Raw genomic sequence first — 288358 nt, 5'->3', positions numbered from 1 at the left:
TTTATATTCGATGAAGAGGATATTTCAATCCTCATAAACTTCAAGAAAGAGGTCAATGACAAGGTTATAATAGCCATCCTCAGGTTTGACACAAACTTTTTACTGACTTTATGCTTTTGTATTTCCATTGGATCAAATGAACTAATATTCTTTTCTTTTTATTGCAGTATGGTTTTACAACAGCTTCCGCTATATATACAAAGATGTGCATATATGGTCGATCCTCTTGTTTCTAGTGTACTTAGCAATAAGGAGAAGACCATAGATGACATTTTTAAGTGGTTGCAACCTATTGATTTGACTGCGGCGCGAGTTATCTTTACCGCATATCACGAAGAGTGAGTATCAATCCCTACCTAGCTTATCTCTTACATTGTGGAGGATTATATCAAATAATAATTATTCTTAATTGATAATGCAGCTTGCATTGGAGCTTGGTAATTGTGGACATCTTAGCCAAGCAATGCTTCTTTGTCAATTCAATAGCATCTATCCATGGCAGTGTGTCAGAGTAAGTGTAACCTACTTGTGTCATAATTATGTCAATGAGATGCATCCTATGCAATGCACACATTCATTTATGTTTTCTATTTTGATGTGTAGATCTGCTCGAAAGTTGGTAAGTGCTATAGATGCACTTATGCAAATGGAGGGTGACTTGGAAGATCAAATAGAGTATGTAACATGCCCTGCAGCGAAGCAGAATGATGACCACAGTTGTGGGTGGAGAGTTGGATATAACTGCTTCTTGCTCCTTGCTCAAATTTTTGATTTGAGAGGCGGTGAAACCTCATTGTCCACATATACAGACTTGCATCTGCAGGCATTTATGTCATCTATCATTAAGGCATTTCTTGATAACGTGGTGGAGCATCCAGAGGAAACATTGGTTGCTACGCCCATAAGTTGTCCTGATGTAACCGCTGTATTGGACGAAATGGGGAGCTCTTCTGAGGTTAAGGTCATCATTAGCAAGCAACCTCGTGTTTTGACTTTTGGTAGCGAGGAAGTTACAATCCTCTCCGACCCTTTGAAAGAGGCTAATGACAAAGTCATGATGGCCATCCTCAGGTTTGATATGAACATCTCTTGACTTGATACTTCAATCATTTGATTCAATCTGCTTCTAACATTTGTTTATTTATTGCTGCAGTACGGTTATATCTCATTTTCCTAGATCAGTACAGAATCGCGTCTGTATGCTCGATTCTCTTCTTTCAGCTGTACTTAGTGATACCAAGAAGACAGTAGATGATGTTTGTTCAATTCTACAACCTTTAGACTTGGATGGCATACTACTTGTCTTTATGCCATACTATGAGAAGTAAGTATGGTCTCAATCTTTCTTTTACTCTCTTATTTATAATATTGTGTCAATTAATAATTAATATTGTGATAAATCTTATCGCTCTTTATTGGTGATGTAGTTCACATTGGAGCCTTATAGTATGGGACCTTGATGACAACCATTGTTGGTTTGTCAACTCAATTACAGGCTTTCACGGGGTGTTCAAGTAAGTGTTCTTTTATCATATCATTATGAACATGCATCAAGTTACTATTTACTACACAAATTCACTTTGGCATATGTCATGATGGACAGGTCTGCAAACAAGTTAGTTTCTGCGATTATGAAAATCAGGGAGCATCAAGACCAACCAAATTTCCAGACACGCCTCGCAGTGGACCAAAAGGACATGTTTAGTAGTGGGTGGAGAATTGCGTACAACTTCATGTTGTATCTCAATGAAATTTTTGAACATGTCTCCATAAAAGCATATAACAAGCTCGAGCTACAAGATTTTGTGGCTAAGACTGTTCACTATCTAACTGCTATCATTGGGAAACAACATGATGGACTCAATGAAGAACCACTTGAATTAGAGACTCAATGCATTCTTCCTACACAAGAAGTGGAGACTCAATGTGCATCTACAACATCACATCTTGTAAAGGAGGAAGAGATTAAGTCTATCCCGATTGCACCAGAAGTAGAATCTCAATGTACACCATCCACACAAGTAGAGACTCAATGTACTCTTAGAGAATCACAGCCTCAAGAGAACTCATCCGACTCTATTCAGTTGTAAAACATTTAGAAAGAAACATGAGTCCTTGAAGATTTTTATCTTGTTTGTATCGATTAATGATAGTGTTTTTAAAACTTATGTTAAATGTTGCAATACATTAGGATATTTTATGATATTTTTTCATTACAATACATTAGGTTTTACTTTTTTGAAAGTCTAATTTATTATGTACAATACATTAGGTTTTACATTTTTGAAAGTCTAATTCATTCTTATGTTCCATCACTTTATTTTATAGATTTCAATGTACTCAAAATCTATCATTTATTATGTATAGCAAGTATCTCATGATGAGATTCTATTAATTATATCATTCTTGTGTTCCATCATTTTACTTTATAGATTTCAATGTACTATCACTATCTTATATGTCTCAAATGACTCCCATCTTATATGTCTCAAATGACTCCCATTACGGTCTTGCATCCCATCATTTTATTTTATAATGTCTCGCATTACAATCTTGCATCTAGTCATCTCGCATTACGGTCTTGCATCTGTAGTTCTATAAATTCCCTAGTAGTCGTTCATCTTCTATATCTCACCCGCAGCAGACACTTCTTGCACTTTGCTCTTCATGATGAGATTCTATTAATTATATCATTCCTGTGTTCCATCATATTACTTTATAGATTTTCTATTAATTATATCATTCCTGTGTTCCATCATATTACTTTATAGATTTCAATGTACTATCACTATCTTATATGTCTCAAATGTCTCCCATTACGGTCTTGCATCCCATCATTTTATTTTATAATATCTCGCATTACGATCTTGCATCTAGTCATCTGGCATTACGGTCTTGCATCGCATTACGGTCTTGCATCTGTAGTTCTATAAATTCCCTAGTAGTCGTTCATCTTCTATATCTCACCCGCAGCAGACACTTCTTCCACTTTGCTCTTCTTACCTTACTCCTCTCCTCAAGCTTGCTCCTTCCTCTCCTCAAGCTTGCTCCTTCCATCTTGCCCGCAGCCTTGCCTCCTCTTCTCAAGCATACTCCTTTCATCTTGCCTTATCTCCTCTAGTTACCTTCCTCACTCTCGTTACCTTCCTCACCTCGTTCGTCTTCTATATCTTTCCTCACTCTCTTCCTCACTCTCGTTACCTTCCTCACCTCGTTAGTCTTCTATATCTTTCCTCACTCTCGTTACCTTACTCACCTCGTTCATCTTAGGTAACTCACCTCGTTCATCTTCTATATCTCACCCGCAGCAAAAACTTCTTCCACTTTATGTTCTTACCTTACTCCTCTCCACACTTCTTCCACTTTACTCTTCTTACCTTACTCCTCTCCTCAAGCTTGCTCGCTCCTTCCATCTTACCTCCTCTTCTCAAGCATACTCCTTTCATCTTGCAGCCATTATGGATCTTTTTAAGGTAATCGATTCTGTCGAGCAAGCCATTAGCAGCCTCAAAGAATGGATTGCCGAGAACCAAGGAAAGAGAGAGGAGAGAAAGCAAAATCCAGCTCCATTAACCCAGTACGAGAAGGATGACTTTGCTTGTCAGAAGGGCTTAGAGAAGGAAGAGGAAAGAAAAATAAGTATAGCTACTACTGAAATAGATAAATTGCAGTCATATAGGAGAGAGTTGATAGACTTTCAAAGTGAGATATCTTCGCGTGGTGGCTCGTTATGGAAGATTTTCCCCCGAGGAAGCGCAAGCCATTCGGAATAAACAAAGTGTTATGCAAGAGAAAATTCATCAATCCTTACTTCTCTTCTATAATTTTAACTACATCGATGAGGATGAGATGAGCTCAGCTCTTGAATGGGTTGAATTTAGGCTAAGGACTTGAAAATAGAAAATTCAGGCAATTGAATGGCTGTAGTCTTGAAAATAAATTTGCTATCCAGTGAGAGTCTTATTGTAACTTTTGGTGTAATTTGCCTTCCAATGAGAGTCTTATTGTAACTTTTGGTGTTTTTCAACACCTAAATTATAAATATTGTGAGAGTTTGCTACTTCCACTTGTAACTTTTGAAAGTGTTTCCTAAACACTATTATAAATATAAAGTGAGTTTACAATTAATGGACCACTCTTTTTTGTGTAACTTATCTCAGGCTTAACTTTTGAAGGTGTTTATTAACACCATTAAATATTAAGAGAGTTTACAACAACCTAATCTTATTTTTTCATGTAACTTATCTAGATTGCGTTAAATTTTATAATTTTAGTTTCATGTCCTTAAAAAATATATAAAAAAATGCTTGTTTTTATGTTTTTATATGTGCTTTGAAGATTGGGTTTTTCTTAAATTTTATCTGAAAACTAGTCCAAAAGTATATGTAAAAATGAATTTGTACATTGACAAGTCCAAAATTAATGAAATAAGTGTTATACCCAAACTCATCCTCAAAAAACACAACATAGTGCAGTCTCAATCTCACGACAGTCACTCACATGCAAGGTCATTGCGAGAATGATTGCCCGCACTTCAAGAATTGCAAGGAGATGACCACACACATTTGGCCACTTTCAACTTGAACTCTGGCGAAGATGAGATCCATAATCTTTGACAAATCAAAGATCAACAAAAGAGGGAACCTCGTGAATTTCCCACCATGTCCCACTTTTATGGATAGATAGGTGGTCAAAAAGTCCTCGTCCTTGCAAATTTAGAGACTTCAACATCATCTCCACCAAGGCAGCAAAGCATGCTTGACATCTTCTTTTACCGACAAATACGGTGGTCTTAAATGGAGCATTCACAGGCTAGATTGAAGACAGCAGTATGCAAACCAAAGACACCATCTTGAAGATTCCTGGATGGGCTGGCACTTGGCCACTCAAGATCACACCCACATAAGCAGCGGACATCATCTTGGTAGATCGATGGTGGCAACAGTTCAAGGTGCAACCCAGTTACCAAACGAAGGAATTGGATCTTGCCATGTAAGAAGTTTATTCCTTGGCTTTCCTCGCCATTGATATCAATAATTCAGTTAGCCAAGAAGATAGAGTTGGGGATGTGTCTTTTTGTCTACCTTCCAACCATTGGTAAGAGGTTCATTCCTTGGCTTTCCTCACCATCGAATTCAGTAATTTGGTTAGCCAAAGAGACAGAGTTGGGGAAGTATCTTTTTGTCTACCTTCCAACCATTGGTAAGAAGTTCATTCCTTGGCTTTAAAATGTTTCTCCTCATCCATTGATTTCAGCAATTCAGTTGGCCAAGGAGATGAACAAAGGTGGGGAAGTGTTTTGTGTCTATGTCAGCACTGTTGTAGAACCATCAGCCACCAACCATAGTAGGAGGCCTTATTGCAAGAATACCAGGACATCTTTCTCACATCCAACTTACCTCCATCGCTAGAGGATCACAGGATTGAGCTCATGCCACGAGCCTCACCACCCAACAAGCACCCCTACCAGCTTAGTAAGGCCATGGAGGAGCAATTAGAGGAGTTGCTACAGAATGGTTCCATCAAACTGTGTGATTCTCCATGTGCGATGTTCACTCAGATGATGTTGCAGATCTTCAAGCCTGTTATTGGTAAATCAGTGTTTATTCTTATTTTTTGCAAGGATCCTGCACAACATCCATTGCATGTCCAACATGTCCTACAAGTTCTCAAGGTTATGCTTATATGTTCTTTCCCAGTTTCAGCCTACATTGTTGTTGCATGAAACACTTGATTCAACAGTGGGTGGACACAGAGCTGTACAGAGTACCTTGAGAAGGTCGAAAGAAAATACTTCTAGGCGCATATTCGCAATGATGTACATGACTACATTACCCCAATGAGGTATGCTACAAAGTTAAGGCTCCTAATGGGAAGTTGCCAAGTTTGCTTTAGCCACTTAAGATTCCAGATCAGACATTCAAGCAGATCAGCATTGATTTCATGACAAAACTTCGGCCATCCATTGGTTCCAGGAACACGATGTGTTTGACTATTGTCGATCAGTTCAGTAGGTTTATCATGCTCCTTCCTTGCAAGCAAACCATTGACGCACAAGACAATACCCATCTATTCTTCACATGGTGGAGCTAATATGTGGCATTCCCAAGCTCATTGTTTCAAATAGAGACTCCAAGTTCACCAGTCAGTTTGGAGGACATTTGATACTTTCGGGATGAAACACAATTTTCCTAGCAGTTTCCATCCTCAATCAGATAGCCAGACAAAGATATGGCCTCCGACGTATTGAAGTACTATGTGACCAATTCCCAGTCCAGACAGGAACAATTCCTTCCTTTGGTCCAAGGGATCCTAAATGATACCCACTCGTCAGTGTGGGTAGGACTATGGACACCTTATAAAGTAGCCTTTGGGAGAAAATTCATACTCTTCTTACCAAGACATCCAAGAAGGTGTATGAGATGATCGTATCACAAAGCTCCTATGAGCAAATCATGGAGTCTATCAAGGACACATTGCCAAAACATAGGAGTTGTACCAGTCGCAACCCAACAACCACCGGCAATGTACAAGGAATCGTAGCGCGTATATCTTTGCATCATAAAGAAGCACCTCAAGCACATTGAAAAGCAATGTACATCAAAGCTTGACCCTTTCCAATCCTTCAGATCATGAACATCGTGTCCATGAAGCTCCAACTTCCCAACACATGGACCATGCACCTTGTTTTGATGTGTCGTGGCTCAAACCATATATGGATATGGCATTGATAGTCCATCCCAAAGTGGAGCAGCCAGAGATCATAGAAGAGACCAAGGTCGTGGAACCCAAGTACATCCTTCTCCATCGGTACAGGCAACCGTTAGTGTCTCTCTGCAGTCAATTTCACGCATCGCACTTCAAGCGAAGCCCCATGGGTCAATGAGGATTTCTTCTAGGACTATCCTCACCTCCTTTCAGCTTACAAGGAGGTGATGCATCTCTTCCCTGGTCTCAGCTTCAGCTGAATGGATGCCATGGGCATTTGTAAGCCCATGGCATGACTGCCATGCTGGCAGCAGCCAGTACAGTTGGCTGGGAACAGGAGGGGCCCCAACCTATATAAAGGACCCCCCCCCTGCATTCCAGAACCAGTCAGAGCAGTCTCAGACGTCAGCTCCAGAAGCAGTTCAGCACTACTGGACAGCAGCAAGAGGAGGGGAGGGCATTCCGCCTCATCTCCATTCTCCATCCTCACAGGAAGGGTGACCTTAAAACATTGTTCATTGCCTATGGGCCACAATTGTAATCAGCCTTTTGGCTTAGTAATAGACAGTAGATACTTTTAACAGAGGACGGGCTATTGCAACCCAATCGCACCTCATTCTCACGCTCACAGGAAAGCACACAAGTTCTTGTGTGTCTCTCTCTTTACAATGCATTCACTCCACACAATCGAGAGATAACAGGCTAGAGGGAGAGCAAGGTAGACATCTCACCTATTACAATGCTAGTATGCAATTCCAAAGTTGTGCCCATATTTGGTGGAGAAAGATGAGTAATTTGCCATGTACACTTGGGCTGATATTTTTGTCTCACCTCTTATTTTGGACCAACTTATGGTATGCATCAATGCATAGTACATACAAGATTGGTCCAACTATACAACCAACAGTTTTGGAAGGTCTCACTATTTGTGTAGGAATTGAAAAAGAGACAAGATGACAAAAGCAGATTAGCCTCCATCACCTCATATGTGAGAGCTTGTATGAGCCATAATACAGCAACAAGCATAAAGACCACATTTGCACCACACAATGCATTCAGTAAGCAGCCCAAGTGATTGGTATGGTATAGATCCAAACTCAATTATGTAGTGGAAATTTTATAATGGAGATAGTCAGGGTGAATATAGGTGTGAGAAATAGCACCCTAAGCAACACGATGATAGTGATTTGAGAAAGAATGAAACTCAGCATGAAACTCGAGATGAGGAAAGGGTTCCATAATGAATAGGACAATTCTGACAGAAAAAACAAAAAAAGGCTCCCATTCCATAATGCATAGGACAATCCTCGACTCAAAAGCAAAAAAGGACAATCCTCGACTCAAAAGCAAAAAAGGCTCCCTCATTCCACTCTAACCCTAGCACACTGATGCACGATGCTGCTCAGGCAAACGTAAAGGAGGTTACAGCCAGCCTATTCTTTTGGCAGCAGATAGGCCACGACAAGCTTCTAGAGTCTTATTAAACCTTAAAATGCCTTGTCCTATTCTGGACAGGATGACATTGCCTGTAGCTCTCCATGTCGAAAGCACAAGATCTATTAATAGAGATGAGCTCCATATCCCGGGATGTATTGATGGGTGCAAGAATTGTTTGAATGGAAAAATATATGGCAGGATAACTCACATATTTGCGGACAGCGAGTGCGTAGCTTCATTAATGTGAAGGCCTTAGAAACAATAAGGCTTGCAGCCATTCTGTGCTAGAGCTCAAGCTGTTCAAGAACTACAACATGGGGGGTACAAAGAAAGCCGTAGCACTGGCCTAGTTCATCTCACAACTTGGGGACCCAGGCATCACCTCGATGTTTTATGGTTATTCATGGCTCTATATTACAAAGTCACAAGAACGCTGTGTACCATGACTATCCAAGGAGGTGAGCAACACAATTGTGAGGAAATAAGGTTCCCCTATGCCCTGATAGTTTATGCTAACGACATTGCGTTGATCTCAATGACAACTCAAGGCTTTTAGTGAAAGCCAGGACATGAAGGTCAAATCCAAGGTTATTCTCTTCAACTGAAGCTCAACTTTAGGGAAGACATTCACCCTTGCAGGTGAGCTAGTTGGGATAGTCACCCAAGTTCACCATGAAACCAAATGTAGACATGCTTGACTAGAGGGTATGCATCACTAGCAAGATGGGAGCCATGGTGTTTGACAGCACACTTCCAGCATGTTAATGCGAAGTCCGTCCTTTTTGACTCTCTGTCCAACCAGCAGCCCTATATGTAGAAGTGTTTTGGGTGGTAGATGACTAGGCAAGCTTCGAGAGGTCATGACGCACTCCTAGATGATCTAGAGGAAGAGGTGCATTGCATATGAGATCATATTTACTGATTTTGTACCAAGACCTCTACACATAGATGCCTTGTTTCATGTCCTTACATACCTCAATTGACCTAGACAACATGGCCTAAAGCACAGAGTCAAGCAAAAAGGGATCATTCATAATCTATGCAGCTCATGGCCAAGGGAGATCTGTAGTGATGTTCTATACAAGTTAGAGACTGGTTCCATTCAAATGGCATGTCTATCGACCACCTACCTCCATATCAATACTCTCTAGACACGACCTCCTTGCGTGTAACACAGTAGGAGATTCATCGGGTCAATAGAGATGACCTATGGAAAGTAGACATTCATCAGACAAGGATAAATCAATATGAGTCGGTTTGAACTTTACCTTGACCTGTGCCCTATAGTTCTGCTCCAAGATCATGAGGCTTGAGGCTAGACATGGGCCCTACTAGCAAGAGATCACAGACTTCTTCATACAAGCAGAGTCCATAGTGACTAGGAGATTACCGAGTTGGGGACCCTAAGCCTACCCTCTAGAGTTGTCAAGTCACCAAGTCACCAAGCTCCAATCTAAGCTCACAAGGCTTGAGGTTGGACGTGGATCCAACAACAGGAGATCATAGGCTTCTTCAAAAAAGGAAAGCCCATAGCAGTGAGAGAGTTGTTCAGCTGGAGACCTCGGACCTACCCTCTAGAATTGTCAAGTCAACAAGAGATTGGACACGAGCCTAGTAAGCTCCCACCCTATTGGAGGCAACATCATTGCCGCATCATTGCATCGGTCTACTTCATGATGCCCATAGGTGCGCCTCACAGAGAGTAGGGGGCACCAGCAATAGATCTTGAGCATGCTAGACACCTCTAGCTCCAAAGGTGTTGTTCCACATGATGTAATTGCGGCTAGCCTCATAGCCTATAGGCCTCCTTGGGCTTCCACAGACTTTGATGAACACCTCTCTCTCTCTCTCTCTCTCTCTCTCTCTCTCTCTCATTTGTATATAGTGACCAGCAAACACTTCCCCCCACAAAGCTCTGCACAAGAATCAAAAGTGATGTGGCAGCATGGAGAATGCAGCCAAGCGGATACCCAAAGGCTTAGAACTTGAGCACTTTTACTCAATTCCACCTCTATACAGTCTGCGCATGTTCACATTCGGTCTTTCTTTGAGAAAAGTAAACAGCAAACTGAGCTTAACAATCTCAGCAATATTAAGACAATTGTGAAGTAAGCACAAACGTACACCTTAACAATTAAATGAATACTTTATTCATCATGTGCAATTGAGTTACCTTCCATGGTTGTTTCCAAACTCTTCCTACCGTAATGGTGCCCACTTCTAAGGTGGCTTGCCCTTTAACTTCATCCTCCCAACAAGTTCCGTGCCACTTTTCCGTGTGCCATTGACTGTTCTCTTTCTATATGCTCGCGCATGAGAACCTTGTTCTTTATGACGCATATCTCTGCCTCGGATCAGCTTTAATGGGCTTCTCTTACTATGGACCTGCTGTGCTGAATTACAGCCACACCCCCCCAAGCCTCTCTTAGAGATTGGTGTGCTGCCAGCAACCTGCCTAACGCAAACTTCTAATGATGCATCTCTTTCTCTAGAATCACTTTCTTGTCTTGTCTCTTGCTGCCTTGCTATTCATATAGTAACTATATTTGCCCAAGAGTTCAACAAAACGACTCTTGCAGAGGCAGACAGACAAGTAAGACATAATACCCTTAACCCAATGCGCTTTTCGATTAATCTCTGTTTCTTTACGTATATATATATCTATAAGACTAGAATATATCCAATCGTACAAATTTAAATTTTGGTTGTTCTAAAGTCCAAAATTCTACCCCCCAAAATTTTTTCAAAGAGAAAATAAAAAAGAAAAGAGAAAACGAAAGAGAAGAAAATGAGGTAACAAAAACAATTTTTGAAAAACAAAAGTTAGACATACTTAGAAATCATTTAAGCAAACTGATCTAGGGTTTCATTTTCTTTAATAAATAAAGTGTAAAGCTTCTTGATGATGTGGTATGTTGCAAAATGCAATTCTAATGCTTTGGCTAATCAGTAATCAAAGTAATGGGATGCAGTTGATCATCAATTTAGAAAGAGTAAATACCATGCTCTTAAGCATTGAACTATGTTAGAACAGATTAGTTCGCATCATTGGATCCCTTCATCCACTGGCCTAACATCATGGTGCTCCGACAAAGTAGCTCTACATGGACACTAGCCTTAGCCCTTAGAATATCCCCTTTCTTTTGACATATGTTTGTATCTGATGCCCATAGGGCAAAATCATATAATAAAAAGTACTTTGATTTTCTTCAACATCGTATTGTTGAGTACTTTTTCTATGTTTTCAATGTCGATATGATGCATTTAGATTTTTTTTTTCAATTTTGATATGTTTTGAAAGAGTAAATGATGTAATTCCAAGAGGAGTTTGACCATACCGCAGAAGGCAAAGTTGTACCTGGACATTGCAAGGAACCCAGAAACCCCAAAAGCCTGCCCGATTAGTTGTGAGTTTGGGCATTTGGAGGCTACCCAACTATCAAATCCTGTTCCGTGGTGGATTTTAGAGTGTCTAGGCTCCTTGCCTTTTGTGGCATGGTTAAATTCATCCTGGATTTGACAAAAATGATCATCACAGTGCCCAAAACTGGCAAAGAGCATAATGTTTCCTTTAATGTTACATCCAAATGCTTTAAAATTGTGATGGGAAAAAATATGGCCATTTTCATGAGGATGAAATCGGTACTTGTTTTCTCTTTGTCAATTTTGAGATCATTTTGAATTGCAAAATATAAATTTATGAATAATATATGGTTACATGCCAATTTTCCTAGCATATGCTTGGTTAACTTCAATTCCTTTTATGGTCCATGTGAATAGTCAAGCCATAAGAGAGAAAAAACATATTTATTTTTAGTAGCAATTATTATAGCATAGTTTGCTTAATTGAATTTCTTTTATGGCCCATGTGAAGTTTCAAGGCATAATTGTAAAACAATGCATATAATTTTTAGTAGCGATTACTGTAGCTAAAATAATCGTACATGATTGTAAAGACACCATCTACAGTGAATTCTTCTAAATGCTTCTTATTGTCAATTTTATTTCAAAGAGTTTCTCATACCTTGACATGGAACCATTAGAATATCTAAAGTTAAACCTCATTATCGACTTCAAGGACCATGAGATAAGCATATAAATATTTTAAGTGTACTTGAAAAGATGTTTGCTTATTTATTTTTTTAAAATTTGACAGCTATGCACCAAATGAAACAAGCATTCGTTTTGTATTTTATGTATTCTCTATGCACATATTCTAGTTGGGCCCATTGAATTCTTCTAAATGCTTCTTATTGTCAATTTTATTTCAAAGAGTTTCTCATACCTTGACATGGAACCATTAGAATATCTAAAGTTAAACCTCATTATCGACTTCAAGGACCATGAGATAAGCATATAAATATTTTAAGTGTACTTGAAAAGATGTTTGCTTATTTATTTTTTTAAAATTTGACAGCTATGCACCAAATGAAACAAGCATTCGTTTTATATTTTATGTATTCTCTATGCACATATTCTAGTTGGGCCCATTGAATTCTTCTAAATGCTTCTTATTGTCAATTTTATTTCAAAGAGTTTCTCATACCTTGACATGGAACCATTAGAATATCTAAAGTTAAACCTCATTATCGACTTCAAGGACCATGAGATAAGCATATAAATATTTTAAGTGTACTTGAAAAGATGTTTGCTTATTTATTTTTTTAAAATTTGACAGCTATGCACCAAATGAAACAAGCATTCGTTTTATATTTTATGTATTCTCTATGCACATATTCTAGTTGGGCCCATTGAATTCTTCTAAATTCTTCTTATTGTCAATTTTATTTCAAAGAGTTTCTCATACCTTGACATGGAACCATTAGAATATCTAAAGTTAAACCTCATTATCGACTTCAAGGACCATGAGATAAGCATATAAATATTTTAAGTGTACTTGAAAAGATGTTTGCTTATTTATTTTTTTAAAATTTGACAGTTATGCACCGAATGAAACAAGCATTCGTTTTATATTTTATGTATTCTCTATGCACATATTCTTTTAAAGGATTTAAAAGCTATATATTGTCAAATTTCCAAGTTCTTCCAAAAAATCTGAAACATTCCCATTTGAGCTTGCTTTAATATCATCAACAGGTTCTGAATTATGAATAAAAACATAAAGAATGACTAATGCCATAAATACTCATTGAAAGAATAATCTATAGAGAGATAATGCAATGACAAATGAATGTTGTGGTTGCATTTGGAATGACCAAGTCCACAAGTTTAATTTTGAGAATATCTTCATGCATCACACCATATCTTGGGCTTCCCACATAATTATCCATTTGTTCAAAGAGAGGTCCCAAAACATCAATGTACAAGCATACTAGACGTGCGCAAACAGTGTTGAATAGGTCAATCTAACACTAAGAGATTCCAATCCTTCATGTGGTTAATTAATTACTTAGTTGAATACCACTTTTTAGAGGACAAAGCCACACATGCAAGGAGCTACTAAAATTTTGAGTTGTATTACCTTCTTTCTTTTGGGATATTTTGGGTGGGAATATGGGCCTCATGGGTTTCATGTGTAGTTGGTCAAGTTGACAAACTATACATGTAGTTTTTAATGGGCATTAAACGTTGCCTTTCTTAGTACTATTTCAACTAGGTCCATACGAGTTTTGCCACCTTTTTAAATAGATGTTGGACATACAAGCTCCATACTCGTGCATGGACTAAGTCAGTCGTAGTGCATTATCATAGAGTTCCTGAAAATTGCATTATCATACTCGTTGCAGGAGCAAGTATCATAGAGTTCCTGAAAATTGCGCCGCCGCCGCTGGCCCTGATGATAACACTTCGCCCAGTTCACAATGTTGTGATGGACTGCAAGAGAACTTGGCAGATGGCGCAGATTGCCTCTGCGAGAGTCTCATTGTTCTGGTGAACGAAAACCCTGGCGATACGGATTTCACTAAAGCTCTAACTCTGCCTTCCGAATGTGGTTTAGATCCTTCCCTTCCCCCTGGCTTCACTTGCGATGGTAAGGGAATTCGTTGAGTCCTGCAGCTTAAGTAATGACTCTGCCGTTAAATGTCTCGGAAAATGATCCGTCTATTCTTTGATCAGGTCAGTCCGTGCCATGAGATCAATAGCGGGATGACACCGACGCAGTTCAACTGATACACCAGTAAATGATATAGCCAGAATGGTTTGACCTGTGCTCTGTGTGAATATAGAAATAAAACACCTACTCAGAAATATGGTTTGACGCGTGCTGTGAAGATGTATGTAAACGTATGTGAATAGTGAAATAAAACATGCAGTCTTTTGGAAGCTTCTGAAATTCGCGAAAATGCATTGCTCACCGTCGTGCTCATTGCGAGTATTGTGCTGGACTTGCTTCGGCCGAGTTTTGTTGTCTCAGGGACTATTTGGTTGACTCGTGGCATGGCAACGGGGGTAGAAACTTTGGACGTTTGAGATAATATATACATACAAAATGTAACTGTTAATGCAATGGAAGAGAATATAGATAAATACAAAACTTTTTAAAAGCGACTTAAGACAATATAAGACAACGTACGTGTAGGGAGGAGTTGCAAATCGTAATAGATTTTACATAGGCCATTTTTAAAGAAACCCTTATCCATGATAATAGAAGATAGCGTGAGACTGATAAAAGATTTTCCTTAATTTTTATTATTTAAAAAACCTTAAGAAAACCTCATGTAGGAGATTATAAGCATTAGGATGTAGAGAATATAAGTCTTGAAAGAGTGTTCAAAAGAAATAAGCCATTTTCGCAAATTTTTAACAAGGAAACATAATCTAGTCTATTGGTTTTTCATAATCTAGTACATATTTTTGAAGGATTCACATACTAAAAGTTTATAGGACTCCGGGATTTTCCAAATGAAAACTTGTGCTACATACACATAGTTCTCAGGTAAATGTTAGAACAATGGGATGACATCCACAATGCAATTATGATGCATCACTATTACACACGGGCCCTATTCCAATGCTTAAGCACCAACGTTTAGCATGTGCGAGATGCTAATCATTGGTAACCAAAGCCGGATTCGTTAAGTGTCACTATATAGCGACTTTAGGCAAGTGTCACTATATAGGGACATTTAAAGAGCATTGCTATATAGTGACACTTATTAGACTTGTAAATGGTCGCTATATAGTGACACTAAGACAGTTTCCTATAGCGACGTTTTACAAAGAGTGTTTTTTCCCATACCGACTTTAAAATATAGTTTTTCCCAATGATATTTTTTTTTTCCTTTTCATACATGTTTGATCCTTTGAGAGAATAAAAGTACAAGAGCATGTACATCAAGCCTTTAAAGCTCATATATTCATGTCCAAGTTTGAGATGAAAAAAATCAATGAAATGCATTTACATCAACAGCTTCATCCTAAGCCAAGTCTAACGTGCCAAACAAGTCTATCTCTAACTCTATACCAAGTTGATCTCCTATATCATCATCGTACTCTAGCATTGTACGTTCACTTAAGACTTGATCATCTTCTTCAATAAAGTGTGGTGATTCTTGATGATCGTCATCTTGTTTCTCAATATCGTGATCTCCATCGACTTCCTCCCGTACGATGTCATTATGCGCATCTTTCTCTTGGCTCATATTGTGATCTTCATCTTCTTCGCTAGATCCATCTAGATCAATTGGATTCAGCATTGGTAGTGGCATCTCCATATCCACATCTCTATTTTCAGAAATTTGCCTCGAGGGGGTCACTTGTCACATGTAACCCTATCACGTGAGTTCAACAGATGGGTTTTTATTAATTCAATTACTTACAGATTTATATATACATAAGGAAGTAATTTAATACCCAAAGGTTAATATACAGAAGGGCATTTTATATTAAAAATTATCTAGAAGTTTGCAACATGTGACATGGATATTTGCGTAGAGTGGCTTATGTCATGGGACATTTTGAAATGCTAGTATTGGCATTTTCCTTTTGAAATGAGTAAGCGCTCCTCTTGCATTTTCTTGAATTCTAGAGAATTCTAAAAATCTTTTCTCTCTTTATTGCTCTTTTTTGCCTTTGCATGAAGATGAGATTAGGATACTATGCTTTCTTGAATTCTAGAGAATTCTAAAAACATTTTCTCTCTTTATTGCTCTTTTTGGCCTTTGCATTAGGATGAGATTATGATGCTATAATTTTCTCTCTTTATTGCTCTTTTTTGGCCTTTTCATTAGGATGAGATTAGAATGCTTGAATTTATTTTTTGAAGTTTTTAAATCTTGTCACTCTCTTTTTTTTTCTTTCTATCCACAAAGGGATTGCATTGAATCAATGGTGGAGTAGTATTTTTGAAGTTGATGCCTCTTATAATTGATTTTCTTAAGTTCTACTCAGTCTATTTAGCACTGCCTTTGTAAAGATCCTTCTAGCTCTCAAACAATTGATCTATTATTTAAAAAAGGATAGATAGTGGAGAGCCATTCCTATAATTAAATCCATTGGATAAAACCTGTGAGAGTAAAGAAGTAAGGTATTTGTTTTTAGATAGCTCTATTCAAAAGGATTCTCCCACTTGGGAAAATATAGTATCCATATAGCAACAAGGGATCAAAAGCAAAATGAGAATTTGTCATTGAGTGAGAATCCCATTATGCTTGAGGGTTTTTCATGCACTTGTGCCTAGAGTTGTAGATAAGCAAGTACCATGAGCATCACTACCAGTGACAGTTTGAACTAGAATATGGTAAACATGATGAATTCAAAGTAAATGAAAGAATAAAACTATTTCTAGGTTAGTAGGAGAACACAAGCCCTTGTGTCTACTACATTGAGAGCTAAAGAAGGCTCTTATGTATGGTATCTTCAAATATTAAAGAAGACCCTTTCTAGCTTCTTTATACCATATCTTTTCTCGAGGTATTATATACGCTATACAATGCCTAGAAATGTCATCTTGTTGTTTGCAACATATGCTACACAATGCCTAAAAATGCCTAGAAATGGCATCTTGTTGTTTGCGGCATCTAGTGGTGGATTAGTTATTAGAAGGACAATGCTAAAATCTCCCCAAGTTGTCATGGATGTGGTTGTACATAGCTGTTAGCATGGCATTGGAGCATAGGTCCTAAATGCAGTTATATTATAGTCATACATCCGATTAACACAATGTACACTAATAATGAAACCTAGCATAATTTAACAAGAAGTAGCTAACCTAATGTACACAGGGTTGGGGGGGCACAAGGAAACCCATTGAGCCACCTCCCTTTCACCATAGCTAGGAGTTGATTAATTTTCATTTGCATCTTATGAAATTGGGGCAAGGGGAGAGAGAGAGAGAGAGAGAGAGAGAGAGAGAGAGAGAGAGAGAGAGAGAACACACACACACACAAGCATTGATTGCTTTCAATTATTTCTTGGTTATCTCTATATATGTCTCTCCAAGTTGCAAACACACACACACACACACACACATAGATAGATAGATAGATAGATAGATAGAGAGATAGCGAGAGAGAGAGAGAGAGAGAGAGAGAGAGAGAGAGAGAGAGAGAGAGAGAGAGAGAGAGAGAGAGAGGACACACACACACACACACATAGATAAATAGAGAGAGAGAGAGAGAGAGTATTTTGCAAGTGACTAGCTTGGTGGTTGAGGTAACAATCACCAAGCTTGTTGTGTCTACTACTACTATCTTTTTTCCTCTCATAGCATTATCAGTACTGTATCTCAATGGCCTCTACTGAATAATTGACATAATCTTTATAACTTTCTTCTTCTTGTTTACCTCATGTTCACTGATGCCAAATAAATTTCATTTGGATCTTATGAAATTGAGAGACAGAGAGAGAGAGAGCGAGAAAGTATTCTTTTGCAAGTGGCCAACCCGATGGTTGAAACAACAACGAGCACATTGGTTGCATCCACTATGTCAGTTGTAGTCACTGTGCTGGTTGCAACCACCAAGTTGGTTGCAAACCACCATCAAGCTGGCTTCAAAACACCACCAAGCTAGTTGTAAACTAGCAAACTCATTGCAACCTCCATCAGGCTGGTTTAGTAACCCCCATACCAATATTGCAAAGACTATCTAAGTGTTTTTAATGCATATGCTTTCAATGTACTCTTTATGATGTGTTGCTTGAGAAGACATAGCATAACCTTGAATGCATACGTTTTCATTGTACTCTTTACAATTTGTTGGATGAGCAGATAGAGTTGTACCTAAGGTTTATGGTGGCTGAGAACCTAAACATAAGGATTGGGAAAAAGGGCTTTAAGCATTACAAGCCTTGGTATGTCAAGAGGCTCAAAGATAATAATGTGCTTTTTTCCAAAACACACCTAGATTTTGACTTTTCAAGAGAGAGACACTAGGGGGAGCGGTAGGTTTCTTATAAGGTTTGCGAGCTCCATTCTAGACATGGTTGTGGTCCAATCTCTTATCTCAAAAGATCTCATACTTCTTCTTGTTGACTGCTCATGGAGGACTACCTATAGGCCCTTGGCCACAGCAAATGAGGGTTGATGGACGTTGTCATAGCTACACGGAGGGGTAAGTTGGAGATGATCCTGTACTGTCTCTAGGGCTGCTAGGGTACTAAGAGGATCTAACTAGGCACCTGCGAATTGTGGACCGGATGCAGACTGCTGTCCAGGAGGGCTACTATTTCCACGAGGCAAGGGGAGGCACAAGGTGTTGCTAGGAGGACTAGGAGCTCGGGGGGGTCACTCATCATATGTAACCCTATCACGTGAGTTCAACAGAAGGATATTTTTTATTCCTAAAATTTACAGAAATAAATATACATAAGGGACTATTTAAAATAGTTTTCAAAAAAATTTACAGATTTGTATAGAAAAGGGGTACATTTTATTAATGAAAAAATCTACAGATAAGGGATTTTAAATATAGGCCTTGAACGCACGTGATATAGAGGGTTTATACATAGTGACCCCCCCGAGACTAGGAGAGAGTGGGGCAAAGGAGGCTAAGGGGCATCCACCATGGTTATATGCCTATGAAAGGAAAAAATAATTCTCACAAATATTTAGTGTGCGTGGAAACTATGGATTCCACCCATTACAAGCTATGGATCTTATGGGGTGGAATCTATATTTGCTAAATGCCTACATCTCCATCCTCTTTCCTCTATTGTCTCTACACTAATGACAATGCGACTCTTGTGTTTAGAATCTATTTGGCATCATCGGTCACGAAGTTTCATTTCTTTGGCTAGGCCCTAGCATCCATTGCTCTTCAAGAGACCTTTGTCTCACCCTACCCTACTCCTCCCTTTCCTCCTCTTTTGTAGTGTGCCTCGTCCTCGCTGGCATAGAGCAATGAGAGGAAACTTGATCTGCTCTTGGCTAGAGAGGTAGCCACTGTTGTAAGGCTCATTGTTACCTCAATTGGAGCCTTGGTGCCTCCCTGATGGGCATCACAGCTCTATCTACTAACTCAAATCATTAGTCATGCCTTCTAATATAACACCATTGTAACACATAAAATTAAGCATACTAACCAAAACATCCTAAATGACATGCCAAAATCCTTTATAAAATTCAACCATGAGGCCATCTTGTTTTAGAGCATTCTCACAAGTCCTCTCCCATTCACTATCAACCATAGGGGAAGAATTGTCAAAGATGCAATCGCAAAATCAATCCAACCATGATGTCTAGGTTGTGCAATATTGTGAGAATATTCTTGAAATATGGAATCAAATGATATATGAATAACACAGTTACAAGCTCTCTACAAGCTATGAAGGTGATAGCTCATGCAATCTTATCTAAATCTTGCTAAATCTTGCTGCCAAAATTTAATGGCCCTTTAATGGGCCTCCGCTTTTGAAATCCCCTCCTAATCATCTTCCATCTTCCTCGCCATCTCCTTCTTCCCCATCCTCCATGATCCCCTCTTGCTAATTCAACACTCCTCCCTCTAGAGAGTACGCTTCATCGTCTGGTGTAGGCTTGCTCCTCAAAAAAGCTGTACGCCTCCACCTGCAACTATCTCCATTGCCTCGTTCTCCAAGATTTTGTTCTGCGCCTTAACTTAATGGACGAAAGCTAGGTATTTCCAATACCGAGGTCGCTCAATACCCATCTTGGCTGTTTATTTGAAGTTTGACTGCTCCCCAATCTAATTATCAGCATTGTTTGGCTTCACATTGTTCTCAATCCTCCATTTCAGTAGTTGCAGGCCTACATGTTCATTAACACAGAGACTACTTCGCAGCAACAGGAAGTCAACACGCCCCGTTAGCTACAGCACTTCTCGACCTATGGGTTCTCCAATTGGTTCCAACTGTTAGCCGCAACACTGCTCGGTGAAACTTCTGTCCAAGTTCAAACCTGCAGGTAATATAAATATGAAAGCAGAGTAGAGCAAGGTCCTATGGATTTTCTCATTACCTTCTCTTTGTGGAACTAGTTAATGGTTCTTTTGTTGTGTGATGCATCGGCTGTCATTGCTCTTGTCACCGATCTTGGATCTTTCTGTCATCGATTTTAAGCAGACTCAAGCAATCGAAGCCTGCTTTTCCTCCCATATGTATTCGATTCTCTAAACCAAAGTAAGTTATTTGGCTTGGGTACCTCTCCATTGTCCAAGGAAGAGTAGCAGGAGTTGTGACTTGTAGCCATGCACAACTCAAAGAGAAAAAGGGACGCTGATGTGCCCGAGTGTGGCAAGGCCATTCAAAGGAGGGCGACTCTAGATCCGTCTATTGGCACGCATCAGGTGTTTATCAGTCATCGTGGTCTAGAGATGAAGCGTAAATTTGCTAATCACCTGTACCATTTTCTGGAGTTATTGGGAATCAAAGCATTTTTGGACATGAAGGAGCTCCCGAAAGGAGATGACGTTCGCCCTTATATGCTGGACGCTGCTAGGAGAGCAATCATAGGTGTGCCTATCTTTACTAGAATTTACGCAGAGTCTCGGTGGTGTCTGGATGAGCTTGTGCAAATGATGGAGAGTAACACCACCCAGACGTCTAAGGTGATTCCAGTCTTTTATGACGTGATGCCAGAAGAGCTGAGGAAGAAGGATGGGCCGTTTGCAGAGGCTATCAAAGCCCATTGACAAGAAGGCAAGTATGACGAAGAGATGATCAGATGGTGGGAAAATGCCCTACAGCAGCTTGCAAACCCCGCTGAGATGTTGTTACTGATGCACAGCACGGAGCTCCTCTATTTCTTAAGTATGGACCTGACCTTCTTAAGTATGGGCTTGATCTTCTCATCAAATGTGCTCCCTCTCTGCCTCCTTAATACTCTCTCCCTCTTTGATAGTACTGATCCATCTCTATGATACTCTATCCTGAGAGCTTTTCTTTTTTGAGAAAACTTTTGCGAGAGCCAAACCTTTGAATTAATTAATATCTATTAATGTTTAATGCTTTTACATTTATTAAGGTATCATATTTTAAGGTTGCACAACCTTTATTCAATCTTATGGTGACTATCGTGAGATTGAATCTTATGGATATTCTGATTGTATCCACTGAATCCATCAAGGAAACTATACATTTGATGACCAGCAACTGCATCCAACAATGTGTCCTGAAAAGGCAATGGAAAAGGATCTGTTTGTGTTGCTGCATTCAATTTTCTGTAATCCACACAGATTCTCAACCTGCCATTTTTCTTAGGAACTATGACTATAGGAGATAGCCATGTCACTGCTTCCAAGGGATAAATAAATCCAACTCTGAGCAACTTATCAAGCTCCTCCTTGACCTGTTTTGCATAATTTGGATTCATCCTGTATCTCTAAGATACTACAGGAACTGCATCTTTCTTCAGATTTATTCTATGCATACAGAATTGTGGATCTACCCCCTTCATGTCTGTATACTTCCATGCAAATATATCTTTGAATTCCTTGAGAAGTTCAGTTAGTTGTTCTCTGAACTGACCCTCCACATGGACACTAATTTTGACCATTCTAGGCTCTTCCTCTAAACCCAAGTTCAGATCCTGCAATTCATCTTGTCTGACCCTTGCTAATTTGGACATTTGCTCCTCAAACACTTTCTCTGCTTGTATAATTTGTTGCACATGCATTTTTTGCATCTGTTCTGAACTCAGAGTATCTGTATCTGATTGGTCTACTCCTTCCAAATCTGGTTGTTCCATGCTCTCTGAATGATCCTTTAGTTCAGATTTCTTCTGATCTTTCTCCACTTTGTATTGTTCCACAATTCTTACCACATCTATGTCAAAGACTGGAATAACTGACTCATTGGCCCTGAGGAATGCTTCCTCTTCATCCTCCTCTATTTCATTTGCCATGCTAATTGCCTGAGCATGCAATGCCCTTGCATGAATTGGTAAGATTGTAGTTGGAACCATATTCAGTCTGATTTTCTTTTTGCCTTTTCTGAGTGTAACTCTACTCTTTCCCCAATCCATTTTAAGCTTGGCCTGATTAAACCATGGTCTTCCTAACAGTAAAGGGTATGGACTGTGATTTTCCTCCATCTGAAGCACCACTAAATTCACTAGGTAAGACAAACCTACCACCACTATTTCCTGTCTTCTGAGTATGCCCAATGGCTGTATCCTCCTCTGATCAGCCATCTTTACTTGGAATGGCACCTCCTCCAATCTGGGTAGTTTCAGCTTCCTATACAGGAATTCTGGTAATATGTTCACACCTGAACCTCCATCCAACAGAACTCCCTGAATTGTTTCTTGCTGAATTGCAATTCTATCTTGGGAACTAGATAGTCCACATCTTCTGGTTCTACTTTGACAACATTAACATCATCTGGCTTCCCCTCTGTATTCAGATCTGACCCCAAAAACTTTGTCAGAACATTCTTTCTGAATTCAGGGACCAAACTGAGCAACTGATCTAATGTGACTGTTGTATGCTCCATCATCCAAGAAATATCTTTACTTTGTTGGATTTGATCCTGTACATGTTTGTCAGCCATCTGCTCTTCCATTTTCTTCTGATGTGATTCTTCCTGAAGCTCTAATACTTTGTTCCTCAGCTTGTGAACTTGTTTGAGCACTTTCTTTCGACACTGCTGTTGTGCCTCCCAAACTCTGGGATCCTCTAAAGGTAATTCTGAAACATCTAAATCACTTCTGAACTGCTTTCCAGATCTTGTGATAGCCAAAACTTCAAGTGGATCTTCAGGGACTTCCTCTACTTGAATGCATTTAGAGCAGTCACACTCCACATGCAACACCTTTGAATCAGACTGGTCCACTTTCATCTCCTCCATAATGGTTTTCTGTTCCATTTGATCCACAATGACTACATTAACCTGTGGCATTCTCTTTGACTGAATTGGCTGTTTGCCAGTTGCTTGCCTTTGATTATCATACCTTATAATTGGTATTCCCCTTTCCTCTCTGTGCTTGCACCAAAGTGGGCAATCAGGACCCTGTCTGTGATCTCCTCCACAATAAGTGCAGCTATTCTGTGTTGATGATGATGATGCACAAGCCTGTGGGCCAGGTGGTCCCTAATTCCTTTGCTGGAATCTTTTTGGTGGTCCCCTTGGTCCCCTACTGCTCTCAGCTTGCACAATATTTGCAGAAGTTGGTGGTTGCACTACTTCTGTTTTGTTTTTATATCTGTACCAGCAGGTACTGTCATCATGATTAGTCATGTTACAAGCATTACAATATCTTCTACTTCTTTCTTGGGTTGATGAAATGCCCATGGTTTTTAGGGTATCAGCAATCATCTTGCCCAGATCCTCTGAAGTCTTCTTCTTGGACTTCGTGTGTTTTCTGGACTTTTCCTTGCTTTTTCCCTTACCTTTCTTCTTTCTCTTTTTTCTGTCCTCATCATCAGAATCTGAATCTTCTTCCTCCTCAGAATCTGAATCTGAATTCTCATTGCCTGAGTCAGAGTCTGCATCTGAGTCTGACTCATCATCAGAATCTTCATCTGAATCACTATCAGAATCTGATTTCTTGCTATGCTTCTTGTCCTTCTTACTTTTGTGTTTGCTCTTCTTCTTAGAGGGTGACCCTTTGAATTTCCCCATTCTCTTTTCTGCTCTTCTGGCAGCACCCACCAATGCATTGAATCCTCCTACACCTGCAGGAATATCTTGGCTTGCAACTGATGTCCTGAGAGATTTTCTGAGTCCTTTACAGAACCACTCCCCCAATGTCTCATTGGTGGGCCTCTCATTTGCAGCCAGTCGTCCATTCAGATCTAAAAACTTCTGAGCAAAATCCTCAACAAGCAATTTTTTCTATTTCAATCCTTGCAGCTTGGTTCTGATATCTGTGGGAGTCTTTTCTTTTCTAAATCTCCCTAGAAATGCCTCCTGCAATGCCTGAGTAGTATTGAAGTGAGCAATACCATACTGCCTAAACCAATTCATAGCTTTGGCCTCCAATGTGGCAACAAACTGTTGCATTTTCACATCATCTCCATACACCCCATTAAATCCACTTGCACCCCATTTTGTCTCAAACTGAGCTACATGGGCATCAGGGTCCTCCTTCTTGGATTTTCCCTCAAAATGTGCAAATTTAACTTTGAGGTTTGCTGGATTAGGTGGTTGAGCCATTACTGGATTAATTAGTGGTGGTAAAATTCTCCTTCTAACTTGCCTCTTTGGCACAAGATTAAACTGTTGTCTTCTCACTACCTGTTGTTGGATTCTTGTCCATGCTATTAATCCAAAGAAAGCACAACAAGACAAAGCACCCATAGACGCGCGCACAGACGCGTTTTATGAACTAAACAAAAAACTTACGGGCGCGTCTATTTGCGCGTCAGGAGACCCGCGTCTAATTGCGCGTCTATATAACAGACTTACGCGCGTATAGACGCGCTCAGACACGCGTAAATAGACGCGCCTATAAACGCATTGATAGACGCACGTATAAACGCAATTCGAACAGACAGACGTGCATATAAACGCGTTTTTAAACGCACTGATAGACACGCCTTTAAAAAAAAAAAAAAAAAATTTACAGAATATTGTGTATGTTGTGTATGCTATATAGTTACAAGAGTCCCATATCCACAGCATTTTAATTACAATTCCAAATAAAATATTACAACTCCAAAACGCAATAAAATTGAAAGCTCAAAAAGTGCTTGTATATACATATAGCACGAAGCTAAGCCACGTCATGTGGCTCCAAGTACAAAGAATAAGGAAGCTAAGCCATGTCATGTGGCTTCAAGTACAAAAAATAAGAGGAGTCTATATACAAGAGGCACGAAGCCAAGCCAATGGCTTTAAGTACAAAAAAGAATAGTAGCACTACTTCTACGACTAATCCTCGCTGCCTTCCACGCTCCCTTCTGCGCTCCCTTCTGCGCTCCCTTCTGCGTCTTCCTCGTCGTCTGTGCAGGGGCGCCCTGTAAACAAGGGACAACATATATCAATGTATGAAAAATCAAATCTTTACTTATAATTTTGGCATTATTTAATTACTTTCAAATACCTGGGGGGCCTGTCCAGTAGCTCGGGTATACTGCTCCTCAGTAATCAACCCGTCATCATAGAAGTGCCTCCATGTATCTCCTCTGCGATGGTGGCGGTGGTAGGCTGTCTCCACTGGAGTAGGGTATCTGCCCACGATCTCAAGCTGCATGACCGCGATACACTTTGTGGAGGGCTCGGGGGGGTCACTCATCATATGTAACCCTATCACGTGAGTTCAACAGAAGGATATTTTTTATTCCTAAAATTTACAGAAATAAATATACATAAGGGACTATTTAAAATAGTTTTGGAAAAAATTTACAGATTTGTATAGAAAAGGGGTACATTTTATTAATGAAAAAATTTACAGATAAGGGATTTTAAATATAGGCCTTGAACGCACGTGATATAGAGGGTTTATACATAGTGACCCCCCCGAGGTGGAGGGATTAGTACAAAGAAACAACCAACCTCCTAATAAACTACATAAGCAATATAATTTGAGATCGATACTTACAAATTGGGCCTCCCATGAGTCAACACCCCCTGCTCCAAAATGCGCGCTCCCATACTCCTCCATCTGGATCCTCCGTGCCTCCACGTGCTGTAGACTGGGCTCCTCCCTCGCTGACTTCATTGCCTTCTTCCACTCACGCTTGTGAGCAGTGTGGGCGGGCCCCTTGGAGGTTGACCTTGGCAAGCTCCGCTAGTGCCTGCCTCTTAAAAAGCGTCTAAAAACTCCGTTTAAAACTCCGTTTAAAAAAGCGTCTAACAGTCCGTTCTAGATTCCGTCTATCAGTGCATTACACAGCGCGTCTAAAATTGCGTCTAAACCTTCGTTTAAAACATCGTTTACCAGAGCGTCTATATGGGCGTCTATCCCCGCGTCTGTGATGTTCAGAGCAACTCAGACGCACATATAGACGTGCCCATAGACGCAGGTTTAAACGCGCTCTCAGACGCCTCTATACACGCGTTCCGACAGTCGAGAATACTCAAAAGTGGAAAAGGACATTTCGCCCGACAAAAGAACGTGTTGCTCATACCTAGATGCTGCGTTTCGTGGATGCGAAAAAGTACAAAACTAGAAAAGGCAAGCAAGAACAACTTCAAAAGGACTTACCTGGAAAAGGTACGAAAGGATCTTTCTTTTCCAAGCTTGTTTCTTCTCTTTGTTTGTACTCCTCCTCTTCTTTAGGCTTGGAAGCAAGCTGTGCAGGTACGGCTCTTTTGTCTTGAGTGAAAGCTTGAAACTGTGTATGGGAGCTTTGTGTATGAGAGCTTCGAATCTATAGAAGTGCTAATAAAGAAGAAAGAAAACCGCTCGGGATGTTTAAGTAGTCAAAAGAAAAGCAAAGCGAGCGGCGCGCCGAAAAGCAGGTTTAAAAGTCACGGGTATAGTCGCGTCTATTTGCGCGTCTATAGTGGCGGGTATAGTCGCGTCTATAGGCATGTTAAAATACGCAGAGTAGACGGGCATTTAGACGCGTAATTAGACGCGATGATAGACGCGAAGATAGACGCAACACAGAGTTTTTAAGGATTTGAGGAAGAGCAAATTTGGTGGGTTGTTTGTTTGTAGGATGTCTCCATCTTCAACAAGCAGCTCCAGTGAGGATGAATCCCTCCGTATCCACCATCGCGAAATGTGGTTGGAGCAAAAAATCAAATGTCTGTGTGATCGATGTCGAGGAAACATGTATCGTGCACGCAGGATTATGCTCAATCATATCTCAAAGTATGGAGAATGGAATGTGACCGTAAACAGGGTAAGGATTTGTAAGTTAAGGTTGATTGAGATACCTATGGGTGTTCATATGTTTGAGTTATAATGATCCCATTTTAATTTGATACAGGATGCAGTGCCACACCCGCACATGTTACCCTATGCCCATCGTGAGGAGGCGAAGCGTCGGCGATATGAGGTGGGATCTTCAGGAGGGACCGTTACGGATGCATGGAGTGATGGTGATAGTAGCCCTCCACCATTACCTCATGAAGCCGTGGAGGAGGAGGTGTTTGATGATATGGTGCGGGATTTATATGTCCATCAAGGGAGGGATAATAGCATGGAGCAGGATGATCTTTTTACCGCAGCATCGACTCCACTGTTTGAGGGGTGCACATTCTCTGTTCTACGTGCCTCCCTTGAGTTACTAAACTTGCAAACCATCTATGGATGGAGCAATGCAAGTTTGAATGCATTACTCAAGTAAGCTTTAAAGTCGATTTTGCAAACATGGTGAATTATGCGCGTCTATAGTTACGCGAATGCTTTTCCTCATTTATGGTCTTCACGTGCAGGCTATTGTGTAAAATGCTTCCAAGGGAGAATAAATTACCGACCTCAAGAGATATGGCAAGGCAACATGTGACCTCTCTTGGAGGATTAGATTACAAGCGCATCCATGCATGTGTCAACAATTGCATTTTGTTTCGTGGACTACATAAGGATGCAAGAGAGTGTCCTACTTGTGGAGAGGCAAGATATAGAGCAGATCTCAAAACCTTGGACGTGCCTCGTAAGGTATTGCGACATTTTCCCATAATCCCTCGCATCCAACATATGTTCAAGTGCAAATCTATTGCAGAGCTCATGTCATGGCATTCCTCCCATCGATCAACTGATGGCAAGTGGAGAACTCCCGCGGACTCTCCTGCGTGGAAGCATATTGAAGACACATGGCCAAGCTTCAAGGAAGAACCTAGGAGCTTGAGACTTGGATTGGGTATGGACGGTGTGAACCCATTTGGTCTCAAAAGCACATCTTACAGTGTGTGGCCAGTGGTATTGGTGAATTACAATCTTCCACCCTCTATGGCTATTAAGAAAGGACATGTCATGCTATCCCTTCTAATTCCAAGGAAGCATAAAGTCAAAAACCCTGATGTTTATTTGGAGCCTTTGATTGATGAGCTAGAGATACTTTGGAGAGGTATCGAGGTGCATGATGTGAGCAGGTCTCCCTCGTCACGAGACTTCAACTGCAAAGCAGTCTTGATGTGGACGATGCATGACTTCCCAAGCTATGGCGAGTGTTCAGGTAAGCATTGCATTTTTTAATTATGAATAGGCAAGGACGTGGCATCCTAAACCCACCTTCCACTCTTAATTGCATCTATTGTTTCAGGTCTCACTACATCGGGTTACCATGCATGTCCTGTTTGTGGTCCTTCGCTAGTTGCCTCACGGGCAGACGCATTAAATAAGGTCATCTATGAGAATCACCATCGATTTCTCCCACCTGATCATCCTAGATATGTTGCCCCTTGGAATGAAGTCCTCCCACAATCACTCACCGCGGGAGATTGGATGAGAATTTGGAACGGTTCCACGACTCCTCCACCACTTGGCATGAGCCGGTAAGGATTTGTAACTATTGGCTGGAAGTAAAGATTGGCTATATTGGTTGAAAGTGAGGATTGCACGCTAACACTTTATTTTGTTTAGATACTCCATCTTTTATCGTTTACCATATTGGTCCCACCTCAAGATCAATCACCTGCTCGATCCCATGCATATCTTCAAGAATGTGGCATCTACCATTTGGGAGCATTTGAATGGGACACGAGATTCGGCAGGCATAAGGGAGGATCTACGTACCACAGGAAGGATGCGTGAAGCTTGGCCTCAAGAGAGACCAAATGGACGTGTTTTTTTACCTCGTGCACCGTGGATGTTATCAAAGCTAGAGATGGCGACGGTGAAGCGCGCTATTACTACAATTCGTACTCCCACTGGATGCATGAGGTGTTTGAAGGGAGCCTTTACAAAGAGCAAGAAAAGAGGTGTAGAGCAATTATATGGCTTGAAATCTCATGATTGGCACAAGATGCTCCAAGTAAGTATTTTATGTGCATAATATCTTTTTTCTTTCAAATTTGTGAGTGAATAATTATAAGCAACTAATCAACCACCTCCTTGTGGGTTCAGTTCATACTACCTACTAGCATTTCACATAGTGCATCAAAGGACGTAAAAGATTGTATTTACAAGATGGGCGAGCTTGTGAGGTATGTGAGCTCAAAGGAAATAGATCCCACCACGCTTGAGAATGCTCGAGTTATGTCGGTGGAGGCGGTTTGTTTAGTGGAGGAGACATTTCCACGTTCTATTCTCACAAGCCAACTACATCTCATAGTACATTTGGTGGATGAGATTGCTATATGCGGTACTATACATGCACGATGGTTGTTCTTCCTCGAGCGCTTCATGAAGACCTTGAAGGGCTTCGTGAGACAAAATGCAAGACCCGAAGGTAGCATGGCCGAGGGTTGGTTGGTACAAGAGTCACTTGTATATATTTCTGAGTTTCTTGTTGATGTGGATAGCTCTCTCCCACGACTATGGAGAGATGATGAAGACCTAAGGATGACCTCTATTGTGCCTCAAGGAAAAGGCGCAACAAAGTAATAGACACGGAGTTGCGTAATAGTATCAACCTCTTTTGCGTGCTTAATAGTGATGTGATGAAAAGATGGGTGACAAGATACGAGGATGCAAAGGCAAGAAGACAAGAAGAAAGGGACCTCTTTCGTACACACCACGGATCTCGTGTGCCATACCCTCAGCGTCTAAGAGCACTTCCAAAGGATATTCATGTGGATTGGCTACTTGATGAAATGGAGAAAGCAGAGAAAGACGAGGGGATGCATATCACAATGGAAGAATGGGAGTATGCTAGGGGATGCATGAGCAAGGTCGGTATATAGAATGTTATGCATAAGTTAGGAGCTTTTTATAATTTAGATTGCTTATTTAATTGATTTTTTCTTGGTGTAGTGCACTATGTTCAATGCTATATGGTGTGAGGGCAAGCATTTTCGAACACAACGGATTGATGATAAGAGAAACACACAAGATTGCGGCGTCATTGCTAGCTTTGAGGGAGCCAATGGAGTCATGGATGATTATTGTGGCATAATCCAAGATATCATTATGCTTGACTTTCGACGCTTCTTTGTGTATGTTTTGGATGTAAAGTGGTTTAAGGACGTGGTGGAAAGAGGCCCTAATGCAACAATCAAACGCCATGCAAGTGGCTTTGTAACTATTGACTCCACAAAGTTTTGGCAAAGTAGGAAGGACACAGTAATACTACCGCAACAATGTGAACAGGTACTGTGCACACACATAAAAATACTCGCTTTTAAATATTTGATGCAAGAAAAGTAACATGATTGTATTTGTGTTTGAATTAGGTTGTCTATCAACCAATGGTGGATAATAATAGGTGGTGGCATGTCATACCTATTATGCCACGTTCCAAAGTGATGTATAGTACATTTACTAATATGGAGCATATGGAGGATGATCATGGCCATGGACGTGATGATGACCGTGATACAAGAGAGGAGGATGATCATGAGATAGGAGATATAGATATTGAGGCCGGCATTACTCGTGAGGACGAGCCTACCATTGGAGATCTTGATTTCGATGAGCACATGAGTGGCACAAGTAGTAGTGGGTTGAATGTATTTGTAGATCTAAACACTTGTTTGGATTTTGAAGTAGATAGTTTGGCAAGGGTTGATCTCATTGAGGATGAGATTGAACCGTAGCTCCACAATTGATATTAGCAAAACTATTTTACATATTGTCTCATTCTCCTCATTTCCCTTAATTCTTGTATATGTGGGCTTGCAAAAAATTATGTGCTTTGGTAATCATGGACAATGTTTGGAAAGCAATGATGTACACCAAAATCTCACTTTCTGTATTCTCTGGAGCGCGTCTATTTACGCGTCTAAATGCGCGTCTGATTCTCAGTGTAAACGCGCAAATAAACGCGCAAATACATGCGCAAATAAACGCCCTAATAAACGGGGTGATAGACGGGCCCGTAATTTCTTTGGTCTAACGCGCAAATAAACGCGGGCATTGACGCGAAAAAAGACGAGAATTTAGACGGGCTAATAGACGCGCCCGTAATTTCTCTACTAAAACAACGCCTATAGACGCGCCCGCTATTTTGCGCGTCTACCAAGCGCGTCTATAGTTGCTTTGTGTTGTGAAGTATTTCGGATCCTATCCTGTTCTTCAGGTGATAATGTCTGTTCCACATTGCTGCTGTAGACCTGCGACCTCTGTTTGAGCCTCCTGATCAACTGTGGCTTCCTCAGTCAGATTTCCAATCTGAGTACTTGTATCAACTCTTCTGTGTTGCTGAAGGGTCTTCTCTCTTTGTAAAGGGTCTTCCCCTTTACCTTACATAAGCTCTCTAATAAGTTTGTTCATAAGGCACTGCATCTCGAAAAGGCAGGTTTGGGAACGACTCAACTGGAGTTTATAGCTTGCCTTCTATTGAGAGGATTTCTATTAATTGTCCCTTGGATTTGTGCAGGTCACCAAGGAGACTCTCTGTTCGCTTTGTGCCTGGTTAGCAATCCAAAATCAAAACTATAATTGAAATAAAGGTATGATAGCTTTTCTTTCTCTGCTCAATAACCCATTTGTTGGTAAATTTTTGATAAGTTGATAAGCTTTTTTTTGGGGGGGGGGGTTCTTCTTCACGTATGTTCGATGTAGTGTCATCTTTTCATATAGTATGTCAATGTCATAACTTTTTTATTCTTGATATTACATGACTATTAGATATCGACATAGTGTCGTATTTAGCCTTTCGACATAATACGTCGATCATCAGATTTGTAATGTAATATTTGAGTCAATTACTTGGGCCATGCATTTGCATGGTGCTTATCTTTCCGCATTGGATCGTATTACTCGATTATATGTGCGGTTAAGTAAGTAAGTCTGCATTTCGACATTTGGTTGTAATATTCAACCTTTGATGTCGTTACAAGGACTCCTTCTCATTGTTTTGAAACTAGCTCGACACTTGGTCGTATCATTCGTCTGTATGTGTCATTTCTCAACCGTAGAAGAGTAATAGAATTCAACACTTTGTCATTTATTCGACTTTTGGTGTTGTTCCTTAGATATATAATTTATAAAATAAGTAGGCTTCGACACTAGGTCGTTCATTCGGCTTTCAGTGTTGTCGTAGCTTATTTCATAAAACAAATGTTTAAACTTCGACACATGGTCATTTATTTGGCTTTCAGTGTCGTTGTAGGTTATCAGTGTTGTATGATAGTTTTGGCTTCAACACTTGGTCGTTTATTCGACTTTTGATGTTGTTGTACTTAACATTATTAAATGTAATTGTCCAAGCTTTGACACTTAGTCATTTGATTTGATGTTCGTGTCATTGTAGCTTGCATATGAAATGGTTGTTTGTGTTGTTTAGTTTGAAATACTTGTGATCTAGTATAATTAATAGACTGATGGGAAACCCATGCGTTGTTGCAATTGGTAAAATAATAGCTTAGTTAGACTCCTTCAACTATCACCACCTTGGTTATAAGTAGCATTGAGATTCGGATTTGCATGTTGGTATTCTTCTACCAAGTTTCCATCCTCAATAAAGACTTGACATTGATTGTGAAGGCCCAAATTGTGAGCAAATTGTAAGGATTCTTATCGCTAGCAAGCAATCATAACTCAAAGTTATACAGTTTCTTCCACATGAAATATTTTGTGTAGAATGTAGGGGACTACACTTCCAGTGTAGAATCTAGTGTCTAACACACACTTCTCCACACACTCAAATGGTAGGCCCATGTAAGCATGATGCAAATTTCATAAGAATGGAGTTCGTTGTGTTCTTTATTGTAATTAACTTTGTGTTCATTGATTATTTAAAATATGAATATATTTTAGATTCTCTCTCAATACTTGGTTTTTTCATGCATGTTTTGCCATAAATCCTTTTGTGAAAAGATGCAAGCAGAGCAAAGGAAAAATTGGCTCAAAGTCATTAGGTGGCATCTTTGTATAGGGATAAGTAAGATGAGCAAGGAGCAAATAATAGACATAACTAGCAATGCAATACGGATAGAGTGTTTCTACAATGAAGTCATAGCCAACACAATGGGAGAGACGCTGCCCAAGAGTGAAATGAATGAAGGTGGAGTACGTCACATGATCAATAGCATCATGGGACATATGAAGAAATGTGCAGAAGACTTTCGAGATGACTTGCCTCCTAATATTGACATGGAGAAATTAGGTTTTTGGGATTTGAAGTCGAAAGAGGAGAAGGGTAGAAGCAAGAGGGCAAAAGACATAGATTCACATTTCACTATTTCGAAGAGAGTACGATATGAGTAATTAAAACATTCATGTGATCCATCTTCTGAGGCATGGTTAGCTATTGAGGGTAGTCCTCGGGGGGGTCACTCATCATATGTAACCCTATCACGTGAGTTCAACAGAAGGATATTTTTTATTTCTAAAATTTACAGAAATAAATATACATAAGGGACTATTTAAAATAGTTTTGGGAAAGATTTACAGATTTGTATAGAAAAGGGGTACATTTTATTAATGAAAAATTTACAGTTAAGGGTTTTTAGAAATAGGCCTTGAACGCACGTGGTATAGAGGGTTTATACATAGTGACCCCCCCGAGGGGTAGTCGCGGGGATGCTTCTCACAAAGCACATTCAATTGTGTTAGGTATCCCCCATGAGGCTATAGAGGAGGGTGAGAATCTTGGTGTTGGCTCATTTGGAGTATGCTTTAAAGTCACTTTTAATGGCATCTCTTTCTTTCCTCGAAGTATTACTTATGCAGCGAAGCGCTACAAAGGAAGCATATCTCACACCTTAAAGTCATTTGACAAAGAGTATGGAATGCAAATATTACATCCAAGGATTGTCAGATGCATAGGATTTACTAAAAGCTTACCTTGGATCAACATTTTTCCATACTTCAATGGAGGGAGTATTGGAGACATGATGATGCAGCTACCCTTTGAGAAAGGGACTTTCAGAAAGCAAGTGTTATGCTTGAAAGGAAATGGAGTCACTAGGAGAGAACCACATCCAATACTAAGTGATGTACAACTTACGAGATTAAAGGCATTTGTGGAAGCTACCCCAGACATCATACACGCATTGGTTGATGCATTAGCAGCTATACACCAAGAAGGCATTATACATTGTGATCTACACCCTTTCAATGTCATGCTAGATTTCACCAAGAATCATAGTCCACGGGTTGGCATCATTGATTGGGGATTGCTACTTCAATACAGTGAATCAAGAGAAGCTGTTAATTTTGTGAAGCGTACTTCAGATATGGATGATGTGACTTATAAGATCAAGAAGACTATAGCAATAAGACAAAATTGACTCCGGCCTTGGCAAGCTCCAGAAATAATCGACCCTAAGAACACCAATGCTTACAATAAAGAATCAGATGTGTTTGCCATGGGATACATGATTAAAGAGGTTATTAATTTTTATAAGGAGTGTAAGGAATACTACTTCAAAGAGGATTACACAAAATAGTCAGCATGGAGTGGCAAGTTGCAGCAGATTTATTTCAATGCAACTAACTATATGTTTGTGGAAAAACAAAATAGAATGACATTGGCCGAGATGAATAATCGACTAGCACGATTTAACACTCAACCCCATGCCTGTTTGCGGCCTGCAGTTGAGATGATGCCTCAGTTTTATTAATCCAATTTTATTATAAAGCTACTCTTGGACAATTATGTTTATAAACTATAATGTTACTCTTTCAATGCATTTTGAATACTAGTATATGCATCTATACTATTTGAATTTAATAAAGTATTATAAAATATATTTTTTTAAAATTCTCAAATTTTTATCTTCGTGCTGTAACTTCTTGCATTTTGAATACTAGTATATGTGTTTATAGTATTTGAATTTAATAAAGTGTAAAGGGTCTTAGAATGTATTTTTATTTTATTTCAAAATTTTATATTTGTGTATTAGAATTGTGTATTAATTTGGGAAGAGTTTGTGTTTATTATGGTTAAACTCAAACCCATGAGTCATGCATACAAATTTTTATTATAATGATTAAATTTAAACTCACCAGTCATGCACAAATTGGCAATCTAAATTTTGCAGGTCATGCACACACAGGTGGAGGGGGGGTTATAATTAAGGTTCTCATTTTATTTTGAAGTACATCGGTCTCCTATCATGGCATCTTTTTTCAGGATTCAAGTGATTGACTATGATAATAAGGAGGAATTAGGTGTTGTTAGGGTGACAAGAGACACAGGTCATCCCACATTCTCTCATGTTCGTGAACAAATTGAAGGTGATGAGCTTCTATTGGAACCCTTTGAGTTTGTTGAGGATGAATATACAATAACCAAACAGCAAGAGGAACGATGGACAATCAATGATCAACTCTTAGTGCACATCAAGAGAAGTCTATGCCGCATAGAGGAAACTCCTTATCCATGTAAAAGACATTGCACTCAACTAGCTGATGACATAAATCTTGATGCCCAAGTACACATGTCTTCAAAGCTTTCTAGTAGATTACTAAGCCCAAATATTCTTGAACTTTGGCAACGTGAATGTGATAGAGTTAGATCAAAGCTAAAGGAAATGGTAGTGTCAAGGGATGATAAGTTTGAGTTGCATTCTGAGGACTTCAATGGGGTGCCCCATGTGCGAATTTGGTGTCATGAGTGTAATGAACTTTATGGTAAAGGATTGATAGAAGGCAAGCATGCAGCATACAATTGCTTCTCTAACTTCATGAGATTTCACATATTAGAAAGTAAAAAGCATGAGCTCAAGTATATGGTTGCTTGAGGACTACAAAAAGAAGATATGCCCAAAGTAGTGCATCAACCGACAAAGGATGACAAAAGACAGATAGAAGATGCGATAGAGAAGATGAAATCTTTTTTGTCCACAAATGAAGGTAGTATTTGTTCCTTTATTCCTCAATTAGTATTTGCCATCTTCTTACATTAAGTCTCTTACTCATCTCCTATTGTTTCAATAGGTTGGGATTTTGAGGTTGTTGAAGCTACAATACATGATTTTAAGGACAAAAGCTTGGTGAAGGTGCGATGCAAATATGATGATGCATGGTTGCGTTTATGTCCTCCAAGATCAGATTTGTACACGGTTCTCAATGAACACATAAAGCCAATCTCTCATATCAAGTCGCTCATGAGAAAAGATGAAAATCCAAAGGTAGCACTCATTGGCTTGCGAGGGCGTCCTCGAAAGGATAAGGAGCATGATCCAAAGCAAAGATCTCTTAGCAACTTTTTGGTTTCAACAAAAACTAGAAGCCCAAGTACGAGTGCTTTCTCTGTCGATTCAAGTTTTAATAGAGAAAATGAATCTTCTTTTGTAAATTTTGACTTGCTATGTTGGGGCCTTTGGAGCCATGAGGTCAAAGTAGGTAACAAGTATGTCAAGATAAAGCCTTTCTTAGATGATCAATGTGGCGGGAAGTATTGGTTTATAAAGCGTCATGTTAAGGCGACGTTAAATAATGGATGTACGGATATTCATGTGGATGGATGCTTTCGTCACATAAGTTGCATACGCATTTCACAAGATGGGCAACCATTTAAAGGCTTTACCTGCCACCATTGCAAGGGGATAGTTAAACTTGCTAACTTTAGAATGAGATTGTACAGAAAAGAGAATGTTGAGAACAAGAGAGGAGATAGGAGTACCGGTTGTGCAAGAAGGCTAGATTATCTTACAAAGAGTGAGCTTAGAAATGCAACTCTTTTTGCTAAAAGTCGAGTAAGAGACCTTTCTAAGCAACTATGGTGGACAAAGTCTCAGGTTGCCATTCTTTCAGTAAGAGTCCGCACTTTAAGAGAAGCTAGCATAGAGTCTCTCAATCGAAAGGATGTAAAACGATTTTGCAACAATATAATCAAAGCCCATAGATTGGAAAAGTTTGGTGGTAAAGTTCCCTTATGGGACTTTCTACAAGATGTTGCCACAAACATAATCAAGTCAAGTGTTGGACAAAGATATAGTGAGAACACAAAGGCAATATTTGAGGTTGCAAGGATGTGGGGAGGTCCAAGGTTACATGACTTCTTGAGTTCCAACCTCAATGGGCCTTCTTTATCAATGAGAAAGCGAGGGCAAAGACTTGCTACTCATTTTGTACCTGGTATACATGAATATCTTTTTGATGCAATCACTGAAATTTATGAAAAAGAAAAAGAAAAGCATGGAATCATGTCAAGGATTCCCTTCATCATAGTGGAAGATGAAACTGCAATAAAGAAGCAGATAAGGTAACCTCCTTTTTCTCTAAATTATTTTCATAATCTAAATCTTGTTTTTGAATGCAAGAGGATTGCATATGATCTTACAGACTTGTGCTTATTATTGCTTGTAGGTGGAATCCAAAGGATGACATGCTTGTAGGTTTTGATGGATATAAAGTAGATGATCATGAGTGCATGACCACATGCATGATCAAAGTGGGAGAAGGACAAAAAGGATATGATCAGATTATTGATGCATTTCAAAATTGTGTCATTGGTGGACGTGCAAGAGTTTTTCTTGCCAATCCATTGCATGATGCACTCCCACGCTTGGTTCTTGCACTTCATTGCACTTGCGGCCGATTTGATGCAAGTTTTGTCCGCAAACAATGGGATGCTATTTTAAACTTATGGAATGAGAAGCTAAAGACCACGGTTGGTCCAATTATTGGACATGCATCTGATGGTGATAGTCGGCGAAGAACATTGATGATCTCCGATTATCTAGATAAAAGAGGTAGTAGATTTGGGATAAAATGGTATGGATGGCCTCTCTCAGCAAAAGTTTTAGAAAATCAAGTTTTTGGGCTGCATGATCAAGATTTTGTACATAATGGAGAAAAGTTAGTCAATGTTCTTGACAAGCCTAAGCATCAATTGGCTATTGGCAATGTTTGGATCACCTTAAATCATGTCATTATTGTGTATGATGCTTTTTCTATCGACAAGCATATGCTAAGGGAGGGAGACATTAGGCGAGATGACCACCAAAATTGGGCTGGAGCTCAAAGAATATGCAGTAGACAAGTGCAATGGTGCTTGGGAGAATTGGCAAACAATGGAATTCATAGAAAAGAGAGGAGCATGCTAGGAACACAAGCTTATCTTGAAATTGCTGGAGATTACATCGACATCTTCTTATCTCCACATTTGAATCTTATGGATCGAGTCTGTCTTGCGGGCAAAGTCTCTTTTTTCTTTCAAATTCGGAGGTCTTGGATTGTTCATCATGCCAACTATACGTTGAATAGAAACTTCATAACTAAGGAAGCTTTCTTAGATGTGCAACTCTCATGCCATTTTGTGGTCCTACTGATCAAGTACTTTAGAGAATTTTGTCTAGGCCTAAGGTGTGGGACAAGAATGCGCTTATGACTTGATGGATATGCTACATAGTGCAGGTAGTATGAATAGGCTTGCACACTTTGAATGCAAAGAGGATAGTCCTCTATTTACAAGGGCACATAAGAAGCAAGTACATGTATGGAGAGAATTGAATCTCAAAGAGAACATGCGAGAAGCTAATCTAGGGGACTATGAGTGTGTGTCAACTGATGATAAAATCATCGAAGCATTGAAGAAGGGACTAAAAAGTGCTCAAGAAAGGTGTGAAAGTTTGCATATGAAGCCAAAGGGTGAGAATATAAAGTGGTGGATGGAACCTTGGTCAAATGGATTTGCAGATGCATATTCACAAGAATCTGATTCTGAAGAAGAAGACCAATGTCAAGCAGATCATGTGTCGATGATAATGACAACGATGCCTCCATAAGTGAAATCAGACATGTGGTGGATTCTCTCCTAGATGAACAAGAAGCAGTGAGCCCAGTTGTTACCATTGATGGTAAAACTCTCTTCAAGTCCACATTGGTAAGCCAACTTAATGGAAATCCCACACTCTCTAAAGATAGACTCACAAAGATTCGCTAAGGAGTATACTACTCTAAGGAAGATATACCTCTTGCTACATCAAATGAGAACCTATTTGGAATAGGTTCCGATTGTGCCGTATTCTTTCATGAAGAACACAAAACAAGGAAAAGCAAAAGGAAATGCAATCCAAGATCTTTGCAAAAAAAGAAAACACAAGCTATATGGTACCTTGGACAAGTTCAAAAAATGAGAAGAAAGGTTGTTGGTGGGGGGTATGTGGAATATAAAAGAGGGTTCAACCTTTCAGATAGACCTCTTGGAGTAGAAGTCCAGCTTGGGTGGTATCAAAAGGAAAAAGGTTCAAGATGCTTCACATATGACCTTACATACCTTGACATGATAAATATTGAGAGCGTAATTGCATTGGCAAACCTCACCTATGAGGGTAATAGCAATAAGTATACTTTAGATGAGAATGATTGGAATGTATTCAATGACTTTGTAAAGGGGCATTAAACGCACTTGGTAGGGGCTTCTTTGTAATCTTTCTAATATGATAAAAGCTTTATTACGATTATTACTAGGCGTTGAGTTTAGTTTGATTTGTCTTGATGGATTTTTTAAATTATTTTTTTGCAGGATCTTGAATCACAGAAGTGGATGATTTGCAACCGCCTGGGTACTTTTGTTTATATGAATGCCACTAAGCAAGTTTGAAAATGCTATTTTGGCATCAGGTACAACAAGATGTTGTATGAATGTAGCCTCTATGGTTTGAATACCATGGTTTGATATGACTTAGTAGATGTTTGTATTTGGCAAGAAATAAATATTATATATCGTCATTGAATGCTTTGTAAAATTGGCTAATCTATCATCCCTTCTCCTAGCTGAAACACCCATACATATGGTTTTGTAAAAAATGGAAAGATATAAAGCATTTATAAAAGCTCCCAATCTTTCATGTAGTATTTTTATAAAGGTTGTTTCTTGAGCTCTTTACGTGTTTCAAGTGACTTTGCAAAATTCTTTGCTCTTGGTGTATGGCACACATGATTTGTCTTGTTTGATATTTGTTCCTCTTAATTTTTGGACAATAGTCTTTATTCTTTGTTTCTCTTGCCTTATGGCATCATCAAGACACAAACCCATCTTAAACTTATGCATTGCCCATTATTGCATTCGGTACCTCAATTTTTTGTGTGTAGATTCAAATAATGCAGGTGATGTAGAGATCTTGCATTCTAAATATCTCATCCTACCTAAAGGGACTCCAAAAGTAGTAGTGTATGACTCACATAAGGACTTTTAAAATTCCTCTAGGAAAATAAATATACTTACAGAAGGGGATTTTTAAATTTTCTGAAAATTTACAGAGGGGATACTAGGAAATACTACAAATAGGTTACATAGGGATTTAGAAAAGAACCCTTGAACGCACGTGATATAGACATATTACACTAAGTGATCCCCCCGAGAAATTTGCTTACTTCGTGGTACAACTTGAATCATGTACCACCAACTTGGATCAGAGCACGATCCGGATGAAAAACCACCTATATTAAAGATGGGTGCCAAATTCCATCAATTATATATATGAAATTATGCTTAAGTACATGTATCAATGGATCTTTAAAAACGAAAGGTTCGATTAATAAAATCATGAGTATGCACCTGCTCACAATGCTTGAGTAGAACAAAAGTATCACTTTCATTGGTCCAAAGTTTGGTGGAGACTATTGCAAAGAAACCGCTACTATCTTTTCTCACTGTCGCATGGGGACTGTTGTAAATAGTTCTAAACCATTTTACGTCAAGAGTGAAAATACTAAATCATGTGAAATCAATTTCATAGATTTTGTGTATGGTTCCACAATAATCCAATTGTGAGGAGAGAAGATTGATATCCGAAGCACTTGCTCAGCTATCTTGTGTGAAGTTAGCCATGACTCCACAATCATATGTAACTCTCTTTGAATCGATGCATTCCATGTGAAAATGTCGTCCATATGACCATAATGCATTTACTTTTTGTACTGTAAAAGAGCATCACCAAAACAATGAAGATACATCTATTTTATAGCATATATTGCCACAAATAATTACTTAATTATGTCAAGAGCTGGTAAGAAACTTACATGCATCATACATCCAGATGATAACTCTCGCTCGCGCTTGTTTATTGTCTCTCCATTGCGTTCGGCTTTACATAGAGCCAGTTGTAGCCATCAAGTGACATGTGAGTGGGGAGAAGGGCAAGATCCCGTGGATATGGTTGCGATCGCTTGTACATTACTCTGAATCTCGTGCTTGCATTTATTCTTTGTGCTTTGGCTACTTCATATCTCTCAATCCACTTTTGCATCTCCTTGCTATTGAGGATACAAAACTTATTGAATTTCTTCACTTGCTCTTCGCTCATCTTTGTTAGACATCAATGCTCCACTCTCGTGTAACTACGTGGGAACTAGCTAACTCTACTTGTAAGTCCCCCATATGAGGAGAAGGCATTTGAGTAGCTCGGTTATCCGGTAGGCCCTGGTTTGGACACCAGATGGGGGCCATGTGTGGCCTGATGGCTAGACGGCTCCAAATAGAGTTGGCACACTGCCAATTAGGCTACATGCAAGTGCAGGAAGGCATCCCATGATTGACCGCACTGAGGGTAGACAGAGCATTTCCCGAGGCAGCCCACTCTCCAGTTGCAAGGCCCATTTGGAGCCCCAGATTTTCTCGGATGGCTCTAGGAAGAACGGTGTTCATAGGTCAGTTGCTCTATTATGTGCCACGGTTCTATCGTGTGGTCGGTGGTTTATTTCGGGACTGACCTCTAGCCGGCCGTTTTGGGCAGACTGGGTCGGTCACCTTATTGGGTCTAACCAACTACGACTAGTGGCTATATAAGAGCAAGCCCGTGAAGCCCATTATCATCACTGGCTATAGCAACCCTGATTCCTTAGCAATCCAGCCTCCGTCCTCTACTGTTTCCAGTGCACCATCGAAGCTCCTCTCACAGGAGCGCACGGTTGGGAGGCAGCGCCATCTATTGTATCAGTTTTATAGTAATCAAATTTTTGATTCTCCATACTATCTGCTTTTCTCTCTTGCATACAAGATCTTGTTATCTGTTGAGCATAGACGTTGTATTGTTTTCTTACACCCTAAGTAGAGGAAACTTTAGCTCAGAGTACTCTAGGAATGGTTGCTTAATGGAGGAGAACGGAGCTAAGCAAAATTTGGGGAGAAAGAGGGCAGAAATGAAGAAGAAGATGGAGGGTGGAGAAGAAGATGACGAGGTCGCATATTGAAGATACAATGGGCTAGGGACTTAAGGAGGCTCTAATACTAGATGTTGGAACTTGAGGAGAGAGGAGAGCTTCATCATGGAGGTGAGTGAGAACACATGAGATATAGCAATGGGTGTTCTATTGATTGTGAGAGAGGTGAGCACTCTCTCTTATAGAAATGGGAAAAGAGTGGCCTAGATCATAGGCACCTTCCCTACATCAGTGGAAATCAGCTCCTACATCAATGGGACTGGCCTAAATCAAAGGAACCTCCCATGTGGGGGCCTTTGTGCTTACATCATCACTTAGGTCACACACTAGACACATCATATCATTAGATGTGCCTCTACAACACACACACACATGTGTGACTCCCCTAGATGCACACATGCACCATAGAGCAATCCCTTGACCATAGTTATCCCAATAGCTACCTGGTCCTAGGTGGCAATGCTATGTATGGCAAAAGACTGAGCAATAACAAGTGGTTAGGATAGAGACTACACTGTGTGAAGCAGTGTAGAGATGCACAATGTAGTCAAGCTGCCAGAGACTACCCTGATCAAAGCAGGGCAGAGCTATCGTGTGTCGAGCTTGGTGGTGTTCAGAATAATGGATTGCATCTCATTATTTTTCTAGTGCAACATCATGAACTTTTTAGGATTCAACTACATGTAATCTTTAGCAATACCTTTTTTAATAATAATATATTTTATATTAAGTGTTGTTCATGTATTCTTGGACAGTTAATTACCAAGATGGTGGCATCTGCTTCATGATTACCAGCCATGTTGTAATTAATTGCCATTGCCATCAGTGGCACGGTGGCATCTAGGGTGGCTCCTAAGATTCCACTAGGCTAGCAGTTAATTACCAGCCACAGTGGTGACCTGCAATTCAAATGGATCATGGTTAAGTTTGGATAGCACCCTCGTCATATTTTGATTAATTAAGGCAGTGGTTTAAAATTTCTCATGATTACTTGGATGGCACATAGTGCCTCTAGGTCAAAAGGGTGAAGAAGAAGATGATCCCCTACGGCTCAAACTTTGATTAATATAAGGCCCATGTCATTTGGCATTTGGCTACTTTGCTTAAAAATGGCTCATGATTATTTGGATGGCACACCGGGCTATGAAAAGGGAGAAGAAGAAGATGATCCCTAGTGACTCGAATTTTGTAATATATAAGGTCCGTGGCATTTGGCATTTGGCTACTTTTCTCTCATCTGCCCCTACTTTGCTACTTTGCTTAACCTTTATCCAACTCTCTTTTGCCCTCGTTCTACTTTGCTCGATGCTCTTTCCTCCAATTCTCGTCCACTCATCTACTCCCCTACACATCTGCTCCACTACTCACCCATTTTATTCACTATGCATGTTACTACTATCACCCCTCAATGCAACGTGATCCCAATATTGTCTGCCTTCTTGTATATAAGGTCATTATGTTGCACTCGTTACGACTTGAAATGCTCGCTCTTGTGGAATCTCTTGGTTCCCTTGGTTGATTCCCCCAACATCTGCATGTCTCCACCTTTTGGATGACATGCACAACTTTGACCTCCATATGGTTGTGCTATATGGATTTCCCAGAGATGTTGACAAAGGGATAAGGATTTTCATAGTAGAGTACTCTCGTCTTGTTGGGGAGATTGTAGTCTGAGTCCTACATTTGTGCAGGTCCTCCTCGGCCTCTCCATCATCTCCTCCATAGGCTCCCCAAAAAACTCAAATATAGTAAGCTAGGCTAGCAGCAATACTGAGTTGTACAAATGTCCTCTTGCTATCAACAATCAACAATACTGAGTTGTAGAAATATCCTCTTTCTCAACAAGGCCTCTAAGTCTCTCAACGATCTTTTGGATGACTCGATGTAATCTTTTAGTCTCTAAGGCTCTCAAATATTGCTGAGGTTTTACAAATGTAATCTCTTTTGTTCAATTTGAGGCTTCCAGTATAAGCTGTTGTTAATTTTTATATAAATCACTTAGCAATGGCTAAGTGGTTATACTCGCTAGATGTTATCTTTTGGCCTGTAAGGCTCTTAGCAATTGCTGAGCTTTTATAAATGTAAGATCTTTTGTTCAATTTTTGCTCTCAATATAAGTTGTTGTTAATTTTTATATAACCTGTTATTGGATGTAGATGTAATCTTTTTTTCTCAAATTATTTTTACTCAATTATAGTTGATTATCTGGATGGCACCGCCAGGACTCCAGTCACTGCAGTGGCTCTGAATACTTTTGCCCTCATTTAGGATTTATTGCAACAAGGACTAAAATACTTGTAAAGTAGGACTACATTTTCCTTGGTTTAGGAACCAAAATAGTGCTAAAATAGCTCCAACAACCCACCGCGATGGTTGGATGGAGATACATGTAGAAATATAAATTTCAACTTTTAGAAAATTCAATTAAAGATATGACCCTTGAGGGGTCCCCTTTAGGGGCAAGGTCCATATCGACATGTATTATACAATGTCCAGGATTCCACTAGACAGATATGGCATGTCGATATGGCCCTTTCCCCTAAAGAGGACACCCCTCAAGGGCCATATCAACAATTGCATTTTCCTTGGTTGCATAAGGAAATACATTTTCCTTGGTGCACTAATATATAATTCCAAGAACTAGCGTGATGGTTATCAGAGATCTCCTTCTGTTTGCCAACGTGCCATGTTGTCATAGATCTCTTTCTGTAATAAGTAAAAGTAGATAACCACATAACGCCAAGAACCAACGTGGTGGTTGCTCGAAGCCAGCCTTGAATTTTCTTGATTGGCATGGGCGCGTTGCTGGGTGATAGGTGGCAAAGTTGCTGTGAATGTTGGCCAATGATAGGTGTTCAAGCCGAACATTGCATTATGTGAAGTAGGGTAGAGCTGCCATGTGTTGAGCTTTGCAATGTTTAGAATGATATATTGTGTCTCATTATTACACCAAGAACTAGCACGGTGGTCGCTCCAAGCCAACCTTGAATTTTCATGATCTACGTGGGCGCGCTTCCTGGTCACAAGTGGCAAAGCTATGGCAAAAGGATGTGCAATGACAAGTGGTTAGGCCAAAGATTGCATTGCATGAAGTAGTGTAGAGATGCACGATGTAGTCAGGACAGAGACTACCTTGAGCAAAGCAGGGCAGAGATGCCATGTGTTGAGCTCTGCGATGTTTAGAATAATAGATTGCATCTCATTATTATGCTAATGCGGCATCATGACGTCAAGAAATTTTTTGATGAGTGCAGGTCCGTTGCCTGCAAATTCAAAATATCACCTAGGAGCACATCGCGTCGCGGCCCCAAACTAACCCCAAAAATAGTTCTGTGATTGGCTACACCCAAGCGAACGTTGACCAATGGCATGGAAGAAAATACATGGATCTTCCCTAAACAAGTTGCTTCTAATATTTTGAAGGATTGAATACCTCTTTTATCAAGTCTGACACCATCTCATGATATCTCCCTTTTCTGTGTTCAATTTTTAAGCCACACAAAGGGTCTCATAGATGGGTGACCAATGCTCACAGCTGTATCTATTCTACCCTAGCCAAACTTCTTATGAAAGTTTATACATTCTATTGGAGGTTCTAAGGGAATGGGCCCATAAAAAACCTTAATTGCTAAATCTTTTTTAAAAGTTGATACTTCACTACTATGGATAATCAACTCCATATTTGAGGTATCTCTTAATCTGCAAATTGAAATTAACTCTATCTTTTGTGTGGATATAGCTAAGCGCTATGAGTCCTTACCTCTATATGGAGATGATGGATTGATAACCATACTTGCTAAGGTGGTTACTAGAACCTTCAAGAAAAAAATCTGAGCAACCCTTTATCTTGACCCATTTCAATGAGTCTAAAGGGACATGGGGTATGCCAAAATGGTCTAAATCCATGACAAATACACAATATTTATTTTCCTAGACCAAAATAGATTAATTATAATACAATCATGGCTTATCACTCATTGTTTTATACAATGTGGTGACAGAGTGTGGAAATAAGTTAAAGGAATACCAATGGATTTTTCATGCTCCACATTATGTGGTATGAGTCTTGCTTCATTTTAAGGCTCATGAAACTTGGTAGAGTCAACTTGTTACCACTCTTTAAACACATGTTCAAGTAGTACATTGATGACATTCTATGTATTAACAATAATCTTATAAAAGTTTTTTTTCATCCAAATACTATCAGGGATCAAAATAATCCCTTTTGGATTTATCCTTTAGCTCTCATTGAGATAAAGGAAACCACTCACAAAGAGGTTACAAATCCATTTGGGTTGTGGATAAAGTAATAACACTTTCCACAAATTCGTGAATCTCTCCATTGAGGCCTTAGGGGATCATAGCCTTATAGTGGATAATTTGATAAAACAAGGGTACTTCCTTTTTGTGTATCCAAGTTTATATTTTTTCAATCTAATAGACCTATTGGCCAAGCCTACAAAATGATCCTTTCCCAAATTTTTTCCTATTCCCTACTTATGCAGCAACAATCATGCCAAATCTTTTCTCACTATCTTAGAAATGGTCAATTTTGTGACCAACAATGGTTTCAAAAAATAGAAATTATTACGTCTCATACGACATTTCCTTACATCCTTGGAGTTTCCTTGGACGCTACTAAAAGTACCATAATTGGTGGAACTCCTGAAAGGTATGATTCTAAATAAATGACTTTTTATAGTTATGGAGAATGGTAGGCACTTCCCATGACGTGGTGTCTACCTTCACTCAAGTTATGGTGTATATAGTGACCAACATGGGATAAGGGCAAGTACACACACACACACACACACCTTCCTGACAATTAGGGTCAAGAATGGATGTACTTTATGTCCAATTCTAATGAAATGATTTTTTACAAGGCACTAATGTTTCAAATAGCTCTAGACCTATATTGTAAATTGAGCAAAAATGGGGTAAAAACAAAAAATTAACCCCTTGCTTCTAGAAGGAAAAAAGGACTTTTGCATTATAAATGCTCACGTGGTTTATGGGTAAAAATTAAGCAAATGACCCTTAAATTTATTGGGAATACAATTAGAAAATGTCCCTTCATTTTTGAAAGGGCAATGAAAATACCAAAGGACCCTTCATTTTCCAAAGTGACCCTTCATTTATTGGGGAGACACTTCTATAAATACCATCTTTAGTTCAAGAATGGTCCACCTTAAAGCACTAGCACATGATTGGTTGCAATTAAATTCTTTGGGAGGTGTGATAAGGTACGTGACATAAGCACCTAACTTCTATTCATACAAGTACTCCATAGGCAGGGAATTGCTAGTATGCATTAAATTCAGAGGTCCATTTCAAGCAGCCATAGGTCACAGTATGCCACTTGGAAACTTGCAAATTATGAAGGTGCTTCCAACATTAATGTATTGGCCTTCCATGGTAGCATGGAGCAGTACAATGCTAACACAGACATAGAGAATAATGTGGCCTCATGGCCACGTGGATGACTACACACACAAGCTAAGCCTACATACATAGTCATGCCAATCAATGGCATGACTATAATGGCACATGGCTATGATGGCCGAGGTGATCATCTACACATTTGCGCCTCATCGAAATTCACACTATGAGCGAGTCCTTGGTACTTGGGGCCTTGTGGCATCAAGCCACATGATTGACATTAGATACACCTGGTGGCCTCATGCTATGTATGTAAAATCCTTAAAGGGCATTTGAAAAGAAAACAAAAAATATTTTGTCCTTTTCATTGGGCCTTAGAACCCTATGACCTTACAACCTTTTAATTTTTCCTTTGGACCTTAGGGCATTTTAGATGGACCTTAGGACCTTTGGACAGTTTGGCCCTTTTCAACCCCTTTATGCCTTAAGTACCTTGTGGCCCTTTGGGTTTTCTAAATTCTTTTTTTAATTCATCTTTCACTTTGTTTTAGGCAAACCATGGGCCTTTTTGGAAATTTTTTTTTTTTGAAAACAAAAGTCCCCACCATGGCTGAGTAGAAAATTCAAAAGTATATATTCCTATACTTTTCTACTAGCATTGGCTTGTTCTTTATAAAGCTATTATTCTTTATACATGGATAATTATTATTTTTTGCATGTGTGGTGATATTCTATGTGTGCAAGGATTAATGAATTTTCCAATCCATTTATTTTCTAGGGATTAACCTTTTAATTTACTTTACTTTGGACATTGATAACAAGTCAGTAATGCTATGACACTTGTTTTCCCTTTTGGTTTATGCAATCCTAACTTAAGCTTATTGGATGGTGGCAAGTATCAGCGTTGCTGGTTGAAGTTTTGTGCAAAGGTTCTGTGGGAAATTTTATTTTTTCAATTCCAAAAGATATTTTCATTTTGGGATTCAACTACATCGAATCTTTATCAATACCTATTTTAATAATAATCATTTTATGTTAAGTGTAGTTCATATATTCTTGGACCTTCTTGAGTGTTCGAATCTAATCTTCACACACACACACACACATGTATGCATGCATTTATTTATTCATAAGCTAATACATTATATTTCTAAAACTAGGAGGTTATCTGAAGGGATATGTCAGAATAAGCACTTCCCTATGTTTCAAAGGTCAACCATAAGTGATGGCCTATTTAAAAGGAACGCCATGACTTGCCTTCAATTTCTTGCCTTATGTCCAAAATGATAGCATGGGTTGTCCTATTTCTTGCCTAATGACCAAAAGGGTTTTTGTATTTGAAAGGTGGTGTGGATTACCTATATAAAAGGGCAACCATAGATTGTGCTAATTCTTACCATGTCCAAAAGGGTGGCCATGCACTACCCTATTTCTTGTCTTATGTCCAAAATAGTAGCCAAGGGCTACTGCCTTCTGTCTAGATGGGTGACCATAGACTTCCCTATTTCCTATCCTTGTGTCCAAAATCTTAGATAGATGCCAATCCTATTTCTTGCCTTGCATCTAAAGGGAGAAGCAACCCATTTGGTCCAAAAGGGCTACCTATAGAGAAAACACCCTTTTGCCCTAGCCTTCTAGACCACTATTTTTCTAGCAAGTGGTTCTTGTAGGGTATTTTCACCTTCACGCACACAAGATATTCAAACCCATTTGCAAACTACAAAGTTTACTACAACCTCAATGCCTATACATAACTTATAGGGCATACCATAAAACCAAACACTTTATGTAACACAATTGTGACATGAATGTCACATCAAAAGAGCATCAAAAAATTTCATTTGGACATGCCATACTGTAAAACCAAACACTTCATGCACTACAAGCCATAGGCCCTTTTTTGACAGAAATACTGACCTTTTTTACACTAAAAAATTTTTTTTTGACGAGCACAAAGGTCGGTATTTATGTCGCTATAAGCATCGAAAAAAAAAATTCGCTATATAAGCGTCGCTATATAATGACACTAATAAACATTGCTATATAGTGACACTAGTAAATGTCGCTATATAGCAACATTGGTAAACGTCGCTATATAGCAACGATTAACAAAAGCTTAAAAAAACATTAGTGGGGCTAAACAGGGCCACAGCAAGCCCTGTTTTGCCCCACTAATGTTTTTTATTTAGTAATTACAAAAGAATGTTTTTTGTTACAAAATTTCCCTTGTGGAAAGGGTGATACAAAATCGCTCAAATGAACCGAGCGATAGAAGCATATACATGTCGAAGATATACAACATTGTTTATTACAAAATTACCCTTTCAAAAAGGGTGATACAAAATTGCTCAAACGAGCCGATATACAAAAGCATATACATGGCGAAGTATATGCAAACTACTACTACTAAGTAGTCCATCCGAATCGTTATCCTCGTCCTCGTCTTGCTGGCGTGATCCTTGGCCCTCGTGAGCTGTGCCTGATCCTAGCCCTTGTCAAAGCCATGTAAGTCTAATCCCTCATCATCCCCACTCCCCTCCACTGATGGGACGTTCGAGCTTTGATTCTAAGAGTGAAACCATATTAATTGGAAATTAGATTGGAACTTAAAAAATAAAAAAGTTTAAAAAGTGAGATTACAAGTAGGAGTAGACATATACTGTGCGAGCAGCCACCTCAGCCCAATTGACCGTCGCTCCTAGTGCCTCTTGCTCAATAAACCACAGCTTTGTTCCTACGTGAAACATGAATCTCATCTCAGTGTCTATAGGAAGGTGACCCATCGCAGCTTGCTATGGGCCCAATTTGCGAGAGTTAGATAATGTGCATGCAATATGTAGTAAAACAAATAGAACAATACATTTAATGAGAAGAAGGAGAAGGAGAAGAAGAAGGAGACATATGCTCATGCATAAGCATAAGCATAAGAGAAGAAAAAGCGTATGCATAAGAGAAAAAGAGAGAAAGCATATGTTTGAAAGAGGGGAAAAGAGATTGAAAGAGGGGAAAAAGAGATTGAAAGAGGGGAAAAAGAAGAGGGGAAAAGAAGAGAAGAAAGAGGGAAAAAGAGATTGAAAGAGGGGAAAAAAGAAGAGGGAAAAAGAGCATAGGCATAAGAGAAGGAAGAGGGGAAAAGAGATTGAAAGAGGGGAAAAAGAAGAGGGAAAAAGAAGAGAAGGAAGAGGGGAAAAGAGATCGAAAGAGGGGAAAAAGAAGAGAGGAAAAGAGCATAGGCATAAGAGAAGGAAGAGGGGAAAAGAGATTGAAAAAGGGAAAAACGAGATTGAAAGAGGGGAAAAAAGAAGAGGGGAAAAGAGCATAGGCATAAGAGAAGGAAGAGGGGAAAAGAGATGGAAAGAGGGGAAAATGAAGAGAAGGAAGACGGGAAAAAGAAGAGAGGAAAAGACCATAAGCATAAGAGAAGGAAGAGGGAAAAAGAGCATAAGCATAAGAGAAAAAGACAGAAAGCATATGCTTATGCTTATGCATGAGCATATAAGCATAAGAGAAAAAGAGAGAAAGCATAAGATTGTGCTTATGCATGAGCATATGAGCATATGCTCATGCATAAGCATAAGCATAAGCAAATACATATGCTTATGAAAAGAGAGAAAAAGAGAGGAAAAAAGAGAGTAGAAAATAAGAGAAGGAAGAGGGGAAAAGAGATTGAAAGAAGGAAAAAAGAAGAGGGGAAAATAGCATAAGGCTCATAAGAGAAGGAAAAACATATGCATAAGAGAAAAAGAGAGAGGGAATAAGACAAGAGAGGGAAAGAGAGCATTCCTATAGGCTCATCACTGTAGCTAGCACTTAAGGCATTAGCTGCAGGCCAATGCAAATAACGAAAATAATAAAAGGAAAAAAGAGGAAGCACTTTCTTACCTGGAAAAGTCTCGAACCGTGTTTTGTGGACTGGCCCTACAAAAAAGAGAAAACATACCATTTTTTTATATTTCTTGGGCTACAGTGAAGAGGTGAAGTAACCAGTTACCATCTCTATAACCCTGTTACCAAGAAGGTAATTGTAAGTCACGATGTGGTCTTCTCAGAACATCCGCATCAATTTGAGGAGGATGCTTCCTTCCCAAACAACCAGGACCAAGATATCCATCCAGTACCGCCACTAACAGCAGACCGAACTCCCCCAACGGTGCTTGGGAGGATTCAAGACAAAGAAGATGACGAAGAGCCTCCAGAACCACAATGGCAACGACCATTCCCGAAGTGGGTAAAGCAGCTTTTGGATGGCAGAGAACCTCCAGCCATTGAGGAGGAACCATCCAAACACCGCTGGTCCAAGAGATTAGAGGAGCAAAGAAGGGCGCAGGAACACTTGGTCAACTATGCTTTGATGACAAAAGTGATCCGTGCTTATGAACCCAAGTGTCTTAAAGAGGCACAGGGCGATGATAGGTGGATGGAGGCTATGCAGTCAGAGTATGGCTCCATAATGAACACTTGCGACCTTGTGGATCGACCACAAAAACGCAAGGTAATCGGAACCAAGTGGGTGTACAAGACCAAGTACAAGTCCGACAGCACGTTGGACAAGTACAAGGCTCGGCTCGTGGCAAAAGGATTTGCACAATGTTTTGGCTTTAGCTGCCCAGGGAAGTTGGCCCATGTTTCAGATGGATGTGAAATCCGCCTTTCTAAATGGAGATCTCAAGGAGGAGGTATACGTGGAACAACCACCAGGTTTTGAGATCCTCGGTTCAGAAGGTAAAGTCTACAAACTGAAGAAGGCACTTTACGGGCTAAAACAGGCCCCACGAGCATGGTAATAACGAATCGATTCCTACTTTCTGCAAAACGGGTTCAGGAGGAGCCCATCTGATGCAAATTTGTATATCTTCAGAGAAGGAGGCAGGTGTATGATCGTGGTCCTTTATGTGGACGACCTTGTCATAACAGGGAACCATGAAGAGAAGATCTCACAGACGAAGCATTTGCTAGGAGAATGACAGACCTCGAACTGATGCATTTTTGTTTGGGGATTGAAGTTTGGCAGGAGCCAAAACAGATCTTCATTTCACAGCTGAATTATGCTGGAGAGATACTGAAGGCATTTGGCATGGCTAAGTGCAAGACAGTTGGTACCCCTATGGAGGTTGACGCGTAGCTCTCAAATGAGGATTCATCACCACTGCTGGACGAAGCGAAGTACAGAAGGCTTGTGGGCAGCTTGATCTACCTGTGCAACACACGGCCAGACATTAGCTTTGTGACTGGTGTACTTAGCAGGTTTTCCAATAACCCCTAGGAGAACCATTGGAGGGCAGGGATGCGGGTGCTGAAATACATCAAAGGCACACTTGATTATGGCATCACCTATACCAAGGGCAACATCTTGACTGGATTCTGTGGCTCGAATTGGGCAGGAGACGTGGACAGCAGGAGATCAGTGACAGGGTACTGTTTCTCACTTGGACCTGGAGTTGTGTCATGGGTCAGCAAGAAGCAACCCACAGTTGCTCTTTCTTCTACCGAGGCCGAGTACAAATCTGCATGCTTTGCTTCTTGCAAGGCAGTGTGGTTGAGGAGGATTTTGGGGGACATAGGTGCAGTGCAGAACAAGCCTACGCAGTTATCATGTGACAATCAGAGTTGCATGGTGATTGCAAAGAACCCAGTGTTCCACGCTTGCACAAAACACATTGAGATTCAATATCACTTTTACACGAGCTCATCATGGATGGAGAGGTCAACTTGGTGTACTGTCTGACTACAGAGAATGCTGTGGACATCTTCACAAAGGCTCTTGGAAGAGACTTGCTGGAGAGGCATCTTCATCGACTTGGCATTGGGCCGAAAAGTTAAGTTCACTTGCGGGTGGACATTGAGGGGGGGTGTTAGATATCAATGCTCCACTCTTATGTAACTACACGGGAACCAGCTAACTCTACTTGTAAGCCCCCCATATGAGGAGAAGGCATTTGAGTAGCTCGGTTATTCGGTAGGTCCTGGTTTGGACACCACATGGGGGCCATGTGTGGCCTGATGGCTGGACAGCTTCAGATAGAGTTGGCACACTGCCAACTAGGCTACATGCAAGTGCAGGAAGGCATCCCTTGATTGACCGCACTGAGGGTAGATGGAGCATTTCCCGGGGCAGCCCACTCTCACGTTACAAGGCCCGTTTGGAGCCTCAGATGATCCCAGATGGCTGTGGGCCGAATGGTGACCATAGGTCAGTTGCTCTGTTTTGCACACCGGTTCTATCGTATGGTCGGTGGCCTATTTCGGGACCGACCCCCAGTCGACCGTTTTGGGCGAACTGGGTCAGCCACCCAATTGAGCCTAACCGACTTCAATTGGTGGCTATATAAGAGCAAGCCTGTGAAGCCCATTTCATCACTGGCTACAGCAACCCTGATTCCTTAGCATCCAGCCTCCGTCTTCTACTATTTCCAGCATGCCATCGAAGCTTCTTTCATAGGAGCGCACGGTTGGGAGGCAGCACCATCTATTGTATCAGTTCTACAGTAATCAAATTTTTGATTCTCCATACTATCTTGTTTTCTCTCTTGCATACGAGATCCTGTTATCTGTTAAGCACAGACGTTGTATTATTTTCTTACATATCCATCTTAATGCTTATTTGGCTTACTGCCTAGTTTCACACATGCAAATTAAATGAGGGATTAGAGTGCCCATTTTGACTCCTTGATGGCCATTTGAATCTACAACCTTTGGTTGGGCTCCATTTTGCAATGTGAGTGTGCCCCAATCTTCACACGTGCTTGCCCTAGGGCAAAGCACTTGACCAATGAGCTTCATCATGTGGATGGACCTGCTCTAATAAAATTACATGTTGTGCTTGGCCCATCTACTTCTATCTCCTCCCACCCCGTTCATTGTTCTTGTCAGCCCTCTTTTCCTCACGATCAATGCCACTGATTGCCTGGAAAGTTTAGCCTCGATGGTGGCCAATGCATTTTGCCACCTCGTTCCACCTTTCCCATGGTAGGTGCTGTTATGGATAAATTTGGCCAAAGTAAAAAGGCATAAATATGAGTGTGTGCTTGTATGTGTGGCAATAGTATAATAAAGTATGGAGTGCATAGGGCCCAGGGTTGAGGTGGCAGGGCATGACCATGTGCCACCCTTCCACGTAAGAGGACCCATAAGGTGTGTTGTACATAATCCATGGTAGTAATATTATAAAATGTTAAGGTGGCATGGCTCCTCCATGTGCCACCCCTCCACCTAGGCGGTTTCATGCCTGCATTTAGTGAGATATGGCCCAAAGTCCATGGGAGAAATAATATAAAATAGGTGGAGATGGATATTATGTTGGGTTATTCCCTCCATATAGCATAGGCCCATGTGGGGGAGGTATAGAAGGTCCAAGAGTGCAAGTTAAATGATGGGGAAAGTAGGATGAGGTGGCAAGATTCCTTGTGCCAACCCTCCACTTGTCCTCCTAGATGTTTGAACATATTATAATTAGGAAGAGGCCAAGGGAGTATCATAGACTTAGGATATGGGAGTTGATATATGTGGAAAAATGTGGCAAAGCATTATCGCACACAATTGAGAGTGTGTAACCACCTAGCCCACATGGGAGACTCTTCCACACACAACATGCATGTGGAAGGATGCATTTATTGGGAGACACCCTCTCTCTTGACTATAAAAGGAGGGGGCTATTCCTTGAAGGGACATGCTCATTCTCGTAAAGACACCTAGCTAGTACTTTGATATTTCCCATCATCCTTACTTTCAAATAAAGCATGACCCTCTTCCCTTAATGTCTCCATCTCTACATTCCTCCTCCACCCATGTACATACTCCTCTTTCCCCTCTCCCTCTCCCCTTGTGCCATAGTCTCCCTCTTCTTTCCCTCCCCTCTTAATCCCTTTTCCCCACCCATGTTAATGCTCCTCCCCTCACATTCCCTATTCCTCTATGGCCCTCCAGCGTCGTCATACCTATCCTCTAGCCTCTTGTCTTGATTTCTTTTCTAGCTAATAGAAATGGTGTGGCTGTTGGGATCAAAATCTCCATGAGTGGTGTAAAATATGTTACTCGTACGACTGGGTGCGGCTCTACAACCTCGTCCGTGCACAGTTCTCTACTTTTGCACCTCTAAATTGTGTGCCTTCCCTATCTCTACAGTTGCAAAACCTCTGCTTCTGCGCTTCTAGTCTGCCTGCTTTCTACTCACGGTTCCTACGTGTATTATGGCTGGTGAATCTTCTGCTCGTATCAGTTGCCTCTGTAGAACTCTAACATCCGTGCTCCCTCTGAGTTCCTACATGCGCATTTGCGTGTCTGCTTTGTACACCCACGCACATTGCGGACAGATCGTGACGGTCTTCTGGGCTCCTGCATCTTTTGTTCACGGACAATTTTTTTGGGCTTCTGCAAAACTGTAACAGATCCCGCACCCCCCCTCTCTTCTCTTCTCTTTCTCTTTCTCTTCTTCATCTCCTCTCCTCTCCTCTCTTTTTATTAAAGAGTGGGATTTGAACCCAAGATCACCCCCTTCACAAAAGGGAGACTTATCATTGGGCCAACAGATAAGAAGTGATGAAAATGTACTGATATTACTTATATATTGAAATCCCATGAACTGTAACTCTCTAACTGTGGGGAGTTTTCACATGTTGTAAAAAGGAAAAGTACTTCATTTCATGTGCTCTACTCATATCTCCTACTAGATCACAGATTCTGAACTTTTTCAAGTTCACTTCATGGACACATGCCACACGAGGAGGGTGGATATTTATGTCACTTCTCGACAAGTTTAAGGATTTGGTGCCTAGTCCTCCGCGCCTTACGGCTACCAATGGGTGAGATCTCTTTCTTGATCTTCATGTCAATCTTCAACAACTAATTGTACACTACATTGCTCAAGGAGAGCACAGGTGGGATGATAGACCGTGGATGATCCAAGGTGAAGAACTAGTGATACGCTGGGAGGACTTTGATTTCAATTCTACTCATTGTGCGGTGATCGAGCTACTTGCTGCTTCGGAGGTAATTAAAAGGGTTTCCTTCTTTGAAGGGTGGGATGCTCCCCAAGCTTGGGGGGAGATTTGGCGCATCTGCTTATTAATTCCTGTGGATAAACTCGTCTTGAATGGTTTATTCTCAATCTATGGTTGGTAATGTTTCGACCAAGGAACCCCTTTGTACCTAATCAACCCTTTGTGCCTCATTTTGAGCTTCAAGTTGTAATTCTTTTTGGTCTAAAGATAAACTATCAACAAAGGATTGTAAGTTTATTTGGTGCTGAACGATTGGCTCAAGTATTGAATTCTCCCCACCCTCTCCTTCTACCTACCTTGGACTACTGAGAAACTTGGGATGTCTAGATTTTAGTCTTAGTGTGATGACATCTTGGCTCCTCCGATTTGACGGCGCATGCAAACCTTCGACCAAGGCTGCTGGTGTGGGTGTGAAGCTCACTTCACCAGGGGGTGAGGTGTATTGTTAGAGTAAGTCTGCACCATCAAGCACTTGCAACCAAGCTGAGTACTCAGGACTCATTTTTGGGCTACAAAAGGCGTAAGGACATCACATCAAGCAACTTGAGGTGCAAGGAGATTCTCAACTTGTGTGTGAATAAGTTAGTGGAAGGTGGAAGGTGCGGAGCGAAGGCTTGGTTCCACAACATCAACAAGCATTGGAACTGTGCCAACAATTTGAAGAGGTAAAAATTCAGCATATCCCTCAAGCTCAAAATATAGTTGCTGATTTCTTGGCACATGAAGCTTGTACTTCAATCATGCATGACGCGAGTGGAAGCACCACCTAAACAAAGCTGGAAACCACGAAGGAGGGTGATCATTTGTAAGGAATGCAAAGGTTGTGGTCATCATGAAACTAAGTGTGGGCATACTTGATACGAGTTTACCGACTTCGGAAGATCATTAGAAAGGTCCACAAGGACATTGCTCAAAAGAAGGATGCCGGACCGCACACCCCTTGAAGAAATAGCATGGCGATTACAAGAACTGGAAGAAGCTGAAGGTGATGTGCAAGCTCTCCAACTATTGACATTGGTCATGGCATTCTTGTTTGCCTTGATGAACAACATCATGCAACGCCATGTCTCTAACCCTCGCTTGTAAAGATGGATGAGATATCATGAGGGTTGGTCCTTTTAAGATTGTCTATGAGATATTCTATGCTAAAGATTCTTCCCGTGTAGTATTTCACAATACACCAATCACACCCTACCCTGCCTATGTGTGCTTTGTGGATGTATCTTCACCCGATTTTCAGTTCAAGCTACCTCTTTCTATTGTTTGCCAAAAGATAAGCCTCATTTCGACTCTCTCTTTTCCTTTTTTCAAGCATGGCTGACATTCCCATGTTCTCTGGACAGGTTGAAGAAAATCCAAATGAGTATCTTGTGGCCTTCAAGCGCCGTTGTGATTCAACTTTCTTATTAAAGATAGATGGCTGTTGGTTCTTCCCACATTTCTAGAGGGTTTGGCTCAAGTGTGGTATGAGAAGCAGGCCGACGATGTTCGCCAAAGCTGGCCAAGGTTAACAGCAGCTGCAATGATTGAGTATTTCGGCAAAGAAGAGGAGCCGGAGAATGTGTACCTACAGGTGGCAAACTTGAAGCAGTCAGAAGGTGAGACAATGCATCGATATGTGGATCGAGCGGTCGTGCTCTTGGACTATTTAATTGCCAAGCAGGAGGACGTATGACTTCTTTTCCTGAGGTCAAGGATCTCTACGTCAGAATCCTCAGTTCCTGATTCACTTAGAAGATTCACCCTTAGACTATTGGGACATTTCGTGCAATAATGACCCTTCTGGTGGCACTCGTAGCACACAACATTGGTATGTTCTCTTGGAGGGTGATTGGATTGATTTTTGATTCCCACCATCTCAAGCCAAAGATCATTCAGGGCCTTGGCTAGGTCATTGACTCCGGGTTCCTTAGCAGGAGGGAGTAGGAAGGAGGGGGGCTCGTGGGCGAGGTTGGGGAAATCTTCCAGGTGGAGGTTGAGGATATACTCCTTGTTGAGGGTAAGCATCTAAGGGAGGACCATACATTTGAGGTGGAGGTGGTGGATACATCCCTAATGAGGGGTGGGGGTATGCTCTTGAGTTTAGAGCCCCCAGGTTATTGTTGCAAGAATTGAGGGGGTTGCGGAAGAACAATCATCTTCTTTGAAGCGGGGTCAGACTGAACTTTATCAAACTTTTGAGCAATCTCATGTGCTAGCACCATAGTTTCTGGATTCTCCCATTTAAGCTTGAGGCAGAATTCATCACTTGCTCCTACTACAAGGTAGCCAAGCACATGCCGAGTCATTCCAGCTCAAAATCGACGAGTTCCTAGAAATGTTCAAAGATTTCCCTGACCTCTTAGCAACTAGCTACCGCCACCTTCGCCATGTGACTGCCACAGAGCACAAGATAGAGCTGAAGCCTGATGCGAAGCCCGTGGCTCAAAAGTATCGGAGATTAGGGCCCCTACAGACCAATGCTTTGCAGTTAGAGTTGCAAAAACTTGTAGAAGCTGGGTTTATTCACAATACTGAATGGGTTTCACTAGTGGTAGTCACCCCAAAGAAAAACAACAAGTGGCGGGTCTGCATCGACTATAAGAAACTCAATGCAGCCACCAAGAGGGACCATCATCCTCTTCCCTTTCAAGACCTCATTCTTGAGAAGATAAGTGGTCATGAGATGTATACTTTCTGTGATGGTTACTCCAGGTTTTATCAAATCAAAATTGCTAAGGAGGATGTGCTTAAAACCACATTTGCCACACCTTGCGGGACATTTGCATTCAAAGTAATGCCATTTGGCCTCACCAATGCTCATGCTACCTTTCAAAGATTTATGCAAATGGTGTTTGCTCCTTATTTGGGGGTTTTCTTGGAGGTGTTTTTAGATTATTTCTGTATATTCTCAGCACGTAAGGAGCATGTCATGAAGGTTAGGTTGGCCTTCCAAAGGGTCAATGATGCGAATGGCAACCTCAACCCTAATAAATGCACCATTGGAGCCACTCAAGGGAGGTTACTGGGACATATTGTCTCATCTGAGGGCATCAAGCCTGACCCCGAGAAGATAGAAGCTATCCTCAAGCTCTCCCCACCAACAACCAAACATTAGGTACACTCATTTGTCAATCTAGTAGGATACTATCGTCGCTTCATTGATCAATATGTTTCTTTGACACGACCCATGACTATGCTATTGAAAGATGGGGTTGATTTCTCTTGGAATGAGGATTATGATCATGGGTTTGCACAAATCAAGAATGTTCTAGCTTCAGACCCCATTCTATGCAATCCTGGTTGGTCAAAGACTTTCTATATCCTGGTTGGTGAGCACACTCTGGCAGGTATTCTTCTCAAGCAAAGGGAGGATCGGTTCATGTAGCCTGTTTGATTTGCTTCTCAACAATTGCTTGACACCGAACGATGCTTCTCAGAGGCTGACGAGCATGCCTTGTCTTTGGTATTCTGCATTGAGAAATTTAAGCATTATGTTGCTGCAAAGTCGTTCATTATAATCTGTAGCAATGGTCTTGCAAAGTAGGTTCTTCAATCACCAAATCCCATGGCCGGTTGGCCAAATGGTTGGCAGTTTTACAAAATATGATTTTTCTTTCAAAATTGTAAAAGGGGGTTGTTCCAACTTGAAGAATTCTTTGATTTATTTAGAGGTGTGCCTCTATGTAACCCTTGTAGTAGCCATAGAAGTTGGGGATCCATGGTATGGTGGTATCTACAGGTTTCTGACTGCTTTCTCCTTTCCTCTGAAAAGTACTAGCTATGAGAGAAAGAAGATCCAAAGAGATAGTAGGCGCTACACTCTCTTTGATCGGCCATCAATTGGCCGACCTTGTTCAAGGATGTCATTTTGTATTGCAAAACCGTACAAAGTCATCAAGGAACATAGCAATGGGTCTGTACAAGTTCAAGAGCTGCATGAGCCATATGGCAAGAAGGTGATCAACAAGTGTTATCTCAAGTCCTTCTTTGTGTGTGATGGTCCCAGGCATGGAAATGCTGTGCATTCCTTGCCTGGGGGGGAGAACTGTTATGGATAAATTTGACCAAAGTAAAAAGGCATAAATATGAGTGTGTGCTTGTATATGTGGCAATAGTATAATAAAATATGGTGTGCATAGGGCCCAGGGTTGAGGTGGCAGGGCATGACCATGTGCCACCCTTCCACGTAAGAGGACCCATAAGGTGTGTTGTACATAATCCATGGTAGTAATATTATAAAATGTTAAGGTGGCATGGCTCCTCCATGTGCCACCCCTCCACCTAGGCGGTTCCATGCCTGCATTTAGTGAGATATGGCCCAAAGTCCATGGAAGAAGTAATATAAAATAGGTGGAGACAGATATTATATTGGGTTATTCCCTCCATATAGGATAGACCCATGTGGGGGAGGTATAGAAGGTCCAAGAGTGCAAGTTGAATAATGGGGAAAGTAGGATGAGGTGGCAAGATTCCTTGTGCCAACCCTCCACTTGTCCTCCTAGATGTTTAAACATATTATAAAATTAGGAAGAGACCAAGGGAGTATCATAGACTTGGGATATGGGAGTTGATATATATGGAAAAATGTGGCCAAGCGTTATCGCACACAATTGAGAGTGCGTAACCGCCTAGCCCACATGGGAGACTCTTCCACACACACCATGCATGTGGGAGGATGTATTTATTGGGAGAGACCCTCTCTCTTGGCTATAAAAGGAGGGGGCTATTCCTTGATGGGACACACTGATTCTTGTAAAGCCACCTAGCTAGTACTTTGATATTTCCCCTCAACCTTACTTTCAAATAAAGCATGACCCTCTTTCCTTGATGTCTCCATCTCTACATTCCTCCTCCACCCATGTACATGCTCCTCTTTCCCCTCTCCCTCTCCCCTTGTGCCATGGTCTCCCTCTTCTTTCCCTCCCCTCTTAATCCCTTTTCCGCACCCATGTTAATGCTCCTCCCCTCATGTTCCCTATTCCTCTATGGCCCTGGAGCGTCGCCATACCTATCCTCTACCCTCTTGTCTTGATTTCTTTTTTGACTAATAGTGCCCACACTGCCACCATAAGGCTTGGCATGGAAATTGGCCCTAAGATGGTAAGTCTATGTGAGACCAGCATTCACAAAAAGAATGCTTGTCAAAGTGTTCAGTTATCTAGAGTAGGTGGTATGCACTGAGTAAGGTTATTTGTGAAGAGAAAATTTTATTTGAGCATCAAAATTTTGATGTTGACATGAAGAAAAGAAGTTGGAGCTCTACGTTTATAAAATTATATCTCCAATTTTATGAGCTTGGAGGTTTTTCAATTGTTCAAAAATATATTTTTTACGTGAACATGTGTGAGACGTATTTAATGTAGGATGGATTTATAGTTTATGGATGTACAAAGTCAATTAAGCATGCACACACAAAATGTCAAATATGAGAACAAATTTAATATGTTAAGATGGCTCGCATGCACACACAAACATCAAATATGCGTGTAGCCATGAATGTATTTAAAATCCAGTATTTCAAAGACCTGGGTCCTAGGTTAATGCATGGGTCCCACCATGGCTTCGTAACATGACAACATCCAACTATTAGCCTATGCAATCTCAGAGGGAAGTGTGCATGGCTTAGAGGCTAGTGAGCATGGTACAACAAACTTAGAGGCTCATCTAGCATGGGCTCAGAGGCCCAACATGCACGGATGCAAAAGACTAAGAGCATGGCTCAGAGGCTGGAGAGCATGGCACAATAGGCTCAGAGGCTCTACCAAGCATGGCTCAAACGCTCATAATGGAGAACTCATCAATTGAAGGACTCCTTCGAATACATCCCCCCCATGGCTTCATAACATGAAGTGGTAGGAAGCCACACATAAATAAATAGGAAAACTAATACATCTTTTTTTAGGAGGAGTATCCAAGGCAGAGAACCTTGACTAACTCAACACATATCATTTATTGCATTCAATTTTGGGGGACTACCCAGGGCAAAGTACCCTATGAGTCACATAAGGAATAAAGAAAATATATAAATTTCATTTTATGCATAGCAAGGGTAGAGAACCCATATAAGCCCGAAGTAGTTGCTTGGTCAAGAGTGTGCACATTCCCCCATATTGAAGAAGTGTTAATGAAGCACATGACAGGAATGCCCAAAAGATATGTCGATGTCGACCATGGGAGCAGCTACATGGGGCAATCAGCCCATGACTCTCAAAGTGACAGGCTGAGAGTCACCAAATGTTGGAGAAGAATCTCAAAACCCTTGATAAGATTTGGGAAGGCCACTAAGTGTCGTGGACAGAATCTCTATCTGGCACGACTTCATTAATGTTGGTCAGTTGCTCTTAGATCCTTGACTTTAGTAAAAAAAGGCATCCATGCTATCTCCCTCATTTATTTTCAAGGCATCCAATTGCTTCGCAACCCTTGCTTCATTGCATGTGATGCAAAGATGCTAACTTATCGCAAGCATCCTTTGTAGTCCTGCAACAGTTGATCTGAGTGACTATCATCCTTTTAACTGACTCATATTTTTATTCTCTATGAGATCAAACATGTATGAAAATTTAAAAAAAATTGTCATTGGAAAAAACTAACTTTTAAGGCCTATATGAGTAAAAAACATCTCTGGAAAATGTCGCTATAAAATAGTATCTCAGTGTCGCTATATAGCGAAGTGCCTAATATGATGAGGCACGAGTGGCAAGAGCACCAAGGGATGGCGGACACCCAGACAAGACGATACAGGGCATGGGCATGAGTGGGGTGAGGGGGTATAAAGAAAGAGAGTGTTAGAGAGTGGTGAGGGTTGGAGTTAGAGAATATAGCGACACTTAAAAGTCGCTATATAGCAACCTTTATAATCGTCGCTATATAGCGACGTTTGCTTAACGTCGCTATATAGCGATGCTTTACGGGATGCGTTTTCATACCCACGATTAGCGCCCCGTGCGCGCTAAACGTCGGTACGTAAACGTCGCAATAGGATCCGTGTGTAGTAGTGTTGAAAAAATAAATAAATGTAATGGAGGGCATGAACCAACTAACACCCAGAGATTTTGAACCGAAAGTAAACTCCGTTGATAATTGAATATTTGATCTCATCTTCCGTTGAAGATGAATGTGGCACCATACGGACTAGCTATGGTTGTCACGGTTGGGATGCCAACATTAGGGAGGATGGGGATGACCATGTAGTCTGTGAAGATGAAGTCATCTTGCCAAAAGAATTGGAACTCATTGCTTGCATGGCCATTGTTTGATCATGGTTGAATCAATTGCAATGACCAAGAAATACATCATGTCCATTGCCAACAAACCGAACATGCTCATGCATTGAATGAAAATGAGGGCTCTTTTGGGTGGCAGCACAACAGGCTCAGATAGATTGAGAGAGAGAGACTGAGAGAGAGAGAGAGAGAGCAAATTGACTAAGTGCGTGTGTGCATGTGTGTGTGGGTGTGAAGAGAGAGAGGAGAAAGAGGAGAGGAGAGAGTGACAGACTAAGAGAGAGAGAGAGAGAGAGAGAGAGAGAGAGAGAGAGAGAGAGAACGAAGTGTGTGTGTGTGTGTGTGTGTGTGTGTGAGAGAGAGAGAGAGAGAGAGAGAGAGAGAGAGAGAGAGAAAAGTGAGTGAGTGAGTGTGTGTGTGTGAGAGAGAGAGAGAGAGAGAGAGAGAGAGAGAGAGCATTTTTCAATGCACAATGGAGGGTTGAAGGCAACCACCTCCAACAACACATGCATATGACACAGTCTAACATGTTGGTAATACACACACACACTCTGACACACAGAGGAGTATCTACATTTACATCTATATCTATCTATCTATATATGTTATAAACATATTTATATATTATGCCAATATTTAAAAGTGGAGGCCAACTAAGCAACAATTTATAACTTGAGACCAAAACTAAGCTAGAGGTAAGAGCCAGAGACGAGAGAGAGAGAGAGAGAGAGAGAGAGAGAGAGAGAGAGAGAGAGTATGTTTCCTCTCTTTTGTAGGGCCACAGTCCACCATGAAACACTGAGTGGAGCTTTTCTAGGTAAGAAAATGCTTCCTCGTTTTCCCATTTGTTATTTTCGTTATTTGCATTGCCCTGTAGCTAGCGCCTTATGTGCTAGCTGCAATGATGTGTGTAGGAACCCTCTCTTCCCCTCTCTCCCCTCTCTTCTCTTATTCCCTCTTCTTCCCCTCTTTTTCTCTTTTCCTCTCTCTTTCCCCTCCTCTTTCCCTCACATGCTCATGCATAAGCATAAGCATAATATTTCTCTCTTTTTCCCCTCTTATGCATATGTTTTTCCTTCTCTTATGCTTATGCTCTTTTCCCCTCTTCTTTTTCCCTTCTTTCAATCTCTTTTCCCCTCTCCTTCTCTTATTTTTCACTCTCTTTGGTCCTCTCTTTTTCTCCTCTTTTCATGAGCATATGTATTTGCCTATGCTTATGCTTATGCATCAGCATATGCTCATATGCTCATGCATAAACACAAGCTTATGATTTCTCTCTTTTTCTCTTATGCTCATATGCCCATGTATAAGCATAAGCATATGCTTTCTTTCCTTCAATCTCTTTTCTCCTCTTCCTTCTCTTCTTTTCCCCTCTTCTTTTTCCCCTCTTCCTTCTCTTCTTTTCCCCTCTTCCTTTTACCCTCTTAATTTCAATCTCTTTTTCCCCTTTTTCAATCTCTTGTTCCCTCTTTCAAACATATGCCTTCTCTCTTGTTCTCTTATGCATATGTTTTTTCTTCTCTTATGCTTATGCTTATGCATGAGCATATGTCTCCTTCTCCTTCTCCTTTCCTTCTCTTCTTTTTCCCTCTCTTTTTCTCTTCATTTCATAAGCATATGCCTATGCCTATGCTATGCTTATGCTTATGCATGAGCATATGCTCATATGCTCATGCATAAGCATATGCTTTCTCTCTTTTTCTCTTATGCATATGCTTTCTCTCTTTTTCCTCTTATGCATATTTGGTTCTTTTCCCCTCTTTCAATCTCTTTTCTCCTTTTCTTTCTCTTCTTTTCCCCTCTCCTTCTCTTATGCTTCTCCTTCTATTTTGCTTCTTATGCTTTCCCTCATATGCTTTCTGCTTCTTACCTGCTCTTGTTTTTTGTTTTCGTGTTTGTGTCTACGTTTGTCCAATCCCTCCAAATTAGACATGGGATCACGTCGCACGTTCGACGAGTACAAAAAACCTCCTAGGAGGAGACATCATGATTTCTATTCTCTAGAGGACTTTGATTCCACTCAGGTGACACCTCAGGGGCCTACGCCTACAACTACCCCTGGTCGTAGCACTGTGACTACCCCTCGGGGAACTCCTTTGCTAGCAACCCATGGCTTTGTCGGGAGTATTGACGTGTTTGTCGCACAGATGACCGATGAGGAGGCAACAAGATTCTTCTCTTTGCTATCCCAGAGGACCTCAGCAAATCTCTCTCCTACACCAACGGTTGGACCTACTGTCTAGCCATCCCCTCTAGCCCCTTCGACTGAGGGGTCATCACCTGGTCATGCCCATCGTAAGGGAAGGAAGAGTAGGAGGGGTCGCTTATGTTGTGCTAACTTGGGAGATGTAGACGAGTCAGCACACTCACATCCCTATAGGTCTCCACTTGGTCCGAATCCCAGTACAGGTCCCTTGCCCTCTCCTACTCCCACTGCTACTCCTCGCTCTGGAAGCACTCGCACAAACACCACTCGTGACTCTACCACTACCATGAGTCCTCCTTACCCAGTCGAGGACCTGTCCTATGAAATCACAGCTGGTGGAGAGATAATAGAAGTTAAAAAGGATGCAGCAGTGATGGCCACCATGAGGTGGTTGATGAGCCACCACTTCAGGAGTAACATAGCTACTGACTGGTGGTACCAAGATGCCCGAAAGAAGCAAGTAGTGATTGATGAATTGAAACAAAAATACCCTAACCCCCCAAATTGGGAGTTCAATGAGAATTACATGCAAGAGCGCATGGGTTTGGTCTTGAAGCATCGTAGGTCAACCTTGCGTACTTCCATTGCAAAGGGGAAGGTTAAACCCAACTAGGCAGACAAAGCTAATTGGAAGTTTTTCAAGAAGCAGAATAGGGACCATCCCAAAATGTTCGAGGGTCAGAGGAGGGCTGCAAGGAGATGGTTGGACTACGTAGGTTCTTCACACTTTGGTGCAAGCGGACGGTTGGTGTTCAAGGCAACCATGGTAAGTCTACTTCTTCTCATTTAATGTATTGTTCTATTTGTTTTACTACATATTGCATGCACTTTATCTAACTCTCATAAATTGGGCCCACAACAAGCTGCAATGGGTTGCCTTCCTACAGAGACAGAGACGAGACGTGTGTTTCACATAGGAACAAAGCTGTGGTTTATTGAGCAGGAGGCACTGGGAGTGATGGTCGATTGGGCTAAGGTGGCTGCTCGCACGATATAAGTCTACTACTTATAATCTCACTTTTTAAACTATTTTATTCTTTAAGTTCCAAACTAATTTCCAATTAATATGGTTTCACTCTTAGAATCAAAGCTCAAATGTCCCATCAGTGAAGGTGAGCGGTGATGATGAGGGATTAGGCTTACATGGCTTCAATGAGGGCTAGGGATCTGGCGTAGCTCAGGAGGGCTAGGGATCAGATGTAGCTCATGAGGGCCAAGGATCAGGCCAGTAAGACGAGGATGAGGACAACGATGACGATTCGGATGAGCAGTAGTAGTAGTAGTAGTAGTAGTAGTATTAGTAGTAGTTTGCATATACTTCGCCATATATATGCTTTTGTATATCAGCTCGTTTGAGTGATTTTGTATCACCCTTTTCGAAAGGGTGGGTAAATTTTGTAACAAGTAATAGTGTATATCTCCGACATGTATATGCTTGTGCCACTCGGTTCATTTGAGCGATTTTGTATCACCCTTTCCATAAGGGAAATTTTGTAATTAAAAACATTCTTTTGTAATTACTAAATAAAAAACATTAGTGGGGCAAAAACAAGGCTTGTCGTGGCCCTGTTTAGCCGCACTAATGTTTTTTTTTAGCTTCTGTTAATTGTCACTATATAGCAATGCTTACCAATGTCACTATATAGCGATGTTTACTAGTGTTGCTTTATAGGAATCTTTATTAGTGTCTCTATAGTGATGCTTATATAGCGACCATTCTTTTCCGATGCTTATTGCGACATAAATAACGACCTTTGCGCTCGTCAAAAAAAAACTTTTTAGTGTAAAAAAGGTGGATATTTTCATCGGAAAAGCACCTATGCCTTGTAGTGAGAGAGAGAGAGAGAGAGAGAGAGAGAGAGAGAGAGAGAGAGAGAGACAAGAAGGAGAGAGAGAGAGAGAGAGAGAGAGAGACTAGAGGTAGGGGAGAGAGTGAAAGAGAGGGAAAGAGAGAGAGAGAAAGCTAGAGATAAGAGCTCGATATGAGTGAGAGAGAAAGAGAGAGAGAGGGGGGGGCGAGCGAGGAGCAAGAATGAGATGGGAGGGGGGGGGAGGGAGAGAGAGAGAGAGAGAGAAGAGCGAGCGAGGGAGTCTCGGGGGAAATGTAAGTATACTATGAGAGTTCAAAATGAGGGGTATTTTAATTCTCAAGACTTACATAAATATATTTATAGCAAGGGTAATTTTATACACCATATTTAAGTTAACAGGTAGGGTGTGTTTATTCTCAGATCAAAATTCAAAGTTGTTTTTTAAATATTTTCTCATCGAGGATGGTGTAAGAACTATCACAATTTGTTTAATGTGCTGACTAGCCCTTGCAGTGATGATAAGTAGATATTGGTGTTGGATTCAACCAGTTGTGGTCTCTCAAGGCCTCCTCAAGTTCCAGACACTCCACATATGGTCTTGCCTGGTGATCAAGATCTTCCTGATGCCAACCATAAGAAATTCCTCCTTGACCAAAAATATCAACCAGACCCACTGGAAGATCATCATGAAGTCATCGATAGTATGGAAGGTGGGGCCGTCCATGCCACCCGGCCATCGGCTAAAAACTTCACGAAGAGAATCAAAGAAGCTGCATTGGGTCAAGGATGGAGAAAATATTTAATTTGTTTAGATATGCCTATAAAGTCCCTGCTCACTAATCGGGGTAAAGAGAGGAGCAAGGGTTCAGGTAGGAAAACACAAAGGTGTTATTATTGTAGTGAAGAATCAAAGACCTCAAGCTCTATGGCTTCAAGAATTGAATTGCGGCCTAGATAAGAATTCCTACATGCATCGCAAATAAGCTATTTCTACTCATATCAAAATACTCTTGGATAGATAGCCAATTAGATGTTATTGTTAATATTGTAAGAAAACAATACATTTGTGCTCAATAGATAATAGGATCTCGTATGCAAGAGAGAAAACCAGATAGTATGGAGAATCAAAAATTTGATTACTGTAGAACTGATACAATAGATGGCGCTGCCTCTTGTTGAGATATCGAGCTCCACTCATGATATGACAGGGTGACCGTTGTGCATTTAAGTCACCGACTTGTTAGCTGCAAATGCGGTTGGTACACCGCCCATGAATAATAGCTGGATGACAGCTATCCTTATCTACTCTAGTTCGTGGCTCAATTAGTATGCTACCTTAGTTAGCTGAGTTTGGTTTGAGACCCACATATAGGGTTCTTCTATTTCTTTGTACTTGACTTCTTTTGGCTTTCACAACTAAGAAGAGGAAAACAGTTTTCAGCCTCCACCTTTGTGTGTATTCCCCCATTGTGTATGTGAGAAAGCCGCAAGTGAGCTTCCTTCCCTCTCTCCCACTATCTTCACATGGTATCAGAGCATGGTTCATGGTAAGGAGCTCAAGAAAGTGCTCAAACCAAGTTCACGGTGTCCTGGTAAGAGGACCAGTGTTGCTTTCCTTTTTCGAGTTTGGGAGCAAATCTCTGCAGGTAGCACAGCCAAAAGTGCAAGAGTACACTGTCTCAGATTGAGACACCCTTCGCGGTGTGGCGAGAGGGCAATATATGCTATGGGAGTTCTTCGTAGGCACTCAGAAAAAGGCCCTCTTTTTGCTATGCGACCACTGCTCTCTAGGTCGGTGAAAAGTTGCCGTAGAAATTGCATCGTATGCCTGTGCACAGAGATATTGGGAGTTACAGAGTCATCCTTGTTGCCTATCGATGCAAAATCATCACTACAAAGTGACTGTGTGGTCAAATACCACTTTCGTCAGTTTTGTAGATTTGCCCGTGTGAGGCAGAAGCTGTGTTTTTTGCAGTGTTCTCTAATGGCATCTGATTCTCTCTCACAGATTGTCGTTGAAAAGCTTGACAAGAACAACTTCCAAGCATGGAAGTTTTGAATGATGAATTTCCTTATGGGAAAAGGCTATTGGGAGTTCATTACAGGAAATGAAGAAGAACCAGTTCTTCCTAATGTTCCGAATCAACAGGAAATGTAGGCATTTAAAGGATGGCATGAGAGAGCCAGAAAAGTTATGTATTAGCTGTCTATCAGTATTTCGGATTCTATGATTGTGCATATTCAGGATGCAAGTACGCCAAAGGAGGCATGGGATACTTTGGCAAAAATGTACAGCACAAATACGCAAGCCATGAAAATGCAGCTCAAGCAGGAGTTGTACAATGTGCAGAGAGAAAATATGAGCATCAATGACTACCACATGAAGGTGAATAAAATTGCAGATGCACTTGCTTCCATTGGGTCACCAGTGGAAGATGATAATTTGGTTTCTGTGACCTTGAATGGTCTAGGAAAGGATTATGCACAATTCCAGACATCCATTGCCGTTCGTGAAAAATTTCCTGATTTTGAGGAGTTGTTTGCTCTTCTAATTTCTGAAGAGCAGAGAAATAGTGGTGCATCTACTTTAGGAGGAACTTCAAAAGAAACTGTCGTCTACTCAAATGCTGGAAGAGGTAGAGGTAGAGTTAGAGGAGGCCAATCTGGAGGCCGTGGTAGAAATCAGAATATGCAGCAAACTCAAGAAAACCAGTCCTATGGAGGAGGACGTGGTAACTCTAGAGGCAGGGGGAGCCAAAGAGGCCGTGGTGGATGGCAGAGAGGTCAAAATGCAAACAGCAATGTTGAATGCTACTATTGTGGTAAAATGGGTCATATGGCTAAAGACTGCTACAAAAAGCAGAATGACATTATGAATGGAAAATTGTAGCAAGGCAATTATGCATCTTTTAGTAGACAGGGTGATGACAGAAATGAGCATCTATTTATGGTGTAGCACATGACCAATTCTGTGACAAGTGCAAAAGAACGAAATGATGTGTGGTATGTTGACTCAGGTGCATCAAACCACATGACAGGTCATGCAGAATGGATGCAGGATGCAAGGAAAATGGAAAAACCAGGACTTGTGGAGACTAGTGATGATACTGCACATCCGATTGTGCAGATTGGTAAAATTCTTCTGTCTATGCAGGATGGGAAAAAGAAATACCTGTCTAATGTATTTCATGTCCCGAATATCACCAAGAACCTGGTTTCTGTTGGTCAAATGGTTGAGCAGGGCTTGCAAGTCAGATTTAATCCTCATGGATGCTTTGTTGAGGATATGAAAAATAATCATTGCTTGATAGCAAAAGGAAAGAAGAAGGGCAAGATGTTTACGTTGGATGCGGACATGCCTAAATTGAGTGCAGCAATGTTTGCACATGGAACCGGTGTAGTTGCAGATATTGATATCGGCATAAACACATTGGTCATGTTAATGTACAGCAACTTAAATCAATGCAGGCCCAAAATATTGTTGCAGGATTGCCTAAATTCAAGGTTGCATAAATGCATAAGGTATGTGAAGCCTGTCAATTTGGAAAACAGGCAAGAAAACCATTTCCTAGGCATGTTCAAGAGAGTAAGAAGCCATTGGAATTAATCCACTCTAATGTGTGGACTACTAAAGCTACATCTATTGGAGGCTATCATTATTTTGTCACTTTTATTGTTGACTACAGTAGAAAAGTTTGGGTGTATTTTATGAAAAAGAAAAGTGAAGTGTTTGGGCACTTCAAAGCTTTTAAAGCTATGGCTGAAAAAGATACACGCCTACAAATAAAATGCCTAAGGTCAGATGGAGGGGGAGAGTACCTCTCAAATGAGTTTGCAAGGTCCCTGCAGGAGCATGGCATAAAGCAGCAATATTCATGCAGTCATACCCCACAACAAAATGGACTTGCAAAAAGGAAAAACAGGCATATTGGAGAGGTATCTCGGGCCATGCTAAATGAAAAAGATCTACCAGATTATTATTGGGCTGAAGCAGTTGCTACACTAGTTTACATAATGAACAGGACTCCCACTGCAGCAATACATGGCATGACACCAGAGGAGATGTATACTGGTACGAAACCAGATATTTCTCATTTGAAAATTTTTGGTTGCATTGCCTATGTCCATGTGCCAGATGAGTTGAGGTCCAAGTTGGATCCAAAAGCTGAGGAGTGCATCTTTATTGGTTATTCTCTGCAGCAAAAAGGGTATAGATGCTATAACCCTTCTACTCGTAAGTTTACAGTGAGCAGAGATGTTGTTTTTTATGAGATGAGGAGCTGGTATAAACTAGTAAATGTGATGATTGATGTAGATGCACAAAATGGTAATGCTGCACAGAATTCACAGCAGCAATCACAAAATATTAGTGGACCTACAGTGTCCTCTAGCAGTGGTTCACATACTTTGCCATGGACAAGTAGATTGAGATCAGGAGAATCTCCTCAAAGCAATGCAGATAGTGGCATGCAAGTATCATGAAAAGGAAAAGAGAAGGTAGATCAGCCCATGTTTGATGTGAATACAGGTCACTCTTATGTGGATGGTGAATCCAGTGGCTCTGAACAGAGCATTGATAATGAGTTGGGTATTCCTTTTGTTGTTACACCTGGAGTAAGGAAGACCAGGGATGTTTTGAGAGCACCTAGAAGTGAGCCTATTTCGCGAAGGTCTACCAGAGCTAGGTATCCTGTGGATAGGCTGACATAAGATGGATTTATAGCCATTCACTATGCCTACATGGTCAAAGTGATACAGGAACCAGAACCCACTTCTTTTGAGCAAGCCATGGGAAAAGAAAAATGGGAGAAAGCCATGGATGAAGAAATGGATGCCTTGGAAGCGAATGCTACATGGGAATTGGTGCCTTTGCCTAAAGACAAGAATGCAATTGGCTGTAAGTGGGTTTATAAGGTGAAGCACAATGCAGATGGTTCTGTGAATAGATACAAGGCAAGATTAGTTGTGAAGGGGTATGCACAAACATATGGGATTGACTATGAAGAAACATTCAGTCCGGTTGCAAGGATGGCAACTGTAAGAGTAGTCATTGCTATGGCTACATCAAAGGAATGGTCTTTACATCAGATGGATGTAAAGAATGCCTTCTTGCATGGTGATCTACAAGAAGAGGTCTTTATGGAGCAGCCACCAGGTTATGTTCATGCTGCCATCCTGAGTTTGTTTGCATGTTGAAGAAACCTTGTATGGCTTGAAGCAAGCACCTAGGGCATGGTCTAACAAGATAGGACAATATCTTGTCACTATTGGCTTTCAGATTTCCAAGGTAGATTTCTCACTTTATGTGAGAAAAACATAGAAAGGTATTATGCTGCTTGTCATCTATGTTGATGATTTGATCATCACAGGTGATAGTGATGAGGATATCCTTCATGTGAAAATGCTATTGAAGCAGAAGTTTGAGATGAAGGATTTGGGAGAGCTGCGTTATTTCTTGGGCATTGAGGTGATTAGATCACCAAGTGGGATACAGCTCTTGCAGAGGCAGTATGGATTGGACATGCTGTCCAAATATTGGATGACAGGCTGTAAGCCTATTTCAGTTCCTTTGGAGCAGAATGTGAAGCTGAGTGCAGATGCAGGTGAGCTTCTGGAAGACCCTACTATGTACAGATGCATAGTAGGAAGTTTGATATATATATCTATTACCAGGCCAGATTTGAGCTATGCTGTTGGATTGGTAAGTCAGTTTACGCAGGCTCCAAGGAAACTGCATTTGGATGCGGCTAGATGCATACTCAGGTATGTGAAGTCCACATTGCAATATGAACTATTTTATAAGGTTGGGGTTCAGATACAGTTGCATGGATACATTGATGCTGATTGGGCTGGTAGTATTTCTGATAGATGATCTACCAATGGATCTGTGTTCTCTTTTGGGAGTGCTGGAGTCACTTGGAGCAGCAAGAAACAGCCTACAGTTGCCTTGTCGAGCACAGAGGCTGAGCACAGGGGTGCAGCAATGGTTGCATGTGAGGCTGGCTAATAGCTATCCTTATCTACTCTAGTTCATGGCTCAATTAGTATGCCACCTTAGTTAACTGAGTTTGGTTTGAGACCCACATATAGGGTTCTTCTATTTCTTTGTACTTGAGTTCTTTTGGCTTTCACAACTAAGAAGAGGAAAACAGTTTTCAGCCTCCACCTTTGTGTGTGTTCCCCCATTGTGTATGTGAGAAAGCCACAAGTGAGCTTCCTTCCCTCTCTCCCACTATCTTCACACCTCCCAGCCGTGCGCTCCTATGAAAGAAGCTTCGATGGCGAGCAGGAAACGACCGGTAGAAGACGGAGGTTGGATGCTAAGGAATCAGGGTTGCTATAGCCAGTGATAAAATGGGCTTCACGGGCTTGCTCTTATATAGCCACCAGTCGTAGTTGATTAGAGCCAATTGGGTGACCGAGTCCGCCCAAAATGGTCGATTGGGGGTCGGTCCCAAAATAGGCCACCGACCACACGATAGAACCGATGCACAAAATAGAGCAACTAAACTATGGTTTTTTGTTCAGCCCAGAGCCATTTGAGATCATTTGAGTCATGGGATGCTATCTCGCAGTTGCATGTAGCCTAGTTGGTGGTGTGCCAACTCTATCTGAAGCCGTCCAGCCATCAGGCCATACATGGCCCCCATCTGGTGTCAAACCAGGACCTACCGGATAACCGAGCTACTCAAATGCCTTCTCCCCATATGGAGGGCTTACAAGTAGAGTTAGCTGGTTCTCGCGTAGTTACACGAGAGTGGAGCATTGATATCTAACACCCCCCCCTCAATGTCCACCCGTAAGTGAACTTACTTTTTCGGTCCAATGCCAAGTCGATGAAGATGCCTCTCCAGCAAGTCTCTTCCAAAAGCCTTCGTGAAGATGTCCATAGCATTCTCTATAGTCGGACAGTACACCAAGTCGACCTCTCCATCCATGATGAGCTCGCGTACAAAGTGATATTGAATCTCAATATGTTTTGTGCGAGCATGGAACATAGGGTTCTTTGCAATCGCCATGCAACTCTGATTGTCACATGATAACTGCGTAGGCTTGTTGATCTGCATTGCACCCATGTCCCCTAAAATCCTCCTCAACCACACTGCCGCGCAAGAAGCAAAGCATGTTGATTTCTTGGGGGGGTCACTCATCATATGTAACCCTATCACATGAGTTCAACAAAAGGTTATTTTTAATTACAAAATTTTACAAAAATTAATCTACATAAGGGAATTTTAAAAGTAATTTTGGAAAAAAATTACAGATTTGTATAGAAAAAGGGTACTTTTTATTAATAAATTTTTTACAGATAAGGGATTTTACAACTAGACCTTGAACCACGTGATATAGAGGATTTATACATAGTGACTCCCCTGAGGCTGATTTGTACTCGGCCTCGGTAGAAGAGAGAGCAACTATGGGTTGCTTCTTACTGACCCATGACACAACTCCAGATCCAAGTGAGAAACAATAACCTGTCACTGATCTCCTGCTGTCCACGTGTCCTGCCCAATCCAAGTCACAGAATCCAGTCAAGATGTTGCCCTTGGTATAGGTGATGCCATAATCAAGTGTGCCTTTGATGTATTTCGGCACTCGCATACCTGCCCTCCAATGGTTCTCCCGAGGCTTATTGGAAAACCTGCTTAGTACACCAGTCGCAAAACTGATGTCCGACTGCGTGTTGCACAAGTAAATCAAGCTGCCCACAAGTCTTTTGTGCTTCGCTTCGTCCACCAGTGGTGATGAATCCTTGTTTAAGAGCTTCACGTCAACCTCCATAGGGGTAACGACTGTCTTGCATTCAACCATGCCAAATGCCTTCAGTATCTCTCCAGCATACTTCAGCTGTGAAATTAAGATCTGTTTCGGCTCTTGCCAAACTTCAATCCCCAAACAGAAATGCATCAGTCCGAGGTCTGTCATTTCAAACTCTCTTCCTAGCAAATGCTTTGTCTGCGAGATTTTCTCTTCATGGTTCCCTGTTATGACAAGGTCATCCACATAAAGGACCAGTATCATACACTTGCCTCCTTCTCTGAAGATACACAAATTTGCATCAGATGGACTCCTCCTGAACTCGTTTTGCAGAAAGTAGGCATCAATTCACTGGTACCACGCTCGTGGGGCCTGTTTCAACCCGTAAAGTGCCTTCTTCAGTTTACAGACTTTACCTTCTGAACCGGGGATCTCAAAACTTGGTGGTTGTTCCACGTATACCTCCTCCTTGAGATCTCCATTCAGAAAGGTGGATTTTACATCCATCTGAAACACGGGCCAACTTCCCTGAGCAGCTAAGGCCAAAACACTACGAATTGTGGTTAGTCAAGCTGTGGGAGAAAAAGTATCCTGATAATCAAAACCATGTACCTGTGCAAATCCTTTTGCCATGAGCTGAGCCTTATACTTATCCAACACGCCGTCGGACTTATACTTGGTCTTGTACACCCACTTGGTGCCGATTACCTTGCGTTTTGGTGGTCGATCCACAAGGTCCCAAGTGTTGTTCTTCATTATGGAGCCATACTCTGACTGCATAGCCTCCATCCACCTATCATCACCCTGTGCCTCTTCAAGACACTTGGGTTCTTTAGCACGGATCACCTTTGTCATCAACGCGTAGTTGACCAAGTGTTCCTGCGGCCTTCTTTGCTCTAATCTCTTGGATCGGCAGTGTTCGGATGGTTCCTCCTCAATGGCTGGAGGTTCTCTGCCATCCAAAAGTTGCTTTACCCACTTCGGGAATGGCCATTGCTGTTGGGTTCGGCAAGCTCTTCTTCATCTTCTTTATCTTGAATCCTCCCAAGCACCGTTGGGAGAGTTGGTGGTGGTACTAGATGTATATCTTGGTCCTGGTTGTCTAGGAAGGAAGCATCCTCCTCCAATTGATGCGGCCGTTCTGAGAAGACCACATCGCGACATATAATTACCTTCTTGGTAACAGGGTTGTAGAGATGGTAACCCTTCGCCTCTTCACTGTAGCCCAAGAAAATACATTTTTGGCTCTTCAGTTCCCATTTGGTCCTGTTAGCATTAGGGACATGCACAAAACAGTCACATCCAAAAACTCTAAAATGTGCAGTTGAAGGTTTCTTACCAGAAAAGGCCTGTAGTGGTGTCATCCCATTCACAGCCTTCGTGTAGCTATGATTCAGAATGTAAACTGCAGTGTTACATGCTTCAGCCCAGAAAGTCTTTGGCAAATCTTTCCCTTTCATCATACTCTCGCCCATTTCGCAGATGACGTGCATCTTGCGCTCTGCTACTCCTTTTTGCTGTGATGTATGTGGCGGGGGTTTCTGCCTCTTGATTCCATGACTTTTGCAATAACTTTTGAATTCAGTTGATGTGAACTCTCCACCTCTATCTGATCTCAATTTCTTCACCTTCCTCCCTGATTCTTCCTCAACCATGACATGCCATTCCTTGAACCTACTAAAAGCCTCGTCTTTAGTCTTCAGGAAGTATATCCATATCCTTCTACTGTAGTCATCGATCAGTGTCATGATGTAATAGGAACCACCCAAGCTTCTGTCTCCATCTTTCCGCAGAGGTCCGTGTGAATGACAAGCTCTAGAGGAGCCTTTGCCCTGGTGGCCTCTTTAGGAAAGGGATGCTGATGCTGCTTGCCCATCATGCAAGCTTCACATACATCGGGCAGATCTACAATTTCTGGTAGGTCTGCAATCATTCTACTTTTATGAATCTCCTTTAAAGAACTAAGGTTTAGATGACCAAACCTCTCATGCCACAGCTTAGTGTTCTTCACATCGGCTCGAGCACTGAAAGCTGAGAGTTCGTAGATGTTGTTGCACCATGTACCTTTACCAATGACCTTCCCTTGAAGATCCAAAATCTGTGCACCATTCTTATCAAAGTGAACTTTGAGGTCCCGATCCATCATCGCATAAACAAACAACAAGTTCCTCTTGATATCTGGCACGTAAAGAACATCAAACAACTGTTTTACAACTCCATCTGACTTGAGAGCAATCGTATCTTTTCCTTTTGCTGGACATTTTGCATCATTGCCGACTGCTACTAGGATGTCATTCCCTACCAATTGTAGAGAGGTATACCAATCCTTCCGACTCGTTATGTGGCGCAATGCACCACTGTCAATGATCCAAGGTTCATCTGCAAGTACATGAACTGCCTCCGTGCAAATCTCCTCAACTGCTACAAATAGCTCTACTGGTACTACCTGCGCACTGTTGCTAGACTCTTTCTTTATTCCGTTCTTCTCATTTGCAATCTTCTTTCAGCACTCATTCTGCTTGTGCCCTGCCTTGTTGCAATAGAAGCACTTGATCTTCTTCTTTCTCTTTTTATCATCAGAAGAATATGGGTTACCAGAGTCCTTACCCTTACCTTTCTTTGATCCAGCGTAGAAAGCCAAATGTTCTCTAGTCGTCTTTTGATGCATCTCCTCCTCCAGAAGCATTGCACTGAAATCCTCAAAGTTGAGGGGTAGATTTTTGTTTTGCGTATTCAGTGCCATAACAAGACCGTCGTACTTTGGTGGGAGAATCCGTATGCACCTTCGTGCTAGATTCTCACTGGTGATGGTGATGCCAATGGTAGTTATCTGATCGCGCAGATTCTTCACCCTGGTGATGAACTTCTCTGCCGCTTCAGACTCAGACAATTTTTTGTTCGCAAGTTGAGTCTCCAGATTTTGAATTTGCGTCTAATTCGTGGTCTCATACTGATTTTTCAAGACCCCATCCATGCCTCCTCCCTTGTGGTGACATGTTGAATTAATGCCATGACGGAATCACTTACACTGCAGACAATAGAACACACTGCATTTGCATTTCTTCTTGTCCACGTGAGAATCTCATCCGTAGTTGGTACTATCTGTTGTCTTGCATTGGCTAGATCCAGTCTCACAACCGGCCACCCTAGTAGCAGTATCCCAAAGCTCATATGCGCTTAGGATGGTCTTCATCTTGAACTTCTAGAGTGGATAGTTAGAGCCGTCCAACTTTTCGCTTTCGCCAAACGATGGGAATCGCAGTCTTGCGGGCTAGGCCATCTCTCATAATTTGCTCACAAATAGAAACACACTACCAAATCTTCTTGCTAGAGTCTAGGCTCTGATACCATGTAAGAAAAGAATACAACGTCTATGCTCAACAGATAACAGGATCTCGTATGCAAGAGAGAAAACCAGATAGTATGGAGAATTAAACAAGCCACCGACCACAAGATAGAACTGGTGCGCAAAATAGAGCAACTAACCTATGGTTTCCATTCGGCCCAGAGCCATCCGAGATCCATCGGAGGCTCCAAACAGGCCCCGCAACTCAAGAGTGGGCTGCCCTGAGAAATGCTCTATCTACCCTCAATGCGGTCAGTCATGGGATGCCTTCCCACACTTGCATGTAGCCTAGTTGGCAGTGTGCCAACTCTATCTTCCAGCAGTGTTCACAAATGCCTCAAAGCAATCCTTTGTTTTCTACTGCATTTTGGAATCTGCAATATCATAAGGTCCAACATTTGTCATCTCACTACATCTTGCTCTGATTCATGCTTGAGACTAGTTGTTTCAATACCATCTCCTATTCCTACACCACCTTTATATCTGTCTCGTCCCCTCCCCCTTTGAATTCTGGACCCAAGAGAAATGTTGCAGCCTTGACTGTGGAATAAGACTTCGTGCGCCATCCCAAGCACATTGGCTGGTTGCAAGTGCTCTAAGCTTCTCCTAGATCCAAGGATATAAAGCCTTCACAATGAATTTGCAGTCCATTCATCTATAAACCTTGCAAGTGCAAGGTTCTGCCCATCTATAAGTTTTGACATATACACAATGGGTTGCATCTTGGCATATACTTACAAAAAGAATAATGCAAAGCAAGTAGTTTGAGTATTTCTCAAAATTCTTGAAGGGGTCTTTTTCAGAATAATTTATTACAACATAGAGCTTTTGTAAGGGGGGAAGTGAGGAATAACCTAAGGTTGAGACTGAAGATAGCATGGATGAGCTTTAGATTGTATGGACTAGGTTAATTACAGAAAAGCGAGGCTACAGCAGGGGTATTTAAGGCATAACTCAGAGAATACTAGTTGGGTATTCTAAGGATATGAGAGCTAGGTTATAAATTCCAAGGGTTCAGTCCATGGATATCTTGCAAGGTGGAGTCTTAGGGCCTATTGTATGAGGCATGACTTGACCTTGAGTTATATAGTAGTCTAGACCTCAAGCTTGGGGGTGGCTCAAGGAGCTAAACCTATCTTTGGGAGGTGAGCACGCTAGCTCAACCCTAAGGGATCTTGATACCTAATGACTCCTGCTCATCTGTTTTGCTAAATTATTGGACACATACTAAAGGTTAGTAACCAAAGGCGGGGCCTTTACACAAATGGGATTCAAGAAGCTTCCTTGCTGCCACATTGGAGTCCTCAACATTGGAAGTAATTTAATTAACAATTTAGTCCCATCCCCACATATAAAATGGCCTCCTCATGATAGCCAACCGCTTGGTAACCATTCCTCCTAATATTTTATGCACAAGCTTTTCTCTCTAGAGCATGTAATGATTCCTAGTTCCTAGTGACACTCAATCCTCCTCCATCATTGGGACAATACACATTGACCTTTATGTCCCTAATCAAACTCACAGCTTGCTCTATGGAAGCTTTGTTTCGATTTTGATATATGTGAAGGTCTTAGGAGTATATGTGGAGAGTTCTCATTACAAACTCTGTTAGGATGACGTGTGGCATACATTGCTTGAAGCCCCTCGAATCCAATCTACTCATCCCCTTTGACATCTACTGCCCAAAAAGCAATCGTATATAAAGCTTGGGTGTGTGTGTGTGTGTGTGTTACCTATTATTTCAATGAATCTAAATCTCCACTAATCCTTGCCTTAGTTAATGCTTTGAAAGGCCCCTGGCAGCCATTGTTTTATGAAGACTATGCCCACATTTATGTTAGTGCTATAGGGTGTAGTAGAGTCTAGAGATAATCCACAAGAAAAGAGAAATCTATTTTATTTACTCTAGCTGCATTTCAAATCATGAATCCAAGAGAATAACATTTTGTCAATTATTCCAATGGTGAAAGTAATAAGTTAATTTCTAAATTAAGCAAGTTGCAAGGTAATTCATTTCCATGTTCTTAAATTGCAAACATATATAATTATGTAAGCTTGTAAAGCAGGGTCGAGAGAACTATATCCCTCTCTCAAGTGCATTCTTCAAGGTTGTCAATGTCTTCATCCGCAATATCATGCCGAAGACTCTACTTGCCAATCCAAGTGAGAGGTGTGCCAACTCACCTGGCATGACAACAAAAATGAAAGTTAGGACAATACATTTTTTATGTGAAAGACGAGCTTCAATGCCAGCACACAGTTGTTATCCCTGTCACTCAATCAAGATTAGCATTGATAAAATCTTGGCATTCTTAAAGCAGTTGGCATGTATGAAATTAGTGGAGTGCATATAAAATGGTAGAAGAATCCCAATGGGCTGAATGAAATTCCATATGCCCATGATAAGACCCATGTAACATAAAAGAAATTCTATAGAGATCAGTTATAGCATGAATTTCAAGAGCAGTGTCACTAAATCCAATCATATTAGAGCCATAAATCCTCTAATGTCACCGTATAGAAATATCATCATATAGAAAGGGTCGTAAATCCTCTAATGTTGCAAAAAATCAAGAAATGCAAGTGTCACCCAAGCTCTAGATTAGAGTTAAAAACACAATTAAGCAATGTCCAATCCATAGAAAGACATAACATCAACCCTTGTGAGGTTTCATCCAATTACATAGCTCAAGATGGCACACTTAGGAGTCCCCTCAATATATCAAGGACTAATTTACTCTAGTGGTCCTAGAATATACCCATAAGATTTCCTCATTGAATCAAAAATGCACTTGGTAATATAATCCAAAAGTAGTAAGGAGGGTCAGGCAAAAATGCTTTAGGTGCCTTACATATGGAACACATATGCCTTCCATATCTTTCATCATGAGGGCCTTGTAAAAAAGCATTCCCTATCAGATAAATCCTATGTCATAAGGGCTCTTATTCTTCCAATCTAATGATTCTTGGTTATTCCATAAGAAAGCTTGAAAGTACTAGAAATAACTGTCAAATTCCCAAGGAAATCCCCAATTAAATCCTTTCATTTCTTATGACATATAAAATGTCAAAGTGCATGCAATATAGTAAAAGGATGTACTGGGCAATCCTCCATGTAGAATAACATTAAGTGTCAATAACATTAAGTTATGACAATGTGTATCGGCAAAGTTGAGATCCTAGGCTTGGAAATAGAAATCTAACTTTTTTTGTGTGTAGCTTTGTGAGGCTATAGGTGTAAGTCACTTGACAACATAGAGAAGAATCCGTGACAGTAGAAGCCACCGTTGGAGTAAGTTTGAGGCTTCACAATTAACCCACCCAACAGATAGCTATTAGAAGGGTGTGAAACTACGTACAGTCTGAGAAGCCACACAGGGGGTTGAGGAAGGCGTGGGCATCTATCTTGTGCATAATATATGCACACAATGAAAATTCCGTTAGTTACTGAGGGCCATTATGTAAGTCACCCTGCCTTCTAGCTCGTCGTTCATACTCCATGCACGTATCAGCTTCATGTGTTCAACATTCAGAGAAAGCATGGAGGGGGGCAGGGGAACATACCAGTGGAGCATCTGTGGATTGTTTGCTCGAAAGGTTCCTAGACTTACTTTTGAAACCATAAAAAATGGATAACATAGATGGCATACTACTCCTCCTCACCATTGCTTAACAATATTTGGCTTTTCAGTCGTGTATGGCATTGGAGCTTATTTTTGCTGCCTGGAGTCCACCTACGTCCCTTGAAAAGCCAAGAGAAGTGTTCATGCTAGAGCTTCTTGATTCATGTAGGCTTTTAACAATCCTCCATTGCGGAGAGGCGGGAAGGGGGGAAGGAGAGGAGAGAGGGGGGAAGAGGAAGATGTACCTCAGGCTACAACGCTGCCCTCAATTTCCCTCAAGATACTTACGTATCCCCGCTTAAATGCTCCATCACAAAAGATGGCTCTCCACTGACCTATAGCAGTAATGTAGTGGGACAAGCCATGATCCATGCTTGAGGTATATTAGTAGATCAATATCCTTTTTGTGTATTAGATTGTGCCATACCAAGCTTGTTACTGCACTAAAGACTTCTAGTGGCCATGACATTCCCTCTCTATAGTATGTGAACATCTCTTTTAATAAAAAATATACCAATTCCGATGAAGAGAGGTCCATGGCCTCATGTTCCACTCCATATCTTCATATATCTATGGTGGTCCAATATCCATATGCATCCTTTTGCATAACATCCCCCCAACAACATTATGTGAACCTATTGGTCCATGTATAGTCCCTTGATTCCTGGTCGCGCCCACTAGGCAAACCTGGTGGTCCTTGCATGCCCTAGGATCACAAGGGTCCCCAAGGGGAGGAGTGTGTGTGTGTGTGTGTGTGTGTGTGTGCGTGCATGTGTGTGTGTGTGTGTGTGTGTGTGCGTGCGTGCGTGTGTGTGTGTGTGTGTGTGTGCGTGCCTGCGTGTGTGTGTGTGTGTTTCCCACCGATCACATTCTAGCAAGTCTAACACACAATCTAAGTAAGGGCAGCAGTCCGCCCATCACAATGTTGGGTTGGACTACTACGCTAGATACGATCATATCATTTGTAAGCAATAAACATTGATATTGCATTCTAATGGAACCCACAATCCTTTACCATTGTTGTGGTTATGAACAGGTCCTCAGAGTACCGTTAAAGTAAAAGGAAGTTTGAGATCTCTTCAACCAATTGGAGGAAGATACAAAATTTCCAGCCATGGGCCAACAAGGCTCCAATAGTAAGGGTATAAGAGTATTAAGGGTCAGGGACATCCATAACAAACCACATGAAGGTCCCTCGGCCGGTTGGTCGAGGCCATTAGTAGGGATGACTTCGGATGTGGTCCCTTTGAATATCATTTGTTTCGATTCAACATTGTCTTGATACTCTGATGTGCTAGTGAAAGGGGGTGGAAGTGGATCCTTGTAGCCAAGTTTGGCGATGTCCTCAGACCAGGAAGGGACCTACAAGAGATGATGCAAATACACCAAGTTAGGATCTTTGAAATCCAAGCGAGTGTATTACCTATTATTTCAACGAATCTAAACCTCCACTAATCCATGCTCTTAGTCAACACTTTGAAAGGCCCCTGACAGCCATTGTTTTATCAAGACTATGTCCACGTTATTGCCTCCATTATTTCTTGGGTGAGCTTATTGTATATGTTGCAAGGCAAGATTCCTGTTTCCAAGCTCTCAGTAAGCGTAGCCCGCAAGCCCTCTCAATGATTGTAGTCAGTAGGCCTTCTCTGAAAAAATCTATAAGAGTATCGGTTCAGGAAGTAACACACCTGTGGGAGCCCCAGAGATCTTCTAGCTATGATAAGATCCATACCAAGATTATGAGCCTGGAACAAAATGGAAACAAAACTCCAATCCTCTATTCGATGACAATCTGTGTCGGCAAAGTTGAGATCCCAGGCTTGGAAACAAAAGTCTAACTTTTTTTGGTTGTAACTTTGTGAGCCTAAAGGTGTAAGTCACTTGACAATGTAGATAAGAATATGTGATAGTAGAAGCCACGGTTGGAGTATGTTTGAGGCTTCACAATTCACCCACCCAACAGATAGCTATTAGAAGGGCATGAAACTACGTACAGCCTCAAAAGCCGCACAGGGGGTTGAGGAAGGCGTGGACATCTATCTTGTGCATAATATATGCATACAATGAGAATTCCGCTAGTTACTAAGGGCCATTATGTAAGTCACGCTACCTTCTAGCTCAACGTTCATACTCCATGCACGTATCAGCTTCATGTGTTCAGCATTGAGAGAAAGCATGGAGGGGGGGGGAACATACCAATGGAGCATCTGTGGATTGTCTTCTCAAAAGGGTCCTAGACTCACTTTTAGAACCATAAAAAATAGATAACATAGATGGTGGACTACTCCCCCTCGCCATTGCTTAACAGTATTTGGATTTTCAGTCGTGTATGGCATTGGAGCTTGTTTTTCTTGCTTGGAGTCCACCTACATCCCTTGCAAAACCAAGAGAAGTGTTCACGCTGGAGCTTCTCAATTCATGCAGGCTTTTAACAGTACTCCATTGCGGAGAGGGGGGAAAGGGGGGGGAAGGAGAGGAGAGAGGGGGGAAGGGGAAGATGTACCTCAGGTTACCACGCTGCCCTTCATTTCCCTCAAGATATTTATGTATCCCCACTTAAATGCTCCATCACAAAAGATGGCTCTCCACTAACCTATAGTAGTAATGTAGTGCGGCCACACTTGAGGTATATTGGTAGATCAATATCCTTTTTGTATATCAGATTGTGCCATACCAAGCATGTTAGTTCACTAAAGCCTTCTAGTGGCCATTGCATTCCCTCTCTATAGTATGTGGACATATCTTTTAATAATAAATAAATAAATAATATACCAATTCCAATGAAGAGAGGTCCATGGCCTCATATTCCACTCCATATCTCCATATATCTATGGTGGTCCAATATCCATATGCATCCTCTTGCATAACATCCCCCCAACAACATTATGTGAACCTATTGGTCCATGTATAGTCCCTTAATTCGTGGTCGCCCACTACGTGAACCTGGTGGTCCTTGCATGCCCTAGGATCACAAGGGTCCCCAAGGGGAGGAGTGTGTGTGTGTGTGTGTGTGTGTGTGTGTGAGAGAGAGAGAGAGAGAGAGAGGGAGATGTGGTAGTTGAATGAGAGTCCTCTAAGGTAGGATTCACATACTTGTCTCTTCTCTAGAGGCATTTTCCCAGTGCTTTTGCTTTTTTAAAATAGTCTTTTCTTGAGACTATTCTCATTTTAAAGACTTTTTTCTAATATAAATATTGTGGTTTCAATAAAAAAAAGTGTGTGTGATTGTACAACACACATACATACACCAGCCACATATAATATTTTTATTGTTTAAGAGGATTTGACCTTTCTATTGAAAATGATATAGCCTTATAGATCAAAATTTAAGAGTTGGTGTAAGTCCTTGAAGGTCTTTCTAATCAAATATTTATTGGTCTTTAATTGGAAAGTCATTATTTAAATGAGAAGGTCTAAGTTTATATTTACTATATGATTATGTATATTTCTTACATTTGAATAACTATTTAAACATTGTAAGAAATTGTATTTGAATTTTACTCTTTTGTTGTCTTAGCAAGGTGCAAAACAGGACTCCACCTTCTTCATCTATCTAGTAATCTAGATTTTTTGTTGTCGATCAATCGCCTCGGCCCTCTAGTCACCTAGTGGTTAATGTGTGGTGTATAATATATTGATCCTGCTTTCTTTTCTTTGTCTACATCTACGATCAGAGTCTGTCTATGCTGCTAGAGGACGTTCAATGACTAATATTTTCCATACTTATGTTTAGTGTAATGACTAATATTTTCCATACTAATCAAGGAGATGCCTTTGAATACAAAGTATCGTACCATTAGTTGACAACCTATAGTTCATGTTGAAGTAAAGCGACAAAGTGTTGCCTAGAAGACTTCATAGAAAGTGCCTATGTGCCTTAATCTATCGCTCTTTTGAAAATCATATATTGTTCCCTTTAGTAAGTGTGTCTAGGCATTATCACTTGTTCTACATTTATTTCTCATGATGAAAAAAAAACTATAAATAAGGATTAGATCTCAAGACTCACACACACTAGCCCCCCAATTAAAAGTTCAAAATGTTCTTGAGTTTTGCTTGTCTATCAATTTAGTTCGCATTTGAATCTATATTACTTCGACTGAAATGAGCACCAAATGCCACACTCAAGTGTGACCTTATTTCTTGAATATGATTTTCAGTTTGAAAGAAAGAAATATATGCCTATGCTTCTTTAGTCTATGCTTTTATGTTTCTATATGATGCTTCTTTAGTCTATGCTTCTATGCTTCTATGTTTCTATATATTTATGCTTCTATGCTATTTATGCTTTATGCTTTTATATTTCTATAGTCTTATTATGTATTAAGCAATCAAGTTGTGCAATGTATAGTATTAAGCAATCTAGCCTCGGGAGCACTCCGGTCTCTTGACACGGTCTGCAATTCCCTTCGCAAAATGCTTACTCAATCAAGTCGTCCAATGTATGGTATGTAAGCAATCTAGCCTCGGTAGCACTCTGGTCTCTTGACACAATTTGCAATTCCCCTTACAGAATCAAGTCATGCAATGTATAGTATGTAACCAATCTAGCCTGGGGAGTACTCCGGTCTCTTGAACGGCGGTCTATGATTCCCCTGGCAGAAAGCTTATAGAATCAAGTCATGCAATGTATAGTATGTAAGCAATCTAGCCTCGCACCCACTTTGCTGGTAGATTAGCATAGCATAGGCAGTCATATACATCATTGTCTGAACACCCATGATGTGTGATTAGATGGCTGTTATGGGAGAATTTCTTAGTCACATCAAAGCCAAGATCATAATAATTCAATGGCAAGAAAGGCACCATTTTGAATGGCATTATAACTAGAAATTCTAAAATTCTAACAGTAAGAAAGGCACCATTTTGAATGGCATTATAACTAGAAATTCTAAAATTCTAACAGTCTGATTTCCTACTATTCTTATAGTTTAATTTTGGCTCAATTGTAATCCGAGGCTGCGGTTCACACATTGTTATATTGCAAGCTTATGTGACGCAAAGAATTTAGATGGTCATGATCACTCTCATGCAAGTCTAGTGTTTACCCGTTGGTTGTAATTGTCCAAATGACTTTAATCAACCACAATCTTATTGCTATCCAAGAATAGACATCAGTCCATTTCAAGGACATTTCAAGCTGCAATGTGGATCTTGAAAATTTGAGCTTGCAAATTAGATGATCCTAAGTCTGCAATGTAAATCTTCAAAATCTGAGCCTATGAATTAGAAGGTCTCTTAGAGCTACCCACTTGGAATAGACGTGGGTCCACTTGAAGGACAATACTACAATGTGGGTCTTTTGAATAAGATAGTCATGAGTCTGCTCACCCAGCATGTGCAAGCAACTATACTGAACTACCTTTTTGTACTTCTAAGAGGAAAGAAAAATAAAACACATTACATGCACAAATCCATCGAAACAAAACAATTTCAACCACCGATGGGCTAGTTTAGGATAGTCACATATAATCAAGCTAATAGTTAAACTAATCAAGCTACTGGTAAAACAAAACAATCTCAGTTTAGGATAGTCACACATAATCAAGCTAATAATTAAACTAATCAAGGTAATAATTAACATAATCAAGCTACTAGTATATAAAAACAACCAGGCTAGTTTAGGAGAGTCACAATTTCAACCCCTGGGCTGGTGTCTGAACTAAACCAGCTCAGTAATATATTGATGTACATGTAAAAATCATAGTCTAATTAAACTAATCAAGCTAGTAATTAAGCTAATCAAAGTTACTAGAAAACAAAATCATTTCTACCACCAAGCTAGTTTAGGACAGTCACATAACTGGTGTCTAACTGGTGTCTGACCTAAGGAGGTCTTAGTATGATATATAAGAATTAGACAATAACAATATATCGATGTTCACTTCTGCAATTCTATCCAACCACAATTTCAATTACGTATCTATTGTTTGGCTTGAATCAGCTCAGTGATGTTGCAACCATGAAGCTAGTTTATGACAATGAGGTTTAGAATTTAACTGGTATATGACCCAAACCATCATAAAATTAAATCTAAATAATTTAAATATAGGAGACACAACAATTTCAATTACCAAGCTGGTCATCGATTAGACAATAAAAATATATTTTTGCTGTGTTGTGAAATATATTACTATTAATTTCAGTTCAGCCATAATGGTTTAGGACAATCACATAGCTAGTGTTGGACATGAACTAGCCACCACGGTTGCTTGATGTTCCAACCACCGAGATGGTTTAGTCCACAATTACAATAAGTCCAAGTAGCCCGATGTAGAAAATAAGCATTCCGAAATGCAATCACAGACAACCATCAAGCTCGTTTAGGACAATCACTTGACTGGTGCGAAATATGTTGATGTTAATGTTTTTCAACCACGTTGGTTTAGAACAATCACATAACTGATGTTTGTAGCCATGGTTGCTTGATATTCCAATCATCTAGATGGTTTACCACAATTACATTAAGTCCAAGCCACAACCTGATGTAGAAATTAAACATTCCCAAACTCAATTACAAACATACCATCGTGCTGGGTTTAGGACCCCATCACATGATGTTCCAACCACCGAGCTAGTTTAATCACATTAAGTCCAAGACAGTCCGATTTTAAAATTAAACAATTAAACTATTATAAAACTCAATAATAGACAACCATTGGGCTAGTTTAGGCACTTACCTACATTGTATCTAGCATGTGTATGATGTACTCATCCAACTTCTTGCATCCCGTCCACTTTCTACGTATGTCCTTATTTCAGATCAGGATGATTGTGCATTGCTTTTACTCTACATGCAATAGCTTGAGCCACGTTGGTCCTTTTGATTGATAGCATCTTCGACATTGTGCGCCCAAGCCATTTCTCCTATGTTTCAGAGGACACCAACATAGATAATGTTACTCTCTTTGTAGCTAGTTGAGTTAAGCTCATGTTCTTTAGTTCGATGGCATGTAGTTGTAATCGCTTCATGTTATTGTTCTGTAAGAATACTTCTTTCTTCTCATTGTTTCTCCCTTTCTAAATGTTGCAAAAGTGTCTTCCGTTGCCATTTTGAAACCCTGCCATTGCTTTCCTTGACCTGCATTAATCTATTCCTTGTGCCTTGACCAAGCTTTTCAACTTCCTTATCTTGTAGCCTTTGTCTTCTTGTCTTGGAAGCCATGACGAGCTACATCTTGCTATTGACACCATGGCAATAATCAATGAACTGCAAAAATAGAACCTCTAGAATAGACACCACCTAGATCGTGAGGCAAGAAAATAATATAAGACGATTTACTTGAGTCGTACAACGGAGTAAGTATCTTGCCTATTATATATACATGTGCCTAAATTTCCTTCCATTGAGAACACATGCAATAAAGGCATGTGAACATTGCATTTGACTCTATATCACAATCATGCAAGCACCTAATGGTTTTCAAATCACTAGCAAGATGCTATTGAACTCAAAATACCCCATGGCCATGCACTGTCGATATTTTCCCTTCCTCTTTTCTTTGGATAACTGATGGCCGGATCCTGTTCTCTCTCGAACCCACTTCAATGTCTTATGGATCTGTTTTAGAGTCTTAACAATGTTGCAAGCCACTATATGTCTTTCTCATATTGAACTCAAAAATCTTGCTCAAATTCCTCATCCCCTTGAACAAAGGCTCAAGCTTTGCCACATAATGCATATGCTATCTTGTGTTCTTTGACCAATTGAGCTTCATCCACTTTGATAAAAATTATGATCTCTCTTTACAACAAAAGAGAAAAACAATTAGGACATAAACGATATAGAAAATGAAACTAGGTGCAATGTTGTGATCGATTTTCTCTTACCATTTTCTGTCATGGCATAGAATTTGACCATTGCTTGTTGCAGTTTCTCAACATCCTAGTAAACATTGTTCAAATAATTGGTCTCAAATGATCAAATGCTGTGATCGATTTTCTCTTACCATTTTCTGTCAAGGCATAGAATTTGACCATTGCTTATTGTAGTTTCTCAACATCCCAGTAAACATTGTTCAAATAATTGATCTCAAATGATTGCAAACCATATGTCTTTTGACTCTTCCAAGTTAGATGCCCATTATGCAATGGTACCCTCTAAGAATTTCTCTTACATGTTGGTTTGTTTCTTGCCATGCATGCCTCACATACCAAGGTGTGGGTAGTAGCACTGTAGACTTCTTATACTTTTTAAGAAGGGTAGACTTGAAAATTATAAAAAATAGATGTGTAATCTTCATGACTTACACTAGCAACATCACAAGCTCCAAGCATCTACAATGTCCTTGAAGTCCTTTGCATCCACAATGACTTACACTAGCAACATCACAAGCTCCTTTGCATCTACACTATCCTTGAAGTCCAAGTCATCACCTCCTCAACAACTTGCACGTGCAGGTGTTTATGCCTTGGGTCCTTTAGTATCCCGATGACATTTCTTGAGGTCAATAAAGTGGCTAGAGCATATGAACAGTCAACATCATCCCTGTCCATTCTTCCCATCGTATATCTTCCATGAAGTTCCTAAAGAACACACAAGTAAAACATAGCACAAATAACAATAGCACCTAAGAGTGAAAATTCATTGGAACATTAGAGAACCAACCTCATTTGAGGCATTGGCTATTGGTATCATTTAGGCTATTGTATTGTCCTTAATTTGATACCTCATTTGAGGGCACATTAATTTGAGAAGACATGATTAAGCAACGTGGTATTGCCTAATCTTGCTTTAGGAGGCTTAAGTTGGGATTAATGGCATTATTAAGAAATACCTCATTCTAGGTATGGCTTAATAATGCCAAGCCCCCATTAAAGTGGTTATAATGGTATTATTAAGAAATATTAAGCTAATTTAGGCATGGGCTAATGCATAGTGTGTTGTCTATGCATACATGTGTGATGCACGTGGCATGCATGCATGCATGATCATATATCATGATTAATGTGATCATAATAATATTATGATTGACCATATTAATCATTATTGATCGTCTTAATCATGTATTAATATTTTGATTAATCATATTAATCAGAAATGATTAATATGATTATAATCATATCATATTGTATAGTTGTGCATATAGATTAAAATTCTATTGATCCATGCCCCTTCACATATCAAACTAGGTGCACATGGTGAAAATGGACCAATATCAATCCCTCACACAATTTGGGATTCTAGAATCCAAGTTCACATCATTATTTTTTAGCGACAATTGTTGTTGTCTAGTTTATTCTTTATAAACTAGAAGTTATATTATTTTGATGGCTTAGATAGAATAAAGTAAACTCAAAACTTACTACCATCTAAATATTGACCAATAGGTCAAAATTGCACCCATTTGGTCCAAATGACAATAGACTGTATTACTTTCTTCTCTAAACTTTAACCATTTAGATAGTTTAGTTACTATCTAATTCTAAAGACATTTTAAGTTTTAATAAACCTCTTCTATGAGCATGGACTCCATATACTTATTTATCGTAACATCAAAATATGCTCTAATTCAAATATTGGAATGAATTATAATCATTGAGATGAAATTTTTTAATTTATTGTACAAATTAAAGCATATTTTGGTAATTATAAGTAGAGGATGTATTATACATTTTATAGTCATGCATGAACTACTAGTAGCTCTTTAAATATTGTATCTTGTCATTGACTTGATTTTAATTTTTTTTTTGTTTGACATGAAAAGCGAAAAAAATCGCACCTTTAAACTCGGGGGGGTCACTATGTATAAACCCTCTATACCACGTGCGTTCAAGGCCTATTTCTAAAATCCCTTATCTGTAAATTTTTCATTAATAAAATGTACCCCTTTTCTATACAAATCTGTAAATTTTTCCCAAAACAATTTTAAATAGTCCCTTATGTATATTTATTTCTGTAAATTTTAAAAATAAAAAATATCCTTCTGTTGAACTCACGTGATAGGGTTACATATGATGAGTGACCCCCCCGAGCCTTTAAACCAACAATATGTACATTTTTTTTTAAAATTCAAAAGTATAAACACACTATTCAAAATTTTTGGACTTGTGTAAAGTCCAATTTGAGAAATGGACTAAAAAACAGTCCAAAAATTTTGAATATACTAGTAATGTTGTTTTTTGAACTAGATTTGCCAACTCAAAACAAAAGATTTAATGATTTTGAACTAGATTTGCCAACTCAAAACAAAAGATTTAATGATTAAGTACTAAGAACATCAATGCATAACCAAATCTCTTACAAAGGTGGTCTACATAAACATCTTCATAACTTCACAAAAATCTCTTACAAAGTGGTCTACATAAACATCTTCATAACTTCTTGTGAATTGAGCAACTATCACCTAAGAACATCAATACATGACCAATAATAGATGACCAATTCTCTTACAAAGTGGTTTACATAAACATCTTCATAATCACCTAAGAACATCAATAGATGACCAATAATAGATGACCAATTCTCTTAGAAAGGTGGTGTAAATAAACACCTTTATGTATAAGTGGTGTGCACACACCTTTATGACCATTTCTTTTAGAAAGGTGGTGTACATAAAGCCCTTAGAAAGGTAGTGTAGATAAATCCTTTTATGTGTAAGTAGTGTACATATACACCACACTTGGTATTAAAAAACACCGTTAAGTATAAAATGGCCCTCATAAACAATCTTTATACACAATAATGAGAGCAAAGAAATCAAACATGACCAATAATAGATGACCAATTCTCTTACAAAGTGGTTTACATAAACATCTTCATAATCACCTAAGAACATCAATAGATGACCAATAATAGATGACCAATTCTCTTAGAAAGGTGGTGTAAATAAACACCTTTATGTATAAGTGGTGTGCACACACCTTTATGACCATTTCTTTTAGAAAGGTGGTGTACATAAAGCCCTTAGAAAGGTAGTGTAGATAAATCCTTTTATGTGTAAGTAGTGTACATATACACCACACTTGGTATTAAAAAACACCGTTAAGTATAAAATGGCCCTCATAAACAATCTTTATACACAATAATGAGAGCAAAGAAATCAAAAAAGTAGTAAACTTTTTATTAGATATTAGCTTTACATAGAAGTTCAAAACTTGTGATTACAAAGCCGTTAGCCATCATGTTACTCAGTACCAATGTCCTCAATGCCAGGCCCTTGACTACCAGGGTCTTGACTAATAGGCTGCTCTAAGACTGGAGTCTCAGTAGCAAGGTCCTTAGTAGTTTGCTCTTCAGTTCCAAGCACCTGACTAGTAGGCTGCTCTAGAGTCTCATGACCAAGTTCTTGGTAAGTAGGGACCTGGCTACTAGGTTCCTGACTAGTAGGCTGCTCTGGAGTCTGTAAGGTCATGGTTGAAGAACCATCTATGCCTCCTGGTAACTCCTCCTGGTCATGCTTTGCCTCGTCCATACTTTCTTTGAGTAAGGCTTCCTTGCTTGATCCACTTGCCTGTCCTTCACCCAAGATCGATCCACTTGCCTGTCCTTCATCCAAGATCAAGGGTGCCTTCCTCACTTTTAATTTTAAGGGAAGTGCTTCCACCTCTTTAGCCTTACCTTTACCTGTGACGTGCTATACTACTGTAACTTCTTGCTGCCGCGAACCTTCCCGTATGATGAGTGGAACCTCCTTGACTCTAGTTGACAATTGATCACCCTTATTCTTTGTGCGGATTTCTTCTTGCCGTAAGTCATCGGATGCAGAGCTTTCATCCACATCATCACCTGAGCTAGAATCATCACCCTTAGACTCACTACCCTCTTCTTTGACATTTTCCTCCTCAAAGAAAGTAGTGCAATTGTAATATGTGTCAAAGAACTCAACTTGATGGGGGGTATCAATGACATTTACATTTCTACCTTGGCGTAGCAATTTCTCAACAGCAAAACCCATTCGATACAATGCTACTTCCCACCCATCATTCAATAAATTCTTTGTCATCTCTAGTATCACATCAGGATCCATCGGCTTTCTGTAATCCACCATTGCTACATCAAGCTTAACCTTATTGTCCTCAAAGTAATGAAGCTCGAGAGTCCTTAAAGGAGTTTGGATTAGATTACCACCACCCCTCGATAAGAAGCACATCAAGAAAGGCTGCAAGACTTGAATGGCAGTGCCTTCCAAGACAAGTCATATGATTACGCAGGACTATACCATGGTATACTTTTGAAAGTAAATACCCAAATGAAGATGTCAAACTTGCATATAGGGCATCCCTTTGTGATTCTGTCACGAACAGGACCAACGTTGATCTTTTCTTATCTGCCATAGGACCTTCAACAATAAACCGCACAAATTCAACTATCCGTGACACTGCAAGGTTTTGCAATTCATCTATGAAAAATACGCATGGCTTCTCCCAAGCATGACCGCTCATTGTTATGAAATTCTCTGTATCAATGCCATTGATGTGTGCAAATTTTGTATCATTCTCTGATAGCAGGATATCATAAGAGAAGCTGAATGGAGAACCATCATCTAAACCACCAATTGCTCTACCTTGGGTACTGGACTGCAAGGCCTTTTTCTTGATGTCCATATATTCTGTCTCAACAACCTTTGGCATTTTAGCTCTTAGATCCTTTGTTGGTGTGGCATCTGCATCCATTGAAGCCAACCACTTTCTAGCCCATGTCTTATCAAGGAGTTGACCTAGGCTAAGTGCTTTCTTCTTATCCACATCAATTGACTTGCCAGCTAACTCATCATCCAGATTTCAATAAAAATAATAGTGCCGAGAGAGCAGCCTCACTTTGAATCATTCGGGTGACCACTTCATCTAAGTTGCTATGCTTGCTCTTCTTTCCAAAGAAGCAGTCACCACTTAGGATCTTCTTGCATACTTCTTCTGTTGTTGCATCTGGAACAAACCTTAAAGCTCTCCACCAAACAATAGACATCGGTTTCTTTATTTCTTTCCTCTGAGTTGCAATGTGCTCTAGTGCCTCAAAGGATATCTTTCCTGTTTCATATGCTTGGCAAACATCCACGATGCTCTGAAACACTGAGTCCTTGCGGAAGACAATGCAGGTAACATCCCTGTATCTTGCAACGGCGGTGTTCAAATCCTTTGCCTCAACCTTATTACCTGGTATGCCTTGCATATTGCTTACAACACCTTTCAAGCATCTATAGAACCGAGTCCTCTTTGCCATGTACTCCGATGTAGGTCTCCTGCCCTTCACTGTTTGTGGCTTTCCATAGCCCATCCATAACTCCCTTGCCTTTATCAAGATCTCAGAAAGAGAAGAGCTTTTTTTCAACCTAAATGGAGCAGAATTCAGCCTCTCTGATTCTAGAATGTACTTCGAGTCATCGTTAAATATGCATATATGACAAATGACCCGTTGAAACTTTTCCATCCACTCAATCTGTGGCAAGTTTCCTTTCCTTCCCTCATCAAGGGCGATACTGCAAGCTTCACAAAAGTGTTGTCCATCAATGGGCTCAAACCTGCATCTTTCCAAGAATCTATTCTTTGCCAGCATGTATCTCTTCTCGATGTCACTCCCATATCGGCTTTGGTACAAAGCCTCTCCACGAACAAAGTCACTCCTTCTAAAGTTCTCAAAAGCATCAAGAAAGTCCACGCGCTTTTGAAATGTGACATCAGGCAATGTAGGATCATCTTCTTGAAGTCTCTTAAACGCCATAGGACGAAGAGTGATATTAGTGGCAACGGGAGTTCTTGTTTTCCTTGTATCTTCATACAATTTGGGTGCAAATATCTTATCGAGATTTCTTTGATTTGTGAACAATGAAGCTCAATCAATAAGCATTGTGGCCACGCTGAAAATCCCCAAATGTATCCCTCATCCTCTGGAGGATGTAAGTCTGCCACACTTATAGAAAAGTCTTCGAGACTTGTATCTTCTTCTTGCTGATCTTCCTCTTCATCGCTATCCAATTTTTCGCCTGGTTTTAAATAGCCTGCACTCGAGCGATCTGCATGTGGAGTAGGAGTTATTTTTGCTCTCTTTCTGGGAATAGCTATAGCACTTGAGTCTGCTCCACAATCACTCCTTCTTGTTCCTGTAGTTGCAGCAGTCGATGGCATAGGTACAGTTGGAGATACTGTAGTTACACTTGCTGGAGTTACCGGAGTTACCGCCACAGATATTGATGGTACTTGAGGGTTATATGTTATAGATGGCATACTTAGTGCTGCTGAAGGTTCAACACCACCACTTGGAAATGCATCCCACATTTTCTTCAATGCTTCTAAGGAATTAAGTAATTCTTGGGATCCCTCAATTGAATCTGGTAACGGCTTCAAGAAGTGCTTTGGAGTAACTCGTAACTTGTAAACCACCTCGTCATTCTTTCCTTGGCACACAATTTCTATCAAATTGTTTTCTTTAATATTGATGTTTGATACCATGCCACCATTTCTTACTGCCTCTGCAGAATATTTCGGGCTTGATATGTTCTCTGAAGTGATCACCAAAAAATACTTTGATTTGCGCTCCATAAAATACCAAGCATGTTCAAGGTATTTGAAAGACACCTTGGAACCAAAACTGGAAGCCATGGAAGCCATAGTTTTCTGAAAAACAATCAAAAATAAAAAATGAGAAATACAATGATTTTCAAACTCAAAATATTAAATAAATTTTTAATTAAATATTCTTTTAAGTTTTATTTATTTTTAATTTTTAAAATAAAATATTTTTTTTTCTTTTTTAATTATTATATTTTAATTAATTAGTTTATTTTTATATTTAAAATTTAATTTAATTTTTTGTTTTTTTTTAAGTTTTATTTATTTTAACTTTTTTAATTTTGACGGCGGGACAGGGCGCAGGGAAAGCGCGGGGAAGGGGGAGTGGGAGGGGACGGGGCGGGAGGGGGCGGGGCGAGGGCACGGGCGGGGACGGGGAGGGGGCATGGGGCAAGGGGGAGGCAGAGGGGGCTCGGGCGGGGAGGGGGAGGCAACACGTGAGCCCCTCCCCCTCCCCGCCCGCGCCCCCTCCCCCTTGCCCCACACCCCACGCCCCCTCCCCCTTCCCCTCCCCGCGCCCGCCCCTCCCCTTGCTCGCCCCCTTCCCTCCCCACGCCCCCTCCCCCTTGCCCTTCCCGCGCCCGCCCCCTTCCCTTCCCCCTTGCCCCCCGCGCTTGCCCCACCCCGCCTCCCCCCTTGCCTGCACCGCACCGCCCAACCTCTCCATTTGCTCTGGGGGGCGATGCCCCCCTCCCCGCCCGCGCCCCCTCCCCCTTGCCCGCACCCCCGTTCTCTTGCCCCCCCGCACCTATTGTGTACGCAACAGGTGAGGGGGGCGATGCCCCCCTCCCCGCCCCTTGCCTGCCGCCTTGCCCTCCCCACGCCCCCTTTCCTAACCCTCGCCCGCCCCCTTACCCTCCCCGCCCCGCACCCGCCCCGTTGCCCTCCCCACGCCCCCCCCTTCCCTCCGCCCACCCCCTTGCCCTCCCCACGCCCCCCCCTTCCCTCCGCCCACCCCCTTGCCCTCCCCACGCCCCCCCCTTCCCTTCCCCCTTGCCCCTCCCCTTGCCCCCGCCCCGCACCTGTTGCATGCGCAACAGGTGGGGGCGCACGCAACAGGTGAGGGGGGCGATGTCCCCCTCCCCGCCCCTCGCCCGCCCCCTTGCCCTCCCCACGCCCCCTCCTTCCCTCCGTCCATGCCCTTGCCCTCCCCACGCCCCCCCTTCCCTTCCCCCTTGCCCCTCCCCTTGCCCCCACCCCGCACCTGTTGCGTGTGCAATAGGTGGGGGGATCCCCCCACCTATTGCGCATGCAACAGGTGAGGGGGGCGATGCCCCCCTCCCCGCCCCTCGCCCGCCCCCTTGCCCTCCCCGCCCCTCACCCGCCCCTCACCCTCCCCACGCCCCCCCCACCTGTTGCACATGCAACAGGTGAGGGGGGCAATGCCCCCCTCCCCGCCCCTCGCCCGCCCCCTTGCCCTCCCCGACCCTCACCCGCCCCTCACCCTCCCCATGCCCCCCCTTCCATCCGCCTGCCCCCTTGCTCTCCCCACGCCCCCCCTTCCCTTCCCCTTGCCCCTCCCCTTGCCCCTTGTTGCGTGCGCAACAGGTGGGGGATCCCCCCTCCCTGCCCCTCGCCTGCCCCCGTTGCCCTCCCCGCCCCCCTCACCCGCCCCTCACCCGCCCCACGCCTCCCCTTCCCTCCGCCCACCCCCTTGCCCTCCCCACGCCCCCCCTTCCCTTCCCCCTTGCCCCTCCCCTTGCCCCTTGTGCCCACGCCCCCCCCTTCCCTCCGACCACCCCCTTGCCCCTCCCCTTGTCCCCCCCTTCCCTTGCCTGCGCACAGGGGGCAAGGGGAGGGGCAAGGGAAGGGGGGGGCGAGGGGAGGGGCAAGGGGGCGGGCGGAGGGAAGGGGGGGCGTGGGGAGGGCAAGGGGGCGGGCGAGGGGAGGGCGAGGGGGGGGCGAGGGGGGCGAGCGAGGGCAAGGGGGCGAGCGAGGGGCGGGGAGGGGGGTGATCCCCCCTCGCCCGCCCCCCTCGCCCTCCCCTCGCCCGCCCCCTTCCCTCCGCCCGCCCCCTTGCCCTCCCCACGCCCCCCCCTTCCCTTCTCCTTGCCCCCCCCACACCCGCCCCCTGCCCTTGCGCCCGCCCACTGCCCCTGGGCAGGCGCAGGGGCGGGCGCGGGGGGGGGGCAAGGGGAAGGGAAGGGGGGGGCGGAGGGAAGGGGGAGCGACGACAGGGAGGGGGCAAGGGGCAGCGGCAGGGGGCGGGCGCGGGGGGCAAGGGGGAAAGGGAAGGGGGCGGGAGGAGGGAAGGCGGCGGGGGCGGGGGCGGGCAAGGGGGAGGGGAAGGCAGCGCGGGGCGGGGGACAAGGGGAGGGGAAGGGGAACGGGGCGGGATGGGCAGAGGGAAGGGAGCGGGGCAAGGGGGAGGGGAAGGCAGCAGGACGGGGAGGGAAAGGAGAGGAGGGGAAGGGGCCTTGGGGAGGGAGGAGAGGGGAAGGGGGAAGGGAAGGGAAGGGAGGGGAGAAGCGGGAGGAGAGGGGAAGGGAGGGGAAGGGGAGGGGAGAGAGGAAGTTGGAGAAGAGGGAGGGAGGGAGTACCTGAGTGGAGAGGTGGTGGAGCTCCAGGAAAGTTGTGAGAGAGAATAAGAGAGTTGTGAGACAGAATGAGGAGAAGTAGAGTTTTATAGGAAATGGATAGCTTTTAGGTCAAGTAAGCTTTTTTTAGTTTTTAAGGTTTTTTTAGTTCTTTTAGGTTCACTATAAGTAGAACATTCTTCATTCTCTCTTTCATTCAAAGATCATTCGTTTATACTCCACGCTTCTCTCCTCTCATCAACCTGCTGCAGGATTCGCAAAAATTTTCAAAATGTTGCAAGAGGTGAGTTCATTTCTAACCTATTGCGTACGCAAGAACTTCTAAGAATCAAGTTTTTATAAATTTGAATTTTTTTTAAATCCGATCTTTTTCTCAAAAACTTGTGTGTACGCAATAACTTAAAAAACCATTTTAGCATTAAATCTTTTTTTCCACAAATTTTCCTCTTTAACTCAAACTCTCACAACCCCTCCCTACCTATTGCGTATGCAACAACTTCAAAACGAGATTTAATCATAAATCTCTCAAAAAAACTCATCAACAAAAAAAAACAATCTATTACAAATTTCTCTCTCAACCTCAAAGCCACTCAAACCTGCCTACCTATTGCATACGCAACAACTTCAAAACAAAATTTAATCATAAATCTCTCCAAAAAACTCCTTTAAAAAAAAAAACAATCTATTATACATTTCTCTCTCAACCTCAAAACCACTCAAACCTCCCTACCTATTGCGTACACAACAACTTCAAAACAAAATTTTATCATAAATCTCTCAAAAAAACTCCTTTAAAAAAAAAAACAATCTATTACACATTTCTCTCTCAACCTCAAAACCACTCAAACCTCCCTACCTATTGCGTACGCAACAACTTCAAAACAAAATTTTATCACAAATCCTCCAAAAGACTCTTCTCACGACACTTTATTACAAATATCTCTATCAACCTCAAAACCACTCAAATGTCCCTACCTATTGCATACGCAACAACTTCAAATCAAAATTTAATCATAAATCTTTTCAAAAAACTCTTCTCACTACCCTTTATTAATATAAGAAATCCATTTATAATATTTTTACTCCATAATATAATAAATTTTTATTAACTAATGTTAAAATATAATTTTGCTAAAAATATATATTATTAATCTATAAATTAATATAAATATTATATAATTATTATATAAATAAATATATAAATACATTAATTTTAAAAAAAAGTTGAAAGGGAGGTCTTCTAGCATATGTGCTTTATATAATACTTACTCTTAAAACAATGAAGAATTAGTGAATATATTGCTCTTCTATACATTATTAACTTAAAAACTAATATAAATATACATTAATTATTAAATAAATTTAAATAAATATATAAATAATTAATATTATACATTAATAACATTTAAAATTATGTAGATTATATACTAATAATCTTTCAATTTTAAAAAGTAGTCAATAAAAGAATTAAATTAATTTTAAAAATAAGAAAATATTAAAATTTACACACTTACTTTTAGCATGTATGCTTTTATTCCATGTGTATAATACTTGTTAGTTAGTCAAAAAATGAAAAATTAGATAATGTATTTGTAAGGTAGGTATTTAAAACCATAGAATCTAGAAGACTACAGAATCATTGCATCCATATCATTTTTTTACTTTAGTAACCATCAGATATCCATGATTCCATGTGTATAATACTTGTTAGTTAGTCGAAGAATGCAAAATTAGATAATGTATTTGTAAGGTAGGTATTTAAAACCATAGAATCTAGAAGACTACAGTATCATTGCATCCATATCATTTTTTTACTTTAGCAACCACCAGATATCCATGGTATCCATGATATGGAATACATATTTCTTAGAATGTCCATGATATGGAATACATATTTCTTCGAATATTTCTTATCACATACTTTTTCATTTCTTCTCATACACCATGCAGCATGAATGTAAGAAAATATGAATCGGTGTGCTTTTAGCCTATGTACTTGTTCCTAATCAGTAGGATACTTTGACTAGGTAGGCTTGTAACTACTTAAAGTAAAGCCTTTGCAAAGGATCGTACCTTCTGATACACCATGCAGCATGAATGTAAAAAAATATGAATCGGTGTGCTTTTAGCCTATGTGCTTGTCCCTAATCAGTAGGATACTTTGACTAGGTAGACTTATACTTACTTAAAGTAAAGCCTTTGCAATGTATCGTACCTATAAACAAAACACTTTGGAAAGCATATAACATATAGTCTATATATATCTAAACTAAATACTTTAGAATGCATATTTTATATAGTCTATATATCTTAAATCTTACACCCTAAATCTTAAATCCTAAAGTTCCCTAAATCTTAGGTTATATACTCTAAGCTCTTAAACTTATATAATAGTTATAATCCCTAAACCTTAAACCCTAATCCCTATAACTTAAATTCTAAAACCTAATTTTCAATTCTAAACCCTAGATTCTACACTCTAAGCTCATGATCTTATATACTAAACCTTAAAACCTAAATCCTAAACCCTAAAACAATAATCATAAACCCTAAAAGCTAAACCCTATATTTTTAACCCTAAACCCTAAACCCTAAATCCTAAACCCTAAACCCTAAAAATATAATCATAAACACTAAACCCTAAACACTAAATCTTAAATCCTAAGCCCTAAATCCTTAACCCTAAACCCTAACCCTAAAATACAATCAAAATTTTATGATTTTTCTCAATTTGTGCAACATGTTAGATATACCCCCAACCTGTTGCTCAAGCAATAGGTTGGGGGGTATATCCAACATGTTGCACAAATCAAGAAAATTCTCGATTTGTGCAACATGTTGGATATACTCCTCAACCTGTTGCTTGAGCAACAGGTTGGGGGATATACCCCCAAGTATATCCAACATGTTGCACAAATCAAGAATTTTCTTGATTTGTGCAATCAAGAACAGGTTGGGGGTATATCCAATCTGTTGCACAAATCAAGAAAATTCTCGATTTGTGCAACATGTTGGATATACCCCCAAGGTTGGGGGTATATCCAACATGTTGCACAAATCGAGAATTTTCTTGATTTGTGCAACCAAGCAATAGGTTGGGGGTATATCCAATCTGTTGCACAAATCAAGAAAATTCTCGAATTGTGCAACAGGTTGGGGGTATATCCAACCTGTTGGACAAATCTAGAATTTTTGAGCAACAGTAGAATTTTTGAGCAACAGGTTGGGGGTATATCCAACCTGTTGCACAAATCTAGAAAATTCTAGATTTGTGCAACATGTTGTATATACCCCCAACCTGTTGCTCAAGCAATAGGTTGGGAGATATATCCAACAACAGGCCTCCAACATATTGCTTGGGGGATATATCCAACAACAAGCCTCTAGGTTGGGGGGTATATCCAACCTGTTGCACGAATCGAGAATTTTATTGATTTGTGTAACAGATTGGATATACCACCCAACCTGTTGATATATCCAACAACAGGCCTCCAACCTGTTGCTTGGGGGATATATCCAACTGTTGAACCTGTTGCTTGGGGGATATATCCAACTACTGCTCAACCTTGCACAAATCAAGATTTTTCAGTTGTAAGTTGGATATATTCCCCCTATTGTATATCAAATTGTTGCACAAACAAGAAAAATTCTTGATTTGTGCAATAAGTTGGATATATCCCCCAACCTCTTGCTTGATATATCCAACCGGTTGCTCAAGCAACACGTTGGGGGATATATCCAACCTATTGCACAAATTTAAAAAATTCATTAAATTTTGGTTGTATTTTAGGGTTAAGGTTTAGGGTTTAAGATTTAAGATTTAAGGTTTAGAATTTAAGATTTAGGGTTTAGGATTTAGAGTTTAGGGTTTAAGGTTTAGGATTTATTGTTTAGGAGTTTAGGATTTAGGGTTTAGGAATTAAATGTTTAAAGTTTAGGATTTACGGTGGTTAAGATGTTTTGGTATTAATTATTTAAAGTTTAGGATGTAGGGTTTAGGTTAATGCCTTCTCTGCTAGTTTTGATATAGAAGTTATTAAGTAATAATAAGCTCAATGATTATTTATTAAATTTTCATTTTGAGTTGCTAATTTACTTTTATACATAAAACAGGTATTCACCCTAACAGAGGGTATGGATGTGGTGTTATATAAGAAGAATGAAGTGGTGGCTTTTGGACGAATTCATAGTCTTGATCCTATGAATGTGTGTCATTTTCAATGTTGTGGTGAGAGAAGATGTGTAGTGATAATCACCAACGTTGTAAATCCTGAAGTACATTTAAAATATCCACATGGAGACTTTGAAACATTGGGAGATATCTTACAATGTGACATATTTGATATGCAAGCACACAGAACACTTTGGGACCAAGACAAAATTGTTCCAAAGACATACTTTCAAGATATCAAGAAAACTTATATCCAGGGGGAAAAAGTACAGATGTTATCTTACTCCGGAGAAGTTTTAGCAATTGGCAACTTTAAGGGCTATGCTCAGAGTTTTCTCTGTATAGTGGAGATAATTAAGTTGACTAGTGCAGGTGTCATTCAAAATGCAATGGATAGTACTTCACAATTAGACGTCCATAATACTACGTCTCAACTACAAGTTCATAGTACTTGTAAATGGGGGTTAGCTTTCTTGAAATCAAGTTTGCCCAAGACAGTTTCCTTCAATGTCATGGAAGACACAATAGAATATTATCAGAAGAAAAAGACTATAACACAAATGGGATCCAAATTGATAAGAAGCTATAGTAGTAATCAAGAGTATCATAGTGGCATGCTCACAGGTATCGAGGACATTATAGTAACAGATATTGATGTAGAAAAGGTTTCTTGTGTTGCAAGTGACTCAAATATACTCAGTGGTATAGAAGACTTGTCTTGTGTTGCAAGTGACTCGAACAAGCTCACTGGTATAGTAGACTTGTCATGTGTTGCAAGTGACTCGAACAGGCTCACTGGTATAGAAGATTTATCCTGTGTTGCAAGTGACTCGAACAGTCTCACTGGTATAGAAGACTTGTCTTGTGTTGCAAGTGACTCAAACATGCTTATTGATATAAAATACAGAAGATGTGTTGAGAATAATAAGATGGGACCACAAAGAAAAATACACGCAAAGATCAATGGGATAAGTCATGCAATAACAGGAATTGATGATATTAGTGACAATGATCATGATGTTACCACTCGAATACAAGGCAAAAGGGGCAGAGAATCTGAGACTTGTCATGTTGTTATTAATATTGTTGCTAGCATGCCAGAGAATATAGATGGGAGAATCTTGAGTTACGAAGGAGAAACAGTTCAACCACAAAATTCAAGAGGCATTGGCAACAAATTGACATCAATGAACATGTCGACCAGATTGCCATTTCCAAGATATTATAAGGTATCAAATAATTCTCAAGCCTACACAGCATTTGATTATAAAGATGAAGATTCAAGGGAAATGGATTCGAGGTTTGATGGTCTTACAACTAGAAAACGCAAGACACTATTTACAAAAAGAAAGTATGTGAGTGTGAAGAGGCGAAGAATCATGGCATCAATTCCAGAACCAAAGAGACATGTGATGCTATCCGAGGAGAATATGGAAAGGATGCTTATGCGAGTTTGTTGCAAGAGACTTTGCATTAGAAAAGTTGGGAAAGATAATTGTGCAGCCATACGCCTTGGTATTTGGAGTAAGACTATGCCTAATAGACATAACTATCTTCTTCAAGAGTTTTCATGCTTTCTTCATCAAGGCACTAATCAAGATTTGAGCACAGGACACTGTAAACCTAGATTGAAACCCATGGTTAATGGGAGACCCATTTGCAATCGAGGATATCAATGGTTAACTGGACTATCACATGGCACATACTGGACCATCTGGGCAGAGGTGAAAGAAAAAGTTATTCATACAATTCATGGAAATACCTACAAGCTTAAATGCCATGGAAGCACTATAAATGCAACCGCAACATTAAAGCAAGTTCTCGAAGACCATGCATTACCGCAGCCTCATCTTCGACAAACATTGCTAGATGGACGTGTCGAATGCCAACAACATCTTCCTTTGGGAATGACAAAGAAGGTCGTCCTAGAAACTGTCAATAAAACTTTACAAGACAGAGACGAGAGCATGATTTCACGATCAACCTTGTACAAAATTTGGCATAGAGATTTTTGCCATGTCAAGACACCATCAAAGCAAAGGATGTCAAAATGTAAGACATATGATGAATTAAAAAATGCCATTGAACATAGTAAATGTGAGCAGCAGCGAGAAAGATATATTAAATGGCGATCAATCCATTTACGTCATGTGCATGATGCTCGAAAGTTGTATGCTTCTTGGAGAGAGGAAGCTATTTCACATGTCGATAAGTCCATGTGCATCACCATTGATGGCATGGACCAGAATACAACCACTTTGCCACGATATAGACGTATCCCACCGGCATTGGAGGGCAAACATGGACTAAAAACACACTTGTGTGGAGTATTAGTACATGGATACCGAATCTTTTGTGATGTATGGATTGATAGTTTGCATGACCATGATAGTAACCAGGTTGTTACATCAATCATGAAAGCAATAAGAAAGGTCAGAGATGCTCGCGGATGTTTGCCTAACACATTGCGAATACAAGCTGATAATTGTTGAAGCTGATAATTGTTGGAGAGAGAACAAGAATAAATATATATTTGCTTTATGCTCTATGCTGGTTGGTTTGAAAATATTTGAAGAAGTGGAAGTTGGCTTTCTTCTTGTCGGCCATACACATGAAGACATAGATCAAATCTTCAGTGTTATCTTTGGTGAGTTGAAGGCAATGGATGTTTTGACAATGGAGGATATGCTATTTCGAATTGGGAAAAAAATTGGAGGTTCTCGCAAGGAAGAATCAGAAGTGGCTATCTTAGAGAGGATGGTAGATTGGAGAGCATTCATAGAGCCACATTTACAAACAGGAGATGATGCCCTAATAGGACACACAAATCCACACTACTTTCGGTTTCACATGCATAACAATATTCCAATGATGCAATGGAAGCACTACTCAGTAGATGGAGATCATTTATGGAGTGAGTCATATGCTTTATTACAATGAATAATTCCATTGGAGGAAACTAGATTTGTTCTTGCAAAAAACAAATCACTTGACATAGATGAAATGAAAGGCTTGAAAGCCTTCATTAAACATCTTCAAAGTATGATGCAGAAATATCCTGAGCAATCAACTAAGAATTTGGAGACAATGAAATCAACTGAAGCACTTATCCAATCTTTAGAAAGACAAGAAAACTTAATGAGCATTGAATACTCTGAATCCTTTTGGCCGGAACAAGCTAGGTCACCAAGTTTTCCTTTGGATATAAATATGTTAGTAGATATGGAGGAAGCAGAGGAATGCCTTTTACCTCAAAAATATTGTGGCAGGAAGGGAGACAAACCCTTACCAGAGTTTATACCATGTAATGAGATTGAAGAGGGTCTATTTGTTGCAGTTTGGGCATCTGATCCGGGTTCAGAGTTGGATGACCAAGGTGGCCCAATTTGGGTTGCAAAGGTTGCTAAGATAGAAAGGGATGACAAGGGAACTCCTATAACATTTACAGCTTTATGGTATGAACCAAAGCCATTGAAAAATCTCCCGAGAAGATATACAATAAAACAACTCTATGAGGGATGCTTGCAAAAGAAACGTGAATGGGTTCCAAATAATGAGGGATTAACAGAGGTGGAAGTCAGTAGCATTATTCATTGCTGGAAATCGAGGACACGAAGTTTTAAAAGAAGCATGGATACAATGTTGAAAAATGTATCACAATCCCTGATCCAAGTCGTGTCCATATTAAACATCATTTGGCAAGACTTGACCCATCAAGCTCAAATACATTACATGAATCTGATGACTCTGAACGAGATTCAGATGCATAAGATAATGTTTTGTATGCTTTTTTCCATACAAATGGTTTATCTATACACCACCAATAAGATAATTTATTGTATGGTTTGTTTTTAAAAAAAGGGTGTATCTATACACCACTTATATATTGAATTCAACAAACTCTTTTTTTTCAAAAAAATGGTGTATCTATACACCACTTATATGTTGAATTCAACAAACTCTTTTCATATGGTGTCATATTTTCACTTCATAGTGTTAAAATTGAACTTGAGTTAGGAGACTACTATTATTATTATTATAGGTATTGGATGGGGGCACCATGCATGAATTTGGGAATTATAGCTTCACTGAGCCATTTTTTTTAAAATTAGAGGTTACCACTTGACTTTTTACTAGCTTAATAAGGCCATATTTGTATATAAGTGACCCATTTAGTGCTCAAAAAAACCCAATTTTTTAGCTCACTATGTGAAGTTGAGTGGAGAGGATATGCTTCAAAAAAAAGTCCAAACCAAGAGACAAAGTCCAAAAATTTTGAATAGTGTGTTTATATTTTGTTTGCAAATTTTATGAAATTAGTTCTCTTTAATGTCACCAAAATATTGTAAAATTGATTGAAATTTAGGAGTAGCAAAAAATCTAGATAATGTGTTGCAAATGACAACTCATGGCTCATTGTCATTTTTCATGACTCGCTGTTAAAACAGGGACTCATAAAAAATGACAAAAAGAATGATTTTTTTAATGACAATGCATTCTTATAGGTTTATGGATAGCCCATTACATACAACATGGAGATGGGAAACATATATTGGTACAAATCTTATACTTGAGGGCAATGTTGTTACTTGTATGGAAGTAATTTGTATAAACTCTTGTAACAAAAGTGCTCAATGGAAAGTTGATTCAAAGATTCTTTAAAAGAATAAAAAATAAAAGAAAAATGGAATTTATCAATGTGTAGAAATGTTTAAATTGCAACATGTAGAAATTCTTGTGTATGGTTTTGACTTTAAAAATTTTGGACAATTAAACACAAAAAAATAATTGACATTTTAAAGGAAAAGGTCCAAGGACTTTCCCAGTTGAATAGAATAGTTACTTCTCCTTTGTAATTTGTCATGTTTTCCAAATTATAGATTAGAACACTTTTACCAATTCATAATATTGGACGTTTTTAGGTTTTAGAGTAAGATGTAAGTAATGTTTTTTCCATAAAAGTAGCTATTTTAAAAAGATGTTTGACATAGAGTTGTGTATTTTGTCTCCATAGTTTGAAAAGAAGGTTTTTTTTTTGTTTTTTGTGTTAATCAAATGCTTAAATTTAAGAATATGTTAATATGAACATAGGTAGTTATATGGAGTTCATGGCATAGAAGAGGTTTGTTGAATGTAAAGATGTTTTTAGAATTAAATATTAGATAAAAAGTTTATCATCTTCTATTATTTGGATCAAATACTATATTAATTAAATAGTCACAATTTTAAGTTTATCAATTCACTTTATTTTAGTCCAAGCCATTGTGATGTGAACTTGGATTCTAGAATCCCAAATTGCATGAGGAATTGATATTTCTGTCGATGGAGTGAAATTTCCATCTAGAAAAAGGGGGAAAAGAAGCGTTCCAAAATGTGTGAAACTGCACTCTCATCCAATTAAACTTTCAGCGCCAAAATCTATCATCGATGAAAAAAGAATCGTCGAAAAATTTTGTCGATGGAAAAATTTCCGTCCGTCAGAAAATTTCCATCGACAGGAATTTTTTCCGTCATCAAAATTGAGATTTTGGAATCCCAAATTCCATCAACGGAAAAAAAGTTTCCGTCGACAAATTGAGATTTCCATTGATGGAAATTTCAATCCGTCGACCGAAATCTCAGTCCAAATCTCAATCCGTTGATGGAATTTGGGATTCGTGGATTTTGGAATCCCAATTTTGATGACAAGGAAAATTTCCATCGATGGAAATTTTCTAACAGATGGCTAGTTGGCTCCACCAACTACGTTGATCCAACTACTGCCCTCATAGCTATAAAGAGGCAACCTTCCTAGTCCATTATACTAGATCAAATCAGATCTTCCAGCTAGTAGCTCTTCACTTAGTATCTATCTAGGTCACCATCTAAGCTCCACTATAGGAGTGCACGGGTGGACGAAGCCATCATCTGTACTACATCAATATTGAAGGAAAATTTTGTTTGTCTCCAATTTGCTGTGTACTCTCTATTCTTTGTTCAATTTTTGTTCCGTTGTGCCGTGCAATTTAACAAAGAATGTGGGTAATTCCCTTATACTAACAACAATTGCAAATATTGATAGACCAAGCAATGTGCTAAAAGAAGTATGGATACCTCGATGACAATGCGTAGTGCCTACAAAGAGTGGGTCTATATCCACAAAAATGGGACACATGCCAATCATGGAGTCATCATTTCTAGCTATGAACTCAAGTGTCAACTTCCTATACTAGTCCAGCTTGCCAACATGCCTATCAACTCAAGTACAAGACTAGAGAAGCTTCAACAAAATCCAAAGACCAACATGACATAAGTTTCTGCAAGAAACATGTTTTCAATGATGATTTGGGTCTTTGAAAGAACTTTAAGAGCGGCATTGCTACTGATTAGCGGTATCAAGATGACCAAAAGAAGCAGGCAGTCATCGATGAAAAAAAACAAAAATACCCTAACCCGCCAAATTGGGAGTTTAATGAGAATTATATGCAAGAGCACATGGGTTTGGTCTTGAAGCATCATAGATCAACCTTGCGTACTTTCGTCGCAAAGGGGATGGCTAAACCTAGCTGGGCAGACAAAGCTAATTGGAAGTTCTTCAAGAAGCAGAATAGGGACCATCCCGAAATGTTTGAGGGTTAGAGGAGGGCTACGAGGAGACGGCTGGATGCCGTAGGTACTTTGCACTTTGGTGCAGGGGGTCGGTTGGCATTCGAGGCAACCGTGGTAAGTCTACTTCTTCTCATTTAATGTATTGTTCTATTTGTTTTACTACATATTACATGCACTTTATCTAACTCTCGTAAATTGGATCACAGCAAGTTGCGATGGGTCGTCTTCCTACAGATGCAGAGATGTGACGCGCGTTTCGCATAGGAACAAAGCCGTGGTTTATTGAGCAGGAGGCAATGGGAGCGATGGTCGATTGGGCTGAGGTGGCTGCTTGCACGGTATAAGTCTACTCCTACTTGTAATCTCATTTTTTAAATTATTTTATTCTTTAAGTTCCAATCTAATTTTCAATTAATATGGTTTCACTCTTAGGGTCAAAGCTCGAGCATCCCATCACCGGAGGCAAGCGATCACGAGGGCTAGGGATCAAGCGCACTTGACGAGGATCAGGGAGCAGGCGCAGCTCACGAGGACCAAGGATTAGGACAGCAAGACAAGGACGAGGAGGACGACAATGACGATTCAAATGAGTAGTAGAAGTAGTAGTTTGCATATACTTCGCCATGTATATCATTTTGTATATCGGCTCATTTGAGCGATTTTGTATCACCCTTTTCAAAAGGGTAATTTTGTAATAAACAATGTTGTATATCTTTGACATGTATATGCTTTTGTTGCTCGATCATTTCATTTGAGCGATTTTGTATCACCCTTTTCGCAAGGGAAATTTTGTAATAAAAAACTTTTTTTTGTAATAACCAAAAAAAAAACATAAGTGGGGCAAAATAGGGCTTGCTATGGCCCTGTTTAGCCCCACTGATGCTTTTTTTTAAAATCTATTAATCGTCGCTATATAGCGACATTTACCAGTGTCGCTATATAGCGACATTTACCAGCATTGCTATATAGCAACACTGTATAGCAACCGTTCTTTTCCGACACTTATAACGACATTAATAACGACATTTGCGCCCGTTTAAAAAAAAATTAGTGTAAAAAACGTTGGTATTTTCGTCAGAAAAGGGCCTATGCCTTGTAGTGTCTTGTCTTCTTTTCCCCTCTCTTTTTTCATTTTTTTTTTTCCTCTTTCTTCCTCTTCCTTCTCTTCTTTTTCCCTCTCTTATTTCCTCTCTTTCATCCACTTTTCTCTTCGTTTCATAAGCATATGCATTTGCCTATGCTTATGCATGAGCATATGCTCATATGCTCATATGCTTTTCCCCTCTCTTTTTCCCTCTTCCTTCTCTTCTTTTCCCCTCTCTTATTTTCTCTCTTTAATCATCTTTTCTCCTCTTTTCATAAGCATATGCATTTGCCTATGCTTATGCATGAGCATATGCTCATATGCTCATGCATAAGCATAAGTATAAGCATATGCTTTCTCTTTTTTCCTCTCTTTTCTTCTTTTCCCCTCTCTTTTTTCCTTCTCTTTTCCCCTCTTTCTTTCTCTTCTTTCTCTGCTTTTCCCCTCTCTTATTTCCTCTCTTTCATCCTCTTTTCTCTTCTTTTCATAAGCATATTCATTTGTCTATGTATCTCTCTCATAAGCATATGCTTTCTCTCTTTTTCTCTTTTTTCCCCTCTTTTCTTCTTTTCTCCTCTCTTTTCTTATTTTCTGTTCTTATTTTCCCCTCTTCTTTTTCTTCTATTATGCTTATCCTCTTTTCCCCTCTCCTTTTTCATTCTTTTTCCCCCTCTTCCTTCCTCTTCCTTCTCTTCTTTTCCCTTCTCTTATTTCCTCTCTTTCGTCCTCTTTTCTCTTCTTTTCATAAGCATATGCATTTGCCTATGCTTATGCTTATGCATGAGCATATGCTCATATGCTTTTCCCCTCTCTTTTTTCCTTCTCTTTTCTCATCTTCCTTTCTCTTCCTTCTCTTCTTTTCCCCTCTCTTATTTCCTCTCTTTCATCCTCTCTTCTATTCTTTTCATAAGCATATGCATTTGCCTATGCTTATGCTCATATGCTTATGCTTATTCATGAGCATATGCTCATATGCTTTTCCCCTCTTTTTTTTCCTTCTCTTTTCCCCTCTTCCTTTCTCTTCTTTCTCTTCTTTTTCTCTCTCTTATTTCCTCTCTTTCATTTTCTTTTCTCTTCTTTTCATAAGCATATGCTTTCTCTCTTTTTGTCTTTTTCCCCCTCTTTTCTTCTTTTCTCCTCTCTTTCGAAAGGGTAATTTTGTAAAAAACAATGTTGTATATCTTTGACATGTATATGCTTCTGTCGCTCGACTCGTTTGAGTGATTTTGTATCAACCTTTTCACAAAGGAAATTTTGTAACAAACAATGTTCATTCTTTTGTAATTAATTTAAGAAAAACATTAGTGGGGCAAAACGAGGGCAAAATAGGGCTTGCTATAGCCCTGTTTAGTCCCACTAATGTTTTTTTAAAGCTTCTGTTAATTGTCGTTGTATAGCGACGTTTACTAGTGTTGCTATATAGCGATGTTTACTAATGTCACTACATATCGATGCTTATTAGTGTCGCTATATAGCGACACTTATATAGTGATCGTTCTTTTTTGACGCTTATAGCGACGTATATACTGACCTTTGCGCCCATCAAAAAAAACTTTTTAGTGTAAAAAAGGTTGGTATTTCCATCGAAAAAGGGCATGTGCCTTTTAGTGTATCTATATATATATATTACATATATTTATATATTATGCCAATGTTTAAAAGTGGAGGCCAACTAAGCAACAATTTAAAACTTGAGACCAAAACTAATCTATAGATAAGACCTAGAGATGAGAGAGAGAGAGAGAGAGAGAGAGAGAGAGAGAAGGAGAGAGAGAGAGAGAGAGAGAGAGAGAAGAGACAGAAAGAGAGAGATACTAGAGGGAGAGGAGAGAGTGAAAGAGAGAGAAAGAGAGAGAGAGAGAGAGAGAGAGCTAGAGATAACAGCCACATATGAGAGAGAAAGAAAGAGAGAGAGAGAGGGGGGGCAAGCGAGGAGTGAGAATGAGATGGGAGAGAGAGAGAGAGAGAGAGAGAGAGAGAGAGAGAGAGAGAGGAGGGGGGGGAAGAGAGAGAGAGAGAGAGAGAGAGAGAGAGAGAGAGAGAGAGGGAGAAGAGCAAGCAAGGGAGTCTTGGGGGAAATGTAAGTATACTATGAGCATTCAAAATGAGGGTAGTTTAATTCTCAAGACTTACAGAATTATATTTATAGCAAGGGTAGTTTTATACACCGTATTTAAATTAATAGGTATGGTGTGTTTATTCTCATATCAAAATTCAAACTTATTTTTTCAATATTGTCTCATCTAGGATTATGTGTAAGAACTATCACAATTTGTTGATGGGTAGCTCAAAGTTTTAATGTGCTGACTAGCCCTTGCAATCATGATAAGTAGCTTGGGGAGGTCACTTTGTATAAACTCTCTATATCACATGCATTCAAGGCTTATTTGTAAAATCCCTTATCTGTAGATTTTTCCTTAATAAAATGTACCCTTTTTCTATACAAATCTATAATTTCTTTTTGAAATGATTTTAAATAATCCCTTATGTAAGTTAGATTCTATAAAATTTAGAAATTAAAAATCCCCTTTTGTTGAACTCACGTGGTAGGGTTACATATGATGAGTGACCCCCTCGAGATAAGTAGATATTGGTGTTGGATTCAGCCAGTTGTGGTCTCTCAAGATCTTCTCAAGTTCCAGACACTCCACAGATGGTCTTGCCTGGTGATCAAGATCTTCCTAATGCCAACCATAAGAAATTCCTCCTCGACCAAAAATATCAACCAGACCCACCTGAAGATCATCATGAAGTCATTGATAGTGTGGAAGGTGGGGCACTCCATGCCACCCCATCGGCTAAAAACTTCACGGAGAGAATCAAAGAAGCTGCCAGGTCCATTGGGTGAAGGATGGAGAAAATATTTAATTTTTTTAGATATGCCTATAAATTCCTTGCTCATTAATCGGGGTGAAGAGAGGAGCAGGGGTTCGGAGAGGAAAACACAAAGGTTTTATAATTGTAGTAAAGAATCAAAGACATCAAGCTCTATGGCTTCAAACATTGAATTGTGGCCTAGATGAGAATTCCTACATGCATTGTGAATTATAAGCTATTTCTACTCATATCAGAATACTCTTGGATGGATAGCCAACCGGATGTTATTGTTAATATTACATGGAAAGTTGATATAGGTAGAGAGACCTAGTAGTCTATTTCTACAGTTGACCTAGCAGGCCCCAGGTTGCTTTATGTAAATCTCATGTAAATACTTTAAGCTATATGCCTATGTTTACATATGCTCATGTGAATTCCTATGTCTATGCTTCTATGTTTCTCTATGCCTATGCATATGTATGCCTATGTCTATGCTTCTACGTTTCTATATGCATTATGATGTATGCTTATTGTATATGTGAATGCTAGCATATGTTTTAAGCCTATTTAATGAATGCCTATCCTTCTATGTGCCTATGTGAATGCATATCCTTCACATATGTGACCTATAGTGTTTAGATAAACAATTATTATTATGTAATATGGTCATCTTGCAACAATCCATCATCCTTCTATGGACCATATCATATGACTTCACACAAATGCAACTATATCTTGTCATCCATGGTTTGATCATGTAGACATTGTACAAAGGTCTCATTAAAATATACCCCATCATGGATTTTTTTTTTTTGCAAAAGAGGGAAATTTTTATTAAAAGAAAATATTTACATAGCAAAATTTTTGATCATGTAGGCATTTGAGAGGCATTGCAACTCACGCAAACGTCTCAATAATTGCTCAATAATTGTAAATCAAATTGAATAAGTTGACAGTAAAACATTACATATGGTAATATCAAAACATTGTAGAGGGATTTATTGCTAACGTGTTGCATGTTGATATCAAAAGCCTTATCCAGCTCACAGCTCACGCTCGCCACCAGTACTTGCCTTGTAGAGTGCCTTGTCGCCACGCAACCTTGACACAGCTCACGAGTTTTCACCATTATTAGAAAAGAAACGTCCTTTAGTGTATTTTGAACTGGTAAAAATGAATTAAAAAACCATCTTAAGCGGTGAGAAGAAAGTTATTTAAACGGATTAAATTTTATGGCAATCTTGACTTTAAGGGTATTTGAAAGATATATCTTGAAAATCAAGGTTAGATAAATAAATAGCCTTTGGAATATGGGTTCATGTTGCCTAAGGACATTATAAACTAAAGGTTTTAAGGTTGTATATATATTTATAAAAGTTTAAACAAACTTATCCATCTGGCTTGCATGGCAGTCCTTGATCAAATGCATCAAATTTCAATCGTCCTCTGCTCCTGACGGACATCTCAAATCAATATCTTGAATGAGCATCCTCATGGCTTCCTCATCTATTTGTTGACGTTCATGAGTTCACTGTCAATTACCTTTGTCCACACGGATGACTCTCAATGTTGACAGTGCTTGTAGCAATTTGTCCTGTTTCGAGAACTGGTGCAAATCACGTAGGGAAATTAGAGGGAAATTATGATAGTTGCATCGCTGCTCTGCTACTGCTCCATAGGAAAGTTTTGACGATGACATCATAGCTATTAAGCTTGATAAAGTGGGTACTTGGCGTTTCATTTTCCATATCTTTTCCTCTCCCCAACTTGCTTTCCTCCTCCAAAATTCTAGCTTTCTCGACCAATTACGTTCCCCCTGCTTCCATCTGCCCAATAATTTCGCCTCCAACTGCCCCCCAAATGCGCTTCGGTGGCTTTTTTGCATATCCAATTTCCCCCTGCTTGGATATTGAGGCAACTTCTCAGAGCAGCCCTTGCAGCAGGCCGGCTCGAGGTAAGGACCTGAAGACAGGTATGACGGACCTGTGATTTTTGTCCATCTTCCTCTGCCGATCCTTAGCAGTGCTTGGTGCAACTCTCTAGAGCGGTGTTGAAGCTAGGCGAGGTGTTGAGGATGGGGGTGCTAGTGCTGAGGCTAGGCTAGATGTAGAGAGGGAACTAGTCGGGGATGTGAGGTGAGGTAGGAAACGTAGCCAGAGCTAGGGGTAGGAAAGGGAAGGCGTGGGGGGGGATTGAGGGGAGGTGGGGGAGCACAGACAAAGAGAGAGAGAGAGAGAGAGAGAGAGAGAGAGAGAGAGAGAGTAGTATACACGAATCTTATTGTGATGCTTAAGTACCGACGTTTAGCATGCATGGGGCACTAATCATCGGTATTGGAAGCAGGATTCGTTAAGGGTCGCTATATAGCGACTTTAGGTAAACGTTGCTATATAGCAATGCTTGCCTAAAGTCACTATATAGCGACCCTTATCAGATTGCTAATGGTCGTTATATAGCGACACTGAGATAGTTTCCTACATCGATGTTTTACAGAGAGTTTTTTTTCCCATACTGACATTAAAAGATAGTTTTTCCCTTTGAGAGAATAAAAGTACAAGAGCATGTACATCAAGCCTTTGAAGCTCATATATTCATGTCCAAGTTTGAGATGAAAAAAATCAATGAAGAGCATTTACATCAATGGCTTCATCCAAGTCTAACACACCAAACAAGTATATCTCTAACTCTATACCGAGTTGATCTCCTATATCATCATCATACTCTAGCATCGTACGTTCACCTAAGAGTACTTGATCATCTTCTTCAATAAACTGTGGTGATTCTTGATGATCGTCATCATCTTCCTCAATATTGTGATCTATGTCTTCCTCCCATTCGATGTCATTATGTGCATCTTCCTCTTGGCTCATATTGTTATCTTCATCTTCTTTGCTAGATCCATCTGGATCAATTGGATCTGGCATTGGTAGTGGCATCCAGGAGGTTAGAAGGAGAGCTAGCTACTAGGATCCAAATTAGTCTGTGCCAATGCAACACACATAAAGACCTCCTCTATCATGGGTGTTGCAAACAGAGGCTCCAATGACATCGAATTGTGATTTTCTCATGAGGTCTGGACTCCTGGGTTTCATTTTGACGGTTGGGCAGTGCGATTCGATCGAACTTCTTGAAACTTTGAGTTGTTTGAACCTTGAGCTTTCAACCTTTAAATGACTCACAAGCAACGCTCAAGTGACAAGCTAATTGATAGCAATGAGATGTCATAAATGCTACATCCAAGGATTCAAATGAATTTCTGCTATTTTGATGTGGAATTTGGTGGTTTTGGCATCACCATTGTGTCCAGAGAAAGGGAAAACCCCCAAAATGACTTTTGAATCACTAAATTTAGCCTCCTCCAAAGGGGGAGCAGAGGGGTCAAAATAACCAAAAAAGGCGCCTGACAGGGATGTGCTTAAGAAAATGATTTGAACACTTGGCCTATCAAGCGCCTGTTTTAGTCATTTTGACCTTCCAAGAGGCCAAATATAGTTTTCAAAAGTCGTTTTGGGAGTTTCTACCTTCTTCGGACACAATGGTGATGCCAAAACCACCAAATTTTGCACCAAAATAGGAGAAAGTCATTTGTTCTTAAGAAAGCAATTTAGTCACTTCGCCCTAGGCTAAGTACCCAAATCGCTTTCTTAAGCACATTCTTGTCAAGCGGCTATTTTGGTCGTTTCGACCCCTCTAGGAGGACATTTATGACACACTAAAAAAAGCTTGAGCGGGAACTTCAAAATGTCAGATTATCTGCTTCCCAATTCAGCAGAGCATCTATGAAATTAGAAAACAAGAACTTGAAAATGTCAATGTGTCGAAACATAACATTTGCCTCTCTCTCATTGGAGGATCTCTAATTTTTATCTAGCTTAAAAGGCCTCAAAATAAAATCGGTCTCTTCCAAATGAGAAATTCATTTGATGATCCCTCTAGAATCCATAACTCATACCAATGGTCACAGGCACATCAACCACTTATTGGCTTTTAAAATACCATTCTAATGCCATATGGGTTTTTGATGAGCGCACAGATGAATTATATCATGTGGATCAAAAACATAAAAAAGGCATAACATGTATCGAAACTTAGATTTCTTTTGATCTTCAATTTACTTTTTTTGGGCCTTTCATTCATTAGTATGGATGCCACTGTTTAAGAGTGGTTGTCCCTATCATTCAATTGGGTAACATATTCTAATCATCTCAACTGCCGATTTTCTCAATCTCTGATTCTCTTTGAAGAGATCTTAAAGCTCAAGATTGTTTACAAACCTCCTCCATTTTCATATTCATTTGTTTGAGAGTGGATTGTGCTTGAAAAGGGCTTCCATTAATTGACTTTTCCTCTTGGCCTAGATCCCAAAAATATGAGCAACCTTGGAATTGAACTTTTTAAACCATCAACTCATCATCTCATCAATAAAGGTCCAACTTCGTGGTTAAAACATAAAGGGGACATTAAATTGAGTCATTTTGGCTAGCACTCCCCTTCAACCTCTTCATCAACCTTCATCTTCTTGACTCATGTAGATGAACCCTTTCTTGGTCGAATAGTTGACTTGGATCTCCTTACCTTTTTCTTAGGGTCCAACCTAGGTGTTAGATTGTGGTGGTTTCTCGGAGGAAGAGAGGTGGTGAGGGGAGTAGCATTTATCATGATGCACTCTATGGAAGAGAGTTTCCATAGAGCATACTACAAGAGCCTAATTTAGTAATAGAAAAGGATTTTGATCGGATGCTACCAAGGGAGCTTGATTTGTCCTTTGCTCTTGAATGGTGGATCTCATTTAGGCATGGTATAGGTAGATGTCACACACACTCGAGATTATTAAAATATTGAATTCTTGATGCATCTTGTCATGGATGAGAATTACCACATCCACCAAGATTCTCTCCTCTGTGGTTACCTTGGCAACTCCTACCATTTGTGAAGAAAATTACTTTTCTTATCTCCTTTTTTAAAGAAAACAAGAAAAAGAACCTTCTATTAATGTTTAGAAACAAACCATACAAGTTGATTGTCCTAAAGGCACTAACCAGGAGTTAAAACCTCAAGCCTCATGGAGGCTATCTTGTATCCTAAGGTCCGAGCTCATTGCCTAGGGTATCTTAGGAACATGGGCCAACAACTGGCTGGGGGGGAACTATACAACCAATGAATCCCTTGCGGAGTGATAATGTAAAAAACTCATGCATGCCATGCCTTGTAGAAATGCCCCCTCCCTTCGTAGGCTGTTCTAGAGTGAGATGTCCTATGCTGCCAGATGATGCATATGGTGTAGATGATATCCTGCCAGATAGCAATGAGAGTGGCTTCCGGTGGAACCATCACTAGGCTGCAATGTGCAACTCAAACATTCCATGTTGTGATGTTGGCCACTGTCTCCCACACACCATCCTCAAGAAGCATGGGAAGATGGTGTCGAGAAGGAGGAGTTGCCTCATGTAGCTCAATATGGTGGATGATTTGTCTATGTATCTTGTAGGCTTGAAAGAACTTGTCAAAATGGAAGGCATGACCCCCCTTTGTCAACCAGGCCGCCATGCCTCAGGTAAAGTATTCGTGGACAGGTCTGCATCCAATCCACAATTCAAGTTAGATCCTCTCAATACCCTAGCAGCTCTAGAGACAGTACGGGATCATCTCCAATAACCCCTCTGTGCAGTTATGACAACGTCCATCAACCCTCATTTTCTGTAGCCAAGGGCCTATAGGTAGTCCTCCGTGAGCAGTCAACAAGAAGAAGTATGATATCTTTCGAGATAAGAGACTGTGGACCACAACCATGTCTAGAATGGAGCTCGCAAACCTTGTGAGAAACCTACTGCTCCCTAGGCTAGTGTATCTCTCTTGAAAAGTCAAAATCTAGGTGTGTCTTGGAAAAAAGCACATTATTATCTTTGAGCCTCTTGACATACCAAGGCTTGTAATGCTTAAAGCCCTTTTGCCCAATCCTTATGTTTAGGTTCTCAGCCACCCTAAACCTTAGGTACAACTCTATTCGCTCATCCAGCAAATTGTAAAGAGTACATTGAAAACATATGCATTCAAGGGTATGCTATATCTTCTCAAGCAACACATCATAAAGAGTACATTGAAAGCAGATGCATTAAAAACACTTAGATAGTCCTTGCAATATTGGTATGGGGGTTACTAAACTAGCCTGATGGAATTTGCAATGAGCTTACTGGTTTGCAACTAGCTTGGTGGTGTTTTGAAGCCAACTTGATGGTGGTTTGCAACCAACCTGGTGGTTGCAACTAGCACAATGACTACAACTGACATAGTGGATGCAACTAATGTAGTCGTTGTTATTTCAACCATCGGGCTGGCCACTTGCAAAAGAATACTCTCTCTCTCTCTCTCTCTCTCTCTCTCTCTCTCTCAATTTCATAAGATCCAAATGAAATTTATCTGGCATCAGTGAACATGAGGTAAACAAGAAGAAGAAAGTTGTAAAGATTATGTCAATTATTCGGTAGAGGCCATTGAGATACAGTACTGATAATGCTATGAGAGGAAAAAAGATAGCAGTAGTAGACACAACAAGCTTGGTGATTGCTACCTCAACCACCATGCTAGTCACTTGCAAAATACTCTCTCTCTCTCTCTCTCTCTCTCTCTCTCTCTCTCTCTCTCTCTCTCTCTCTCTCTCTCTCTCTCTCTCTCTCTCTCTCTCTCTCTCTCTCTCTCTCTCTCTCTCTCTCTCTCTCTCTCTCTCTCTCTCTCTCTCTCTCTCTCTATCTATCTATCTATCTATCTATGTGTGTGTGTGTGTGTGTGTGTGTGTGTGTGTGTGTGTGTGTGTGTGTGTGTGTGTGTGTGTGTGTGTGTGTGTGTGTGTGTGTGTGTGTGTGTGTGTGTGTGTGCAACTTGGAGAGACATATATAGAGATAACCAAGAAATAATTGAAAGCAATCAATGCTTGTGTGTGTGTGTGTTCTCTCTCTCTCTCTCTCTCTCTGTCTATCTCTCCCCTGCCCCAATTTCATAAGATGCAAATGAAAATAATCAGCATAATGTTTTGGTAGGAACAAAGATAGCAATAGACACAACCATTGCAGTGGTTGTTATTTCAACCAGTATGCTAGTCACTAATAAAATAATATTATCCCCCCCTTCTCTCTCTCTCTCTCTCTCTCTCTCTCTCTCTCACCCCCCCAATATCATTGGATGCAAATGAAAATAAATCAGCATAGCTATTTCGGTGTAAAGAAAGATAGCAACTTATGTATACCAATGTTGTGGTTGTTGGAACCAGCTAGCATGGTGGTTCCTAATTTAACCACTATGCTAGTTGCTTACAAAATAATACTCTCTCTCTCTCTCTCTCTCTCTCTCTCTCTCTCTCTCTCTCTCTCTCTCTCTCTCTCTCTCTCTCTCTCTCTCCTCTCTCTCTCTCTCTCTCTCTCTCTCTCTCTCTTGCATTGTGTCAAGCATGTGTATGATGTGCTCTTCATGCTGATTCTACCCCCCCACACTGCAAATACATTCTTGTTTTGAAAATCTCTCCTTTTATTTTGCTAAAACATTGTCACTGTGGTGACCACTTCTTCTCTTAGGTGGTCTTTCATTTTCTTGCATTGTGTTGATGTGCACAAGCTTCTCACATTGGGTTATATTTCTTCCACTTGATGGCCAATCAGTGGAATCATGCTAACATCTTTGAAATTTCCCAAGAAGTTCATTTTAAAGGAAAATAAGTAGAACCTAGTACTTGTTGGAGACATCCTCAAATGGTGCCATGAGAAAAGGAGTGTAGAGGAGTGGAGTAATAGGCATAGAGAAGGATCAAGTGTGGAGCAGCAAAATTGAAGGAGCAACATGCAAGAGCAATGGAGAGGAGGGATGGACGAGGGATGACCAATACATGAGGAGGAAGAGGAGGGATGGAGGGGGGAGGAACATTAGGCATCAAGGAGGAGGGAAGGGGGGAGGACTAGTACACGTGAGTAGTTGGGGAGGAGGAGGCAGGGGGAGGAGGAGTAGGCATGGAGTAGGAGGGAGGGGAGCTAAGGAGGAGGCATGGAGGAGGAGGGATGAGGAAGAGGAGGGAGGAAGAGGAGGGAGGGGGGAGGATGGGGGAGGGGGGAGGAGCGAGGGAGGAGGGTGGGAGGGAGAAGAGAGGGGAGAGAGGAAATTCAAGATTCAAAATTTTAAATTTTAAATTTGGTGGCTCCTACCTAGGTGTAAGAGGTGTAAAAGGGTGGGTCACTTGTGGGCTTAACCTACCTAGGTCATAGGTGAGGCCGGGGGTTAGGACTCCTTTGGGACCTACCATGGCCATTTATTAGGCCTAATCCATTCCTTATGAGGCCCTTTTGAGACCCCATTTCTCCCCTAATGGTATGATACTTTGTACAGTTCTTCAAAAGAATGTGTCAATCCCACAGGATTGAAGATGCCATCACTACAAGGCATAGGCCCTTTTTTGATGAAAATACTGACCTTTTTTATACTAAGATTTTTTTTTTTACAAGCACAAAGGTCGTTATTTACATTGCTATAAATGTCCAAAAAGAACGGTCGCTATATAAGCATCCCTATATAGTGACACTAATGAAGTTGCTATATAGCGACATTGGTAAATGTCACTATATAGCGACGATTAACAGAAGCTTAAAAAAAACATTAGTGGGGCTAAACACGGCCACAGCAAGCCATGTTTTTGACCCACTAATGTTTTTTATTTAGTAATTACAAAAAAAAGTTTTTTATTATAAAATTTTCCTTGTGAAAAGGGTGATACAAAATCACTCAAATGAACCGATCGAGCAATAGAAGCATATACATGTCGAAGATATACAACATTGTTTGTTACAAAATTACCCTTTCGAAAAGGGTATACAAAATTGCTCAAACGAGCCAATATACAAAAGGATATACATGGCGAAGTATATGCAAACTACTACTACTACTACTACTACTACTGCTCATCTGACTCATCATCATCGTCCTCGTCCTCATCTTGTTGGCTTGATCCTTGGCCCTCATGAGCTGCGCCTTAGATCCTTGGCCCTCGTCAGCTGTGCCTGATCCCTGGCCCTCGTGAGCTACGCCTAATCCCTGATCATCACTGCTCACCTCCGCACTCCACTGATGGGATGCTCGAGCTTTGATTCTAAGAGTGAAATTATATTAATTGGAAATTGTTAGGGGCAAAAGCAGCAACAGCGAAGAGGAACTAGGGGGGGAGTCCTTAGATCATTAGTCTTTAGATTATCATTAATACGTTGTATCTAGTCTTAGTGAGATATGAAAAGACGGAAGTTCTAGGGGCAGACGGAGAACTGAATAGGCACGGCAACCGTGAAGGAGTTATGTGTGCCGGTTAGATAAGAGAGAAGAGAGCGATCATTCAGAGAGATCATTGATGAGGATCGGAGCAAGGATCAGTGCTATGTATCAGAGAGTACGGTGTTGTACTTCTCGGAGAAATGTAATACAGAGATTCTATTGCATCTGCCTTATTGTTTTATCATGAATGATTCTGTCGATCACTGTTCTACTCTATGAATTTTCATACGCAGTTCTGAAGTACGATTACGCATGTAAATCTGTCGCAGTAGTGCGTTTCGAGTTAGTCTTCAGAGTAGAGAGGGCTAACACTTTGGCGACCACGGAAGATTTCTATGTTTGTCGCGGTGGATACCCCGGAGAGGTTGGATGCTCCCCATCTGTAATACTCTGATTCCTCGGTGCGTGGACTAGCGCATGAATGACGCTGGAGTGAGCCAGGGGGAACATCGCGCTCTCCGGAACGGCCTCGGGAGCCTGCAACTCCAGTATCGGCACGTACAACCCGCGAGGAATGGCATGACAGATATGTGGCTCAACGTGATCTTCTCTTCGGCTTCTTCACGGATAGTGAGAGTAGTAGCCGCTCTGACACACCTCCGTTGATCCCAGTAGAGGAAGGTCCAGTCGTTTCCGGTGTTCAGGAGGAAGGCGAATCCTCCGGACGCAGTAGCCCGTTCGATTTAACAAGTACTCCTCCGGAAGACGAAGCGTCACCGTTACGGAATTCCCCACCACCGAGTCCCAGGAGACGGGGGGTGGTGTGCCTGCAGGAAGCGAAGCCCCAGGTCCGTCACCAGATCCCGGTAGGGGAGGTGGAGGCGGTGGAGGCGGAGGCGGGGGTGGAGTTCCGGCGGTAAGTAGCGCGGCTATTCCACCACTGGTACCCAGGATGACGGTGAGGTACCCCAAGTTTTCGGGACGGGATAAGGAGGATGCGGATGCACATATACTGTCATTTGAGATGGCATGGATGGTGAATACGGCTCCACCAGTGCAGGCGACAGATCTTATGAAGATGGCGACTTTCATCCCGACACTGCAGAAGCAGGCGGCAGTATGGATCGCGCAATATGGAGCTACCCATTTCGCCACGTTTGATCTACTGCGGGATGCCTTTTTGCTCCGGTTTCGGGAGGACAAGACCCGTGTTCATGTCCTGGCCAAACTGGGGAAACTGGAACAGAAGAACCAAGAAGTGGAGGCGTATGCGGCCAGATTTCGGTCGTTGATCCGCCGCCTCGATGTAGCAACTACCCCGGCAGTCCCCATCCAAAATGCTTACTTCATGGAGGGGCTGAATAAAGGATTGAAAAGGTCCCTGGCATCGTTGGATCTGGAAGCTCTTTCCTTGGAAGAAGTCGTCCAAGCAGCGGTGAGGGCGGAACAAGTTCTGTTTACTTCCAAGGGAAGGAAAGGAAAAGTGAAGTATGAGGAGGCTGAGGGAGACTCCGATACCGATAATGAGGAGGAGTCGGATCAGTCGGATGAGGAGGAGGACAAACGTTCCATGAGGCGGAAGGCTGGAAAAGCGGCAGGGAAGTCATTTCCGGAAGGATCTGCTGCCGAAGCCAAAAGCCGGGATAGTGGAATAGGGTCCTCTTCAAAAGTTCGCAAGGATACTTGGTGTAATCGGTGCCGGAATGCAGGACACTTAGCAGAGGAATGCGGTTTGAATGAGCGGTGGTGTGCGATTTGCCAAACAGCGACGCATACCACGGAGCTCTGCCGCTATAACGCACGAATAGCCCCGACACCAGCAGTGGCGGCGGTAGTTGCGGCACCAGCCGCAGCACCAGCCGCGGTACCAGCCGCACCGGCGAAAAGACCTTGGCGGCCGAGAACGGCTGGAACAGGTGCAGATGAACCAGCAGGGGAACGGACGTTCCTATGTTTTTATTGCAATCAACCCGGACATCGAAAGGTAGATTGCGAATTATTCAAGCGCCACAAGGCGGAAAGGGAAGCAACCCGGGGATCCGGAGAAGGCAAGTCCGCACCAGCAGTGAATGCGGTTCTGATTATCGAATGCGATGATGACAGTCCGCAACAGGATAGCAAGGAGCCTAGTCCGAAGTCCGAAGAAGTACCGGAAGTACCGGCGGGTGTCCCTGTTGAAGGCAAAGTGGGAGGAAGTGTGAGCGGAGATGTGCTCGTGGTCACACGATCCCAGGAAAAGGTGCGGGAATACAAGGCCCCGCAAGAGAAGGGGAGACCTACGGCGTTGGACTGGCAGGCACAACAAAAGGTGCGATCGACGGTCGGTGAATGGGTCCAGGAAACCCCAACGGTGTTACCTAGGCCGAGCGCGGAAAAGGCAGTCTCGGTGACGGAGAATGGTGCGAAGGTGGCAAGGCGCCTGCAAGGAGAGCAACCAGAAGCGACTTGTCTACCTACCAGTCAGAAGGACAGCCTGATGACCGACGAGGAGGGTGTTGAACCATATGATTTATGGCAGGATTTGCGGAAACAGCCAATACACATGACGATGGAGCAATTGTTAGCATTGGTACCCAATTTCCGGAGTTCTCTCATCAAACAATTGACGGAACCAGTCAGGGCGATGGAGTCGGAGATGGAAGCGGTAACAATGGAAGTGTCGTCAGACGGATCTGCAAACCCTGAAGCGGAAGTAGAGCCTCCTGTTTTTGACGAAGCGGTCCCGGTAATTTCCGTAACACTGGAGAACAGCCGTGTGGGAGGGGTGTTGCTGGACGGAGGGTCTGGGGTCAACATCCTGTCCGAACAAATGCTGGTGCCATTGGGTATCACAAAATGGGAATCCGCACCCTTCGCCGTTTGGATGGCAGACCAACGGAGAGTGCAGCCGTTAGGATTGCTCCATGGATTGAAAATGGAGGTTTGCGGCGTGAAGTTCGAAATCGCTGCGGTGATTCTCCGGATGGAGGATATTAGCGGGTCATACCCGTTATTGCTCGGAAGACCGTGGTTGCGGCAGGCCCGTGTGAAACAAGACTGGCAATCCGATCGCATCACCATTCGGAAAGGAAAAAAGAAGTTGAAGCTCTCGGTACATACCAAACAAGGGCTGAGGACACCATTCCGACCGACGATGGCGGAAGGTATCCATATGATGGACGGAATGGGGGTCGAAGAGGAGGATGACTACTTCAGTAGGAATACAGAGCTGGTCAGCTTGTTCGAGGTCGATGTGGTTGCCGTTTTAAAGCAATATCAGCATCCGATTCCCTCGGCTACGCAGGAGTCATCCAGTTCCACTAAAGAATCAGTCGAAGGGAGTCTACCGGAAGGCACAGGAGACATGCCGGATGAAGCGGGAGTGGCAGAGGCGGAAAGAGTTTTCGAGCATGAACTCCGTGGCTCGCGGAGGGTCAAAGAAGACGAGCTGCTGGATCTTAACCTCGGGACGGAGGAGGAGCCAAAGAACGTCCGTGTCAGTGCGAAGCTCGATAAAGGATTTCGGGGAAAATTGGAGACATTGCTGAAATCCTTCAAAGACGTATTCGCCTGGGACTACACAGATTTGCTCGGCATCGATCCCAAATTCTATCAGCACAGGATCAATCTGCAGAAGGATGCGATACCGGTTCGGCAACAACGGTATAGAATGAACCCGAACTATGCCCAGAGGGTGAAGGAGGAGCTGGACAGGTTGCTAAAGGTCGGGTTTATCTGTCCGATTGACCGTGCAACGTGGCTTTCGCCAATAGTGATTGTTCCGAAAAAGAATTTGAAGCTGCGGGTCTGTGTTGACTACAGAAAGCTTAACGCGGCGACAATCACGGATCCGTTTCCCTTGCCGTTCAATGATACTATGCTGGATACAGTGGCAGGTCACGAGATGTATTCTTTTCTGGATGGCTTCAGTGGGTATAACCAGGTGCAGATGGCACCAGAAGATCGAGAGAAAACAGCCTTCATCACGGAGTGGGGAGCATTTGTTTTCCTGGTGATGGCGTTTGGGCTAAAGAATGCTCCGGCAACATTTCAACGCATGGTCCAAGAAATATTTCATGATTATTTACTAATCTTTATGCAGGTATTTCTGGACGATTTCAGTGTTTTCGGGAGTCGCGAGCAGCACCTTGAGCATCTGAAGAAATGCTTAACCCGGTGTAGGGAGGCACGGTTGTGTCTGAACCCTATGAAATGTGCATTCGCCGTGGCCAGCGGTATGCTGCTGGGTTGCATTGTCTCGGCGGAAGGCATTGCGGTAGATCCGGCGAAGGTTGAAGCGATTCGGCAGGCAAAGGTTCCTGGCAACGGTAAGCAGCTCGGGAGATTCCTAGGGCAGGTTAAATGGCACAGCCGAATGCTGCGGTATCTGGCGGATGTGGCGACACCACTGTATGACCAACTCAACAAAGTACCGGTCGTCTGGTCTCCTGCTTGTGACTTAGCTTTTCGACGGCTAAAACTGATGTTGGCGACAGCACCGGTGGTTCAACCGCCAGATTGGACGAAAATGTTTCATGTCTTTGTGGATGCCTCGGACGTGGCTATTGGTAGTGTCCTCATGCAGGAAGAGACAGGCAAGTGGTTCCGACCGGTGTATTATGCAAGTCGCAGGTTGTCAAAAGCCGAACGGAATTACTCTACCACGGAGCGGGAAGCATTGGGGATGATTTATTCCGTAACAAAGTTTCGTCACTACCTGTTGGGGAATCGGTTCACGTTTCATGTGGATCATTCCGCCTTGTTGTATTTGGTACACAAGCCCGAGCTCACTGGAAAGTTGGCCTGGTGGATACTGCTTTTACAGGAGTTCGACTTCACGGTGGTCCATCGACCTGGAAGTACACATGCCGTAGCGGATTACTTTTCGCGGTTGGAATCTGGCAAAGACCCGACGGGTGTGGAAGACGATTTTCCGGATGCCCAGCTGTTCGAACTGGAGGCGGTGGTACCGGCAGATCCAAAGACGTGGTACGACGACATGTTTCACTTTGTCGACACGGGCCAGATGCGCGACGGAATGTCGCGAGACCAGCGGAAACGGCTCGCGCTTAAGAGCAGAGATTTCCGGATCATTGCTGACCAATTGTATAAGCAGGGGCTAGATGGTGTGTTGCGACGGTGTGTGTACCCACATGAGCAAGAGGTCATCCTGGAAGAGGCTCACCAAGGAATCAGCGGTGGACACTTCGCCGGAGAAGTAACCGGACGGAAGGTACTCCAAGGAGGTCTGTGGTGGCCAACATTAATGGGGGATGCGCATAGGTTCGTCAAAAGATGCGATGTGTGCCAGAGGTTGGGCCAACCATCAGGTCGGGACCGGATGCCGCATAATCCCATACTGGCCCTCGAACCGTTCATGAAGTGGGGGCTGGACTTTGTAGGTCCGTTTTCGCCGCCGGCGCGGAGGACAGGTAACCGGTATATCCTGGTGGCGACGGATTACTGTACCAAATGGGTGGAGGCCAGAGCACTGAAGGATAATTCGGCAAAGGCTGTGGCCAGATTCCTTTATGAAGCCATTATGACACGGTACGGATGTCCGGTTGAGCTCGTCACGGATCAAGGTGGGCATTTCCTTCATACGGTGTTACGGGAACTGGTTACCCGGCACCTAATCATTCATAAGAAGTCCACAGTGTATTACCCTCAGGCAAACGGACAGGCGGAGTCCTCGAATAAGGTGTTGCTAGTCATTCTGAAAAAGCTGGTCAATGAAAATAGGACAGATTGGGATGAAAAACTTTACTCCGCATTATGGGCGTTCCGGACTTCCTATAAGGTTGCGACGGGGTTCACGCCATTCAAGTTGGTTTACGGAGTTGAAGCAGTGGTCCCCATGGAATTCCTAGTACCGAGTCTGCGGATTGCAGCGGCAGAGAAATTGGGCTGGGACGAGTCCATAGACCGGAGGATTGAACAGCTGGATCGGCTGGGTGAGGAGCGGTTCTACAGTGCGTATCTTGCACAGGTAGTCCAGGACAGACGGAAGGTCTTGGTGGACCGTCATTCAAAGAAGAAGACCTTCAAACGGAGAGATGCCGTGATATTGTTTAACACTCGGATGGGTCCGCATCCGGGTAAGCTGAAGTTACGGTGGGGAGGTCCGTATTGGGTGGTGGAGCGTTATGGTGACGGCACGTTCCGATTAGGAACACTACAGGGGGAGCTGTTGCAGAAGCCGGTAAATGGATTTCGTCTCCGACCATATACAGGGCCCATGCCACCTTACCCATTTCCGGAGATACCACCTGTGATGATCATTTCAACTGCATTTATAGCCATTTCGGTGGAGAAACCGATGATGGGGGCTATTAGTACGCACGTGTGGTATCATTCACTTTATTCCAAGCAACGGTGGGAGCAAAGCTTCGTGTCGCGGAGCGAGGACGCCGCCATGCAATCTACTGAATCTTCGAAGTGCGGCTTTTATCAAAATGATGGGACACTTGATCGTTGCATGCAAACAAGGAGTTCACCAGGGCATCCAAAAGGCGATTTGGAAGCAAAAGGGGGCTTATTTCCGACTCTTTGTTTTCCAAAACTCTTCTCTCTCGCATCCCAGCTTCTCGCCGCTATGGTGGTCTTCCATCTGATCAATCCGTTACCTGTTGGGGATGAGGCTGTGCAGTCTTGGCTGACACGAGCTCGTCTGGTGGAGTTCGCGGGTTTGCCATGGGCTACGACACCAGTTCATCCATTGGCGCAAGATATCTTGGCGCAGCTTGCACGCGGGCGCAAGGTCGTGGTGTATGGCAAGACTTTCACCTTGTGCAAGGAGCTGGTAGCGGCCAGGTTGCACTTGCCGGTGGATGGTCCATGCAAAGTCACGAAGCTTACCAGCAGTGCCATGGAGGCAGCTCTCGGCGCAGGTTGCAAGGGGGAGTACAACATGAAGAAGCTGGATGCTTCGACGAAGACGTGCTACAAGTTTATTGCGGAGGCACTCTGGCAGAAGGTGAAAGCAGAGCTACTGGGACAGACCCAGTTTACCTATTTCCAGAGGGCGGAGCAAGGGAAACCGGTTCCCTGGGCGAAGCTGCTGGCGGACAGAATTCTGGAGGTGGCCAAGAAGCTCTTGAAGCCAACGGCAACATCCCGGATGGGGCAGGTCTTATTCTTTTTGTTCGGACCAGATGCGGAACCGGTCATCCCAGGATCGTATGTGGAGGTGGAGGAGTCCACAGACGAGGGTTCGGACAAGGAGTCCAAGGAGGTGGAACCAGCGAGATCAACAACGGAGGGAGCTCTAACGCTGATGCCAAGGAACCAGGTGACTCCGGTAGTACCTGCGGTGGAGGTTACGGCGGTAGTACCTGCGGTAGTGGTTCCGGCAGAAGTTCCACAGGGCAGCCAGAGGAGTAGGCCAGCGGTTCCTGCAGAAGTTCCACAGGGCAGCCAGAGGAGTGGGCCAGCGGTCTCAGCAACATCGAGCCGCATGGCCAGTTTATTGAAAAGAAAGTTGGCTCTCGCGCCGGAAGGAGGCATGTTGAAGAAAACCCGCCCGGAAGCGGAGGCCTTGCAAGGGGAAAGCTCAGTCCACACTCGGGAGGACAGTTCGGGGAGACAGGCAGGTCAGGAGGAAGCCCGGGTAGTCCCAAGGGGGAGTGGTGCGCTGCAGCTATCTCCGCCGGTGGTGGAGACCTATGATCTGGTCACGGCACGACGGTTGGCGGAGCGCTTGCTCCAATGTTTTCAGAAGGGGCAGCTGGAGGAGAATGAGGCGAGGTTGCGCCAGGAAAATGCCAGGCTGCTCGAACGCAATCAACAGCTGCAGGAGCAGTTGGTACGACTCCAACAGGTGGATGCACGGCGACAGCAGGATATGGAGGAAGCAAGGACGGCGATTGTCGCCCAAACTCAAGAACACCTGCGGCTGACGGAACAATTGACGGAGAAGGCTACAGCTGCGACCGCCAGGGTGCAGTTGTTGGAAGCCGAAGTGATGGCGTACCGGCAACCCTCTAGCTCTACACGCATGCTGGACGAGGCACTTTTGCTGGATTTATCGGAAGCCTTCGTCGCAGAGATGCAGGGTATTTTTCTTGATCATCAACATCAATTGCGAGTAGAGCTGGAGCGGGCTTGCAGGCCTCTCGACCGACGGTTGGCCCGGAGGGATGAGGATGATCCGGTGGGAGGGGGCGCCGGTACAGCCTTTTTACCACCAGTACCGGTGACGGAAACTGCGGCACAACCGGAGGGTGGAAGTTCTACATCGGCAAATACTCTCGGAAAGCAGACAGCGGCGGGACCGGTGGATTCTTCCGAAGGTTATGTCAAACGGATTGCCGAACTGGAAGAAGCACTCCGACGAGCGAAGGCCAGAGGAAAAAGACCCGAGACCGCGATGACGCCACGACCCCGAGCAGACGCAGCAGCCGCTTTTGTGGCAGCCTTTCCGGAGCCAGCGGACGGGGAAACCTTTGACGCAAGGCACTTTTTGCAGCTGAAAGAACACGTCGCGGTAGTGCAACAGCAGTGTGACGATGCCAGATCTCAGCTGTTGGCACTCAAGCTCGCCCGGAAAGAAGAGCACCATCAACATGAAGTTGAGGTGAAGAGTCTCATGGCAGATCTGCTGCAGCTCAGAGCTACTACGGCAGAACAATCAACAGGTGCCCAAACCAAGGAATTGGGGCGGGTAATGAAACGACTGGATGGTGCGGCGAAGAAAGCAGATCGCAGTATGCGGGTAACCGATCTCGAACTCGCTCTATCTGAGAAGACCCGACTGCATGCAGAGGAGCTACAACAGCTGCGGAGAACGAGTCAGGTTGAGAGAGCAGCTCTGTTGGTCGACCTGCGGACAGCATGCCGTTATATTCATCGGATGGCGGCAGTAGCTCAGCAGGCGGGGGCGGCGGCACCACCTTTCTATGGACAGCTCCAAATTTTTGTGAATGCCCATGCTCTCAACCCGCAGCAGCTACCTTTACTTCGACCGGCGCAGGCGGCTCCGGCAGTACCAGTACCGGCGCAGGAGGCTCCAGCAGTTCCGGCAGCGGCAGCAGTTCCGGCGGCAGCGACAGCAGCGGCGGCGGACGATGACGGTGGCGACGTCGAGGATGAACCGTAGCGGAGAACCGGTGGGTTCGGATGCGGATCCGGAATCCGATTCACCGGGAGTGCCAAGTGTTAGGGGCAAAAGCAGCAACAGCGAAGAGGAACTAGGGGGGGAGTCCTTAGATCATTAGTCTTTAGATTATCATTAATACGTTGTATCTAGTCTTAGTGAGATATGAAAAGACGGAAGTTCTAAGGGCAGACGGAGAACTGAATAGGCACGGCAACCGTGAAGGAGTTATGTGTGCCGGTTAGATAAGAGAGAAGAGAGCGATCATTCAGAGAGATCATTGATGAGGATCGGAGCAAGGATCAGTGCTATGTATCAGAGAGTACGGTGTTGTACTTCTCGGAGAAATGTAATACAGAGATTCTATTGCATCTGCCTTATTGTTTTATCATGAATGATTCTGTCGATCACTGTTCTACTCTATGAATTTTCATACGCAGTTCTGAAGTACGATTACGCATGTAAATCTGTCGCAGTAGTGCGTTTCGAGTTAGTCTTCAGAGTAGAGAGGGCTAACAGAAATTAGATTGGAACTTAAAGAATAAAACAGTTTAAAAAGTGAGATTACAAGTAGGAGTAGACTTACACCGTGCGAGCAGCCACCTCAGCCCAATCGACCGTCACTCCCATTGCCTCCTACTCAATAAACCACGGCTTTATTCTTACACAAAACGCGTGTCTCGTCTCTTTGTCTATAGGAAGGCGACCCATCGTAGCTTACTGTGGGCCCAATTTACAAGAGTTAGATAAAGTGCATGCAATATGTAGTAAAACAAATAGAAAAATACATTAAATGAGAAGAAGTAGACTTACCATGGTTGCCTCAAATGCCAACCGTCCACCTGCACCAAAGTACAAAGTACCTACGGCATCCAGCCATCTCATTGTAGCCCTCCTTTGACCCTCGAACATTTCGGGATGGTCCCTATTCTACTTCTTGAAAAACTTCCAATCAGCTTTGTCTACCTAGCTGGGTTTAACCCTCCCCTTTGTGATGGAACTACGCAAGGTTGACCTACGATGCTTCAAGACCAAACCCATGTGCTCTTGCATGTAATTCTCATTGAACTCCCAATATGGGGGGTTAGGGTATTTTGCTTTCAATTGATCGATGACAGCCTACTTCTTTTGGTCATCTTGATACCGCCAGTCAATAGCTATGCTACTCCTAAAGTGGTGGCTCATCAACCGCCTCATGGTGGCAATCACTACTACACCCTTTTTATCTTCTATTATCTCTTCAATAGCCATTATTTGATAGGACAGGTCCTCGATCGGCGGGTAAGGAGGACTCATGGTAGTCGTAGAGTTAGAGCGAGTGGTGCTTGTGCGAGCACTTTTGGAGCAAGGAGTAGCAGTGGGAGTAGGAGAGCGCAAGGGACCTGACTGGTACTGGGTCTCGTGGAGACCTGTAGGGATGTGAGTGTGCTGACTCCTCTACATCTCTTGAGTCAGTACAACATAAGCGACCCCTTCTACTCTTCCTTCCCTTACGATGGGCATGCCCAGGTGATCATTCCTCAGTTGAAGGGGCTAGAGGGGACAGTTGGGCAGTAGGTCTGGGCACTAGGTCGAGCCATCAGTGTAGGAGAGGGATTTCTTAAGGTCCTCTGGGATAGCAGAGAGAAGAATCTCACTATCTCCTCATCAGTCATCTATGTGACAAACTTGTCGAGACTCTCGACAAAGCCATGGGCTGTTAGCAAAGGAGTTTCCCAAGGGGGTTAGTCACACTGCTACGTGCAAGAGCAGTCAGTAGTCGTCGTAGGGGTAGGCCCCTGAGGTGTCATCAAGCATGAAAACTAGCACATAGCCTTAGCAATACAAGGAGAAACATTCTTCAGCACTCACAAAATGAAATCTCACTAAAAATGAACCTACATTGCTTAAAGAGACTCACCTTCTTGAAAAACTTCTTTTCACACAAGCAGAGAGGGAGAAGGGTGGAGAGGGAGCATAAGTGCTAGGAGAGGAGTTGGGTAGGGGTGAGGAGTGGAGAATAGAGAGGAGGAAAGTGAGGTTGTCGAATATAAGGTGGGAGGAAAGATTTGTGCTTTTTTCGCAATAGAGATGCCAAAGAAAGCATCACGTGGGGTTTCGGGTTTAAGCCCCTAGCATCGCTATATAGCAATGCTGGGGTCAGTCGCTATATAGCGATGTTTATTTCCATAAAGCGTCGCTATATAGCGATGGAACAGGGCAAAGCGTCGCTATATAGCGATGGAATAGGGCAAAACGTCGCTATATAGTGACGGTTCAGGGCACTTATTGCCAAAAGAGAGAAAAGGAGCTCATGGGTGGCTATTTTTTGGATCTTAATAGATTTCCTTGCAGCTCATGTTGTGATTTTTGAACTGTTCAGATGGAAGGGACAAGTGGAAGCTCGTCAGATGATGCACCAACGCTCGAGAGCACAGAGTGGCTTACTGAGACCTCGGTTGTATTGTCATTGCACTCATTGCAAGCAAGAAGTACGACATCAACGTCATATTATCATGCACCACCTCCAGATGTATAGGGAGGAGCCCGAACTAGTACCCACCGTTGGTGTTGCATATGGTGATGGATCATTGGTAAGTCAATGCTATTTGAGTTCGTGATTAATATTAGATACCATTATGACACAAAACCTTGAGACAAGATCTTATATTTACATGAAATCTTGAAACAGGATGACGAGGGTGGCGAGGGTGCACATATACCTTCACACTTTGAGCAAGACTATAGTCTCTCAGATGATGACGAGGGTATGGTGGACATGATGGATTCTATTTTTAGGGGCACTACATCACATGTACACATGATGTCAGAGTCTAAGGTCAAAATGCGAGAGTTGCAATCAACACAATTGTACGAGGGTGTTAGGATGTCTAAACTATGGGCTTGTCTCTCAATCTCGAATCTGCAAGCAAACTATGGGTGGTCGGATACAAGTGTCTCGGCCTTAATGAGGTTGGCTCCTGCATTAATTTGACTCATTATTTGGATATTGTTTGTTTTGAGAATCATCATTATTTGAAGCCTATGTATGTTTGAATTGTGACTCTCTTTTATCATTCTCTCTTTTATCCTCTCTTTTCGTCTCTTTTCTCCTCTCTTTTTCTCTCCTATCTCCTCTTTTCGTCTCTTTTCCTCTCTTTTCTCCTCTCTTTTCTCCTGTCTTTCCTTCTCTTTTTCTTTTATCCCCACTTTCTCTTTTCATTTTCTCTCTTTTTCTCTCTTATCTTCTCTCTTTTTCTGTCTTTTTTCTCCTCTCTTTTCTCCTTTTTCTCCTCTCTTTTTCTCTCTTTTTTCTCCTCTCTTTTCCTCTCTCTTTCCTTCTCTTTTTCCCCCGTGAAGCTTCAATAGCCTACCATTGAGCAAACAAATACAGACTTCTGTCACTCTAATTCAAAGAATGCAGGAGTTTATAAATGTTTGCTCAATGTCAAACTGTAGGTTTCTAAGCTTGCTCAATGTCTTACAGGTATTCTAAGCTGTAGGATTAGTGACATGACTTCTTTGTTGCTTTGAGGATCATCATTATTGGAAGCCTATGTATGTTTGAATGTGATAGGATGCTCCAGAAGATGTTGCCTGCACCAAATACCATGCCCGCATCAAGAGATGAAGTGAAGAATATGCTAACAACGATGGGTATGGATTATTATACCATCCATGCTTGCCGTAATGACTATATTCTCTTTCGTCGTGAGCATGGAGATTTGGCTAGTTGAAGTGTGGGGAACAATGATATAGAGATGACTTGCAAGGTGAGCAGATACTGGTAAAGGTCTTCATACACTTTCCCATCATTACAAGAATACAGCACATGTTCCGATGCAAATCCATAGCGAAGTTGATGACATGGCATGCATCTCATCGGTCCACTGATGACACATTGAGGATTCCCACATATTGTGCAACTTGGAAGCACATAGACAATCAGTGGCTGGACTTTGCAAGGGAGCCACGCAACTTACATCTTGGGCTCACCATGGATGGCATGAATCCTTTCGTGTTACGCTCGACATCTTGGTCGACATGGCCCATAGTGTTACTGAATTACAATATCCCACCATGGCTAACAATAAAGATGGGACACCTCATGCTTGCACTACTTGTGCCAGGGAAGTACAAGGCCAAAAATATGGACGTGTACATGGCACCTTTGATAGAGGAGTTACAGATCTTATGCAGAGGAGTGCGGGTCTTTGATATTTCTAGAGCTCCTAGACATACCAATGATATTTTGGTCAAGGGTATCTTGATGTAGACCATGCATGACTACCCAGGATATGGAGAGTGCATAGGTACGTGATTGTGTCTTTACATGTATAATATAAGATTATGCTTTTATGACTCTCTTTCGCACGCATGTCTTATACTAACACCTTCATGCACGCGTGTAGGACTTGTTACAAGTGGGTATCATGCTTGTCCTATTTATGGATCGGGTTTAAAATTGCTTGCACAATACTCCAAACATACGAGGAAAAATGTTTATGAAGGTCATGCTCGATACCTTCCGTTGGACCATCTCGTAAGCCGAATGCGATGGAGAGACAATAAATGAGCGTGAGCTAGAGTTATCATCTGGATGTATGATGCATGTAAATTTCTTACCTCTTGATGCAATAAAGTAATTATTTGTGGCAATATATGCTATAAAATAGATGCATCTTCATTGTTTTAATGATGCTCTTTTCTAGTACAAAAAGTATAGTGCATTATGGTCATATGGACGATATTTTCGCGTGGAACGCATCAATTCAAAGAGAGTCACGTATGATTGTGGAGTCATGGCTAACTTCACACAAGATAGTTGAGCAAGTTCTTCGGATACCAATCTTCTCTCCTCACAATTGGATTTTTGTGGAACCATACACGAAATCTATAAAATTGATTTCAGACGATTTAGTATTTTCATTCTTGATGTAAAATGGTTTAGAACTATTTACAACGGTCCCCATGTGACAATAAGAAAAGATAGTAGCAGTTTCTTTGCAATAGACTCCACCAAACTTTGGACCAATGCCGAATCCAATTGATCCAAATGGATCTAGCAAAGAAGATGAAGATCACAATATGAGCCAAGAGGAAGATGCACATAATGACATCATACAAGAGGAAGATGGAGATCACGATATTGAGGAAGAAGATGACGATCATCAAGAATCACCACACTTTATTGAAGAAGATGATCAAGTGCTCTTAGGTGAACGTATGATGCTAGAGTACGATGATGATATAGGATATCAACTCGGTATAGAGTTAGAGATAGACTTGTTTGGTGCATTAGACTTGGCTCAGGATGAAGCCGTTGATGTAAATGCTCTTCATTGATTTTTTTCATCTCAAACTTAGACATGAATATATGAGCTTCAAAGGCTTGATGTACATGCTCTTGTACTTTTATTCTCTCAAAGGATCAAACATGTATGAAAATGAAAGAAAATTTGTCATTGGGAAAAACTATCTTTTAAGGTCGGTATGGAAAAAAACACTGTCTATAAAACGTCGCTATAGGAAATTGTCTCAGTGTCAATATATAACAACCATTCACAATCTGATAGGGGTCACTATATAGCGACTTTAGGCAAGCGTTGCTATATAGTGACGTTTGCCTAAAGTCACTATATAGCTATACTTAATGAATCCCGCTTCCAATACCGACGATTAGTGCCCTGTGCATGCTAAATGTCGATACTTAACCGTCACAATAGGGTCCGTGTGCAGTAGTGCATCTTTGTTTTTTCTTGAGAAGCAACAGATTCATGTATGGGAGAAAGATTATGTGATGGGTGAAGGCTCATATGGAAGAGTGGTGAAAGGTGACATCATTGGTGTAGACTACTTTGATCCAAAAGGGACCTTTGCCAGTAAGATTCTTAAGGTTTCTGAAAAGCCAAGTGAAAGGGAGGAGAGAAGGTCCATGCAAGAGTTAATGGCAAATATTGAAACAATGCAAGCCCAATTACCTCATAGAGGATTTGTTCGCACGATTGCTCATGTGATAAATCCTCTAAGAATTGTTTACCAATATTGAAATGGGGAGACATTGGACAAATGGTCAAGGTTAAATGATATGAACTCAATCTATGTGGGAGAGGAGCTAGACCATTTATGTCATGTCTATGCTCATGCCGTAAATCTAGCTGGCATCCTTCAAACATCAGGCTTCACTTTGATAGTGAGTCTGATAAGGTCTTCATAGAAATTATCGATTGAGGATTAAGTAAGAGTGATATATCTCAATGATGGTGAGGATCGATGTGACCCTCAATTCAAAGAGCGATGCATGCGAAGAAAGTGGTTGGCTCCTAAGTTGTATACTTTTCCATATGAAAGTTTTCCAAGGAAACTGATATTTATGCTACAACCTTTTCATTGGAAAAGTTGTATCGGCTAGCTTACAAGTACTTTGTTCACATCCAAGATGCAACTAAGTTGGATCACTTATAGCATTGGTGGAAGAGGATAGAGGAAATGATAAATCCTATTCCTCAAGCTAGACCTACTGCAACAGATGATACTCATACATTTGAAGCTATATTCAAAGTCACATGCGAAAGTGCATTATGACATGATGCATTGTAACCTTTTGTAGCACTATAGTTTCTAAATAATATTCCAAAGATTGATGGTTTTCTTTCTAGTACATGATCTATTTGTGTATATAAAAAACATGTCAAGTTTTTTAATTTATTCTTTCAAATGACTTGTTAATAATGTTTATGTAATATTTGTGTTGATACAAGCAAGAATTAGAAGGTCTATCGTTATTTCTTTTGATATAGCATTTGTGAAATACTTTATTTTTCTCTCCTCTTGAACTAGAATATTGATCTTCAATAAATGCAATTAGCTCATTAATTTGTTTGGCCATGGTTTTGACATAGTGGGAACTCAATATCCATCTCTTTTTTCATTAGTGATTTAGATTATTGCATACCATTTAGAATTTAAAAGTTATGAGTTTATTTATATTTTTCTCTTATTTTGATTAGGTATACTAGTGATCATATCATGGCTTCAAAGACTCACATAAAGGTGTTTGACTATGGATCATCTGAGAAGAAGCTTTTGGAATATGGTAGACTATTTGGTAACTCTACCTATAGCATGATACATAAGGAGATTATCCAAGATGGAATCATTGATGTTCCTTTTCATTTTGTTATCAAAGATGACAATGATGATGAAGGTTGCATACTAAATACAACACAAGAAGAACGTTGGAATGTTGAAGAGGATAGGTGTGTTGGTATAAAGGGGGCTCTAAGTATAATTGTCGATGAGATCACACCATCAAAACGTGTTTGCCAAATATCAAATAATATTCATAAAGAAGTTGATATTGTAAATATTGATGGAGGTGAGCATGTTTCTTGTAATCCTGGTATGAACATGCACAAAAGTAAACTTTTAGCAAGGTCTATTCTTGAAGATTGGGAGAGTCATTGTGAAAAAGTTCACAAAAATTTGAGGTAGTGTAAGACACCTAGAGATGATAAATTTGAGCTCCTCACAGAGGATCTTAATGGAAAGCCTAAAGTTTGAATATGGTGTGAAGAATGTGGAATGTCATATGGATCAGAGTCCATTGAAGGCAAGCAATCAGCTTACACTTGCTTGTCTAATTTTCTGAGAACCCATATTCTAGAAAGCCAGAAACATCAAAAAAGATATGCTTCCAATCGAGGATTTATCATTGAAGAAGCATCTCTTTGAAAAGATAGCATGAAGGAGGCTCAAGACGATATTGATGATGCAACAATAATTCTTGATGCTGTTGAGGAAATGCACACTTTCAATAATTCTGATGAAGGTAATCTCCACTAGAAGCATTTAGAGATGACAAGAGTCTTGCTTTTGTTAGAATTTTCATAAATAGGGTCAAAAAAACATTCTTCTGAAATTTTTCATTATCGATCACTCATGTGTGGTGCATGGTAAGAGACCAAGAAATATGTATTAGAGCCCATTCAAAGGATATATGATAGGTATGAACATTTTCATAGGCCTTAATAAGTAATGTACACCATATCATACCTATCAGAGACAAGTATATATTAGGCTAGATGCACATGGATGACTATTTTCTAATACCCATGCAAAAAAACAAGGAAACATAAATTCCAAACCATGCACATGATATATAATGGGTATGAAAATTTGCATAAGTATTGAGCTAAGTTTAAGGCATGTACAAAGTATCATACCATTAGGGAAGAAATGGGGTCTCAAAAGGGCCTCATAAGGAATGGATTAGGCCTAATAAATGGCCATGGTAGGTCCCGAAAGAGTCCTAACCCCCGGCCTCACCTATGACCTAGGTAGGTTAAGCTCACAAGTGACCCACCCTTTTACACCTCTTACACCTAGGTAGGAGCCACCAAATTTAAAATTTATAATTTTGAATCTTGAATTTCCTCTCTCCCCTCTCTTCTCCCTCCCTCCCTCCTCCCTTGCTCCTCCCCCCTCCCCCATCCTCCCCCCTCCCTCCTCCTCCTCCCTCCTCTTCCTCCTCCCTCCTCCATGCCTCCTCCTTAGTTCCCCTCCCTCCTACTCCATGCCTACACCTCCTGCCCCTCCCTCCTCCTCCCCAACTACTCACGTGTACTGGTCCTCCCCCCTTCCCTCCTCCTTGATGCCTAATGCTCCTCCCCCCTCCATCCCTCCTCTTCCTCCTCATCTATTGGTCATCCCTCGTCCATCCCTCCTCTCCATCGCTCTTGCATGTTGCTCCTTCAATTTTGTTGCTCCATACCTGATCCTTTTCTATGCCTATTACTCCACTCCTCTACACTCCTTTTCTCATGGCACCATTTGAGGATGTCTCCAACAAGTGATAGGTTCTCCTTATTTTCCTTTAAAATAAACTTCTTGGGAAATTTCAAAGATGTTGTCAATCAAAAGGATCAACATGATTCCACTAATTGGCCATCAAGTGGAAGAAACATAACCCAATGTGAGAAGCTTGTAGGCATCAACACAATGCAAGAAAATGAAAGACCATCTAAGAGAAGAAGTGGTCACTACAATGAGATTGTTTTAGCAAAATAAGATGAGAGATTTTCAAAACAAGAATGTATTTACAGTGTGGAGGGGGTAGAATCAGCATGAAGAGCACATCATACACATGCTTGACACAATGAGAGAGAGAGAGAGAGAGAGAGAGAGAGAGAGAGAGAGAGAGAGAGAGAGAGAGAGAGAGAGAGAGAGAGAGAGAGAGAGAGAGAGAGAGAGAGAGAGAGAGAGAGAGAGAGAGAGAGTATTATTTTGTAAGCAACTAGCATAGTGGTTAAATTAGGAACCACCATGCTAGCTAGTTCCAACAACCACAACGTTGGTATATATAAGTTGCTATCTTTTTCTACATCGAAATAGCTATGCTGGTTTGTTTTCATTTGCATCCTATGATATTGGGGGGAGAGAGAGAGAGAGAGAGAGAGAGAGAGAGAGAGAAGGGGGGGATAATATTATTTTATTAGTGACTAGCATAGTGGTTGAAATAACAACCACTACAATGGTTGTGTTTGTTTCTATCTTTGTTCCTACCAAAACATTATGCTGATTAATTTTCATTTGCATCTTATGAAATAGGGGCAAGGGAGAGAGAGAGAGAGAGAGAGAGAGAGAGAGAGAGAACACACACACAAGCATTGATTGCTTTCAATTATTTCTTGGTTATCTCTATATATGTCTCTCCAAGTTGCAAACACACACACACACACACACATAGATAGATAGATAGATAGATAGATAAATAGATAGATAGATAGATAGATAGATAGATAGATAGATAGATAGATAGATAGCGAGAGAGAGAGAGAGAGAGAGAGAGAGAGAGAGAGGAGAGAGGACACACACAGACACACACATAGATAAATAGAGGGAGAGAGAGAGAGAGAGAGAGAGAGAGAGAGTATTTTGCAAGTGACTAGCATGGTGGTTGAGGTAACAATCACCAAGCTTGTTGTGTCTACTACTACTATCTTTTTTCCTCTCATAGCATTATCAATACTGTATCTCAATGGCCTCTACCGAATAATTGACATAATCTTTACAACTTTCTTCTTCTTGTTTACCTCATGTTCACTGATGCCAGATAAATTTCATTTGGATCTTATGAAATTGAGAGACAGAGAGAGAGAGAGCGAGAGAGTATTCTTTTGCAAGTGGCCAACCCAATGGTTGAAACAACAACGAGCACATTGGTTGCATCCACTATGTCAATTGTAGTCACTGTGCTGGTTGCAACCACCAAGTTGGTTGCAAACCACCATCAAGTTGGCTTCAAAACACCACCAAGCTAGTTGTAAACTAGCAAGCTCATTGCAACCTCCATCAGGCTGGTTTAGTAACCCGCATACCAATATTGCAAAGACTATCTAAGTGTTTTTAATGCATATGCTTTCAATGTACTCTTTATGATGTGTTGCTTGAGAAGACATAGCATACCCTTGAATGCATACGTTTTCATTGTACTCCTTACAATTTGTTGGATGAGCAGATAGAGTTGTACCTAAGGTTTATGGTGGCTGAGAACCTAAACATAAGGATTGGGAAAAAGGGCTTTAAGCATTACAAGCCTTGGTATGTCAAGAGGCTCAAAGATAATAATGTGCTTTTTTCCAAAACACACCTAGATTTTGACTTTTCAAGAGAGAGACACTAGGGGGAGCGGTAGGTTTCTTATAAGGTTTGCGAGCTCCATTCTAGACATGGTTGTGGTCCAGTCTCTTATCTCAAAAGATCTCATACTTCTTCTTGTTGACTGCTCACGGAGGACTACCTATAGGCCCTTGGCTACAGCAAATGAGGGTTGATGGACGTTGTCATAGCTGCACGGAGGGGTAAGTTGGAGATGATCCCGTACTGTCTCTAGGGCTGCTAGGGTACTGAGAGGATCTAACTAGGCTCCCTGCGAATTGTGGACCGAATGCAGACTGCTGTCCATGAATACTTTACCTGAGGCATGGCAGCCTGGTTGACAAAGGGGGGTCATGCCTTCCATTTTGACAAGGTCTTTCAAGCCTACAGGATACATACACAAATCATCCACCATATTGAGCTACATGAGGCAACTCCTCCTTCTCGACACCATCCTCCCATGCTTCTTGAGGATGGTGTGTGGGAGACAGTGGCCAGCATCACGACATGGAATGTTTGAGTTGCACGTTGCATCCTAGTGATGGTTCCACCGATAGCCACTCTCATTGCTATCTGGCAGGATATCATCTACACTATATGCATCATCTGGCACAGGACATCTGACTTTAGAACAACCTGCAAAGAGAGGGGGCATTTCTACAAGGCATGGCATGCATGGGATCTTAGGATGCAAGCCGGCCTCTGCGAGGCTTGAGGTTTTAACTCTTGGTTGGTGCCTTCGGGACAGTCGACTTGTATGGTTTGTTTCTAAGCATTAATAGAAGGTTCTTTTTCTTGTTTTCTTTAAAAAAGGAGATAAGAAAAGTACTTTTCTTCACATATGGTAGGAATTGCCAAGGTAACCACAGAGGAGAGAATCTTGGTGGATGTGGTAATTCTCATCCATGATAAGATGCATCAAGAATTAAATATTTTAATAATCTCAAGTGTGTGTGACATCTACCTATACCATGCCTAAATGAGATCCACCACTCAAGAGCAAAGGACAAATCAAGCTCCCTTGGTAGCATCCAATCAGACTCCTTTTCTATTACTAAATTAGGCTCTCATAGTACACTCTCTTCCATAGAGTGCATCATGATAAATGCTACTCCCCTCACCACCCCTCTTCCTCTAAGAAACCACCACAATCTAACATGTAGGTTGGACCCTAAGAAAAAGGTAAGGAGATCCAAGTCAACTATTCCATCAAGAAAGGGTTCATCTACATGAGTCAAGAAGATGAAGGTTGATGAAGAGGTTGAAGGGGATTGCTAGCCAAAATGACTCAATTTAATGTCCCCTTTATGTTTTAACCACAAAGTTTGACCTTTATCGATGAGATGATGAGTTGATGGTTTAAAAAGTTCACTTCCAAGGTTGCTCATATTTTTGGGATCTAGGCCAAGAGGAAAATTCAATTAATGGAATCCCTTTGTCAAGCACAATCCACTCTTAAACAAATGAATAGGAAAATGGAGGAGGTTTGTAAACAATCTTGAGCTTTAAGATCTCTTCAAAGAGAATTAGGGATTGAGAAAATCGGCAGTTGAGACGATTAGAATATGTTACCCAATTGAATGATAGGGACAACCACTCTTAAACAGTGGCATCCATACTAATGTAGAAGCTAGTCCAATGAAAGGTCCAAAAAAAGTAAATTGAGGATCAAAAGAAATCTAAGTTTTGATACATGTTATGCCTCTTTTATGTTTCTGATCCACATGATATAATTCATCTGTGTGCTCATCAAAAACCCATATGGCATTAGAATGGTATTTTAAAAGCCAATAAGTGGTTGATGTGCGTGTGAACATTGGTATGAGTTATGGATTCCATAGGGATCATCAAATGAATTTCTCATTTGGAAGAGACCGATTTTATTTTGAGGCCTTTTAAGCTAGATAAAAATTAGAGATCCTCCAATGAGAGAGAGGCAAATGTTATGTTGGAAATGCTTTTCGACACACTGACATTGTCAAGTTCTCGCTATTGTTTTCTAGTGTCATAAATGCTCCACCAAATCGCGAAGCAGATAATCTGACATTTTGAAGTTCTTGCTCAAGCTTTTTTTAGTGTGTCATAAATGTCCTCCTAGAGGGGTTGAAATGACCGAAATAGGCGCTTGACAAGAATGTGCTTAAGAAAACAATTTGGGTACTTAGCCTAGGGCCAAGTGCCTAAATCGCTTTCTTAAGAACAAATGACTTTCTCCTATTTTGGTGCAAATTTTGGTGGTTTTGGCATCACCATTGTGTTCGAAGAAGGCAGAAACTCCCAAAATGACTTTTGAAAACTATATTTGGCCTCTTGGAAGGTCAAAATGACCAAAACAGGCACCTGTCAGGCCAAGTGTTCAAATCGTTTTCTTAAGCACATCCGTGTTAGGCACCTTTTTTTGTTATTTCGACCCCTCTGCTCCCCCTTTGTAGGAGGCTAAATTTAGTGATTCAAAAGTCGTTTTGGGGGTTTTCCTTTCTCCAGACACAATGGTGATACCAAAACCACCAAATTCCACATCAAAATAGCAGAAATCCATTTGAATCCTTGGACGTAGCACTTATGATATCTCATGGCTATCAATTAACTTGTCACTTGAGCCTTGCTCATGAGTCATTTAAAGGTTGAAAGCTCAAGGTTCAAACAACTCAAAGTTTCAAGAAGTTCGATCAAATCGCACTGCCCAACCATCAAAATCAAACCCAGGAGTCCATACCTCATGAGAAAATCACGATTCCATGTCACTGGAGCAGTGTCAGCAACGTCCATGATAGAGGAGGCATTTATGTGTGTTGCATTTTGGCACAGGTAGCTAGCTCTCCTTCTAACCTCCACAGTAAACAAACATCTTTGCACAATGCATACTACAGAATGCATCCAGATTCCAACGAGTAGTTTCAACCACAAGATGCACATCATTGCATCTAGATTCTATGTAAAATTCAAACTTCAAAGTACCTAATGTCCAAATTTTTTGCCCAACACAGTCCTTTCTCTGGAGACTCAGACTTCATTGAAAAACACTCAAGCAGGAACTTCAAAATGTTAAGTCTACCCGTTTTGCAATTTATACCTCTGACTGAATGCTTGACCATATAATGTTGTGCTTCTTCACTCTGGAGCTTTTTAATTTTGAGCCAATAAAATAAGAAAATCATGAATTTCTTACAGGCCCCGAGCACCGCTTTTTCCTAATGTGAGAGAGGCATTAGTGTATTCTATCTTTAAGTCCTAGGATTCTTAGTTATCAATGTTGGCTCTATTTTCAATGTGCTGAACTATGAAACATTTGAAAAGTTTCACTTTGACATATAATGCAACTCCAAAACTATCCTCAAGTGAGATAGTCAAATAGGCTTTACAATGGTGGCATATGTGTGTGAAATCAAGTGCTATCTGTCCACTGAAACAATCTGCAATGCCTCTGTACTCTCTAAAGTCTACTCATTGAACTGATGAACGTAAGGTTTCAGGTAATGTAATGATATGAAACCGTATGTGAGCGTATGGACTGACTCCGAGTAGGTACTAGTTGGAAATTTCGGGCATGGCTTAGATTGGCAACTTGGGGAAATTCAAAGCGTCCCCTCTGTGGCGATCTAGTCTACTCTGATTTAGATCTATACTGGTCAACCATCGATCGATGCAAATAATTCCTTTCCTTTTGTTCTTTTTAAGTGCTGGGTCAGATGCGTTGATGTAGAGTCGAATCTGTGTGAAGGAAGTGGTTTTGTCGGCGAGACTCAAATGTGAGTGTAACTTGTGCCGAAGTGTACGTCTGATGTGACGAGCACGTAGAGCACGAGAAATCAAGCAACTTTCCTTTTTGGAATGCCCTCAAATTCTTGCTAGATCAAGAGATACGACTTGATCTAGGTGGAGGGGCAAAAGGAGTGCAAATGGTGCTCAATGATGATGTGTCACTATGCGTCACATGCAGTGATGATGTGGCACTGTGCCTAGCAAGAGGTGCGCCTGTGGAGCCCTATGCTAAGGTGGCGGGAGTGGTAACATGTAGTGACTGTGGAGAGGTAACTGTGCCTGTAGGGGTTAGTGCTGACTGGACAGCTGAGGTGGCACTGTTGAGGTGGCACAGATGATGATGTCAATAGATGATATGGCAATGCTAATGTGGTAGATGATGTGGCAAGTGACGTGCCCTTGATGACATAGTAGATGATGTGGCAAGTAACGTGTCCCTGATGATGTGGTAGATGATGTGGCTTGCTGATGTGGCAAATGTTGACTGGTCAATGCGCTGACATGGTAGTTGACTGGTCAATGATGACATGGTAGAGTGTTGCGTCACTGATGATGTGGCATGTGGATAGGATGTTCCACGTGTCAAACTGTAGACCTAACCTAGGTATTACCTTATCCTGCCACGTGTCGATTGCTAGGAAGCCGAAATCTCTAGATTCCATCAGAATCTACAAAGATTCCATTGATGTAATTTCTTCAAGGTAGGGAGATCGCTTCGCTTCGTTGAATTAGAAGGCGCTGGCGTTGAGTAGAGAGCTCTGCTCCTCCCGACCGTGTTGGCTATTATAGGTGAGGAGGTCTGTCAATGGAGACGGATAGGCTTTGCTGGAGAGCTTTCGGCGAGCTCTTTGGAGCTTGGGTATTGTAGAGTAGCCCGTGGCTGAGTAGAAGATGATGCAGCTGCCCGTGGCTGCTGCTGTGATTTCGACGTTGAGGTTGGAGCAGAGGATTCTGTGCTCAGCGATGTAGTCTAGCTGTTGGGAGCCGATATTAGTCGTTGCAGGAGGGCTAGAGATCGGCCCGTGAGCCCGTTGGCCTGGGGTGTTGAGGAGTAGCCCCTCGGTCGAGGCTCCATATGTCACGTATGAGGTGACCTAGATGATGTATAGTAGGGTACAGGCGATGGAGCTGGTGGTAGCCTCCAAGATAATGGGCTACTTGTTACTACAAGACGAGGGATAGCAGGTAATGCTAAGGTTGGCGTTAGGGCCAGACGCGCTACTATGGAGTTGGTGTATGCGCTTGTGTTGGAGAGCTTGTCATAGCGAGGGAGCTTAGAGATGCTTGGGCCCTAGAGACTGGAGACTTGAGCGTTGAGTCACTTGTATGGAGGGCTATTTAGGTTTGCTGCTGGGTGTGTTGAATGGAGGAGATGGGGAGCCGCAGATGAGCCGTGGCCCATGGCTGGCAAGCAGCCCGTAAAGATGCGTTGGCCGTTTAGGCAGAGGTGGTCGTCTGAAGGCTATAGAGTTGTGCATAGGGCTAGATGCTGGTCTTGGAAGGAGCCATCGATTGAGAGGATTTGGTAAAGAGCTATTCGTTGGAGCTGCCTTAACTGTGCTTGTAAGGATGGAGTTAGATAGCACACCACAAATGACTAACTGTACACTAGATTTAGTTGAAAAAATAGAATATATACAAATCCATTTAGGGTTAGGGTTAGGGGATCTAACCCTTTCCTTTATAGCACTCGATAAGGTTAGTGCTATGCACATATGATCACATGATGGTGCTATGCACACGTGATCACTTGATGTTGAGTGTGAACTCTCAACACGGCCCTATCTTCGCATCATTTTAGAATTTTGCATCATCTTTGAACCACCTTGATCTTTGCATCTCTCTCTCTCTCTCTCTCTCTCTCTCTCCATATGCAAGCGAGTGATTGCCTCAACTCTAGTCAAAGTCAATTTGTGGACATTTGTAGAAACTAATCAAGGCAAATAACTCGACAATGGATGATCTAAATTATACAATTATTGGAATGGTAAGAGCATTTTCTCTTTTATTCATTTCAATGTGTGGGCTATATTATGCAAGGACTGCTAGCAATTAAAATTAAAATGATTCACAATGAGTTCACAAGTCTTCATTGAAAGAACCATTTTTTGGCCCTACCCCACTACTTCCCACGATGGGCAAAGGCTCTCTACCCACAAAGGGAAAAGGCTCTATCTTAAAGTGTTGGTTCTCTACCCTCAAGTGTAGAGCATTAGTCCTTTGATGTTCCAAAGGCTCTATTGATTCTTTCTCCCATAGTTCACGAGGCCAAGTAACCTCCACTACAAATATAATTAGAATAATTGATTTTAGATAGGTTTATAAGGTCACCAGGTTTTGTTGTGTGTGAGTGAATGGCATCTCAATTGGAGCTTAATAGAAATTGGAATAATGGTTGAATTCAAGTGTGACAAATACCAAAGAATTGCAAGGTTTACGAGTTGGTTTGTTCCCTCATTGTGACTAATATCAAATTGCAAGCGTTGTGAGTTGGCTTGTTCCCCCATTGTGTTGAAATTTTGTGACCCTTGTGAAATTAACACTTTACACTCCATCTTCCCTTGCATGTTCATTCACCATCATGCTCTTCATGCTCCCCACTATGATTCTCTTCAAACAAGCACTTCCTTGGATTTGCTCCTGTCACAAAGATTTAGGTGAGTCCTTGTTTTCCTTCACAAGCTAGCTAGTCTTTGAAAAATCATTTCTAATTTCTTGCTTTGTTCTCTTTATTCTAAATAAGATACCACATGATGTAATGCAATTTTTCATGGGTTACAAGAGAATTAGATGGAGGTTGTGAGATAGGAAAGTTGATATAAACCATGTCAAGGTATGATGAGAAGGTTGAAGGTCATGGAAACTAATGATACAACATCTAATTGACAATGGTAGACATTTTTGCAACATGTGTGGAGGGGAAAACAATATTAAGAAAAATCACATGCCTCCTCGCAAAGTAGCTAGCCTCTAAGGTAGCAAATGCACCCATTCGAGCAATGCTACTAAAACAAAGAACATAAGATGTGGTCTCAAAGCTACTGGGAGCAAACATCAAGTCATTTGACGTGGTCCTAGGCTCATGTCATTGAAAATTTTACCGTGCTAGGTAATGTGAAAAGGATACAAAGCTAAGATAACATAGTTGAAAGATAGTGACATTGGCTATGTTATTTTCCTCTAGAATGAACTTCTTGGGCAACATTAACGATGTTGTCCATGAAAAGGATCAACATGATTCCACTGCTTGGCCAGTGGAAAAAATGTAACCCAATTTGATAAGCCTCTGAGCATCAACACAATGCAAGAAAAGGAAAGACCACCTAAGTGAAGAAGTGATCACTACAGTGAGATTTTTTTGGCACAATAACACGAGTTTTTCAAAACAAGAACATATGTACCATGTGGAGGGGGTAGAAGCAGCATGAAGAACACATCATACGCATGCTTGACACTATGTAGGTTAGTTGTCTGACTTCTAATGTTGTCTATTGCTGCTATCTTTTCTCCTCCCAAATCATTCTGCTGGTTAATTTTCATTTGCACCTTATGGAATAGGGGGGTTGGAGGGGCACACAGAGAGAGAGGGGGGGGGTGGGAGGGAGGGAGAGAGAGAGATTCATTTTGCAAGTAGTGAGAGCGAGAGAGAGAGAGAGAGAGAGAGAGATTCATTTTGCAAGCGGTCACTAAGCTCCATTCATCAACCAATGCTAGTTGTGCCTATTGCTATCAATTTCCCCCCCCCCAAATATTTATGCTAGGTAATTATCATTTACATCTTATGAAATTGAGGAAAGGGGGGGGGGGGAGAGAGAGAGAGAGAGAGAGAGAGAGACGTGGGGATAATATTATTTTATAAGTGACTAGCATAGTGGTTGAAATAACAACCACTACGATGGTTGTGTTTGTTGCCATCTTTGTTCCTACCAAGCCATAATGCTAGTTAATTTTCATTTGCATCTTAGAAAATTAGGACTGGAGAGAGAGAGAGAGAGCACACACACACACACAGTGTGTGTGCGTGTGCATGTGCGTGTGCGCGCACCCTATCATTAATCTTTTGTGAGATAAGCATGGACCCTAACGTCCACACAATTAGCAAGCTTCTCAACTTGGAACTATAGCTAATTGTTTAACTCTCTCGCCCAATTATTGTCCAAGAGTTGATAATTTAGCTAAGATCTCAAAAGATGATCTATGCAAGACAACTGAAAAGACAAAGATCAAGAAATTGTAATTTTTTATATCAGTTCACATCATTCTTCAAATCAATAACAAATAACTTATACTCTACAGAAAGTTTATCGCTGAGAGACAGATGACCACCTGCAATTGTGTCAAGTGGATTTCATTCTTCAAGATAGGAGATGGAGAAAGAGCCTTAGCCAAACTGAGAGCTACTTAATATAACCCATATCCAATATATGAACAAGGACAAACAGGCGCGCTGCAAGATAGAACAATAATTTCAATTTTCAGCCACCAATCGTGTGGTCAGTCAAAAGGACCAAGGCATCGCTAGTGACTACGTGTTTTTCCCCTTGTCCTAGACTATGACGGTCATTTCAATGGATTATTCGTTCAGTCTCAGACGTGAAAACTCACCAAAACAGCCTCCAAAGTTTAAGAAACTAGTGATAAAGCTTAGCTGGCCAGTGCTCTTGTTCTGCAAGATCAATTACGCTGCTATTAAGACAGGAAATTCGACAGCGGTTCAGCTAGAGGTATAGGAATGGGTCAAAGCAACCGATGTCAAAGAGAGGAAGGAAAAGATTTTCTAAGGTGTTTGATTGCTGTCAAGGGAATACAGGGTTATAAACTACGTACCTGAAAATTTTCAGTTATCTGAGGTATCTTGGAAATTATAAAAATTGCGTGCTGAGAAGCCTGCAAATCAATTTGCCAGCACATGGAAATCGTGAATAATCTGAACAACACGCAACTATTGTAATTGTAAAAGCTCTTTCTGAAATTTTAACAGAATTGCTATATGTACGTGGTAGATTCGCTTGCAGACGTATGTACCAAGAGAGAAAGGGATTTACTCATAGATTAAAAAGGAAGTGAGTTCACTTACATACAATGCTTCGAATAGAACCGGATCCAAATGACCAACCATGAGAATAGGAGCAACAGCACAGTAGCTTGCTACAGTCAAGGTATTGCAACAATAAATTCCATGACAGTTTTGAGCAACTATGAAAACAAGCCAGAAATGTATTGTCTTGGCAATATTCCTTTATAATTCCCTAATTCTGAGAAGAGTAAAAGACAAACAATCTATGTTTGAAATGCTAATGGTTACTTCTTAAAGTTTGAAATGCTAATGTTCAGTGACTTGGCAATTCTTAAAGTTTTATACACTTGGACATACAATCTGACCCAACTGTCTCTAATATTCTGGCTGATTAAAATTGGTGGTTGTGATATCCAACGAGCAAACAAATGAAAAACTCTGAACTATGATCCACATGCCTGAATCACTGAGCTCCATGCCATACTAGGAAATGTAGAAGCCCCACCATAGCTATTATGCTGCATATTAATGAAGTATTTTTCTCATCTCTTGTGATTTGTCTTCTAAAACATTGGTTGAAATTTTCCACATGGTTGCTATTGTTTTCCGGAGTTTCCTGCCCGGGTCATAGATCCGATTCCTTGTTCTTAATATTACATGATTCTCTTCTCAATCCCTCTTCCCACAATTATTCAATCATGTGGTTGAATTGGGTTCTTCCACACCAGTGTTCTTTTTAAACGGGCATATTTCATGCCTCAAAAAAATTCAAATGGCAATGAATAATTATTACTGTACATACTGGCATTTTCCCCATATAGCTTGAAACCACATCCTACTCTTAAAGATTACAACAACTTTGTCCTACCTTTCCTGATCCTATAACATGCAGCTTCAAATTTGTTTCCATCTATAACTTCGGCCTTGCAAAATTTATGTTTCAAAATCATACGCTATCTTCTACAGCGTCTTGTGAGTTGTGAAAAGATAACTTTCACCTCCATGATCTTCAATAATCAATTCATCACCCAATGCCGCGTAGAATTCATATCCCTTAATCAACATCTTGTCATTCTAACCCGCTACATTTCCCTCTCACTATTTGCAACGATTCTCTTCCTGTTGCAAATGCCCACTTTGAAGATGAATGCAAGGCATACAAACTTTATCCCTAAAAAATTCCACACTATCAATTTTGGAAATATATGAAAGCTGGAAGAGATTGATAGGAAGCCTGGAGGAGCTTGGTAATCAAGCAAAGGCACAATTACGAAGGGAGAGAAGAGAGCTTTGGGGCTGCTCATTTCCGTACGGGCGCAGACCTGCTAGTGATCACGCGAGGTAGAGGCGAGATGGTCTGCTGAGACGTACAGGCAATTGAATACGGACTGCCCGAGGTCTATGTACGGATCATACACGTTCTTGTGTACACACGTGTACGACTTTGGTATGGACTGCATGTACGGGAGCTGTACGCAGACGCCTGTCGCTTGCACACGAGTGTTGTACGGTCTGCTGACAGGGCTGCTCTACACGCTGGCGTAGGTTTGGACAGAAAGATTGATGACGGTATACGGGACAGCCTGAATACAGCCCTTATGTACGGTCTGCTCACAGGGATTGCGCAAGTGTTTGATTCAGTTAAGCACGGGGATTTGTACAGATGCCTATGTGGCAACGTCGAGGTTTTGGATCTATGCTTGTGTGCATAAGCTCGAGTATGAGCTGAGACAAATGCATCTGTTTTGGGCGGCTGATCTGAAGGTGTATTGGTTTTGGGAATCTCTATGGGGACTTCTGTGAATTTGTCCGTTTTGTCCCAGTCAATCGTTGTATGAGCTAGTCTCGAGTCTGTGACATGCTGCTCTCGATATTGTGCATTTGCTCTATCCACTCTGAGCTTCACACTATGCTGATCCCATCGGTGTCCACGCTACATCTCTAAATCTGAAGCTATTTGTTGGATTCAGTGACTTATGCTTAATTGAAACGATGGTGGTGGTGACTTTGTTTGTTTTGAAGGCTTGTCTATTTGCTGGTTGAGAGAGGTGTTGGTAAGCAGGAAACCATATTTAATCTACTTGAGGTTTTTTTCCACTGCTCCCCTACTGCTTTTTCCCCCGCTATCACCGTCACATGGTGGCACAAGCGGCAGGCGGATCATTATGATGCTTTGATGGAGATAGCATATTTTAAATGGAAGGGACTCTTGAAGGACATCAGGATTCAAGACACGATTCCTATCACCACAATACGTGGATCCCTTGGGGACACAATTCGTTGAGCTTTCCAAGGGCCCCTCCAACTTTGTCAACCACTATGCGAACTGATTCACAGCAACTGCATATGTACCACTGGATGTCTATCCACAACCTATGAAGGAATTTCACGGTCTTGTCCCCACCCTTCTTCAGTAGCTAGATAGACCCCTGAGCCCTCATATGATACAACCTACAAGCTTGCACACAAAATTTCGAGCTCATGAGCAAGAGGCAGCAAGGTCCCAAGTCAAGAAGTACCAAGATTCACTTTCTCAGGAGACATTAGCTCCAACGTGGGAAGAATATTGGATAGCAGTCCAAGAAGAACAAAACCATGAAGGACAGCAAGGGCTTTGATAAATTTCCACATGCCGAGACTCCGGTCAGGTATAACAAGGAGGATTAATGTTATTACTATCATGTGCAGGGTCATCTCGCAAGAATGATTATATACCCAAACTCATCCTCAAAAAACACAACATAGTGCAGTCTCAATCTCACGATAGTCACTCACGTGCAAGGTCATCGCAAGAATGATTGCCCGCACTTCAAGAATTGCAAGGAGATGACCACACACATTTGGCCACTTTCAACTTGAACTCTGGCAAAGATGAGATCCATAATCTTCGACAAATCAAAGATCAACAAAAGAGGGAACCTCGTGAATTTCCCACCATGTCCCACTTTTATGGATAGATAGGTGGTCAAAAAGTCCTCGTCCTTGCAAATTTAGAGACTTCGACATCATCTCCACCAAGGCAGCAAAGCATGCTTGACATCTTCTTTTACCGACAAATACGGTGGTCTTAAATGGAGCATTCACAGGCTAGATTGAAGACAGCAGTATGCAAGCCAAAGACACCATCTTGAAGATTCCTGGATGGGCTGGCACTTGGCCACTCAAGATCACACCCACATAAGCAGCGGACATCATCTTGGTAGATCGATGGTGGCAACAGTTCAAGGTGCAACCCAGTTACCAAACGAAGGAATTGGATCTTGCCATGTAAGAAGTTTATTCCTTGGCTTTCCTCGCCATTGATATCAATAATTCAGTTAGCCAAGAAGATAGAGTTGGGGATGTGTCTTTTTGTCTACCTTCCAACCATTGGTAAGAAGTTCATTCCTTGGCTTTCCTCACCATCGAATTCAGTAATTTGGTTAGCCAAAGAGACAGAGTTGGGGAAGTATCTTTTTGTCTACCTTCCAACCATTGGTAAGAAGTTCATTCCTTGGCTTTAAAATGTTTCTCCTCATCCATTGATTTCAGCAATTCAGTTGGCCAAGGAGATGAACAAAGGTGGGGAAGTGTTTTGTGTCTATGTCAGCACTGCTGTAGAACCATCAGCCACCAACCATAGTAGGAGGCCTTATTGCAAGAATACCAGGACATCTTTCTCACATCCAACTTACCTCCATCGCTAGAGGATCCCAGGATTGAGCTCATGCCACGAGCCTCACCACCCAACAAGCACCCCTACCAGCTCAGTAAGGCCATGGAGGAGCAATTAGAGGAGTTGCTACAGAATGGTTCCATCAAACTGTGTGATTCTCCATGTGCGATGTTCACTCAGATGATGTTGCAGATCTTTAAGCCTGTTATTGGTAAATCAGTGTTTATTCTTATTTTTTCCAAGGATCCTGCACAACATCCATTGCATGTCCAACATGTCCTACAAGTTCTCAAGGTTATGCTTATATGTTCCTTCCCAGTTTCAGCCTACATTGTTGTTGCATGAAACACTTGATTCAACAGTGGGTGGACACAGAGCTGTACAGAGTACCTCGAGAAGGTCGAAAGAAAATACTTCTAGGCACATATTCGCAATGATGTACACGACTACATTACCCCAATGCGAGGTATGCTACAAAGTTAAGGCTCCTAATGGGAAGTTGCCAAGTTTGCTTCAGCCACTTAAGATTCCAGATCAGACATTCAAGCAGATCAGCATTGATTTCATGACAAAACTTCGGCCATCCATTGGTTCCAGGAACACGATGTGTTTGACTATTGTCGATCAGTTCAGTAGGTTTATCATGCTCCTTCCTTGCAAGCAAACCATTGACGCACAAGACAATACCCATCTATTCTTCACATGGTGGAGCTAATATGTGGCATTCCCAAGCTCATTGTTTCAAATAGAGACTCCAAGTTCACCAGTCAGTTTGGAGGACATTTGATACTTTCGGGATGAAACACAATTTTCCTAGCAGTTTCCATCCTCAATCAGATAGCCAGACAAAGATATGGCCTCCGACGTATTGAAGTACTATGTGACCAATTCCCAGTCCAGACAGGAACAATTCCTTCCTTTGGTCCAAGGGATCCTAAATGATACCCACTCGTCAGTGCGGGTAGGACTATGGACACCTTATAAAGTAGCCTTTGGGAGAAAATTCATACTCTTCTTACCAAGACATCCAAGAAGGTGTATGAGATGATCGTATCACAAAGCTCCTATGAGCAAATCATGGAGTCTATCAAGGACACATTGCCAAAACATAGGAGTTGTACCAGTCGCAACCCAACAACCACCGGCAATGTACAAGGAATCGTAGCGCGTATATCTTTGCACCATAAAGAAGCACCTCAAGCACATTGAAAAGTAATGTACATCAAAGCTTGACCCTTTCCAATCCTTCAGATCATGAACATCGTGTCCATGAAGCTCCAACTTCCCAACACATGGACCATGCACCTTGTTTTGATGTGTCGTGGCTCAAACCATATATGGATATGGCATTGATAGTCCATCCCGAAGTGGAGCAGCCAGAGATCATAGAAGAGACCAAGGTCGTGGAAGCCAAGTACATCCTTCTCCATCGGTACAGGCAACCGTTAGTGTCTCTCTGCAGTCAATTTCACGCATCGCACTTCAAGCGAAGCCCCATGGGTCAATGAGGATTTCTTCTCCGACTATCCTCACCTCCTTTCAGCTTACAAGGAGGTGATGCATCTCTTCCCTGGTCTCAGCTTCAGCTGAATGGATGCCATGGGCATTTGTAAGCCCATGGCATGACTGCCATGCTGGCAGCAGCCAGTACAGTTGGCTGGGAACAGGAGGGGCCCCAACCTATATAAAGGACCCCCCCCTGCATTCCAGAACCAGTCAGAGCAGTCTCAGACGTCAGCTCCAGAAGCAGTTCAGCACTACTGGACAGCAGCAAGAGGAGGGGAGGGCATTCCGTCTCATCTCCATTCTCCATCCTCACAGGAAGGGTGACCTTAAAACATTGTTCATTGCCTATGGGCCACAATTGTAATCAGCCTTTTGGCTTAGTAATAGACAGTAGATACTTTTAACAGAGGACGGGCTATTGCAACCCAATCGCACCTCATTCTCACGCTCAAGGTAAGCACACAAGTTCTTGTGTGTCTCTCTCTTTACAATGCATTCACTCCACACAATCGAGAGATAACAGGCTAGAGGGAGAGCAAGGTAGACATCTCACCTATTACAAGGCTAGTATGCAATTCCAAAGTTGTGCCCATATTTGGTGGAGAAAGATGAGTAATTTGCCATGTACACTTGGGCTGATATTTTTGTCTCCCCTCTTATTTTGGACCAACTTATGGTATGCATCAATGCATAGTACATACAAGATTGGTCCAACTATACAACCAACAGTTTTGGAAGGTCTCACTATTTGTGTAGGAATCGAAAAAGAGACAAGATGACAAAGGCAGATTAGCCTCCATCACCTCATATGTGAGAGCTTGTATGAGCCATAATACAGCAACAAGCATAAAGACCACATTTGCACCACACAATGCATTCAGTAAGCAGCCCAAGTGATTGGTATGGTATAGATCCAAACTCAATTATGTAGTGGAGATAGTCAGGGTGAATATAGGTGTGAGAAATAGCACCCTAAGCAACACGATGATAGTGATTTGAGAAAGAATGAAACTCAGCATGAAACTCGAGATGAGGAAAGGGTTCCATAATGAATAGGACAATTCTGACAGAAAAAACAAAAAAAGGCTCCCATTCCATAATGCATAGGACAATCCTCGACTCAAAAGCAAAAAGGGACAATCCTCGACTCAAAAGCAAAAAAGGCTCCCTCATTCCACTCTAACCCTAGCACACTGATGCACAATGCTGCTCAGGCAAACGTAAAGGAGGTTACAGCCAGCCTATTCTTTTGGCAGCAGATAGGCCACGACGAGCTTCTAGAGTCTTATTAAACCTTAAAATGCCTTGTCCTATTCTGGACAGGATGACATTGCCTGTAGCTCTCCATGTCGAAAGCACAAGATCTATTAATAGAGATGAGCTCCATATCCCGGGATGTATTGATGGGTGCAAGAATTGTTTGAATGGAAAAATATATGGCAGGATAACTCACATCTTTGCGGACAGCGAGTGCGTAGCTTCATTAATGTGAAGGCCTTAGAAACAATAAGGCTTGCAGCCATTCTGTGCTAGAGCTCAAGCTGTTCAAGAACTACATGGGGGGTACAAAGAAAGCCGTAGCACCGGCCCAGTTCATCTCACAACTTGGGGACCCAGGTATCACCTCGATGTTTTATGGTTATTCATGGCTCTATATGACAAAGTCACAAGAACGCTGTGTACCATGACTATCCAAGGAGGTGAGCAACACAATTGTGAGGAAATAAGGTTCCCCTATGCCCTGATAGTTTATGCTAACGACATTGCGTTGATCTCAAACACAATAAAGGAATTATAATACACTTGGCAACTCGAGGCTTTTAGTGAAAGCCAGGACATGAGGGTCAAATCCAAGGTTATGATCTTCAACTGAAGCTCAACTTTAGGGAAGACATTCACCCTTGCAGGTGAGCTAGTTGGGATAGTCACCCAAGTTCACCATGAAACCAAATGTAGGCATGCTTGACTAGAGGGTATGCATCACTAGCAAGATGGGAGCCATGGTGTTTGACAGCACACTTCCAGCATGTTAATGCGAAGTCCGTCTTTTTGGACTCTCTATCCAACCAGCAGCCCTATATGTAGAAGTGTTTTGGGTGGTAGATGACTAGGCAAGCTTCGAGAGGTCATGACGCACTCCTAGATGATCTAGAGGAAGAGGTGCATTGCATATGAGATCATATTTACTGATTTTGTACCAAGACCTCTACACATAGATGCCTTGTTTCATGTCCTTACATACCTCAATTGACCTAGACAACATGGCCTAAAGCACACAGTCAAGCAAAAAGGGATCATTCATCATCTATGCAGCTCATGGCCAAGGGAGATCTGTAGTGATGTTCTATACAAGTTAGAAACTGGTTCCATTCAAATGGCATGTCTATCGACCACCTACCTCCATATCAATACTCTCTAGACACGACGACCTTGCGTGTAACACAGTAGGAGATTCATCGGGTCAGTAGAGATGACCTATGGAAAGTAGACATTCATCGGACAAGGATAAATCAACATGAGTCGGTTTGAACTTTACCTTGACCTGTGCCCTATAGTTTTGCTCCAAGATCATGAGGCTTGAGGCTAGACATGGGCCCTACTAGCAAGAGATCACAGACTTCTTCATACAAGCGGAGTCCATAGTGACTAGGAGATTACCGAGCTGGGGACCCTAAGCCTACCCTCTAGAGTTGTCAAGTCACCAAGTCACCAAGATCCAATCTAAGCTCACAAGGCTTGAGGTTGGACGTGGATCCAACAACAGGAGATCATAGGCTTCTTCAAAAAAGAAAAGCTCATAGCAGTGAGGGAGTTGCTGAGCTGGAGACCTCGGGCCTACCCTATAGAATTGTCAAGTCAACAAGAGATTGGACGCGAGCCCAGTAAGCTCCCACCCTATTGGAGGCAACATCATTGCCGCATCACTGCATCGGTCTACTTCATGATGCCCATAGGTGTGCCTCACAGAGAGTAGGGGGCACCAGCAATAGATCTTGAGCATGCTAGACACCTCTAGCTCCAAAGGTGTTGTTCCACATGATGTAATTGCAGCTAGCCTCATAGCCTATAGGCCTCCTTGGGCTTCCACAGACTTTGATGAACACCTCTCTCTCTCTCTCTCGCTCTCTTTCTCTCATTTGTATATAGTGACCAGCAAACACTTCCCCCCACAAAGCTCTGCACAAGAATCAAAAGTGATGTGGCAGCATGGAGAATGCAGCCAAGCGGATACCCAAAGGCTTAGAACTTGAGCACTTTTACTCAATTCCACCTCTATACAGTCCGCGCATGTTCACATTCGGTCTTTCTTTGAGAAAAGTAAACAGCAAACTGAGCTTAACAATCTCAGCAATATTAAGACAATTGTGAAGTAAACACAAATGTACACCTTAACAATTAAATTAATAAAGATTCATCATGTGCAATTGAGTTACCTTCCATGGTTGTTTCCAAACTCTTCCTACCGTAATTGTGCCCACTTCTAAGGTGGCTTGCCCTTTAACTTCATCCTCCCAACAAGTTCCGTGCCACTTTTCCGTGTGCCATTGACTGTTCTCTTTCTATATGCTCGCGCATGAGAACCTTGTTCTTTATGACGCATATCTCTGCCTCGGATCAGCTTTAATGGGCTTCTCTTACTATGGACCTGCTGTGCTGAATTACAGCCACACCCCCCCAAGCCTCTCTTAGAGATTGGTGTGCTGCCAGCAACCTGCCTAACGCAAACTTCTAATGATGCATCTCTTTCTCTAGAATCACTTTCTTGTCTTGTCTCTTGCTGCCTTGCTATTCATATAGTAACTATATTTGCCCAAGAGTTCAACAAAACGACTCTTGCAGAGGCAGACAGACAAGTAAGACATAATACCCTTAACCCAATGCGCTTTTCGATTAATCTCTGTTTCTTTACGTATATATATATCTATAAGACTAGAATATATCCAATCGTACAAATTTAAATTTTGGTTGTTCTAAAGTCCAAAATTCTACCCCCCAAAATTTTTTCAAAGAGAAAATAAAAAAGAAAAGAGACAACGAAAGAGAAGAAAATGAGGTAACAAAATTTTGAAAAACAAAAGTTAGACATACTTAGAAATCATTTAAGCAAACTGTTCTAGGGTTTCATTTTCTTTAATAAATAAAGTGCAAAGCTTCTTGATGATGTGGTATGTTGCAAAATGCAATTCTAATGCTTTGGCTATTCAGTAATCAAAGTAATGGGATGCAGTTGATCATCAATTTAGAAAGAGTAAATACCATGCTCTTAAGCATTGAACTATGTTAGAACAGATTAGTTCGCATCATTGGATCCCTTCATCCACTGGCCTAACATCATGGTGCTCTCACAAAGTAGCTCTACATGGACACTAGCCTTAGCCCTTAGAATATCCCCTTTCTTTTGACATATGTTTGTATCTGATGCCCATAGGGCAAAATCATATAATAAAAAGTACTTTGATTTTCTTCAACATCGTATTGTTGAGTTCTTTTTCTATGTTTTCAATGTCGATATGATGCATTTAGATTTTTTTTTTCAATTTTGATATGTTTTGAAAGAGTAAATGATGTAATTCCAGGAGGAGTTTGACCATACTACAGAGGGCAAAGTTGTACCTGGACATTGCAAGGAACCCAGAAACCCCAAAAGCCTGCCCGATTAATTGTGAGTTTGGGCATTTGGAGGCTACCCAACTATCAAATCTTGTTCCGTGGTGGATTTTAGAGTGTCTAGGCTCCTTGCCTTTTGTGGCATGGTTAAATTCATCCTGGATTTGACAAAAATGATCATCACAGTGCCCAAAACTGGCAAAGAGCATAATGTTTCCTTTAATGTTACATCCAAATGCTTTAAAATTGTGATGGGAAAAAATATGGCCATTTTCATGAGGATGAAATTGGTACTTGTTTTCTCTTTGTCAATTTTGAGTTCATTTTGAATTGCAAAATATAAATTTATGAATAATATATGGTTACATGCCAATTTTCCTAGCATATGCTTGGTTAACTTCAATTCCTTTTATGGTCCATGTGAATAGTCAAGCCATAAGAGAGAAAAAACATATTTATTTTTAGTAGCAATTATTATAGCATGGTTTGCTTAATTGAATTCCTTTTATGGCCCATGTGAAGTTTCAAGGCATAATTGTAAAACAATGCATATAATTTTCAGTAGCAATTATTGTAGCTAAAATAATCGTACATGATTGTAAAGACACCATCTACATTGAATTCTTCTAAATGCTTCTTATTGTCAATTTTATTTCAAAGAGTTGCTCATACCTTGACATGGAACCATTAGAATATCTAAAGTTAAACCTCATTATCGACTTCAAGGAGCGTGAGATAAGCATATAAATATTTTAAGTGTACTTGAAAAGATGTTTGCTTATTTATTTTTTTAAAATTTGACAGCTATGCACCAAATGAAACAAGCATTTGTTTTATATTTTATGTATTCTCTATGCACATATTCTAGTTGGGCCCATTGAATTCTTCTAAATGCTTCTTATTGTCCATCCATCCATTTCAGAAGTGCGGAATAGATTTTGTTGGGCCCCTACCCATGACTATCCACAAAAAGAAGTATCTTTTGGTAGCCACTCAGTATGTCACTAAGTGGGCTAAAGCTATCACCCTCCCCGCTGTAAATGGTAAGGTAGTTTCAAATTTCATATTTGAACGTATCTGCACAAGGTTTGGGACACCCATGGAAATAGTATCTGACCATGGGAGTCCATTCTTAAATGAAGCAGTGGAATTGCTCATGGATCGCATGGGTATTGATCACTGTACTTCTAGCATCTATCATCTTGTGTCCATGGGACAAATGGAGCAGACCAATGGCCTCCTTTGTAAATCCATGGGAAAAATGGCCACAGGGAATAGGAGCCAGTGGGATCAAAAGGTCACTGAAGCTATGTGGGCTTACAACATCACTCATACAATGTCTACAGGTCACACTCCTTTTGAGTTTGTGTACGGTACTAAGGTAGTTTTACCACTAGAGATAGAGATTCCAGCCTTGAGATTTTTACACAAGAATAGAGGATGACAGAAGATGAACATGTAGAGGCCAGGTTTGGTACAACTTGAGAAGTTAGATGAAACCTGACGCCTTGCACTACATCAAACAGAGATCCAAAAGAATCAACAAATGGCCCGCTTGGATGCTAAAATTCGCAAGGGATGGAAAAGACACTTTGCTGAGGGGGATGTGCTATGCTTTGATAATAGATTAGACCACCAAATGGATAAGAAGTTCTTGCCACTATGGATTGGTCCATACAAAGTCATCAAGGAATGTAGCAATGGGTCTATACTTGTAAGTTCAGGAGCTGCATGAGCCATATGGCAAGAAGGTGATCAACAAGCATTGTCTCAAGCCCTTCTTTGTGCGTGATGGTCCCATGCATGGAAATGATATGCATTCCCTGCCTGGGGGGGGGAACTGTTATGGATAAATTTGACCAAAGTAAAAGTCATAAATATGTGTGTGTGCTTGTATGTGTGGCAATAGTATAATAAAATATGGTGTGCATAAGGCCCAGGGTTGAGGGGGCAGGGCATGACCATGTGCCACCCTTCCATGTAAGAGGAACCATAAGGTGTGTTGTACATAATCCATGGTAGTAATAATATAATGATAAGGTGGCATGGGTCCTCCATGCACCACCCCTCCACCTAGGTAGTCCCACGCCTGCATTGAGTGAGATATGGCCCAAGCACCATGGGAGAAGCAATATAAAATAGGTGGAGATGGATATTATATTGGATTATTCCCTCCATGTAGGATAGGCCCATGTGGGGGGGGTGTAGAAAGTCAAAGAATGTAAGTTAAATAATGGGAAAGTAGGATGAGGTGGCAAGATTCATTGTGCCAACCCTCCACTTGTCCTCTTAGATGTTTGAATGTATTATAAAATTGGGAAGAGACCAAGGGAGTATCTTAGACTTGGGATATGGGGGTTGATGTATGTGGAAAATTGAGGTAAAGGGTTGTCGCACACAATTGAGAGTGTGTAACTGCCTAGCCCACATGGGACACTCTTCCACACACACCATGCATGTGGGAGGATGCATTTATTGGGAGAGACCCCCTCTCTTGGCTATAAAAGGAGGGGGCTATTCCTTGATGGAACACACTCATTCTTGTAAAGTCACCTAGCTAGTACTTTGCTTTCCCCCCCCCATCCTTCCTTTCTAATAAAGCGTGACTCTGTTCCCTTGATGTCTCCATCTCTACATTCCACCTCCCATCATGCACATGCTCCTCTTCCCCCTCTTCCTTCTCCCTTGTGCCATAGTCCCCCTCTTCATTCCTACCCCTCTTAATCTTTTTTCCCCACCTATGTTAATGCTTCTTCCCTCACGTTCCCTTTTCCTCCATGGCCCTCGAGCATCGCCATGCCTAGCATCTAGCATCATGCCTTAAATTCTTTTCTAGTTAATAGTATGTACAAGCACTAGGCCCAACTCAATAAAAGAATGAAAAAACCAATAATATTTCATTTGCCTATATGTTCTAATCTCTTTAAGTGTATTGAGTTACATACTTTTAAATTACATTTTTATTGCTTCCCAAGATGAGAAGTTTGAGCATCTAATTTTAGTATATATTCTATATTCTATGTAGTAATTTCTTACAAGAACCTAAAATATGGTATATTTTAAGCCTTCTTATAAATTTCTATTGTAAATTTTATGCACATTTTTGAATTACCCCTAATTTGGAGAGAATCTTTAAGGAGAAACATTTGCAATTACCAAACAATCCACAATAGTATTTTGGATTTACATCTATGTTTGGAAGTTCGGGGTCGAGGGCGGGGTGGAGAGGTGGGGAGGTGCAGAGGAGGGACCAAAACCCTAAACCTACTTTAAAGGGGCCTAAAAAGAAGATGGGCTAAAGTTAGCTTTTGAAAAGGTTGTTTGAACTTGACTCTCATTATTCGATGGCAAGAGTGAAAAACATTGCCAAGCCAATAGGACATTGACTTAGGCCTTCCCACCATCATTCTCTTTCTAGCTCTATGACCTGCTCCCACTCCATGGGCTCCGGACACATGAATCCCTTTAGGGAAATGAAACCCTTTGAGGACATAATCGCTCCAACTCCACCACCAATCCCTCTGGTGATACCTCTCATGAGCTCTCCCATGATATTCACGCCACAACTCCCATGAGCTCTCCTCTAACTCTTGTGAGCCCTCCTCGAACTCCCAAGAGAACTTGCGTGAGCCTCTTGACTTTCGTGAGCCCTCCCCGGATTTGCATGAGTGCAACCAACACTAATCCTATGAGCCCTCCCCTAACCATCATGACAAATCTACTCAGCTCTCTCCTTTCCATGAGAAACATTCCTCCCATCCTCATGTAGACAAAAGTCCCCTCAAAGTCCCCTAGTAGACAAAAGTCTTCCTCAGCTGATGAAACTAAAGAGCAGGACATGTTTGAGTATCTTGCCAACATTGAAAACCTTGCTGACAAGTCGCCTCGCAAGAACCAGATAGTAAGGAATTGACCATAATTCCCCTTCCTGTTTGATAGCCAACTTGGATATAGTACCTATACCACTAATAGGGGTCCCTTTGCCACCATCGATGCCACCTCCAACTTCCAAGGATAGAACAAAGAAAACACCACGAAATACCCATCACAAGGATTATCATCAAGGTGCAAGTTTGAGATGGGCACATGAGGAGGATTCAGATAGTGAGGAAGCAAAAGCAAGAGAAGATTTGAAGGAAGTTCAAAGTTGATAAGAGACCTTGGACCCACATGCGGGTACCTGTACGGCGGCCTCCACCAAGAGTGAGAAAGCCATACAGAGTGAAACCAAGAGCAAGAGCCCTTAGAGAAATCAAGCAACTACTACAAAAGAGCCCTTAGAATGTGATCTCACATGCTCATTTTCAATGCATTATAAGTACGAGAGATTGCATAGGGATACAAGGATAATTTGTATTTTAGTATAGGTGCCATGGGGCGCTCCAAAAGGCAACAGAGTAGGATATAACAGGGCTCTTCAAAGATGCAAGCTTGTGTGCCATTGATGCGAAGTGTGTCACCATGATGGACAAGGATATGGCTCTCACAAAGTAGCTCTACATGGACACTAGCCTTAGCCCTTAGAATATCCCCTTTCTTTTGACATATGTTTGTAGCTGATGCCCATAGGGCAAAATCATATAATAAAAAGTACTTTGATTCTTCAACATTATATTGTTGAGTTCTTTTTCTATGTTTTCAATGTCGATATGATGCATTTAGATTTTTGTTTTCAATTTCGATATGTTTTGAAAGAGTAAATGATGTAATTCCAGGAGGAGTTTGACCATACCGCAGAAGGCAAAGTTGTACCTAGACATTGCAAGGAACCCAGAAACCCCAAAAGCCTGCCTGATTAATTGTGAGTTTGGGCATTTGGACACTGCCCAACTATCAAATCTTGTTCCGTGGTGGATTTTAGAGTGTCTAGGCTCCTTGCCTTTTGTGGCATGGTTAAATTCATCCTGGATTTGACAAAAATGATCATCACAATGCCCAAAACTGGCAAAGAGCATAATGTTTCCTTTAATGTTACATCCAAATGCTTTAAAATTGTGATGGGAAAAAATATGGCCGTTTTCATGAGGATGAAATTGGTACTTGTTTTCTCTAGTTTGTCAATTTTGAGTTCATTTTGAATTGCAAAATATAAATTTATGAATAATATATGGTTACATGCCAATTTTCCTAGCATATGCTTGGTTAACTTCAATTCCTTTTATGGTCCATGTGAATAGTCAAGCCATAAGAGAGAAAAAACATATTTATTTTTAGTAGCAATTATTATAGCATGGCCCATGTGAAGTTTCAAGGCATAATTGTAAAACAACACATATAATTTTTAGTAGCGATTATTGTAGCTAAAATAATCGTACATGATTGTAAAGACACCATCTACATTGAATTCTTCTAAATGCTTCTTATTGTCAATTTTATTTCAAAGAGTTGCTCATACCTTGACATGGAACCATTAGAATATCTAAAGTTAAACCTCATTATCGACTTCAAGGACCATGAGGTAAGCATATAAATATTTTAAGTGTACTTGAAAAGATGTTTGCTTATTTATTTTTTTAAAATTTGACAGTTATGCACCAAATGAAACAAGCATTCGTTTTATATTTTATGTATTCTCTATGCACATATTCTAGTTGGGCCCATTCTTTTAAAGGATTTAAAAGCTATATATTGTCAAATTTCCAAGTTCTTCCAAAAAATCTGAAACATTCCCATTTGAGCTTGCTTTAATATCATCAACAGGTTCTGAATTATGAATAAAAACTTAAAGAATGACTAATGACATAAATACTCATTGAAAGAATGATCTATAGAGAGATAATGCAATGATAAATGAATGTTGTGGTTGCATTTGGAATGACCAAGTCCACAAGTTTAATTTTGAGAATATCTTCATGCATCACACCATATCTTGGGCTTCCCACATAATTATCCATTTGTTCAAAGAGAGGTCCCAAATCCTTCATGTGGTTAATTAATTACTTAGTTGAATACCACTTTTTAGAGGACAAAGCCACACATGCAAGGAGCTACTAAAATTTTGAGTTGTATTACCTTCTTTCTTTTGGGCCCTCTTAAGGACTATGGGGATATTTTGGGTGGGAATATGGGCCTCATGGGTTTCATGTGTAGTTGGTCAAGTTGACAAACTATACATGTAGTCAGGCTAGTTTTTAATGGGCATTAAACGTTGCCTTTCTTAGTACTATTTCAACTAGGTCCATACGAGTTTTGCCACCTTTTTAAATAGATGTTGGACATACAAGGTCAATACTCGTGCATGGACTAAGTCAGTCGTAGTGCATTATAACACCGATGCATGTAACCAAGGCGTATTCATGATCGCCATGGCTCCAAAACCTGCTCCAGCGCTTCCTTCTCTAACTCTCCTCCTCTGCATATTGTTGGCAGCTGCACTAATCGACCCTGCCATGGCTCGTTGCACGAGCAAGTATCATAGAGTTCCTGAAAATTGCGCCGCCGCCGCTGGCCCTGATGATAACACTTCGCCCAGTTCACAATGTTGTGATGGACTGCAAGAGAACTTGGCAGATGGCGCAGATTGCCTCTGCGAGAGTCTGATTGTTCTGGTGAACGAAAACCCTGGCGATACGGATTTCACTAAAGCTCTAACTCTGCCTTCCGAATGTGGTTTAGATCCTTCCCTTCCCCCTGGCTTCACTTGCGATGGTAAGGGAATTCGTTGAGTCCTGCAGCTTAAGTAATGACTCTGCCGTTAAATGTCTGCCGGAAAATGATCCGTCTATTCTTTGATCAGGTCAGTCCGTGCCATGAGATCAATAGCGGGATGACACCGACGCAGTTCAACTGATACACCAGTAAATGATATAGCCAGAATGGTTTGACCTGTGCTCTGTGTGAATATAGAAATAAAACACGTACTCAGAAACATGGTTTGACGCGTGCTGTGAAGATGTATGTAAACGTATGTGAATAGTGAAATAAAACATGCAGTCTTTTGGAAGCTTCTGAAATTCGCGAAAATGCATTGCTCACCGTCGTGCTCATTGCGAGCATTGTGCTGGACTTGCTTCGGCCGAGTTTTGTTGTCTCAGGGACTATTTGGTTGACTCGTGGCATGGCAACGGGGGTAGAAACTTTGGACGTTTGAGATAATATATACATACAAAATGTAACTGTTAATGCAATGGAAGAGAATATAGATAAATACAAAACTTTTTAAAAGCGACTTAAGACAATATAAGACAACGTACGTGTAGGGAGGAGTTGCAAATCGTGATAGATTTTACATAGGCCATTTTTAAAGAAACCATTATCCATGACAACAGAAAATAGCATGAGACTGATAAAAGATTTTCCTTAGTTTTTATTATTTAAAAAACCTTAAGAAAACGGATTTGCATCGGAACATGTGTTGTATTGTTGCAATGATGGGAAAGTGTCTCAAGACCTTTACCGGTATCTACTCACCCTGCAAGTCATCTCTATATTGTTGGTCCCCACACTTCGGACAACTAGCCAAATCTCCATGCTCACGACAAAAGAGAACACAGTCATTACGGCAAGCATGGATGGTATCATAATCCATACCCACCATTGTTAGCATCTTCTTCGCTTCATCTCTTTTGATGCGGGCGTGGTATTTGGTGTAGGCAACATCTTCTGGAGCAACCTATCACAAGTCAATAATATAACATAATCATAATTACACTAATGCATCATGATTATCAGTACACTAATCCTACAGCTTAGAATACCTATAAGACATTGAGCGAGCTTAGAATCCTACAGCCTCACATTGAGCAAGCATTTACAGACTCCTACTTAGAGTGACAGAAGTTTGTATCTACTTGCTCAATGGTAGGCTATTGAAGCTTCATGTGGGAAAAGAGAGAGAAGGAAAGAGAGGAGAAAAGAGAGGAAAAAAGAGGAGAAAAAAGAGAGAAAAAGAGAGGAGAAAAAGGAGAAAAGAGGAGAGAAAAAAGACAGAAAAAGAGAGGAGATAAGAGAGAAAAAGAGAGAAAGTGAGAAGAGAAAAAGTGGGAATAAAAGAGAGTCACAATTCAAACATACATAGGCTTCGAATAATGATGATTCTCAAACATACATGATGATTCTCAAAACAAACAATATCCAAATAATGAGTCAAATTAATGTAGGAGCTAACCTCATTAAGGCTGAGACACTTGTATCCGACTTGGACCCATACTTTGCTTGCAGATTCAAGATTGAGAGACAAGCCTGTAGTTTAGACATCCTAGCACCCTCGTACAACTGTGTTGATTGCAACTCTCGCATATTGACCTCAGACTCTGACATCATGTGTGTATGTGATGTAGTGCCCCTAAAAATAGAATCCATCATGTCCACCATACCCTTGTCATCATCTGGCACATCCGAGAGACTATAGTCTTGCTCAAAGTGTGAAGGTATATGCGCACCCTCGCCACCCTCCTTATCCTGTCTCAAGATTTCAGGTAAATATAAGATCTTGTCTCAAGGTTTCGTGTCATAATGGTATCCAGTATTAATCACGAACTCAAATAGCATTGACTTACTGATGATCCATAACCACGTGCAATAGCAACAGTGGGTACTGGTTCGGGCTCCTCCCCATACATCCGTAAGTGGCACATGACAATACGATGTTGATGTCATACTTCTTGCTGGCAATGAGTGCAATGATAATACAACCTCTCCATAAGCCACTCTGCGCTCTTGGGCATTGGTGCATCATCTGACGAGCTTCCACTCGTCCCTTCCATCTGCACACTTCCAAAATCACAATATGAGCTACAAGGAAATCTATTAAGATCCAAAAAATAGCCACTCATGAACTCCTTTCCTCTCTTCTAACAATAAGTGCCCTGAACCATCGCTATATACAATGGTTTGCCCTGTTCCATCACTATATAGCGATGCTTTTTGGATATAAATGTCGCTATATAGCGATGCTAGGAGCTTAAACCCAAAACCCCGCATGATGTCGTCTTTCATATCTCTATTGCCAGAAAAGCAAAAATCTCTCCTCCTACCTTATATTAGATGACCTCTCTTTCCTCCTCTCTATTCCCCACTCCCAGCCCCTCTCCCAATACTTGTGCTCCCTCTCCACCCTTCTCCCTCTCTGCTTGTGTGAAAGGAAGTTTTTCAAGAAGGTGGGACTCTTTAAGCAATGTAGGTTCATTTTTTGTGAGATTTCTTTTTGTGAGTGTTGAAGCATGTTTCTCATTGTATTGCTAAGGCTATGTGCTAATTTTCAAGCTTGATTTTTAGAGGTTAAGGACAAAAAACGAGATTTGGTGAAAGAAAGAAAACTCACCTGTTTTGTTTTTGGTATTTCTCTTCCTTCTCTTTTTCCTTATTTGCTCGGGGGGGTCACTGTATAGAAACCCTCTATACCACGTGCGTTCAAGGCCTATTTCTAAAATCCCTTATCTGTAAAATTTTCATTAATAAAATGTACCCCTTTTCTATACAAATCTGTAAATTTTTTCCAAAACTATTTTAAATAGTCCCTTATGTATATTTATTTCTGTAAATTTTAGAAATAAAAAATATCCTTCTGTTGAACTCACGTGATAGGGTTACATATGATGAGTGACCCCCCCGAGCTTATTTGTAGGCTTCTCCAAACTCATCCAATCCCTTTGAAAAGTTGCTTCTCCAAACTCCTCCTTCCTCCTGGTAGCATCAGGGACATGTACAAAATAGTCACATCCAAAAACTCTGAAATGTGTACCTGAAGGTTTCTGAACAGAAAAGGCTTGCAGTGGAGTCATCCCGTTCATAGCCTTCGTGTAGCTACGATTGAGAATGTAAACTGCAGTGTTACATGCTTTAGCCCAGAAAGTCTTTGGCAAATCTTTTCCTTTCATCATACTCCGGCCTATTTTGCAGATGACGCGCATCTTGCGTTCTGCTACTCCATTTTGCTGTGATGTATGTGGCGGGGGTTTCTGCCTCTTGATCCCGTGACTTTTGCAATAACTTTCGAATTCAGTCGATGTGAACTCTCCACCTCTGTCTAATCTCAACTTCTTCACCTTCCTCCCCGATTCTTTCTCGACCATTACATGCCATTCCTTGAACCTACTGAAAGCCTCGTCTCTCGTCTTCAGGAAGTATATCCATATCCTTCTACTGTAGTCGTCGATCAGTGTCATGAAGTAGAAGGAACCACCCAAAGCTTCCATCTCCATCTTTCCGCAGAGGTCTGTGTGAATGAGCTCTAGAGGAGCCTTTGCTCTGCTGGCCTCTTTAGGGAAGGGCTACCGATGCTGCTTGCCCATCATGCAAGCTTCACATACATCGGGCAGATCTAAAATTTCTGGTAGGTTTGCAATCATTCCACTTTTATGCATCTCCTTCAAAGAACTAAGGTTGAGATGACCAAACCTCTCATGCCACAGCTTAGTGTTCTTCACATTTGCTCGAGCACTGAAAGCTGAGTGTTCGTAAATGTTGTTGCACCATGTATCTTTACCAATGACCTTCCCTTGAAGATCCAGGATCTGTGTACCATTCTTATCGAATTGAACTTTGAGGTTCCGATCCATGATCGCAGAAATGGATAACAAGTTCCTCTTGATATCTGGCACATAAAGAACATCGGACAACTATTTTACAACTCCATGTGACTTGAGAGTAATCGTACCTTTTCCTTTTGCTGGACGTTTTGCATCATTGTCAACTGCTACCAGGATGTCATTCCCTACTGGCTATAGAGAGGTATACCAATCCTTTCGACTGGTCATGTGGCGCGATGCACCACTGTCAATGATCCAAGGTTCATCCGTCGGTACATGAACTGCCTCCGTGCAAATCTCCTCAATTGCTACGAACAGCTCTATAGGTGTTGCCTACGCACTGTTGTTGGACTCTTTCTTTACTCCGTTCTTCTCATCTGCAATCTTCTTTCGGCACTCATTCTGCTTGTGCCCTACCTTGTTGCAATAGAAGCACTTGATCTTCTTCTTTCTCTTTTTATCATCAGAAGAAGATGGGTTACTAGAGTCCTTCCCTTACCTTTCTTTGATCCGGTCCAGAAAGCCGAATCTTCTCCAATCCTTGTCTTTTGATGCATCTCCATATCCAGAAGCATCGTGCTGAAATCCTCAAAGTTGAGGGGTGAATTTTTGTTCTACATATTCAGCGCCGTAACAAGATCATCGTAGTTTGGTGGGAGAATCCGTTTGCACCTTCGTGCTAGATTCTCGCTGGTGATGGTGATGCCAATCGCAGTCATCTGATCACGCAGATTCTTCACCCTGGTGATGAACTTCTCTGTCGCTTTAGACTCAGACAATTTTTCGTTCATGAGTTGAGTCTCCAGATTCTGAATCCGCATCTGATTCGTGGACTCGTACTGATTTTTCAAGACCATCCATGCCTCCTCCACTGTGGTGACATGTTGAATTAACGCCATGACGGAATCACTAACACTGCAGACAATAGAACATAGCGCATCTATATTTCTTCTTGTCCACGCGAGAATCTCATCCGCAGTTGGTACCATCTATTGTCCTACATTGGCTGGATCCGGATCTCGGAACCGGCCTCACATCCACCCCAGTAGTAGTGTCCCAAAGCTCATATGCACTTAGGATGGTCTTCATCTTGAACTTCCAGAGAGGATAGTTAGAGACATCCAACTTTCTGCTTTTGCTGAACGGTGGGATTCACAGTCTTGCGAGCTGGGCCATCTCTCACAATCTGCTCGCAAACAAAAACACACTACCAAATCTTCTTGCTAGAGTCTAGGCTCTGATACCATGTAAGAAAATAATACAATGTCTATGCTCAACAGATAACAGGATCTCGTACGCAAGAGAGAAAACAAGATAGTATGGAGGATCAAAAATTTGAAAACTGTAGAACTGATACAATAGATGGCGTTGCCTCCCAACCATGCGCTCTTGTGAAAGAAGCTTCGATGGCGTGCTAGATACAGTAGAAGACGGAGGATGGATGCTAAGGAATCAGGGTTGCTATAGCCAGTGATGAAATGGGCTTCACAGGCTTGCTCTTATATAGCCACCAGTCATAGTCAGTTAGGCTCAATTGGGTGGCCGACCCAGTCTGCCCAAAACGGTCGACTGGGGGTTGGTCTCGAAATAGGCCACTAACCATACGATAGAATCGATGCGCAAAACAGAGCAACTAACCTACGATCCCTGTTCAGCCCACAGCCATCCGGGATCATCTGAGGCTCCAAACGGGCCCCGTAACCCGAGTGGGCTGCCCCCGAAATGCTCTATCTACCCTCAGTGCGGTCAGTCAAGGGATGCCTTCCCGCACTTGCATGTAGCCTAGTTGGCGATGTGCCAACTCTATCTGAAGCTGTCCCGCCATCAGGCCACACATGGCCCCCATCTGGTGTTCAAATCAGGACCTACTAGATAACTGAGCTACTCAAATGCCTTCTCCTCATATGGGGGGCTTACAAGTAGAGTTAGTTGGTTCCCACGTAGTTACACCACGTAGTTACACGAGAGTGGAGCATTGATATCTAAAAGGATATTACACAGCACAGCGCAACAAAAACTGAACAAAGAATAGAGAGTACAGGGGGGTCCTAGGGGGGCCAACGGCCCCCCTAATGGGGGTTCAGGGGTGGGAGCCCTCGAGGCGATGGTATAGGGAATATTCCCTAAATATTCCATGGACGACTAGTCGGTTCCATCGACTAGGTTGATTGGTCAGCTTCACCAACTAGGTTGACTGGGCAGTTCCACCGACTACATTGATTCGACTACTGCCCTCATAGCTATAAAGAGGAGACCTTCCCAGTCCATTGTATCAGATCAGATTAGATCTTCCAGCTAGTAGCTCTTCACCTAGTATCTGTCTAGATCGCCATCTAAGCTCCATTGTGGGAGCATATAGGTGGGCGGAGCCATCATCTGTACTACATCAGTATTGAAGGAAACTAACACCCCCCCTCAATGTCCACTACCTTCTCGGCCCAATGCCGAGTCTCTGAAGATGACCCTGAAGCTAATCCTTCTTGAGTCCCTTGGTGAAGATATTTGCTCCATTTTGCTTTGTCGGACAATAGACCAATTCCACCATCCCGTCCTCAATCAAATCATGCATATAGTGATATTGAATCTCTATATGTTTTGTGCGTGCATGAAACACTGTATTTTTAGCAATGGCCATGCAACTTTGATCGTCGCACCTTAGCATAGTTGCCTCATCCTCTTGCACTCCCATGTGTCGTAAGATCCTCCTCAACCACACTGCTTCACAAGTAGCAAAACATGTTGCCTTGTACTTAGCCTTGGTAGAAGACAATGCCATTGTTGGTTGTTTCTTACTGATCCAAGAGAAGATACATGAACGTAAAGAGAAACAATATCCAAAAACTAATTTCTTGGAATCAACATCTCCAGCCCAATCTGAGTCACAATGACTAGCCAAGGAAGTGCTTGTACTATAAGTGATGCCATAATCAAGAGTGCCCTTCACATACCTAAACACCTGCATCCCTACATTCCAATGATTCTCCTAGGGCTTATTTGAGATGTCTGCACAGATAGATGAGACTGTCGACCAACTTCCTGTACCTCCCGATGTGTGCTGGTGGTGAGGCATCCTCCATAGATAGCCTTGCATTTACCTCCATAGGTGTAGCTATCTCCTTGCACTCGGACATACAAAATGCCTTCAAGATCTCCCTTGCATATTTCTGCTGAGAGATGAAGATCTTGCCTACCAGACTTCAATCCCCAAACAGTAGTGCATAAAGCCTAAGTTTGTCATCTCAAACTCAATGCTCAACGCCTTTCTTGTCTGCTGGATCATGTCTTCCTGGTCACCTGTAATAAGGAGATCATCCACATATAGAACAATAATAGCAGATTTTCCACCTTTCCTGTACAGATACAAGTTAGCATCTAAGGCACATATTTTGAAGTTTAATTTATGAAAAATTTGTCTATCCATTGGTACCATGCTCTTGGGGCGTGTTTCAACCCATACAGAGCCTTCTTCAGCTTACATACCTTGTTCTCAAAATGGGGGGCCTCAAACTGAGGTGGCTGAGTCACATACACCTCCTGCTTGAGGTCACCATTCAAGAATGCTGATTTAATAAACTGGCCACCTTTTATGAGCACTGCAAGTGCTTCCTCCAAACTCACAGGCTCCTTTACTTCTGCAATAATCTCAGCCATCAAGACCATATTGACTATGTGAGCAGAAGCCCTCCTTTGCTCCTTGATTCTCTAAGGCCGCCTTGGTCCATTTGCATGCTCCTCAACAAACATAGGCATCTGGTTATCATGTTCGTAGAGCTGCCTTACCCATCTTGGCAATGGCTTTTCCAGTGGTAGGATACTTCCTTCTCCTTTTTAGCTCGTAGGATAGGTCTATAGTGAATTACCTCTTTGCTTGATGATAAAGTGGAAGAGCTCTTCTCTACCTCCACTGCATGTGGCTGCTCCCTGAACACCACATAGTGGCTCGCTATGATCTTCTTTGCCTCTCGGTCATACATCTTATAGGCTTTCTTCTCATCACAATAGCCTAAGAAGATACATTTGGTGCTTTTTGGTTGTAGCTTGTTTCTCTCTTTGTTTGGTACATGCGCATAGCATTCACACCCAAACGTTCTGAAGTGGGAGACATATGGCTTCTTACCGCTGTAAGACTCATGTGGTGTTTTACCTTTAAGTGCCTTTGTATATTTGCAATTAAGGATGTAAACTGCAGTATTAATAGCCTCAGGCCAAAAGTGGTTTGGCAGTCCAGCAGCTTTTAACATACACCTCCCCATCTCCACGGTGGTCCACATTCGGCATTCAACAACCGAATTTTGCTGAGGCATATGTGGTGTTGTCATTTGTCACTTGATCCCCTTGCTCTTGCAAAAATCTCCAAACTCTATAGAGACAAACTCACCACCACCATCCGATCTGATTTTCTTCACTTTTCTCCCTATTTCATTTTCAACAAGCTGTAGCCATTCTTTCAATTTACCAAAAGCTTGAACAATTTCGTGAAGAAAGTACACCCAGATCTTTTGTTGGGGTAAGTATGATCAAGGGCTTGCTCTATGGTGCATGTGTACATCTAGGGGAGTCACATGTGTGTTTGTGTGTGTTGTAAAGGCACATCAAGTTCTATGATGTGTCTAGTGTGTGACCTAAGTGATGATGTAAGACAAAGCCAATCCCACTGATGTAGGGATTGATTCCCACTGATGTAAGGGCTGATTGCCACTATGTAGGGAAGGTATTACCTTCTCCCCCTTTTTATAAAAGAGAGTCTTCTCTCTCACAATCATAATAGAGATCTACCATATTGCTTTCATTGTGCTCTCATACCTCTTGCAAGATGCATCTATTCTATCCTACGGGGTCCTACAAATGGTATCAGAGCTTTAAATTCTAGATCTAGCCTAGCCTAGCATTAGATGCTATCTCTAGCATAAACTACAAGTTTCTTCATCTTCTCCATTTTCCTCCTTCTTCCCAAAATCTTTGAGAGCTCTGTTCTCTGCCTACAACTCTGCCTACAAATGACCATTGCCCAAACCCTCTGAGTTGCAAACTCCTCTTGTATAGGAAAACTTCTAGCTACAAGGTTTTGGTGAAATTTTGATTGTATGTGAAATGCCAACACTCACACTCCCTGATGCCTTTTCTTGTAATGCGACTTGCTGGAGTAGCCATTCCAAAATTCCTCTAAGCCAAGCTTGCACAACAGTATGAGCTAGCTCCTCTCCATATTTGAAGGGAAATGGTCCACCAGGGAGGGAGAAATAGTAAAAAAACCAGTCAACTTTCAAGCTGCTAGCTATGGCGACATGACGTGGCATTTTGCCTCTCCTCCTCAGTGGCTATTCTTTGATATACCAGCTTTGTTTCTACCTAGAAAGCCCTCTTTTCTTTGCTTTGAAGAGTGAGATACAAGCCCTCCAAGTTGAGGCCTATGTTTTGGACAGTTTTGACAAGGTTGTGAGTTTGATGCTACATTAGATGCTACTTTAGCATTTTTGATGTTTTAAAGTGTTGACTAGCTTCTATACAACTATGGCTATAGCTTTGCTTTAAGTTACTACACCTGGATTTGCTTGGAATACTTTCATTTAGCCACCTCTATGAAGCATGCAAGTGAGAGCATCATTGATTTGTAGTATGGAATTTGGTTCCAAGTCTTTGCTACAATAAATGCTTGTATTTTGAAGCTCTTCAACTCTTTCTAGCCTTGTAAGAGAGTAGACACTGCCCATTTTGGGTTAGACCCTCTCATGGCTACCATCTTGAATATGGATAATTTCAATGGTAAAGGCTTTCACACATGGCAGATGAAGATTAAGTTTTCATTGATGAGGGAAAACCTCTAGGGGCTTGTCAAACCTGCTTCAACTACTTCTTCAACAGCCTCTAATGTTGGAGAATCCTCAGCTCCAACACATCCGGCAAGAGATCCTGCTAGAGAGGAGAAAGCCTATGGCATCATTGCTCTTGGCTTAGGAGATCATCACATTTCTAATTTAGAGTCTCCTTTTGAAGCTTGGCAGAAGCTTGACATTATTTTTGGTGCTAGCTCTCACATCTCAAAATTGTCACTTAAGCTTTGAATTGAAGATGGTTAGTGGCACTCCTTTGGCTGCCCATGTCAATTATATGCGGAGTCTCATGACTCAGCTTGCTTCTGTTAACTCTCCAATCACTACAGATGATGCAATGGTAGTATTGCTCAAAAGTATGCCTAAAGATTATGATCATGTTGTTACCACTCTGAAAAATCTTCCTAATCCTACTCTTGAAGGTCTTATTACTGCTCGACAAGAAGAAGAAAGGCACATGGAACTCCGGGGAGGCAATGACACATTCTACCAGAGAGGCAATGACATAGCCTATGCCATAAAAATTCAAAGGGGCAAGTTTTCACCTTACAAACATTGTAGGAAGACTAATCACCTCTCAAAAGATTGCTTCAAGATCAATCCATGCAAACATTGTGGCAAAAACAATCACCATGAAAAGTATTGTAGAGCCAAAAAGGAAGAAGCTACAAAGTTAGAAACTGCCAATCTACTTTCATTTGATGAGTCTCCACATGATGAAGACTATGCTTTTTAGGCACTTTGTCTTTTTTGTTTATCATCACTTGGTCAAAGTTTTGAGGTTCTCTGCCTGGAGTAGTACTCCAAAAAGAATATGTTATGTAAATCACCTCTAGTCACCATATGATGTAGACCATGTGATATGTGTTTTGACTATCCCATTTCTATAAAGCTCACACCCTTGGGAACCCTTGCTAGCATGAGATCCTAGCCATAGATTCATCCTTGACCAGCATGAGATGGCATGAGAAACTATGAGACTAGATGAATCCTTGACACTGCAAGAGGTAGTCCCTTGAGGGGGGTTTGTTGGGGTAAGTATGATCAAGGGCTTGCTCTATGGTGCATGTGTGCATCTAGGGGAGTCACATGTGTGTTTGTGTGCGTTGTAAAGGCACATCAAGTGCTATGATGTGTCTAGTGTGTGACCTAAGTGATCATGTAAGACAAAGGAAATCCCACTGATGTAGGGATTGATTCCCATTGATGTAGGGGCTAATTGCCACTATGTAGGGAAGGTATTACCTTCTCCCCCTTTCTATAAAAGAGAGTCTTCTCTCTCACTATCATAATAGAGATCTACCATATTGCTTTCATTGTGTTCTCACACCTCTTGCAAGATGCATCTATTCTATCCTACGGGATCCTACATCTTCCTACTATAGTTGTCGACAATCAATAAAAAATAGGAAGATCCCCCCAAGGCTTGTGTAGGCATCTTACAGCACAAGTCAACATGCACCAACTCTAGAGGAGCGTTTGCTCTATTCTTGCTTTCTTGTGGGAATGCCTTTCTCTGTTGCTTGGCCATCATGCAAGCTTCACACGGCTCTTTGATTTCTACTACTAGAGGTAAGTGAGCAACCATACCTTGCTTCTGCATCTCCTTCAGCACTGCAAATCCAATGTGCCTGAATCTTTCGTGCCAAAGTCTGCTTGTGCCCACTCCAGCGGTGGCTGTAAGAGTACTTAGCTCATAGAGGTTGTTCCCCCTTACTCCTGTGCCAACAATATTACTAGCATTATCTAGAATTTTTGCTCCTATCTTGTTGAACCTCACTCATGGTCAAGGTCAGTTATGGAAGCAACTGATAGCAAATTTCTCTTGATTTGTGGAACATACAACACATTAGATAGTTTCTTAACATCTCCATTTAAAAAAACAAATGAAACCATACCTATACCCTCAACAGGGCATTTTGTGTTATTTCCAACCATCACGGTGATGGGTTCTTGCAGAGGCTGCATGGAACAATATAGAACCTTCTTGCAGGTCATGTGACGGGAGGCACCACTATCCAACACCTATGAATCAGTGGTTGACACTTCTTGAACTGAGGAACATTCTTTCTCAATGGCCAGAAATAGATCCAACTCTGCTTCCGCTGTGTTAGTTGTCTCTTTCCCCTTATATGTCTTCTTCAGGGTACTATTATTTTCATTTGCTTTCTTGAACCGGCAATCTGCAATCACATGGCCCTTCTTCTTGCAGTAGAAGCATTCTCCCTGAAACTTCTTCTTGCTGCCCTTCTTCTTTTTGTCACGACTAGTAGAGGACTCACCTTTGGTGGAGAAACCACCTTTGCCTTTCGTAGTTGCAGAGAATGTAGCATCCCCATTGCCGCCTCCATCTCGTTGAGCTTTAAGCCTCAATTCCTCCTCCATAAGTAAAGCATAGAACTCCTCAAATGACAATGGTTGGGATCTCACCTGATTGTTAAGTGCTGTTACCAGTCCATCAAACATTGGTGGACATATTCAGAGACACCGTTGAGCTATCTCTTCGCTAGTCTTTTGTATCCCAGCACCAGCCATCTGGTCACACAAATTTTTTATTTGGGTTATGAGCGCCTTCACTATCTCTCCTTCATAAACTTCTCAGCTATGAGCTGATTCTCCAGGTTCTAAATCCTTGTCTGATTCCGTGTCTCATACTATATCTTCAATATGTTCCAGGCCACAATTACCTTAGATGTATGCTGCAAAACACTATCAATAGTACTTGTAACTGGGGCGCATAGAGCATCTGCATTCCTGCATTTCCAAGCTCATAGAAGGTTGGCATTAGGAGGTATCGTACTCCTCAGATTTGCTGGATTGGGGGTTCCTTGTGGTTCTGGGTCAGGTCCCTAGTATTGTCTCCAGAAGCTCATATGAATCTAAAATAGCATTAATTTTAAACTTCCATAGAGTGTCGTTCGTACCATCTAGCTTGCCTTTAGTGAAGGCTGGTGGGCGAATCCTCAACGCTTAGATTGTTGGTGCAGCAACAGCTACTGAACTCGAGTCGCTTCCTATTGCCATCACTCTGTATGTTGTTGAAGCCTTTGCCTCTCTTCTACTCTTCGACCCTTAGAGCCACCTGGGCTCTGATACCGTGTTAAATTACACAGTGTAGTGGAACAAAAACTCCACAAAGAATAGAGAGTACACAGCAAACTGGAGATGAACAAAATTTTGCTTCAATAGTGATGTAGTACAGATGATGGCTCCATCCACCCGTGTGCTCCCACAGTGGAGCTTAGATGGCGATCTAGACAGATACTAGGTGAAGAGCTACTAGTTGGAAGATTTGATCTGATTTGAATTGATCTGATACAATGGATTGGGGAGGTCGCCTCTTTATAACTATGAGGGTAGTAGTCGGATCAACGTAGTTGGTCGAACTAGCCAATCAACCTAGTTGGTGAAGCTGACCAATCAACCTAGTTGGTGAAGTCGACCAATCAACCTAGTCAGTGGAACTGACTAGTCGTCCATGGAATATGCAGGGAATATTCCCTATACCATCACCCCAGTAAGAATAAGGGGATCCCACACAATCACCTTTCTACCATCAATGGTCTCATTGATAGTAGACCTCATCTGACATGAAAGTCAAGATCCATCCAGTGTCCCGGGCTCACACATGGCTTCTCCTCATATGGTGGCCTTACAACTTGAGCACCTTGGACCACTGGTGGTTACCAGGAGGGTGGTGCATTGAGCATATCTAACAGATATAACATGCATTTAAGAGGAAGTTTGAGCTTACATTGGAACATAATATTCAACTTGGAGCTTACATTGGAACATATTGGGGCTTATTCAAAAAGGTAGTAAATTCACTATATGCAATGGATCTTAATGTTTTCTTTTTCTTGTTTTAACATTGGTCTTGTACTTTTCGGTCAAAGAATTAAAATGGTTGGTTTAAGTTAGATTGCCTAGGGTTAGTTTGATTTAATTATGAATTTAGGCTAGTTTTGTGCTTAGTTTCTACGTTGTAACTTCTCCATTAGTATATGGGGACACATACCATTGTGCAAGTCCTCCTTTGTGAAGGAGATGGCTACGATGCTTATTCACCTTGTCAGTCATCTATGGCTTGGTTGTGCTTATCCAATTGGTTCATCAAGCATGATAAACTATAATGATCATGCGCAACTAGCTGATCATGATAAATAGAAGATCAAAGCATGTTCTATATATGTTGAGCTACTCTTTTGGCCCTATTAGTAGCCCCCTTGTGTTTTATCCTCCTTTTATGATGGTGAATTCAAGTGGGCTAATAGGAAAAGTTTGACATTCCGAGTGCAAGAAAAATCCAATATATATATTTGGATTCTCCTCTTGTGGTGCATTAATGGTGGATATCTTCTAGATTTCACATGTTGCTTTGGTTATTCTCTCATTTGTGTCTATAATGGAGGCTTTTGGTGAGGGGTTAATACTCTTAATTTGGTGTTCTCATACACAAGGAACTTTTGACCAATCTCTATAAAGTGAAGTGCTTCAAATGGGAAATTCAAACATATTTGCGAGATAGAACTAATCATTTTGTCCTCCTTCTCTAGAGAATTGTATTTGCTATATAGCTATCCAATAAATGTGAGCCTTTACATGGAGAATCAAGTGGATTTTGCCTTTCTTATATAGCAAATTCGATCACCTATATTGTGCTATCTAGTAAATGTGAGTTTGTATATGGAGAATAGATTGGATTTTAAGTTTATTATACACTAGTGAATTGTATTTCCCATATAGTACAAGTATATTGCTATGTAGGAAATGCGAGATTTTATATGGAGAATAATGTGAATTTTTAGTTTCCTATGTAGGGAAGTGTATTTCCTACGTAGCCCAAGTATGTTGCTATCTAGGAAATGTGAGTTTGCATATGGAGAATGAATTAGGATCTATGATTCCTATATAGAAAATGAGGTTTTTATCAAGTAAATTGGAGAGAATATATCTATCTATTACCTATTAACCATGGACAAAGGAAAAAAGAAGCAAGGACACTTGGCAACTTGGAGACCAAGAGCATGCCACATATCCAAAATTTGATCCTTTGGACCTTTGAAATACTTTCCTTCATTTGAGAATTCTGAATTAGAAAGGATGCTTGAAACTACCTTCATGGTTTTTGAATTTGAAGCAATGCATACCTCATGACTGTTTACAAAAATTGGCGTTTTAATAGTTAATGAAGTATTTGAAACTTTGCAAACATTAAATGTCAGTCTTTCATGAACACTCCCTGTGCTCAGACATGTGTGCATGTAAGCAAGATAGGCCAACAACATGTAGATGCGGCACTTAGCTTAGATGTGAACTATATGAGTGGCAGCTTCCTTTTCTTTTCAACATCTCAAGGTTTCCTCTATCTTAGACACTAGATATGCCACAATACATTATTCATGACAACTCAATGGGTGTGTGAGGACAATATATTTAAAATAAAATAAATATGTGTCATCTATCTTAGACACTAGATATTCCACAATACGTTAGTCATGATACATAATATATTAATACCTTCATGCACCTGAAGGCATCACATCCATCCATAAAAATTACCAAGGTTGGATGCATATATATCCATTTATGACCTTGAAGGGACAAAACATGGGTTTTGTAAGAGATATAACTAGATTACATGGGTTTTGTAAGAAATATAACTAGATTCAAGGATGATTCCTTGATGATTCACGTTTGAAACATGCCTAATGTGACTTCACATCTAGTGTTGTAATGATTTGCATTTTGAATGTGCATAATGCAGCTTGATACCTTAATCCAATTCTATATTGTCATTCAAGATTGATTTCTTAACCCCCTATTCAATATGCCTTCTCGGGGGGTCCAACTTGGGAAATGTAAGTGTACCATGAGAGTTCAAAATGTAGGGTATTTATGACAGGAGTAATTTTATGCAATATTTTAAAATTAACAGGTAGGGTGCATTTATTCCCCAAGTCCCAGAAGAAAAAACTTGAACTTTTTGTCTTTAAATGACAAAACACCTAGATAAGCCAAACTATTGAAATTTTTGTCGAGTTAAGCTTCATTTTACACCACCACCAAAGACATTGAACTCTTGGAATTCATACTATTGATGATGTGCAGTGCTAGTAGTTTTAAGGATGAAACTTTGAATTTGAGTGCCTTCACAAGGTTGCCAAAAATCCTTCGACTGTTAATTTATGCATTACTTAATTTTATTTTTTTCAAATCATAAAGTTGAATGGGTTCCAAATATTTATGTTCTTTTTCAAATGAAAATGGACTAGAGAATTTTATTGTCTAAAGAAATATTTGTGTGTGTGTGTGTGTGTGTGTAGAGAGAGAGAGAGAGAGAGAGAGAGAGAGAGAGAGAGAGAGAGAGAGGGAGGGAGAGAGAGAGAGAGGTACATATGTTAACACATGCACGTGTTTAAATTTAAAGAGATTTCTATTTTCTCCTAGCATAAGGATAGGTCATAAACAATTGGAATATATCTTATTTTGTGGGCTTGAAATCTTTCACACATCCCAATTCCCTTCAACATCCCAAAATAATAGAATTTTTCATTAAGATGTATTCTTTACTTCAAACATATGTAGAGGTCATTCCAATGTCTATATCTTCCACACATGAACTATATGGAAGCTTGACCATTATTCAAGCATCCTTGTCATAAACTTACTTGTTCCATGCCATAAGTATGCATAAGTACTCTCATGTCTCTATGTATGCATAAGCACATGTTTGCTTATGCATAAGTACTCTCATGTCTCTATGTGTGCATAAGCACATGTTTGCACACATGGTTTATTAAGGATGAGGCATTTCAAAGGGTAAACCGTTTAGTTTTACATGCTGTCAAAGCTAGAAGACATCCTCTAAGGACCTTCCCTCAATCCTTTTTTCATTGATTTTCTTCAAGACAATAATTTTGTGCACAATTGTTTGCCAATGATAGAATTATGTTTTCAACTACAGTCAAGGAGAAAGTCAACCACTTGATGGGAATCCTTTGTTTGTTTTGTAAGCCTTCGGGGGCTAAATCTATAGTAAGTAAAAAAAAATGCTCTTTGCAGTAGTGTTGATGGGCATGAAGATTGGATTGATTATCTTTCTTTGCATTGTGTTAGGACAAGGGCGATAATCAAATATCTAGGGCTTTACTAGGGGTAGTCATGTTAGTAAGGAAATGCTTTGATAATCAAATATCTAGGGCTTTGTTAGGGGTAGTCTTGTCAGTAAGGAAATGCTTTGATAGGTATGGCTAGTGTCTAAGGTGGAATGCTAGAATTCTAGTTATCCCTGAGTGTTGCTACTACCTTTTTGAATTTAGTATGGGGTTTTAGGAAGACAGATTGGTTGGAAATGGAGAAGCTATTTAGGAGGATCTAGGTTTCTTTGGATAGAAGTTGTTGAAATAATCTAGGATGCATTTTAGTCCATAAAAGCTCTCAAGGTTCCTAAGGGGCATGGTGGGGTGAGCATGGTCATCATGGACACCTTCAATTCAGTTATATTATGTAGATGATTGCGCAACATGTTTGAGTGCAATGCTCCATGTTAGTAGAAATAGTGAAGTTGGTAGTAATTAGGGCATGAAAGTTGGTACATATCATGATTTGGGATAGTTTTCTAAACTATTGTATTTTTTGACTTTTAAAATTAAGGATTCTTCTCTAATTAAGGATACTTTTGCCTATTACCATAAAAAGGGTCATAATAAGTCTTGAGGTTGTTCTTTCAAGTATGAGGATATCCACAAAGACCAGTCTACATCTATCATAAGAGTTGAGTGCGAGCTCCTTGTTGTTTTATGACTTTGTTGATAACAACTTTAATTGCATTGTCAATTAAAAGGATGATAATTTAGTTAAAAGAATGATTCTAAATCTGAAGGAAGAGCTCATACTTTATTTGCATTGTCATTTGAAAGGATGATAGTCACTCATATAAACTCTTGCAGGACTGCAAAGGATGCTTGGGATAAATTAGCATCTTTGAATCAAATGCAATGAAGCAAGGGTTGCGAAGCAATTGGATGCCTTGAAAATAAATGAGGGAGAAAGCATGGATGCCTTTTTTACTAAAGTCAAGGATCTAAGAGCAATTGACCAACATTAATGAAGTTGTGCCAGATAGAGATTGTGTCCACGACACTTAGTGGCCTTCCCAAATCTTATCAAGGGTTTTGAGATTCTTCTCTGACATTTGGTGACTCTCACTCTATCACTTTGAGAGTCATGGGCTGATTGCCCCATGTAGCTGCTCCCATGGCCGACATCAACATATTTTCTAGGCATTCCCCTCATGCGCTTCATCGACACTTCATCAATATGAGGGAATGTGCACACTCTTGAGAAAGCAACTACTTTGGGCTTACACGGGTTCTCTACCCTTGCTATGCATAAAATGAATATATATTTTCTATATTCCTTATGTGAGTCATAGGGTACTCTACCCTGGGTAGTCCCCCAAAAATGAATGCAATAAATGATATGTGTTGAGTCAGTCAAGGTTCTCTAGTCCTCCTAAAAGAAGATGTATTACTTTTCCTATTTATTTGTGTGTGGCTTCCTTACACTTCATGTTATGAAGCCATGGGGGGATGTATTGGAAGGAGTCCTTCAAGCGATGAGTTCTCCATTGTGAGCCTCTAAGCATGTTGTGCCATGCTCTCTAGCCTCTAAGCCATGCTCTTAGTCTTTTGGATCCATGCATGTTGGGCCTCTGAGCCATGCTAGATGAGCCTCTGAGTCTATTGTACCATGCTCACTAGCCTCTAAGCCATGCACACTTGCCTCTGAGATTGCATAGGCTAATAGTTGGATCTTGTCATGTTATGAAGCCATGGGGGGATGTATTGGAAGGAGTCCTTCAATTGATGAGTTCTCCATTGTTGAGCCTTTGAGCCATGCTTGGTAGAGCCTTTGAGCCTGTTGTGCCGCCACCCAAAAGAGCCCTTGTTTTCATTCAATGCATGAGCATGTTCGGTTTGTTGGCAATGGACATGATGGATTTCTTGGTTATTGCAATTGATTCAACCATGATCAAACAATGGCTATGCAAGCAAGCGAGGATCACAGAGCCCAAGCAGGACAATTGCACATTTAGGAAATAGCACCATTGCCACAATACACAACAATATAGATGAGCTTTAAAAGCAAAACACGTGATAAAACCAATGTATTGGACTTGGAGTGACATGCATTAGACTTGGAGTGATAGGAATTGCATGAATCACTCTGTAAGGTAAAAGATTTCAAACTTGATCTATATATAATTCAATGGGCCATAGAGAAGGAAAGAGAGAAGCTAGAAGAGCGAGTGCAATAGATGAACGAAAAACCTTTGGGATTGAAGGATAGGAAACAACAATTACTATACATGGATGCATTGGCACCCATTGGTGGTTCTAGAAATAGGAGAATCCAGGCTACAAGGTTGGTTCTCTAATGTTCCAATGAAATTTCACTCTTAGTTGCTATCATTATTTATGCTATGTTTTTACTTGTGTGTTCTTTAGGAACTTCATGGAAGATATACGATGGGAAGAATGGACAGGGATGATAATGACTATTCATATGCTCTAGCCACTTTATTGAACTCAAGAAATTTCATTGAGATACTAAATGACCCAAGGCATAAACACCTGCATGTGCAAGTTGTTGAAGAGGTGATGACTTGGACTTTAAGGACATTGTAGATGCAAAGGAGCTTGTGATGTTGCTAGTGTAAGTCATTGTAGATGCAAAGGACTTCAAGGACATTGTAGATGCTTGGAGCTTGTGATGTTGCTAGTGTAAGTCATGAAGCTTACACATCTATTTTTATAGTTTTCAAGTCTACCCTTCTAAAAAAGTATAAGAAGTCTACAGTGCTACTACCTACACCACACCTTGGTATGTGAGGCACGCAGGGCAAGAAACAAACCAACATGCAAGAGAAATTCTTGGAGGGTACCATTGCATAAGGGGCACCCTAACTTGGAAGAGTCAAAAGACATATGGTTTGCAATCATTTGAGATCAATTATTTGAACAATGTTTACTGGGATGTTGAGAAACTGCAACAAGAAACAGTCAAATTCTATGCCATGACAGAAAATGGTAAGAGAAAATCGATCACAGCATTGCACCTAGTTCCATTTTCTATATTGTATATGTCCTAATTGTTTTTCTCTTTCATTGTACAGAGAGATCATAATTTTTATCAAAGTGGATGAAGCTCAATTGGTCAAAGAACACAAGGTAGCATATGCATTATGTGGCAAAGCTTGAGCCTTTGCTCAAGGGGATGAGGAATTTGAGCAAGATTTCTGAGTTCAATATGAGAAAGACATATAGTGGCTTGCAACATTGTTAAGAATCTGAAACAAATCTATAAGACATTGAAGTGGGTTCTTGAGAGAACAGGAATCCAGGCATTAGTTATCCAAAGAAAAGAGATAGGGAAAGTATCAATAGTGGATGGCCATGGAGTATTTTGAGTTTAATGGCATCTTGCTAGTGATTTGAAAACCATCAGGTGCTTGCATTATCGTGATCTAGAGGCAAATGCAATGTTCACATGCCTTTATTGAATGTGTTCTCAATGTAAGCAAAAAGCACATGTTTATAATAGGCAAGATACTTACTCCATGGATGACTCAAGTAAATCGTCTTATATTCTTTTCTTGCCTCACGATCTAGGTGGTCTCTATTCTAGAGGTTCCATTTTTATAGTTCATTGATTATTGCCATGGCATCAATAGCAAGATGTAGCTTGTCATGGCTTGTACGACAAGAAGACAAAGGCTGTAAGATAAGAAAGATGAAAAGCTTGGTCAAGGCACAAGGAACAGATTAATGCAATTACAACTACATGCCATCGAACTAAAGAACATGAGCTTAACTCAACTCGCTACAAAGAGAGTGGCATTATCTATGTTGGTGTCCTTTGAAACATAGGAGAAATGGCTTGGGCACAAAATGTCGAAGATGCTATCAATAAAAAGGACCAACATGGATCAAGCTATTGGATGTAGAGTAAAAGCAATTCACAATCATCCTAATCTGAAATAAGAAGGACATATGCAGAAAGTGGACGGGATGCAAGAAGTTGGATGAGTACATCATACACATGTTGGATACAACGCAGGTAAGAGGTTGCCTAAACTAGCCCAGTGGTTGTCTATGATTGAGTTTTATAATAGTTTAATTGTTTAATTTTAAAATTGGACTGTCTAATGTGATTAAACTAGCTCGGTGGTTGGAACATCATGTGATGGTCCTAAACCTAGCACGATGGTATGTCTGTAATTGAGTTTGGGAATGTTTGATTTCTACATCAGGTTGTGGCTTAGACTTAATGTAATTGTGGTAAACCATATAAATGATTGGAATATCAAGCAACCATGGCTACAAACACCAGTTATGTTATTGTTCTAAACCAATGTGGTTGAAAACATTAACATCAATATATTTCGCACCAGTCAAGTGATTGTCCTAAATAAGCTTGATGGTTGTCTGTGATTGCATTTTGGAATGTTTATTTTCTACATTGGGCTACTATCTTGGACATACTATAATTGTGGACTAAACCATCTTGGTGGTTGGAACATCAAGCAACCGTGGTGGTTGGTTCACATCCAACACTAGTTATGTGATTGTCCTAAACTAGCATGGCTGAACAGAAATTAACAGCAATATATTTCACAACACAACAAAAATATATTTTTATTGTCTAATTGATGACCAGCTCGGTGGTTGAAATTGTTGTGTTTCCTATATTTAAATTATTTAGATTTAATTTTATGATGGTTTGGGTCATATACTAGTAAATTCTAAACCTCATTGTCATAAACTTGCTCAACGATTGCAACATCACTGAGCTGGTTCAAGCCAAACAATAGATACGTGATTGAAATTATGGTTGGATAGAATTGCAACAGTGAACATCGATATATTGTTATTGTTTAATTCTTATATATCATACTCAGACCTCCTTAGGTCAAACACCAGTTATGTGACTACTATCCTAAACCAGCCCAGCCAGTAGAAATGATTTTGTTTTCTAGTAGCTTTGATTGGCTTAATTACTAGCTTGATTAGTTTAATTAGACTATGATTTTTACATGTACAACAATATATTACCGAGCTAGTTCAGTTCAGACACTAGCCCAGGGGTTGAAATTGTGACTCTCCTAAACTAGCCTAGTTGTTTTTCTATACTAGTAGCTTGATTAGGTTAATTATTACCTTGATTAGTTTGATTATGTGTGACGATCCTAAAGTGAAATTGTTTTGTTTAACTAGTAACTTGATTAGTTTAACTATTACCTTGATTATATGTGACTATCCTAAACTAGCCCGCCGGTGGGTGAAATTGTTTTGTTTAGATGGATTTGTGCATGTAATGCGTTTTATTTTTCTTTCCTCTTAGTAGTACAAAAAGGGGGTTTAGTACAGTTGTTTGCACATGTTGGGTGAGTGGACTCATGACTATCTTATTCAAAAGACCCACATTGTAGTATTGTCCTTCAAGTGGACCCACGTCTATTCCAAATGGGTAGCTCTAAGAGACCATCTAATTCACAGGCTTAGATTTTAAAGATTGACATTGTAGACTCAAGATCATCTAATTTGCAAGCTCAAATTTTCAAGATCCACATTGCAGCTTGAAATGTCTATTCTTAGAGAGCGATAAGATTATGGTTGATCAAAGTCATTTGGACAATTATAACCACTGGGTAAACACAGGCCTTGCATGAGAGTGATCATGACCATCTAAATTCTCTGCCTCACATTAGCTTGCAATATAACAATGTGTGAACCGTAGCCTTGGATTACAATTGAGCCAGAAGACTGTAAGAATAATAGGAAATCAAACCATTAGAATTTTATAATTTCTAGTTATGGTGCCATTCAAAATGGTACCTTTCCTACCATTGAATTATTATGATCTTGGCTTTGATGTGACTGAGAAATTCTCCCATGACAACCATCTAATCACACATCATGGGTGGCCAAACGATGATGTATATGACTGCCTATGCTATGCTAGTCTACTAGCAAGGTGGGTGCGGGCTAGAATATTTAATTGGGACTCTGCATGTGCCACTGATCCTTGCCCATCATCCCAACAAGGTGTCATTTAAGGGGGCGCCAGTATTGCAATTGTCTGGTCATAGCAAAATCTAGTCGAAGAGTGTGTGATCATAGCATCTATAGGCACCCAAGTCAAATGAACTAACATAAGAAATGAAGGGGAAAAGAGTGGGAGGGTGGAAATTTCTCCAACCCATTATATATAGTCCTTAAGGGGAGATTAACAATTTGCCACCAAAGAAAATCCCTCTCCTACCACCTTCCATGCTCTCAAAGCCCCCTTCCACCCCTACGATGAATCATATGCTAGAACCCCAATGCCCATTTTACTTAATGTTGTCCAAGTCATGGGATCCATTGTTTGCATTCATGTCCATGCTGTAACACTCCACTAGCCATACCCATGACTAGGGGTGTTGCAAGATGTGTAGCCAAGGGAAATGGTCTTAATGACCTTCCAAGTTAGAGTGAGGAAGATTGAGACTCTTAATGAAGCATAGGTGGCAAGCACCTTCAAGCTGTCTAATGAAGATGATAATACAGTAGATTCATTTCTTAATGGGGGGCTTCTAGTATTCATGATGTATTTGGAGACCGCCATAAAGGGGCAAAGACCTAGCCTACAATGGTGGAGATCCGACCTATTTGAGGCCTTTCCATGCCTATCCATTTTTCTTTGCCTAACGATAAGGGAAATGGAAGGTTAAAAGATGTTGTTTGCCTCTCATACTTGCATGGTTCCGTCAAGCCCATCCATGGGTACCCAAGCTTTTTCCACCATCATGGCTCGTACCATTCCAAGTATTGAGCCAAGGCACCAATAGCTCTTCTTTTGGTTCTGAGAAAGGTTAGTAGGCTCGATGGCAAACTATTCTAGCCTTGATAAGAGAAGTGCACATTATAGCTCCACATATGCTGAGTTTCTTAGAGCTAAGGGTAAAGATGGTGCATCATCCACCTATAGACACTACAAGGCATAGGCCCTTTTTCGACAGAAATACAGACCTTTTTTACACTAAAAAGTTTTTTTTTGACAACCGCAAAGGTCGGTATTTACATCACTATAAGCATAAAAAAAGAACGGTCACTATATAAGCATCGCTATATAGCGACACTAATAAATGTCGCTATATAGCGATGCTGGTAAGCATCGCTATATAGTGACATTGGTAAATGTTGCTATATAGTGACGATTAACAGAAAAAAAACATTAGTGGGGCTAAACAGGGCCACAGCAAGCCTTGTTTTTTCCCACTAATGTTTTTTATTTAGTAATTACAAAAGAATGTTTTTTGTTACAAAATTTCCCTTGTGGAAAGGGTGAAACAAAATCAGTCAAATGAACTGAGTGACAGAAGCATATACATGTCAAAGATATACAACATTGTTTGTTACAAAATTACCCTTTCAAAAAGGGTGATACAAAATTGCTCAAACGAGCTGATATACAAAAGCATATACATGGTGAAGTATATGCAAACTACTACTAATACTACTACTACTGCTGCTGCTGCTCATCTGCATCGTCCTCCTCATCCTAATTGCGCTGGCCTGAGATCCCTGGCCCTCATCAGCTGCACCTGATCCTTGGCCCTTGTGAGCTGTACTTGTGATCCCTGGCCCTCGTCGAAGCCGTGTAAGCCTAATCCCTCATCATCCATGCTCACCTCCGCTGATGGGACATTCGAGCTTTGATTCTAAGAGTGAAACCATATTAATTGGAAATTAGATTGGAACTTAAAAAATAAAACAGTTTAAAAAGTGAGATTACAAGTAGGAGTAGACTTATACCATGCAAGCAGTCACCTCGACCCAATTGACCGTCGCTCCCAACGCCTCCTGCTCAATAAACCATGGCTTTGTTCCTATGCAAAATGTGCATCTCGTCTTTGTGTTTGTAGGAAGGTGACCCATTGTAACTTGCTATGGGTCCAATTTACAAGAGTTAGATAAAATGCATGCAATATATAGTAAAAAAAAATCAAACAATACATTAAATGAGAAGAAGTAGACTTACCACAGTTGCCTCAAACTCCAATCATCCGCCTGCACCAAAGTGCAAAGTACCTACGGAGTCCATAGCTGTCTCCTCGTAGCCCTCAAACATTTCAGGATGGTCCCTACACTGCTTCTTGAAAAACTTCCAATCAGCTTTGTCTATCTAGCTAGGTTTAGCCTTCCCCTTTGCGATCGAAGTACACAAGGTTAACCTAGGATGCTTCAAGAGAAACCCCATGCACTCTTTCATGTAATCCAAATTGAACTCCCGATTTGGAGGGTTAGAATATTTTGTTTTCAATTCATTGATGAATACCTACTTCTTTCCCTCATCCTGGCACCGCCAGTCAGTAGCTATGCCACTCCTGAAGTGGTGGATCATCAAACGCATCATGGTTGCCATCACTGTTGAGCCCTTTTTATCTTATATTATCTCTCTAGCAGCCGTGATTTGATAGGATAGGTCCTCGACTGGGTAAGGAGGACTCATGGTAGTGGCAAAGTTAGAGAGAGTGGTGTTTATGCGAGCGCTTACGAAGCGAGGAGTAGTAGTGGGAGTAGGAGAGGGCAAGGGACCTGATTGGTATTGGGCCTCGAGACAAAGTGGAGACCTATAGGGATGTGAGTGTGCTGACTCGTCTACATCTCCCGAGTCAGCACAACATAAACGACCCCTCCTACTCTTCCTTCCCTTACAATGGGCATGCCCAGGTGATGACCCCTCAATCAAAGGGACTAGAGGGGACGGCTAGACAATAGGTCCAGCCCTCGGTGTAGGAGAGGGATTTGCTGAGGTCCTCTGGGATAATAGAGAAAAGAATCTCGCTGCCTCCACATCAGTCATCTGTGCGACAAACTCTTCGGGACTCCCAACAAAGCCATGGTCTGCTAGCAAAGGAGTTGCCTGAGTGGTAGTCACAGTGCTACGTCCGAGAGGAGTTGGGCCAGGTCATAGGGGTAGGCCCCTGAGGTGTCGCCGGAGTGGAATCAAAGTCCTCTGGAGAATAGAGATCATGATGTCTCCTCCTACGAGGGTTTTCGTACTCGTTGGATGTGTGACATAATCTCATGTCTAATTTGGGGGGATTGGACAAATGTAGACACAAACACAAAAACAGAAAACAAAAAACAAGAGCGGGTAAGAAGCGGAAAGCATATGCATAAGAGAATGAGGGGAAAAGAAGAGAAAGAAAAGAGGTAAAGAGATTGAAAGAGGGGAAAAGAACCAAATATGCATAAGAGAAAAAAGAGAGAAAGCATATGCATAAGCGAAAAAGAGAGAAAGCATATGCCTATGCTTATGCATAAGCATATGAGCATATGCTCATGCATAAGCATAAGCATAAGCATAGGCATAGTCATAGGCATAGGCATAGGCATATGCTTATGAAAAGAAGAGAAAAAGAGAGGGAAAAAGAAGAGAAGGAAAGGAGAAGGAGACGGAGAAGAAGGAGACATATGCTCATGCATAAGCATAAGCATAAGAGAAGAAAAAACATATGCAGAAGAGAAAAAGAGAGAAAGCATATGCTCAAAAGAGGGAAAAAAGATATTGAAAGAGGGGAAAAAGAAGAGGGAAAAAGAAGAGAAGAAAGAGGGGAAAAGAGATTGAAAGAGGGGAAAAGAGCATAGGCATAAGAGAAGGAAGAGGGGAAAAGAGATTGAAAGAGGGTCGAAAAAAGAAGAGGGAAAAAGAAGAGAAGGAAAAGGGAGAAAGAGATTGAAAAAGGGAAAAAAGAAGAGAGGAAAAGAGCATAAGCATAAGAGAAGGAAGGGGGGAAAAGAGATCGAAAGAGAGGAAAAGAGCATAAGCATAAGAGAAGGAAGAGGGGAAAAGAGATTGAAAGAGGGGAAAAAAGAAGAGGGGAAAAGAGCATAGGCATAAGAGAAGGAAGAGGGGAAAAGAGATTGAAAGAGGGAAAAAAGAAGAGGGAAAAAGAAGAGAAGGAAGAGGGGAAAAAGAAGAGAGGAAAAGAGCATAAGCATAAGAGAAGGAAGAGGGAAAAAGAACATAGGCATAAGAGAAAAAGAAAGAAAGCATATGCTTATGCTTATGCATGAGCATGTAAGCATAAGAGAAAAAGAGATCTCGAAAGAATAAGATTTTGCTTATGCATGAGCATATGAGCATATGCTCATGCATAAGCATAAGCATAGGCAAATACATATGCTTATGAAAAGAGGAGAAAAAGAGAGGAAAAGAGAGAGTGGAAATAAGAGAAGGAAGAGGGGAAAAGAGATAGAAAGAAGGGAAAAAGAGCATAAGCATAAGAGAAGGAAAAACATATGCATAAGAGAAAAAGAGAGGGAATAAGAGAAGAGAGGGAAAGAGAGGGTTCCTATGCCCATCATTGTAGCTAGCGCTTAAGGCGTTAGCTACAAGCTAATGCAAATAACGGAAATAACAAAAGGGAAAAAGAGGAAGCACTTTCTTAGATGGAAAAGTATCGAACCATGTTTCGTGGCTTGGCCCTACAAAAAAGAGAAAACATACTATTTTTTCAGATAACTAGTTAGAGGAAGGGGGAATTTGGAGAAGCAACTTTTCAAAGGGGTTGGATGAGTTTGGAGAAGCCTACAAACAAGGAGAAAGCATAAGCCTACAAACAAGGAGAAAGAGTAGGAAGAGAATGTAAGAAAATAATACGTCTGTACTCAACAGATAATAGAATCTTGTACGCAAGAGAGAAATCAAGATAGTATGGAGAATCAAAAATTTGATTACTGTAGAACTGATACAATAGATGGCGCTGCCTCCCAACCGTGCGCTCCTATGAAAGAAGCTTCGATGGCATGTCGGAAACAGTAGAAGATGAAAGCTGGATACTAAGGAATCAGGATTGTTGTAGCCAGTGATGAAATAAGCTTCACAGGCTTGCTCTTATATAGCCACCAGTCGTAGTCGGTTAGGCTCAATTGGGTGGCTGACCCAGTCCACCCAAAATGGTCTACTGGGGGTCGGCCCGAAATAGGCCACCGACCATACGATAGAACCGGTGCGCAAAATAGAGCAACTAACCTACGATCTCCATTCGGCCCACAACCTGTTGAGATATCGAGCTCCACTCGTGATATGCCAGGGTGACCATTGTGCATTTATGTCACCGACTTGTTAGCTGCAGATGCGGTTGGTACACTGTCCACGAATAATAGCTGGATGACAACTATCCTTATGTACTCTAGTTCGTGGCTCAGTTAGTATGCCACCTTAGTTAGCTGAGTTTGGTTTGAGACCCACATATAGGGTTCTCCTATTTCCTTTGTACTAGAGTTCTTTTGGCTTTCACAACTAAGAAGAGGAAAACTATTTTCAGCCTCCACCTTTGTGTGTATTCCCCCATTGTGTATGTGAGAAAGCCGCAAGTGAGACTCCTTCCCTCTCTCCCACTATCTTCACATGGTATCAGAGCCTGATTCGTGGTAAGGAGCTCAAGAAAGCAAACCAAGTTCGCGGTGTCCTGGTAAGAGGACCAGTGTTGCTTTCCTTTTTTGAGTTTGGGAGCAAATCTTTGCAGGTAGCACAGCTGAAAGTGCAAGAGTGCACTATCTCAGATTGAGATGCCCTTCATGGTGTGGCGAGAGGCCAGTATATGCTGCGGGAAAGGGCGAAGCCCGTAGTGACTTTATTTTTCTGATTCGAGGCCATTTTGGGGACCGTTTTGGAGGCAGAAGTTCTTCACAGGCACTCAGAAAAAGGCCCTATTTTTGCTATGCGACCACTGTTCTATGGGTCGGTGAAAAATTGCCATAGAAATTGCATCGTATGCCTGTGCACAGAGATATTGGGAGTTATAGAATCATCCTTATTGCCTGTTCATGCAAAATTGTCACTAGGAAGTGACTGTGTGGACAAATACCACTTTTGTCAGTTTTGCAGATTTGCCTGTGTGAGGCAGAAGCTATGTTTTTTGCAGTGTTTTGTAATGGCGTCTAATTCTCTTTCACATATTGTCACTGAAAAGCTTGACAAGAACAACTTCCAAGCATGGAAGTTTAGAATGACGAATTTCCTTATGGGAAAAGGCTATTGGGAGTTCATTATAGGAAATGAAGAAGAACCAGTTCTTCCTAATGTTCCCAATCAACAAGAAATGCAGGCATTTAAAGGATGGCATGAGAGAGCCAGAAAAGTTATGTACTGGCTGTCTATCAGTATTTCAGATTCTATGATTGTGCATATTCATGATGCAAGTATGCCAAAGGAGGCATGGGATACTTTGGCAAAAATGTACAGCACAAATACGCAAGCCAGGAAAATGCAGCTCAAAACACTTATTTCATTAATTTTGGACTTGTCAATGTACAAATTCATTTTTACATATACTTTTGGACTAGTTTTAGATAAAATTTAAGAAAAACCCAATCTTCAAAGCACATATAAAAACATAAAAACAAGCATTTTTTTATATATTTTTTAAGGACATGAAACTAAAATTATAAAATTTAACGCAGCCTAGATAAGTTACATGAAAAAATAAGATTAGGTTGTTGTAAACTCTCTTAATATTTAATGGTGTTAATAAACACCTTCAAAAGTTAAGCCTGAGATAAGTTACACAAAAAAGAGTGGTCCATTAATTGTAAACTCTCTTTATATTTATAATAGTGTTTAGGAAACACTTTCAAAAGTTACAAGTGGAAGTAGCAAACTCTCACAATATTTATAATTTAGGTGTTGAAAAACACCAAAAGTTACAATAAGACTCTCATTGGAAGGCAAATTACACCAAAAGCTACAATAAGACTCTCACTGGAAGGCAAATTTATTTTCAAGACTACAGCCATTCAATTTGATGAATTTTCTATTTTCAAGTCCTTAGCCTAAATTCAACCCATTCAAGAGCTGAGCTCATCTCATCCTCATCGATGTAGTTAAAATTATAGAAGAGAAGTAAGGATTGATGAATTTTCTCCTGCATAACACTTTGTTTATTCCGAATGGCTTGCGCTTCCTCGGGGGAAAATCTTCCATAACGAGCCACACGCAAAGATATCTCACTTTGAAAGTCTATCAACTCTCTCCTATATGACTACAATTTATCTATTTCAGTAGTAGCCATACTTATTTTTCTTTCCTCTTCCTTCTCTAAACCCTTCTGACAAGCAAAGTCATCCTTCTCGTACTGGGTTAATGGAGCTGGATTTTGCTTTCTCTCCTCTCTCTTTCCTTGGTTCTCGACAATCCATTCTTTGAGGCTGCTAATGGCTTGCTCGACAGAATCGATTACCTTAAAAAGATCCATAATGGCTGCAAGATGAAAGGAGTATGCTTGAGAAGAGGAGGTAAGGCTGCGGGCAAGATGGAAGGAGCAAGCTTGAGGAGAGGAGTAAGGTAAGAAGAGTAAAGTGGAAGAAGTGTGGAGAGGAGTAAGGTAAGAAGAGTAAAGTGGAAGAAGTTTTTGCTGCGGGTGAGATATAGAAGACGAACGAGGTGAGGAAGGTAACGAGAGTGAGGAAGGTAACTAGAGGAGATAAGGCAAGATGAAAGGAGTATGCTTGAGAAGAGGAGGCAAGGCTGCGGGCAAGATGGAAGGAGCAAGCTTGAGGAGAGGAAGGAGCAAGCTTGAGGAGAGGAGTAAGGTAAGAAGAGCAAAGTGGAAGAAGTGTCTGCTGTGGGTGAGATATAGAAGATGAATGACTACTAGGGAATTTATAGAACTACAGATGCAAGACCGTAATGCGAGATGACTAGATGCAAGATCGTAATGCGAGACATTATAAAATAAAATGATGGGATGCAAGACCGTAATGGGAGACATTTGAGACATATAAGATAGTGATAGTACATTGAAATCCATAAAGTAAAATGATGGAACACAAGAATGATATAATTAATAGAATCTCATCATGAGATACTTGCTGTACATAATAAATGATAGATTTTGAGTACATTGAAATCTATAAAATAAAGTGATGGAACATAAGAATGATATAATTATTAGATTCTCATCATAAGATATTTATTGTACATAATAAATTAGACTTTCAAAAAAGTAAAACCTAATGTATTGTAATGAAAAAATATCATAAAATATCCTAATGTATTGCAACATTTAACATAAGTTTTAAAAACACTATCATTAATCAATACAAACAAGATAAAAATCTTTAAGGACTCATGTTTCTTTCTACATGTTTTACAACTGAATAGAGTCTGATGAGTCCTCTTGAGGCTGTGATTCTCTAAGAGTACATTGAGTCTCTACTTGTGTGGATGGTGTACATTGAGATTCTACTTCTGGTGCAATCGGGAAAGACTTAATCTCTTCCTGTTTTACAAGATGTGATGTTGTAGATGCACATTGAGTCTCCACTTCTTGTGTAGGAAGAATGCATTGAGTCTCTAATTCAAGTGTAGACTGTAATGCTTCTACTTGAGGCTGTGATACAGAAGGAGACTGAATTGTCTCTTCTTTTTCTTTGGCTCCCTCAGGTTCTTCATTGAGTCCATCATGTTGTTTCCCAATGATAGCAGTTAGATAGTGAACAGTCTTAGTCACAAAATCTTGTAGCTCGAATGCTTCTATGGAGACATGTTCAAAAATTTCATTGAGATACAACATGAAGTTGTAGGCAATTCTCCACCCACTACTAAACATGTCTTTTTGGTCCACTGCGAGGCGTGTCTGGAAATTTGGTTGGTCTTGATGCTCCCTGATTTTCATAATCGCAGAAACTAACTTGTTTGCAGACCTGTCCATCATGACATATGACAAAGTGAATTTGTGTAGTAAATAGTAACTTGATGCATGTTCATAATGATATGATAAAAGAACACTTACTTGAACACCCCGTGAAAGCCTGTAATTGAGTTGACAAACCAACAATGGTTGTCATCAAGGTCCCATACTATCAGGCTCCAATGTGAACTACATCACCAATAAAGAGCGATAAGATTTATCACAATATTAAGTATTAATTGACACAATATTATAAATAAGAGAGTAAAAGAAAGATTGAGACCATACTTACTTCTCATAGTATGGCATAAAGACAAGTAGTATGCCATCCAAGTCTAAAGGTTGTAGAATTGAACAAACATCATCTACTGTCTTCTTGGTATCACTAAGTACAGCTGAAAGAAGAGAATCGAGCATACAGACGCGATTCTGTACTGATCTGGGAAAATGAGATATAACCGTACTGCAGCAATAAATAAACAAATGTTAGAAGCAGATTGAATCAAATGATTGAAGTATCAAGTCAAGAGATGTTCATATCAAACCTGAGGATGGCCATCATGACTTTGTCATTAGCCTCTTTCAAAGGGTCGGAGAGGATTGTAACTTCCTCGCTACCAAAAGTCAAAACACGAGGTTGCTTGCTAATGATGACCTTAACCTCAGAAGAGCTCCCCATTTCGTCCAATACAGTGGTTACATCAGGACAACTTATGGGCGTAGCAACCAATGTTTCCTCTGGATGCTCCACCACATTATCAATAAATGCCTTAATGATAGATGACATAAATGCATATAGATGCAAGTCTGTATATGTGGACAATGAGGTTTCACCGCCTCTCAAATCAAAAATTTGAGCAAGGAGCAAGAAGCAGTTATATCCAACTCTCCACCCACAACTGTGGTCATCATTTTGCTTCGCTGCAGGGCATGTTACATACTCTATTTGATCTTCCAAGTCACCCTCCATTTGCATAAGTGCATCTATAGCACTTACCAACTTTCGAGCAGATCTACACATCAAAATAGAAAACATAAATGAATGTGCGCATTGCATAGGATGCATCTCATTGACATAATTATGACACAAGTAGGTTATACTTACTCTGACACACTGCCATGGATAGATGCTATTGAATTGACAAAGAAGCATTGCTTGGCTAAGATGTCCACAATTACCAAGCTCCAATGCAAGCTGCATTATCAATTAAGAATAATTATTATTTGATATAATCCTCCACAATGTAAGAGATAAGCTAGGTAGGGATCGATACTCACTCCTCGTGATATGCGGTAAAGATAACTCGCGCCGCAGTCAAATCAATAGGTTGCAACCACTTAAAAACGTCATCTATGGTCTTCTGCTTATTGCTAAGTACACTAGAAACAAGAGGATCGACCATATATGCACATCTTTGTATATATAGTGGAAGCTGTTGTAAAACCATACTGCAATAAAAAGAAAAGAATATTAGTTCATTTGATCCAATGGAAATACAAAAGCATAAAGTCAGTAAAAAGTTTGTGTCAAACCTGAGGATGGCTATTATAACCTTGTCATTGACCTCTTTCTTGAAGTTTATGAGGATTGAAATGTCCTCTTCATCGAATATAAAAGTAAGAGGTTGTTCACGAACTTGAAACCTAACTTGAAATGACTTCTCCATTTGCTGCAATGTATGATTATTTTCTAGAGTCATCCGATGGATAGCCAGAGCAGCTTTGCTTTCTTGAGATGAGCTTTCATGTTTCTCTGCTCCAACTATGTCCTCCTCATCCTCCTCCTCTCCCTTCTCCTATAAAAGGATAAAATAATTATGAGATTCAAAATTTTAAATTAATTATAAATTAAAAAAGACCTTTAAATGAATAAAGAAAATTAAACATAAGTCTTCATACCTCTACATATCTTCGTGGTCTTTTTATGTAACCTTCAGAGGCAAGGTCAGTGTCATATCCATCTTCTTCTGCTTCCTTGCTATCGCTGGTGTCCTCACTATTATATCCAGAGCTTTGATCATTTTCATCATCTTTCTTACTCTCATCATACATGATCTGCTCTATGTCATCCTCTTCATGTGAGATCGGACCTTTCTTATCAAACTTTATTGTGAGAGAAGCCACGGTATCAAGGTATTCCAAGCAAGCAGGGCTCTCAATAATATTTACATTGTGTCCTTTTCTGATAAGAGCTTCGAACAGATGTCCCATTCGGCACAATGTGACTTCCCATCTAGACGGTAGCAAAAATTCCATCATACTAATTAAAAGATCAGCACTTTTTGCTGGCCTTTCATAGTGATTTGCGTTGCGATGGAGGGGACTTGGAGCTTCATGCTCTTCCAGCAGTAGTTGCAATCTCTTTGCATTCCCTCTTATATTGTTTTGTAAGGAGTGATCATTATAAGGGCTCTTCATGCACAAGAAAAAGGTTTCTAGACTCTGTATCTTGAGACCGCATTCTCTCTTGTCCCTTTTTCTTGAGTATATCCCATTGTAAATCTTGAGCTCATTGCCATATTGTTTTTCTAGGGTAGCAGACATTTGTTCCTTGTCATCTTTATCAGCAAATATGACTATATTACATTGTCCCACTCTACCAATGGTGCTATGTAATATTCTGTCAAGGAGTGGACGGATGTCATCCGCTGATATTTCATAGACAAAGAAAAGCTGAGGTCTCTCCCAAGCAGTGTCGTCGGACAAAAAATCACTCAATGAAACTCCCTTGCACTCAACACTCTTTCCAGACTCTGAAATGATTTCATGTATGAAATAAAAGCCCTTGTTCAAAGTCTTTTCTTTTATGAGAGTGTGGTTATTGATGACTTTTTGTGCATATGCATACACATTTTCCGGAATGTCACTTCTCATAGAGGGAGTAATTTCAGATCCATCATCTTCTACCTTCACCCATTTATGCGCCCAAGCCTTCTGTTTAGCTGACGGTAAAGCTGATGCCATCTGCCTCACAATGTTATGATCAATTTTACATTGGCTGATTGGAATATTTTTTTCTCCCAATAAATATTCAATTGCACTCTTTACTGCATCACGCTTGACTTGTTGGATGATGTTATCTTCCATGCAATGATCTTTATCCTTTTTGCCAAAAAACCATTCTTTTGACATTAATTTCTCTGCAGCAAGACTTGCGTATTTATCTGGTAGGTTTCTTAAAGGCCTCCACATCCGAGCTGTCATCTCTTTTTTCTCAATCTTCTTTGCCTTCTCTTTAATCAATGATGGAGCCTCATATGTAACATCTCCTTTCTCACATGCAAGACACATGTCTTTGATTTGATGAAAAACTTCATCACTACGGAAAAGTATGCTTGTGTAGTCTTGATACCTATCCCTTACTGTCTTGAAGCTTGTAATCACCTCAGCTCTTTCCTGCTTTCCCCTTGGTACAATGGCACTCAAGCATGTGTAGAAGTCAACAAGATTATCCGCTTCCACTTTAGTTGCAGTTCTTTTGAGAGTGGTCAAAGGAGAATTAAAAGTTTTCCATATGGTCCTAGCTTTGAGCAACATCTCTGAAGTGGAGGTGATTTTTCGTAGTGCATAAATGTCATGATTAAGTCTTTCCGACTCAATCAAATATTTCTTCTCGTTCTTGAAGATACAGATGCATGCAGAATAGTAGTGAAATTGAGGCACACTCGCGAAAGTTTGATAAGTAATTTCTCCTTTCTTGTATGCATCTCTAGAGCGCTCATTACAAGCATAGGCATAGTGCTGACCATCTATTGCCTCAAATGTACAATGAGCTAAGAAATTTCTCTTGGCATCCCTTATATGTCGTTCTGGATCATTCACTGAACTCTGTCCTTCTTGAAGTGAGGGAACTTGTTTTCCGAGGAACTTAGTGAATTGCATCTCAAAATCTATAGGCTGAGAGAAATTGATGGATTGACTATAATCTCCCATGACTGGCCAAAATGTTCTTGGACGGAGTACCAAATTAGAAACAACTGGTTTTTTCCCATCAATCAAAGCCTGAAAAATCTTTTCAGCATAGGCTGTATCTAAGGTCCTGCTGTTGGTGAAGACACTTGCTTTGACCACTGTTGAAGCATGTATAACTTGAGTCTTCTGGCCCCATATATATCCTGGATCCTCATCTGTCACAGCCTCATTCAAGCGAAGATTTAGGTTCTTCATTGATAACATTTCTGCTTCTAGATCTGACTCCATTTCAAGACCCTCCGCATCCTCTTCATGTTCTTCCTCTTCTCTTCTTTGCCCTTTCTTTGTATATGAACGACCTCTTTTTCCAGTTATAGGACTTGGAACTGTAGCTCGTGAAGTACTTGCCTTTTGCATTTGACGTCGAGGTTTATTTTTTAGAGGCTCAATGTGAACTGCTTTAGATCGCCCTACTTCTTCTTCTATTGCCTCAACTTCAGGTATACTTAAGGGCTTCACTTGTTCTGTTATTCCATCAACTTCATGAGTTACACCATGTAAGTGAGTAATACCATGAACAAGAGATGTGTGTGCATGTCCTGTCTTATCTGATGCATGTCGTGTCTCACTCAATTCAATTTCTGTCTGAGATGCATGTGCATGTCCGGTCTCTACCAATTCAATTCCTGTCTCAAATGTAGATCCCTTGTAAGCATCCACGTGTACAAGACCCTCATCCATTGCTACAATGTGTTCTGTCTCATCCACTCCACTTCCTCTCTCATTTGTATTACCATGAACCAAATCTACATGGCGTGTCTCATCACTTCCTTTCTCATGTGTGGATTCTTGCACCTTAGGTCCCTCCAATGAAGTTGAACCTTGTTGGATGACACCCTGAAAGTATTCAAGGATAATCTTTGACTGCATTTTTCTTGCTTCCTCAATGGGAAATTCCTCCCACACATGTTGAAGGATCTCCAATGCAGGAACCAATTCAGGAAATCGAGGTGCTTTTGGCGGCGGCATCACAAAGTGCATTGCATCTTTCTTAGAAAGAAGAAACGATCTGTTGCTCATTCTTGACTTTGTGTAAATCATCATTGTACTGCTGTCTTTTTCAATTTTTATTCCTACTAAGGTGCCCCCTTGAATCAAATTGCTCTTGGAGAAAGATACATTTGATGCACACTCATCTTTCTCCAACTCTCTCTTTGTCATCACTAGAATGAGATTTCCTTTACTTAAGACCAAGAACCATGCTTTCTTTGTTGTGTCAACAACTGTCCAGTTTGTGAAGTCCTTTGGGGCATAAATTCTTCCATTGTATTTCAGTGTCATACCATTGACAAATGCTGTAGCCTCAAGATCCATCCTGTATTCAAGCACAACACAAATTTTAAGTACTTTGACAAACTACAATTACTTTGAAAAATCAAAAGTACAATGAGTCCCATTAATACACCTCAAGGTTTTATTCTTCCCAATCATATAAGTATCAATTTCATGCTTTGGGAATAGCCTAAAAGGCTTTACAAGGCTTAGAGCATAAATGCTTTGGGAATAGCCTAAAAGGCTTTACAAGGCTTAGAGCATAAATGCTTTGGGAATAGCCTAAAAGGCTTTACAAGGCTTAGAGCATAAATGTGAAAAAAAATAAGGATTTACAATGATCTCTGAATACAAATTTGAAGTCTGTCATATATAAGTACAAAATGCTCTGTCAAATCCCGCAACTGATATAAGTGTAAAATGCTCTGTCAACTTCCACAACTGTAATCTGTCATGTCCACTGATACAACTTTCAATCATCTTGAAAGTTTAAAAACCTTAATCGTTGCTTAAATGGTAGGGTTGTTGTGACTGTGAAACCGAATGTGAACGAATGGACTGTAGGAACTAGTCAGGAAATTTTGAGCATGGCTTTGATTGGTTTTTTTGGAGTTCTCTCCTCTAAGGACAAACTAATCTATGCTAATCTAGACTACACCAACCGTCGAAGCGAAGAAAAGCAAGAAATAATTTCTTTTCCATTGTTCTTTTTAATATCCTTAGGTTGCGAATTAAAAGCAAAAAATTAATCTTTTTCCATTATTCTTTTTAATACACTAAGGTTGTGAGTTTAAAAAAGATAAAATTTATTTTATCTTTTTTAAACTCACACACCTTTCTCTCTCTCTCCCCCCCTTCTCTCCCCCTCTTCTCTCTCGCTGCCGCCCCCATCCTCCCACCCCACCTTCCCCATTCTCACTCCCACGCCCACGTCCATTCTTTCACCTTCCCCATTCCCACTCCCTCTCCCACTCCCATCCTCCCACCCCTTTCTCTCTCTCCCCCCCCCCATTCTCTCTCGCTGCCGTGGCAGCGGCCCCCCCCTTCTCTCTCTCTCTCTTCTCCTTCTCATTTTAAAAAAGATAAAATTTATATTTTCAAAAACTAATTTACTTACAACTCATAAGAATTGAACATTCACATTAATAAGAAGTTAAAATCTTAATAAATTTGAATTTATATAATAAAAACTATAAAGTAGTTTAACTTAAAGTTTATGAAAAAATAACGTAAAATAAAGAAAACAAGACTTAAAATTAAAAATTTAATATTTACCTAGAAGAAATAAATTAAAGTAATAATAACGAATATTCTCCCTAAAAAGAAATAAATTAAAGTAATAATAACGAATGTAAGTTAAACTACTTTTAAAATTTTAATTTAAAATGTAATAAAATTAAAATTATACTCTTTATATTCCAAAACAAAATGCATTATAGTCTAAATTAAACTAGTAAATTAAAAATGAAAGTGAAACTCATTTTAAATTCAAAAACAAAGAAAAATTTAAAATTCAAGTTTCTACAAGTTTTGCTTTTAGCATACATTTGTCTTTTCACATCCACGCGTTTGTCTTTTGAAACACAAGGTTATCTTTTATCACAATTTTCACATCCACGCGTTTGTCTTTTGAAACACAAGGTTGTCTTTTATCACAATTTTCAATTTTGCACACGTTTGTCTTTTCAAACACAAGGATTCATAGTTTAAAAAAAGGCGGGAAATTTTGAAATTCTAGTTTCCACACGTTTCTCTTTTCAAACACCAAGGTTTGTCTTTTCAAACACAAGGATTCATAGTTTAAAAAAAGGCGAGAAATTTTGAAATTCTAGTTTCCACACGTTTCTCTTTTCAAACACTAAGGTTTATAGTTTTGTTTGTTTAAGTTTCGACTAAATCACACACCAATCTCCTCTAATATGCCTCATTGATCGTAGCTCCCAAATTCTTCCATCAAAACATCTCTCCTTTATCTCTTCTTGATCGTCGCCCACTCATTTTTTCTCCTCATTGGTAAGATTTTTTATCTCGATCATACTTTCTGTTGTGCCCTTCCTCTCTAAATTTTCATCAAACACCAAGGTTTATAGTTTTGTTTGTTTAAGTTTAGACTAAATCACATACCAATCTCCTCTCATATGCCTCATTGATCGTAGCTTCTTCATCTTGTCTCGATCGTCGCCCACTCATTTCTCCTCTTCATTGGTAAGATTTTCTATCTCGATCGTACTTTCTCGTGTCCTCCCTCTCTAAATTTTCATCTCTCTCACTCTTCTCTCTCTCTCTCTTTCCTCTCCACTCTAGTCTACGTTTCCTCTCATCTTAGTCTACTCTCTCCCCTCCTCTTCATTTCCCCTCTCTCTCTCTCTCTCCCTTTCTCCTCACCTTTTCCCTCTCTCTCACTTGCGCTCCCCACTCTCCTCCCCACTCTCTCTCTCACTTGCCGCGATCTCCCCCCCCTCCCCTCTCTCTCTCTCCCCCCTCTCTCCCTCTCGCTGCCGCGGCAGCGGCCTCTCCCTCTCTCTCTCTCTCCTCCCCCTCTCTCTCTCTCTCCACCCCTCCCTCTCTTTCGCTGCCGCGGCAGCGGCCCCTCCCCTCCTCTCTCTCTCTCCCTCCCCCTCTCTCTCGCTCTCACATCTCCCCCCTACTCTCTCTCCCCCCTCCTCTCTCGCTGCCGCGGCAGCGGCCCCCCCCCTTTCTCTTCCCTCTCCCCACCCCTTCCCTCTCTCTCTCCCTCCCCTCTCTCTCGCTACCCCCCCTTCTCTCTCTCCCCCCTCCCTCTCTCGCTGCCGCGGCAGTGGCCGCGGCCCCCCCCTTCTCTCTCTCTCCCCCTCCCCCCTTCCCTCTCCCCCCCCTCCCCCTCTCTCGCTGCCGCGGCAGCGGCCGCGGCCCCCCCCCCTTCTCTCTCTCCCCCTCCCCTCCCCTCCCCTCCCCTCCCTCTCCCCCCTCTCTCTCGCCGCCCCCCGTTCTCTCTCTCCCCCCCTCCCTCTCTCGCTGCCGCGGCCCCCCCCTTCTCTCTCTCTCCCCCTTCCCTCTCTCTCGCTGCCCCCGGCCCCTCCCCCCTCCCCCTCTCTCGCGGCCGCGGCCCCCCCCCTTCCCTCTCTCTCTCCCCCTTCCCTCTCCCCTCCCTCCCCCTCTCTCGCTGTTGCGGCAGCGGCCGCGGCCCCCCTTCCCTCTCCCTGTCTCTCTCCCCCTTCCCTCTCCCTCTCCCCCCCTCCCCCTCTCTCGCTGCCGCGGTAGCGGCCGCGGCCCCCCCCCCTTCCCTCTCTCCCCCTCCCCTCCCCTCCCCTCCCTTTCCCCCCCCCCTTCTCTCTCCCCCCTCCCCTCCCTCTCTCGCTGCCGCTGCCGCGGCAGCGGCCCCCTCCCCTCTCTCTCTCTTCCCCCCCCTTCCCTCTTGCTGCCCCCCCCTCCCCCCTTCCCTCTCCCCCCCCTCCCCCTCTCTCGCTGCCGCTGCCGCAGCAGCGGCCCCCTCCCCTCCCCTCCCTCTCCCCCCTCCCCTCCGTCTCTCGCTGCTGCTGCCGCGGCAGCGGCCCCCCCCCTCTCTCTCTCTTCCCCCCCTCCCCCCTTCCCTCTCGCTGCCGCTGCCGCGGCAGTGGCCCCCTCCCCTCCCTCTCCCCCCTCCCTCTCACCGCCCCCCCTTCTCTCTCCCCCCCTTGCCCCCGCCCCCCCCTCCCTCTCCCCCCCTCCCCCTCTCTCGCTGTCGCGGTAGCAGCAGCGGCCCCCTCCCCTCCCCCCCGTCCCCCTCTCTCGCTGCCGCTGCCGCGGCAGCGGCCCCCTCCCCTCCCTCTCCCCCCTCCCTCTCACCGCCCCCCCTCCCTCTCTCACCGCGGCCCCCATCCCTCCCTCTCCCCTCTCCCTCTCACCGCCCCCCCTTCCCTCTCCCCCCCCTCCCCCTCTCGCTGTCGCGGCAGCGGCAGTGGCTCCCTCCCCTCCCTCTCCCCCCTCGCCTCCCCTCCCTCTCCCCCCTCTCTATCCCCGCCCCCCCTCCCTCTCTCGCCGCCCCCCTCCCTCTCCCCTCCCCTCTCCCTCCCCTGCCTCCCCCCCTCTGTGCTGCCGCGGCAGCGGCCTCCCCCTCCCCTCTCTCTCTCGTCCCCCTCGCTGCTTCCCCCCTCTCTCCCCTCTCTTTCCGCCCTCCCCTTTCTCTCCCCCCTCCCTTTCTCTCCCCTCTCTTTCCCCCCCCTTCTCTCGTCTCTCTCCCTCTCTCTTTCTTTCTCTCTTTTGCTGCCGAGGCAGCAAGACTCTCTCTCTTCTTTTCTCTCTCTAAAAATCTTTCCTTCACTTTTCTCTCTCTATAATAAAATTTCAAAAAATACAAATTTTTAAAAAAGTACCTGGAAAAAAGTTGAAATCGATGCTTGTGCTTGCTTGTGCTTGCTTTTGCTCTTCCTCCTCTTTTTGCTTCTCCTCTTGCTCTTCCTTGTTGAAATGAGAGAAACAATGAGAGAAGGAGAGTATATATAAGAAAAACTAGGGTTTTAAGTGCTTCTCTCTCATTGGTCCTTCTATAACATTATCTCCTCTCCCATTGGCCTCTCTATTAGATTATCTTCTCTCTCTCTCCCACCCACTCCCATCCTCCCACCCCATTCCCACTCCCACTCCCACTCCCACTCCCACCCCCATCCTCCCACCCCACCTCCCCCATTCTCACTCCCACGCCCACGCCCATTCTTTCACCTTCCCCATTTCCACTCCCTCTCCCACTCCACCCCTCCCACTCCCACCCTCACTCCACCCCCACCTCCCCCATTCCCACTCCCACTCCCACTCCCATTCTCCCACCCACTCCCATCCTCCCACCTACACCTCTCACTCCCACTCCCATCCTCCCACCCCCACCCCTCCCCCCCCATTCCCACTCCCACTCCCATTCTCCCACCCTTATCCTCCCACCTCACCCCTCCCACTCCCATCCTCCCACTCCCTCTCCCACTCCCACTCCCACTCCCATTTTCCCACCCCCCCACCTCCCCCATTCCCACTCCCACTCCCATTTTCCCACCCCCCCCACCTCCCCCACTCCCACTCCCTCCCCCATCCTCCCACCCCACCCCTCCCACTTCCACCCCCACCTCCCCCATTCCCACTCCCATCCTCCCACCTCACCCCTCCCACTTCCACCCCCACCTCCCCCATTCACACTCCCTCTCCCACTCCCACTCCCATTCTCCCACCCCCACCTCCCCCATTCCCACTCCCTCTCCCACTCCCACTCCCATCCTCCCACCCCCACCCCCACCGCCCCCATTCCCACTCCCTCTCCCACTCTCCCTTTCTCCCACTACCACCCTCCCACACTCCCTTTCTCCACTTTCCCACTCTCCCTTTCTCCCACTACCACCCTCCCAACTATCAATTCCACTATTACTTATAATATCTAATTAAAACTATTACTTAAATAAATGATATTACTTGAAAACACTCATAGGATTTAAGGTTTAGGATTTCGTGGTTTGGGTTTAGGATTTGGGGTTTGGTGAGTTATGAGTTAGGGTTTAGGGTTTAGGGTTCAAGGTTTGAGGGTTAGGGTTTGGGGGTTAGGGTTTAGAGTTTGGTGGTTTAGGGTTTAGGGTTTAGGGGTTAGGGTTTAGGATTTAGGGTTTGGGGGTTAGGGTTTAGGGTTTAGGGTTTGGGGGTAGGGTTTAGGGTTTAGGGTTTTGGGGTTTAGGGTTTAGGGTTTGGGAGTTAGGGTTTAGGGTTTAGGGTTTAGGGTTTGGGAGTTAGGGTTTAGGGTTTAGGAGTTAGGGTTCAGGGTTTAGGGTTTAGGGTTTGGGAGTTAGGGTTTAGGGTTTAGGAGTTAGGGTTCAGGGTTTAGGGTTTCGGGTTTGGGGTTTAGGGTTTAGGGTTTGGGAGTTAGGGTTTAGGCTTTAGGGTTTGGGATTTAGGGATTAGGGTTCAGGGTTTGGGAGTTAGGGTTTAGGGTTTAGGATTTAGGGTTTAGGAGTTAGGGTTTAGGGTTTGGGGGTTAGGGTTATGGGTTTAGGGTTTAGGATCTATGGTTTAGGAGTTAGGGTTTAGAGTTTAGGGTTTGGGGGTTAGGGTTAAGGGTTTAGGGTTTTGGGTTTAGGGTTTGGGGTTTGGGAGTTAGGGTTTAGGGTTTAGGGTTTGGAGGTTAGGGTTTAGGGTTTAGGGTTTAGGGTTTGGGAGTTAGGGTTTAGGGTTTGGGAGTTAGGGTTTAGGGTTTAGGAGTTAGGGTTTAGGGTTTGGGGTTTAGGGTTTAGGGTTTGGAAGTTAGGGTTTGGGGTTTGGGGCTTAGGGTTTGGGGTTTGGGATTTGGGGGTTAGGGTTTAGGGTTTAGGGTTGTTATTGGTTTACGGTTGTTATTGGTTAGTGTCTAATTAAATTTTCAAACACGTTCTGGATTTTTAAATCATTAATAAAGTAGATTATTGAGAAGAGACTAATGTTCTTTATAATGGTTGTTACAGCTTGTTTGCAAAGGAAACTCACAAAGGAGATGGCTACAAAATTTATTCCGGGGATGGAGGTGATTTTATGTTGCAAAAGAGAAGTAGTTGCATTTGCTACAATCCATGAAAGTGATCCAAATTCTATTTGTCACTTTAGAAGACTTGGCGAAGATAAGGCAGCGGTTATCGTATCAAGGATTCTTAGTGCACATGTTGAGCTAAAGCATAAGTGTGGGGATATGGAAATCCTTGGAGATGTTATGCCCTATAATACTTCCAACAAAGCATTTATTGCATGGGACAGAGATGAGACTTATCCAACACATGTCATCAGGAATACAAAGTGCATATCTTTGGATTTTAGAGTGGGAGATATTTTACAAATGTTATCATTTACAAATAAGTATGTAGCAGAAGGTCAAGTCTTGGGATTTGAACAAGTTGAACACTGGACATTTGCGCAGATGAGAATTCAAAAAGTTACTGATGATGGTATGGATGATAACTCAATGTCATTGGATGGTCCCTACTATGAGGTAGGTAAGGATTTGAGATGGAGCATGCAATTTTTAAAGATTGGAAAGACTCGGCATGTGGTTTTTAATGATAAACATAATGTATACTACAACATCAAAGAATTGAAAGAATATGCCAATGTACCAAGCTCTATTCCTTCAGAGATGGATGATTCCAATGCACTCAACTATAGCACTGACGTCTTATCAGAAGTCGATGAGTTCATTGGTACCGAGAAAGAAAAATATTTCACAAGTGATGCCTTATCCGGGTTGGATGAGTTCATGCACATTGAGAACTTGGGCAAAGATGTGAAAAGTGTTATATCTTCAAGCATGGATGGCTTCATGGATACTGATAAAGTTCTTGGAGTCAAAGCAGGTAACTATGGAATTATGGAAATCATGCACGATAGTATAATGAGTGATGTTCTCTCTGGAGTAGAGGAGTTTCAAGACTATGGAGTTATGGCCTCCATAGAAAGTGCATCAATGAGCGATGTTCTCTCAGGAATAGATGAGTTTGAAGATCATTCTGGACACTCTATCACCACTGACTATGGAGTTATGAAATCCATAGAAAGTGCATCAATGAGTGATGTTCTCTCAGGAATAGATGAGTTTGAAGATCATTCGGGACACTCTAATGCCATTGTGACAAGTGGTTCTACGATTGTATCAAAAGTAGGGATGAGATCAATAAAGGACTATTCGGTGTTTGACTTTGATTGTGAACTTGTAAATGTTACAAATGGTTTGACGAATGTATCAAAAGCAAGGATGACATCAACAAAGGAATATTCAGTATTTGACTATTAGAGTGATAAGATCAAGGATGCAACATCTCATGAAAACAACGTGACAAATAAATCTTACAAGGAGAACTACACAAATCCAAATAAGAATGAACAGAAGGTCCCAAAACGGACATACAGATGCATGAAAAGACAACGAGTGCAGGCAGATCCAGAAAAGCAACCAAAGAGAATAAGAGTAATGAATGAAGATGTTATGCTAAAAGCAATGCGATCTACATGCTGTAAGCATACATGTATGCGATCCATTAACTTACATGACATCAAGGGTTGTAGAGAACATGTCTGGCAAAGGAAAGGAAGCAGAAGAAATGAATACCTACTCACGAGATTGTCTTGCTTTCTTGTAAATGATAAGAGAAGGCGAAGTTCAGGACATCAAATAAGGCCTCTTATAAATGGAAAAAGTATATGCAATAATGCATATCGCATTATTACAGGATTATCACATGGCACATATTGGAATTTGGCTAATAAAGCAAAGTATGGAGTTAAATTTAACATTCATGGAAACATAGGAAGGCCCAAAACAAGAGCCTCAACGGTTGCGGCAACAGCAATTTTGAAAGATTACATTTATGAAAATGCTTTACCGCAACCCCACCTATCAGAAATGCATCTTCCGATAGGTTTGACAAAAAAAGAAGTATTTAACTCTATTGGAGAAACACAGAGGCAAAGAGGGCATGCACCGGCATCTTTTCATACTTTGTATACTCTTTGGAAAAAAAGCTTTGGACATGTTAAAATCCCAAAGAGGCAAAAAATGTCAAAGTGCAACGACTGTGATGATCTAAAGCGAGCACTTGAGAGTGCAACATCTCCAGAACAAAAAGAAGCTTACAAAAGAAAGAGAGAATTTCATCATGGACTTGTTCGACATTCTAGAATAAAATATGCATTTTGGAAGGAGCAAGCTATTTCTCACCCAAATGAGTACATGTGCATTATTGTAGATGGTATGGATCAAAATACAACAACATTACCTCGATTCGTTAACACTCCACCTAAGCTACAAGGCAAATACTTTTTAAAGACACATCTATGTGGAGTGTTAGTGCACGGATTTAAGTTTTTTGCAGACATATGGATTGATTCCTTGCATCTACACGATAGCAATCAAGTTGTAACATCCGTTATGAAGGCAATTCACAATGTACATGCAGAAAAAGGTCGCCTACCAGCAACTTTGAGAATACAAGCAGACAATTGCGGATGAGAGAATAAGAATGTACTCTTCTTTGCATTTTGCTCAATGCTAATCGCTCATAGAATCTTCAATGAGATTGAAGTTGGGTTTTTGTTGGTTGGGCACACACATGAGGATATCGATCAGGTATTTAGCACAGTTTCAAGAGAACTAAAACACAAGGACATGGAGACAATGGATGACTTGATAAGAAAATGCGGGAGGCAAGTTGGTGGCCGTAAGGAAGGAACAATATGCTCAATGGTTGAGAGGATGTATGATTGGAAGAGCTTTATTCTACCTTTCATACAAAAAGGTGGTGATGCCCTGATTGGTCATAGCGCTCCACACTATTTTCGATTTTTCTTAAAGGATGAAAAACCAGTGATGCAATGGCAACACTATTCTCTTGATACAAAATGGGAGCTTGAAGAACCTTACTCTCTTTTAACTTCAATCCCGAGCAAAGAAATGCATCCAACATGGGCTCCTATAAAAGAATTCAGCGAGAAATCCAAAGGTGAAATAGAAGGCTTAAAAGCTTTTATTGCATACAAAGAGGAAATGCTCCGGAGATTTCCTGATTGGAAGCCCTCTTGGAAGGAACACACTACTGTTGTAATTAGCAAGACCTACCAATTGATAAAGGACCTTGCAAAAATGCGAGAAGATGATATTAAGGCAGAACGGCCTTTATTTTGGCCAAATGTTGGTAATGACTTGCGTCCAGCATGTGGTCTCTTTGAAAATGAGTTTGAATCGTTGCTCCCACGTCCATATTGTGGACCCAAGAAGAGAGAGTTTATGCCACAAATAGACATAGATGTCCATTGTTTTGTTGCAGTTCGACCATCGGATGATGAACATGAGAACGTGAAGTTTTGGGTTGCAAAAGTAGTTGACGTGAGCATGGATGACCGGGGGAGAGCTACAACATTTACAGCGGTATGGTATGAGCCAAGGGGCAGGAAGGAGAACCAAGATAATAGTACATTGTATAGTAGTTGTTTGAAAAAGGAATGGGTCCCAAACCATGAAGCAATTTCAAGACTTTCCACAGAGACAGTCATAGTATCCTGGAAATCAAGGTCAAAGAAAACAAAGAAGCACATGGGGTATGATGTAGAAGACAAAATAAAATAACCGCAACCAATTATTATGCACATTACAGAGTTCACAAAGATGCTCGCCCGGGAGGAAGTAGAAGGAGATAGCGCAAATGAAGAATGCCCATGATAACACCATTCAAATATCGAGAAAGAGTGAAGGTGGTGGTGGTTGTCAGATGAGAGTGAATGAAGATGGCACCCAAGCGACAAGTGACGACAGAAAGGACATTCTGAACAAGCAAATGTTTGGATCGCTCATTTCTGTGATCATGATAGAAAAGGACATTCAAACAAGCAAATGTTTGGATCGCCCATTTGTACTAAACTCATTGTAAAGGAAAATTTTAAATTATTGAAAAGGCCACAGGAGATCCTTTGTACAAAGACTCATCCAGAGCAATATTTGTTGTAAAACTTATGACATGATAATGTAAAATTGCAAGCATAGCTATTGCTATTTTTTGGAGTACAAAAGAGGCATCCATCATGTCTCATGTGTATATAAACCTTTTAATTTCTTGAATATTCAAGAGTGTTATAGTTTTCAGCATTGAAAGTAAAAAGAGTCTTACAGGTCTCTTATGTATACATTTTTAAAATGTTGTGAATCCTCAATAGCATGGTTTTTCATGGATTTAAACTAATAACTCGGATTTTTTATTTTAAGAATATGATTCTTATAAACAAGAAATACAAATTTAGGATTTAATAGTAGTTTTTGCATTATTTGTACAACATTGTAGAGAGATATTTTGAAATGTCTTATGTGAAAATGATAGTGCCAGAAAGTAAACTTTGGATTCTCGAATGACAGTTTCATAAAGTAAACTTTTCAGTTGGGAAGGATTTTAAGGAATAGTCCAAAAGTAGACATATGAGTCCAAAATTAATGAAATAAGTGTTTCAAGCAGGAGTTGCACAATGTGCAGATAGAAAATATGAGCATCAATGACTACCACATGAAGGTGAAGAAAATTGCAGATGCACTTGCTTCCATTCGGTCGTCAGTGGAAGATGATGATTTCGTTTCTGTGACCTTGAATGGTCTAGGAAAGGATTATGCACAGTTCCAGACATCCATTTCCATCCGTGAAAAATTTCTTGATTTTGAGGAGTTGTTTGCTCTTCTAATTTCTGAAGAGCAGAGAAATGGTGGTGCATCTTCTTCAGGAGGAACTTCGAAAGAAACTGTCTTCTACTCAAATGTTGGAAGAGGTAGAGGCAGAGGTAGATGAGGCCGATCTGGAGGCTGTGGTAGAAATCAAAATATGCAGCAAACTCAAGAAAACCAGTCCTATGGAGGAGGACGTGGTAACTCTAGAGGTAGGGGGAGCCAAAGAGGTCGTGGTGGATGGCAGAGAGGTCAAAATGCAAACAGCAATGTTGAATGCTACTATTGTGGTAAAATGGGTCATATGGCTGAAGACTACTACAAAAAGCAGAATGACATTATGAATGGAAAATTGCAACAAGGCAATTATGCATCCTCTAGTAGACAGGGTGATGATAGAAATGAGCATTTGTTTATGGTTCAGCACATGACCAATTCTGTGACAAGTGCAGAAGAAAGCAATGATGTGTGGTATGTTGACTCAGGTGCGTCAAACCACATGACAGGTCATGCAGAATGGATGCCGGATGCAAGGAAAATGGAAAAACCAGGATTTGTGGAGACTGGTGATGATATTGCACATCCTATTGTGTAGATTGGTAAAATTCCTTTGTCTATGCAGGATGGGAAAAAGAAATACCTGTCTGATGCATTTCATGTTCCGAACATCACCAAGAACCTAGTTTTTGTTGGTCAAATGGTTGAGCAGGGCTTGCAGGTAAGATTTAATCCTCATGGATGCTTTGTTGAGGATATGAAAAATAACAGTCGCTTGATAGCAAAAGGAAAGAAGAAGGGTAGGATGTTTACGTTGGATGCAGACATGCCTAAATTGAGTGCAGCAATGTTTGTACATGGGACCGGTGTAGTTGCAGATATTGATATCTGGCATAAACACATTGGTCATGTTAATGTACAATGACTTAAATCAATGCAGGCCCAAAATATTGTTGTAGGATTTCCTAAATTCAAGGTTGCAGAAATGCATAAGGTATGTGAAGCCTGTCAATTCAGAAAACAGGCAAGGAAACCATTTCCTAGGCATGTTCAAGAGAGTAAGAAGCCATTGGAATTAATCCACTCTGATGTGTGGACTACTAAAGCTACATCTATTGGAGGCTGTCATTATTTTGTCACTTTTATTGATGACTACAGTAGAAAAGTTTGGGTGTATTTTATGAAAAAGCAAAGTGAAGTGTTTGGGCACTTTAAAGCTTTTAAAGCTATGGTTGAAAAAGAAACGGGCCTACAAATAAAGAAACTTCAAAGCTTTTAAAGCTATGGTTGAAAAAGAAACGGTCAGATGGAGGGGGAGAGTACCTCTCAAATGAGTTTGCAAGGTTCCTGCAGGAGCATGGCATAAAGCAGTAATATTCATGCAGGCATACCCCACAGCAAAATGGACTTGCAGAAAGGAAAAACATGCATATTGGAGAGGTATCTCGGGCCATGCTAAATGAAAAAGACCTTCCAGATTATTATTGGGCTGAAGCAGTTGCTACAGCGGTTTACATAATGAATAGGACACCCACTGCAACAATACATGGCATGACGCCAGAGGAGATTTATACTGGTAGGAAATCAGATATTTCTCATTTGAAAATTTTTGGTTGCATTGCCTATGTTCATGTGCCAGATGAGTTGAGGTCCAAGTTGGATCCAAAAGCTGAGAAGTGCATCTTTATTGGTTATTCTCTGCAGCAGAAAGGGTATAGATGCTATAACCCTTCTACTCATAAGTTTACAGTGAGTAGAGATGTTGTTTTTTATGAGATGTGCAGCTCATATAAACCAGTAAATGTGATGATTGATGTAGATGCACAAAATGGTAATGCTGCACAGAATTCACAGCAGCAATCACAAAATATTAGTGGATCTGTAGTGTCCTCTAGCAGTGGTTCACATACTTCGCCATGGATAGGCAGATTGAGATTAGGAGAATGTCCGCAATGCAGTGCAGATAGTGGTATGCCGGTATCACAAAAAGGAAAAGAGAAGGTAGATCAGCCCATGTTTGATGTGAATGCAGGTCACTCTTATGTGGATGTTGAATCCAGTGGCTCAGAACAGAGCATTGATGATGAGTTGGGTATTCCTTCTGTTGTTACACTTGGAGTAAGGAAGACCAGGGATGTTTTGAGAGCACCTGGAAGTGAGCCTATTTTGCGCAGGTCTATCAGAGCTAGATATCCTATGGATAGGCTGAAATATGATGGATTTATAGCCATTCACTATGCCTATATGGTCAAAGTGATACAGGAACCAAAACCCACTTCTTTTGAGCAAGCCATGGGAAAAGAAAAATGGGAGAAAGCCATGGATGAAGAAATGGATGCCTTGGAAGCAAATGCTACATGGGAATTGGTGCCTTTGCCTAAAGACAAGAATGCAATTGGCTGTAAGTGGGTTTATAAGGTGAAGCACAATGCAGATGGTTCTATGAACAGATACAAGGCAGATACAAGGCAAGATTAGTTGTCAAGGGGTATGCACAGACATATGGCATTGATTATGAGGAAACATTCAGTCCGGTTGCAAGGATGGCAACTATAAGAACAGTCATTGCTATGGCTGCATCAAAGGGATGGTCTTTACATTAGATGGATGTAAAGAATGCCTTCTTGCATGGTGATTTGCAAGAAGAGGTCTTTATGGAGTAGCCACCAGGTTATGTTCATGCTGTTCATCCTGAGTTTGTTTGCAGGGTTGAAGAAAGCCTTGTATGGCTTGAAGCAAGCACCTAGAGCATGGTCTGACAAGATAGGACAATATCTTGTCACTATTGGCTTTCAGATTTCCAAGGCAAATTTCTTACTTTATGTGAGAAAAACAGAGAAAGGTATTATGTTGCTTGTCATTTATATTGATGATTTGATCATCACAGGTGATAGTGATGAAGATATCCTTCACGTGAAAATGCTATTGAAGCAGAAGTTTGAGATGAAGGATTTGGGAGAGCTGCGTTATTTCTTGGGCATTGAGGTGATTAGATCACCAAGTGGGATACAGCTCTTGCAAAGGCAGTATGGATTGGACATGCTGTCCAAATATGGGATGATAGGCTGTAAGCCTATTTCAGTTCCTTTGGAGCAGAATCTGAAGTTGAGTGCAGATGCAGTGAGCTTCTAGAAGACCCTACTATGTACAGACGCATAGTAGGAAGTTTGATTTATATGACTATTACCAGGCCAAATTTGAGCTATGTTGTTGGATTGGTAAGTCAGTTTATGCAGGCTCCAAGGAAATTGCATTTGGATGCAGCTAGACACATACTTAGGTATGTGAAGTCCACATTGCACTATGGACTATTTTATGAGGCTGGGGTTCAAATACAGTTGCATGGATACACTGATGCTGATTGGGCTGGTAGTATTTCTGATAGACGATCTACCAGTGGATATGTGTTCTCTTTTGGGTGGAGCAACAAGAAACAGCCTACAATTGCCTTGTCGAGCACAGAGGCTGAGTACAGGGGTGCAACAATGGCTGCATGTGAGGTATCTTGGTTGCATAAGCTACTCTATGATATGCATTAGTCTACAAATGGGCCAGTTGTCATTTATTGTGACAACATGAGCAGTATACACTTGGCAAATAACCCAGTCTATCATGCTAGAACAAAGCACATTGAGGTGCATTATCACTATGTGCGGGAGAAGGTTTTACAAGGTCTTATTGATCTAGTTTATGTCAGCACAGAGGATCAGGTAGCTGACATATTCACGAAGGCATTGGGCGCAGAGAAGCTGCGCAAGTTCAGAGACCTGCTTGGTGTGTAGGAATTGGGATTGAGCTCGAGGGGGAGTGTTGAGATATCGCGCTCTACTCCTGATATGCCAGGGTGACCGTTCTGCATTTATGTCACTGACTTGTTAGCTGCAAATGTGGTTGGTACACCGCCCATGAATAATAGCTGGATGATAGCTATCCTTATGTACTCTAGTTCGTGGCTCGTTGGTGGCTCAGTTAGTATGCCACCTTAGTTAGTTGAGTTTGGTTTGAGACCCACATATAGGGTTCTCCTATTTTCTTTATACTAGAGTTCTTTTGGCTTTCACAACTAAGAAGAGGAAAACTGTTCCTAGCCTCCACCTTTGTATGTATTCCCCCATTATGTATGTGAGAAAGCCGCAAGAGACTCCTTCCCTCTCCCACTATCTTCACACAGCCATCCAGGATCATCTGAGGCTCCAAACAGACCCCGTAACCTGAGAGTGTGCTGCCCCGAGAAATGCTCCATCTACCCTCAGTGCGGTCAGTCAAGGGATGCCTTCCCACACTTGCATGTAGCCTAGTTGGCAGTGTGCCAACTCTATCTGAAGCCATCCAGCCATCAGGCCACACATGGCCCCCATCTGGTGTCCAAACCAGGACCTACCGGATAACCGAGCTACTCAAATGCCTTCTCCTCATATGGCGGGCTTACAAGTAGAGTTAGCTGGTTCCCACGTAGTTACATAAGAGTGGAGCATTGATATCTAACACCCCCCCTCAATGTCCACCCGCAAGTGAACTTACTTTTTTGGCCCAATGCCAAGTCGATGAAGATGCCTCTCTAGCAAGTCTCTTCCAAGGGCCTTCGTGAAGATGTTCACAGCATTCTCTGTAGTCGGACAGTACACCAAGTCGACCTCTCCATCCATGATCGCGTACAAAGTGATATTGAATCTCAATGTGTTTTGTGCGAGCGTGGAACACCGGGTTCTTTGCAATCGCCATGCAACTCTGATTGTCACATGATAACTGTGTAGGCTTGTTCTACAGTGCACCCATGTCCCCCAAAATCCTCCTCAACCACACTGCTTCGGAAGAAGCAAAGCATGCAGATTTGTACTCGGCCTCGGTAGAAGAAAGAGCAACTGTGGGTTGCTTCTTGTTGACCCATGACACAACTCCAAATCCAAGTGAGAAATAGTACCCTGTCACTGATCTCCTACTGTCCACGTCTCCTACCTAATCCGAGTCATAGAATTTGATCAAGATGTTGCCCTTGGTATAGGTGATGCCATAATCAAGTGTGCCTTTGATGTATTTCAGCACCCGCATCCCTGCCCTCCAATGGTTCTCTCGGGCCTTATTGGAAAACCTCCTTAGTACACCATTCGCAAAACTGATGTCTAGCCATGTGTTGCACAGGTAAATCAAGTTGCCCACAAGCCTTCTATACTTTGCTTCGTCCACTAGTGGTGATGAATCCTCGTTTGAGAGCTTCATGTCAACCTCCATAGGGGTACCAACTGTTTTGCACTCAGCCATGCCAAATGCCTTCAGTATTTCTCTAGCATACTTCAGTTGTGAAATGAAGATCTGTTTCGGCTCCTGCCATACTTCAATTCCCAAACAAAAATGCATCAGTCCGAGGTCTGTCATTTCAAACTCTCTTCCTAGCAAATGCTTCGTCTGCGAGATCTTCTCTTCATGGTTCCCTGTTATGAGAAGGTCATCCACATAAAGAACCACGATCATACACCTACCTCCTTCTTTGAAGATACACAAATTTGCATCAGATGGGCTCCTCCTGAACCCGTTTTGCAGAAAGTAGGCATCAACTCATTGGTACCATGCTCATGGGGCCTGTTTCAGCCCGTAAAGTGCCTTCTTTAGTTTGCAGACTTTACCTTCTGAATCGAGGATCTCAAAACCTGGTGGTTGTTCCACCTATACCTCCTCCTTGAGATCTCCATTCAAAAAGGCGGATTTCACATCCATCTGAAACACGAGCCAACTTCCCTAGGTAGCTAAAGCCAAAACACTGCAAATTGTGGTTAGTCAAGCTGTGGGAGCAAAAGTATCTTGATAATCAAAACCATGTACCTGTGTAAATCCTTTTGCCACGAGCCGAGCCTTGTACTTATCTAATGTGCCGTCGGACTTGTACTTGATCTTGTACACCCACTTGGTTCTGATTACCTTGTGTTTTTGTGGTCGATCCACAAGGTCCCAAGTGTTGTTCTTCATTATGGAGCCATACTCTGACTGCATAGCCTCCATCGATATCCACCTATTATTGCCTTGTGCCTCTTCAAGACACTTGGGTTCATCAGCATGGATCACTTCTGTCATCAAAGCATAGTTGACCAAGTGTTCCTGCGCCCTTCTTTGCTCCTCTAATCTCTTGAACCGGTGGTGTTCGGATGGTTCCTCCTCAATGGCTTGAGGTTCTCTCTCGTCCAAAAGCTACTTTACCCACTTCAAGAATGGCCGTTGCCATTGTGGTTCTACATGCTTTTCTTCATCTTCTTTGTCTTGAATCCTCCCAAGTACCGTTGGGGGAGTTCGGTCTGCTGTTGGTGGCAGTACTGGATGGATATCCTAATCCTGGTTGTTTGGGAAGGAAGCATCCTCCTCCCATTGATGCGGCTGTTCTGAGAAGACCACATCACGACTTACAATTACCTTCTTGGTAACAAGGTTATAGAGATGGTAACCCTTTGCCTCTTCATTGTAGCCCAAGAAAATACCCTTCCGGCTCTTCAGTTCCCATTTGGTTCTGGTAGCATCAGGGACATGCACAAAACAGTCACATCCAAAAACTCTGAAATGTGCAGCTAAAGGTTTCTTACTAGAAAAGGCTTGCAGTGGAGTCATCCCGTTCACAGCCTTCGTGTAGCTACGATTGAGGATGTAAACTGCAGTGTTACATGCTTCAACCGAGAAAGTCTTTGGCAAATCTTTCCCTTTCATCATACTCCAGACCATTTCGCAGATGACGCACATCTTGCGTTCTGCTCTTCCATTTTGCTATGATGCATGTGGTGGGGGTTTCTACCTCTTGATTCTATGACTTTTGCAGTAACTTTCAAATTTAGTCCATGTGAACTCTCCACCTCTGTCTGATCTCAGCTTCTTCACCTTCCTCCCCGATTCTTTCTCGACCATTACATGCCATTCCTTGAACCTACTAAAAGCCTCGTCTTTTGTCTTCAAGAAGTATATCCATATCCTTCTACTGTAGTCATCGATCAGCGTCATGAAGTAGAAGGAACCACCCAAAGCTTCCATCTCCATCTTTCTGCAGAGGTCCGTGTGAACGAGCTCTAGAGGAGCCTTTGCTCTGCTGGCCTCTTTAGGAAAGGGCTACCAATGCTGCTTGCCCATCATGCAAGCTTCACATACATTGGGTAGATCTAAAATTTCTGGTAGGTTTGCAATCATTCCACTTTTATGCATCTCCTTCAAAGAACTAAGGTTTAGATGACCAAACCTCTCATGCCATAGCTTAGTGTTCTTCACATCCACTCGAGCGCTGAAGGTTGAGAGTTCGTAAATGTTGTTGCATCGTGTACCTTTACCAATGACCTTTCCTTGAAGACCCAGGATCTGTGCACCATTCTTATCGAATTGAACTTTGAGGTCCCGATCCGTGATCGCAGAAATAGACAACAAGTTCCTCTTGATATCTGGCACATAAAGAACATTGAACAACTATTTTATAACTCCATCTGACTTGAGAGTAATCGTACCTTTTCCTTTTGCTGGGACATTTTGCATCATTGCCGACTACTACCATGATGTCATTCCCTACCGGCTGTAGAGAGGTATACCAATCCTTCCGACTGGTCATGTAGCACGATGCACCACTGTCAATGATCCAAGGTTCGATCCAAGGTTCATCCGCAGGTACATGAACTGCCTCCGTGCAAATCTCCTCAATTGCTACGAACAGCTCTATTGGTACTACCTGCGCGCTGTTGCTGGACTCTTTCTTTACTCCGTTCTTCTCATCTGCAATCTTCTTTTGGCACTCATTCTGCTTGTGCCTTGCCTTGTTGTAATAGAAGCACTTGATCTTGTTCTTTCTCTTTTTATCATAAGAAGAAGATGGGTTACCAGAGTCCTTACCCTTACCTTTCTTTGATCTAGTCCAGAAAGCCGAATCTTCTCCAGTCCTCATCTTTTGATGCATCTCCTCCTCCAGAAGCATCGCACTAAAATCCTCAAAGTTGAGGGGTGGATTTCTATTCTGTGTATTCAGCGCCATAACAAGACTGTCATACTTTGGTAGGAGAATCCGTATGCACCTTTGTGCTAGATTCTCACTGGTGATGGTGATGCCAATCACAGTCATCTGATCACGTAGATTCTTCACCCTGGTGATGAACTTCTCTGCCACTTCAGACTCAGGCAACTAATTGTTCACGAGTTGAGTCTCTAGATTCTGAATCCACATCTGATTCGTGGTCTCGTATTGATTTTTCAAGACCGTCCATGCCTCCTCTGCTGTGGTGAGATGTTGAATTAATGCCATGATGGAATCACTAACATTGCAGACAATAGAACACAGCGCATCTGCATTTCTTCTTGTCCACACGAGAATCTCATCCGCAGTTGGTACTATCTGTTGTCATGCATTGGCTGGATCCGATCTTGGAACCGGCCTCACATCCACCCTAGTAGCAATGTCCCAAAGCTCATATGCACTTAGGATGGTCTTCATCTTGAACTTCCAGAGAGGACAGTTAGAGCCGTTCAACTTTTTGCTTTCGCCGAACGGTGGGATTCGTAGTCTTGCGGGCTGGGCCATCTCTCACAATCTGCTCGCAAACAGAAACACACTACCAAATCTTCTTGCTAGAGTCCAGGCTGTGATACCATGTACAACGTCTGTACTCAACAGATAACAGGATCTCGTATGCAAGAGAGAAAACAAGATATTATGGAGAATAAAAAATTTGATTACTGTAGAACTGATACAATAGATGGCGCTGCCTCCTAACCGTGTGCTCTTGTGAAAGAAGCTTCGATGGCGTGCTGGAAACAGTAGAAGACGGAGGCTGGATACTAAGGAATCAGGGTTGCTATAGCCAGTGATGAAATAGGCTTCATGGCCTTGCTCTTATATAGCCACTAGTCGTAGTCGGTTAGGCTCAATTGGGTGGCCAACCCAGTCCACCAAAAATGGTCGACTGGGGGTCGGTCTCGAAACAGGCCACCAACCATACGATAGAACCGGTGTGCAAAACAGAGCAACTAACCTATGGTATCCGTTCGGCCCACAGCCATCCAGGATCATCTGAGGCTCCGGGCCTCGCAACCCGAGAGTGGGCTACTGCCCCGAGAAATGCTCCGTCCACCCTCAGTGCAGTCAATCAAGGGATGCCTTTCCGCACTTGCATGTAGCCTAGTTGGCGGTGTGCCAAGTCTATTTGAAGCCGTCCAGATATTAGGCCACACATGGCCCCCATCTGGTGTCCAAACCAGGACCTACCGGATAACCGAGCTACTCAAATGCCTTCTGCTCATATGGGGGGGCTTACAAGTAGAGTTAGCTGGTTCCCGCGTAGTTACATGAGAGTGGAGCATTGATATCTAACAGAGAAATACCAAAAAGAGAAGAGGTGAGTCTTCTTTCTTTCACCAAATCTCATTTTTTGTCCTTAACCTCTAAAAATCAAGCATGAAAATTAGCACATAGCTATAGCAATACAAGGAGAAATATGCTTCAACACTCACAAAATGAAATCTCACAAAAAAATTTTGCTTAAAGAGACTCACCTCCTTCAAAAACTTCCTTTCACACAAGCAGAGAGGGAGAAGGGTGGAGAGGGAGCACAAGTGTTGGGAGAGGGGTTGGGTAGGGGTGAGGAGTGGCAAATAAAGAGGAGGAAAGCGAGGTCATTGAATGTAAGGTGGGAGGAGAGATTTTTGCTTTTTTTGCAATAGAGATGTGAAAGACGACATCACGTGGGATTTTGGGTTTAAGCCCCCACCATTGCTATATAACAACGCTGGTCAATCGCTATATAGCAACGTTTATATCTAAAAAGCATCACTATATAGTGATAAAATAGGGCAAAGCGTCACTATATAGTGACAATTCAGGGCACTTGTTGTCAGAAGAGAGAAAAGGAGCTCATCGGTGGCTACTTTTTAGATCTTAATAGATTTCCTTGCAGCTCATGTTAGTGTGCAGATGGAAGGGATGAGTGGAAGCTTGTCAGATGATGCACCAACACCCAGGAGTGCAAAGTGGCTTACGGAGAGGTTGTATTGTCATTGCACTCATTACAAACGAGAAGTATGACATCAACGTCATATTGTCGTGCGCCACTTGTGGATGTATGGGGAGGAGCCACTACCAGTACCCACCGTTGGTGTTGCACGTGATGATGGATCATTGGTAAGTCAATTCTACTATATCACATGTACACGTGATGTCAGAGTTTGAGGTCAATATGCAAGAGTTGCAATCAACACAATTGTACGAGGGTGCTAAGATGTCTAAACTACGGGATTGTCTCTCAATCTTGAATCTGCAAGCAAAGTATGGGTGGTTGGATACAAGTGTCTCAGCCTTAATGAGGTTAGCTCCGGCATTAATTTGACTCATTATTTGGATATTGTTTGTTTTGAGAATCATCATTATTCGAAGCCTATGTATGTGACTCTTTTATCATTCTCTCTTTTATCCTCTCTTTTTGTCTCTTTTTGTCTCTTTTCTGCTCTCTTTTTCTCTCTTATCTCCTCTCTTTTTCTCTCTTTTTCTTTATTATTTGTTTTAAGTTATCATTGCTCGTCATGAATTCCATTGTATTTTTCTAAGTCTTTGATAATATATTTTCTCCATCATTTTAATTGTGTTAATTTAATACATTTCTAGCCAATTTAGGGTATCAAAAGTTCATTTTTGTCAAATCCTAAAAAAATTTCACCATCGTGCAAAAGGGAAAAGTGTTTGGCATGTCGCCAAGACCCCAAAAAGCCCAAAACCCACATGCAAGAAAGCCCAAATTCATGCCGTGGCGGGTTTTGTGCTTTTTGGGGTCCTGGCAATGTGTCGAACACTTTTCCCTTCTATGCGATGGTGAAATTCCTTCAAGATTTGACAAAATTCAAAACTTACATTAAAATTATCAGTTACTATAGTCAAAAATGAAAAATACACAACAATGCGATAGTGTAGAGAATGTCGATGTATTTTATTTAAAAAAATGGGCCCTTGGGCCTTAGATACAAGATAGTGCCTTCAAGGGTAGGGGGTGGTCTAAGTCCTAAGAGTGGGCTATAAGAGAATCTAGGGCTTCAAACTTGGGTCACTCCATAGCTGCTTTGCCAAACCCATGTCCTTGTCCATGACCGTGACGTGCTTTCCATGGATGGCACACAAGTTGGCGTCCTCGAATAGAGCGATGGTCACTTGCTCCGTAGCCTCTTGGAGCTCCCCCATAGCTCTTGTGCTGAATCGCACGTCGTCCTTGTATCCCTATGCTATCTCCCATACCACATGTTGGAAGGGAGCACGCGGGATCAAGTTGTCAGTGGTCTTCTGCATTCTCCTGATCTTCCTCAGGGCCCGCACTCCCGGCTTTGCTTTGTATGGCTTCCTGACTCTTGGTGGGGGCATTATAGATATCCGAACACCAACCCACGGCCTCCTGTCTGCCTTGAATTTCTTTTGCTGCTCTTGTCGACGTTGATCCTCTCCTCCGAGTTCTCCTCTGGCTGACGTCTTGAGCTTTGACCTTCTTTGGATGGGGCTTCCTTGGCGTCTGCTTTACCCTCCTCATGGGCACAAGGATCATCTCTGCGATGGGCTGTATCACCGGGAGAGGGAAGATGGTGCTCTTCTTGGCAGCTTGTTGGCCCTCAGGAAGCCTCTCTATGTCCGAGAGGTTATCAAACACATATTGTTCAATCGGGAGAGGGATCTCATGGGGAGGCCGAGGGGAAGGCTGAGGGGAAGGTTAAGGCTGAGGCTAAGGGGAAGGCTGGGGGGAAGGATGAGGGGAAGGTTGAGGGTCAGGCAGAGGCTGAGGTTGAGGGGAAGCTGGGGGGAAGGATGAGGGGAAGGCTCATGCTCTTGGGGCTCATGCTGAGGGGAAGGCTGAGGGGAAGGCTAGGGGGAAGGCTGAGGGGAAGGCTCATGCTCAGGAGAGTTGGGGGAGGGCTCACGAGAGTCCTGGGAGACCTCATGAGAGTTGGGGGAGGGCTCATGAGAGTTGAGGAAGGTGCCATCAGACCCAGGTAGGTCTGTGTGCATAGATGCCATGCAGGTGGTGGTCCACCTCCTCGTGCAGATTTGCTATCTTCCATAGTGTCTCCCAAGCAACATCACTTGTTGGTGCTTTTAGAAAGGAAACTCATGGTCATGAGTCCTTAGTATGGTAAGTTTCTTGGTTATCGACCTAAATGTTTTTATATGTAGACCTTCAATTTCTAACCATAATAACTTGTTTATTTTTAGTGTTTTATTATTGGTGTAGGACCAAGACTAATATTGATCATGTGCCTGGAGTTCATCTCAAAAGTTGTTTTGAGACGATTACAATTGGGTATTGGGATGATATTGAAAATAAGAGAGTAAAGGCACATGTACATGAGCAAGGATGCTCCAATGTCCTTTCTTTTCCAGCAGTTACAAGAAATTTGAGGCATGTTGATGGGTCTAAAAACTTAGTTAGTCCTTACCAAAAGCCTCAACATCATATCCATTGCCTCCTCAATCTTTTCTCTATTAAGGACCATTGGGTACTTGATTTATTTTCTAGAACATGTATGATTTATCTTGCCATTATATAAGTCTTATGTTTTGTTAGTAAGTTGTAAATAAGCATTCTTAATATGTATAGATTAGGTAGTATAAGATATTATACTAAATTATTTACATTCTGCAACATAGGTACTACAATAGCTTGTCAAGAGTGGGAGAAATTGTGTAGCACTTGAGAAAGATGAGATACATGCATCATTTATTCAAATGTGTGTGAAGGGCATACTAGAGTTACCCAATGAAGACGAGGAAGTTAGTGCTCTTGTAATTGAAAATAATGAGAAATTCCAATCAGCGTCGAGAGATCCTATGCCTCCTCTTCATGATGAACTTGGGGAGCTGGCATCATTGATAGATGTAGAGAATCCTACCCTTGTAGTCACAAATAAAGAAGGAGAGGTGGCAACTAATAGAGAGGATGTACCACCCAAAGTTCCTTAGCAACTTCTTGATGTTTAAGTTGCACTTAGTTACATTTTTGAGATATTTGTCTTTTTGCAATTGTAATAGACATGTTTTGAGTACAAAGAGGCTTTTCAGCAATTATTCTATTGATTGTAAATGACTCAAGAAGGTAGATTTACTATGCTATGCTACTTTTGTATGAAAGTCCTTTTATCTTCATGCTTTGGTTTGTTCAAATGTTCAAATTTGGTCTCTTAGATTAAATTCTTTAAATATCCATGTCAACTATGTGTTTGTAGATGTGGAAAAGTAATCGTAAGGCTATATGGCAATGTAGAAACTTGCAATTGTCTTATGCTATATGGCAATTTATTTTCTTATTACATAGTGGCATGATATTAGGAGAATCAAGTTTACTTGCAATAAATTAATTTTATTTTTTCTCATAAATGTTTAGGTCATTACAAGCATTACCCAAGGAACATACAATAGTGCTACATTTATCATACCTTACAAGAAGACCTTCCTTATGTCTTTGTGTATCAAGCATGAATAAGTTTTTGCATCCTTAATGTGGCAAATAATGTAATATTTAGTAGTTCCAAAGTTTAAAAAATTAAAACACAATTATAAGGTGTGATGGATATTGTAGTTTCATTTCTTATGTTTTAGACTATGGAAATTAAGTTAGAATTGTTGCACTTATGTTGTAGTCTTCCTGATATCAAGCATGATCATTTCGCAAATCTTATATAATTTTAAGAATCATATGTCATGTAAAGGCAACAATGCTATCTAATTGCAAGAACTTTAGATACATTTCATGTGTATTGTTATGGATAAATTTGACCAAAGTAAAAGGCATAAATATGTGTGTGTGCTTGTATGTGTGGCAATAGTATAATAAAATATGGTGTGCATAAGGCCCATGGTTGAGGTGGTAGGGCATAACCATGTGCCACTCTTCCATGTAAGAGGACCCATAAGGTGTGTTGTACATAATCCATGGTAGTAATAATATAAAATGATAAGGTGGCATGGGTCCTCCATGCACCACCCCTCCACCTAGTGGTCCCATGCTTGCATTTAGTGAGATATGGCCCAAGGACCATGGGAGAAGTAATATAAAATAGGTGGAAATGGATATTATATTGGATTATTCCCTCCATGTAGGATAGGCCCATGTGGGGGGGGTGTAGAAAGTCCAAGAATGCAAGTTAAATAATGAGAAAGTAGGATGAGGTGGCAAGATTCCTTGTGCCAACCCTCCACTTGTCCTCTTAGATGTTTGAACGTCTTATCACATTGGGAAGAGACCAAGGGAGTATCTTAGACTTGGGATATGGGGGAAGATGTATGTGGAAAAATGAGGCAAAGGGTTGTCGCACACAATTGAGAGTGCGTAACCACCTAGCCCACATGGGACACTCTTCCACACACACCATGCATGTGGGAGGATGCATTTATTGGGAGAGACCCCCTCTCTTGGCTATAAAAGGAGGGGGCTATTCCTTAATGGAACACGCTTATTCTTGTAAAGCCACCTAGCTAGTACTTTGATTTCCCCCCCCATCCTTCCTTTCAAATAAAGCATGACTCTCTTCCCTTGATGTCTCCATCTCTACATTCCACCTCCCATCATGTACATGTTCCTCTTTCCCCTCTTTCTTCCCCCTTTTGCCATAGTCCCCCTCTTCATTCCCACCCCTCTTAATCTTTTTTCCCCACCTATGTTAACGCTTCTTTCCTCACATTCCCTTTTCCTCCATGGCCCTCGAGCATCACCATAACTAGCGTCTAGCATCATGCCTCGAATTCTTTTCTAGTTAATAGAACTAATGTGGCTGTAAGGATCGAAATCTCCATGATTAGTGTTGTAAAATTTGTTACTCCTATGCTAGGTGTAGTTCTGCAATACCTTCCATGTGCGGTTCTTTGCTTCTGTGCCTCCAATCCATGTATCTTCTACTCGCAGTTTTTCGTCTCTACAGTTGTAGAACTTCTCAGTTTCTGTGCCTTTAGCCTATGGTTCCTACACATCTTCTGGGTTTCTGTGCATCTTTTGGGATCTTGCACGTCTTCTATGCGGCGCCACGCGTCTTTTGGTCAACCGCGCCTGCAAAATCGCTCCCGCACATCTGCAACACCTGCATGCCCCTTGGTCATAGCTAGCTCATCTGCACGTTGCGGACAAATTGTGAATCGCGACTGTTTTTTGAATTCCTGCGCTTCTGGTGCATCTCCGTGTCACAGACAGATCGTGACTATTTTCTTGGGTTCCTACGTCTTCTGGCGCACCTGCGCATCGCGGACAGACTTTTTGGGCCCGTGCAAAAGATCTTGAGCCCCTATCCTCTCCTTCTCCTTCTCTTTCTCTTTCTTGTCTCTTCTCCTCTCCTCTCCTCTCTTTTTATTGAGGAGTGGGAATTGAACCCAAGACCTCCCCATTGACAAAAGGAAGACTTACCAATGGGCCAGCGAATAGAAAGTGATGCAAGTGTAATGATATTGCTTATATGGTGAAATCTCATGAACTGTAACTCTCTAACCATAGGGAGTTTCCTCTTGTTGTAAAAAGCAAAAGTACTGCATTTATTTTGCTCCATTCATATCTAATACTAGATTGTAGATTCTAAAGTTTTTCAAGTTTACTCCTTGGATGTACGCCACATGAGGAGGGTGGATATTTATGTCACTTCTCGACGAGTTCAAGGATTTGGTGCTCGGTCCTCCGCTCATTACGGCTACCAATTGGCAAGATCTCTTTCTTGATCTTCATGTCGATCTTCAACAACTGATTGTACAATGCATTGTTCAAGGAGACGATGGGTGGGATGATACACCGTGGATGATTCAAGGTGGAGAACTAGTGATACACTGGGAGGACTTTGATTTCAATTCTACTCATTGTGCAGTGATCGAGCTACTTGCTACATCAGAGGTAAGTAAAAGGGTGACATTTTTCGAAGGGTGGGATGCTCCCCAAGCTTGGGGGGATATTTGGCGCATCTGCTTATTAATTCCTGTGGATAAGCTGATCTTGAATGATTTCTTCTCGATCTTATTACAAAGGTTTCTAGGGCTCGGCTATGGTTGGTAATGCTTCGACCAAGGAATCCCTTTGTACCTAATCAACCTTTTGTGCCTCATTTTGAGCTTCAAGTTGTAATTCTTTTTGGTCTAAAGATAAATATCAATAAAGGATTGCAAGTTTATTTGGTGTTGAACATCTTGCTCAAGTATTGAATTCTCCCCACCCTCTCCTTCTACCTATCTTAGACTATCGAGAAACTTGGGATGTCTGGATTTTAGTCTTGGTGTGTGACATCTTGGCTTCTCCAATTTGATAGCGCATAAAAACCTTCGACCAAGGCTGTTGGTGTGGGTGTGAAGCTCACTTCACCAGGGGGTGAGGTGTATTGTTATAGCAAGTCTACACTAGTAAGTACTTGCAACCAAGCTGAGTACTTGGCACTCATTTTTGGGCTACAAAAGATGCAAGGACATCGCATCAAGCAACTTGAGGTGCAAGGAGATTCTCAACTCGTGTGTGAACAAGTTAGTGGAAGGTGGAAGGTACAGAGAAAAGTCTTGGTTCCACGACATTAACAAGCATTGGAACTTTGCCAACAATTTGAAGAGGTAAAAATTCAGCATATCCCTCGAGCTCAAAATATAGTTGCTAATTTCTTGGCACATGAAGCTTGTACTTCAATCACACATGAAGCGAGTGGAAGCACCGCCCCAACAAAGCCGCAAGCCACGAAGGAGGGTGATCATTTGTAAGGAATGCAAAGGTTGTGGTCATCATGAAACTAAGTGTTGGGCATATTTAATACAAGTTTACCGACTTTAAAAGAGCATAAAAAAGGTCCTCAAGGACATTGCTCAAAAGAAGGATGCCAGACCGCACACCCCTTGAAGAAATAGCATGGCGATTACAAGAACTGGAAGAAGGTGAAGGTGATGTGCAAGCTCTCTAATTGTTGACATTTGTCATGGCATTCTTGTTTGCCTTGATGAACAACCTCATGCAGCGCCATGTCTCTAACCCTAAATTGTAAAGATGGATGCAATATCATGAGGGTTGGTCCTTTTAAGATTGTCTATAAGCTATTCTATGCTGAAGATTCTTCCCGTGTAGTATTTCACAATACACCAATCACACCCTACCTTGCCTATGTGTGCTTTGTGGATGTATCTTCACCTGATTTTCAGTTCAAGCTACCTCTTTCCATTGTTTGCCAATAGATAAGCCTCATTTCGACTCTCTCTTTTCCATTTTTCAAGCATGGCTGACATTCCCTTATTCTGTGGATGGGTTGAAGAAAATCCAAATGAGTATCTTGTGGCCTTCAAGCGTGGTTATGTTTCAACTTTCTTACTGAAGATAGATGGCTGTTGGTTCTTCCCACATTTCTAGAGGGTTTGGGTCAAGTGTGGTATGAGAAGCAGGCCAACGACGTTCGCTAAAGCTGGCCAAGGTTAATAGCAGCAATGATTGAGTATTTTGGCAAACAAGAGGAGCCGGAGAATATGTACCTGCAGGTGGCAAACTTGAAGCAGTCAGAAGGTGAGACGGTGCGTCGATATGTGGATCGAGCGGCCATGCTCCTAGACCATTTAATTGCCACACAGGAGGACAATGCCAGATTTCAAGCTAGAATGACTCAGCATGTGCTGGGCTACCTTGTAGCAAGAGCAAATGACAAATTCCGCCTCAAGCTTTAATGGGAGAATCCGGAAACTATGGTGCTAGCACATGAGATTGCTCAAAAGTTTGATAAAGTTCAGTCTGAACCCCGCTTCCCTCATCAGGGATGCATCCATCGCCTCCACCTCAAATGTATGGTCCTCCCTTAGATGCTTACCCTCAACAAGGAGTATATCCCCAATCTCCACTTGGAAGATTTCCCCAACCTCGCCCATGAGCCCCCCTCCTTCTTACTCCCCCGGCCCCTCTTGCTAAAGAACCCAAAGTCACTGACCTAGCCAAGGCCCTGAATGATCTTTGGCTTGAGATGGTGGGCATCAAAAATCAAGCCAATTGCCCTTCAAGACAACGTGCCAATGTTGTGTGCTACACCAAAAGGTTCATTATCACACGGAATGCCCCAATATTCCAAGGGTGAATCTTCTAAGAGTGAATCAGGCACTGAGAATTCTAACAAAGAGATCCTTGACCTCGGGAAAAGAAGTCATACCACCTCAGACCCCTCTCCAAACTGTGGACGAGGCCGCCCCAGGAAGAAGATGTCCTTCTCAGAGCCCTCAGATGCTGAGATGGCAGACCCACCAAGAGCGAAGACTAAAAGATCTCGCAAGAGTAAGTGGTCACCCTTGGATTTTCCCATCGGCTCGGGGCAAGAGGAATATTTGATCATTTAGGACCTTGCTCATCGGTCTTTGAGCATCATGCTTCCTCAACTAATAGCATTAAGCCCTAAGGTGAGACGTGAGCTGCATTAACGGCTCTCAACAAGGAGGAGCAAGAAAAAGGGAAAGGTACAAGAGGTCTCTTCTATCTCTGAAGAAATTGATCGACACCCACATACAGTAGATGTCATCATAGATAATTGCCGTGTCAAAAGTATCTGTGTTGATGGGGGAGCTGCATGTAATATCATGGTGGCCAAATCATGAAGAAATTGAATTTGAAATGCACAAGGCATTCCTCCACTCGAATCAAGGTAGCAAATGGTTGATGACTCACCACCTTGGGAGTCATTGAGGATTTGCCCATCACTGTCAATGGGTTGACCACCACCATCAATTTCTATGTAGTGGACATTGAAGATACAGGCAGGAGTTACCCAGCCATACTCGGGAGACCATGGTTGAGAAAGAGTGATGCAGTCAGCTATTGGAAGACAGGACACATGTTTTTTGGTGCTTCTAAGGAGAAGATCCCAGTGCAACTAGGTGCCACTAAACCAGAAGAAGAAGAGGAACAAGACGGTGATACTCTCTCATCCTCGATGTCTAAATCAATGGAAGAATCAGATGGGGGGGAGGAGTTCTCAGAGGAGGAAGTTTACATGATGGGGGTGTCTCCGACCCCGCCACCTACAAAAAAGGTAACAGCTAGTCTCCACAACTTGAATCTATGCTTTCCCTAGACCTCACTCCAAGTGAGAAAGACAAGTTCCTAGAAATGTTCAAAGATTTCCCTGACCTCTTCCCAATTAGCGACCGCCACCTTCGCCATGTGACTGCCATAGAGCACAAGATAGAGTTGAAGCCTGATTACAAGCCTGTGGCTCAAAAGTATTGGAGATTAGGGCCCCTACTGACTGATGCTTTGCGCTCAGAGTTGCAAAAACTTAAAAAAGCTAGGTTTATTGTTCCAATTCACAATACTAAATGGGTTTCGCCAGTGGTAGTCACCCCAAAGAAAAACAAGTGGCGGATCTACATCGACTATAAGAAACTCAATGCAGCCACCAAGAGGGACCATCATCCTCTTCCCTTTCAAGACCTCATTCTTGAGAAGGTAAGTGGTCATGAGATGTATACTTTTTGTGATGGTTACTCTTGGTTTTATCAAATCAGAATTGCTAAGGAGGATGTGCTTAAAACCACATTTGCCACACCTTGGGGGACATTTGCATTCAAAGTAATGCCATTTGGCTTCACCAATGCTCCTGCTACCTTTCAAAGATTAATGCAGATGGTGTTTGCTCCTTATTTGGGGGTTTTCTTGGAGGTGTTTTTAGATGATTTTTGTATATTCTCGGCACATAAGGAGCACGTCATGAAGGTTAGGTTGGCCTTCCAAAGGTTAGGTTAGGAGCCTCACTCTAATAAATGCACCATTGGAGCCACTCAAGGGAGGTTACTAGGACATAATGTCTCATCTGAGGGCATCAAGCCCCCCGAGAAGGTAGAAGCTATCCTCAATCTCTCCTTGCCAACAACCAAATGTCAGGTATGCTCATTTGTCAATCTAGCAGGATACTATCGCTGCTTCATTGATCAATATGCTGCTTTGACGTGGGTAAGTAAAAACATCGAGCGACTGCATTCGAGCGAGCCCAAAGTTTGAGCGACACTTATGAGGAACTTTGTCTAAACCTGTAGGAGCAATAAATTTTTAGTAAAAATGGTTGAATCTACATGACACTATTACAAATTGTTTTAAATTATTTTTTGTATGATTGTTGGCAACTTACAAAGATTAAACTTACTATTGGATAACTCATAAATCCATGCAAGTTAGCAATCATTTAATGAATACCAAAGGGAAAATTCTTGGCAACATACAAAGAGAAAACCTATTATTCGATAAATAATAAATACATGCAAGTTAGCAATCATTCAATAGATACAAAAGGAAAAATGTTGCAATGTCTACACCTCGAGGCGATCACTCAAAATCAAGTAAGGTAGCACGTGAGTTGATCAGGTTTCTTTATTTTATGGAGTTACATACATGGCAACAATAGTCCCACCGATGATATAGAAGCTTCTCCTAGCAAAATCTCTCACAAACAACTATTTGTAGCTCATCGATTTTTATGCTACTGACATGATTTGATCCATTTTGCACACAAAATGATCACATGAATCAAATGTTTAAACTATGGAACTAATAAATTATTGATCACCTTATGACCATGATGATGCTAACTAAATATGGATCACCTTCATATGTCCTTGACCATGTATACACCTCTAGGATGGAGGGAGGAAACCAAGGACCCAGACTCTATATGAGAAAAATCCATGGTTATAATTAAATATAGAGTTTGATAAGGTCCGACTCTCATGAAACAAAGATAAGTATAAACTTTCTATAGATCTAGGATTTTGACACTTTAACATGATAAATGTATTCATTCATATCATTCCGATCATTTTGACTACAAACATGACCATATTTGGAGTCCAATTGACCAAGTTACAGCCCAAATAATATTGGCAAGAGGAGCCTCACAAGAGGCCGCGATATCGTGGCCTCTAGGGAGGCTCCTCCTCCCATTAGTTTTTTGCCTTGTAAATGGAAATTGCACAAGAAAAACACATACTTTGACCCCTTTCTTCCACCCCTCCTTCATTGACCCTTGAAAAACATTGCCAAACATTTTCAAAAATTGTTGTTTGTCTATAAGACAATTGATTACTCACAATATCATGGGTAGCACAACAACTGTAAAAGTAAGCAATGAATGCTACTTTTTGAACATAAAACATCACACTAGAATGTCAAAAGTTATGAAATTCCTCGCTCGAACCATCACCTCACTTGAACGCAATTGCTCGAATTCTGGTAATCCTCCTTTGATGTGACCCATGACTATGCTATTAAAAGATGGAGTTGATTTCTCTTGGGATGAGGATTGTGATCATGGGTTTGTACAAATCAAGAGTGCTCTGTCTTTAGAACCCATTCTATGCAATCCTAATTGGTCAAAGAATTTCTATATCAATCCTGGGTTTGGTGAGCACACTCTTGCGGGTATTCTTCTCCAGCAAGGGGAGGATCGGTTCATGTATCCTGTTTGATTTGCTTCTGGACAATTGCTCGACACTAAATGACGCTACTCTGAGACTGACAAGCATGCTTTGTCTTTGGTGTTCTGCATTGAGAAACTTAAGCATTATGTTGCTAGAAAGTCCTTCATTATAATCTATAGCAATGGTCTTGCAAAGCAGGTTCTTCAATCACCAAATCGCATGGGCCGGTTGGCCAAATGGTTGGTAGTTTTACAAGAATATGATTTCTCTTTCAAAATTGTAAAAGGGGGTTGTTCCAACTTGAAGAATGCTTTGATTGATTTAGAGGAGTGCCTCGATGTAACCTTTGTAGTGGCCATAGAAGTTGGGGATCCATGGTATGGTGCAATGTACAGGTTTTTGACCGCTTTCTCCTTTCCTCCAGAAAGTACTAGCTATGAGAGAAAGAAAATCTGTAGAGATAGTAGGTGCTACACTCTCTTTGATGGGGTGTTATACCGTCAAGGCCTGGATGGGGTACTAAGATGGGCCATTGATGCGAATGAAGTACCTAAGGTATTGAAGCATTATCATGATAGATTTTGTGGAGGCCACTATGACGATGATTATACAGCTAAGAAGATTTTACATGCTGGGTACTATTGGCCGACCTTGTTCAAGGAACACACTATTCAAAATTTTTGGACTTTCTCTCTTGGTTTAGACTTTTTTTTGGAGCATATCCTCTCCACTCAACTTCACTTAGTGAGCTAAAAAATTGGGTTTTTTTGAGCACTAAATGGGTCACTTATATACAAATATGGCCATATTAAGCTAGTAAAAAGTCAAGTGGTAACCTCTAATTTTAAAAAAAATGGCTCAGTGAAGCTATAATTCCCAAACTCATGCATGGTGCCCCCATCCAATAACTATAATAATAATAATAGTAGTCTCCTAACTCAAGTTCAATTTTAACACTATGAAGTGAAAATATGACACCATATGAAAAGAGTTTGTTGAATTCAACATATAAGTGGTGTATAGATACACCATTTTTTTGAAAAAAAAGAGTTTGTTGAATTCAATATATAAGTGGTGTATAGATACACCCTTTTTTTGAAAAACAAACCATACAATAAATTATCTTATTGGTGGTGTATAGATACACCATTTGTATGGAAAAAAGCATACAAAACATTATCTTATGCATCTAAATCTCGTTTAGAGTCATCAGATTCATGTAATGTATTTGAGCTTGATGGGTCAAGTCTTGCCAAATGATGTTTAATATGGACACGACTTGGATCAGGGATTGTGATACATTTTTCAACATTGTATCCATGCTTCTTTTTAAAACTTCGTGTCCTCGATTTCCAGCAATGAATAATGCTACTGACTTCCACCTCTGTTAATCCCTCATTATTTGGAACCCATTCACGTTTCTTTTGGAAGCATCCCTCATAGAGTTGTCTTATTGTATATCTTCTCGGGAGATTTTTCAATGGCTTTGGTTCATACCATAAAGCTGTAAATGTTATATGAGTTCCCTTGTCATCCCTTTCTATCTTAGCAACCTTTGCAACCCAAATTGGGCCACCTTGGTCATCCAACTCTGAACCTGGATCAGATGCCCAAACTGCAACAAATAGACCCCCTTCAATCTCATTAGATGGTATAAACTCTGGTAAGGGTTTGTCTCCCTTCCTGCCACAATATTTTCGAGGTAAAAGGCATTCCTCTGCTTCCTCCATATCTACTAACATATTTATATCCAATGGAAAACTTGGTGACCTAGCTTGTTCCGGCCAAAAGGATTCAGAGTACTCAATGCTCATTAAGTTTTCTTGTCTTTCTAAAGATTGGATAAGTGCTTCAGTTGATTTAATTGTCTCCAAATTCTTAGTTGATTGCTCAGGATATTTCTGCATCATACTTTGAAGATGTTTAATGAAGGCTTTCAAGCCTTTCATTTCATCTATGTCAAGTGATTTGTTTTTTGCAAGAACAAATCTAGTTTCCTCCAATGGAATTATTCATTGTAATAAAGCATATGACTCACTCCATAAATGATCTCCATCTACTGAGTAGTGCTTCCATTGCATCACTAGAATATTGTTATGAAAGTGAAACCAAAAGTAGTGTGGATTTGTGTGTCCTATTAGGGCATCATCTCCTGTTTGTAAATGTGGCTCTATGAATGCTCTCCAATCTACCATCCTCTCTAAGATAGCCACTTCTGATTCTTCCTTGCGAGAACCTCCAATTTTTTTCCCAATTCAAAATAGCATATCCTCCATTATCAAAACATCCATTGCCTTCAACTCACCAGAGATAACACTGAAGATTTGATCTATGTCTTCATGTGTATGGCCGACAAGAAGAAAGCCAACTTCCACTTCTTCAAATATTTTCAAACCAACCAGCATAGAGCATAAAGCAAATATATATTTATTCTTGTTCTCTCTCCAACAATTATCAGCTTGTATTCGCAATGTGTTAGGCAAACATCCACGAGCATCTCTGACCTTTCTTATTGCTTTCATGATTGATGTAACAACCTGGTTACTATCATGGTCATGCAAACTATCAATCCATACATCACAAAAGATTCGGTATCCATGTACTAATACTCCACACAAGTGTGTTTTTAGTCCATGTTTGCCCTCCAATGCCGGTGGGATACGTCTATATTGTGGCAAAGTGGTTGTATTCTGGTCCATGCCATCAATGGTGATGCATATGGACTTATCGACATGTGAAATAGCTTCCTCTCTCCAAGAAGCATACAACTTTCGAGCATCGTGCACATGACGTAAATGGATTGATCGCCATTTAATATATCTTTCTCGCTGCTGCTCACATTTACTATGTTCAATGGCATTTTTTAATTCATCACATGTCTTACATTTTGACATCCTTTGCTTTGATGGTGTCTTGACATGGCAAAAATCTCTACGCCAAATTTTGTACAAGGTTGATCGTGAAATCATGCTCTCATCTCTGTCTTGTAAAGTTTTATTGACAGTTTCTAGGACGACCTTCTTTGTCATTCCCAAAGGAAGATGTTGTTGGCATTCGACACGTCCATCTAGCATTGTTTGTTGAAGATGAGGTTGCGGTAATGCATGGTCTTCGCAAACTTGCTTTAATGTTGTGGTTGCATTTATAGTGCTTCCATGGCATTTAAGCTTGTAGGTATTTCCATGAATTGTATGAATAACTTTTTCTTTCACCTCTGCCCAGATGATATCCTCGATTGCAAATGGGTCTCCCATTAACCATGGGTTTCAATCTAGGTTTACAGTGTCTAGTTGTGCTCAAATCTTGATTAGTGCCTTGATGAAGAAAGCATGAAAACTCTTGAAGAAGATAGTTATGTCTATTAGGCGCTGTCTTACTCCAAATACCAAGGCGTATGGCTGCACAATCATCTTTCCCAACTTTTCTAATGCAAAGTCTCTTGCAACAAACTCGCATAAGCATCCTTTCCATATTCTCCTCGGATAGCATCACATGTCTCTTTAGTTCTGGAATTGATGCCATGATTCTTCGCCTCTTCACACTCACATACTTTCTTTTTGTAAATAGTGTCTTGCATTTTCTAGTTGTAAGACCATCAAACCTCGAATCCATTTCCCTTGAATCTTCATCTTTATAATCAAATGCTGTGTGGGCTTGAGAATTATTTGATACCTTATAATATCTTGGAAATGGCAATCTGGGCGACATGTTCATTGATGTCAATTTGTTGCCAATGCCTCTTGAATTTTGTGGTTGAATTGTTTCTCCTTTGTAACTCAAGATTCTCCCATCTATATTCTCTGGCATGCTAGCAACAATATTACGAACAACATGACAAGTCTCAGATTCTCTGCCCCTTTTGCCTTGTATTCGAGTGGTAACATCATGATCATTGTCACTAATATCATCAATTCCTGTTATTGCATCACTTATCCCATCGATCTTTGCATGTATTTTTCTTTGTGGTCCCATCTTATTATTCTCAACACAAGACAAGTCTTTTATATTAATAAGCATGTTTGAGTCACTTGCAGCAAAAGACAAGTCTTCTATACCAGTGAGCCTGTTCGAGTCACTTGCAACACAGGACAAGTCTTCTATACCAATGAGCCTGTTCGAGTCACTTGCAACACATGATAAGTCTTCTATACCAGTGAGCCTGTTTGAGTCACTTGCAACACAAGACAAGTCTTCTATACCAGTGAGTATATTTGAGTCACTTGCAACACAAGAAACCTTTTCTACATCAACATCTGTTACTATAATGTCCTCAATACCTGTGAGCATGCCACTATGATACTCTTGATTACTACTATATCTTCTTATCAATTTGGATCCCATTTGTGTTATAGTCTTTTTCTTCTGATAATATTCCGTTGTGTCTTCCATGACATTGAAGGAAACTGTCTTGGGCAAACTTGATTTCAAGAAAGCTAACCCCCATTTACAAGTACTATGAACTTGTAGTTGAGACGTAGTATTATGGACATCTAATTGTGAAGTACTATCCATTACATTTTGAATGACACCTGCACTAGTCAACTTAATTATCTCCACTATACAGAGAAAATTATGATCATAGCCCTTAAAGTTGCCAATTGCTAAAACTTCTCCGGAGCAAAATAACATCTCTACTTTTTCCCCCTGGATATAAGTTTTCTTGATATCTTGAAAGTATGTCTTTGGAACAATTTCGTCTTGGTCTCAGAGTGTTCTGTGTGCTTGCATATCAAATATGTCACATTGTAAGATATCTCCCAATGTTTCAAAGTCTCCATGTGGATATTTTAAATGTACTTCAAGATTTACAATGTTGGTGATTATCACTACACATCTTCTCTCACCACAACGTTGGAAATGACACACATTCATAGGATCAAGACTATGAATTCGTCCAAAAGCCACCACTTCATTCTTCTTATATAACACCACATCCATACCCTCTGTTAGGGTGAATACCTGTTTTATGTATAAAAGTAGATTAGCAACTCAAAATGAACATAATAAATAATCATTGAGCTTATTATTACTTAATAACTTCTATATCAAAACTAGCAGAGAAGGCATTAAACCTAAACCCTACATCCTAAACTTTAAATAATTAATACCAAAAAATCTTAGCCACCGTAAATCCTAAACTTTAAACATTTAATTCCAAAACCCTAAATCCGAAACTCCTAAACAATAAATCCTAGACCTTAAACCCTAAACTCTAAATCCTAAACCCTAAGTCTTAAATCCTAAACCCTAAATCTTAAATCTTAAACCCTAAACCTTAACCCTAAAATACAACCAAAATCTAATGAATTTTTTTAATTTGTACAATAGGTTGGATATATCCCCCAACCTGTTGCTTGAGCAACAGGTTGGATATATCAAGCAATAGGTTGGGGGATATATCCAACTTAATGCACAAATCAAGAATTTTTCTTGTTTGTGCAACAATTTGATATACAATTGGGGAATATATCCAACCTACAACTGAAAAATCTTGATTTGTGCAAGGTTGAGTAATAGTTGGATATATCCCCCAAGCAATAGGTTCAACAGTTGGATATATCTCCCAAGCAACTGGTTGGAGGCCTGTTGTTGGATATATCTCCTAACCTGTTGCTTGAGCAACAGGTTGGGGGGTATATCCAATCTGTTGCACAAATCAAGAAAATTCTCGATTTGTGCAACAGGTTGGATATACCCCCCAACCTAGAGGCCTATTGTTGGATATATCCCCCAAGCAACAGGTTGGAGGCCTGTTGTTGGATATATCTCCCAACCTATTGCTTGAGCAACAGGTTGGGGGTATATGCAACCTGTTGCACAAATCTAGAATTTTCTAGATTTGTGCAACAGGTTGGATATACCCCCAACCTGTTGGGGGAATATCCCCCAGCCTGTTGCTTGAGCAACAGGTTGGGGGTATATCCAACCTGTTGCACAAATTGAGAATTTTCTTGATTTGTGCAACAGATTGGATATACCCCCAACCTGTTGCTTGATTGCACAAATCAAGAAAATTCTCTATTTGTGCAACATGTTGGATATACCCCCCAACCTGTTGCTCAAGCAACAGGTTGCGGGATATACCCCCAACCTGTTGCTTGAGCAACAGGTTGGGGGGTATATCTAACATGTTGCATAAATCGAGAATTTTATCCAATCTGTTGCACAAATCAAGAAAATTCTCGATTTATGCAACATGTTGGATATACCCCCCAACCTGTTGCTTGATCAACAGGTTGGGGAGAGCAACAGGTTGGGGGTATATCCCCCAACCTGTTGCTCAAACCTGTTGCTTGAGCAACAGGTTGAAGAGTATATCCAATCTATTGCACAAATCAAGAAAATTCTCGATTTGTGCAACAGGTTGGATATACCTCCCAACCTGTTGCTCAAATCAAGAAAATTCCTTGATATTTATAATAGGTTGAGTGCACCATTAACCTATTCGACTTGCAACAGTTTGGAGGATATATCAAACCTATTGCACAAATTGAAAAAAATCATAAAATTTTGATTGTATTTTAGGGTTAGGGTTTAGGGTTTAGTATTTAGGGTTAAGGTTTTAGGGCTTAGGATTTAAGATTTAGTGTTTAGGGTTTAGTGTTTATGATTATATTTTTAGGGTTTAGGGTTTAGGATTTAGGGTTTAGGGTTAAAAATCTAGGGTTTAGGGTTTAGCATTTAGGGTTTCTTTAGGTTTTAGGGTTTAGTATATAAGATCATGAGCTTAGAGTGTAGAATCTAGGGTTTAGAATTAAAAATTAGGTTTTAGAATTTAAGTTATAGGGGTTAGGGTTTAAGGTTTAGGGATTATAACTATTATATAAGTTTAAGAGCTTAGATTGTATAACCTAAGATTTAGGGAACTTTAGGATTTAAGATTTAGGGTGTAAGATTTAAGATATATAGACTATATAAAATATGCATTCTAAAGTATTTAGTTTAGATATATATAGACTATATGTTATATGCTTTTCAAAGTGTTTTGTTTATAGGTACGATACATTGCAAAGGCTTTACTTTAAGTAAGTATAAGTCTACCTAGTCAAAGTATCCTACTGATTAGGGATAAGCACATAGGCTAAAAGCACACCGATTCATATTTTTTTACATTCATGCTGCATGGTGTATCAGAAGGTACGATCCTTTGCAAAGGCTTTACTTTAAGTAGTTACAAGCCTACCTAGTCAAAGTATCCTACTGATTAGGAACAAGTACATAGACTAAAAGCACACCGATTCATATTTTCTTACATTCATGCTGCATGGTGTATGAGAAGAAATGAAAAAGTATGTGATAAGAAATATTCGAAGAAATATGTATTCCATATCATGGATACCATGGATATCTGGTGGTTACTAAAGTAAAAAAATGATATGGATGCAATGATACTATAGTCTTCTAGATTCTATGGTTTTAAATACCTACCTTACAAATACATTATCTAATTTTGCATTCTTTGACTAACTAACAAGTATTATACACATGGAATCATGGATATCTGATGGTTGCTAAAGTAAAAAAATGATATGGATGCAATGATACTGGAGTCTTCTAGATTCTATGGTTTTAAATACCTACCTTACAAATACATTATCTAATTTTTCATTCTTCGACTAACTAACAAGTATTATACACATGGAATAAAAGCATACATGCTAAAAGTAAGTGTGTAAATTTTAATAGTTTCTTATTTTTAAATTAATTTAATTCTTTTATTGACTACTTTTTAAAATTAAAAGATTATTAGTATATAATCTACATAATTTTAAATGTTATTAATGTATAATATTAATTATTTATATATTTGTTTAAATTTATATTTATATTAGTTTTTAAGTTAATAATGTATAGAATAGCAATATATTCACTAATTCTTCATTGTTTTAAGAGTAAGTATTATATAAAGCACATATGCTAGAAGACCTCCCTTTCAAGTTTTTTTAAATTAATGTATTTATATATTTATTTATATAATAATTATATAATATTTATATTAATTTATAGATTAATAATATATATTTTTAGCAAAATTATATTTTAAAATTAGTTAATAAAAATTTATTATATTATGGAGTAAAAATATTATAAATGGATTTCTTATATTAATAAAGTGTAGTGAGAAGAGTTTTTTGAAAAGATTTATGATTAAATTTTGTTTTGAAGTTGTTGCATACGCAATAGGTAGGGACATTTGAGTGGTTTTGAGGTTGATAGAGAAATTTGTAATAAAGTGTCGTGAGAAGAGTTTTTTGGAGAGATTTATGATTAAATTTTGTTTTGAAGTTGTTGCGCACGCAATAGGGTGGGAGGTTTGAGTGGTTTTGAGGTTGAGAGAGAAATGTGTAATGTTATGGATAAAATTGTCTAAGAAAAAAAGGCATTAATATGTATGTGTGTTTGTATATGTGACAATAGTATAATAAAATATGGTGTGCATAGGGCCCAAGGTTGAGGTGGCAGGGCATGACCATGTGCCACCCTTCCATGTAAGAGGACCCATAAGGTGTGTTGTACATAATCCATAATAGTAATATTATAAAATGCAAGGTGGCATGGCTTCTCCATGTGCCACCCCTCCACCTAGGATGCAATAATTGAGATAAGGCTCAAAGTCCAAGGGAGAAGCAATATAAAATGGGTGGAGATGGCTATTATATTGAGTTATTCCCTCCATATGGGATAGGCCCATGTGGGGGAGGTATAGAAGGACAAAGAGAGCTAGTTAAATAATGGGGAAAGTAGGACGAGGTGGCAAGATTCCTTGTGCCAACCCTCCACTTGTCCTCCTAGAGGTTTGAACCTATTATAAAATTGGAAGAGACCTAGGGAGTATCATAAACTTGTGATATGGGGCTTGATTTATGCGGAAAAATTGAGGCAAAGGGTTGTCGCATACAATTGAGAGTGCGTACCCACCTAGCCCACATGGGAGACTTTTCCACACACACCATGCATGTGGGAGGATACATTAATGTGGAGAGACCCCCTCTTTTGGCTATAAAAGGAAGGGGGAATTCCTTGATGTGACACGCTCATTCTTGTAAAGCCACCTAGCTAGTATTTTGATATTTCCCTCTCTTCCCTTCTTTCCAATAAAGTATGGTTCTCTTCCCTTGATGTCTACATCTCAACATTCCTCCTCCTATCATGTACATGCTTCTCTTCCCCCTCTCCCTTTCCCCTTGTGTCATAGTCTCCCTTTTCCTTCCCTCCCCTTCTAATTCCTTTCTCTCTCCTTTGACATCCCTTCGCCCTCTTGATCTCCTTTTCTCTATGGCCTTTGAGCGTCGCCATACTTAGCCTCTAGCCTCTGGTCTCGAAAACTTTTCCGGCTAAAAGTAATAGATTGTTTTTTTTTTTAAAGGAGTTTTTTGGAGAGATTTATGATTAAATTTTATTTTGAAGTTGTTGTGTACGCAATAGGTAGGGAGGTTTGAGTAGCTTTGAGGTTGAGAGAGAAATTTGTAATAGATTGTTTTTTTTTATTGATGAGTTTTTTTGAGAGATTTATGATTAAATTTTGTTTTGAAGTTGTTGCGTATGCAATAGGTAGGGTTTGAGTGGTTTTGAGGTTGAGAGAGAAATTCGTAATAGATTGCTTTTTTTAAAAGGAGTTTTTTGGAGAGATTTATGATTAAATTTTGTTTTGAAGTTGTTGCGTACGCAATAGGTAGAGAGGGGTTGTGAGAGTTTGAGTTAAAGAGAAAAATTTGTGGAAAAAAAGATTTAATGCTAAAATGGTTTTTTAAGTTGTTGCGTACACATAAGTTTTTGAGAAAAAGATCGGATTTGAAAAAAAATCCAAATTTATAAAAACTTGATTCTTAGAAGCTCTTGCGTACGCAATAGGTTAGAAATGAACTCACCTCTTGCAACATTTTGAAAATTTTTAATAATCCTGCAACAGGTTGATGAGAGGAGAGAAGCGTGGAGTGTAAACGAATGATCTTTGAATGAAAGAGAGAATGAAGAATGTTCTACTTATAGTGAACCTAAAAGAACTAAAAGAACCTTAAAAACTAAAAAAAGCTGACTTGACCTAAAAGCTATCCATTTCCTATAAAACTCTACTTCTCCTCATTCTGTCTCACAACTCTCTTATTCTCTCTCACAACATTCCTGGAGCTCCACCACCTCTCCACTCAGGTACTCTCTCCCTCCCTCTTCTCCAACTTCCTCTCTCCCCTCCCTTGCCCTCCCCTCCCCTCCCCTCCCCCTCCCTTCCCCTCTCCTCTCCTCCCGCTTCTCCCCTCCCTTCCCTTCCCCCTTCCCCTCTCCTCCCTGCCTTCCCTTCCGCTTCCCCTCCTCTCCCTCCCCACGGGCCCTTCCCCCTCCCTTCCTCTCCCTCCGCCTCCCCGCAGGCCCCTCCCTCCCGCCGTTCATCCCTTCCCTCCCTCCCCTCCCCCCCCCCCCACCCCCTTTCCCTCCCCCCTCCCACTACCTTCCCCTCCCCCTTGCCCCGCTCCCTTCCCTCCGCCCGCCCCGCCCCCTTCCCCTCCCCTTGCCCTGCCCGCCCCGCCCTGCTGCCTTCCCCTCCCCCTTGCCCCGCCCCCTTCCCTTGCCCCTTGCCCCCCCACGCCCGCCCCCTGCCCCTGCCCCTTCCCGCCCCCCCTCCGAGCGATCGACGGGGAGGGGGGGCAGGAAGGGGCAGGAAGGTGCACGAGGCGGGCACGGGGGAAGGGGCGGGCGTGGGGGGAAGGGGGCGGGCGCGGGGGGGCAAGGGGGAAGGGAAGGGGGCGCATGCGGGGGGGGCAAGGGGGCGGGCGCGGGGTGGGGAAGGGGGCAGGGCGCGGGAGGGGAAGGGGGCGGGGCGGGCGGGGGGGCAAGGGGGAGGGGAAGGGGGCGGGGGGGCAAGGGGGGAGGCGGAGGGGACGGGGAGGGGGCGCGGGCGGGGAGGGGGAGGGGGGCATCGCCCCCCCCACCTGTTCCGTGCGCAACAGGTGGGGGGGCAATGCCCCCCTCCCCCTCCCCGCCCGCGTCCCCTCTGCACGCAATAGGGGGGCGATGCCTCCCTCCCCCTCCCTGCCCGCGCCCCCCGTCCCCTCCGCCTCCCCCCTTGCCCCCCCACCCGCAGGCGGCGTTTGGCAAGGGGGAGGCAGAGGGGACAGGGGGGACGCGGGTGGGGAGGGGGCATCGCCGCCTCCCCCTCCGCCTCCCCCTTGCCCCACGCCCGCCCCGCCCCCTTCCCCCCCCTTCCCCTCCCCCTTCCCCCCCCTCCTCGTCGGCTTCGACGGGGAGGGGGGAGGGGGGGGAAGGGGGAGGGGGCTCGACGGGGAGGGGGGGGAAGGGGAGGGGAAGGAAAAGGGGCGGGGGCAGGGGAGGGGGGCTCGACAGGGAGGGGGGGAAGAGCAGACGGGGAGGGGGGAGGGGGCGGGGGGGCAAGGGGGAGGGGACAGGGGTAGGCTCAGGGGGGTCACTCATCATATGTAACCCTATCACGTGAGTTCAATAGAAGGATATTTTTTATTTCTAAAATTTACATAAATAAATATACATAAGGGACTATTTAAAATAGTTTTGGAAAAAATTTACAGATTTGTATAGAAAAGGGGTACATTTTATTAATGAAAAATTTACAGATAAAGGATTTTAGAAATATGCCTTGAACGCACGTGGTATAGAGGGTTTATACATAGTGACCCCCCCGAGGGGGTAGGGAGGGGGGGCGATGCCCCCCTCACCTGTTGCGCGCGCAACAGGTGAAGGGGGAAGGGGGAGGGGAAGGGTGCGGGCGCAGGGGAGGGGGCTCGACAAAGGGGGGAAAGGGGAGGGGAGGGGAGGCAAAGGGGGCAGGCACGGGGAGGGGAAGGGGGCGGGGCGGGGGCAAGGGGGAGGTGAAGGGGGTGGGGGGAGGGGGCCGAGGGGTGGAGGTGGGGAGGGGAGGGGGATCCCCACCTATTGCGTGCGCAACAGGTGGGGGACCGGGGCGGGGAGGGGAGGGGAGGGGAACCCCACCCTGTTGTGCACGCGGGGTCCCCTCCCCTGCCGTCGCCCCATCCCCTCCCGCTCTCCCTTCCCCGCGCTTTCCCCCTCCCTTTCCCTCCCCGCGTCCTATTCCCTCAAAATTAAAAAAGTTAAAATAAATAAAACTTAAAAATTTTTTAAAAATTAAATTAAATTTTAAATATAAAAATAAACTAATTAATTAAAATAAAATAATTAAAAAAGAAAAAAAATATTTTATTTTAAAAATTAAAAATAAATAAAACTTAAAATAATATTTAATTAAAATTTTATTTATTTTTGATTCTTTTTCAGAAAACTATGGCTTCCATGGCTTCCAGTTTTGGTTCCAAGGTGTCTTTCAAATACCTTGAACATGCTTGGTATTTTATGGAGCGCAAATCAAAGTATTTTTTGGTGATCACTGCAGAGAATATATCAAGCGCGAAATATTCTACAGAGGCAGTAAGAAATGGTGGCATGGTCTCAAACGTCAACATTAAAGAAAACAATTTGATAGAAATTGTGTGCAAAGGAAAGAATGACGAGGTGGTTTACAAGTTACGAGTTACTCTGAAGAACTTCTTGAAGCCGTTACCAAATTCAATTAATGGATCCCAAGAATTACTTAATGCCTTAGAAGCATTGAAGAAAATGTGGGATGCATTTCCAAGTGGTGGTGTTGTACCTTTAGCAGCAGTAAGTACGCCATCTATAACATATAATCCTCAAGTACCGTCAATATCTGTGGCGGTAACTCCGGTAACTCCGACAAGTGTAACTATAGTATCTCCAACTGTACCTACACCATCGATTGCTGCAACTACAGGAACAAGAAGGAGTGATCGTGGAACAGACTCAAGTTCTATAGCTATTCCCAGAAAGAGAGCAAAAAGAACTCCTACTCCACGTGCAGATCATTCGAGTGCAGGCTATTTAAAACCAGACGAAAAATTGGATAGCGATGAAGAGGAAGATCCGCAAGAATAAGATACAAGTCTCGAAGACTTTTCTATAAGTGTGGCAGACTTACATCCTCCAGAGGATGAGGGATACATTCGGGGATTTTCACAATTCAGCGTGGCCACAATGCTTATTGATCGAGCTTCGTTGTTCACAAATCAAAGAAAGCTCGATAAGATATTTGCAGGTTTGAGCCCATTGATGGGCAACACTTTTGTGAAGCTTGCAGGATCGCCCTTGATGAGGGAAGAAAAGGAAACTTGCCACAGATTGAGTGGATGGAAAAGTTTCAACGGGTCATTTGTCATATATGCATATTTAACGATGACTCGAAGTACATTCTAGAATCAGAAAGGCTGAATTCTACTCCATTCAGGTTGAAAAAAAGCTCTTCTCTTTCTGAGATCTTGATAAAGGCAAGGGAGTTATGGATGGGCTGTGGAAAGCCACAAATAGTGAAGGGCAGGAGACCTACATCTGAGTACATGGCAAAGAGGACTCGGTTCTATAGATGCTTGAAAGGTGTTGTAAGCAATACGCAAGGCATACCAGGTAATAAGGTTGAGGAAAAGGATTTAAACACCGCCGTTGCAAGATACAGGGATGTTACTTGCATTGTCTTCCACGAGGACTCAGTGTTTCAGAGCATCGTGGATGTTTGCCAAGCATATGAAACATGGAAGATATCCTTTGATGAGGCACCAGAGCACATTGCAACCAGAGGAAAGAAATAAAGAAACCGATGTCTATTGTTTGGTGGAGAGCTTTAAGGTTTGTTCCAGATGCAATAACAGAAGAAGTATGCAAGAAGATCCTAAGTGGTGACTGCTTCTTTGGAAAGAAGAGCAAGCATAGCAACTTAGATGAAGTGGTCACCCGAATGATTCAAAGTGAGGCTGCTCTCTCGGCACTATTATTTTTATTGAAATCTGATGATGAGTTAGCTGGCAAGTCAATTGATGTGGATAAGAAGAAAGCACTTAGCCTATGTCAACTCCTTGATAAGACATGGGCTAGAAAGTGGTTGGCTTCAATGGATGTAGATGCCACACCAACAAAGGATCTAAGAGCTAAAATGCCAAAGGTTGTTGAGACAGAATATATGGACATCAAGAAAAAGGCCTTGCAGTCCACTACCCAAGGTAGAGCAATTGGTGGTTTAGATGATGGTTCTCCATTCAGCTTCTCTTATGATATCCTGCTATCAGAGAATGATACAAAATTTGCACACATCAATGGCATTGATACAGAGCATTTCATAACAATGAGCGGTCATGCTTGGGAGAAGCCATGCGTATTTTTCATAGATGAATTGCAGGACCTTGCAGTGTCACGGATAGTTGAACTTGTGCGGTTTATCGTAGAAGGTCCTATGGCAGATAAGAAAAGATCAACGTTGGTCCTATTCATGACAAAATCACAAAGGGATGCCTTATATGCGAGTTTGACATCTGCATTTGGGTATTTACTTTCAAAAGTATACCATGGTATAGTCCTACGTAATCATATGACTGTCTTGGAAGGCACTGCCATTCAAGTCTTGCAGCCTTTCTTGATGTGCTTCTTATCGAGGGGTGGTGGCAATCTAATCCAAACTCCTTTAAGGACTCTCGAGCTTCATTACTTTGAGGACAATAAGGTTAAGCTTGATGCAGCAATGGTGGATTACAGAAAGCCGATGGATCCTGATGTGATACTAGAGATGACAAAGAATTTATTGAATGATGGGTGGGAAGTAGCATTGTATCGAATGGGTTTTGCTGCTGAGAAATTGCTACGCCAAGGTAGAAATGTAAATGTCATTGATACCCCCCATCAAATTGAGTTCTTTGACACATATTACAGTTGCACTACTTTCTTTGAAGAGGAAAATGTCAAAGAAGAGGGTAATGAGTCTAAGAGTGATGATTCTAGCTCAGGTGATGATGAGGATGAAAGCTCTGCATCCGATGACTTACAGCAGGAAGAAATCCGCACAAAGAATAAGGGTGATCAATTGTCAACTAGAGTCAAGGAGGTTCCACTCATCATACGGGAAGGCTTGCGGCAGCAAGAAGTTACAGTAGTACAGCATGTCATAGGAAAAGGTAAGACTAAAGAGGTGGAAGCACTTCCCTTAAAATTAAAAGTGAGGAAGGCACCCTTGATCTTGGATGAAGGACAGTCAAGTAGATCGATCTTGGGTGAAGGACAGGCAAGTGGATCAAGCAAGGAAGCCTTACTCAAAGAAGGTATGGACGAGGCAAAGCATGACCAGGAGGAGTTACCAGGAGGCATGGATGGTTCTTCAACCATGACCTTACAGACTCCAGAGCAGCCTACTAGTTAGAAACCTAGTAGCCAGGTCCCTACTTACCAAGAACTTGGTCATGAGACTCTAGAGCAGCCTACTAGTTAGGTGCTTGGAACTGAAGAGCAAACTACTGAGGACCTTGCTACTGAGACTCTAGTCTTAGAGCAGCCTATTAGTCAGGACCCTGGTAGTCAAGGGCCTGGCATTGAGGACATTGGTAATGAGTAACATGATGGCTAACGGCTTTGTAATCACAAGTTTTGAACTTCTATCTCAGGGGGTTCACTATGTATAAACCCTCAATATCACGTGCGTTCAAGGCCTATTTGTAAAATCCCTTATTTGTAATTTTTCCATTAATAAAATGTACCCTTTTTCTATACAAATCTATAAATTTTTTCCAAATTCATTTTAAAAACTGCCTTATGTATATTAATTTTTGTAAATTTTAAATATTAAAAATATCCTTCTGTTGAACTCACGTGATAGGGTTACATATGATGAATGACCCCCCCGAGACTTCTATGTAAAGCGAATATCTAATAAAAAGTTTACTACTTTTTTGATTTCTTTGCTCTCATTATTGTGTATAAAGATTGTTTATGAGAGCCATTTTATACTTGACGGTGTTTTTTAATACCAAGTGTGGTGTATATGTACACTACTTACACATAAAAGGATTTATCTACACTACCTTTCTAAGGGCTTTATGTACACCACCTTTCTAAAAGAAATGGTCATAAAGGTGTGTGCACACCACTTATACCTAAAGGTGTTTATTTACACCACCTTTCTAAGAGAATTGGTCATCTATTGATGTTCTTAGGTGATAGTAGCTCAATTCACAAGAAGTTATGAAGATGTTTATGTAGACCACCTTTGTAAGAGATTTGGTTATGCATTGATGTTCTTAGTACTTAATCATTAAATCTTTTGTTTTGAGTTGGCAAATCTAGTTCAAAAAACAACATTACTAGTATATTCAAAATTTTTGGACTGTTTTTTAGTCCATTTCTCAAATTGGACTTTACACAAGTCCAAAAATTTTGAATAGTGTGTTAAGGATGTCACTATGTATTGCAAAACTTATGAACCATGCCAATTCTTTGGTAGGAAGGATTTGTGTCTTGGCAACATCACCCAGCGATGTCCATCCATCCATTTCAGAAGTGCGGAATAGATTTTGTTGGGCCCCTACCCATGACTGTCCGCAAAAAGAAGTATCTTTTCGTAGCCACTCAGTATGTCACTAAGTGGGCTAAAGCTATCACCCTCCCCGCTGTAAATGGTAAGGCAGTTTCAAATTTTATATTTGAACGTATTTGCACAAGGTTTGGGACACCCATGGAAATAGTATCTGACCATGGGAGTCCATTCTTAAATGAAGCAGTGGAATTGCTCATGGATCGCATGGGTATTGATCACCGTACTTCTAGCATCTATCATCTTGTGTCCATGGGACAAATGGAGCGGACCAATGGCCTCCTTTGTAAATCCATGGGAAAAATGGCCATAGGGAATAGGAGCCAGTGGGATCAAAAGGTCAATGAAGCTATGTGGGCTTACAACATCACTCATAAAATGTCTACAGGTCACACTCCTTTTGAGTTTGTGTACGGTACTAAGGTAGTTTTACCACTAGAGATAGAGATTCCAGCCTTGAGATTTTTACACAAGAATAGAGGATGACAGAAGATGAACATGTAGAGGCTAGGTTTGGTACAACTTGAGAAGTTAGATGAAACCCGACGCCTTGCACTACATCAAACAGAGATCCAAAAGAATCAACAAATGGCCCGCTTGGATGCTAAAATTCGCAAGGGATGGGAAAGACACTTTGCTGAGGGGGATGTTGTGCTATGCTTTGATAATAGATTAGACCACCAAATGGATAAGAAGTTCTTGCCACTGTGGATTGGTCCATACAAAGTCATGAAGGAATGTAGCAATGGGTCTATACAAGTTCAAAAGCTGCATGAGCCATATGGCAAGAAGGTGATCAACAAGCGTTGTCTCAAGCCCTTCTTTGTGCGTGATGGTCCCATGCATGGAAATGCTATGCATTCCCTGCCTGGGGGGGGGAACTGTTATGGATAAATTTGACCAAAGTAAAAGTCATAAATATGTGTGTGTGCTTGTATGTGTGGCAATAGTATAATAAAATATGGTGTGCATAAGGCCCAGGGTTGAGGGGGTAGGGCATGACCATGTGCCACCCTTCCATGTAAGAGGAACCATAAGGTGTGTTGTACATAATCCATGGTAGTAATAATGTAAAATGATAAGGTGGCATGGGTCCTCCATGCACCACCCCTCCACCTAGGTAGTCCCATGCCTGCATTGAGTGAGATATGGCCCAAGCACCATGGGAGAAGCAATATAAAATAGGTGGAGATGGATATTATATTGGATTATTCCCTCCATGTAGGATAGGCCCATGTGGGGGGGGGTGTAGAAAGTCAAAGAATGTAAGTTAAATAATGGGAAAGTAGGATGAGGTGGCAAGATTCATTGTGCCAATCCTCCACTTGTCCTCCTAGATGTTTGAATGTATTATAAAATTGGGAAGAGACCAAGGGAGTATCTTAGACTTGGGATATGGGGGTTGATGTATGTGGAAAATTGAGGTAAAGGGTTGTCGCACACAATTGAGAGTGTGTAACTGCCTAGCTCACATGGGACACTCTTCCACACACACCATGCATGTGGGAGGATGCATTTATTGGGAGAGACCCCCTCTCTTGGCTATAAAAGGAGGGGGCTATTCCTTGATGGAACACACTCATTCTTGTAAGGTCACCTAGCTAGTACTTTGCTTTCCCCCCCCCATCCTTCCTTTCAAATAAAGCGTGACTCTGTTCCCTTGATGTCTCCATCTCTACATTCCACCTCCCATCATGTACATGCTCCTCTTCCCCCTCTTCCTTCCCCCTTGTGCCATAGTCCCCCTCTTCATTCCTACCCCTCTTAATCTTTTTTCCCCATCTATGTTAATGCTTCTTCCCTCATGTTCCCTTTTCCTCCATGGCCCTCGAGCATCGCCATGCCTAGCATCTAGCATCATGCCTCAAATTCTTTTCTAGTTAATAGTATGTACAAGCACTAGGCCCAACTCAATAAAAGAATGAAAAAACCAATAATATTTCATTTGCCTATATGTTCTAATCTCTTTAAGTGTATTGAGTTACATACTTTTAAATTACATTTTTATTGCTTCCCAAGATGAGAAGTTTGAGCATCTAATTTTAGTATATATTCTATATTCTATGTAGTAATTTCTTACAAGAACCTAAAATATGGTATATTTTAAGCCTTCTTATAAATTTCTATTGTAAATTTTATGCACATTTTTGAATTACCCCTAATTTGGAGAGAATCTTTAAGGAGAAACATTTGCAATTACCAAACAATCCACAATAGTATTTTGGATTTACATCTATGTTTGGAAGTTCGGGGTTGAGGGTGGGGTGGGGAGGTGGGGAGGTGCAGAGGAGGGACCAAAACCCTAAACCTAATTTAAAGGGGCCTAAAAAGAAGATGGGCTAAAGTTATCTTTTGAAAAGGCTGTTTGAACTTGACTCTCATTATTCGATGGCAAGAGTGAAAAACATTGCCAAGCCAATAGGACATTGACTTAGGCCTTCCCACCATCATTCTCTTTCTAGCTCTATGACCTGCTCCCACTCCATGGGCTCCGGACACATGAATCCCTTTAGGGAAATGAAACCCTTTGAGGACATAATTGCTCCAGCTCCACCAGTCCCTCTGGTGATACCTCTCATGAGCTCTCCCATGATACTCACGCCACAACTCCCATGAGCTCTCCTCTAACTCTTGTGAGCCCTCCTCAAACTCCCAAGAGAACTTGCGTGAGCCTCTTGACTTTCGTGAGTCCTCCCTAGACTGATATGAATAGCAGATCTCCTGTAAGCCCTCCCCGGATTTGCATGAGTGCAACCAACACTGATCCTATGAGCCCTCCCCTAACCATCATGACAAATCTACTCAGCTCTCTCCTTTCCGTGAGAAACATTCCTCCCATCCTCATGTAGACAAAAGTCCCCTCAAAGTCCCCTAGTAGACAAAAGTCTTCCTCAGCTGATGAAACTAAAGAGCAGGACATGTTTGAGTATCTTGCCAACATTGAAAACCTTGCTGACAAGTCGCCTCGCAAGAACCAGATAGTAAGGAATTGACCATAATTCCCCTTCCTGTTTGATAGCTATAGTACCTATACCACCACTAGGGGTCCCTTTGCCACCACCGATGCCACCTCCAACTTCCAAGGATAGAACAAAGAAAACACCACGAAATACCCATCACAAGGATTATCATCAAGGTGCAAGTTTGAGATGGGCACATGAGAAGGATTCAGATAGTGAGGAAGCACAAGCAAGAGAAGAGCATTGAAGGAAGTTCAAAGTTGATAAGAGACCTTGGACCCACATGTGGGTACCTGTACGGCGGCCTCCACCAAGAGTGAGAAAGCCATACAGAGTGAAACCAAGAGCAAGAGTCCTTAGAGAAATCAAGCAACTACTACAAAAGAGCCCTTAGAATGTGATCTCGCATGCTCATTTTCAATGCATTATAAGTACGAGAGATTGCATAGGGATACAAGGATAATTTGTATTTTAGTATAGGTGCCATGGGGCGCTCCAAAAGGCAATGAAGTAGGATATAATAGGGCTCTTCAAAGATGCAAGCTTGTGTGCCATCAATGCGAAGTGTGTCACCATGATGGACAAGGATATGGCTCTCACAAAGTAGCTCTACATGGACACTAGCCTTAGCCCTTAGAATATCCCCTTTCTTTTGACATGTGTTTGTAGCTGATGCCCATAGGGCAAAATCATATAATAAAAAGTACTTTGATTTTCTTCAACATCATATTGTTGAGTTCTTTTTCTATGTTTTCAATGTTGATATGATGCATTTAGATTTTTTTTTTCAATTTCGATATGTTTTGAAAGAGTAAATGATGTAATTCCAGGAGGAGTTTGACCATACCGCAGAAGGCAAAGTTGTACCTGGACATTGCAAGGAACCTAGAAACCCCAAAAGCCTACCTGATTAATTGTGAGTTTGGGCATTTGGAGGCTGCCCAACTATCAAATCCTGTTCTGTGGTGGATTTTAGAGTGTCTAGGCTCCTTGCCTTTTGTGGCATGGTTAAATTCATCCTGGATTTGACAAAAATGATCATCACAGTGCCCAAAACTGGCAAAGAGCATAATGTTTCCTTTAATGTTACATCCAAATGCTTTAAAATTGTGATGGGAAAAAATATGGCCATTTTCATGAGGATGAAATTGGTACTTGTTTTCTCTTTGTCAATTTTGAGTTCATTTTGAATTGCAAAATATAAATTTATGAATAATATATGGTTACATGCCAATTTTCCTAGCATATGCTTGGTTAACTTCAATTCCTTTTATGGTCCATGTGAATAGTCAAGCCATAAGAGAGAAAAAACATATTTATTTTTAGTAGCAATTATTATAGCATGGCCCATGTGAAGTTTCAAGGCATAATTGTAAAACAATGCATATAATTTTTAGTAGCGATTATTGTAGCTAAAATAATCGTACATGATTGTAAAGACACCATCTACATTGAATTCTTCTAAATGCTTCTTATTGTCAATTTTATTTCAAAGAGTTGCTCATACCTTGACATGGAACCATTAGAATATCTAAAGTTAAACCTCATTATCGACTTCAAGGACCATGAGGTAAGCATATTAATATTTTAAGTGTACTTGAAAAGATGTTTGCTTATTTATTTTTTTAAAATTTGACAGTTATGCACCAAATGAAACAAGCATTCGTTTTATATTTTATGTATTCTCTATGCACATATTCTAGTTGGGCCCATTCTTTTAAAGGATTTAAAAGCTATATATTGTCAAATTTCCAAGTTCTTCCAAAAAATCTGAAACATTCCCATTTGAGCTTGCTTTAATATCATCAACAGGTTCTGAATTATGAATAAAAACATAAAGAATGACTAATGACATAAATACTCATTGAAAGAATGATCTATAGAGAGATAATGCAATGATAAATGAATGTTGTGGTTGCATTTGGAATGACCAAGTCCACAAGTTTAATTTTGAGAATATCTTCATGCATCACACCATATCTTGGGCTTCCCACATAATTATCCATTTGTTCAAAGAGATGTCCCAAATCCTTCATGTGGTTAATTAATTACTTAGTTGAATACCACTTTTTAGAGGACAAAGCCACACATGCAAGGAGCTACTAAAATTTTGAGTTGTATTACCTTCTTTCTTTTGGGCCCAGTTAAGGACTATGGGGATGTTTTGGGTGGGAATATGGGCCTCATGGGTTTCATGTGTAGTTGGTCAAGTTGACAAACTATACATGTAGTCAGGCTAGTTTTTAATGGGCATTAAACGTTGCCTTTCTTAGTACTATTTCAACTAGGTCCATACGAGTTTTGCCACCTTTTTAAATAGATGTTGGACATACAAGGTCAATACTCGTGCATGGACTAAGTCAGTCGTAGTGCATTATAACACCGATGCATGTAACCAAGGCGTATTCATGATCGCCATGGCTCCAAAACCTACTCGAGCGCTTCCTTCTCTAACTCTCCTCCTCTGCATATTGTTGGCAGCTGCACTAATCGACCCTGCCATGGCTCGTTGCACGAGCAAGTATCATAGAGTTCCTGAAAATTGCGCCGCCGCCGCTGGCCCTGATGATAACACTTCGCCCAGTTCACAATGTTGTGATGGACTGCAAGAGAACTTGGCAGATGGCGCAGATTGCCTCTGCGAGAGTCTCATTGTTCTGGTGAACGAAAACCCTGGCGATACGGATTTCACTAAAGCTCTAACTCTGCCTTCCGAATGTGGTTTAGATCCTTCCCTTCCCCCTGGCTTCACTTGCGATGGTAAGGGAATTCGTTGAGTCCTGCAGCTTAAGTAATGACTCTGCCGTTAACTGTCTGCCGGAAAATGATCCGTCTATTCTTTGATCAGGTCAGTCCGTGCCATGAGATCAATAGCGGGATGACACCGACGCAGTTCAACTGATACACCAGTAAATGATATAGCCAGAATGGTTTGACCTGTGCTCTGTGTGAATATAGAAATAAAACACGTACTCAGAAATATGGTTTGACGCGTGCTGTGAAGATGTATGTAAACGTATGTGAATAGTGAAATAAAACATGCAGTCTTTTGGAAGCTTCTGGAATTCGCGAAAATGCATTGCTCACCGTCGTGCTCATTGCGAGTATTGTGCTGGACTTGCTTCGGCCGAGTTTTGTTGTCTCAGGGACTATTTGGTTGACTCGTGGCATGGCAACGGGGGTAGAAACTTTGGACGTTTGAGATAATATATACATACAAAATGTAACTGTTAATGCAATGGAAGAGAATATAGATAAATACAAAACTTTTTAAAAGCGACTTAAGACAATATAAGACAACGTACGTGTAGGGAGGAGTTGCAAATCGGAATAGATTTTACATAGGCCATTTTTTAAGAAACCCTTATCCATGACAATAGAAAATAGCACGAGACTGATAAAAGATTTTCCTTAGTTTTTATTATTTAAAAAACCTTAAGAAAACCTCATGTAGGAGATTATAAGCATTAGGATGTAGAGAATATAAGTCTTGAAAGAGTGTTCAAAAGAAATAAGCCATTTTCGTAAATTTTTAACAAGGAAACATAATCTAGTATATTGGTTTTTCATAATCTAGTATATATTTTTGAAGGATTCGCATACTAAAAGTTAGGACTTCGGGATTTTCCAAATGAAAACTTGTGCTACATACACATAGTTCTCAGGTAAATGTTAGAACAATGGGATAACATCCACAATGCAATTATGATGCATCATTATTACACACGGGCCCTATTCCGATGCTTAAGCACCGACGTTTAGTGTGTGCGAGGTGCTAATCATCGGTAACCAAAGACGAATTCGTTAAGTGTCGCTATATAGCGACTTTAGGCAAGTGTCGCTATATAGTGACGTTTAAAGAGCATCGCTATATAGCTACCATCTTGAATATGGATAAGTTCAATGGTAAAGGCTTTCACACATGGCTGATGAAGATTAAGTTTTCATTGATGAGGGAAAACCTCTAGGGGCTTGTCAAACCTGCTTCAACTACTTCTTCAACAGCCTCTAATGTTGGAGAATCCTAAGCTCCAACACATCCGGCAAGAGATCCTGCTAAAGAGGAGAAAGCCTATGGCATCATTGCTCTTGGCTTAGGAGATCATCACATTTCTAATTTAGAGTCTCCTTTTGAAGCTTGGCAGAAGCTTGACATTATTTTTGGTGCTAGCTCTCACATCTCAAAATTGTCACTTAAGATTGCGTTCTTTGAATTGAAGATGGTTAGTGGCACTCCTTTGGCTGCCCATGTCAATTATATGCGGAGTCTCATGACTCAGCTTGCTTCTGTTAACTCTCCAATCACTACAGATGATGCAATGGTAGTATTGCTCAAAAGTATGCCTAAAGATTATGATCATGTTGTTACCACTCTGAAAAATCTTCCTAATCCTACTCTTGAAGGTCTTATTACTGCTCTTCAAGAAGAAGAAAGGCACATGGAACTCCGGAGAGGCAATGACACATCCTACCAGAGAGGCAATGACATAGCCTATGCCATAAAAATTCAAAGGGGCAAGTTTTCACCTTGCAAACATTGTAGGAAGACTAATCACCTCTCAAAAGATTGCTTCAAGATCAATCCATGCAAACATTGTGGCAAAAACAATCACCATGAAAAGTATTGTAGAGTCAAAAAGGAAGAAGCTACAAAGTCAGAAACTGCCAATCTACTTTCATTTGATGAGTCTCCACATGATGAAGACTATGCTTTTTAGGCACTTTGTCTTTTTTGTTTATCATCACTTGGTCAAAATTTTGAGGTTCTCTGCCTGGAGTAGTACTCCAAAAAGAATATGTTATGTAAATCACCTCTAGTCACCATATGATGTAGACCATGTGATATGTGTTTTGACTATCCCATTTCTGTAAAGCTCACACCCTTGGGAACCCTTGCTAGCATGAGATCCTAGCCATAGATTAATCCTTGACCACCATGAGATGGCATGAGAAACTATGAGACTAGATGAATCCTTGACACTGCAAGAGGCAGTCCCTTGAGGGGGGTTTGTTGGGGTAAGTATGATCAAGGGCTTGCTCTATGGTGCATGTGTGCATCTAGGGGAGTCACATGTGTGTTTGTGTGCGTTGTAAAGGCACATCAAGTGCTATGATGTGTCTAGTGTGTGACCTAAGTGATGATGTAAGACAAAGGAAATCCCACTGATGTAGGGATTGATTCCCATTGATGTAGGGGCTAATTGCCACTATGTAGGGAAGGTATTACCTTCTCCCCCTTTCTATAAAAGAGAGTCTTCTCTCTCACAATCATAATAGAGATCTACCATATTGCTTTCATTGTGTTCTCACACCTCTTGCAAGATGCATCTATTCTATCCTACGGGATCCTACATCTTCCTACTATAGTTGTCGACAATCAATAAAAAATAGGAAGATCCCCCCAAGGCTTGTGTAGGCATCTTACCGCACAAGTCAACATGCACCAACTCTAGAGGAGCGTTTGCTCTATTCTTGCTTTCTTGTGGGAATGCCTTTCTCTATTGCTTGGCCATCATGCAAGCTTCACACGGTTCTTTGATTTCTACTACTGGAGGTAAGTGAGCAACCATACCTTGCTTCTGCATCTCCTTCAGCACTGCAAATCCAATGTGCCTGAATCTTTCGTGCCAAAGTCTACTTGTGCCCACTCCAGCGGTGGCTGTAAGAGCACTTAGCTCATAGAGGTTGTTCCTCCTTACTCCTGTGCCAACAAGATTACTAGCACTATCTAGAATTTTTGCTCCTATCTTGTTGAACCTCACCTCATGGTCAAGGTCAGTTATGGAAGCAACTCATAGCAAATTTCTCTTGATTTGTGGAACATACAACACATTAGATAGTTTCTTAACATCTCCATTTAAAAAAACAAATGAAACCATACCTATACCCTCAACAGGGATTTTGTGTTATTTCCAACCATCACGGTGATGGGTTCTTGCAGAGGCTGCATGGAACAATATAGACCCTTCTTGCAGGTCATGTGACGGGAGGCACCACTATCCAACACCTATGAATCAGTGGTTGACACTTCTTGAATTGAGGAACATTCTTTCTCAATGGCCAGAAATAGATCCCACTCTGCTTCCGCTGTGTTAGTTGTCTCTTTCCCCTTATATGTCTTCTTCAGGGTACTATTATTTTCATTTGCTTTCTTGAACCGACAATCTGCAATCACATGTCCCTTCTTCTTGCAGTAGAAGCATTCTCCCTGAAACTTCTTCTTGCTGCCCTTCTTCTTTTTGTCACCACTAGTAGAGGACTCACCTTTGGTGGAGAAACCACCTTTGCCTTTCGTAGTGGTAGAGAATGCAGCATCCCCATTGCCGCCTCCATCTCGTTGAGCTTTAAGCCTCAATTCCTTCTCCATAAGTAAAGCATAGAACTCCTCAAATGACAATGGTTGGGATCTCACCTGATTGTTAAGCGCTGCTACCAGTCCATCAAACATTGGTGGACATATTCAGAGACACCGTTGAGCTATCTCTTCGCTAGTCTTTTGTATCCCAGCACCAGCCATCTGGTCACACAAATTTTTTATTTGGGTTATGAGCGCCTTCACTATCTCTCCTTCATAAACTTCTCAGCTGCGAGCTGATTCTCCAGGTTCTAAATCCTTGTCTGATTCCGTGTCTCATACTCAATCTTCAATATGTTCCAGGCCACAATTACCTTAGATGTATGCTGAATCAAGGTCAATGAATCAAGGTCAAAACACTATCAATAGTACTTGTAACTTGGGCGCATAGAGCATCTGCATTCCTGCATTTCCAAGCTCATAGAAGGTTGGCATTAGGAGGTATCGTACTCCTCAGATTTGCTGGATTGGGGGTTCCTTGTGGTTCTGGGTCGGGTCCCTAGTACTGTCTCTAGAAGCTCATATGAATCTAAAATAGCATTAATTTTAAACTTCCATAGAGTGTAGTTCGTTATGGAAGCAACTGATAGCAAATTTGTCTTGATTTGTGGAACATACAACACATTAGATAGTTTCTTAACATCTCCATTTAAAAAAACAAATGAAACCATACCTATACCCTCAACAGGGCATTTTGTGTTATTTCCAACCATCACGGTGATGGGTTCTTGCAGAGGCTGCATGGAACAATATAGACCCTTCTTGCAGGTCATGTGACGGGAGGCACCACTATCCAACACCTATGAATCAGTGGTTGACACTTCTTGAACTGAGGAACATTCTTTCTCAATGGCCAGAAATAGATCCCACTCTGCTTCCACTGTGTTAGTTGTCTCTTTCCCCTTATATGTCTTCTTCAGGGTACTATTATTTTCATTTGCTTTCTTGAACCGACAATCTGCAATCACATGGCCCTTCTTCTTGCAGTAGAAGCATTCTCCCTGAAACTTCTTCTTGCTGCCCTTCTTCTTTTTGTCACCACTAGTAGAGGACTCACCTTTGGTGGAGAAACCACCTTTGCCTTTCGTAGTGGTAGAGAATGCAGCATCCCCATTTCCGCCTCCATCTCGTTGAGCTTTAAGCCTCAATTCCTCCTCCATAAGTAAAGCATAGAACTCCTCAAATGACAATGGTTGGGATCTCACTTGATTGTTGAGCACTGTTACTAATCCATCAAACATTGGTGGACATATTCAGAGACACCGTTGAGCTATCTCTTCGCTAGTCTTTTGTATCCCAGCACCAGCCATCTGGTCACACAAATTTTTTATTTGGGTTATGAGCGCCTTCACTATCTCTCCTTCATAAACTTCTCAGCTGCGAGCTGATTCTCCAGGTTCTGAATCCTTGTCTGATTCCGTGTCTCATACTCAATCTTCAATATGTTCCAGGACACAATTACCTTAGATGTATGTTGAATCAAGGTCAAAACACTATCAGTAGTACTTGTAACTGGGGCGCATAGAGCATCTGCATTCCTGCATTTCCAAGCTCATAGAAGGTTGGCATTAGGAGGTATCGTACTCCTCAGATTTGCTGGATTGGGGGTTCCTTGTGGTTCTGGGTCGGGTCCCTAGTACTGTCTCCAGAAGCTCATATGAATCTAAAATAGCATTAATTTTAAACTTCCATAGAGTGTAGTTCGTACCATCTAGCTTGCCTTCAATGAAGGCTGGTGGGCGAATCCTCAACGCTTAGATTGTTGGTGCAGCAACAGCTACTGAACTCGAGCAGCTTCCCGTTGCCATCACTCTGTATGTTGTTGAAGCCTTCGCCTCTCTTCTAGTCTTCGATCCTTAGAGCCACCTGGGCTCTGATACCGTGTTAAATTACACAGTGTAGCGGAACAAAAACTCCACAAAGAATAGAGAGTACATAGCAAACTGGAGATGAACAAAATTTTGCTTCAATAGTGATGTAGTACAGATGATGGCTCCATCCACCCGTGTGCTACCACAGTGTAGCTTAGATGGCGATCTAGACAGATACTAGGTGAAGAGCTACTAGTTGGAAGATTTGATCTGATTTGAATTGATCTGATACAATGGATTGGGGAGGTCGCCTCTTTATAACTATGAGGGAAGTAGTCGAATCAACGTAGTTGGTCGAACTAACCAATCAACCTAGTTGGTGAAGCTGACCAATCAACCTAGTTGGTGAAGTCGACCAATCAACCTAGTCGGTGGAACTGACTAGTCATCCATGGAATATGCAGGGAATATTCCCTATACCGTCACCCCAGCAAGAATAAGGGGATCCCACACAATCACCTTTCTACCATCAATGGTCTCATTGATAGTAGACCTCATCTAACATGAAAGTCAAGATCCATCCAGTGTCCCGGCGGGCTCACACATGGCTTCTCCTCATATGGTGGCCTTACAATTTGAGCACCTTGGACCACTGGTGGTTACCAGGAGGGTGGCGCATTGAGCATATCTAACAGATATAACATGCATTTAAGAGGAAGTTGGAGCTTACATTGGAACATATTGGGGCTTATTCAAAAAGGTAGTAAATTCACTATATGCAATGGATCTTAATGTTTTCTTTTTCTTGTTTTAACATTGGTCTTGTACTTTTCGGTCAAAGAATTAAAATGGTTGGTTTAAGTTAGATTGCCTAGGGTTAGTTTGATTTAATTATGAATTTAGGCTAGTTTTGTGCTTAGTTTCTACGTTGTAACTTCTCCATTAGTATATGGGGGCACATACCATTGTGCAAGTCCTCCTTTGTGAAGGAGATGGCTACGATGCTTATTCACCTTGTCAGTCATCTATGGCTTGGTTGTGCTTATCCAATTGGTTCATCAAGCATGATAAACTATAATGATCATGCGCAACTAGTTGATCATGATAAATAGAAGATCAAAGCATGTTCTATATACGTTGAGCTACTCTTTTGGCCCTATTAGAAGCCCCCTTGTGTTTTATCCTCACTTTATGATGGTGAATTCAAGTGGGCTAATAGGAAAAGTTTGACATTCCGAGTGCAAGAAAAATCCAATATATATATTTGGATTCTCCTCTCCTTGTTGTTTTGTGGTGCATTAATGGTGGATATCTTCTAGATTTCACATGTTGGTTTGGTTATTCTCTCATTTGTGTCTATAATGGAGGCTTTTGGTGAGGGGTTAATACTCTTAATTTGGTGTTCTCATACACAAGGAACTTTTGACCAATCTCTATAAAGTGAAGTTCTTCAAATGGGAAATTCAAACATATTTGCGAGATAGAACTAATCATTTTGTCCTCCTTCTCTAGAGAATTGTATTTGCTATATAGCTATCCAGTACATGGGAGCCTTTACATGGAGAATCAAGTGGATTTTGCCTTTCTTATATAGCAAATTCGATCACCTATATTGTGCTATCTAGTAAATGTGAGTTTGTATATGGAGAATAGATTGGATTTAAAATTTGTTATACACTAGTGAATTGTATTTCCCATATAGTACAAGTATATTGCTATGTAGGAAATGCGATATTTTATATGGAGAATAATGTGAATTTTTAGTTTCCTATGTAGGGAAGTGTATTTCCTACGTAGCCCAAGTATGTTGCTATCTAGGAAATGTGAGTTTGCATATGGAGAATGAATTAGGATCTATGATTCCTATATAGAAAATGAGGTTTTTATCAAGTAAATTGGAGAGAATATATCTATCTATTACCTATTAACCATGGACAAAGGAAAAAAGAAGCAAGGACACTTGGCAACTTGGAGACCAAGAGCATGCCACATATCCAAAATTTGATCCTTTGGACCTTTGAAATACTTTCCTTCATTTGAGAATTCTGAATTAGAAAGGATGCTTGAAACTACCTTCATGGTTTTTGAATTTGAAGCAATGCATACCTCATGACTGTTTACAAAAATTGGCGTTTTAATAGTTAATGAAGTATTTGAAACTTTGCAAACATTAAATGTCAGTTTTTCATGAACACTCCTTGTGCTCAGACATGTGTGCATGTAAGCAAGACAGGCCAACAACATGTAGATGCGGCACTTAGCTTAGATGTGAACTATACGAGTGGCAGCTTCCTTTTCTTTTCAACATCTCAAGGTTTCCTCTATCTTAGACACTAGATATGCCACAATACATTATTCATGACAACTCAATGGGTGTGTGAGGACAATATATTTAAAATAAAATAAATATGTGTCATCTATCTTAGACACTAGATATTCCACAATACGTTAGTCATGATACATAATATATTAATACCTTCATGCACCTGAAGGCATCACATCCATCCATAAAAATTACCAAGGTTGGATGCATATATATCCATTTATGACCTTGAAGGGACAAAACATGGGTTTTGTAAGAGATATAACTAGATTACATGGGTTTTGTAAGAAATATAACTAGATTCAAGGATGATTCCTTGATGATTCACGTTTGAAACATGCCTAATGTGACTTCACATCTAGTGTTGTAATGATTTGCATTTTAAATGTGCATAATGCAGCTTGATACCTTAATCCAATTCTATAGTGTCATTCAAGATTGATTTCTTAACCCCCTATTCAATATGCCTTCTCGGGGGGTCCAACTTGGGAAATGTAAGTGTACCATGAGAGTTCAAAATGTAGGGTATTTTTATTTATGACAAGAGTAATTTTATGCAATATTTTAAAATTAACAGGTAGGGTGCATTTATTCCCCAAGTCCCAGAAGAAAAAACTTGAACTTTTTGTCTTTAAATGACAAAACACCTAGATAAGCCAAACTATTGAAATTTTTGTCGAGTTAAGCTTCATTTTACACCACCACCAAAGACATTGAACTCTTGGGATTCATACTATTGATGATGTGCAGTGCTAGTAGTTTTAAGGATGAAACTTTGAATTTGAGTGACTTCACAAGGTTGCCAAAAATCCTTTGTTGACTGTTAATTTATGCATTACTTAATTTTATTTTTTTCAGATCATAAAGTTGAATGGGTTCCAAATATTTATGTTCTTTTTCAAATGAAAATGGACTAGAGAATTTTATTGTCTAAATAAATATTTGTGCATGTGTGTGTGTGTGTGTGTAGAGAGAGAGAGAGAGAGAGAGAGAGAGAGAGAGAGAGAGAGAGAGAGAGAGAGGAGAGAGAGAGAGAGGTACATATGTTAACACATGCACGTGTTTAAATTTAAAGAGATTTCTATTTTCTCCTAGCATAAGGATAGGTCATAAACAATTGGAATATATCTTATTTTGTGGGCTTGAAATCTTTCACACATCCCAATTCCCTTCAACATCCCAAAATAATAGAATTTGTCATTAAGATGTATTCTTTACTTCAAACATATGTAGAGGTCATTCCAATGTCTATATCTTCCACACATGAACTATATGGAAGCTTGACCATTATTCAAGCATCCTTGTCATAAACTTACTTGTTCCATGCCATAAGTATGCATAAATACTCTCATGTCTCTATGTGTGCATAAGCACATGTTTGCACACATGGTTTATTAAGGATGAGGCATTTCAAAGGGTAAACCGTTTAGTTTTACATGCTGTCAAAGCTAGAAGACATCCTCTAAGGACCTTCCCTCAATCCTTTTTTCATTGATTTTCTTCAAGACAACAATTTTGTGCACAATTGTTTGCCAATGATAGAATTATGTTTTCAACTATAGTCAAGGAGAAAGTCAACCACTTGATGGGAATCCTTTGTTTGTTTTGTAAGCCTTCGGGGGCTAAATCTATAGTAAGTAAAAAAAAATGCTCTTTGCAGTAGTGTTGATGGGCATGAAGATTGGATTGATTATCTTTCTTTGCATTGTGTTAGGACAAGGGCGATAATCAAATATCTAGGGCTTTACTAGGGGTAGTCATGTTAGTAAGGAAATGCTTTGATAATCAAATATCTAGGGCTTTGTTAGGGGTAGTCTTGTCAGTAAGGAAATGCTTTGATAGGTATGGCTAGTGTCTAAGGTGGAATGCTAGAATTCTAGTTATCCCTGAGTGTTGCTACTACCTTTTTGAATTTAGTATGGGGTTTTAGGAAGACAGATTGGTTGGAAATGGAGAAGCTATTTAGGAGGATCTAGGTTTCTTTGGATAGAAGTTGTTGAAATAATCTAGGATGCATTTTAGTCCATAAAAGCTCTCAAGGTTCCTAAGGGGCATGGTGGGGTGAGCATGGTCATCATGGACACCTTCAATTCAGTTATATTATGTAGATGATTGCGCAACATGTTTGAGTGTAATGCTCCATGTTAGTAGAAATAGTGAAGTTGGTAGTAATTAGGGCATGAAAGTTGGTACATATCATGATTTGGGATAGTTTTCTAAACTGTTGTATTTTTTGACTTTTAAAATTAAGGATTCTTCTCTAATTAAGGATACTTTTGCCTATTACCATAAAAAGGGTCATAATAAGTCTTGAGGTTGTTCTTTCAAGTATGAGGATATCCACAAAGACCAGTCTACATCTATCATAAGAGTTGAGTGCGAGCTCCTTGTTGTTTTATAACTTTGTTGATAACAACTTTAATTGCATTGTCAATTAAAAGGATGATAATTTAGTTAAAAGAATGATTCTAAATCTGAAGGAAGAGCTCATACTTTATTTGCATTGTCATTTTAAAGGATGATAGTCACTCATATAAACTCTTGCACGACTGCAAAGGATGCTTGGGATAAATTAGCATCTTTGAATCAAATGCAATGAAGCAAGGGTTGTGAAGCAATTGGATGCCTTGATAATAAATGAGGGAGAAAGCATGGATGCCTTTTTTACTAAAGTCAAGGATCTAAGAGCAATTGACCAACATTAATGAAGTTGTGCCAGATAGAGATTGTGTCCACGACACTTAGTGGCCTTCCCAAATCTTATCAAGGGTTTTGAGATTCTTCTCTAACATTTGGTGACTCTCACTCTATCACTTTGAGAGTCATGGGCTGATTGCCCCATGTAGCTGCTCCCATGGCCGACATCAACATATCTTCCAGGCATTCCCCTCATGCGCTTCATCGACACTTCATCAATATGAGGGAATGTGCACACTCTTGAGAAAGCAACTACTTTGGGCTTACACGGGTTCTCTACCCTTGCTATGCATAAAATGAATATATATTTTCTATATTCCTTATGTGAGTCATAGGGTACTCTACCCTGGGTAGTCCCCCAAAAATGAATGCAATAAATGATATGTGTTGAGTCAGTCAAGGTTCTCTAGTCCTCCTAAAAGAAGATGTATTACTTTTCCTATTTATTTGTGTGTGGCTTCCTTACACTTCATGTTATGAAGCCATGGGGGGATGTATTGGAAGGAGTCCTTCAAGCGATGAGTTCTCCATTGTGAGCCTCTAAGCATGTTGTGCCATGCTCTCTAGCCTCTAAGCCATGCTCTTAGTCTTTTGGATCCATGCATGTTGGGCCTCTGAGCCATGCTAGATGAGCCTCTGAGTCTATTGTACCATGCTCACTAGCCTCTGAGCCATGCACACTTGCCTCTGAGATTGCATAGGCTAATAGTTGGATGTTGTCATGTTATGAAGCCATGGGGGGATGTATTGGAAGGAGTCCTTCAATTGATGAGTTCTCCATTGTTGAGCCTTTGAGCCATGCTTGGTAGAGCCTTTGAGCCTGTTGTGCTGCCACCCAAAAGAGCCCTTGTTTTCATTCAATGCATGAGCATGTTCGGTTTGTTGGCAATGGACATGATGGATTTCTTGGTTATTGCAATTGATTCAACCATGATCAAAAAATGGCTATGCAAGCAAGCGAGGATCACAGAGCCCAAGCAGGACAATTGCACATTTAGGAAATAGCACCATTGCCACAATACACAACAATATAGATGAGCTTCAAAAGCAAAACACATGATAAAACCAATGTATTGGACTTGGAGTGACATGCATTGGACTTGGAGTGATAGGAATTGCATGAATCACTCTGTAAGCTAAAAGATTTCAAACTTGATCTATATATAATTCAATGGGCCATAGAGAAGGAAAGAGAGAAGGTAGAAGAGCGAGTGCAATAGATGAATGAAACACCTTTGGGATTGAAGGATAGGAAACAACAATTACTATACATGGATGCATTGGCACCCATTGGTGGTTCTAGAAATAGGAGAATCCAGGCTACAAGGTTGGTTCTCTAATGTTCCAATGAAATTTCACTCTTAGGTGCTATCATTATTTATGCTATGTTTTTACTTGTGTGTTCTTTAGGAACTTCATGGAAGATATACGATGGGAAGAATGGACAGGGATGATAATGACTATTCATATGCTCTAGCCACTTTATTGAACTCAAGAAATTTCATTGAGATACTAAATGACCCAACGCATAAACACCTGCATGTGCAAGTTGTTGAAGAGGTGATGACTTGGACTTTAAGGACATTGTAGATGCAAAGGAGCTTGTGATGTTGCTAGTGTAAGTCATTGTAGATGCAAAGGACTTCAAGGACATTGTAGATGCTTGGAGCTTGTGATGCTGCTAGTGTAAGTCATGAAGCTTACACATCTATTTTTATAGTTTTCAAGTCTACCCTTCTAAAAAAAGTATAAGAAGTCTATAGTGCTACTACCCACACCACACCTTGGTATGTGAGGCACGCAGGGCAAGAAACAAACCAACATGCAAGAGAAATTCTTGGAGGGTACCATTGCATAAGGGGCACCCTAACTTGGAAGAGTCAAAAGACATATGGTTTGCAATCATTTGAGATCAATTATTTGAACAATGTTTACTGGGATGTTGAGAAACTACAACAAGAAACAGTCAAATTCTATGCCATGACAGAAAATGGTAAGAGAAAATCGATCACAGCATTGCACCTAGTTCCATTTTCTATATTGTTTATGTCCTAATTGTTTTTCTCTTTCATTGTAGAGAGAGATCATAATTTTTATCAAAGTGGATGAAGCTCAATTGGTCAAAGAACACAAGCTAGCATATGCATTATGTGGCAAAGCTTGAGCCTCTTTGCTCAAGGGGATGAGGAATTTGAGCAAGATTTCTGAGTTCAATATGAGAAAGACATATAGTGGCTTGCAACATTGTTAAGAATCTGAAACAAATCTATAAGACATTGAAGTGGGTTCTTGAGAGAACAGGAATCCAGGCATTAGTTATCCAAAGAAAAGAGATAGGGAAAGTATCAATAGTGGATGGCCATGGAGTATTTTGAGTTTAATGGCATCTTGCTAGTGATTTGAAAACCATCAGGTGCTTGCATTATCGTGATCTAGAGGCAAATGCAATGTTCACATGCCTTTATTGAATGTGTTCTCAATGTAAGCAAAAAGCACATGTTTATAATAGGCAAGATACTTACTCCATGGATGACTCAAGTAAATCGTCTTATATTCTTTTCTTGCCTCACGATCTAGGTGGTCTCTATTCTAGAGGTTCCATTTTTATAGTTCATTGATTTTTGCCATGGCATCAATAGCAAGATGTAGCTTGTCATGGCTTGTACAACAAGAAGACAAAGGCTGTAAGATAAGAAAGCTGAAAAGCTTGGTCAAGGCACAAGGAACAGATTAATGCGATTACAACTACATGCCATCGAACTAAAGAACATGACCTTAACTCAACTCGCTACAAAGAGAGTGGCATTATCTATGTTGGTGTCCTTTGAAACATAGGAGAAATGGCTTGGGCACAAAATGTCGAAGATGCTATCAATAAAAAGGACCAACATGGATCAAGCTATTGGATGTAGAGTAAAAGCAATTCACAATCATCCTAATCTGAAATAAGAAGGACATATGCAGAAAGTGGACGGGATGCAAGAAGTTGGATGAGTACATCATACACATGTTGGATACAACGCAGGTAAGAGGTTGCCTAAACTAGCCCAGTGGTTGTCTATGATTGAGTTTTATAATAGTTTAATTGTTTAATTTTAAAATTGGACTGTCTAATGTGATTAAACTAGCTCGGTGGTTGGAACATCATGTGATGGTCCTAAACCTAGCACGATAGTATGTCTGTAATTGAGTTTGGGAATGTTTGATTTCTACATCAGGTTGTGGCTCAGACTTAATGTAATTGTGGTAAACCATCTAAATGATTGGAATATCAAGCAACCATGGCTACAAACACCAGTTATGTTATTGTTCTAAACCAATGTGGTTGAAAAACATTAACATCAATATATTTCGCACCAGTCAAGTGATTGTCCTAAATAAGCTTGATGGTTGTCTATGATTGCATTTTGGAATGTTTATTTTCTACATCGGGCTACTATCTTGGACATACTATAATTGTGGACTAAACCATCTTGGTGGTTGGAACATCAAGCAACCGTGGTGGTTGGTTCACGTCCAACACCAGTTATGTGATTGTCCTAAACCAGCATGGCTGAACAGAAATTAACAGCAATATATTTCACAACACAACAAAAATATATTTTTATTGTCTAATTGATGACCAGCTCGGTGGTTAAAATTGTTGTGTTTCCTATATTTAAATTATTTAGATTTAATTTTATGATGGTTTGGGTCATATACTAGTAAATTCTAAACCTCATTGTCATAAACTTGCTCAACGGTTGCAACATCACTGAGCTGGTTCAAGCCAAACAATAGATACGTGATTGAAATTATGGTTGGATAGAATTGCAAAAGTGAACATCCATATATTGTTATTGTTTAATTCTTATATATCATACTCAGACCTCCTTAGGTCAAACACCAGTTATGTGACTACTATCCTAAACCAGCCCAACCAGTAGAAATGGTTTTGTTTTCTATAGCTTTGATTAGCTTAATTACTAGCTTGATTAGTTTAATTAGACTATGATTTTTACATGTACAACAATATATTACCGAGCTAGTTCAGTTCAGACACTAGCCCAGCGGTTGAAATTGTGACTCTCCTAAACTAGCCTAGTTGTTTTTCTATACTAGTAGCTTGATTAGGTTAATTATTACCTTGATTAGTTTGATTATGTGTGACGATCCTAAAGTGAAATTGTTTTGTTTAACTAGTAACTTGATTAGTTTAACTATTACCTTGATTATATGTGACTATCCTAAACTAGCCCGCCGGTGGGTGAAATTGTTTTGTTTAGATGGATTTGTGCATGTAATGTGTTTTATTTTTCTTTCCTCTTAGTAGTACAAAAAGGGGGTTTAGTATAGTTGTTTGCACATGTTGGGTGAGTGGACTCATGACTATCTTATTCAAAAGACCCACATTGCAGTATTATCCTTCAAGTGGACCCACGTCTATTCCAAATGGGTAGCTCTAAGAGACCATCTAATTCACAGGCTTAGATTTTAGATCATCTAATTTGCAAGCTCAAATTTTCAAGATCCACATTGCAGCTTGAAATGTCCTTGAAATGGACTGATGTCTATTCTTGGAGAGCGATAAGATTATGGTTGATCAAAGTCATTTGGATAATTATAACCACTGGGTAAACACTGGCCTTGCATGAGAGTGATCATGACCATCTAAATTCTCTGCCTCACATTAGCTTGCAATATAACAATGTGTGAATCGTAGCCTTGGATTACAATTGAGCCAGAAGACTGTAAGAATAATAGGAAATCAAACTATTAGAATTTTAGAATTTCTAGTTATGATGCCATTCAAAATGGTACCTTTCCTACCATTGAATTATTATGATCTTGGCTTTGATGTGACTGAGAAATTCTCCCATGACAACCATCTAATCACACATCATGGGTGGCCAAACGATGATGTATATGACTGCCTATGCTATGCTAGTCTACTAGCAAGGTGGGTGCGGGCTAGAATATTTAATTGGGACTCTGCATGTGCCACTGATCCTTGCCCATCATCCCAACAAGGTGTCATTTAAGGGGGCGCCAGTATTGCAATTGTCTGGTCATAGCAAAATCTAGTCGAAGACTATCGGTTTCTTGAACTTCAGATTCTCTGACTGGTCTCGGCATTGCTATTGGTGCACTGCCACTTGTATAATTCTTAAAGTATTTCGGCACTTCTCGAAGATCGGCCTCTGATGGGGTTGAACTAGCTTGACATGTGTCATGTGTACTGGGTGGCATAGTTGCATTTATTAATTGGTTAGGATCTTCTGTTCTTTCTTTTTCTGAAGTCTCTTGATCGAGCTTCATCCGCACATGTGGCTTATATTTCCGAAACTTCTTACGTTGGGAACTGTGGGGTAACTTTTCCACTGGTAAGGTGTTTCCAAGTAAGGGTTCATGTGCTGCACATACTCCTTCCAGTCCCTCAGGGGACCATTCAAGAGGTGGTGGTTTTGATTTTGAGGGAACTGCCTTTGCAAGGTACAATTCGACAATCCTTGTTTGGACTCGTTCGAATTCATTGAAGTGCTCGGCCTTGGCTTTTTTACAATTTCCTCCTGCAGCTTTCTTGCGGGATCTTCTGCTATTATGCAACTATGGAGGTTCAACTTTTGGGAGCTCAACTGCCATTAGGGCATGCAGAATGGCTAGGTCATTATCAAAGATTTGATTTTCAATTTTAGCATTCACAGCCTCTGTTTCAAGGTCCCAAGGAAAATCTGAGTCATCATTGGTATGGGTACCTTCTTCAGGTTCATTATCCCATTCGAGGTCAACCATAAAGAATGGCATCTCTAAATCGATTGGTTCTTCATGTGACGGTGGAGGATCGACCTGTAGTGCGTTAGCATCTATCTGTGAGAAGATGGGGTCTAATGAATGGCAGTTGTCGATGGTTGCCAATGTTTGTATCCAGTTATTGACAGTGCTTTGTGAGTCACCTGCTATGGCATGCTGTTGCAAGGGAGCTGATTTGCTCGAGATTGTCGTGGAAGATGTGTCATCCAATGCTCTAGGAACAATTGGTTTAATAGCTCCTGTCCCCACATTCACCCTGACTGCAGTGTCTCGATTTTGGATTGTCAATCTATCAGTTCCCCAGTCATGGAGGACTGATGCTTCCCGTAACCAAGGACGTCCCAGTAAGATTTGATAGGATTTTTTGGGGAGATCCAAGATTGTGAATTGAAGGGAAAAGCGGACTCCTACGATCTTTGTGGACACGCCATTCACTATTCCCAAGGGTTTAGCCCGTGAATCATCAACAAGGCGTATGTTGAAATTAGCCTTTTGCATTGGTGGGAGACCCCATTCTTCGTAGAGCTCCTTTGATAGGACATTGACACCTGCTCCACCATCCACTATGGCTTGGACTTCATTATATGCCTTGTGGATCAAAGGCACAGTGATGTTGCATATGTCATCTCTCTCACCCATCCGCACAGGGATATCTTCAATGTCGTTCATAGGTGGAGGGGGATTTGCGAGTTCAATCCATCCTTTGAAACTCTCCCAGAGATTGGGACAATTCCGTAAGAGGATTCCAATGGGAATTGACATAGGGCAACTCAGGATGCTAGAGAGTGCGGCTCCTTCAAGTTGACGTGGCAGTACATTCTGTTGTGGAGTCTGTTGTTGGAACAAAGGCTCGAGTACAGTATCAATACTTTGTGGGGCCAAGTCATGGATTGGGTCTTGAGCTTCTTTCTGAGCCTCAAATTGAGCTTGTTCATTCTGGACCCCCATTGCTGAAGTACCTGAAAACGAGCCTTCTCCACCTCTGCATTCGGGAATGGAGCTTCTTTTATTCGAGGCTCAGTAGTTGATGTGGATGAGCTCGGCTGCTCATTGCTTGGCGGAGGTGGAGGCACTTGTGCTTTCTTTCTCAGAAGTCGCTTCGGTTGGATTGGAATGATAGGGTCCTTCGTGGCCTCTTTCTGTTGGCGTGTAATTACATTGATAGGTTGTGACCTTAGACTTGCCGGCGGACCCAGACTTTGATGGTCCACCCCAATGATGCCGATGGGGATGTCAGGCTTAACCTCTGTTTGTTCTGGGACCTTATTTTTCATGGGACAATCCATACAGGCATGTCCTATGCCACAATCTCTGCAAAGTGGTTGGAAAGTAGCGGGGCTACCACGATGAGGGCACTCTGCGATCCTATGATTTTCTCCACAACCGTAACACTTGATTGGTGCTTGATATGTGTTGGGTCGCATTTGATTTGCATAGACTGGTATGAGACCCTCTGCACCTTCTACATAGTACACTGGGTACTCTGCTTCATACTCAAATAGCGAGTCTACTTCCTCGGCTTGTAATTGATGTATGGGAACTGCCTGAGGAGCTGGATTTGGTGCTCTTGGATACGGTTGTGGATTCGGATTCCTGAGTAGTTGTGGGACTTGTGTCCAAACGGGAACAGGATTTAGCCTCGGAGCTGGTGGTGCTTGTGCAAGTGCCGGTTGCCTGTATACTGGCATGGGTGCCGCTTGGTATTGTGGTGGTCGAGGCGGATTGTTGCGCATGTTGAAGATGCAACTATTCTCATCATGGCCGCCGACGACGCAGATATGGCACCACAACCGTGGCGGTGGATTTGCTTGTGCAGTGATCCTTGCTCTTAGGACTGGGCATTCATTTGCTGTATGATTTGCCAAGCAGTGTGGGCACCAGACATTTTCTCGCCGTGGATATGTTTGAGTTGGCGGCTGCAACAAGTGGAGTTTTTGATCCATGGCCTGCATCATATCTTCTTTCAGCTTCAAGATCATGGCCTCTAGGCGATCTTCATTGGATGTTTCGGCAGTGTCCTTTGATTTACCTTTTTTCGAGCGCTTATCTCGTGTATTTGATCTGGCGTCATCACTGCTAGTGTCTGAGTCTATCATGCCATCTTCGATGTCAATGGCTGCCGCATGAGCAGCACTGAATGTTTCATAGCTACTTATCTTTTTCATATCCTTGCGAATTTTCTTTCTGAGTCCTGCTATGAACCATGCCGTGAGGTACTTTGCATCTGGGCGTGGGTCACATTTGGTGATCAATCTCTTCATCTTTCCTAGGTATGTGCGTACATCTTCCCTCCAGCCTTGTTCGATCTTTCTGAGTTGGAGAGCAGGATCGTCTTGTAGCCTCTCCATTTGAAAGCGACGTTTGAATTCGGTTTGAAGTAGGTCCCATGTGGCACGTTCTTCCACGAGAAGGTCGAGGTACCATTCCGACGCCTCATTAGTTAAGGCCATTGGAAACCAAGCCACCTTGGTTTCATGGGATTGATCACCACCTGCTCGACATGCGGCATCAAAATGCTGGAGGAAGCGAGCTGGGTCTCCCCTACCATTATATTTGGGAAGTTCCAGTTTTCCCAAGGGGCGTCGGCCTTGATTGTTGTGATTTCATCGATTGAAGAAGTTGTCAGCCTCTGCATTGAGCTCGATATCCCCATCATGCTCATGACGGCGACCAGCCATGTTGGGGCGTGGAGGAGTTAAAGGAAGTTGTTGAATCTCAGGGGGGGATTCGGGGTAGAGGATTGGCGGGGGCAGTTGTTGCAGTGGAGTTAGATGTGGATGGGGCAAGCGTTGGAGTCGAAGTCGTTGGCCGGAACGTAACTGCATGCAGATTGTGCGTGATTTGCCAAGGGTGTTGCTACCCCAAGGGCGTTTGTGGAGGTGGTGTTGTTAGGAGAGTTAGAGTGGTGTTAGTGTCTCTAGGGATCGTCGTGTTAATAATGTGCCTAAGATTGTCCTACGTGTGTAGGGAATGTGCCGGTGCAGACGGATCGTTAATCGGAGGTCACGGTGTGAAAATATGAGTGAATTTGTGCAAAATAAGGCCCACACGAGGGCGCGAATGAACATGTGCTAGGGATGCCAAAATGGTGTGCAATGGGCTGGAAAAATACCCCGTAACATGGTGTTTCTGTGTGTGAAATGTGGGTTCAAACAGGGTTTAGTTTGGGTCCCAAACCGAGCGGTTAAAGGAGGGTTAAATTTTGCGTTGGGGGGGTCCTAATGGTGGTGTGAATCAAAGGGGTTGAAACCAAGTAACCTAGCCTAGTGAGGGTTAGACTAACCATAGTCGAACTTAGTTAATGTAACTAACTACAGTTAAGTTAACTGAGGTTAGGTGAAACTAACCGAACCAAAGGCAAAACTAACCTAGTCTAGGTTGCTGCCAACTAACCTAGCTTAACCTAATCTACTGAGTTAGACTAACTAGCCTAGGGTTAACCGACTAACTTAACCTAACCTAGGTTAACCAACTAACCTAACCGTAGGTTAGTTTAGGTTAGGGTGTTGTTGTTTTTTTTTTTCTTTTTTGGGTTGGTTCTGTGGGGGGCTGCCCGACGGCGGCGCCCGGGGGGGGGGTTGGTTTCACAAGGGGGGGGAATGGCACAGCGGGGGTTGCACGCAGGGGGGGTGTTTACGCAGGGGTGAGGGGAGAGGGGGGGAAGGGGCGACGGGGGAAGAGGGGGGCGACGAGGGAGGGCGAGGGGTGGCGAGGGGGCGGGGGTTGGGCGCGCGGGTAGGGTTGGGCGAGGGAGGGGGTTCGGGGCGGGCGGGTGAGGGGGCGCCGCCGCTAGCGGCTCGACCGCTGGCGGGGCGGGGGGGGAGTGGGGTGGGGGGGGCGCGGGCGCGGGGCGAGGAGGCGCGGGTGGGGTGGGCGGGGGAGGGGGTTCGAGCGGGGTTAGGGTGGGGGACGGGGGTGAGCGAGGGGCGCGTGGGCGGAGTGGCGTGAGGGGGGGCACGCGGGCGGCGGCGCCGCGCTGCGGGCGGGCGGCGGGGGTGGGGGGTTAGAGAGAGGGGGCGGGTGACGGGGGTTGGGGGGTGGGCGAGGCGGCAGCGGCGGCTCTACGGAGCACCGCCGCGGGAGGGGGGTGGGGTGGGCTGGGGGGTTGACCGGGGTAAGGGGGAGAGAGAGAGAAGGGGTGGGGGAGGGAATGAGGGGGAGAGAGGAGAGAGAGAGAGAGAGAGGGGGTGGGAGAGAGAACGAGGGGGAGAGAGGAGAGAGTGAGGGGGGGAAAAAAAGGAGAGAGAGAAGAGAGAGAGAGAGGGGAAAAGGGGGCGAGAGGAGAGAGAAAGGGGGAGGGAGAGAGAGAGAAAGGAGAGAGAGGGGGAGGGGGAGAGGGGGAGGTGGAGGTGGAGGGGGAGGGGGAGAGGGGGAGGTGGAGATGAAGGGGGAGGGGGAGGGGGGGAGGTGGTGGTGGAGGGGGTGGGGGGGAGGTGGAGGTGGTGGTGGAGGGGGAGAGGGGGAGGTGGAGAGGAGGGGGAGGGGGGGGAAAAGTGGTGGTGGAGGGGGAGGGGGGGGGGAGGTGGTGGTGGAGGGGGAGGGGGAGAGGATGGAGGGGGAGGTGGTGGTGGAGGGGGAGTGGGGGAGGTGGTGGTGGAGGGGGAGAGGGGGAGGTGGAGGTGGTGGTGAATGGGGAGAGGGGGAGGTGGAGATGAAGGGGGAGGGGGAGGGGGGAGGTGGTGGTGGAGGGGGAGGGGGAGAGGATGGAGGGGGAGGGGGAGGTGGTGGTGGAGGGGGAGGGGGGAGGTGGTGGTGGAGATGAAAGGAGGAGGAGGAGGAGGAGGAGGGAGGAGGAGGAGAAGGCGAGGGTGGGTTGCAGGGTTGGAGGAGAGGGGAGAAGGGTTGCAAGGTTAGGACATGCTTTTGGACGTGCAGTGCAAGGAAGCATGGACACTTGAGACAAATGCTTGGAATACCAAAGTATACTCAACACAATGCCCCAAAGAGTGTGGGCTTCATTCCATTATGGGGTATTTATACAAGTTGGAGAGCTTCTCTCTCTACATGTAACACAAAGTCGTATCACAAAGTTGTAACACAAAGTTGTATCACAAAGTTGTAACACAAAGTTGTAACACATTCTCTCTCTTCATGTAGACAAACTCGTAACACAAAGTTGTTACACAAAGTCGTAACACAAAGTTGTGTCTAGAAGTTGTAACACAAAGTTGTATCACAAAGTCGTAACATAAAGTTGTGTCTAGAAGTTGTAACAAAAAATTGTAACACAAAGTTGTATCACAAAGTTGTATCACAAAGTTGTAACACCTTCTCTTTCTTCATAAGTTCATGTTGGCACAGAGTCAACAGGCGTAGAGATTTTTACCATGTCAAGACACCATCAAAGCAAAGGATGTCAAAATGTAAGACATGTGATGAATTAAAAAATGCCATTGAACATACTAAATGTGAGCAGCAGCGAGGAAGATATATTAAATGGCAATCAATCCATTTACGTCATGTGCAGGATGCTCGAAAGTTGTATGCTTCTTGGAGAGAGGAAGCTATTTCACATGTCGATAAGTCCATGTGCATCACCATTGATGGCGGACCAGAATACAACCACTTTGCCACGATATAGACGTATCCCACCGGCATTGGAGGGCAAACGTGGACTAAAAACACACTTGTGTGGAGTATTAGTACATGGATACTGAATCTTTTGTGATGTATGGATTGATAGTTTGCATGACTATGATAGTAACCAAGAGGATGATGGTCCCTCTTGGTGGCTGCATTGAGTTTCTTACAGTCAATGTAGATCCGCCACTTGTTTTTCTTTGGGGTGACTACCACTGGCGAAACCCATTTAGTATTGTGAATTGGAACAATAAATCTAGCTTCTATAAGTTTTTGCAACTCTGAGCGCAAAGCATCAGTCAGTAGGGGCCCTAATCTCCAGTACTTTTGAGCCACAGGCTTGTAATCAGGCTTCAACTCTATCTTGTGCTCTATGGCAGTCACATGGCGAAGGTGGCGGTCGCTAATTGGGAAGAGGTCAGGGAAATCTTTGAACATTTCTAGGAACTCGTCTTTCTCACTTGGAGTGAGGTCTAGGGAAAGCATAGATTCAAGCTGTGGAGGACTAGCTGTTACCTTTTTTGTAGGTGGCGGGGTCGGAGACACCCCCATCATGTAAAATTCCTCCTCTGAGAACTCCTCCCTCCCATCTGATTCTTCCATTGATTCAGACATCGAGGATGAGAGAGTATCACCGTCTTGTTCCTCTTCTTCTTCTGGTTTAGTGGCACCTAGTTGCACCGGGATCTTCTCCTTAGAAGCACCAAAAAACATGTGTCCTGTCTTCCAATAGCTGACTGCATCACTCTTTCTCAACCATGGTCTCCCGAGTATGGCTGGGTAACTCCTGCCTGTATCTTCAATGTCCACTACATAGAAATTGATGGTGGTGGTCAACCCATTGACAGTGATGGGCAAATCCTCAATGACTCCCAAGGTGGTGAGTCATCAACCATTTGCTACCTTGATTCGAGTGGAGGAATGCCTTGTGCATTTCAAATTCAATTTCTTCATGATTTGGGCCACCATGATATTACATGCAGCTCCCCCATCAACACAGATACTTTTGACACGGCAATTATCTATGATGACATCTACTGTATGTGGGTGCCGATCAATTTCTTCAGAGATAGAAGAGACCTCTTGTACCTTTCCCTTTTTCTTACTCCTCCTTGTTGAGAGCCCTTAATGCAGCTCACGTCTCACCTTAGGGCTTAATGCTATTAGTTGAGGGAGCATGATGCTCAAAGACCGATGAGCAAGGTCCTAAATGATCAAATATTCCTCTTGCCCCGAGCCGATGGGAAAATCCAAGGGTGACCACTTACTCTTGCGAGATCTTTTAGTCTTCGCTCTTGGTGGGTCTGCCATCTCAGCATCTGAGGGCTCTGAGAAGGACATCTTCTTTCTGGGGCAGCCTCGTCCACAGTTTGGAGAGGGGTCTGAGGTGGTACGACTTCTTTTCCCGAGGTCAAGGATCTCTTTGTTAGAATTCTCAGTGCCTGATTCACTTAGAAGATTCACCCTTGGAATATTGGGGCATTCCGTGTGATAATGAACCTTTTGGTGGCACTCTCGTAGCACACAACATTGGCACGTTGTCTTGAAGGGCAATTGGCTTGATTTTTGATGCCCACCATCTCAAGCCAAATTCAGGGCCATGGCTAGGTCAGTGACTCTGGGTTCTTTAGCAAGACGGGTCGGGGGAGTAGGAAGGAGGGGGGCTCATGGGCGAGGTTGGGGAAATCTTCCAAGTGGAGATTGGGGATATACTCCTTGTTGAGGGTAAGCATCTAAGGGAGGACCATACATTTGAGGTGGAGGCGATGGATGCATCCCTGATGAGGGAAGCAGGGTTCAGACTGAACTTTATCAAACTTTTGAGCAATCTCATGTGCTAGCACCATAGTTTCCAGATTCTCCCATTTAAGCTTGAGGCGGAATTTGTCACTTGCTCTTGCTACAAGGTAGCCCAGCACATGCTGAGTCATTCTAGCTTGAAATCTGGCATTGTCCTCCTGTGTGGCAATTAAATGGTCCAGGAGCATGGCCGCTCGATCCACATATCGACGCACCATCTCACCTTCTGACTGCTTCAAGTTTGCAACCTACAGGTACATATTCTCCGGCTCCTCTTGTTTGCCAAAATACTCAATCATTGCTGCTATCAATCTTGGCCAGCTTTGGCGAACGTCGTTGGCCTGCTTCTCATACCACACTTGACCCAAACCCTCTAGAAATGTGGGAAGAACCAACAGCCATCTATCTTCAGTAAGAAAGTTGAAACATAACCACGCTTGAAGGCCACAAGATACTCATTTGGATTTTCTTCAACCCATCCACAGAATAAGGGAATGTCAGCCATGCTTGAAAAATGGAAAAGAGAGAGTGGAAATGAGGCTTATCTATTGGCAAACAATGGAAAGAGGTAGCTTGAACTAAAAATCAGATGAAGATACATCCACAAAGCACACATAGGCAAGGTAGGGTGTGACTGGTGTATTGTGAAATACTACACGGGAAGAATCTTCAGCATAGAATAGCTTATAGACAATCTTAAAAGGACCAACCCTCATGATATTGCATCCATCTTTACAATCTAGGGTTAGAGACATGGCACTGCATGAGGTTGTTCATCAAGGCAAACCAGAATGCCATGACAAATGTCAACAATTAGAGAGCTTGCACATCACCTTCACCTTCTTCCAGTTCTTGTAATCGCCATGCTATTTCTTCAAGGGGTGTGCGGTCTGGCATCCTTCTTTTGAGCAATGTCCTTGAGGATCTTTTTGATGCTCTTTTGAAGTCGGTAAACTTGTATTAAATATGCCCAACACTTAGTTTCATGATGACCACAACCTTTGCATTCCTTACAAATGATCACCCTCCTTTGTGGCTTGCGGCTTTGTTGGGGCAGTGCTTCCACTCACTTCATGTGTGATTGAAGTACAAGCTTCATGTGCCAAGAAATTAGCAACTATATTTTGAGCTCGAGGGATATGCTGAATTTTTACCTCTTCAAATTGTTGGCAAAGTTCCAATGCTTGTTAATGTCGTGGAACCAAGCCTTTTCTCTGTACCTTCCACCTTCCACTAACTTGTTCACACACGAGTTGAGAATCTCCTTGCACCTCAAGTTGCTTGATGCGATGTCCTTGCACCTTTTGTAGCCCAAAAATGAGTGCCGAGTACTCAGCTTAGTTGCAAGTACTTACTAGTGTAGACTTGCTATAACAATACACCTCACCCCCTGGTGAAGTGAGCTTCACACCCACACCAACAGCCTTGGTCGAAGGTTTTTATGCGCTATCAAATTGGAGAAGCCAAGATGTCACACACCAAGACTAAAATCCAGACATCCCAAGTTTCTTGGTAGTCTAAGATAGGTAGAAGGAGAGGGTGGGGAGAATTCAATACTTGAGCAAGATGTTCAACACCAAATAAACTTGCAATCCTTTGTTGATATTTATCTTTAGACCAAAAAGAATTACAACTTGAAGCTCAAAATGAGGCACAAAAGGTTGATTAGGTACAAAGGGATTCCTTGGTCGAAGCATTACCAACCATAGCCGAGCCCTAGAAACCTTTGTAATAAGATCGAGAAGAAATCATTCAAGATCAGCTTATCCACAGGAATTAATAAGCAGATGCGCCAAATATCCCCCCAAGCTTGGGGAGCATCCCACCCTTCAAAAAATGTCACCCTTTTACTTACCTCTGATGTAGCAAGTAGCTCGATCACTGCACAATGAGTAGAATTGAAATCAAAGTCCTCCCAGTGTATCACTAGTTCTCCACCTTGAATCATCCACGATGTATCATCCCACCCATCGTCTCCTTGAACAATGCATTGTACAATCAGTTGTTGAAGATCGACATGAAGATCAAGAAATAGATCTTGCCAATTGGTAGCCATAATGAGCGGAGGACCGAGCACCAAATCCTTGAACTCGTCGAGAAGTGACATAAATATCCACCCTCCTCGTGTGGCATGCATCCAAGGAGTAAACTTGAAAAACTTTAGAATCTACAATCTAGTATCAGATATGAATGGAGCAAAATAAATGCAGTACTTTTGCTTTTTACAACAAGAGGAAACTCCCTATGGTTAGAGAGTTACAGTTCATGAGATTTCACCATATAAGCAATATCATTACATTTTCATCACTTTCTATTCGCTGGCCCATTGGTAAGTCTTCCTTTTGTCAATGGGGAGGTCTTGGGTTCAATTCCCACTCCTCAATAAAAAGAGAGGAGAGGAGAGGAGAAGAGACGAGAAAGAGAAAGAGAAGGAGAAGGAGAGGATAGGGGCTCGAGATCTTTTGCAGGGGCCCAAAAAGTCTGTCCGCGATACACAGGTGTGCCAGAAGACGTAGGAACCCAAGAAAATAGTCACGATCTATCTGTGACACGGAGATGCGCCAGAAGCCGTAGGAATTCAAAAAACAGTCGCAATTCATGATTTGTCCGCAACGTGCAGATGAACTAGCTATGACCAAGGGGCATGCAGGTGTTGCAGATGCGCGGGAGCGATTTTGCAGGCGCGGTTGACCAAAAGACGCGTGGCACCACATAGAAGACGTGCAGGATCCCAAAAGATGCACAGAAACCTAGAAGATGTGTAGGAACCATAGGCTAAAGGCACAGAAATTGAGAAGTTCTACAACTGTAGAGATGGAAAACTGCGAGTAGAAGATACGCGGATTGGAGGCACAGAAGCAAAGAACCGCACACGGAAGGTATTGCAGAACTACACCACTAACCATGGAGATTTCGATCCTTACAACCACATTAGTTCTATTAACTAGAAAAGAATTCGAGGCATGATGCTAGACGCTAGTTATGGCGATGCTCAAGGGCCATGGAGGAAAAGGGAACGTGAGGAAAGAAGCGTTAACATAGGTAACACTTATTTCATTAATTTTGGACTCATATGTCTACTTTTGGACTATTCCTTAAAATCCTTCCCAACTGAAAAGTTTACTTTATGAAACTGTCATTCGAGAATCCAAAGTTTACTTTCTGGCACTATCATTTTCACATAAGACATTTCAAAATATCTCTCTACAATGTTGTACAAATAATGCAAAAACTACTATTAAATCCTAAATTTGTATTTCTTGTTTATAAGAATCATATTCTTAAAATAAAAAATCCGAGTTATTAGTTTAAATCCATGAAAAACCATGCTATTGAGGATTCACAACATTTTAAAAATGTATACATAATAGACCTGTAAGACTCTTTTTACTTTCAATGCTGAAAACTATAACACTCTTGAATATTCAAGAAATTAAAAGGTTTATATACACATGAGACATGATGGATGCTCGGGGGGGTCACTCATCATATGTAACCCTATCACGTGAGTTCAACAGAAGGATTTTTTTTATTTCTAAAATTTACATAAATAAATATACATAAGGGACTATTAAAAATAGTTTTGGAAAAAATTTACAGATTTTTATAGAAAAGGGGTACATTTTATTAATAAAATTTTTTACAGATAAGGGACTTTAAATATAGGCCTTGAACGCACGTGATATAGAGGGTTTATACATAGTGACCCCCCCGAGGATGGATGCCTCTTTTGTACTCCAAAAAATAGCAATAGCTATGCTTGCAATTTTACATTATCATGTCATAAGTTTTACAACAAATATTGCTCTAGATGAGTCTTTGTACAAAGGATCTCCTGTGGCCTTTTCAATAATTTAATTTTTCCTTTACAATGAGTTTAGTACAAATGGGCGATCCAAACATTTGCTTGTTTGAATGTCCTTTTCTATCATGATCACAGAAATGAGCGATCCAAACATTTGCTTGTTCAGAATGTCCTTTCTGTCGTCACTTGTCGCTTGGGTGCCATGTTCATTCACTCTCATCTGACAACCACCACCACCTTCACTCTTTCTCGATATTTGAATGGTGTTATCATGGGCATTCTTCATTTGCGCTATCTCCTTCTACTTCCTCCCGGGCGAGCATCTTTGTGAACTCTGTAATGTGCGTAATTGGTTGCGGTAATTTTATTTTGTCTTCTACATCATACCTCATGTGCTTCTTTGTTTTCTTTGACCTTGATTTCCAGGATACTATGACTGTCTCTGTGAAAAGTCTTGAAATTGCTTCATGGTTTGGGACCCATTCCTTTTTCAAACAACTACTATACAATGTACTGTTATCTTGGTTCTCCTTCCTGCCCCTTGGCTCATACCATACCGCTGTAAATGTTGTAGCTCTCCCCCGGTCATCCATGCTCACGTCAACTACTTTTGCAACCCAAAACTTCACGTTCTCATGTTCATCATCCGATGGTCGAACTGCAACAAAACAATGGACATCTATGTCTATTTGTGGCATAAACTCTCTCTTCTTGGGTCCACAATATGGACGTGGGAGCAACGATTCAAACTCATTTTCAAAGAGACCACATGCTGGACACAAGTCATTACCAACATTTGGCCAAAATAAAGGCCGTTTTGCCTTAATATCATCTTCTCGCATTTTTGCAAGGTCCTTTATCAATTGGTAGGTCTTGCTAATTACAACAGTAGTGTGTTCCTTCCAAGAGGGCTTCCAATCAGGAAATCTCCGGAGCATTTCCTCT

The 288358-nt window shown here is 41.5% G+C and overlaps 1 protein-coding gene and 1 long non-coding RNA gene across 2 annotated transcripts; one reads left to right on the top strand and one right to left on the bottom strand.

Annotated features, from left to right (window-relative positions):
* Nucleotides 1–20753: 20753 nt before the first annotated feature.
* Nucleotides 20754–21197, top strand: LOC147902991 (TIR domain-containing protein-like). Its single transcript, XM_087373982.1, has one exon. It carries the CDS (start codon nt 20754–20756, stop codon nt 21195–21197), a length of 444 nt encoding a protein of 147 aa, XP_087230108.1.
* A 130713-nt stretch (nt 21198–151910) lies between these two features.
* On the bottom strand, nt 151911–152449 carry LOC147902990 (uncharacterized). Its single transcript, XR_015540846.1, has 3 exons — nt 152383–152449; nt 152133–152192; nt 151911–151971 (listed from the first exon to the last, which is right to left on the bottom strand). It is a non-coding gene; the product is annotated as an uncharacterized LOC147902990 (long non-coding RNA).
* Nucleotides 152450–288358: the final 135909 nt, after the last annotated feature.

This window comes from Dipteris shenzhenensis, chromosome 4, assembly GCF_047967505.1.
Source record: "Dipteris shenzhenensis isolate YYH24624 ecotype China chromosome 4, Dip_SZ_1.0, whole genome shotgun sequence".
In the NCBI taxonomy this organism is placed as follows: Eukaryota; Viridiplantae; Streptophyta; class Polypodiopsida; order Gleicheniales; family Dipteridaceae; genus Dipteris; species Dipteris shenzhenensis.
This window is presented reverse-complemented; position numbering and strand designations above follow the sequence as displayed.

Coding starts and splice junctions, on each gene's coding strand:
- LOC147902991 (XM_087373982.1), top strand. CDS start 20,754: ATGCACAACTCAAAGAGAAAAAGGGACGCTGATGTGCCCGAGTGTGGC.